The sequence below is a fragment of the Schistocerca gregaria genome, chromosome 1 (assembly GCF_023897955.1).
Source record: "Schistocerca gregaria isolate iqSchGreg1 chromosome 1, iqSchGreg1.2, whole genome shotgun sequence".
NCBI classification, from domain to species: domain Eukaryota; kingdom Metazoa; phylum Arthropoda; class Insecta; order Orthoptera; family Acrididae; genus Schistocerca; species Schistocerca gregaria.
This window is the reverse complement of record NC_064920.1, coordinates 787,807,094-788,020,618: the sequence shown is the minus strand read 5'-3', so window position 1 is coordinate 788,020,618 and position 213,525 is coordinate 787,807,094. Positions and strand designations below refer to the sequence as shown.

General features: G+C 43.5%; 1 protein-coding gene across 1 annotated transcript; it reads right to left on the bottom strand.

Annotated features, from left to right (window-relative positions):
- Positions 1–25,000: 25,000 nt before the first annotated feature.
- On the bottom strand, positions 25,001–213,311 carry LOC126269481 (peroxidase-like). The gene is made up of 17 exons (XM_049973997.1): positions 213,046–213,311; positions 173,126–173,227; positions 164,798–164,950; positions 153,648–153,698; positions 149,423–149,615; positions 114,820–115,102; positions 99,302–99,513; positions 97,635–97,808; positions 94,795–94,988; positions 83,397–83,583; positions 71,887–72,084; positions 58,294–58,441; positions 58,057–58,213; positions 54,459–54,629; positions 48,033–48,231; positions 27,135–27,240; positions 25,001–25,193 (listed from the first exon to the last, which is right to left on the bottom strand). Exons 1-17 carry the CDS (start codon positions 213,196–213,198, stop codon positions 25,112–25,114), a joined length of 2,763 nt encoding a protein of 920 aa, XP_049829954.1. The 5' UTR covers positions 213,199–213,311; the 3' UTR covers positions 25,001–25,111.
- Between the last annotated feature and the right edge of the window lie 214 nt (positions 213,312–213,525).

Below are 213,525 nucleotides of genomic sequence, written 5' to 3'. Positions count from 1 at the left end.
AATATTTTCTTTTATCTCATCATACATTTCATCAATTTCTTCATCATGTGCAGAGCTAGTTGGCATATAAACTTGTACTACTGTAGTAAGTGTGGGGTTCGTGTCTAGCTTGGGCACAATAATGCGTTCACTATGCTGTTTGTAGTAGCTTACCTGCACTCCTATTTTCCTATTCCTTATTAAACCTACTCCTGCATTAGCCCTATTTGATTTTGTATTTATAACCCTGTATTCACCTGACCAGAAGTCTTGTTCCTCCTGCCACTGAACTTCACTAATTCTCACTAAACTTTAACCTATCAATTTCCCTTTTTAAATTTTATAATCTACCTGCCCGATTAAGGGATCTGACATTCCTTGCTCCGATCAGTAGAACGCCAGTGTTCTTTCTCCTGATAATGGCCTCCTCTTGAGTAGTGCCTGCCAGGAGATCCAAATGGTGGACTATTTCACCTCCGGAATATTTTACCCAAGAGGATGCTATCATCATTTTATCATACAGTAAAACTGCATGCCCTCGGGAAAAATTATGGCAGTAGTTTCCCCTTGGTTTCAGCAGTTCGCAGTACCAGCACAGCAAGGCTGTTTTGTTTAGTGTTACAAGGCCAGATCAGTTATTCATCCAGATTGTTGCCCCTGCAACTACTGAAAAGGCTGCTGCCCCTCTTCAGGAACCACATGTTTTTCTGACCTGTCAACAGATAGCCCTCCATTGTGGTTGCACCTACGGTATGGCCATCTGTATCGCTAAGGCATGCAAGCCTCCCCACCAGCGGCAAGGTCCATGGTTTATGGGGGGCAGGGGGGGGGGCTTTTATAATTAAACAGGGATAATTTATCTTCAAACAATTCGTCGGTGTAACATTCTCTTTTCTTTCTTATTTTACGATTATTAGCTGACATATGCCAATTATCAACCACTCCTGCTGAACATGGCATTGCTTTTTTCTCAGCAGATCTTCTTGACACTGTGGCGTTTTAAATTTCTTAGTACATACACAATGGACGTAGCCCCGGTCTAGGGGTAGCGTCTTTGATTCATAATCAAAACATCTTCGGTCCCGGGTTCGATCCCCGCCACTGCCTAGATTTTGATAAATAATCAGCATTGGCGGCCGAAGACTTACGGCATAAGAAGTCATCCTCATTCTGCCAACGGCCTTGTCAAAGAGGGCGGAGGAGCAGATAGAGGTTCAGGGCACTCTCTTGTCCTAGGGGTGGGAAATTGCCCCTAAAGGCGGAAGAATCAGCAATGATCAACGACATGAGGATGCAGAAGGCAATGGAAACCACTGCAATAAAGACACGTAAAGTGTATCCACAGGACATGTGGCCTGTAGTTGAAGAAGTGTCATGATGATCTCTCCATTGGCAAAAGATTCCGGAATAGTCCTCCATTTGGATCTCCGGGAGGGGACTGCCAAGGGGGAGGTTACCATGAGAAAAAGATTGAATAATCAACGATAGGATAATGTACTACGAGTCGGGGCGTGGAATGTCAGAAGCTTGAAAGTGGTAGGGAAACTAGAAAATCTGAAGGGGAAATGCAAAGGCTCAATCTAGATATAGTAGGGGTCAATGAAGTGAAATGGAAGGAAGACAAGGATTTCTGGTCAGATGAGTATCGGGTAATATCAACAGCAGCAGAAAATGGTATAACAGGTGTAGGATTCGTTATGAATAGGAAGGTAGGGCAGAGGGTGTGTTACTGTGAACAGTTCAGTGACCGGATTGTTCTAATCAGAATCGACAGCAGACCAACACCGACAACGATAGTTCAGGTATACATGCCGACGTCGCAAGCTGAAGATGAAGAGATAGAGAAAGTGTATGCGGGTATTGAAAGGGTAATGCAGAATGTAAAGGGGGGGACAAAAATCTAATAGTCATGGGCGACTGGAATGCAGTTGTAGGGGAAGGAGTAGATGAAAATTTTACAGGAGAATATGGGCTTGGGACAAGGAATGAAAGAGGAGAAAGACTAATTGAGTTCTGTAACAAATTTCAGCTAGTAATAGCGAATACCCTGTTCAAGAATCACAAGAGGAGGAGGTATATTTGGAAAAGTCTGCGAGATACGGGAAGATTTCAATTAGATTACATTATGGTTAGACAGAGATTCCGAAATCAGATACTGGATTGTAAGGCGTACCCAGGAGCAGATATAGACTCAGATCACAATATAGTAGTGATGAAGAGTAGGCTGAAGTTCAAGACATTAGTCAGGAAGAATCAATACACAAAGAAGTGGGATACGGAAGTTCTAAGGAATGACGAGATACGTTTGAAGTCCTCTAACGCTATAGATACAGCAATAAGGAATAGCGCAGTAGGCAGCACAGTTGAAGAGGAATGGACATCTCTAAAAAGGGCCATCACAGAAGGTGGGAAGGAAAACATATGTACAAAGAAGGTAGCTTCAAAGAAACCATGGGTAACAGAAGAAATACTTCAGATGATTGATGAAAGGAGGAAGTACGAACATGTTCCGGGAAAATCAGGAATACAGAAATACAAGTCGCTGAGGAATGAAATAAATAGGAAGTCCAGGGAAGCTAAGACGAAATGGCTGCAGGAAAAATGTGTAGACATCGAAAAAGATATGATTGTCGGAAGGACAGACTCAGCATACAGGAAAGTCAAAACAACCTTTAGTGACATTAAAAGCAACGGTGATAACATTAAGAGTGCAACGGGAATTCCACTGTTAAATGCAGAGGAGAGAGCAGATAGGTGGAAAGAATATATTGAAAGCCTCTATGAGGGTGATGATTTGTCTGATGTGATAGAAGAAGAAACAGAAGTCGATTTAGAAGAGATAGGGGATCCAGTATTAGAATCGGAATTTAAAAGAGCTTTGGAGGACTTACGGTCAAATAAGGCAGAAGGGATAGATAACATTCCATCAGAATTTCTAAAATCATTAGGGGAAGTGGCAACAAAATGACTTTTCATGTTGGTGTGTAGAATATATGAGTCTGGCGACATACCATCTGACTTTTGGAAAAGCATCATCCACACAATTCCGTAGAAGGCAAGAGCTGACAATCAGCTTAACAGCTCATGCATCGAAGCTGCTTACAAGAATAATATACAGAAGAATGGAAAAGAAAATTGAGAATGCGCTTGGTGAAGAACAGTTTGGCTTTAGGAAAAGTAAAGGCACGAGAGAGGCAATTATGACGTTACGGCTAATAATGGAAGCAAGGCTAAAGAAAAATCAAGACACGTTCATAGGATTTGTCGACCTGGAAAAACCGTTCGACAATATAAAATGGTGCAAGCTGTTCGAGATTCTGAAAAAAGTAGGGGTAAGCTATAGGGAGAGATGGGTCATATACAATATGTACAACAACCAAGAGGGAATAATAAGAGTGGACAATCAAGAACGAAGTGCTCGTATTAAGAAGGGTGTAAGACAAGGCTGTAGCCTTTCGCCCCTACTCTTCAATTTGTACATTGAGGAAGCAATGATGGAAATAAAAGAAAGGTTCAGGAATGGAATTAAAATACAAGGTGAAAGGATATCACTGATACGATTCACTGATGACATTGCTATCCTGAGTGAAAGTGAAGAAGAATTAAATGATCTGCTGAACGGAATGAACAGTCTAATGAGTACACAGTATGGTTTGAGAGTAAATCGGAGAAAGACGAAGGTAACGAGAAGCAGTAGACATTAAAACAGCGAGAAACTTAACATCAGGATTGATGGTCATGAAGTCAATGAAGTTAAGGAATTCTGCTACCTAGGCAGTAAAATAACCAATGACGGACGGAGCAAGGAGGACATCAAAAGCAGACTCGCTATGGCAAAAAAGGAATTTCTGGCCAAGAGAAGTCTACTAATATCAAATACCGGCCTTAATTTGAGGAAGAAATTTCTGAGGATGTACGTCTGGAGTACAGCATTGTATGGTAGTGAAACATGGACTGTGGGAAAACCAGAACAGAAGAGAATCGAAGCATTTGAGATGTGGTGCTATAGACGAATGTTGAAAATTAGGTGGACTGATAAGATAAGGAATGAGGAGATTCTATGCAGAATTGGAGAGGAAAGGAATATGTGGAAAACACTGATAAGGAGAAGGGACAGGATGATAGGACATCTGCTAAGACATGAGGGAATGACTTCCATGGTACTAGAGGGAGCTGTAGAGGGCAAAAACTGTAGAGGAAGACAGAGTTTGGAATACGTCAAGCAAATAATTGAGGACGTAGGTTGCACGTGATACTCTGAAATGAAGAGGTTAGCACAGGAAAGGAATTCGTGGCGGGCCGCATCAAGCCAGTCAGTAGACTGATGACAAAAAAAAAAGTACATACACTAAACTCTCGCTAGTACGGCCCTCAGTATTCCGGCCTCTCAGTAACCCAGCACACATCCAGCCTCTAGTCGTTCAACCAGAAATGAAGCTTACAATAATGAAATTTCGTCTGCAACGATTTTGTTAGTTAATTATAATGTTCAACATTCCTGTACACTTTGAAATTGTGGCTTCCCTTACGGATCATTACAATGGCTTCTAAAGAGAAACACCTTATGCTAGACCTCAAGCAGAAACTCTAAATTAGATGTAAACTGAACTGAAGTTCGTAGAAAACTGTAATTGCTGGCAACAGTGTTGGACGAACAACTATTTAAGAACAAACTTCAGCAGAAAAGAGGTAATCATAAGCTCACAGGAAACTTACAACGAAACTGATGAAGAAGAGGACATAGGAGGAGGGAACATGAGGCTGGTGCTGAAGTTGGAGACTTCATCCTGGAGTACATTATGCAACAATCAGAAACATGGGAAGTGCTTGTAAGGCCGTTGTGTGATAAACCTTACTACTGTCGCCTATCATGATGGTGGCAACTAAAACTTTGGGACATGTTTCATAACGAATGTGAGTGATACCAATATGCATGTACACACTCAAGAACTAGTTTTCTGTGAAAATAAATGTATCTTTTGATTTATGAAATACAATCCTGATGTGTTAATATCAAAATTTTAGACACTCTCAACAACTTTGCACTTCCGCTAATCTGGCACCAATATGTGCAAGGAATGGCTATTTTATCAAGAGTCTAGTGTAGCTCAAGTGCGACGGAATTCATGAAAGCAATCGATTTCGGGCCATATTGTTGGAGAGATTGTCATCGATATATTGTCCAGAATGGACTAAGCGTCAATGGAACTAGGTGATCTCAGACTAGACCCAACACAATGGTTTAAAATTTCATACTTGCTGCTACGCATTATTTATGACCAAAATGATACATATCTTCGAGAAAAGTTAATTTTGGCGTACTCTACTGCAGGAACTGAGGATATGAATTGTACAGGCAAAACAGCGATAAAGCAAATCCGTCTTATTGTATTCATATCGAAAGAATGGGCGTACTATATCTATTCTACAGTATAGGATCAAAATTGAAACATTACAAACTCACTCCAGCCCACTCCAATTGAGTGAATTGATTGATTCTTTTGCATTGGGTGTGGTCTATGGTGGACCTTTGGTGTCTTAAGAGTCAGTTCCTGAGAAAACCTCAAAAAACCAAAATTTTTTCGTATGAAAAATACCGATTGAGGGGATGACCTCTTATGTTCAGAAAATGGTTCAAATGGCTCTAAGCACTATGGGACTTAACATCTAAGGTCATCAGTCCCCTAGACTTAGAACTACATAAACCTAACTAACCTAAGGACATGACACAAATCCATGCCCGAGGCAGGATTCGAACCTGCGGCCGTTGCAGCAGTGCGATTCCGGACTGGTGCGCCTAGCCCTTTCAGACCCGATATGCACAATTGTGTGGGCCCAGTTTATTTGCGTTGCAGCATCATATTATTCCGCTATGCAGTTGAGTCCCAAGTCACACGACTGTGCAGGAATCGCTGTTTCATATACAACTCGATTTATATCGATATCTCGTTACAGATGCGAGATATTGTGTCTTAAACTTTGGTAATTTTCAAGATGGCGGGTCAGAAGCATGTCTGTCGAGGTAAATGTTTATTGTGCTTTATTTATGTCGTTTTGACATTTTGAAAAATGTGTTTGGGATTCCGATAGGTGTACAGAAGTAAATAAAAATATGTCCGCCACAATTATTTGAATACTTTCATAGCTACAATGACTGTAACATCCACATTGGGACTATTTCACCGGCATATGGTCGTTTTCGGTCGATGTTTGTGGTTACTATTCGGAACAGATTACCCATATTTTCACAGTTCGTCTGTTTGTTTCATTTTAGGGCTTACTGACGAGAAAATTCTAGCCATATTAGATGACTCTGAAGTGGAAGTCTTCAGTAGTGATGACGAATTGTTAGATACAACTCGGACTCTTCCAACAATCAAACCTAAACTTGGAGAAAGCTCTGAATCTTCTGACGAGAAGGAAAATTGTAACAATGCTTCTGCAACAATACTACCAGTTGCTCCAGAAGTTTAGGACAATTTTCCCAGTCAACACAGTAGAAAGAATTCTAAAAAAACAGTGGAAACACATCGTCGTTTGTCCACTTAGAGAGAAAGACCATTCATCTTCAAAATTTTTGGGCACTCAGAGAGTGAGGTAGGACAGGAAATTTAAACTCCAATGAGCTATTTCAGCGAGTACTACCCAGAAGATTTTTTTCAGTTAGCGTCTGACTACACGAACAATTACTACTGTTCAAAGAAAGGGAAGTTACTTCATATAAATCCTCAAGAGATAAAAAATCTCTATGGCAAAGCATGTACTTATGGGATGCATTATATATCCTCATACAGATAGGTACTGGCTTAAGTCATTGCGTATGCCAACTATTGCAGATTGTGTGCCTAGAGACAGGTTCTTCACTCTCAGAACAGCGCTGCATGTTGTGGACACTAACATTCCACGTGAATCAGAAACTAATAGATTGTGGAAAGTACAACCTACAATTAATGTTGTACTTGCACGCAGTGCTTGTTTGAGACTTCCACGCCCCTCCAAACATGATTATTCTATTGATGAGCAAATGGCACCTTTTACTGGACACTGCACACTGTCTCAGTATGTTCCAAACAAACCGCCCCCTTTGGGAATTAAAAACTTTGTTTTGGCAACAACGAAAGGTTCAGTACTTGATTTTGAATTTTATCAAGGTAAATCAACTCCTCTGCCAGATGTTGGCCTTGGTCTTGCGCCATCTATAATACTTCCCCTTGCTCAAACATTACCTCAAGGTGCTAGACTATATTTTGACAGATAGTTTACAGCTTTGCCGTTATTGCAACAGTTACTTGACCTAGGGCTGGAAGGAACAGGAACCATAATGAAAAACAGAGTGAAACCAGTTTACCTGATGGACAAAAAAAGACTGAATAGAGGAGTTATGGAAGAATTCTCCAGGGACGATGATAAAATAGTCATTGTCCAGTGGAAAGATACAACAGCTGTGACCCTTGCCTCTACTTGTACAGGATGTGAACCTGTAAGCAATGTTGAGAGATGGAGTAAACCAGAAAAGAAATGCATCTTAGTGCCATGTCCTGCAGTCGTAGTGAAGTATAACCTGTGTATGGGAGGAGTGGACCTCTGCGATCAAATGATGGAGACCTGCAAGACTTTCTTGAAGACAAAAAAATGGACTTTAAAAGTTTTGATTCATTTACTTGATTTGGCTTGCGTCAATTCCTGGTTACAATACAAAGTTGAATGCGAAGCCAATAAAGTACAAAAGAAAAACACTTTAGATCTTCTTGGATTGTGACAAGTGATTGGGGAAGCGTTAATTTCTCCTTCTTCAGGACAGGGACGTGAAAGTGAATTCTATGAAGAGCCACCAAATAAAATGTACAAACCAGCAAACACACCATGTGATGAGAAGTGGCTAGACGGATATCATCACTGGCCAACTGTTGATGATTTGCTTTCAGCTCGTTGCTGCAGGCAAAAAAATTGCAAGAAGAGGACGAGAACAAGATGTCTGAAGTGTAATATTTATTTGTGTGTGTCAAAAGGCAGTAATTGCTTTCGTGAATATCACTGCAAGAAATGACATAAATATGTAAGATAATCACGACCCACACGATCGTGTGGGTTCAAAGTTTGTATCAAAATTAAAAAATAAAATTTTCTAAGCCATTGCTCCACGATTCTATATTTTTTTAGCTACAAAAATGCATTTATTTCAAAATTTTCATTTCAAGTTTGGGTGGGCGTCTGAAAGGGCTAGAACCGCTAGCCCACAGCGGCCGGCGCCTCTTATGTAATTTACATTCATGGATTATCGTCGAAATTTTTACGATCTGTTCTTAAGATATTCTCGGGGAAATTTGGAAGGTTTTCTTCTAGAAAATTTGTAGTTAGTGGATTAATACGGTGGATAATGAAGTTTTGCCTAATAACCATACTGCAAAATGCAAAACACTCTCCTCTCTGCTTGCTATCATTTGCCAAAATCTCATTTCGATATCTCAAACCGTTTATGAAATATGAGGAATGTTGCGAATACTTCACCCAGGCTTTATTGCTGGCGCAGGGAGATCGCAAAAGAGTGTGCTGCCGCAGATCAGTTTTATCGAGGTTGGTGACAGATACAGATTTCCACCCAAGTCTAAAGAAAAATTCAGTACGTTATCTAAATTTCATTCCTAGGAATATGATATGTAATATGCACCACACGCAAAATCATTGCGACACCTATTTTTCATCGCAAATTTTTTCGAATTTCCTGCAGTGTCTTACATCCATACGAATATCACAATAACTGTGACTATTAACGAAGTGATGGGCACATCATAATGAACCTGACATATAAAGGTACAAGTAAAACAAAAATGAAGTTTTTTTTACCAAATAGTTTCTGTAAAATAATGTGAGAAAGACTACAGGGCCAGCGCCTCGGTTCTGTCATCGTCGACAGGTTAAAAGGTGGCAAACAGTGCCGGACTACCCTTCTGAACACACGAATGAATTCCCCCAGAGCTTTGGACGAAAACTGGTCAATACGCATAGGCCACGGAATCCTGCGCGGTCTCTAATGTGTAAAACAATTGTTTAAGGGAACTACACTCACCTCCTTCACTGCGCAGATAGCAGCAGTGTTCGTAGGTGCGCTACTATGTTCCAGTGTGCAATCGCACGCGTCATTAACACTGGAAAAAGAGAAGCACCCACAAACAGAGCGCTCATGGACTAACCAATTCCTTTGATGTACCAACACTGCGATTAACTTGCTCGTTGTTTTGCACCGAGCGGTAGGGTTTGATGTCCACATCTGCAGCGCTTAGCTGAGCCGAACTCCTTTTCTTGGTTTTGTGTCTCTTAACAGCATTGTAAAGGTTGTACAGTCTGTGTGTTAAAAGTAGCGTCTCTGTAGTGCATTGAATAGCTAATGTGTACTGTAATACAGTGGTACTGTATAAACTCTTTTCCGCGTTATACAATGAATTATCAATTAAGTCTTAAAATTTGCATCCCATTTCTGCGTTAAGCACGTTCCGCCTTAAACAAAATATTAGCATATAAAAGTGTATTGCATGCGTTGAGACTGAAATACTTGTACGGTTTGGGCAGATTTCTGCGTAATAAACGTTCAGATTTAATAAAGTTTTACTGCACCTGGAAATAATACTTTGTAGGGATATGAAATGGAATGGTCACATAGCCTCAGCCATGGCTAAAGTACACTCCTGGAAATGGAAAAAAGAAGACATTGACACCGGTGTGTCAGACCCACCATACTTGCTTCGGACACTGCGAGAGGGCTGTACAAGCAATGATCACACGCACGGCACAGCGGACACACCAGGAACCGCGATGTTGGCCGTCGAATGGCGCTAGCTGCGCAGCATTTGTGCACCGCCGCCGTCAGTGTCAGCCAGTTTGCCGTGGCATACGGAGCTCCATCGCAGTCTTTAACACTGGTAGCATGCCGCGACAGCGTGGACGTGAACCGTATGTGCAGTTGACGGACTTTGAGCGAGGGCGTATAGTGGGCATGCGGGAGGCCGGGTGGACGTACCACCGAATTGCTCAACACGTGGGGCGTGAGGTCTCCACAGTACATCGATGTTGTCGCCAGTGGTCGGCGAAAGGTGCAGGTGCCCGTCGACCTGGGACCGGACCGCAGCGACGCACGGATGCACGCCAAGACCGTAGGATCCTACGCAGTGCCGTAGGGGACCGCACCGCCACTTCCCAGCAAATTAGGGACACTGTTGCTCCTGGGGTATCGGCGAGGACCATTCGCAACCGTCTCCATGAAGCTGGGCTGTGGTCCCGCACACCGTTAGGCCGTCTTCCGCTCACGCCCCAACATCGTGCATCCCGCCTCCAGTGGTGTCGCGGCAGGCGTGAATGGAGGGACGAATGGAGACGTGTCGTCTTCAGCGATGAGAGTCGCTTCTGCCTTGGTGCCAATGATGGTCGTATGCGTGTTTGGCGCCGTGCAGGTGAGCGCCACAATCAGGACTGCATACGATCGAGGCACACAGGGCCAACACCCGGCATCATGGTGTGGGGAGCGATCTCCTACACTGGCCGTACACCTCTAGTGATCGTCGAGGGGACACTGAATAGTGCACGGTACATCCAAACCGTCATCGAACCCATCGTCCTACCATTCCCAGACCGGCAAGGGAACTTTCTGTTCTAACAGGACAATGCACGTCCGCATGTATCCCGTGCCACCCAACGTGCTCTAGAAGGTGTAAGTCAACTACCCTGGCCAGCAAGATCTCCGGATCTGTCCCCCATTGAGCATGTTTGGGACTGGATGAAGCGTCGTCTCACGCGGTCTGCACGTCCAGCACGAACGCTGGTCCAACTGAGGCGCCAGGTGGAAATGGCATGACAAGCCGTTCCACAGGACTACATCCAGCATCTCTACGATCGTGTCCATGGGAGAATAGCAGCCTGCATTGCTGCGAAAGGTGGATATACACTGTACTAGTAACGACATTGTGCATGCTCTGTTGCCTGTGTCTATGTGCCTGTGGTTCTGTCAGTGTGATCATGTGATGTATCTGACCCCAGGAATGTGTCAATAAAGTTTCCCCTTCCTGGGACAATGGATTCACGGTGTTCTTATTTCAATTTCCAGGAGTGTAGATGGCAGACTTCGGCTTATTACTAGGCTACTGGTGGCGGGGGGGGGGGATATCCTGAGAAAGTATACTAACAAAGTTTCTGGAAGCAGCTTTAAATGATTTATCTAGGAATATTCTGCAACCCCTACGTTTCGGTTACTTGGGAGTCCTGGGGACAAGATTAGAATAATAACATCACACACAGAGGCATTCAGTCATTCTTCCAGTGCTCTGTGCGTGAGTGGAACGGAAAGTAACCCTAATAACTGGCGCTATGGAGCATATCTTCTTCCGTGCACTTCACGTTGGTTTGTAGATGTGATCTTCTTACATTCATAATAAATCCCGTTAAAATCAATTAATAGCGACATAGAATAAAATAACTGCAATAAAATAATATGTGAAGAGGTATTGCAATGCAAAACCTAATTTCATTTGCATGATGTCCACAGGAGGGAAATGTGTGTGGTTGAGGAATATTTGTAGGCTTTGTATTGGAAGATGGTCTTGGTGTTTTCTGAGCATGTTAGTGCCAAGCGTACGGCACCTTGCTTCGAGTTATACCAAATACTTTTCAACCTTTGTGTTATGGCTCGCTCCCCAGTTTAATTCCTTTCGTCAAACTTTAGTTTGGAGGAAAGAACGCTCGACTTTTACAACAATATCATGGCAAAACGAGCTCAGATCTGCTGTCTTGCGCACCTGGCAGCTTCGATTTTCTTATCAACATCAGCTGTGGTGATTCAAGTGCGTCCTTCTTCTTAAGATGCTCGTCACAGTGGTAGTTATGCCAAACGGCCAGCAAGTGACACCTTCTGAATGTGATATCGGATGAGAGCAAACTCTGTCGTTCGTATTGATTTATAACATAGTTAATATAATAGGAAGCATGCGTCGTGCCATAAAAATCATCAATAACTAAAAAATGACACGAAATTTGTATTCTCTAGTTTCCTAAGGACCCTGTGAGGTATGAGCCACAAATAGCAAGAATGTTCACCACAGTCGTTTTGGATGCAACAGACATTACATTTATGCAAAGTGATTATATTTACGAAATTATTCGTCTATTACAAAATCAAGTGAAGTGTAAGATAGTGCCAACCATTAGACTCCACAAAAAAAATTTTACCTGGCAAGGATATGCTGGAAAAGTTATACATTTAAAGCCGGTGGGAGGCATAAAACGTCATCCGAAATTGTACTGAATGCTTTGTCAGAAAATTGTTCTGAACAATTAGTACATGAGCCTACTCGAAGCTTAAATGGCTGCATACTTGACCTCTTAGCAACAAATAATCCTGGACAAATAGGGAGAACCAGGCGTTTACAGGGATTAGCGACCACAAGGCAGTTGCTGCCAGGCTGAACACCGTAACACCCTCAACCATAAAAAAGAAACGCAAAGTACATCTATTTTTTTAAAAAAAGCTGTTAAAAATTCTCTTAATGCCTTTTTAATAGTGTCCACTCCTTCCATTATGATCATGTAAGCGTAGAAAAGATGTGGAATGTTTCAAAGAGATAGTAGCGACACACACAAATTAAGAAGTAATGGCACTGATTCCCCATGGTACACAAAATGGGTCAGATGGTTGTTGCAGAAGCAACGGAAAAAACATGCCAAATTTAAAAGAACGCAAAATTCCCAAGACTGGCAACGTTTTGGTGAAGTTCGAAAGCTGGCGCGTTCTTCAATATGAGATGCTTATAATAATTTGTGGGTTGGGTTGTTCTAGGGGAAGAGACCAAACTGCGAGGTCATCGGTCTCATAATATTAAGGAAGAGCGGGGAAGGAAGTCAGCCGTGACCTTTCAAAGGAACCATTCCAGCATTTTCCTGGAGCGATTCATGGAAATCACGGAAAACCTAAATCGGGATGGCCGGTCGCGGGGTTGAACCGTCGTCCTCCCGAATGCGAGTCCTGTGTGCTAACCACTGCGACACCTCGCTCGGTCATATAAAAATTTCCGCGACGAAACTCTGTCTAGAAATCTGGTGGAAAACCCAAAGAGATTCTGGTCATAAATAAAGCACAACAGTGGCAAGGAGCAATCAATACCTTCACTGCGCGATAGCAACGGCGAAGTCACTGATGACAGTGCCACAAAAGCAGTTATTAAACACGGTTTTCCGAAACTCCTTCACCACAGAAGACGAAGTAAATATTCCTAAATTCCAATCAAGAATTACTGTCAAGAACAGAAACATAGAAGTAGATATCCCCGACGATGTAGCAAAGCAGCTCAAATCACTTAATAAAGGCAAGGCGGAGTTTCGAGTCCTCCCTCGGGCATGGGTGTGTGTGTGTGTCCTTAGCATAATTTAGGTTAAGTTGTGTGTAAGCTTAGGGACTGATGACCTTAGCAGTTAAGTACCATACGATTTCACAAACATTTTAACAATAAAGGCAAGGCCCCCGGTCCATAACCAAAAAGGGAAATGGGAGTAATCCGCTGAATTACAGGCCCATATCACTAAAGTCGATTTGCAGTAGGGTTTTGGAACATATTCTGTGTTCGAACATTATCAATTATCTCGAAGAAAACGATTTATTGTCACGTAGTGTTGCAAATTATTAAGTCTGAACAAAACAGTTTCATTTAAAACCGTATATTTCTTTAGGATACAGATTTGGCACTTAACTAAAAACAAAATGAACTTCAAGGAGATCCTATATATACAAAACATACTTCATGAAAATACCAAAGAATACTCCATTGAACGTTAATAACACTTTTTCTTTTTTACAACACTTCCTCCAAAAGGATAAATAAAACAGTCATATGAAAACAAAGAGTTACTGTTTGACTTCCTTCACACCAATCTCTGCAAGCAGCAGATTAAATCGAACTCGCTCAGGTGGCTTTGTCAGCAGATCAACTAACTAGTTTTTTCCATCTATATGTCCTACCATAATTTCCCCATTCAGAAATCTTTCACGAATATAGAAGTGTCGGACCTCTACGTATTTTGACAGACGATGATATTCAGGTTTTTTTTTGCCAATTTTAATGCACTGGCATTGTCAGTATAAAGTGTTGGAGGTTGTTCCGACATTTCAACAAAGTCACTTAGTAAACGACGTAACCAAATTAATTCTTTGGCTCCTTCACTTGCTGAAATGATTTCTGCTTCAGTTGTAGATGTGGCCTCTACGTTCTGCAACTGACTTGTCCATGATATTGCCCCTCCATGGTACTTTGCCACAATACCAGGTGTTGAACGTCTTGTCTGTTTGTCTCCAACAAAATCAGCATCACTGTAAATTCTCAGATTTTCTTCTCTATCATAGCTAATGCCATAATTTAATGTACCTTTCAGATACCGAAATATGCGTTTAACTCAGTTCCAGTCTGAAGCAGCTGGTTTTCTCATAGCTCGAGCAGCTTTATTGACAGTACCACTTGTCTGGACGAGTTGAGAGATACATAAGACATCCAGTTGCGTCGCTATAAGGAACGGAGGACGAAATTGTTTCTGTTTCATTCTGATCATTTTCTTCATATCCAATGGGAGTTGAATTCATGTTAGATTCTGCCATTCGAAATCTTTCCAGTATTTCTTTCGTGTACTTTTCTTGACTTATGACAATTGCTCCATTTTCATTTTGTTTTATTTTTATGCCAAGAAAACTGTCAAGGGTCCCCAATGTTATATCAAATTCACATTGTGAAGTGTTCAGAAATGCTATTATTTGTTCTTCGTCACTGCCAACAATTAGGCCGACATCAACGTAAATAGCTACATAAAATATTTTTTCATTGCATTTGCGAAAAAACAAACAAGGATCTGCAGTACTGTTCCCAAAACCTGCTTTCTCCATAACTCCCATAAACCGTTTGTTCCAGCAGCGTGGTGCATGTTTTAGTCCATAGAGAGTCTATTTCAGGAGACACACTCGATGCGTACTATCTTCAAAGCCTTCTGGTTGTTCTATGTATACAGTACTTCATCTTGAAGTATTCCATTCAAAAATGGCGCCTTCATATCAAATTGTTTCAACTCCAGTTTTTTTGAAGCAGCTACCGCTAGCAAAACTCTAATGGTGTCATAACGTGCAACAGGACTAAATATATGTTCCTAATCTATTCCTGCTTTATGAATATATCCTTTAGCAACTAATCGGGCTTTGAAGCTAGTGTTTCCATCGGCTGAGACTTTTCGACGTAGAACCCAACGATTTTGTAATACTTTGATATTCATAGGACATCCAATTAACACCCAAGTATTGTCTCTCTTTAGTAATTCTAGTTCTTCGTTGATAGCTTGCATCCAATTTTCTTTCTCATTCGACTGTAATACATCAGAAAAACAGTTTGGATCTTTTTGTTCGCCAGCAGTAAGTTTTGAAAACATCAAGAACTGACCACCTTCTACCCAGGCTGGTTTTCTTCGTAGTCTTCTGTTCTCCAGTCCATCTACGTTAGAAGATTCTGATGCTTTGGGTTTCAGGAATTCTGCTGATTTTTTGTTATTGCCATCTGTTTCCTGACTTCCTCCAGATTCAAGTCCGTTAAAGTTTTCTTCACTTTGACTTCCTCTAGAAGCAGACTGCCGAGGAATGTGTAAGATAATGTGATCACTGTGGGAACTACACACTATCTCTGGTTTAAATATTATATCATGACTCAAGACAACTTTCCTTTTGGAAGGAACCCAGGCCTTAAATCCATCTTTGTCATTGACATACCCAAGGAGTTGTCCAAAAACAGCCTTGTCATCAAATTTTGAACGGAATTGTTTGCTTATATTAACATAGCAACCTGCGCCAAAAATTCTGAGATGCTTAAGTTTTCCCACTGATCAATTGTACCACAGCTCATATGCAAATTTGTCTGGAACCGAAGACCTTCCAGTACGATTTAAAATATAGACTGCTGTATTGCATGCTTCTGCCCACAGTCCTCTTGGTAGCTTACTTGTGTTTAGCATCGAATGTGCGGCTTCAAAAATGGTTCAAATTCCTCTGAGCACTATTGGACTTAACATCTGAGGTCATCAGTCCCCTAGAACGTAGAACTAATTGAACCTAACTAACCTAAGGACATCACACATAGCCATGCCCGGGACAGGATTCGAACCGGCGGCCGTAGCGGTCGCGCGGTTCCAGACTGAAGTGCCTAGAACTGCTCGGCCACTCCGGCCGGCTGTGCGGCTTCAACAATTGTTCTGTTTTCACGTTCGGCCACACCGTTTTGTTCAGGAGTGAAGAAATCAGTAATTCTATTCCTTTATCCATGAGTAATTTCTTAATCATGTTGTTGTTAAATTCCTTGCCTCCATTACATCGAAATTGTTTAACAACATGTCGTCTGGTTTGTGCTTCATTTAAAAACTGCTTAAGCATATGTTTGTGCTTAAGAAAGAAAATTCGACGAAATTTATTGAAATCGTCTTTAAAACATACATAATAGCGATCACCTCCAAACGACTTTGTACTCATTGGTTCATTGACATCAGCGTGAATTAATTCGCCAGTAATTGTGGAGCGGTTTGTTCGTTGTTTGAATGGTATTCTGTGCATCTTTCCTATTGCGCAACCGTCACAAAATTCATCATTACAACCTTCTACATTGATGTTAAGTTTCTTTAAATGGTCTTGATATGTTGCTTATTTTGATGACCGAATCTTTCATGGTACATTTTCAGTGTTTCAGATGTCGCTATATTGATCACTTTTTTTTTGGTCTGACAACACACATATTCAACACGTACAGACCATTTTGCCACATAGCCTGCCATGTCGCCGCTGATTTTTTAAAAAATCAGAACACTTTTATAATCGAGTGTTATACTGTAGCCGTCACCTGCAGCTGCTCTGGCAGAGAACAATCGAGCGCTTGCATCGGACACATACAAAACGTTTTCCAACCTGGCCCTGTACCATTCATTGTTTCGTCGTATTTCGATATAAACTGTGCGTTTACCAAGTGCATGCATATTAGTACATTGTCTTCCTAATGTAACCACTTAAGGAACATCAAATTCCCTACAAGACGAAATATTGTTTATTCGGGGTAATATGCTTCGTAGCACCACCATCACAATACCATTTATTTACGTCAGTATAATTTACAGTAGACGCACCCATGGCATACGAAGTAAACACAGCGTTTTCACTCACCTTCTCCTCTTGCCGCTCGTTATTGCATTCACGAGGGTTCTGTGGACACTCCGCTGCCCACTGTTTACATTTGTTACACGGAAATTTTTGTTTTGCTCGCTATTTTGACATCTTTTTTTCGTAAGTTATACGCAACTAATGCAGTTACATCCGTTGTACTTTGTTCACGCAGTTTAATAGCACAAAGTTTTTCAATAATTAAGTTCAAATTCTGGTTTTCAGCCGGTACTGTATCCCAGAGATCTTTAAAATTATCATATTCCTTTCCCAGCGTACATAAAATGCGACCATTTAATAGTCTTTCAGACAACATATTCTCTTCATGTTTCGTTAATTCATCATTTAAATCTACAAATAACTTTTGTAGCTTAGCAACATGTGAGCTAATATCTTCTGCTTCGTCACATTTGACACGGAAGAATGTTTCAATTAATATGTTCAAGCGTTGCGTGCTACTACGTTCAAATCTCGCATGTAGTTTGTCCCATATTTCTTTAGCGTTTCTGCACATCAAAACAAATCCAGCTAGTGGTTTGCTTAGCGCACTTGCTGCTTTCGAGTCATTCTTTTGCCATTCTGCGTACGCTGCCTTCTGTTCACTTGTTGGTTCCTGAGGTAGCACCGCGGGTTCGCGAGTACCGATGGCTTCCAGTTCATATGAACGGAGTACCATAGAGATATACCATTTCCATTTTGCCCAATCTTAAGGCCCTTGGAGTTTATCGATAATCATTTTGTAGTCTCAGTTTGTAGGCACATTCTTACCGTACAGCTCGATTCAACAACAGATAGCTTCTACCAGCACACACAGAATTGAATCAAACTTGAAAAAAACTTTATTTTCTTCAGTTTCACGTAGCCTGCGCCCATAACCTGTTGCAAATTCTTACGTCTGAACAAAACAGTTTTATTTAAAACGGTATATTTCTTTAGGCTACAGATTTGGCACTTAACTGAAAAAAAAAAAACGAACTACAAGGAGATCCTATATACACAAATCATACTTCATGAAAATACCAAGGAATACTACATTGAACGTTAAAAACATTTTTCCTTTTTTACAACACGTAGTCACCACGGGTTCAGAAAATATCGTTCTTGTGAAACACAACTAGCTCTTTATACTCGTGAAGTAATGAGTGCTATCGACAGGGGATGTCAAATTGATTCCATGTTTTTAGATTTCCAGAAGGCTCTCGACACCGTTCCTCACAAGCGTCTTCTAACCAGACTGCCTGCCTTTGGAATACTGCCTCAGTTGTGCCATTGGATTCGTGATTTCCTGTCGGAAAGGTCACAGTTCGTAGTAATAAACGGAAAGTTATCGAATAAAACAGAAGTAATATCTGGCGTTCCCCAAGGAAGTGTTATAGACCCTCTGTTGTTCCTGACCTATATTAACGACATAGGAGACAATCTGAGTAGCTCTCTTAGATTGCTTGTAGCTGGTGCTGTCATTTATCGTCTTGTAAAGTCATCAGACGACCAAAACGAATTGCAAAATGATTTAGATACGATATCTGTATGGTGCGAAAAGTGGCAATTGACGCTGAATAAAGAAAAGCTTGAAGTTATTAACATGAGTACTAAAAGAAATCCGCTTAATTTCGATTACGCGGTAAGTTACTCAAACCAGAAGGCTGTAAATTCAACTAAATACTTAGGGATTACAATTACAAATAGCCTAAACTGGAACGATCACATAGATAATGTTGTGGGTAACGCAAACCAAAGAATGCGATTCATTGGCAGGACACTTAAAAGGTGCAACAGGTCTACTAAAGAGAGGGGATTAACCTGCTCGACGAGGTGTGTTTCGAACATGGCATTGCATATGCAAAACATAAAGATCTCCCAGGGCCTCACGCTGCAGATCTAATTTTAGCTGTTAAGGCCAAGGCAATATGTGTGAGAAAGGATAATGGTATAGGGTAGAGCACTGCAGCATTTGTAATTGATAAAATCATGCATGGTAAAATCAAGTTGAGTTTGGGTGTGAATTTCAAGCAGGTTATGAACGCCGCACATAGTGCACTGAAGAAGAAGACAATGAAGAAGAAGCTGAGGCAGGGCTGTTTAGAAAAATGCAGCCAGACAGCGATGTACGCAGTTAAAATCGCACTGAAGCATAAAGGGCGGGTCAAAGCAACCAGGGTTCTGCTGATACACAGGATATCAGACAGAATTATCCCCTTCCTCATTCCCACCCTTGCAAGTCTCTCAGCGAGGGGTTCACTGGCTCGTGGTGCTGCAGCCATTGCCAGAACAGTCAAGAACGCACAGAACTCCCAGGAGTAGTTACAAGAGGCAAGGAGACATAACCGCGTGATGAAGTAGCAGCCATCGGAAAAGGACTATACCTGAAACCATACAAGAAAGGACTAGGTCTCTTCAAAAATGAAAACAAGCCCATTAGCTATCCTACCTGGCAGACTGCTTAGACATACGGAACTGCTCAAGTTTGTTAGAAAAAAAAAAAAATCAACATTCCAAGGTTCCGGCGTGTGTTTATGCGGGTAATATTACCGAAGACTATGTGGAAATCCAGAGAGTATGGAATTGTGAATTTAGATGTTTGTTGGAGACCAGGAACTCACTGGGTGCCGTATGTTAAGAAACATATAAATAATGCCTACTATTTCGACTGATTTGGAGACCTGCAGCCACCAGAAGAGTTACAACGCTACATTACCGACAGAAGACGTGTGTTCCACAATTTTCATCGCTACAAAGACTTAATACTCGCCTGTGCGGGTATCTGCGCATCACGCGCCTCCTAACATTTATGAAGAAGCATTTTTAAGGAGGCGCATTAAGCATTAACTTATCAGTCGAGGTTTAGATGCAATTTTGTATACCCTTACTTCAACAGAACAATCGTCAGTATTATGCGCGAGTTACTTCCCATTGATTGATGGAAATTATTGTGTTGAGCTGATTGGACTGGAGCAACAGCATTCCGAATATCACAGAGGCTTCATGTTGAAACTAATGGTCGAAAAGAAATTGTGGAAATGAACCTGGTGCATACGATATTGACGATTTAATCGATGTTTTAAAACGGTCTGTAAAAGGGATTGTGTTACATGTAACCATCAATACACTTAAATCGCAAATAAAGAAAGCGAATGCAACAATTATATTTAACCATAAAGGTTCAATAGAACGATTACTAGGGTTTAACAAAGGAGCAAGTTTTGAAGAGGGGCCATAATAAATTTTACATATCTGACCACTCAGTGGATACACTTCCTGTCAGTATAATTCACGACGAGTGCAACATTGCAAGAACCTCTTATCTCAACAACAGATTGATTCATACAATTTACAGATTCTTCCCATTAGTTGGAACTCGGTATAAGATTACTGAAACCTGTATCAACGTCATATATCACCCAGTAACAGTCCAGATATTGGACTATCTACAGCTGCATATAGTGGACCAGAATCATCAACTTATCGAGTTTCATGGTGTGGGAGTTATTGTACGACTGCCTCTAAAGCAGGACCAGCATGACCTCGAACATACAGAGACCTGTCAGCGGCGGCAGCGACTAGAAGCAGTGGTGACCTTCAACCTTCAGGACTCACAGTAGCCTCCAGCTCCCCAGCGTCCCTGATCTTCAACGAAGACAGGCGTAAGGCATTGGCGTAAGGTATAAAACTACCACACACAATTCACAGTGTCGCACTTCACAACAGGAGAGCAAGGTGCTAAAATGTGCGAACTTCGAGTTTCTTAAATCAGTAGGTCCGAAACCTTGCAATGACGTCGTTCGATATAACTAACTCGGTAGAATATGATCATCCTATTATACGCCAGGAACACATCTCACATAAACCTTATTCTCAACCACATTTAACAAAAAAAGATGAAATTAGAATTGCCATCCACCACCAAGACGCTTTAACCCCTCTCATACAATAATTTCCTGTGTATCTTGATGGACATTTACAAAGACGGATGGTACCGCTACAGTGGCATCAAACCCTACACATAATGCTTTAACGTTCCTGTTTAATAAGATACAACATGAACTTAAGGCGGTCGAGACTGACCACACACGCAATGTAGGCGTAACATCAACTCTTAAAACATATGTCTCTGCTTCTCCCGCAGATCTGAACTATTTAAAAAATGCTGGACTGTTCATAGACGAGCCACTGGGTAGGGCAGTGGAGAGTACAGGAGATTCACTGCATTTGTACGTCCAAAACTGCTTAACTGCTTATGAGATACTTTGAACTCATGCGGCGAAATGTTATTAGTGCTGAACAGGAACTTATTCCGGGATCAGAGTGTAACAGATAATAGCTCGTACATTCAATGAGTTTAAGAGGAGAACGAGATCACCATCAATAAAGTAATATCGAAAATGCCACACATCACTGTAACAGATGAGCAGCAGTTGAAGCTTTCAAAGTTCTGAAGGCTGGTGTATTTTCACCATTACCTTTCCAGTCATGCGAGCTTTTCGATTACCCAGTGCTACTCACTGAAAGCAGACATATGAGGGCTGTTGTAACCTCTGCTAATTGGAGATTCAAAATACTTGCATTTCAGATCAATAGAAGGCATAATATCGCAAAAGATTCCAACAAATCTGACAATTGCAGGTTAACTAATGCCAGAGTCTAACTTAACTCTGAATTCTACCTGTATGATAATTTACACCTGCAATTGGATGAAAATGTATACAGTCTAACATTTGACGTGGATGCTAGGTTTCATGGTTCTACTTAGCCGGTGTAAATTCAAGGATCTTACGGCAACCATCTTAATAGACTTCTCAAAACAGAACGAGATAATTAAATCCAGACCTATAATTGGCCGAATTGAATTTGAATCTTCAGTAAATTTCGCAGAACACACTGTAACATATGCTCTAGTTCTAGTTGACACTGTGGTTAAATATTTCCAACCACTTGTGTTGTGCAATGAGCTGTATAAATGGACAAGTGCCGCCACATATCTAGAGCATTTCATAACGGCATCTCAAGGTGTGAACATTATCGTAGATGCTCGGGGGTTCTACGATGATGAGTGTAGACAGTTCAGATTTGAAGATGTTGCATTCGTAGCATGCACTGAAGATGCTGGTATAATAGGAATAGTCTCACCAAGCACTGCATTGTTAAGGTCTTTTGGGGATGTGAAATGTGCTAAAACACAGAGGAGCGCAAAGTGGTTCAGTCATTTCTACCATGGAATTCACTGGATGATCCTGATATATCCTACAAAGATATGGTGACATCGCTTCAACTATTCGACCACATGGATACCATCATTATGTCAGTTCACATCTGTAGACGCGTAATATTAATACAGTAAGTCAACATCAAAAACTGAAGAACCGATTTTGAGATTAACTATACAAAGAGGCCAATGATGCTAATGTAATTCGAATGGTACTTCGCCATAGATATGGACAAAAACTTTACGTATGCACGTAGCCGTTAAGAGAGTTAAAAGGAAAAAAATCACACATGAGAAACATTTTCCAGTGTTTCGCGCATTGTTACCATGTTCCATCCCGAAGACCGACCAGGTGTCACGATAAAAATAACACCAGAGAGGAACAACTTTACGTGAAATCGCATCCTAGGAACGTTCATGTTTAAATTTTGCAGATGGTTCTTTTGCAGTTACACATGTATACCAGGCAGCTACAGTGTCACGAGTTCTAGGACAGATGTCAGTGGTGGAAAACAAAAGTTCATAGAAATGAAGCCTTCGGGGGCAACGCAGACTGTACATAACATAGTTTACTGGTGTCGGCAGACAGAGTAAGCGAAACTAACTTTGTCTTCATTTGCCGCTCTCACCACAAAATCTGATGTAAGTTCCTGTTTGTATGGGTATTTCGTTAGTAAAAATTTAGTCCTCCAGAGTTACAATGACGCAGTTCAAACTGATTTGGTCCCTATTTTTACCACTTTGGATGGTGAGCCACCATGTAAAAATTAAAAATAAAAAAAACTTTGGTACAGTCCAAAACATCCCTGTTTTAGATTCGTCACTGGGTTCATTAGCATATCCATTATTATTTCCTAGGGGAAATACTGAATATCTCGGTAATTTGTTCCGTAACCCACCAAATAACCCACTCCGAGACAGTGTAGAAATGATTTCAATCAGAGATGATTTTGATCTTTTGCATCATTCACATAAATTATTTTTGCAGTGGATTGTTGATATGTATGTATTGAAGGTACTGTACGAGACTCCATTTCACAAGGAAAAAATCAATCTGTTCTAAGGTCAGAAATTTATAATAACTTACGAGATCATTTGTGACTAAACCCAAATGATGCTGAAAAGATTGCAAAAAGGCTGAATGCGTGATTTGTAAAATGCAAAAGGTAAAAGCTGCACACATTAACATAAGTGAAACGTTCAGAATTTTTATGAACAGAAAAACCTGCAAACTGTTGAATGGTACATGTTTTCTGAAATAATGGAGGTTTCAGGTTTTCGGTATTTCACAGTGAATTTGGGTTTCTGTGGCCATTAATTGCTTTAAAATTCATGCAGATTCATTTAAAAACATTCTACTGCATAACTCATCATAGCCCGCAGCGGTGGTCTCGCGGTTCTAGGCGCTTCAGTCTGGAGCCGCGCGACTGCTACGGTCGCAGGTTCGAATCCTGCCTCGGGCATGGATGTGTGTGATGTCCTTAGGTTAGTTAGGTTTAAGTAGTTCTAAGTTCTAGGGGACTGATAACCATGGCAGTTGAGTCCCATAGTGCTCAGAGCTATTTGAACCATTTGAACTCATCATATTATAATGTTGTACACTTGCAGAAGACATTTGACTGCATAACTTGTGTGTCATATCAATTCAGTGTTGTTTTCAAGATAGTTTTTGATATATGTTATTGAAAAGCAGATTGTATATGTTTGTGTTACATTGTTCTCACACAATAGCTTTCCTGCATCACCATCACTGCCATTAATTTTCAGCATTTCATTTAAGTGTTCACTGTCATCTTTCTACTGGTCTCCGTTATACCTTTTCTGTAAAGAGTACACACATTCACCAATTTTCTGATCCTGCCACAGAACTTGCATAGTATAGTTACTGAATATATTTGTATTGCATAATATATTAATATAATGTATTAGTAGTTTTATATTTTCTCTAGCACACAGGAGAATAAGTACATATGATGGCACAGAACGTCATCAACTTTTGATTTGTACAGACGAAACTATACATACACATTAAAGAAAAATTTTGAGTCATGCTTCGCTCTTGATTTGTTTCATGTACTATCTTTGGTGCATTTTAAAATGTGCCAGAGGAAACAGACTAGTTAAATTTTGTATGTAATTTCCATACTACACTAGCTTCCACAAGGAAATCTGCATACAATTAGTGCAAGTTTCACAAATTTTTTATGGAAGCTGAATTATGGGTTCTAGTTTTTCACAAACAGAAATATAAATACTTTGGCAAACATTGTGATAACTTGATTCAGATTTCTGAGACAGTTTTGCAGAAAGCTGCCTCTAACAATGCTAGCTTTGATTTCTAATGGTTTAACACAAAAAAGTACTGAATTTTCCTAATAATAAATTAAATTGCTATCTGTAAATTCAAATCTACAGGATTTCTTCGTTTCTGAACTGTATATTAACCTTAGAAGCACACACACACACACACACACACACACACACACACACACACACACTCACACAGACACAGACGCGCGAACACAAGACATGCTACACTACACGCAAATAGAAATATGTTGTGATTTATTCAGTTGTTCATAATCCGAAAGAAAAGCATTGTAGAAAACTGTACATTCAAAAGAATGTCATTTTATTTGGAAACATGCTAAACATTCGAATTGCGGCAGTACTCGTATGTCCTTAGAGCAAGCCCACATTCTTTGCAGTGCTACACAAAGCAGATTTCACACAGGTACTGGTTCATCCCTCCAGTGTCTGAGGTCGACTCGAGGTATTGACTGACTCGTGCAGCTGACTCTTTGGTTCCTGTAATTAGGAGAAAAGTTTTCGTTGTTTATTTTACTTACATATTTAGAGAAATTGTTGTGCGGTTTGGTGTAGGGGTCTAACAAATACGTTTTACCACTAAATCATCAAAGCACTTTCGGATTTCCACAATGGGCCTGCGGTTGTGCTGGTAATTCATAACAGCTGCAGTGTTGTATTTATGAGTGATGCATTACAAAAGTTTGCGATTATGTTTTTACTCCAGGTTGTAAATAAAACATTTTCGAATAATCAGGAATGCAGCATTATCTTATATGGATTATATTAGTAATTCACCAGAAAATAAGAACATGTCGTGGGAAGAACTTTCTACTACACTACTGGCCATTAAAATTGCTACACCAAGAGGAAATGCAGATGATAAACGGGTATTCATTGGACAAATATATTATACTAGAACTGACATGTGATTACATTTTCACTTAATTTGGGTGCATAGATCCTGAGAAATCAGTACTCACAACAACCACCTCTGGCCGTAACAACGGCCTTCATACACCTGGGCATTGAGTCAAACAGATCTTGGATGGGGTGCACAGGTACAGCTTCCCATGCAGCTTCAACACTAAAACCACAGTTCATCAAGAGTAGTGACTGCCGTATTGTGACGAGCCAGTTGCTCGGACACCATTGACCAGATCTGGAGAATGTGCTGGCCAGGGCAGTAGTCGAACATTTTCTGTATCCAGAAAGTCCCGTACAGGACCTGCAACATGCGGTAGTGCATTATCCTGCTGAAATGTAGGGTTTCGCAGGGATCGAATGAAGGGTAGAGCCACGGGTAGTAACACATTTGAAATGTAACTTCCACTGTTCGAAGTGCCGTCAATGCGAACAAGAGGTGACCGATACGTGTAACCAATGGTACCCCATACCATCAAGAAGGGTGATACGCCAGTATGGCGATGACGAATACACTCTTCCAATGTGCGTTCACCGCGATGTCGCCAAACACGGATGCGACCATCATGATGCTGCACACAGAACCTGGATTCGTCAGAAAAAATGACGTTTTGCCATTCGTGCAACCAGGTTCGTCGTTGAGTACACCATCGCAGGCGCTCCTGTCTGTGATGCAGCGTCAAGGGTCACCGCAGTCATGGTCTCCGAGCTGATAGTCCATATTGCTGCAAACGTCGTCGAACTGTTCGTGCAGATAGTTGTTGTCTTGCAAACGTCCCCATCAGTTGACTTAGGGATCCAGACGTGGCTGTACGATCCGTTACAGCCATATGGATAAGATGCCTGTCGTCTCGACTGCTAGTGATACGAGGCCGTTGGGATCCAGCACGGCGTTCCGTATTACCCTCCTGAACCCACCGATTCCATATTCTGCTAACAGTCTGGATCTCGACCAACGCGAGCAGCAATGTCGCGATACGATAAACCGCAATCGCGATAGGCTACAATCTGTTCTTGATCAAAGTCGGAAACGTGATGCTACGCATTTTTCCTCCTTACATGAGGCATCACAACGTTTCACCAGGCAACGTCGGACAACTGCCGTTCGTGTATGAGAAATCGGTTGGAAACTTTCTTCATGTCACCACGTTGTAGGTGTCGCCACTGGCGCCAGTCTCGTGTGAATGCTCTGAAAAGCTAATCATTTGCATATCACAGCATCTTCTTCCTGTCGGTTAAATTTCGCGTCTGTAGCACGTCATCTTCGTGGTGTAGCAATTTTAATGGCCAGTTAGTGTATTAGCTAGAATGCGTGTCAATGGACTCTTAAGTGACAATAATTTTTTAGAGTGCAAATAATTTTTAAGTGAACAGTGTGCTCCTTATACACAATGGCCTGACAGATAAAGATTTTGTACTTACAACAGCCAGGAAACCTATAGCTGACTTTGAACTGTATGGGGAGAAAGATTCCGCTGTAACAAACCATAATTAAGTACAAATGTATAAGAAACTTACAAGAATGAAGCTTGGACGAACACTAGCGGCTGCACCTGGGCCAGGTCATTCGTATTGTCGCACAACACTCTCGCTAAACTTGTCTTCCTGATGCTGTCCAGTTGTGCTGAAACGATAATGAAACCGAGTAATAAGCACTATGATAATAATGAAAACCAGCGGATTACGCTATTGGTGTTTCCCGTAACTGCAAGATATGCAGTTGTTTCTAGTAGCACACAAAAACTGTTAATATACTAACATGATTCAAATATATAGACCTGATACAATTAAAGCTGAGACATGAGTCTCAACTTTATGAATTAAAATTTGTACAACAGCCGGGACTTGAATCTGGATCTTATTGCTTACTAGGGAGGAGTGCTAGCCTTTACAACACGGTAGCAGTGTAGGTATCATAGCAGCACGAGCTACCCTAGTCCAAGGTCTCCCTAACACAAATTTCAGTTCACAGCTTCAGCTTACTTTAATTAATTTCTTCAGCTTACAACATTATCGTAGATAAGGCTGAGACTCATATGACTAAAAGAAAAGAAAAAAATTATATCTGATCTAAAGATCACGTACGCCAGAGGTACAGGCGGGATTTCCCCATTACGTCCAAAGTTGGGGTGCTATTCCAGTACCGGAGAGCCTCGGCAATAGTGACGATGTAAGAAGCGGAAAATAACCTGAAGACGGGAACTGAAGTTTGTGTTAGGGAGAGCACTGGACTAGGATAATCCATGCAACTGTGTTACCTATTTTTCTGGCACACCCGCCTCATAAACAACGAAATCTTTGTTCAAGTCACGGTTGTGGCACAAATTTTGGTTAATTTCTTCAGCTTGCATCATTATCATCATGGTTCAAATGTCTTTATTAATAAAGCATGCAGTTTATTTTTATGTGTTTGGACCCACGATTAATCTATGAAAAACGAGTTATGAAGCGAGATCCATCGAAGCAACCAAACGCCCGAACTGTAGACCGGGGTTACTTTGGTCCCCAGTTTACCTTTTTATATAAGGCAAGAAAACGATTGACTGTGGCAGAGAGAAAAACAACAAATTTAAAAAGATATTAAACAATACACATTACATCTCTTACTGTGGTACCATTAAATAAAAGTGGGCCAATTCCGTCCACACTCAGGGCTACTTCGACCCACTTAGTCACTTCTTCAGGAAAAAAGCGGTAAAATGATGTTCGGACAAAGCAAACTCAATGAATATATCTAGATTAGAAGTTCAAGGGCATAAAATAATTAAAACACTATATTTTGAAGGCAGGAACATCGAATATTGAACTTCATTCAGAAGATGATACACTGAATATACAAATGTAGTATCTTTCACAAGTAAACTAATTCATTTTCAAGTCATATGTTGCACTATAGCAATTATTTGCGAAGAGAATGTATTGTATGTTAAGGCTACTGTACAATATGAGTTTGAACCTTATTACATTAATTACTGAAGCTCTGGTAACTGAAAATAGCCATGTTTTGTTAGTCGTGTTGGACTGATAATTCTTATGGAATCCTCCCTGGGATCAAATAGTTTATCTTACTGTTCTGTCCTTTTGCAGTAGCACTTTTGCACCCTCATCGCTCACCTCTTTCCCAATTCTGGAATATTCGTCTTTGTCGTAAAAAAACTGAAGCATATTGCGCGGTTAGGCCGCCTGGTTTTGGCGCCATGTCACGGATTGCGTGGCCCCTCCTACCGAAGGTTCGAGTCCTCCCATGGACATGGGTGTGTGTGTTGTTCTTAACATAAGTTAGTTTAAGTAGTGTGCCACTCTAGGGACCGATGACCTCAGGAGTTTGGTCCCTTACGAATTCACACACACACACACACACACACACACACACATAAATATTGCCCAACTGCTAATTTATCTTTCAACATTTTGTGGCGTTGGACACAATCTTGTACATCAGAAAAACTTCCAGAAGCTGTATTATATTCGAGCACAACTACATCTTTATTCTGGGGTTACTTCGGACAGAGCAATTGGACAGGGCAAAAGTAACCCCATATTTTGCAAAAATATGCACCATTTTACAGAAATGTTAAAGATTTTATCTGAATTGTATTTCACACAAACGAAAGTTTCTCTTCTTATTACCTAACACAAATAGAATGCAAAATTACGTCCACCACACTTTCAGTTTAACTGATGTGACCCTCCAGGCAGAAATTATTGGGGTGTAATAGTTGTTGAACTATTTATGATCAACATTGAGTCCAGTGCTGCCAACACAGTATTACGTCGCGGAATTCACGATTTTCTAGATCGTTCTTATGAATCCTGCCTTGTTTACTCCATGCTAATGACATAATTTTAGCGTGAAAAAAATTTGAAACTTTTTACGACCAGTAGGCAAAAGTTACCTGCAAAGGGCAAAGTAACCCCAGCTTACTGGATGTTAAAAGTAAATAGGCTGCATAGCAATGATGAGTAAAGATTATAGTGTTGTGTGGTTCGTCTGAGGTCTACGACGGACTCCACCAAAACAAGTACGAGGCGTGTTTTTTAAGTAATGTCCGTTTTGTTGTAGACACTAGTAGTTCGCTCGCATACCGCAACGAGCGCGTGGATAGTGTACAGGCATGCCTCGGGAACAACTGTGCTCAGTTTCAGCTCTGTAGATAACTGTACGGCTCTGTTTTATGCTTTCAAAATGTTTAAGACTCTCAACTCGCCCGCCACGTGTGAGGTTCGCTCAGTGATACGGTTTTTGTGAGCAAGCAACCCGTCTGCTGCAGAAATTCATCGACAGATTTGCGAAGTGTATGGTGATACTGTTATGAGTGAAAGCAAAGTGCGTAAGTGGGTACGAGATTTCAAAGATGGCCCTGACAATGTCCATGATGATAACCGCTTCTGTCGCCCTTCTTTGATTCCAGACGATTTGGTGGCTTCAGTTGAAGCGAGGATTCATGAGAACAGGCGCTTCACAATAAAAGGTCTCTCAAACGAATTTCCCGACTTGTCGAGATCAGTGCTTTACAACATTGTTTCTGAACACCTAAAGTTTAGGAAACTGTGCTCCCGTTGGGTCCCGAAACTCCTAACAGAAGATCACAAAAACCAAATATTTGAGCGTGCGATGAAGCTCTTGACTTGTTATCACGAAGAAGGTTACGGCTTCTTGAGTCAGATCGTAACGGGAGACGAAACATGGGTTTTCCACAACACGCCCGAATCGAAGCAACAGAGCAAGCACACTCGCCTGTTCAGATGAAGGTTAATCAGACTCTGTCACAGCGCAAAACCATGACGTCGGTTTTTTGGGATAGGCATGGTGTTTTGTTGGTCGACTTCATGCAACGAGAAACCACTTTCAATCCAGAAGCATACTGCCAAACCCTGAGAAAGCTACGAAGAGCGATTCAAAACAAAAGACGTGGCATGTTGACGAAGATAATTGTCCTTCTCCATGACAATGCAAGACCTCACACTGCAGGTCAGACCCGCAATTTATTGGACAGTTTTTGTTGGGAAGTTTTAGACTAACCACCCTACAGTCATGATCTTGCGCCAAGATATTACCATCTGTTCCTCCGCCTCAAACAACACCTCAGTGGCAACCGTTGCAATGATGACGATGACGTGAAAACGGCAGTGAACTCTTGGTTATCGGAGCAGGCGGCAAGTTTTTATGAAGATGGTATTTTAAAATTAGTTGAGAGGTATGATACGTGTTTCAACAAACTTGGCAACTATGTCGAAAAATAGAGTGAAGTATGTACTTTCTGATAATAAATTTACTTTTTTTGAAATAACCTTTCGTTTTGTACTTATGTTCAAATGGACCTTACTTAAAAAACACGCCTCGCATTCTACCATTTTTGTTTCCTGTTCCGATACCCTGTCTGGGATTTTAGTTCTCATCTAAGTAACACATCAATCTCTGTCTTTCTGTCTTCCTATCCGATGTGAGGGTCCTTTGCTCGTTGTTGCGCTTCTTTCTCAAGAAGAATTACAATAAAGGTCCTTGTGAAACACGCACCCATAAAACAACTATATTTTCAGTGCTCTCCAAAGGTGTGGAGCTTAAGTAACACCACGTTACCACAATTTCATATAAAATACAGTCCATCGCTCTGTGTGACATGGAACTAACGCTACTGTCTCGACAGAATACCTAAGTGCGGTGAAAAGAGATCGTTAGAACAAACCTTGCATTTTTAAACTACAGCTGTTTGTGTAAGGGGACGAAAGAAAACATGGAACACAGTCATAAAGGCAGCACAACAGAGCGTCATTTACTTTTCGTTCCAGAACTGCACCTCATGGCTGATAATCTTTAACTTTACAGCCCTTCAGGGGAGGGGACATTTGTTTCATGTTAGGTAGTAATGTTAATGTTCAAGTGTGCAGATATCAAACACACACAGAACTCAAGGAATCAACGCTCAGCAGGCTTTTTGTTAAAAGATTGGGAGAAACTTTCACCACCTAGTGGAATACCGTTATGTTGCTACATGTTGTTCAGTAACAACAAGTGCCAACTTGATTTACGAGATGGTTTTGTGTATATGGCTCCATATACTACATGTTGCGGACAAGAGGTTTTTCTCTGTCTGTTACAAAGTAGTAAGTGAAGAGAACATTTATTTGGATAGGTAAACACAAAAAACGTTACTCTTTCTAATATGTGTTTAAAAATTATATGTCGTTGCTGTAATTTCCTGGAAGATAGCTAAATCAACTGTGTTCATAATTCCGCAGAACGAGTAACGTTTCTTACGTTTAGCTATCTAAATAAATATTCCTTTAACTTATTATATCGTGATAGAGAGAAACACCTTATGTGAAACACCGTGTACTGGGCCGTTGATCAAAAACGGAAATTTACCCAGAGTTATTGACGAGTTCTGCACATTTATTTTAAACAGATAAGAATTGGGCAGCTGAATTCAACACACTACTAGTTTTGACGATTTTCTCTTGAAGGATTTGCCAAAACTCCGGCCACAGGTGTAAACCTCGGCAAAATGCACAGCACGGTATTGAACGGTCAGCAGTTAAAGGGATGTAGAATAGATGATGCCATAGACACATAAAAGAATGGGCACGGATCATTTCACAGGAACTGACTACTATAAAGCTTTGAGCAAAAAGCAGGCCACATTTGTTGACTGCTGGCCAGAAACAAATGTGCTAACGAATTTGTCGGCAAATTTCGAACGTTTACAAAATAATCTAAATGCCTTTGTCCATCGACTTCTTACTGCGGTTCCATCACTTCATTCCACGAAAGAGATAACGATAAGAACAGTCGGTGGAAGGCAGTGGCTCTGCAGCGAAACGGGTGAAATCGGTATTCTGTGCTGCAGAAGGCGCTGGCAGTGTTTGCCGGCATGCAAAAGGGTGCTTCTTACTGGTTACTGTACAAACTGTGGTGAATAACATTTCAGTTTTTGTAAGAAGTGGATGAGAAAAGCTCTGATAAAAGGTCTGGTTTTCAAAAATTAAAAAAAAATGTTGTTTCCCTCGAGGTCAATGCATCTGTCCGCTGATGTACTGTGATAAAAAGCTGAGTGATCCGAAGTAAGAAACGTTAGAAAATTCATACTATTCGACAGTTTAACTCACTCTTACTTCCGGCTAGAAAACGTTTCAAGCCCAACGAAGACGTCATTGCAGTTCTAGATGGGAAATAAGTGGATTTTTACTTTAAAAACACAGTATTTATTTGTCACGATGAGAAAAGATTTCCTTACTACGTAATTACCACTAACATGTTAATACATCCAGACCTAGGTCGAAAAACTCGTAGACTATTGTAGCCAACCAGCGTCAAATGAAATACATTGAGGCGACAAAAGTCATGCCATACCTCCTAATATCGAGTCGGACCTCCTTTTGCCCAGCATAGTGCAGCAGTTCGACGTGGCATGGACTCCACAAGTCGATGGAAGATCACAGACCCCACTGAGCCATGCTTCCTCTACAGCCGTTCATGATTGCGGAAGTGTTGCCGGTGCAGGAGTTTGTGCACGAACTGACCTCTCGATTGTGTCGCATATTATGTCCCATAAATGTTCGATGGGATCATGGGAAGCGATGTGGGTGGCCAGATAATTAGCTCGAACTGTTCAGAATGTTCCTCAAACCAATCGCGAACAGTTGCGGCGCAATGACATAGCGCATAGTCATCCGTAGAAATTCCATCGTTGTTTGGGAACATTAAGTTCATGAATGGCTACAAATGTTCTCCAAGCAGCCGAACATACCATTTCCAGTTAATGGCCCGGTCAGCTGGACCAGAGAACCCAGTCCATTTCCACATAAACACAGTCCACACCGTTTTGGAGCCGCCACCAACTTGCACAGTCTTGTTGACAACGTGGTCCATGGCTTCGTTGGGTCTCTGCCACACTCTAAATCTATCTTCAGCTCTTACCAACTGAAACTGGAACTTATCTGACCAAGTACATGTTTTTTCAGTCGACTAGGGTCCGATCGATATGGTAATTAGCCCAGGAGAGGCGCTGCAGACGATGTCGGGGTGTTAGCAAAGGCACTTGCGTCAGTCGTCTGTTGCTATAACCCATTAACACCAACTTTCACCGCACTTTTATATCGGATACGATCGTGGTAAGTCCCGTATAAGGTTCTGCAGTTATTTCAGGCAGTGTTGTTTGCCTATTAGCAATGACAGCACAAACGCCGCTGCTCTCGGTCGTTAAGTGAAGACCACTGTGTTGCCTGTGGTGAGAGGTAATGCCTAAAATTTGGTATTCTCGGCACACTATTGACACTGTGGATTTCAGCATATTGAATACCCCAACGATTTCCGAACTGGAATGTCCCATGCGTCTAACTCCAACTACTATTCCACGTTCAAAGTCTGTTAATTCCTGTCACGCTGCGGAAACTTTTCCACATGAATCACCTGAGTACAATTGACAGCTCCGCCAGTGCATTACCCTTGTATTCCCTGTGTACGCGATACTACCGTCATCTGCATATGTGCATATCGCTGGAGCATGACTTTTGTCGCCTCAATGTAAACAACTATTTAGTACTTGTGGTAATCATATAACTGAAATACAAATACACAAGTGTCTAGTAATACATTATGTGATATTATTAACATATATGCGTTATTTAGTTATGTTAAAAAATTCACTGCTCAATCAGAAAAAATTCCCTTGGTGCATTTCCAAGAGAAAGTCTTTAACCATTCTTTGCCAACTACGGTGACGTCGACAAAATGTGACACAGATTAAAAGAGATAGCTTTAACAGAAAATACGAGTTTTATATCAAATAAATTATTAGGAAACGGATCAGGAACACTAAACACATCACAACACTGCTGCGAGAGCAACAAAAAATAAAAAATAAAAAAACACGCCGGACTTAAAAGAATGCAGAATATTCGAGATTGGCCACGGTTAACAGATGCCTGAAACTTAGCTGAGACTTCAACGCGCAATGCTTTTAATAACTTCCGTAATGAAACTTTGTTGCGTAATCTGGGAGAAAATCCAAAGAGGTCGTATGTGTAGTGAATGCCGGCCGTTGTGGCCGAGCGGTTCTAGGCACTTCAGTCCGGAACCGCTCTGCTGCTACGGTCGCAGGTTCGAATCCTGCCTCGGGCATGGATGTGTGTGCTGTCCTTAGATGAGTTAGGTTTAAATAGCTCTAAGTCTAGGGGCCTGATGACCTCAGATGTTAAATCCCATAGTGCTCAGAGCCATTTTGCGTAGTGAAACAGTGGCAAGACACAAGCAATACCATCACTGCGTGTTGCCAATGGTAACGTTACCGATGACCACGCCACTGAAATGGAATAACTAAATGCGATTTTTTGTCACAGAAGATGCAATAAACATTTTAGAATTCGAATCAAGAAAAGCTGCCAACGTGAACAGCTTTGAAGCAGACATCCTTAGTCTTGTGAAATAACTTTTCACTTTACAATGGAAAGTCTTCCAGTACAGGTTGTATACCATTTGCGTTCCTTTCAGAGTATACTGATGACATAGCTCTTTATCTTTAGCAATCATGTGGAACCGCTCTCTCGACGAAAGATCCGACTTGAAGACTGGAAAATTGCTGAGCTCACACCAATACTCAAGAAAGAAAATCCAAGTAATCCGTTGATTTATAGGCGCGCGTGACTGACATGATTTTCGGTAAAACTATGGAACATTTACAGTGTTAAAACATCAAAGAAAAACCTCCAAGAAAACGGTATGTTGACACATGGATTCATAAAATATCGTTCTTCTTAAACACAATTGGCTTTTTGTTCACACGAAGTAAGGAGTGGTATCAGCAAGGAATATGATGTTGATTCCATGTTTCTAGACTTTCAGAGGGCTCTTGACACGGTTCTTTAGAAGCAGCTTCTAATCAAATTGCCTGCCAATGAAGTACCATTTCAGCTGTACAAATGGATTCGAAATTTCCTGTCAGACAGGTCACAGTTGGTATCAACTGACGGGAAGCCATCTAATGAAACCGTACTTATATCTGGCGTTCCTCAATGAAATGTCATAGGTCAATTGTTCTTCTTAATCTGCACAAACGATTTAGAGGACAATACAAGCAATCTACGTAGATTGTTTGCAGATGATGGTACCGTTTACCGTCTAGTAGTCTAGTACACTCATCATAAGATCACAGTAGGTTACAAAACGACTTAGACAAGATATCTGTATATTGTGAACAATAGCAATTGACCCTAAACAATAAAATGTATGAGGGTCCTCCACATGAGATCTTAAAAGAAATACGTTACATTTCCGCTACGAGGGTTGGATGAAAAGTAATGCCTCCACCTTCGTTAACTGGGTTTGGATGGGAATATTTTAATAAATCAAACGCAGAAATAATCCTTAGAATGTGATCTTTAATTACAAATATTCACTTTTCCACATAATTACCAGCCAATTGGATACATTTGTGCCAACTATGAACAAGTTTTCTGAAGCCGACACGGATTAGTAAACACTCTGTTTCCGCAACCACAGTCTCACAGTTCTCTCAACGTCTTCATCACAAGCGTAATGATGTCCCCGGAGATCGTCTTTCACTATCGGGAACAGATGGAAGTCAGACGGTGCTACAGATCTGGACTGTATGGAGGAAGCTGTACGATGGTGAGGTTTCAGTCTCTGAAGTTCTGCTGTGGTGGCACATGAAGTGTGTGGTTTGGCATTGTCATGCTGCAGGAAAACATTTCCCTTTTCCTTTCTGTACCTTGTTAGGTGTCGTTTCAGAGTTTGCAGCGTTGTGATGTAACGCTTTGAACGCAGGTCCCAGAACGCTGTGGCCATGATTTTTCCATGTGAGGACTGCGTGTTGAATTTCTTTTCCTAGGGGGCTGTCTTTGTGTCGATATTCCATAGATTGACGTTTCGTCACCAGGTCGTAATGGTGTACCTACGTTTCGTCTCCTGTCACAGCTCAATGGAGAAAGGCGTCACCTTCATTCTAGTAAAGCTAGAGTTGTTCCTGGCAAATTTTGTGTCTGTGCACTTTCATTTCAGGAGTCAGCATCCGGGGTACCCATCGTGCACAGATCTTCCGATAGCCAAGCAAAGCAATAATGTGACCCACAGGTTTTTGTGAAATGCCGATTGTGTTTGCAGTTTCTCTCTGAGTGATACGACGATCGTCCTGAATCAATCTGTCAACATTTTGCTTGTGAAACTCGGTGGTTGCTGTCACAGGACATCCAACTCTTTGTTTGTCACGCAGGTCAGATGTTCCCGCCTCTACATCTTTAAACTTACTCGCCCACGACCCACAGTACTCACATCAACACAATCACCATAAACTGCTTTCATTCTTTGATGAATCTCCTTTGGGCTGACACCTTCTGCTATCAAGAATTCAATAATTGCACGTTGCCTAAATCGCATTGACCAACCGTCTGCGCAGGGTTCCATACTTAACACTGTAACAACACAGCCGTTCAATGCTAAGGCTTCCCACCAACTGGAGTTGTAGAGACGAGGCTACGGAACAAGCCAGTACCTGCCGCATACCAATGCTGCCAACTGTTGATGAGTTACGAAGGTGGAGGCATTACTTTTCAGTCAACTGCCGTACATGATACATCACACAGACTTAAAGCTGTCGATTAACAAAATACCTAGGTATTATCAATTACAAACAATTTAAATTGTAACCATCAGACAGAAAACTTTGTGGGGAAGGCGAATTAAGACTGCATTTTATTGGCAGAAGGTGCAACGAACCAGGAAGTAATGCACCGTATTTCTTCTTCAACTCTCCTTTATTGAACATAATGAGAATTACACAAACGAAGGATAGTGTTTTATCTACCCACCCTATTTTTCCACATAATCTCCATCCCGTTCTATCGCCTTCCTCCAGAGCGAAACAATGGCGTATATATCCTGTCCGTACCAATGCTTTTGATGGTGACGGAAACACGCCGTCATCGTCTTCAAAATGTCTTCCACGAATGGCATCATTTAATGGCCCAAACATCAGCTCACTGCAACATCAGATGCTCGATAGACTTTGCACAACCGTTTGTGAATATTTCCCATACTATCTGGGGAACTCTCGTATTAAGGAATAAATATTACGGAAAGTGGTACTTGGTATTCCTGTTATTTGTGAAGACCTGTGCAAGACTTTCTAGGATTAATAACAGTAGAAAAATGTTAGTATGCCTTGAGCTGTTACTTAAAAATATGGCATCATGTAATAAAAATTCAGCATTTTTATGTCGTCTATGCTTTACGTCTTCGCTTAGCAAAAAACTCGAAACTTCGCGATCAGGCTATGCGATGTCGGAAGCCAGCTGCGTCACCCTCGGACAATGGATTTAGGTGGACGTTATATGGAGGAACTTTGGGTGAGGACTCCGCTCTCCCAGCCGTTGTCGTCATTCACACCTCAGAGCCGCTACCTCTGAAACAGGCAGCTCCTCAACTGAATGCATCCCCACCCAGTCCTCCTACCAAGAGAAAGTCCTTGGCAGCATCACGAATAGAACTCGAATGCTCCACATGGCAGCAATCTACACTGACCCCTCCTCTACGGAGGCGGTTTAATAAAGAACGCCGGCCGCGGTGGCCGAGAGGTTCTAGGCGCTTCAATCCGGAACCGCGTGACTGCTATGCTCGCAGGTTCGAATTCTGACTCGGGCATGGATGCGTGTGGTATCCTTAGATTAGTTAGGTTTAAGTAGTTCTACGTTCTACGGGACTGATGACCTCAGATGTTAAGCCCTATAGTGCTCAGAGCCATTTGAACCATTTTTGAATAAAGAACACAAATTTCCTAACTGCGTCTGCAACCATTGTGTATTTTTATGAATAAAGTCGTCTAGATCATTTAGTAATTTATTTATTTATAACAACGTTTCTGCTACTGCCATGATCAGATCTGTAATTAAGCTTAAAGCAACAAAAGAAAGAGTGGCGTTAGTTGCACACCAGTAAGCCCCCAGTTCTTTAAAGAATCGTACTCCGACGTTCAAAACAGTTTCAAATGTTAGATTGCTTTCAGTTTCAAATGTAAGATTGCTTTACAAATGAGTTAGTATATTAAATATTTTGCCACCCGGGGTGGCCGAGCGGTTCTAGGCGCTGCAGTCTGGAACCTCGCGACCGCTACGGTCGCAGGTTCGAATCCTGCCTCGGGCATGCACGTTTGTGATGTCCATAGGTTAGTTAGGTTTAAGCAGTTCTAAGTTCTAGGGGACTAATGACCTCAGAAGTTAAGTCCCATAGTGCTCAGAGCCATTTGAACCATTAAATATTTGACGTTATGCATGTAACCGAGGAAAAAAATTGGGAAAGATTTGAAATTATCCTTGAAGTTCCCATGTGTTTTCAGAATGAAACACCAAATGAATATAATTCGGCCAATTTTAGCTCCATTTTAAGCAAAAGGGAGTTTTTCATGCATCTCAGTGCCTATCAGAATATCAAACCTTCGTCCAACTGATGGGAGGCGGACAATACCGCAAAGCAGGGGATGGCCTATAGGGGTGAATTATGTGCTCAAGGACCGATATGGTAGTTGTGTAAGACCTGTCAGCTCACGGGGCTCTGGTGAAGCTGTGAGAGGCCCACCAACTTTCAACAAGGGAACTAGCCTCAGAAAGAATGGATGTAAAAGGCAACGACCCGGCAAGGTAAACTGACAACGAATCAGAATTCTGAACATTAGAACACTGACAGGGAAGGGAGAGGGGACAGCGGCTGTGGTGGAAAGCATAAAGCTGGACATTTTAGGCATGGGAGAGACAAATGAAAAGGAGAAAGCGTTAGGGAACTGAGAAGAGGCTACAGCTTGTATTGGAGTGGAAATGAGGAAGAAAGACAAAAGGGAGTGGGAGTTGTTGTGAGGGATAGTCTAAAATAAGAGGTTCAAGGATAAGCGGCAGGATAATGAAGATCAGAATAATGACAAACAGAAGCGCAGAGGTAATTGAACTGTGTGCTGTTTGTGGGCTGTACATATCAAGAGAAGGAGGACGTTGAGAAGGAATTACAAATGTAGTGAAATGGACAAGGATAGTAGTCATGGGAGACTTCAGTGCACACGCAGGGAATAAAAGACAAGGGTAGGAAAGTGTACTGGTAGCAGAAGTATGGGGAAGTAGAAATGAAAGACATTACTGGAACTCTGTATGAGAAATGGTTGAGTTAAGGTAACTCCTGGTTTCGGAAGAAAGATAGCCACCAAATAACGCGATACAGCATGAATCTAGCGCAGAAACCTTTGTTGGATTACATGCTCTATGACAGGGAAACGAAGAGGACTGCAACGGATATAAAAGTACTATCACTTGAGGCATTAAATAGTGACCACCAACTATTGGTAATGGACACGGAAGTCAGGAGGGAATGAGAGAAGGCAGAGAACCAGGAAAGGAGAATCAGAGAATGGAAACTGAAGGAAAAGGAAGTCGAGGAAGAATATCAGGATATTATAAGGGAAGGTTGATACTTCAACCAAAGGCAGGAGAAGATGAATGAGGACAATTTAAATGTGCTGTGGTAGAATCTGTATAACTGTATGTGGAAGGACAAGTGATAGAAAACGGAAGCGGTATGGTGAAATGAAGGAGTCAAGGAGGTAATGGTAAGGAAGAAAAAGGCTCAGACTGTAGTTAAGAAAAAGGAGGGAATTAGCAAGAGAGGACAATAAGAAACAAATAGAAAGAGACCAATAAGACAGTGGCTGAGGAGAGAAGGAGGTGGATAGAAGAATGGATAAAGATGATGGAGGAGGACAGCAGCAGAAGGAAGAAAGTGCTTTATGGAATGGTCAAAAATAAGAGGAAAGGTTTGAGAGAGGCTGCAACAATGATGGATGGAAAGGAGAAAGAGGTTAATAACAAAGAGACACTGAAGGTTGTGCGGAAGGAGTATTTTGAACACTTTCTAAATCCGAACTGACTTGGAGATGAGGATAATAAACTATAGGAGGTAGACGTAAACTCGTGGAGGGAGGGAGGGGGGGGGGGGAAGGAGGACCTGACATGGAAGGAAATTCAAATGGCACGGACAAGATGCAAGGAAGAAAGGCACGAGGTGTGGACGAAGAAAGAGTCGAAATGGTGAAGGCAGCAGGGTATGTTGGGAAACACTGTGTGTATGGCGATGGTGTGCAATGAGTAGAAGACTCCAGAAGATTGCAAGAGGGCACTAATTGTCCCTATACTCAAGAAAGGGAGTAGGAAGGACTGTAGAAACTATAGGGGAGTCACACTAATACCATTCTGTGAGAAGGTATGTGAGAAGATCCTGGAGAACAGAATCCTAACAAGGGTCGAGAACAAACTGAGAGAGGAGCAACATAGTTTCAGTCCTAGGAGGTCAGCTGTTGACATCATATCCGGAGTGAGGTACCTCCAGTACAGCACTACGAATTCGGAGAAGGTCTTCTGATGGCCATTCTCGATATAGGAAAGGCATTTGATAGCGTCTGTAGAAGAACAATCTGGGAAGCACTAGAAAAGAAAGGAATGAAAAAAGAGACAACAAGCAGATTGAAGGAGTTGTACTGAGGAAGTCTGTATGAAAGTGGAAAATGAAAGAATGGATTGGTTCTAGCAAATAAGTCATGTGAAACAGAGTAGTGCATTGTCACCTATCCTTTCCATTGTGGCCTTAAATGAAATAATGACTAAAGAAAGAAACTGGAGAAGGCAAGATGAAAGCAATAGCATTCGCAGATAACTTGATGAATTACTGAAAGAAACAGTGAGACAGTATGGAACGAAATTTAATATAAACAAATATGAGATCCTAGAAATAAAGATAGAACAACTAGCGGAATAAGGGTTGTGGGGTGAACAATAGAACAAGATGGAAAGTGTAAGGTACTTGGAAAGTGTGATAAAGAAATTGGAATCAATGATAAAAAAATCTGTGAACGTGGTAGACAGGCAGAAGCATTCGTGTGAAGTGTAAGGTACCTACCTGGTTTGGAACCAAGACATCCTGCATAAAAGTAAAGAAATAATATACAGGAGTCACTACATCGCAATGCTGACCTATGCATCTGAATAATAGGCAATGAAGAAAAGACATGTAAGCATGTTACGTGCACATGAAATGAAGTCCCTCAGATGGGAGCAACAATGAGAGATAGGATGAGGAACCAATGGGTAAGGGAAATTTTTAAAAGAGTAAACCACCACTTGTCTCTGTATTCTTATAATTGTCTTTTGTACAATCCAGATTTCGACTTTTATGCCATTATCAAGTAGAATCCTAAAGGTTGTTAGACTGTTATTAAATCACATTTGTTAAGGCAGTCCAAAGCAGGTAACTAAGGCTAACACATGTCTTTAAGACGTAACTATGAGAAATAGTGAAAGAGAAACGCTTGCAGAGCAGGATAGAAACACCAAGGCAGAGGTGGTATGGGCGCTTAAACAGAATGGAAAAAAAGAAGATTCCCAAGAAGATACATGAAATGGAGATGGGAAGGTAATGGCTAAGAGGAAGGCCAAAGGATCAATGACTGAAAGGTATGAAGGAGTGCGTTGAAAAAGAAGGAACAGTGTGTAATCAAAAAGATGATGAGAAAACAGAATTAGACGGACAGGCTTCTGTTGGAAACAGACCCAGCCTGGTGCTGAAACCTTTTGAGATAATTATGATGATGATCTCCTGAACTATGATATAACTTTGCAAGAAATATTCAGTAGTATATATGAATACTGTCTGCAAACTGTATTACGAATAGCGTCGTCAGTAAAGAAGAAATAAATTGAAACGCCATGTCTGGTGATGCAGTTTTATTGCATGAACAGTGAAAATGTAGTAAGCGTTAAATGTCTTTCATCACTTTGTGGTAGGTTTTAGCGAGAAAAAGTTCGTAAATGTTGTGCAAAGTTTGTTGGAAGTCGCTTTGTGCTCTGATTCTCAAATACTGAATGAATAAATTCCGGGTATTTGCGCACCGCCAGTTACGCTGCCTCGTGAGAAACACATGGTTTCTAACTGTAATACTTGTCCTACTGTGTTAAACTTTTGATATAGGAATAAGATTCTTTACAAGTAGATTATGAGAGGATTTGAAATTTTTAAATTCGAAATAAGTACGCAAATTATTACAAATCAAATTTTTGCCACTGGAAGTTGCACAGATAGGCAACCTGCAACTGATACTGGGTTCTGGGTTCCGGTTTCTGGGATAGTTGCTTAATAATATACACTGTCCAGTGAGGTTAATGTGGTCACATGTCAACAGCCTGAAGAACCACCTTTTGCAGCACGGATCGCTGCGAGACAGGTAGGAAGAGAGCCAATGAGGGCCTGGGAGGCACCAGTGCTTCACCGTGCCGACTCCACGGCCGTGGACAGCTGCGCTAGGTTTCTCAGCTGAGGATCCATAGTGAAAACCGCGCGATCGATGTGGTCTCACAGGTTCTCGATTTTGTGGGGAGTGGAGTACGATAAACCATCTTGCTGCTCTTCGAACCGTGCATGTACACTGAGAGCTGTGTGCCACGTCGTACTGATCTGCTGGTAGGCCCCATGCTGCCGAGGAAAAGCGAACTGCATGTAGGTGTGGACTTGGTCCTCAAGGACAGATGCATACTTGTGTCGATGCTGTGTGCCTTCCAGAATGACAAAATCACCAGGGAATGCCACGAAAACCATCCCCAGACCATAACGCTCCATCCTCCCACCTGGATCCTTCCGACGATTGTTGCAGGGCGTTGTTTCAGATATTTCATCCCGTACATGCCAATGGTCATCTTTCTGACGCACCATTAAACGTGATTAATCTGAAAAGGCCACCTGTCACCAGTCAGTAGATGTCCAGTTGCGGTATTGGCACTTAAATTCCAGGCTTCGTCGTCAATGAACAGCAGTGAGCATGGGTTCATAAAACCCTACCTGCTGCGGAGGCCCTTATGCAGCAACATTCGCTGAACAGTCGTTGATGAGCTACTGTTGGTGGCCCTTTGGTTCCTCTTGGCAGCCCGTTGCTCTACAGTTGCACCTCTATTCGCCAATACACACCTCCACAGCCGTCGCTCACCCATATCATCTATGGGCCGTGGTATACTACAGCTGCCTTTGCTCCAATTTTGGATGCCCCCATTTTGCCATGCACGGTATACTTTAACCACGGCGGCACTCGAACAGTTTGCAAACTTGGCCGCTTCGGAAATGCCTTCACCCTTGGCCCTCCAATCAATGATCGGGCTGTGTTGGACATCAGATAAATCGCTCCGTTTCCGCATGACAATGACTGCACTATTTTCTGCATCCCCTCGACAAGCTTTATATACCCTCCACTGCCACGGGCCGATTGTAAAAGGTTTTTGCACAATGACGTTGAACATAAGCCTTGGTCACATTAATCTGACTTGGCCGTGTAAATTGCCAGGAATTACAAGTTATGCTATGTTATGTTATATTAACAGGAGACCTAGAAACGACGGAGAGGCTCCGTCTCCACCGCAGCCGCAGTGGTCCACAACCCCACGACGACTACCGCAGTCCACTTCACCCCTCCGCCGCCCCACACCGAACCCAGGGTTATTATGCGGTTCGGCCCCCGGTGGACCCCCCAGGGAACGTCTCACACCAGACGAGTGTAACCCCTATGTTTGCGTGGTAGAGTAATGGTGGTGTACGCGTACGAGGCAGCAATCGCCGACATAGTGTAGCTGAGGCGGAATAAGGGGAACCAGCCCGCATTTGCCGAGGCAGATGGAAAACCGTCTAAAAACCATCCACAGACTAGCCTGTTCACCGGACCTCGACACAAATCCGCCGGGCGGATTCGTGCCGGGGACCAGGCGCTCCTTCCCGCCAGGAAAGCCGTGCGTTAAATCGCACGGCCAACCGGGCGAGCTGAAGTAGTGAGCATAGTTTGAGTCCAAATTCTGTTACAGATCTTGGCATTAATTCAACTTGGAATATTTTTAATTTTGAAGATCGTCTCTCATTTCATATACATACGAGTTGAAAAATTAAATCTGACTAAACTTGTTTATAATGTCCGATCTTTATAAACAGTAATAGAAATTAGTATAAAGGCATGGACATTCGTAGGAAAATTAACATTGTCGGTTGGTGCAGTTATGTGCAGTGTGTATGCAGTAGCACGATAACCAGTACACTGACATATTCAGTCAAATGACATCGCATTTGATGTCAGTAGCACGGTATACAACAAGACATCAGCGATTCAGGTGATAGAGGGTGGAATTGCGTATAAAGGTAGTAGGCTTTGTGCGAGGTTACTGTGCCTGTACACGCCTTTCCTGCAGACAAGAAACAGACACCATTAGTGACAGTGCGTGTTGTGTACATAAACTAAGATTGTCACACTGCCACGCGGAAAACAGTTATCGCGTGACGAAAAAACAAACATTGGTATGTAGAAGGGAATGGGACTCTATAATCGTCAAATCGACAAGAACTTGAACCGTTCGAATGCCGTGATTTATAATTTCGTTACATTCGAATACGACATGGACAGAATGGGAAATATGGGAAAAGCAGAAAATTATCTGAGGCATATAAACGGTTGCGTTTGCGCAAATCAAGGGACACAAACCGTTGCTATTGTTCTATAACGTTTTGCTGGTTTACAGTTGCCAGTAACTGCAACACGTGTACGACAGATGTTGTCAAATGACAAACATCTTGCATTGAAGAAACAGCTGCAGAAGCCAGCTCTTACACGGACTTATAAACAGGGCAAATTGGAGTTTGTTGAAAACCACATGTCATGGACTTGAGAATGGAATAAAGTGATGTACAGTGATGAGAAGAAGTTTAATTTAGATAGTGAGGATGGAATTCAGTGTGGTTGGCAAGATCTGAGAAAAGAGGAGCAGGTAAGGAGGAGCAGAAATTTTGGTGGTGAAACGGTTATGATTCGGGCAGCATTGCTTGGTTGAACACTAAAATGAACTGTAATACGTGCAGAGATGCTAGAGACAGAATGGACTAGAATGTATTAGGACCTGAGGGACAAAAGCGTAATGTTTCAACAAGATAACGCGTCTCTCCACATTTCTGCAGAACAAAAAAATGGTTTTAAAATAAAGATATCTATGACCTGCTCTGGCCTGCGCGTAGTCCGGATTTGGACCCGGCGGAAAACCTTTGGGGAATAGTTGCAAGGCGTGTTTATCGCAATGGAACGCAATTTGATTCCATACATAAGAGATGAAAAGAGCGATGTGAGAAGAGTGGGCTACAGTTTCACTGCAAGAAATTACAAACCCTAACAACATCAATGCCAAAGATAATTTTTGAGATAATTAGGGATGGAGGTTGAACAAAGTACTAACAATGCAATAACACAAGGGGACAATGAGTACCTCTATACCGCTTTCCATCCAGGGAATGCAAACGATTATTTTGTTACTCATGTTATAAAAGAAACCATGTGATTTCGCTATGACTGTTTATGTCTTATATGTATCTACGACTTACAAATACGGAAACGCCAAAGAAACTGGTAGTCTATAGATATGCGTATTCAAATACAGAGATAAGTAAACGGGCAGAATACGGTGCTGCGATCGGCAACGCCTATATAAGATAACAAGTGTCTGGTGCAGTTGTTAGATCGGTTACTGCTGCTACAATGGCAGGTTATCAAGATTTAAGCGAGTTTGAGCGTGGTGTTGTTGCCGGCGCACGAGCCTTGGCACACAGAATCTCCGAGATAGCAATGAAGTAAGGATTTTCCTATACGACCATTTCAATAGTGTACCGTGAATATCAGTAATCCGGTAAAAATATCAGATCTTCGACATCGCTGCGGCCGGAAAAAATCGTGCAATAACAGCACCAATGATGACTGAAGAGAATCATTCAACGTTACAGAAGTGGAACCCTTCCGCAGATTGCTGCAGATTTGAATGCTGGGCAATCAACAAGATCAGCATGCGAACCATTGAACGAAATATCGTTGATACGGGCTTTCGGAGCCGAAGGCCCACTCATGTACCCTTGATAACCGCACGACACAAAGCTTTACGCCTGCATGGGCGCGTCAACATCGACAATGGACTGCTGATGACTGGAAATACCAGGTGATCAAAAAGTCAGTATAAATTTGAAAACTTAATAAACCACAGAACAATGTAGATAGAGAGGTAAAAATTGACACACATGCTTGGAATGACATGGGGTTTTATTAGAACAAAAAAAAGGTCACAAAATGTCCGACAGATGCGCGTCGTTTGGTGATGATCGTGTGCTCAGCCGCCATTTTCGTCATGCTTGGCCACCAGGTCCCCAGACCTCAGTCTGTGCGATTATTGGCTTTGGGGTTACCTGAAGTCGCAAGTGTATCGCGATCGACCGACATCTCTAGGGATGCTGAAAGACAACATCCGACGCCTGTGCCTGACCCTAACTCCGGACATGCTTTAGAATGCTGCTCACAACGTTATTCCTCGACTACAGCTATTGTTGAGGAATGACGGTGGACATATTGAGCATTTCCTGTAAAGAACATCATCTTTGCTTTGTCTTACTTTGTTATGCCAATTATTGCCATTCTGATCAGATGAAGCGCCATCTGTCGGACATTTTTTGAACTTTTTTTTGTTCTAATAAAATCCCATGTCATTGCAAGCATGTGTGTCAATTTGTACCTCTTTATCTATATTATTCCGTGATTTATTCAGTTTTCAAATTTATACTGACTTTTTGATCACCCGGTACTTGGTTAGTCGGACAAATCTCGTTTAAAATTGTATCGACCGGATGGAGACAACGTCATGAACCCATAGAGGCTGCGTACCAACAGGGAACTGTTGAAGCTGATGGAGGCTTTATAATGGTGTCAGGCATGTGCAGTTGGAGTGATATGGAACCCCTGATACGTCTAGATACGACTCTGACAGGTGACGCGTATGTAAGCATCGTATCTGATGACCTGGATCCATTCATGCCCCATTGTGCATTCGATGGCCTTTGGCGACTCCAGCACTACAATGCGACACCCCACACGTCCAGAATTGCTACAGAGTGGCTCCAGGAACACTCTTCTGAGTTTAAACGCTTCCTATGGGCACCAAACTTCCCAGACGTGATGATTATTGAGCATATCTGGGGTGCCCTGCAAAGTGCCGTTCAGAAGAGATCTTCAGCCCCTCGCACTCTTTTTGATTTATGGACAGCCCTGCATGATTCATAGGTGTCAGTTCCCTCCAGCACAACTTCAGACATTATTCGAGTCCATGCCACATCGTGTTGCGGCACTTCTTCGTGCTCGCGGGGGCCCTACACGATATTAGGTAGGTGTCCCAGTTTCTATGGCTCTTCAGTGTAATAATGCGTAGGGACCCTGCCTTTATACTGATTTCCACTATCGTATCTATGAGGTATCTCTGTAACGACGGTTTGGGAGTTAAAGGTAAGTCAGCAGAAAACACAAAAATGAAGAACGTGAAATGTACCTTCGGTGAAGGAGGACGGCTGATCGGGCTCCTCGTAGAAGAAGCGGTCGCCTCTGCGCAGGCGCGCGAACTGGTCGCCCACGAGGCAGACCAGCGTGGGGCCGAGAAGAGCTCCCGGCAGCGGCCGCTCCGCCACGGCGCCCACGAACAGGTCCACCTCCCGCGGCGAGCTGTACAGCTGACGCAGGGCCGACACCGCCTGCAACACCACTATCTCCGTTTCAGCAGTGCGAAAACTAATCGGCATTTTAATAGCTCATTTAAATGCCCAAGCATATTTCGTCACCTTTGTGTCGTCATCAGTGGACGCCTGTACTCAGTTCTGGAAAATGTGTGACGCTTACCGACGATAAACAAATTCATTTCTGTTGTATTATGGTAAATTTTCCGGACAGAGTAACAGGAACAGTGAAGTCTGGAGTACGAGCTTGTTAAATTCCCCGTCGATGGAAGATGGTGAGAAAGGCCAACTGCATGCTTTAAGGTTCGTTCGGGTAAAGGTACCACTGCCGGGTGAAATCGTTCTCAAACTGTCTGTACTGCGCATGCTCAGCTACACGATACGCTCGACCGTCAGAACCCTTTCACGCGTTTTGTTGTCTGACGATATGTAGCGCTTTTAAGAACCTTCAACATCGCAGCGCGTCAGGAATCGTTGGTTAATGTATTAAAAAACTAAAAACCCGCCTAGATTGCGAAAAAAGCACCTAGTGTTAACCCAGATTTCGGCTTAGATAATTACATCTTCTTCAGAACAACAATAAAACCCACAAGTGCCTAAGAAGACCTTTGTCAATGATTAAAAGAACACCATAGCTATACATTTATAAACGAAAAAGAAAAGGAAAACACAAACAGTACATATGTACAAAGTCAAAACCAGTACTTAACTTAATAGTGTACGCTCCACCTCACACCGGCCTATGTTCGATGGGCCATGACCCTCCGGCCAGGGTGGCCGAGCGGTTCTAGGCGCTACAGTCTGGAACCTCACGACCGCTACGGTCGCAGGTTCGAATCCTGCCTCGGGCATGGATGTGTGTGATGTACTTAGGTTAGTTAGGTTTAAATAGTTCTAAGTTCTAGGGGACTGATGACCTCAGAAGTTAAGTCCCATAGAGCTCAGAGACATTTGAACCATTTGAAGCCATGACCCGCCATAAACTGCATTGCGGGTCATGGCCCATCGAACATAGGCCGGTATGAGGTGGAGCGTACACTATTAAGTTAAGTAGTGGTTTTGATTTTGTACATATGTACTGTTTGTGTTTTCCTTTTCTTTTTCGTTTATAAATGTATGGCTATGGTGTTCTTTTAATCATTGACAAAGGTCTTCTTAGGCACTTGTGGGTTTTATTGTTGTTCTGAAGAAGGTGTAATTATCTACGCCGAAACCTGGGTTAACACTAAGTGCTTTTTTCGCAATCGAGGCGGGTTTTTAGTTTTTTAATATATGTAGCGCTAGTTGACGTCTTTGCTCAAGTCCTCAAGTGTTTCAGATTTAAATAATAAAACAGTGCAATCTGTACGCATTTTTTTGTGTTTAGCACTACGTGTTTTGAGAATTTGTTGCCTCTGTCAGGTGAAAATATTTACTTCAATATTTTATGTAGCTTTGTATGTGTGTTCCGTCTCTCTTATACACTACTCTGTCGTCTTTTTGAGGTTGTAAGGTATCTGCTGTGCCTCCTACATTATGGAGAAAATCTCACACACAATGTGAAATTTCACAAACAGTATGCATGTGGATTGTTTCCTGCGCAATGGGGGAGGCACTGTATCTTATAACCTCCAAAAACTGCAGTGCAAAACAGACAGCACAACACACCAAATACCAATGTAAATATCTGATCATGACAATCAGAAATTCTCGAAACGTGTCGCGCTAAGCATGAAAAAATACGTAGGTGCTGCAGCGTTTCATTATTTAAAGAATGAATGACAGTAGCAGGCTTTCCAAAAAAAAAAAATTATTAATAATGAAATTGACTCAGACGTTTCTGATTCCTGCTTGTGTTGGCACTTCTTGGAGAAGCAGTGATACGTAATGTTAACAGAAGTTCGTAGGTATTCGTGACACCACCTTTCCCCATCAACATCGTGTTTTCTTTTACATTATTTGGTTATATACATTTGATGGCAAATTTCATAAGCATGTATCATTGATTTTGGTGATACAAATTTTATAGCTGATTGACTGTACACTACAGATAATTAGTACCAATGTTAATAAATCACAAACTAGTAAATGCCGAAACATTACAACGCTTGAAATAATCTAATAAAAAGAATAATTATTTTTGGTTTAGTTGCTAGGGAACGGCTGCAATGTATCCACCTGTTATAAATCTGGCATGCAGCTTAATTTCACAAACGTGTATGTAACAGCAAAGTATGCTTCTTTCTACCTATACCATCTTCCCTCTAAAGTGAGGGGTGAGTTAATGTGTGCATTTCATTTATAGCTGTGAGTGTAGTTTGTGAATCATAATTATCGTCTCTTGTCATCGCATCCTCATATAGACGAGAGCAATAAACTTAGATTTGTTCTTGATAATCTCGTTGAAGTCGAAAATGTGTGAACAGTATCTCCAGGCTACCTCTGCAGGAAAGTTACGCAACTGATTTTTTAAATTAACCGAAGAAAATTAAGAGAAGGCCGAGAGCATCAGTAATTTCCGTGATATACTGTAGCTTCACGCTCCTCCTATGTGTCGTACACATTCAAGTTTGAACGTGGGGAGTAACATTACACAATACTTTGCCACACGCAGAAATTTCATCTATGTCTTTACGACTTTCCCGTAACACATCTGAGAAGGAGCTCGCTTCTCAGTCTTTCCCTTGCCAGACTGGATGTACCTTTCCGAAGTCAGTACAGTTTTTACATGACTTATTTATGAAGTTCACTGATAAATGTTAATTAAACATTAAACAGATATTGGTAGCTTTAATATAATATCTCCACTTCTATATAATGGTCACATAATATGTAAATACAATTTAGCATATTTGATCAAGCCGACGGCCTTGCCGCAGTGGTACACCGGTTCCCGTCAGATCACAGCAGTTAAGCGCTGTTGGGCTGGGCTAGCACTCAGATGCGTGACCATCCGGTCTGCCGAGCGCTGTCGGCAAGCGGAGTGCCCTCATCCCTTGTGAGGTAAACTGAGGAGCTACTTGATTGAGAAGTAGCGGGTCCAGTCTCGTAAACTGACATACGGCCGGGAGAGCGGTGTGCTGACCACATTCCCCTCCGTATCCGCATCCAGTGACGCTTGTTGGCTGAGGATGACACGGCGGCCGGTCGGTACCGTTGGGCCTTCCCAGGCCTTTCCGGACGAGGTTTATTTTAGTTTTTATATGTGACCAAGCTAGTTGTTATTAATATCTTTAAAGACAATTACAGTTTAATGTTTTTCTTTTTCCAAACACAACTTTTCAGTTTTTAAATGTTGTTTGAATATTACAAAATTCCAAACATGCCGCTAATGCCAGTAGTTGTGTGATTTAGGCGTGTTTCTAAAATTCAATTTGAGACACAATACATATGTAATACTTTAATTGTATCCCAACACAACAGTTGTGTCATAATCTAAACTCTATTGTGTTGACTCTGTCCTGCAAGATTTCCACTGAGATAAAAATTATCGGAGGATAACAATTTATTAAAAATACGTAGATTTTGAAGCAAAGTACACTGGTGTCCACAATTAAAGCAACAAATGGAAAATTTGCAAGTTTGCGTTTATTTTGGCACAAAACAGTATAAACATGTGTTAGTAAAATAGAAACCATGTAAAGAATATAGAGGGCAAACAATTGCAATATGAATAAAGGTAGACAAAAATGTTCTTCGTTTTTTCCAGCTTAACGGAGTTGCACACACATTAGACAACTGGTTAATATGCTCAATATGGTGTGTGAGCATCTCTGGCAGCAATACAAGTCGGACAACAAAAGGGCATGACGTGAATGGTACCATCAATCTCATGTGGAGGCAATAATGCTCATTCTTCCTGCAGAGCAGCTCGCAAGTCTTGGAGAGTGGCTGGTGGGTGGTGACGTGACGCAGCCCGTCTCCCTATTGCATCCCAGACTTGCCCTGTAGGATACAAGTCGGGAGAGCATCTTCTGTTTCTAAGAAAACACCCCTGCTCTGTGAGGTAGAGCATTATCATCCATCGGTACAAAGTCTGAGCTCGCAGTACCTCGCAGGAACCGCACAAGAGGTCCCAAGATTCCGTCACGTCACATTAGGCGTCTCGGTTCCTAACCTAATTCCATTAGCATCCCATGACTTAATTCGACTACATTCCATTATTCTTCTTTTACTTTTGTTGATGTTCATCTTTTTTTTTCATTCCAAGACACTGTCTATTCCCTTCAATTGCTCTTCCAAGTCCTTTGCTGTCACTGGCAGAATTACAATGTCATCGGCCAACGTCAAATTTTTTGTTTCTTCTCCCTGAACTTGAATTCATACTCCAAATTTTTCTTTGGTTTCCTTTACTGTTTGTTGAATGTACAGATTGAATAATATCAAGGATTGGTTACAACTCTGTCTCACTCCATTCTCAACCACTTCTTCTCTTTCATATTCCTCGCCAGTTACAACTGCCATCTGGGTTCTATACAAGTTGCAAATAGACTTTAGCTTCTCGTATTTTACCCCTGCTACCTTCAGAATTTCAAAGAGAGTGTTCCAGTCAACATTGTCAAAAGCTTCCACCGAGTCTACAAGTGCTCTAAATGTAGGTTTTGCCTGTCTTTAACTTAACTTAACTTATCTTTCTCCGGAATCCAAACTGATCTTCCCCTAGGTCACCTTCTGCGAGTATTTCGATACCTCTATAAAGAATGCGTATTAGTATTTTTCTACCATGACTTATGAAACTGATAGTTCGGTAATATTCGCATCTGTCAGCACCTGTTTTCTTTGTCATTCAAATTATTATATTCTTCTTGAAGTATGAGGGTATTTCGCCAGTCTCAGAAATCTTGCTCACCAGATGGACGAGTTTTGTCATGCCTGGCTCTCCCAAGGCTATCGGTAGTTCTGACCGAATGTAGTCTGCCCCAGGGGCTTTTTTTGACTTAATGTGTTTCAGTGCTTGTCAAATTCTTCTCGTAGTAACGTACCTCCCATCTCACCTTAATCTCGTCGGAGGTTCGAGTCCTCCTTGGGTCCGGGTGTGTGTGTTCTCCTTAGCGTAAGTTAGTTTAAGTTAGATTAAGTAGTGTGTAAGGCTAGGGAACGAAAACCTTAGCAATTTGGTCCCATAGAAGCTTACCATAAATTTCCAATTTCCACCTTCATCTACTTCTTCTTGCATTTCTATAATATTGCCTTCATGTTCATCTCCCTTGTATGAGCCATCTGTATAGTCCTTCCACCTTTTAGCTTTCCCTTCTTTGCATAGGACTGGTTTTCCATCTGAGCTCTTGATATTTATACAACTGCTTCTATTTTCTCCAGAGGCCTCTTTAATTTTCTGTAGGCGACATTTATCTTTCCCCTAGTGACATACGCTTCAAACTCCTTGCATTTGTCCTCTACCCATTCCTGCTTAGTAGTTTTGCATTTCCTGTCAGTCTATTTTTTTAGACGTCAGTATTCTCTCTCACCTACTTCATTTGCTGCATTGTTATATTTTATGCTTTCAGCAACTAAATTCAATAGCTCCTGTATTATCTAACGACTTCTACAAGGTCTTGTCTTTTTACCTATTTGATCCTCTGTTGACGTCACTGTTTCGTCTCTCAAAGCTACCCATTCTTCTTCTACTGATTTCCTTTCTCTGGTCTAGTCAATCGTTAGATAATGTTCCCTCTGCAACTTTCAACAGCCACTGGTTCTTTCAACTTGCACATGTCCTATCTCCTTAATTAGCTACCTTTTTGCAATTTCTTCAGTTTTGATCTGCAGTTCGTAACCAATAAATTGTGTGTCAGAGCTCACATCTGTTCCTGGGAATATGTTACAGTTTAAAATCTGATTCCGAAGTCTCTGTCTTACGATTATACAACCAATCCGAAACGTTGCCGTGACTCCACGTCTCATCCACGTGTGCAACATACTTTCACGATTCTTCAACCAAGTGTTAGAGGTGATTAAATAATGTTTTGTGCAAAATTCTACCTGACGGCTTCCTCTTTGATTCCTTTCCCCCAGTCCGTATTCACCTACAATTTTTCCTTCTGTTCCTTTTGTTACTACCCAATTCCAGTCCCCTATCACAATTAAATTTTCGTTTTCAGATTTTCTGAAAGAAAAGTTCTCGGTTCGTATTTGTACCGAACTCTGTCGTTTAAATTTCTAAACCTGTTACGTACCCCCGCGTTTGCAGCACTCTTACAAATGAACGTTGGCTACGATGGAGGGTTTCTGTAACGTAAAATGCAAGTAAAAGCAGCAGTACTTACATCCGGGTCCATCATTTTGAGCATGTCGTCCCACGTGTTGATGGGCTCAAGATTGCACACTTCCCTCCAGTCAGCGTATGGGGGCAGCCCGTGGTCCCGTCCGCGCTGTATGTTCAGAGCCACGAGGTCCAGTCCAAAGTCCAGATCTCCTTGGAACAGGTGGTCAGTTATCTGCCAACCAAAAGTAAACAGTAAATACGTCGCCTTATCCATGTCTGTTGCCTTTATATGACGAATACTCTAGTATCCTCTGGGAATGGCCTGGGCTTGGATGCTTTAGGAAAGAGAAACAAGAGTCGTATCAAGCGTTCACACGCATGCCACGAACGTCTTCGCAAACCCTTAACACTTCAGGCAAAAAAAACCTTAGTTGATCCACTCTGTATTATTAACCTTTGGAGTTTCAGCGCCTTGCGACGTTTCTGCTGGCATTCGTCCGTTGTTTGGCACTGAGTCCTCAACAGATTAGGTTGATTCGCAGTCAAGCTTCATGATTTTGACAGATAAGGTATATAAAAAGAGGACAGATTATTCGGCTATCCGTGCACTCCAAGAATTTTCGAATGACTTTAGGCATCACCTCAAAATTTGGAAATTACCGAGTATAATATAACGTAAACTCGTTGTAACTGGACGATGTCCGCTGTGTTAAAATACCGTCACCGTCTCCTAAAGTAGAGAGTATTGTATTGTATTGTATGTTAACCGGGGACCTAGAAACGACGGGGAGGCTCCGTCCCCGCCACAGCCGCAGTGGTCCACAACCCCACGAAGAACTACCGCAGTCCACTTCACCCCTCCGCCGCCCCACACCGAACCCAGGGTTATTGTGCGGTTTGGCCCCGGTGCCCCCCCCCCCCCTCCCCCCATGGAACGTCTTACACCAGACGAGTGTAACCCCTATGTTTGCGTGGTAGAGTAATGGTGGTGTACGCGTATGTGGAGAACTTGTTTGCGCAGCAATCGCCGACACAGTGTACCTGAGGCGGAATAAAGGGAACCAGCCCGCATACGCCGAGGCAGATGGAAAACCGTCTAAAAAGCATCCACAGACTCGCCGGTTCACCGGACCACGTCACAAATCCGCCGGATGGATTCGTGCCGGGGACCAGTCGCTCCTTCCCGCCCGGAAAGCCGTGCGTTAGACCGCACGGTCAACCGGGCGAGCTGAAGTAGTGAGCATAGTTTGAGTCCAAATTCTGTTACAGATCTTGGCCGGAAACGTAACGAAGCTTTGTGTGTTCGCTAAATATACTCGAACTGATTTGACGTATATTTTGGTTTGTAACAGGATTTTAAGTCCATCACGCCGACCGCGGTGGCCCTGAGGTTCTAGGCGCTACAGTCTGGAACCACGCCACCGCTACGGTCGCAGGTTCGAATCCTGCCCCGGGCATGGATGTGTGTAATGTCCTTAAGTTAGTTAGGTTTCAGTGGTTCTACGTTCTAGGGGACTGATAACCTCAGCAGTTAAGTCCCATAGTGCTCAGAGCCAAAGTCCATCACGACGGAGGCAGCTTACAAAATCCTCGTCCGATCGTTACTTAAGTATTGCTCGACGATCTGGGATCCTGACCACATAGGACTGATACAGGAAACAGAGGATAATCATAAAAAAGGGCAACGTGTTAAGCCACAGTTTCGTTTAGTTGGTGCGGAAGCGTATCGTAAATGTTTGTCCGACTTCAGTGGCAGATGCTACAAGATTGACGTTATGCATCACGGTATAGCTTACTGTTTAAATTGCGTGAGCGTACTTTCCTAGGAGCTTCAACCAACAAGTCACTTTCTCCTACATATGCACTTCGCAAGAAGACCACGAAGGTAAAATTCGAGCACACACTGAAGCCTTCTAAGAATTGTTCTTCCCGCGCACTATTCGCGATTGGTGTAGGTAAGGGGGGAAATGATAGCAGTACACAAAGTACTCTCCGTGACACGCCACAACGTGGCTTGCCTTGTATAGACTGTAGATGTGTCGCTGTAAACGTCTTCGGGCTGCTATGGCAGGATGAAAAAGAAGGCTCGGCTGCCGCCACAGGTCCGGTTAATACACTACTGGCCATTAAAATTGCTACACCAAGAAGAAATGCAGATGATAAACGGGTATTCATTGGACAAATATATTATACCAGAACTGACATGTGATTATATTTTCATGTAATTTGAGTGGATAGATCCTGAGAACTCAGTACCCACAACAACCACCTCTGGCCGTAAAAACGGACTTGATACCCCTGGGCATTGAGTCAAACAGAGCTCGGATGGCGTGTACAGGTACAGATCCCCATGCAGCTTCAACACGATACCACAGTTCATCAGGAGTAGTGACTGGCGTATTGTGACGAACCAGTTGCTCGGCCACTATTGAAAAGACGTTTTCAGTTGGTGAGAGATCTGGAGAATGTGCTGGCCAGGGCAGCAGTCGAACATTTTCTGTATCCAGAAAGTCCCGTACAGGTCTTACATTATCCTGCTGAAATGTAGGGTTTCGCTGGGATCGAATGAAGGGTAGAGCCACGGGTCGTAACACATCGGAAATGTAACGTCCACTGTTCAAAGTGTCGTCAACGCGAACAAGAAGTGACCGATAAGTGTAACCAATGGCATCCCATACCATCACACCGGGTGATACGCCAGTATGGCTATGACGAATACACACTTCCAATGTGCGTTCACCGCGATGTCGCTAAACACGGATGCGACCATCACGATGCTGTAAACAGAACCTGGATTCATCCGAAAAAATGACGTTTTGCCATTCGTGCAACCAGGTTCGTCGTTGAGTACACCATCGCAGGCGCTCCTGTCTGTGATGCAGCGTCAAGGGTCACCGCAGCCATGGTCTCCGAGCTGATAGTCCATGTTGCTGCAAACGTCCTCGAACTGTTCATGCAGATGGTTGTTGTCTTGCAAACGTCGCGATCTGTTGACTCAGGGTTCGAGACGTGGCTACACGTTCCGTTACAGCCGTATGGATAAGATGCCTGTCATCTCCAACTGTTAGTCAAACGAGGCCGTTGGGATCCAGCACGGCGTTCCGTATTACGCTCCTGAACCCACCGATTCCAAATTCTGCTAACAGTCATTGGATCCCGACCAACGCGAGCAGCAATGTCGCGATACGATAAGCCGCAATCGTGACAGGCTACAATCCGACCCTATATCAAAGTCGGAAACGTGATGGTACGCATTTCTCCTCCTTACACGAGGCATCACAACAACGTTTCACGAGGCAACGCCGGTGAACTGCTGTTTGTGTATGAGAAATCGGTTGGAAACTTTCTTCATATCAGCACGTTGTAGGTGTCGCCACCGGCGCAAACCTTGTGTGAATGCTCTGGAAAGCTAATCATTTGCATATCACAGCATCTTCTTCCTGTCGGTTAAATTTCCGCGTCTGTAGCACGTCATCTTCGTGGTGTAGCTATTTTAGTGGCCAGTAGTGTAGTTTCGGCTCACGAGGAGCCAAAGCCGCTCAAGGCGACAGCTCCCGTAAAGCGGGAAATCCGGGTTCGAGTCCTGGTCCGGCACAAACTTTCATTGTCGCCATTCCATTATACAGTCATTCCATATATCTCGAAACATTGCAACTTACCTCCTTGGTGAAGAAGCGGTCCATTCGCTGACACGGTTGCGTGGACAGTCCCCTCACGAAATTGTCGAACGCCCCGTCACCGTACAGCGGGAATGGTGTGAATTGGTGCTTGTGAAGTGTAAGATTTTGTTTGAGTGTCCCGAATATACTGAACCCTCTGTAACAGTTACCACAAAAATGTCAGTTTTCATAGTCACACAGGGACACGTATAATGAAAAGAAATGTTCAGTACTCACTCTAGGCTACTTTGGATCAAGCTATGTCCGAAGCGGTAAGCGGCAGTAGCGAATACGTTGGTGATGCCACCGTTCACGTTGTTGTCGTACAGTTTCGAATGCCCTTTGTTTTTCGGCCGCAACTCAAACTTATCCATGTACGCATTACCTGTAAATGAAAGAAAGTAAAACGTGAGTGATTCTTTCCTCTAATATTTTCTTGATGCAGCGTTTTCCACTGGAGACTGCTAGTTCACATCGCCAACTTTATACCAAAATTCGGGACTAAGGCTTGGTACAGTGACGTAAGAAAAATAAATATCAGTGGTAAAAAAACTGCGACTTGGTGCTCTGGAAAATAACATTGTGATTGTATCACACCAGCTAAGGACAAAAATTTCTTGGTCAGATAGGAAAATACTGAGATTTTTGGTGAAAAGGGTCAAATCTTTCGACTTAATGGCGATTTAAGTTAACATGAGCAGATTCCATATATGAAATGCGATTTCTAAAGGTCGGCAATGAACTCATCTATACATTTCACACCTCTTCTATGAATTCTAAATAAGTTCCGGTCACAAATTTTGTTCGGTATGGAAATAAGTGGAAGTCAGAGCGTGCCGAACTGAGAAGACTGTAAGTCTGAACAATCGGTAGTCCTGATCCCTGAATTTTCCCACTGCCCAAACACATCTGTGGTCTGACGTGTGATCCGGATGAAACAGGAGATTTATTTTTCATTGGCACTCCAAGCATCTGGTGTCTTTGAAATTTGTTTCTTTTCTGGGAAGATGAGAACTCTGCAGCAGATCGGCGCTGAATATTAGTTGAATGCTTTTTGTTTTTGGTGAGTTTACAACAAATACGGCTCTCATGTGGAACACAGCTTTTTTAGGGTTAATTCTTAGAGTACAGTATACCGGTCTTGTTTCTTTGATATGCCTATAGCGTCTAGTTACTTAATTCCTCCTTAATCAAGAATGGTTCTAAAGTGTATTGTACATGCTGTTTCTCGGTCATGTATTGTTGCATCCCTGATCATCCTCAAGAGAAGAAGGATGGAATTTGCATTTCTCTCCCAATTTCTTAACTGCTGAAAACAAGGGAGACAGTGGCTTATAAAGCTTCGCATGTTTTGAATGAATTTCCTTTGGCAATAAGTTATTCTAAATGAAAAATGTTATGCCAGTACAGTATACCGGTAATACTCATAACACCTCTCACTCAAAAATCTGTGTATACAAAATTATTCAAAATATCAAGTTTACACTTAACTTAGGATCGAAGCTTAAATGGTTGCGAAAGCATACTTGACTCCTCAGAAACAAATAAACCTGGACCAATAGTGAGTATCATCAAAATATCCAAGGGTGTACTGCCGGTCTATAGTGTCCAACGGGCACAATATTTCGGCGATCAAATATGTCGCCATCATCAGGTGAACTGACGGACTGAGATCCTGTGAACGTGCCGGCACGGAGATCCGTACGCTATGGCTGCTCAGGGGGAAATGGGTTCGGTCGCGGCGGCGGCCGATTTAAATACCCTCCGCCCGCGGCGCGCTCCCTCCGCCGTCCGCGCCCCGCGCCACGGTAGGGCGGTGGAACAGATTGTGACGGCGTCTGAGATGACGTCGGTGTGATGGCTCTGTCCGCCGTGGTCGTCACAACTATGCGTTTGCTCAATTTACTCTTGATTAACCCAATCGCTGGTTCCCAAGCCTTGCTAAGATTATAGCCACAGTCACGGTTTATGAGGTCGTCATTGGTGCGAATTTCGATAGCCTCTCTAACAACGCTGTCCCAGTATCTCGACGTCTGTACCAGAATCCTCGTGCGGTCATACTCCATAGCGTGATTTTCCGACAAACAATGTTCAGCGACCGCCGACTTGCTCGGATACATCAGTCGAGTGTGCCTCTGGTGTTCACGGCATCGATCCTCGACGGTACGCATCGTCTGACCAATATACGACTTGCCACATTGACACGGAATCTGGTACACGCCGGCCTTCCTCAAACCGAGGTCATCTTTGGCGCTCCCCACCAGTGCACGAGTTTTATTCGGAGGACAAAACACAGTTCCAACCCGGTGTTTCTTCAGAATGCGGGCGATTTTCCCCGAGAGTGCGCCTGTGTATGGAATAAATGCAGTGCCTACCTCCTCCCTCGTGACTTCATCCATCTCAACAGGTTGTGCTGCAGTGGTTGGGCGGAGAGCACGTTGGATCTGCCACTCTGAGTACCCATTCTTTCGAAACACAGTTCTCAGATGTTCCAATCCCTGGGGTAGACTCTCTGTGTCAGAGATAGTGCGCGCCCTATGTACTAGAGTTTTAAGTACCCCAATCCTCTGTGAAGGGTGGTGGGAGCTGTCTGCGTGCAAATACAGATCGGTGTGTGTTGTCTTTCGATACACCCCATGACCTAGGGTGCCGTCAGCCCTTCTCCTGACCAAGATGTCAAGGAAAGGTAATTTACACTCCGTTTCAGTCTCCATAGTGAATTTGATGTTGGGGTGTATGGAGTTTAGATGTGTAAGGAAGTCAAGGAGTTTATCCATACCATGTGGCCAGACGACGAACGTGTCGTCCACGTAACGGAAAAAGCAAGTAGGTTTCCATTCAGATGACGACAGGGCTTCCTCCTCGAAGTTCTCCATGTACAAATTCGCTACCACCGGTGAGAGTGGGCTACCCAATGCGACTCCCTCCGTTTGTTCGTAGTATTCTCCATTAAAAAGAAAATACGTGGAAGTCAAGACATGCCTAAAAAGTTCAGTGGTATTCTCGTCAAACCTTTGACCAATCAACTCTAGCGACTCTCGCAGGGGTACCCTCGTAAACAAGGAAACGACGTCAAAACTCACCATGATATCTGACTCATCCAACCTGAAGCTGTCTAGGCGTTTAACAAAATCCACGGAATTACGGATGTGATGAGGGCATTTAGCCACATAAGGACTTAATATTCCTGTCAGGTATTTGGCCAACAAATATGTAGGTGCCCTGATGTTGCTGACAATGGGGCGTAATGGTACCCCCTCTTTGTGAACCTTCGGGAGTCCATATAGTCTAGGCGGTACCGGACCTTGGGGTAACAATTTCTTAGCGTCACCCTCCGGTAAATCTGCGTCCTTGAGAAGAACCCTCGTCTTGTTCTCCACCTTCTTTGTAGGGTCAACGCTGATCTTCCGGTAGGAATCGTCATTTAGCAGGCTCTGCATCTTATCAGTGTAGTCCTTATGGGAGACAACAACTGTAGCATTGCATTTGTCAGCCGGTAAGACAAAAATTTCAGAGCGTTCCCTCAGATCACGAATGGCCGCCCTCTCTTTACTGCTGATATTTGACTTCATCGGCCCGTTGGACACTATAGACCGGCAGTACACCCGTGGATATTTTGATTATCAAATACGCTGGGAGAAACTCAAGAATCGCATCATACACCTTTACGGGGAGGAGATGTATCGCAGCATGAAGAAATTTGAAAAGTTGCGCCACCGTAGATGTCGTTTCCTAAGTACTCTTGCCTTTCTAAAGAGTCGTTCCGAGAATGTTGTTCCAAATTTTGCTAAGGTTATCCATCACATCGATTCTGCAGCAGCTAGGAGAATCAAGAAACGAGCCAGCCTCGCACTGGTACGTGAGAGAGTGCAATTCACCCGCCGGAGCCTTGAGTTTATCTCACAGGAATTACTCAAATTACATTTGCAACTGGCTACTAAGTTCACTTCTTTTTCCTGGGATTGGATTGATGGTGTCACCTGGGTGTCAGCTGATTCCGCCCATAAGACGGCTACGGGACGTCAAACAGCTAAGTTCTCACGTCTCCTTGACAAACCATCTCTGCACGTTCCGTGCAAGACTGTCATCAATTTGAGTGGCATGGTGTTGAGTGATGATGCGGTCTCGGTTTTGCAGAAAGGTCTCAACTTCGCTCACACCCCCAAGCTCGCTCCGGTCGCAGAAATTGTTAGTGCTGTTGAACAGGTTGCAGCTCGACTTCCGCCAGAATCAGCCGAGGAAATACGTCGTGAAACTTGTCGTGCGTTGACGAAATCCAAGCCAATGAAGTCAAATATCAGCAGTAAAGAGAGGGCGGCCATTCGTGATCTGAGGGAACGCTCTGAAATTGTTGTCTTACCGGCTGACAAAGGCAATGCTACAGTTGTTGTCTCCCATAAGGACTACACTGATAAGATGCAGAGCCTGCTAAATGACGATTCCTACTGGAAGATCAGCGTTGACCCTACAAAGAAGGTGGAGAACAAGACGAGGGTTCTTCTCAAGGACACAGATTTACCGGAGGGTGACGCTAAGAAATTGTTACCCCAAGGTCCGGTACCGCCTAGACTATATGGACTCCCGAAGGTTCACAAAGAGGGGGTACCATTACGCCCCATTGTCAGCAACATCAGGGCACCTACATATTTGTTGACCAAATACCTGACGGGAATATTAAGTCCTTATGTGGCTAAATGCCCTCATCACATCCGTAATTCCGTGGATTTTGTTAAACGCCTTGATAGCTTCAGGTTGGATGAGTCAGATATCATGGTGAGTTTTGACGTCGTTTCCTTGTTTACGAGGGTATCCCTGCGAGAGTCGCTAGTGTTGATTGGTCAAAAGTTTGACGAGAACACCACTGAACTTTTTAGGCATGTCTTGACTTCCACGTATTTTCTTTTTAATGGAGAATACTACGAACAAACGGAGGGAGTCGCATTGGGTAGCCCACTCTCACCGGTGGTAGCGAATTTGTACATGGAGAACTTCGAGGAGGAAGCCTTGTCGTCATCCGAATGGAAACCTACTTGCTTTTTCCGTTACGTGGACGACACGTTCGTCGTCTGGCCACATGGTATGGATAAACTCCTTGACTTCCTTACACATCTAAACTCCATACACCCCAACATCAAATTCACTATGGAGACTGAAACGGAGTGTAAATTACCTTTCCTTGACGTCTTGGTCAGGAGAAGGGCTGACGGCACCCTAGGTCATGGGGTGTATCGAAAGACAACACACACCGATCTGTATTTGCACGCAGACAGCTGCCACCACCCTTCACAGAGGAATGGGGTACTTAAAACTCTAGTACATAGGGCGCGCACTATCTCTGACACAGAGAGTCTCCCCAGGAATTGGAACATCTGAGAACTGTGTTTCGAAAGAATGGGTACTCAGAGTGGCAGATCCAACGTGCTCTCCGCCCAACCACTGCAGCACAACCTGTTGAGATGGATGAAGTCACGAGGGAGGAGGTAGGCACTGCATTTATTCCATACACAGGCGCACTCTCGGGGAAAATCGCCCGCATTCTGAAGAAACACCGGGTTGGAACTGTGTTTTGTCCTCCGAATAAAACTCGTGCACTGGTGGGGAGCGCCAAAGATGACCTCGGTTTGAGGAAGGCCGGCGTGTACCAGATTCCGTGTCAATGTGGCAAGTCGTATATTGGTCAGACGATGCGTACCGTCGAGGATCGATGCCGTGAACACCAGAGGCACACTCGACTGATGTATCCGAGCAAGTCGGCGGTCGCTGAACATTGTTTGTCGGAAAATCACGCTATGGAGTATGACCGCACGAGGATTCTGGTACAGACGTCGAGATACTGGGACAGCGTTGTTAGAGAGGCTATCGAAATTCGCACCAATGACGACCTCATAAACCGTGACTGTGGCTATAATCTTAGCAAGGCTTGGGAACCAGCGATTGGGTTAATCAAGAGTAAATTGAGCAAACGCATAGTTGTGACGACCACGGCGGACAGAGCCATCACACCGACGTCATCTCAGACGCCGTCACAATCTGTTCCACCGCCCTACCGTGGCGCGGGGCGCGGACGGCGGAGGGAGCGCGCCGCGGGCGGAGGGTATTTAAATCGGCCGCCGCCGCGACCGGATCCATTTCCCCCTGAGCAGCGCGGCCTCCAGCTGCCTTAAGATGAGTGACAGTGAGTGGGTGGTTGGCCCCATGCTGGTGTACTGGGAAGCAGATGGAGAACTTGTATGCCTGTTGATAAGTGTCCATGGTCCCATTTTCAGTGAAAAATGCGAGAAAGCCGCGCAAAGCTACGGTGGAGTAGTCAACAGAGGCCAAAATACGCATGTTCGTGACTACAGCAACTTCATGCTGAATTCATGGTCCGCAGAGTCTGAAGTGAATCAGGTGAAGAGCGACAGAATGAAATACGCCGGCCTCCAATACAAATGTAGGACCAAGGAATTTGAAGTATTCTCCTGGGAGTCAGAATTCCGGAAAAAAATGGTGTTTGTGCAGACGCTAATCTCGATGGGTGGCCTGGGAGGAGCTAAATAGCAGAGGTTGACAGGAAGGGAAATTTTGTGGGAATTTGTTCACTTCCCAGAGCAGGCATTGGTCGGCGCTGGGAAACGATGCATAATTAACGCGACTTGCGCTGCAATTGGCGTACGTGATTTTTCTGGAGGGGAAACCGAGGCAAAGAGCGGACTGGGAGAAGTCTCTGTGGTGGTCTTCTGTTCCCAGCTTGCCTAGAGTGCGGACGTGGCGTTCTTTACTCTGCTTGCCTGAGAGAGAGTGAGCATCTCTGCAGTTTATTATTTAGCAAATTGAACGATTGAGCTTGGAGATAGAAAGTTTTGGCTCAGCTATGTACTGGGCAGGATAGCTAGGAGTGAATAGATTAGTGCAGTCTTGCAGCACCACGAGGCCGGCCGACGTCCTCACAATGACGCCACCCCACCACACTGAATTCGGTGATGCTGCACCCGCTCCGGCTTGAATTAGGCCACCGATTAATTTGTTAGATCACGTCGGCAAAGTTTCCACGAGGGTTTCATGGGCCGTGTATTGGGGAATTCTTCTCACACTTCGCATTACGTCTGGGTCAGTCGATAGGAATTATATTTGATTTATCGCGCTTTACTCCACGTAAACGCAATTTATTACCACTGCCTGAAAGGAGAGTCATGTAATATGATGACTGAAGGTCGGGAGGTAAAATAAATTTGTGCTAATCGACTGCATCTGTTTTCAATCAAGTACCTGAAATCAAGTCATTTTCTTAATTAATTTTATGATCAACGTTTGCATCTGGTGTTTAATAGGTGAATATAACATCAATGTGCACCCCTTTTTAATTAAAAGTGATCAATTATGAATCAATTAATGTCAACACTGTCTCCGCAGTTCAATCAGGAGTCATTGCGTCATCCGATATTGCGGCATTTTGCACTCTCTGTTGATCTGTTAGTCAATTAGCTGGGGTGAACACAAGCCAAAACCAGATAAGTGATGGATGGGGTGTTACACCATCAAAAAAGAAACGTGAAGTATATCTATTTAAAAAAGAACGCCATATCAAGAGACAGTCTTCTGGTCATGTTAGCGTAGAAAAATTGTGGAATGATTTCAAAGAGATAGTATCGACAGCAATCGAGAGATATATACCACATAAATTAATAAGTGATGGTACTGATCCCCCATGGTACACAAAACGGGTCAGATCGCTGTTGCAGAAGCAGAGAAAAATAACGTAAAATCCCCAAGATTGGCTAAGTTTTACCGAAGTTCGAAATATAGGGCGTACTTCAATGCGAGATGCTTTTAATAATTTCCATAATGGAACTCTGTCTTGAAACCTGGCAGAAAACCCAAAGAGATTCTGGTCATACATAAAGCACACCAGTGGCAAGACGCAATCAATACCTTCTCTGCGCGATAACAACAGTGAAATCACTCATGACAGTGCCACAAAAACAAATTTATTACACACGGTTTTCCGAAACTCCTTCACCTCAGAAGACGAAGTACATATTCCTGAATTCCCATCAAGAACATCAGCCAAGATGAGAAACATAGAAGTAGATATCCTCGGTGTCGCAAAGCAGCTTAAATCATTTAATAAAGAAAAGGCCTCGGTCCAGACTGTGTACCAGTCAGGTTTCTCTCAGAGTCTGCTGATAAAATAGCTCCATATTTAGCAATTATATACAACTACTCGCTCACAGAACGATCCGTACCTAAAGACCGGAAAATTGCTCAAGTCACACCAATACCCAAAAAGGGAAGTAGGAGTAATCCGATGAATTACAGGCCCATACCACTAACGTCGATTTTCAGTAGGGTTTAGGATCACATACTTTATTCGAATATTATGAAGTCCCTCGAAGGAAACGATTTATTGACACGTAGTCTGCATGGATTCAGAAAATATCATTCTTGCGAAACACAACTAGCTCTTTATACTCATGAATTAATGAGTGCTATCGACAGGGGATGTCAAATTCATTCCATATGTTTAGATTTCCAGAAGGCTTTCGACACCGTTCCTTACAAGAGTCTTCTAACCAAACTGCGCGCCTATGGAACATCGCCTCAGCTGTGCGACTGGATTCGTGATTTCCTGTAGGAAAGGTCACATTTCGTAGTAATAGACGGAAAGTCATCGAATAAAAACAGAAGTAATATCCGGCGTTCCCCACGGAAGTGTTATAGGCCTTCTAATGTTCCTGATCTATGTTAACGATATAGGAGACGAACTTAGTAGCCATCTTAGATTTTTTGTAGATGATGCTGTCATTTACCGTCTTGTAAAGTCATCAGATGACTAAAACGAATTACAAAATGATTTAGATAAGATATCTGTTTGGTGCGTAAAGTGGCAATTGACCCTGAATAAAGAAAAGTTTGACGTTATTCACATGAGTACTAAAAGAAATCCACTAACTTTCGATTACGCGGCAAGTCACACAAATCTGAAGACTGTAAATTCAACTAAATACTTAGGGATTACAATAACAAATAAACTAAACTGGAACGATCACGTAGCTAATGTTGTGGGTAACGCAAACCAAAGAAAGTGATTCATTGGCAGAACACTAAAAAAAGAAAGGTACAACGGGTCTACTAAAGAGACTGCTTACGCTTGTTCGTCCTATTTTTGAGTATTACTGTGCGGTGTGGCATCCTCATCAGGTAGGACTGACAGAGGCATCGAAAAACTTCAAAGAAGAGCAGCTCGTTTTGCATTATCGCGAAATAGGGGAGACAGTGCTACAGACATGATACGTAAATTGGAGCGCCCATCATTAAAACAAAGGCGTTTTCGTTGCGACGGGGTCTTCGCATGAAATTTCAATTGTCAGTTTTCTCCTCCGATTGCGAAAACATTCTGTTGGGACCCACCTATATAGGGAGGAATGATCATCATGACAAAATAAGAGAAATCAAGGCTCGCACAGAAAAATTTAAGTGCTCGTTTTTCCCGCGCGCCGTTCGAGAGTGGAACGGTAGAGAGACAGCTTGAAGGTCGTTCATTGAACCCTCTGCCAGGCACTTTATTATGAATAGCAGGGTAATTATGTAGATGTAGATGTAGATGTTGTGGAATATGTAGCAACATAAAATTAAAACTTAAATTCACGATGTGGCCTAGAGAAACTCGCCATGCCGGCTGGCCCCATTTTCGTTCTCTGTCTGGCAATGAGTGGTGGACGAGGCAATGACGTAAGCGCACCGCTTTTCCAGATGTTGCTAGCTAGGACTCATTTCAGATTGGTCCTCCACTGGGGACATCAGCATGAGCGCACCCCGTTCCAGTCGTCCTACTATGGAAAAATCCCTGGCAGTACCTCGAATTGAAGCCAGGTTCTATGCACGGCAAATAGACAAGTTCGTGACTCAGCTACGGTAAAGGATATAATAGCAGCTTGATAAAAACTAAATTTTAGACGTCGACGTTTACATGTAAAGAACCTGATGATGACAGCATGCCGCCGAAACGTGTGATGCTCATAAACAAACTCTAAGACATTTATGTAAGAGAAAGAGCTTCACAAACTGAGCAGGCCAATAACGCGTCCGCCTACCTCTGGGCCTAATGCAAGCACTTGTTGGGCTTGGCATTGATTGATAGGGTTATTGAATCTTGAAGCATCCGAAACTCTCTTGTAGTTCCCTTTTCAGGTACTCGACGTCGACGTCTGCTCTTAGATACGTATCGTCGGTAGGTTTTTAGGCTGTACTTCCCGACGTGACAGCGACGACTCTCCGATTAGGCGCGGGCCTTGTGTTTTGCTATTACTGCGAGTCTTGTAAATATCGCTTTTATTTAGTAATTTGCCCGGCAAAACTTTCCCCTTTTATGATTAAGACAGCCTGCGCCACCTTTAGGAGGGAGTGGGGACGTCAAAGAGCCACAAAAGCTCATATTAAGCAGTCCGTAAAACACTTAAACGTTCACTTCAGTTAGCGTGTTACTTAATGCGTACGCTTTCCGCTAGATGGTGCTGAATAGCTTTGGTTCCGTAAAACCTTCACTGATTAGTACTATGTAAATGAAATATGTGCAACACTTTTGTATTTCACTCTATATTCAAGGGTTAAGATGGTGATGGATGATGGTCTATTGAAAAGATTCATAGCCTGGAGGAATCTAAATAGTTCGCAAATGCCGATATGCACGCGCTCTATGTCCAGATTCGCAACTAACGGCACACGACACTTTTCAAAAGTCCACACGTTAATATTTGAATACCGGTACCTCTGAATTCACTCGTATCAGCAGATAATTTGAGTTTCTGTCGTCTGCTTGTCCGTAAAGTTCCAATCTAGCACCTAAGTCCTAAAATCCCCTTAATACTGCCAACAGTCAGAGACCGTACACTACATCACTTTTAATCTCCGTAATATTCTAACAGTTTATGGTGAATCTTAACACGATAAAGTCCAATCTAATTACTGTCTCACTGACTGACACGGGTTCCCCGCTCTTTAACGAAACAATCAAGGAAAAGAGGCGGCAATAATGACGACCAGGCCTTTTTATAGGTTTTTCATTACATGAGTTTAACGTCACTGCCTTCTCCATGACGGAGCTTCCGTAGGTTTTGCTGTATTTAGCCGTTAAACTACTTGCTGATATACTATAATTTTGATCTGCAATTACCGAACTCTGATTCTACACTATTTTCCCCTTTGAAATTTCTATTCTTAATTTTAAATTATTCTTTCTATAGCTTTTATCACTGTAAACTGAACAGAGGTGTTACAATCTGGCCCAGAGGGATATCGTGCCACATTACGTGCAATTGGCGCGTTAGATCGTCAAAATGCCAAACTGGTTGGAGGGCCCTGCCCATAATGAAACAAATCTTCTTAATTGGGAAGAGATCCGAGGAGTTTGCTGGCCCAGGTAGGGTTTGGCAAACGCGAAGACAAGCAATAGAAACTCTCGCCATATGCAAACGGGCATTATCTTGCGGAAATGTAAGCCACGGGGCAACAAAACAGAGCGAAGAATATCGTCGACGTATCGCTGTGCTGTAAGTGTCGCGGATGACAGCCAAGGTGGTTCTACTGTGAAATGAAATGGCACTCCACACCATTACTCCTGGTTGTCGGGCAATGTGGCCGGCGACAATCAGGTAGATATCACACAGCTGTCCGGGGCCTCTCCAGACATGTCTTCGCTGGTCACTGAGGCTCAGTTCGAGGCGGGACTCATCAATGGAGACAGTTCTACTCCATTCAATGAGATTCCTCCCTAATATGTGTCTGGAGACGCGCCGACACTGGCGGGATTCTTATCTGACTGTCAGAAGGGAGTGACGGTCTGGGATGCCATTTCTTTTCACAGCAGGACTCCTTTATTTAACATCCGCGGCATCCTCATTGGACATCAGTAGGTCGACGATATTCTGTTCCCCTTTTGTTAAACTCTGTGGCACGTCACCCAGGTGATAATGCGCACCCGCACACAGCGAGAGCTTCTACTGCTTGTCTTCGTGTTTGTCAAACCCTGTCTTGGCCAGCAAGGTCACCGTGTCTCTCCCCAACTGAGAACGCCTGAAGTATTATGGACAAGACCATCCAACTAGCCCGGGATTTTGACTAACTAAGGCGCCAGCTGGACAGAACTTTCCACGATATGACTCAGGAGGGCTTCCAGCGATCCTATTAATCAGCACCAAGCCGAATAACTGCTTGTATTACGGCCAGAGGTAAATCAGTGCCTTATTGACTTATTCATTTTTTGAAGCTCTTTCTCTTGACTAGATCATCCAATTTTTCTGAAATTATAATCATTTGCTTTTCTGTACATATATGACAGATCTATTGGTTTCCGCCCCATTTGCATACTTCTTCGTGGTGGACCGTTTTTTCTTTTTCTTTTCTCTTAGAGTTTATGTGCAAAAAAGTGACTGAAGCAGAAAAATTATCCTATATTTTTGGAAGTCGCTGATCTCAGCATGTTGTTGTTGTTGTTGTTGTTTTTGTTGTGCTGTAAGTTTAATGTATTAAATATTGTTGTTGTTGTCTTCAGTCCTGAGACTGGTTTGATGCAGCTCTCCATGCTACTCTATCCTGTGCAAGCTGCTTCATCTCCCAGTACCTACTGCAACCTACATCCTTCTGAATCTGCTTAGTGTATTCATCTCTTGGTCTCCCTCTACGATTTTTACCCTCCACGCTGCCCTCCAATGCTAAATTTGTGATCCACTGATGCCTCAAAACATGTCCTACCGACCGATCCCTTCTTCTAGTCAAGTTGTGCCACAAACTTCTCTTCTCCCCAATCCTATTCAATACCTCCTCATTAGTTACGTGATCTACCCATCTAATCTTCAGCATCCTTCTGCAACACCACAGTTCGAAAGCTTCTATTCTCTTCTTGTCTAAACTATTTATCGTCCACGTTTCACTTCCGTACATGACAACACTTCATACAAATACTTTCAGAAACGACTTCCTGACACTTAGATCTATACTCGATGTTACCAAATTCCTCTTCTTCAGAAGCGCTTTCCCTGCCATTGCCAGTCTACATTTTATATCCTCTCTACTTCGACCATCATCAGTTATTTTGCTCCCAAAATATCAAAACTCCTCTACTACTTTAAGCGTCTCATTTCCTCATCTAATTCCCTCAGCATCGCCCTGTTTAACTCGACTACATTCCATTATGCTCGTTTTACTTTTGTTGATGTTCATCTTATACCCTCCTTTCAAGACACTGTCGATTCCGTTCAGCTGCTCTTCCATGTCCTTTGCTGTCTCTGACAGAATTACAATGTCATCGGCGAACCTCAAAGTTTTTATTTCTTCTCCATGGATTTTAATTCTTACTTCAAAATTTTCTTTTGTTTCCTTTACTGCTTGCTCAATATACAGATTGAATAACATCGGGGAGAGGCTACAACCCTGTCTCACTCCCTTCCCAACCACTGCTTCCCTTTCGTGCCCCCTTGACTTTTATAACTGCCATCTGGTTTCTGTACAAATTGTAAATAACCTTTCGCTCCCTGTATTTTACCCCTGCCACCTTCAGAATTTGAAAGAGAGTATTCCAGTCAATATTGTCAAAATCTTTGTCTAAGTCTGCAAATGCTAGAAACGTAGGTTTGCCTTTCCTTACTGCATTTTTTAAGATAAGTCGTAGGGTCAGTATTGCCTCATGTGTTCCAACATTTCAGCGGAATCCAAACTCAGCATATTCCACGTAAATGGATAAATATGCAGTTCCTTTGCCGGCCAGTGCAAAATGAAAGTGGAAAGGGCACTACTTTCCGGATCTCAGGGGTATCTTGGTGGGTTAGCAGAGACGCGTGCCGTGAGCCGCCTTACCCAGGACGAGCGGCAGGAACTCGTTGTAGGTGATGTGCTGCAGCTCGGCCACGACGATCCTGCGCGCCTCCTGGAAGAGCGCCTCGTCGCTCCAGCGCGGGTTCAGCGCCGCCAGCTCGCGCGCCACGCGGTTGTGCTCGCGCATCCACAGCGTGTGCACCACCGCCAGGTCGATCTGCTCGTTCACGCGCGAGTCGCCTGCAACATCAGCGCACTCTCACTCTCCAAACAAACTGTCTCCTTCACTCGTCGTAAGGCACACAACACGTCAATATACAGGGTGTTAGCGGTACAAGTGCAGATATTTTTATTGGTGTCTGAGGGCAGTGTACTGAACAGCGCTACATCAGTATTAACTTCACTTGCAGACTAACGATTACAGCTATTAGATGTAGTACGTTTTTGGGTTGGTTAGTGCTTCCATGTACCTATGGCAAGAGCAAGTCATTAATGCTTTTTTGCCCTTGGGCAGCAGGTCAGCCGGTCAAGTGTAAACGCGCAGACGCAAATCGGTGAGTCTATACCGACATAGCGACAGGCGTACTCCAGTTAGCAGTGCAGTTACGAGCGTGCAGAAAACATTACCTTAAACTTACGTGACGTGTTTGTGGGACGACTGTTAGATGCAGAGAAAAAGAAAACTAACACACTGAAGTTGGTATGTATTAAGGTATCAATGATCACAATATTGTCACGTAGAAGAAGGTGTAAGGAGATGAATGACGAACACTAACTTCACTTAACGAGGGTTTATTTACCACTTGCACATACAAGAGCGCGGAGCGAACTGCCTCCGGCCAGAACACATACAGTATAATACAGCTCTAGAACATTCCAGTACAATACTTCTTGACATTTGTGGGTACTCGAACCGAATATGGAAATTAAAATGGACAGTCCAAGCGAGTTTTGAACTCACGACCCTCCAATCACCAGTTTAGTATCATAATCACTACACCATTTTTTTTCTTTCTTCTCTCGTTGCATCTCCTCGGGGCGGACGTCGTAAGACGTCCATCTACGTTCGTTGTTGATCGATTAACTCAATTTTTTAAAATTACAGAGGGCAGCTAACCCTCTGATCCAACACGCTGAGTTACCGTGCCGACTCCACGGTCCTACTCTGCTTCTTTTGCGGCAACATTTTCACTTACACCCCTAACGCCCTGTGTGTAAAATGTTATGAAACCCACCCAGAAATTAGACGACAAATACTTACAGCGATGAGGACAACGAACAGCCGAGATCTTTGAAGGTAGTGCTGTTCCGACTAGGAAGAGCATTAGGTGTTTTCTCTTCCCTTTTTTGAGCACATGTGTAATTTCGCGTGCTGTGAATTGTCTGTTCAGTTTTGTCTCTGTCTGTGTTTGTTTTTAACAAACAAAAAAACTGAAAACAGCATTTTATATCCGGTGATAAAATTGTATAATAAATTTCCAAAGCAAGAACAAAATTTCTAAAGCATATTTGTTTAAAAAGCAGCTAAGACATTCTTCACAAACAATGCATATTACACAACTAAGATTGCTTAGATGACGCAGAATAGTGGACAGTAATGAAAGGGGATAACTCCAGCACCTTGTCACATTTCAATACTCCATTTACTGCTTACACAAGGGTCACATGTCAAGATGTATAATGCATGAGAGTCATGTCCGTTAGCTTAGTTTTTCTGGTGGAAAGTATCACATTGAAGAAGGAAACTATGGTTTATATTTCAAGTTACATGAAACACTTTGTGTCTGAATGAAGAAACATTATTCATTAGGGAATTAACGAATGAGGCAATGCAGTTGTTAGGACACTGAGTCCTATTCGTAAGGTTGGAGCTGCTCTGTCTGGCCATCCTGATTTGGGGTTTCTTGGACAGCTAAGGCATATGGCACGATGGTTCCCGAGGCCAGTATTACACTATCAAATTTCTTTGTCAAATATCTTTGTCAAGGAAATTTGATGGTGTAATAGGGAACTTTGTCAAATCTAGTCAGTCGTTAAATAAATTTGATCAGATCTAACGTCTCGCTGTAGATTTGATCAAAGAAGTCGCTTGTCTTCTGTTCACTGAAATTTGACATGTTACCACGTGGAGCGCTAGCATCACTACAGCGTTCAGTCATCTGTGGTGTTTTTTATAAACATTGCCAGTAAATACAACTACAAAATTAATACAGATGTATGAAGCTGATGAGGCTCTTTACAGCAGGAAGCACCCTGAATACAAAAATAGATTAAGAAGATTGGAGACCCGACCTGACCTGACCTGACCTGACCTAACCTAACTTAACTCTCTCCTGTAGCAAGGAATCGGCTTCTAACAGTGAGCCTGTCTTCTGTAGATATGGCAGTTCTTAAGTGAATATTGTGCTTTGTGATATGAGGATTCACTTCACTGAGCACAAACTGAAATGTATACTCATCCATTCTTAAGTAACTGATGTGCGACTTGACGTCCTCCATTATAAGCTCACGTAACAAGTTTTGTAAGACCGTAAGACCGACGGCTTCGCCCAGGTACGTTTCCTTTTTTTACCCCGCTTCTCTTCCGCAGGTGCACACAGTGCAATTGTGGTACATGCAACTGTTGCAGTTAATAAAAAGTTGTTGTAAGCCATCTTGAACTTTGACCAAAAATATGATGACATTGTAGCGCCACGTCAAAGATCTTTGTCAAATATATTTGACGAATACTTGATCAAATCTTTGATCAGATATTGACAAAGAAATTTGATAGTTTAATACCGCCCTTAATGAAGGCCGCCGGCGACCACCTGTTCTATCCTCGAAGGCTACCTGTCCTATCTTCCTAAAGCATGCTCCGTATGCTGTGTGTTATATTTTCGCCACTGACTGGCATTGTATTATTTTTTTAAAATTGTGTATCATTGTGAGATGATCCTTGGAGGAATAAATAAATAAATAAATAACAACAGCAGCTGGAAACAAGGGTCTAGGCAGTCCCATGGAGTGTAGTGAATAAGAGGTAGTTAAAACGAAGATCAAGTGCGATTGTAAAAGTGTCCAACAGACAGGATTTATTGCGATCAGATTTGTTCAGAGTTTCGGAAAGGGGATATTTATTGTGGTAGTGAGGCTAGTAGCCAGCTGAACCGAAAGTGTTGTACTGATGGTGCTACATTATTTATTGAATGTACAAACTGATAAAAGCACAGTGACGTAACTGAAGAAAAGCCAACTCATCGATAGAATACACAAACGAGTCCAGTTATAAATAGTTCTGCAGACCTTGTGTGGCGCCTCTTTTAGAATCACAGAATAATTTAAGAATGATTCACAATTTTCAAGTCATTTTACATATATATGAAGAAGATAAATGTTGCATGCAATGTTAATAATTCATGTAAAGTGTCATGTTTGTCAAAGTATAAGCATACAGTATGGCGCTAACGGTCCTGGTTTGTTTCATGTTTTAGTATATATGCTTTCACGCGACTGTGAGTCGTCCATTACCACTGGTTTATCTTATCTGGTCTGATCTTATGCTCCTCTATACGATTGCCTCCTTTGTTGTGACGAATGTAGGTGCAGCTTATAATTGATATAATAATTATTGTAAAGATTTGTCGGCCGAGGTGGCCGATGCGTTTAGAAGGCTAGAACTGACAAAAATGACAAGGCAGTGAAATATTTTGCGATGTCGCTGTTCGGGACTTCTCTTCTGTCCATTTAATTTATCCTGGAAGGAACACACGTCAAGGATTTACTGAAAGATTAATTTGGGTCTGGGAAATGATGATGAGAAACCGGCTGCAGTAGAAGAAAATGTGCTGCTGAACTGCCACCAGCTGAAGGTGACAGTGAAGGTGCTAAATTGTGCTACTGCTAAAGACTCATTCTTTGAATGCTGTAATTTATGACTGCAATTATCTGTCACCTTATTTATGTCATTTCATTGTAGCCATTTTTGTTACTGTTTATGGTGAATTTAAAAAAAAGCGGTTCTAGGCGCTACGGTCTGGAACCGCGCGACCGCTACGGTCGCAGGTTCGAATCCTGCCTTGGGCATGGATGTGCGTGATGTCCTTAGGTTAGTTAGGTTTAAGCAGTTTTAAGTTCTAGGGGACTGATGACCTCAGAAATTGAGTCCCATAGTGCTCAGAGCCATTTGAACCTTTTTTTTTTTCAGATTCAGCCAATTTTCTTTACATCAGTTCCTATCCTGCAGTACCTAAAGTTAAATTTGGTAATTTAATAGTACTAGCGGAAGCTAATGTGGTTTTGCGTAACGGCATTAAATTATTGCTAGCTTCGGTAGTCATTCCTGGAATCTTACGTTTAATAGAATCTACAGAGTTAATTTGTTTATTAAGTTCGACGTTTTATTAAGTTACGCGGCGTATATTCCTTTCAGTAAATGTATTTTAAACGCAACCACACAAGCCGAAGTTACTCAGTAACTGTGGCTTGAGCAGAAATTAATATCTTTTTCAGAGACAGTAATTAATTAGTCCAAATGTGTGTGAAAAGCAAATTATTACGTGCAGTCTTTGCCCATAATTCAAGGGAGCGCAGAAATATTGTTTAACGCTGGCTGACATTTCTCTCTGTTGCGACAAATTTATAGCTGACGCTCATGAAATATTAATACAGCAAGACAAAGTAAGGTTACGTAATCTCCTTGGTTTGAAATAAATTAAAATAATATTAGACGTCAGTCCCACTATACATCGTAGTAATGAGTTGCAGGTGTATAACATTTGGCTGAAAGAAGTGGATGACACTCCGCCCTCCAGCTACCATCTTTATAGAACATTCGGGATTCTGGAGGGCCGGCCGCTGTGACCGAGCTGTTTTAGGCGCTTTAGTCTGGAATCGCGCGACTGCTAGGGTCTCAGGTTCGAATCCTGCCTCGGGCATGTCCTTAGGTTAGTTAAGTGTAAGTAGTTCTAAGTTCTAGGGGGCTGATGACCTCAGATGCTAATTACGATAGTGCTCAGAGCCATTTGAACCATTTGATTCCAGCGGTGCTGCTGCTTGCTTGATAATAAGACAGAACACGGCTGTCGGCTGTAGTCGCTGCGCCGCGAGTGGTGAGCTCTGTGATCCTATCGACGTCGGCACTGTCAGTGTCGAAGGAAGTTGCAACAGAACGAGAGTACTTCCCATATAATGGAGGGATTTTTGGGAGTGTAGTGTTACGTATGATGCATGTTTTGTGCCACTTCTGCGGGTTTTTAGCGTTCAGTAAATTTCTGATATTTTGTTGTCTACATCTACATACATACTCCGCAATCTGCGTGGCGGAGAGTACCTCGTACCACAACTAGCATCGTCTCTCCCTGTTCCACTTCCAAACAGAATGAGGGAAAAATGACTGCCCATACGCGTCTGAACGAGCCCTATCTCTCTTATCTTACCTTTGTGGTCTTTTCGCGAAATATAAGTTGGTGGCAGTAAAATTGTACTGCAGTCAGCCTCAAATGCTGGTTCTCTAAATTTCCTCAGTATCGATTCACGAAAAGAACGCCTCCTTTCCTCCAGACACTGCCACCCGAGTTCCTGAAGCATTTCCGTAACACTCGCGTGATGATCAAACCTACCAGTAACAAATCTAGCAGCCCGCCTCTGAATTGCTTCTATGTCCTCCCTCAATCCGACCTGATAGGGATCCCAAACGCTCGAGCAGTACTAAAGAATAGGTCGTATTAGTGTTTTATAAGCGTTCTCCTGTACAGGCGAACCACATCTTCCCAAAATTCTACCAATGAACCGAAGACGACTATCCGCCTTCCCCACAACTGCCATTACATGCTTATCCCACTTCATATCGCTCTGCAATATTACGCCCAAATATTTAATCGACGTGACTGTGTCAAGCGCTTGTGTTTATCTCGGCTAGCAGGAACGTAGAGTGTAACCGACGAATTTGATGCAAGCGTAGATCTTGTGGACGCATTGTATGACAGGCAAGAAAGGCTGTGGCGTCTAATAAGATCTGCTGTAAGGAGGAAGCGGCATGACGAACACAGTCAGTGATTTGGAATGTAAGAATCCACAGATCCTAGTTATTTCCCGTTGGCGAGGCAGGAGTTTTGGATAACATTGGTATGAATGTTGGAAATGGATCTTGAAGCATGAAGTAGTTGTTTGTGAATAGTGAGCAGGACAAGCACGTCGTCAGTTCCAGATGGATTGGGGAGTTCTGCAACATTTCCCCTTAGAACGTTAGGGGACACCAGGATAACTTCGGAGTGTACTGTGGAAATGAAAACCACACTGATGAAACAAAACATTATGATTTAATGGCGCCCGGTGACGTTGCTGATGCGTGATGGGGTAAGGCAGTTTTTTATTTAAAAGACTCAGTGAAAAGTGGGGTACCAGTGCCTTATTCTACCTTCTCAGCACCTTTAAAAATTTTCCAAAAAGTTTTGGCATGCGAACATATTCGCGCTCTTTTTAACGTGCAGCTCACCTCAAACTCCCACAAGCTCCTCTAACTCTAACTCAATCACACCCACTAGTCCATCGTTGTTAGTCGCTCATACCCATCCACTTTCAGTTGTTCTTTCTCACTCACTCATTAATCACATTTTCTCTTTGTGTCTCTGTCATTGCTCCCTGTGTCATTGTTCCCTGTCCTACTACTACAGCTCCCCCTAATGTCACTGTCTCCCTCTTGTTCTATCTTAGAGCTAATATCTTATTCCTTCCTTCCACTGTTGCTGTCTCTTGTCACTGTCACTATCTCTCTCTTCCCCGTTGTCATTTTCATATGCTCTATCTCTCACTACCACTGGTTCTCACCCACTTCCTCTTTCTCTTTATTTCTCCCCCCTGCCACTGTATCCTTCACTCTTTTCTTAGCATTGTTCTGCCACTGTCAACTAAGTTCCACTGCCACTATTTCCCTCTCTTTTCTCACACTGCTATTATCTCCTTCTCTAACACAACCACTGTCTACTATTTTCCTGTATTTTTAATTTTTTCGTCTCTTTGCCCCTGCCGCTGTCGTCTTTTCTCTCTGCTTAATAAAGCGGTGATATGTTCGCATGTCAGAATATTTGGGAAATTTTTAAAGGTGCTAAAGAAGGCAGAATGAGGCAGCTGATACTCCACTTTTCAGTCAGTCTTTTAAATAAACAGGAATATATTTACATTTTTTGTGCTCCAATAGGAGCATTTTTTCGCTGGTTGCCTTCTTTTCTCTGCTACAGCAGGGAGTGTAACTTATATGAAAAGAAATGTATAGGTTAGTAAAATTTAGATACTCACTTATTTGAAATTGAAATAATGCAAAACTGATTTTACACCTCGGAACGGATTTTACGTGCACAAAAATTTTGTATGTGCTTCAGTACTAGAATATCGGGTCCCCAAAAAATAACGGAGCATGCTTCTCCGTGCTACGTCACTTTACAAACTGCGTTTTCGCTTCGCTCAGGATTTTACGTACGTATTTTACGTTTACGAGTAGGGTAAATTTGAACCTTGGAATCTCGGAAACGGATAAAGATATGAAGAAAATTTTCAAGTTTTTCGACATCGGGTTCTTAGGAATACATTGTAAATATTACAGCCATTTGCTGTCCACAGCTGTCTCGAAATCCACGGTTGGGTTTTGGTACCCAAAAAGAAAACTTTTGGAGTGTTTCTCGATAACGGATAGAGATTTTTGAAAACAGGGCGTAGGATCTTCTAGATATATGACACGAGAATATACTTTCAAAATTTGAGCAATTTGCCGCGGTTATTTATTATTTACATTTCACCTCATACGGAATTTTACATGTAGTAGGGTAACTTTGAAACTCTATATCTCTGAAATGAATAAAGATATGAATGCTGTCGCATCCCCACCGATTAAGTGGAGTAGAAACAAATGCGGTACCATTCTAGAGACGGCCGCAAATGGGGAAATTCACTGTCATTAGAGACTGAGAAAGAGCAGATTGTTATCGCCCGACGCCTTGGAATTTGCGAATCTGGTTCCCTTGTAATTGCCGTGAGCCTCTGTCAAAATTGGCTGAAGGACGAAGAAACCACGAGTAGGCGCCATGTGTTCTGCATGTCGCATCACAGAATGTGGAGGTCAGGGGTTTGCCCGCTCCGCAAAATAGGATAAGCGGCGATCTGTGACAGATATGATGACAGACTATAACACTGCTGTAGGCACAAGTGTTTGGAAACACACCGACCAGCGAACGTTGTTGGACATGAAGTTCCACAGCACACAACCCGTACGTGCTCCCACGTTGACTCAATGTCATAGTCAGTTACGATTGCAGTAGGAACGGGATCATCGAGAGTGTACCGTGAATAAATGGAAGAGCATCACTTGGTCGTATGAGTCATGTTTCTTGTTTCACCAGGTCGGTGCTTAAGTCCGCATATGCCGTCGTCTATGTGAACGGCTGATCGGATCAGGTACCGCACCACGGGCGAAGGTAGCTGAGGGCAGTATTTTGCTGTGGGAGACATTCACTTGGGCCTCCATGGGCTCTGTGGTAGTAATCGAAGCCACAATGACAGCTGCGGACTACGTGAACATTATTGAGGACCATGTACATCCCTTTATACTTGATGTCTTCCCTGACAGTGACGGCATCAAAATGGTTCAAATGGCTCTGAGCACTATGGGACTTAACTGCTGAGGTCATCAGTCCCCTTGAACTTGGAACTACTTAAACCTAACTAACCTAAGGACAGCACACACATCCATGACCGAGGCAGGATTCGAACCTGCGACCGTAGCGCTCGCGCGGTTCCGGACTGATGCGTCTAGAACCGCTCGGCCACTCTGGCAGGCGTACTGAGACAATACTGTAAACGAGAGTAATACGAGACAATGAATACTGCTCTTCAGTAGCGATGAAAAGGATGCACACGACGAGTCAACCCTGTTCATAATGTACAGATTCTCGAGAAGTCATCCAGAATGACGGGTGCATTATGATAAAGGAATTGGGTGCACACTTGATTGCCGGTAGTTATGCCTAGATGTTAACCAACCTAGGTTATTACAAAGTGTGTGCGACATTGGTCCTGCAAAAACCTGCACAATGCCCGAAAATTCATTGCATAAAAATTCCTAGGCACCTGTTGAACCAATACAAGGTAGGACGTGACAATGTTCTGAACTCCAGCATCAACTTAGGTGAAACGTGGTGTCATAACTACGAGCCAGAATCAAAAGACAGTCTGAAAGCGTATTGTCATATCGCTGGCTTGGTTGCGGAGTATCTTTGCGAGCGGCTATATTGCAGGATCGTGCACGGGAGACGGAGCTGCTATATTGTGTTGAGGGTAGCTCTGCATGGGAAAGGCACTATTATGGAAGTGTGGCTACAAGTACTATTATTTTGAAGTAAAGAGATACGGAAGAGGATTTAGTGAAAAGTGCGTAAATAAGTAATTAAGTATGAGCAGTGCCGTCGACAACGTATTTGAGTATCCGTCCGTTCGCGTGTCGTACCTTACGACAACAATCATCCACGTCGTGTTCGGCCTCCCAGAATGAAACTAATGTGAATCAATAAAATAGTTTACCACAAAGGAGAGCAGTCAAGTGCCAGTGCCTTCTAGCCAGCGTGAGAATATGCGTTCGGTCATCGCGTTTCCGCATCATCAACAGTCAGCCATGTTATATTATTACAAGAGTCAAGGAGGACTGATAACAGATATCTGTGTGTACTTGGTGAGCGTTAGAACTTCATTCGACCATTCGGCTTCCGCATCTTCAACAATAGTCCGCGTCGTGTCGGTTACGCGTACGCTCGTCCAAGTGATAATTGTGGACAGGTAATCATCACCATTGGGCCGGCCGCGGTGGTCTCGCGGTTCTAGGCGCGCAGTCCGGAACCGTGCGACTGCTACGGTCGCAGGTTCGAATCCTGCCTCGGGCATGGATGTGTGTGATGTCCTTAGGTTAGTTAGGTTTAAGTAGTTCTAAGTTCTAGGGGACTGATGACCACAGCAGTTGAGTCCCATAGTGCTCAGAGCCATCACCATTGGATTGCCCGTGTATCTATCACCGCAGGTTCGGCCAGAGTAAGGCTGTGAAATACGAGTGACGGCGTGAAGTACAATAGTGACAGACATTCAAATCGTCAAGAATACTGTACAATAATAAGGGAACGATAATTATGACCTCTCATCAATTAGGAATAATGTTAATTGGCATCAACACTTACGAGTTAGTATGTAAACCGTGCAGCCTGCTATTTTCTTATCGTCTCAGAATATAATTGTTCATACCAGAGGTAGGACAGTGTTGTTTTTAGTGTTTACTGTTGAACGGCTTCCTTAAACCCGTTTGCATATTTATATTCATAATTCAGGCAAGTCAGCAGCAGTGTGGAGCAGAAATAATACGATCGCCGTCGGAGTACCAGGTACGTGGCGTGGACACGGCGCACGGTCAAAGTGAGAGCAGTTTAAGGGTCCCCCAACAGTTGTATCCACGGGCATGGTTAAAGTCCAATGAATGGCGACGTACAAATTCTTCAACAGATCAGGAAAATACTACCTCCAGGCAAAGTGATATGTTGTTTTGGACATGTTGGAGTCTAGAGCAATCATCAGTTCAAAACACCATAAGATGACACTGATGAAACGGAAAACCCGAATCCGAAATTATGACAGTAAAGTAAAGAAACTTGCGCATGCTACACGATAACGCCACGCCTCTCAGACGTTTTGCGACCTTGGAAATTATTGCAAAATTTGTCTTGGTTGCCATACAATATCCAGCGTGCAGTCCTGATTTAGTGCCTTCAGACTTCCAGCTCTCTTCTCCAATATTTTTCTGGTCTTGATGCTGTCGTCAAAGCTATGAGCTAGACACTTCTTGTTTTTGACGAGTGTAGCATGCAAAGAAAAAAGAATGAGACTTAACATCGGAGGTCATCAGTCCCCTTGAACTTAGAACTACTTAAACATAACTAACCTATTACACACAACCATGCCCGAGGCAGGATTCTAACCTGCGACCGTAGCAGTGGCCCAGTTCCGGACTGAAGCGCCTAGAACCCCTCGGCCACCGCGGCCAGCGTGTAGCATGCAGGCTCTTATCAATCACTGGCAAAAATGCATAATGATCGATCGTGACGATGTTGAAAAATGACGGTACGCAAATGAAATCTTGCTCTATTTAACTGAATTATCGTGCATTCTGTATTTGTTTTAGATTCCATCAAAGTAATGTAAGGCATTAGTTTCGGAATGACCCTCGTATGTATAGTGTAGAATACGGGATGGTGTTAGGATGCTGTGACTGGATGTAAGAATGTACGATAGAGAGTAAATGTGTAGACTTGTTAAAAGGAGAAAGAGTTTTCTTACTTGGAAAGAATGGACTGTGTGAAAGACGGTGTTGTACTGTTAGCACTCGGTGATAAATGATACGGAATTGGTTTTAAGGTGAAAGAGGATTGGAAGGAGTGACAAGGTGGTACTTGATCGAATAGCTGACTTGAGGGAAACGCCGTGCTCGGTTAGCTCCAGGCTGAACATGTGCACGTGCAGAAAGCCCCACCGGAAAGGCTACGTACCAGCTTTGAAGCAGGCGAGCTGGTCGAAGTCGTCGGTGCACTCGTCCCTGTTCTCGGGCAGCATGGCCTTGCCGTGGAAGTTCTGGATGCGCAGCCTGCCGCCGCGGAACTCGCGAAGCTCCCTTTGGGCGTCGTCGCTGGAGCCGTAGATGTTGGAGCCGTCCAGGTAGCCGGTGATCTGGTTCATCTGTTGGCAGGTTCAGCTCAAAGCGGCGCGCTACCGAGCGAGGGAAGTCCGAGTCATCTGCTGGCAGTAACTCATACATCGTTAACAAAATGTTAAGACCAGTGCTAATTTGAGGACTCTGCCTCTGTCGATGGGGAAAAAAACGTGTGCACGCTACTCGAACCGTAAGGAGCATACATGACCAGTACAATGTGTGCACATGGAAAATATTTAACTGCAATGTATATCCAACGATGTTGGAGATAATCAGACTGCCACTCCGAAAAACTGACCGTTTAACTCTCCAAGCTTCGTTCAGTACTGTCTCCTGCTCCTTTTGTGAGCAGTAGGAAAAAAAAACATCATCCTATTTATTCCCTTTTTTTCGTATTCTACATTACGGATATATCGGCATGCAACAAATTCTACAACAAATTATTAAGTTGGTACAAAAATTCGTAGCGTTTTTGTTTTGTATGTTGGCATTCCTGTGGATTTGGGTTCATTTATCGATAGTCATTTTTTATTTGTAGTTCACTATCACTGTTCGAGTTTATACTTTGTCATTTTGTCATTTGGATATAGGTAGTGGAGCTGTGGAATCTGGAAAATGGAGTGGGGGAATCGGAACATTTCCGACATATTCTTCTATCTGAGTTCAATAGAGGGTTGACAGCAGCAGAGGCGGCCGTATACGGGAATAATGCCAGAGGACAGAACGCGGTCATAAAATGGCTTTCTCGTTTTGAGTAGGTCGTTTTGACAATAGTGACTCTACACGTTCAGGAAGACCTACGGGATTTGATGAAGATCATTTTAAACGCATTAATCCACATTGATCCATATCAGTGTATTCGAGAACTGGCAAATGAGGTGAACTGTGGTCATTTCACGATTGTGCGAGAATTGCGTTCAATGGGGAAGGTTCGAAAATTGAGTATATGGGTACTGAATGGTCAACGGGAGGCCATATGTACAGTCGTGGACAAAACGAGCAAGACCCCTCGCCTTTTCGTTATGCTGATCCGCACAGCTTTAAGGTCTGCTACACAGCATAACAGGCAAGGCGACGAAGTGCTACCAACATACTATGCACAGGCGTGAAACTGAAAAACTATCCGAAATTTGTCAGACTGTTTCAATAATGTGTAAGACTATATCAATACTGATTAGTATGTTAACAACAATACCTAAATATAAGATATAAATGAAAGAAGAAACGCTAATTAGGATGAACTGTACTAATAAAAATGAATTTCAGCTTATCGAGATAACATAACTGTTTTAGTAAGACAAAGTACCTAGATCGTTACGAATTAGCAAAATATTATGCGCATTCGGCCGCGAAATGGTCTGTGTCAACGTTCAGACCAGTCATACTGGTATACCGTTGCTGACCTACCATAAAAGTGTGCAAATTTAGCAATGCGTGAAGATTCATCACGAAATTCAGTTAAAAATCATTCAGTGCCACGATGATGACGATGATGAAGTCCCATACTCCGTGACGGAGCGTAGGGGAACGATGTGGGAGATGAGGTTATCCATTGCCTTCCTCCGTCCGTAATGGGGATGAATGATGGTGATGAAGACGACACAACGACACCCAGTCATCTCGAGGCAGGAAAAATCCCTGACCCCGCCGGGAATCGAACCCGGGACCTCGTGCTCGGGAAGCGAGATACTACCGCGAGACCACGAGCAGCGGACCCACACTTAAGTAAATTCAAGTATTGACAGAATCGGAAAAAGTAGGCAGTAGCAAGTATGAAATTCTACAAGAGTTTCATATCGACATCCACAGGGCGCCGGTATAAAATAAAGGTAGCAATAAAACGTATTGGGGGGAATTTCTTACAATTCCTTTACTGATAGTCTATCTGCCTCCATCGAGATTAGAATCGAAAACAAACCAGACCTCCCTTGCAGTAGCAAACACCTTTCACTACGCTAGCAGACAACCCATGCAAACAGCCCTCTATTATTACCCCAGGAATGAATAAGCCGACAATTTTGCAATGAAAATGGCAAAATGATCTGCAGTTCCTGTTGCATACAGATTTCTAGACTCAAAAACATGAATTGTCTAAGTTTATGTCACCGCTTATGTGACAATAATTCGGTATGTTTATCGAAATAACAAAAAACTGTTATTAGCGAGTAAATTTAATAGGATAATTCTGCACCACTCCAGGAAATTAACGGCGACGTAACTGCCAAACGTATTCTACAATGTTTCGAATTCTCCATTAGACGTGTCACAGCCAGAAAACGTTCATTAGCCGAAGTGTTCTTTAAGTTAGCAAGCAATGGGAATGCTAGCACATCTAAAACGCGGTGGCATTTAATAGTGTATAGGCAAATGGATTTTATTTGCATTCCTGTAAACGTGATTTGGATCGAAAGCGTAGCTACGATTAATATGCTGATGTATCGACTGCAACTGGAACATTTCGAATAAAGAGCAGGGGAAATTATTATGTGGCCCTCATCTTCAGTAACTGTGGTAGCTATTTTCGTTGTTACGATTCCGTCACGTAAATCGGTAAACATGGAACCTTACTAGTCTCACTTTCTTGACCGTCTATCTGTCTACCCTACCCTTAACACCCGTTTACCTCGAGTACGGGTGGACATAATAAGCGGAAATGTATCGCACTTCCTGCGGTATACGGTCCCTGGGTGGTGTAAAAAAGTGAGCTATGTCAACGCAATCTAAAGCTACGGCCGTTTATGTAAAGAAAATTTACGCGAAAGGTCAGAAAATGGCTCTAAGAACTATGCCACCAAACTGCTTAGGTCATCAGTCCCCTAGATCTAGAACTACTTCAACCTACCTAACCTAACACATGTCCATGCCCGGGGAAGGATTAGAACTGACGGCGCAAGCAGCTGCGCGGTCCGCCATATGACGCTCAACGGCGTCCGCGACATGACGCCATTGAGCGCACGTCTAACCCGTGCCGGCAAGCTGTTAATATCATCTGGTGTTGCTAAAACGTGATTCACTTCTGGTGAATGATTTTCTGCGCAGTCCATTTAATAAAGAATAACTAAAATATATTTGATGTTACGGAAGAGGAAGAACGCCTAACTCATTTCCCCTTGTCTTATTCATGATGTTAGATTCGCAGTCTGAGCATACGTACTATCAATAACCTCACTTTAGATCCAATTTATAGTCAAGATATGTGAATACAACACATTGGCTTATACTTGAGGTATTTCGTTTCCCACGAAGTGGTGGCAGACGATGCTGTGGCGTCTTCGAAGCGCGAGTTTCTCCAGTGCTAGCTATCTCAGCACATCAGCTGAGCGAACCTACATAGTATGTTGGTAGCACTTCGTCGCCTTGCCTGTTATGCTGTGTAGCAAACTTTAAAGCTGTGCGGGTCAGCATAACGAAAAGGCGAGGGGTCTCGCTCGTTTTGTCCACGACTGTACATCTCTACATGCTCGTCATCAACTGGCTCATGAACAGCACCGACCAATCCCATCATCTATCGATACTGGTGACGAGAAACGACGTCTTTATGGTAACATAAGGAAAAGAAAGGAATGGCTGAGCCCAGACACAGTGTAATGAATATAGTTATTTCATCAAAACAGACACTGTAGCCTTTAACGACATAATTACGCCTGGCGGGGCTAAAATGACGAAACTGTATTACAATAATCTTCCTATACTTTATTCAGAAATGTGCGAGAATTTGAATTGTGTATTAGTGACATATGCACATTTGAACTGGCACTGGAGGCGTGATCGGATGTCCAAAGTGGTTACCAGTAACCGAGCCGTGGCGTAGAGATGGATAGTTTTGATAGCACAATTCTTTGAAGTACGTATATTCTTCTTAAACATCCTGTATCTTTGTAGCCTTTGAAAATGGCGAAGGCCGAAACGCGTGAGAATAAAGAGAATAAATACTGTGGTCAAGAGATAAAAGTGCATGTTATACAATCGACAGTAGACAAATGTTACAAGCAACTACCGTGAAGGTATGGGGTTTCATTGGGTACACAACACGATCATCTCTGTTTCGCATAGTAGGTAATTTGGTCATCAGGCGCATACTACGGACAAGTTAAGACCTATCACTGTTCCCTGTCGGCCTGCTGGAGTGACCGTGCGGTTCTGGGCGCTACAGTCTGGAACCGAGCGACCGCTACGGTCGCAGGTTCGAATCCTGCCTCGGGTATGGATGTGTGTGATGTCCTTAGGTTAGTTCGGTTTAATTAGTTCTAAGTTCTAGGCGACTGATGACCTCCGAAATAAGTCGCATAGTACTCAGAGCCATTTGAACCATTTGTTCCCTGTCTTCGATGCCTCCGTCTTTGAACAAGATAACGGAAGGCGACATTTCGACCTTTCTGCGACGACCTACCTCAATAAAGAGGTTGTTTGACTGTTACCCTCATCAGGAAGTTCTACAGACTCCTCAGCTATTGAAAAAATCTGGCCATGCGTTGTCAAGTGACGGACACACAACGATTGGCCAGCACTACTATTGATGAACTCTGGCATAGAGCTGAAGCAATAAGGATGTTTTTGGAACACAACCTACGACCAGCTCAAAGACAGAAGTGATGACACTTTCTGAAGGACCTGACCATCATTTTGCAGGACAATGCTCAAGCACATACAGTGCAAGCTGTTACTGATCTGTTTGACTAATGGGGCTGCTAAGTGCTATACCACCAACTGCACTCCCCTGGCTTAAGCCCTCGTGAGTTCAATTCGATTTCTAACACTTCACGGCATTCGCTTCAGAATTGCTACAAATTCGTCGGACAATAGACCGCGCAGCTCGAACTGTCAACACAACTGACACTACTAACAGTATCCTACGACTTCCACGTCGCTGGCAACGGGTTATACACAATGTTGGTGACTACTTTAAAGGTCAGTAAAACTTCGAAACACGTATCTATTTTGTACGACCTGTAAATAAATAGTTGACACTATTAAAGTCCCAACCCTCGTAAATGATTACAATTTCAGAAAAATTTGATAATTTACTGGACACAAATTGAACAAGTCAATAACGCATTGGTCCATCTCTTGCCATAATATAAGAAGTTTTTCGGCTTGGCATTGAGTGACAAGAGTTGTTGGATAGCTTATTCAGGGACTGCTTATAAAGTTATGTCCAATTGGCGCGTTAGATCGTCAAAATCTCGGGCTGGTTGAAGAGACTTGTCCATAGTACTCTACACGTTCTCAAATGGGGGGACATACGGTGACCTCGCTGGCGAAGGTAGGATTTGGCAAGCACAAGACAAGCAGTAGAATCTCTCGCTCTGTGCGGGTGGGCATTATCACCCAGGATGGCTTGCCATAAAGCGCAACAAAACGGAGCATAGAATATCGTTGACATACCGATATCCTGTAAGGGTGTCGCGGATAACAACAAAGAAATGGCATCCCAGACCATCACCCCTGGTTCTCGTACCATATGAAGATGGCTTTCATTTTGGTATCCAATTATTGACCGTCATGTATCCGGACACGTCTTCGTTGGTCAACAGGGCTCAATTCGAAGCGGGACTGATCACTAAAGGCAGTTCTACTCTAGTTGATGTCATTCCAGGCCGAAGAATTGTCTGGAGACGCCTCGGACGAGGTGGGATACCAACCTGATTTGTCACCCACTATACGAACCGACAACTAGTAGTGATGGTCTGGGGTGCCACTTCATTTCACAGGAGGACCTCTTTGGTTGTCATCCACGGCACACTTACAGCACAGCAGTACGTCGACGATATTCTACGCCCCGTTTTGTTGCTCTTTATGGCAAGCCATGTCCGGCCCGATAGCTGAGTGGTCAGTGTGACGTATTGCCCTCCTACGGGCCCCGGTTCGATTCCCTCCTCTTGAGGGATTGGGTGTTGTGTTTTCTTCATCATCATTTCATCCTCATCCGACGCGCAAGTCGTCTAGTGTAATAAGATCAGCGCCAAGGCGGCCTGACCTGCCCCGCAAGGGGCCTCCCGGCCAATGACGCCAAACGCTCATTTCCATTTTCATTTCCATGGCAAGCCATCTTGGGCTTACATTTGAGCTTGATAATGCCCACCCGCACACGGCGAGGGTTTCTAATGCTTGTGTTCGTGTTTGCCAAACACCACGTTGGCCAGAAAGGTCACCGGATCTCTACCCGACTGAGAACTTGTGGAGCATTCTGGGCAGGGCCCTCCAACCAGCCCACGATTTTGACGATCTAACGCGCCAATTGGACGGATATCCCTCAGGAGAACATCCAATCTGTCAATCAATACCAATTTGTTCCCATATCGATCGGAAGGTCGCCTCGGACGTTGTTTATACGCACACACATAGTTATCACGAGCGCTACCTGCGGGTAAAACACAGCACTCGGAATGTATTGCAGTACTTCAGCTGAAATTAAAGCACGAGAAGGGACGTAACAGATACATGTGTGGGACAGTACAGTGAACATCTATCGTGCCACAAAGGGCACTCGTGACCAGTGATCGGGTCCACATCATCATATTACGAGCAGAAGAACTGTCAACCGGGAAGTTGCTCGACGTGTGCACCGGGGTCGAAGTGATATGGTGTGGAGATGGAATCGGCTCCAGTTGACAGGTAGTGTCGAGGACGTACACCGTTCAGGTCGTCCATCCCAGGGTGATCGATCTCTGCGACATTTGAGTCAAAGGAAACGTGGCCTGAGTGCTCCAGAACTGAATTCGGCATTCGAAGAAGCTACAGGACGTTGTGTTTTCTTAGGAAACGATTGCATGACGTGAATCTCCATTTCTGACGACCATTGCGAGCTCCATGTCGTAAACCACAACACCATCGACTCCGTTAGAGATGGGCAATAAATAATGCAGAATAGTCTCCCCAGTGTTGGTGGTGTTTATGCACGAAACTTGAATCTCTTTGTATCCTGATAATCGTAGACAACGTGCTAAGAGGCAACCTAGTACCATCGAACAACTTGAACACTGTATCCTATACGTGGGGTGATGTTCTGGGATGGCATTACATGGGTCCCCGTGCACCTGCCGTGGTTGTTGAACGCTTTCTCACTGCTCCACGGTAAAGGGATGAGATTCTGCAACCAAAAGCGGGACCGTATCGGCAACATTTTGGTGACAGCTCGTGTGCTCGTCGTGCTGTTTTCGTTAACACGTTCCTTTAACGTTCTAGGCTCACTATAATGGTGTGACATATCAATTCCACGGATATGAAGCCAATCGAACATTTGTGGAACCGATTGAAACGAACTGCTTTTGGACGTCGAAAACGACCACGTACTCTGTACGTCTTACGCACAAGCCCCATTGAAGAGTGGAAAAATTTGGACCAGGGCTGAAATGATGATCTCTTGCCGCGGGAGTTTCATGTCTGCATCTGAGCAAGGGGATGTTCCACCATGTGCTGACGTTATTCAGCAGTGCTACGTAAAAAACCCATGGGAAACAGACGATTCTGTCCTTGCAATTTCTTTTTTTTTTTATTTGGCGATATGCCCACATTGAAAACGAATATACAGCCTGCCTCGGGCCCAATTTTTGTTTTCTGTGCCACGAACTTCGAAATAAGTACATGATGCTAAACTTTTGTTGAAATATGCAGTACCTTTTGGGTAACTGGAGGTGGGGGGGGGGGGGGCATAACAAAGACTACCTGCATTTCTACTTCACGTGGTCTCGATAGCTATGCACCGCAGTACGGGGCAACTACCTGCAGTATTGTGTATATTTACTGCTTAATTTGCACACAATGCTGCAGATATTTAGTCTCCTTGGGAAACTCGTGAGTGTTTACTGCACATCTCACAGCACAGGATCCGAACTGAGTTAAAGCGTACAGCCAGAAGAGATAGTCTACGCCGTAAGAACAGTATGTATCAAGTGGCACGCCTTTGTTATAATCTAATTTGAATTTCTTTGGCGGAATACATTGTATATACGGCGTAGCAATTATCTTTGACTCATTTTTACTCCATTGTTCTGACACTGACGACCCGTCTGTGGTGCATACATCTGCATGATGATAGGGGTTTAGAGGTCACTGGGGAATATTCACGCCTATTAACTCGCTCTCACTTTCGAAGAAAAGCTTTAGGAGCACAAGTCACCATTGACATCTGTTCTATACCATAATATTATGCACCTGGTTTCTGAAACAATTTATAAATGGAAGAAAAAATCCTCTTATGTGTATTTAACTACTTTCCTGAATGTTTTCATATTTTCCAGGATTTTAGTTTTGCCATCGGGTACACAAACATATTAACTAAGTGACGTGTTATGGCCATCTTTTTTTTAAAAAAAATAGAATGAGATTTCCATACTATTTTTTCTGGTGGGCTGGTTTTTATTCTTTAACCAGCACCACTACTTTTTAGTTCTTGCTGGAAATAACGTCTCCAAAGTATTCATATGTTTCAGCCGTGTCTATAAATTCTAGTGTAATAGTTAACGAACTCTTCCGTTTCTTTATCTTGTTCTGCCTTCTGCCATTTCTTCCTTTTCCGTCTTTCTTGTTGTTCCTCTGCTTCCACGGTGAGGTATCCGTTCACTCTAAGTTTTCTCTTTGTTACAAATGATAACTGCGTTTAATAAATTTGCCCTTTTTCCTAGACTTCTAGCTCATTCGGTTCATCACGCCCTGTGAAATCTGGCATTTTGGAGTGCACTGTAGGTTGCTCTTGTTTTCTTAATTGCGTTTTTCTGTTCCGTACACATAATGCCCTCATCTTATTTTGTATATTTATATACATCCATCGACACCAAATTATTGCTAATGAGTGGGAAATCCAGAGTCATATTTTTATTCGATGCTTCTTTCCTCCCCGAGATTTATGAAGCGCTGTTTGATAATTTAGAGTCTATCACATTCCATTAGTTTCATTTCTGAGATATTCGTTACATCCTGTGGATATAAATTGAACTAACAATGTTCGTACAATTTGGTCAATTTTTTTCACCTTTCATTGTTATTGGTACTAGTATCATTATTATACTGGAAATAATTAGTGCTTTTAAAAATAGGTAAGTTCAAATTACTATAAAAACAAAATTACAGAAGGCAACGCGCAATTGCTGGTTATTTGCTTCACTGGTTGAGTATAAAGATTGTAATGCTCAGATTTATATTGCGTAAACTTGGAGATAAACTCGTTTTGCGACAAACCGTGATATGTTCTGTAACAATACAACAAAGTAAATTACACTATGAATTGATTTTGTATTATTCAATGCTATTCTTTTCAACGAATGTGAATGTTTTCGTTGTTTCTTTGATGTATATGATCAATGCCAATTTGTGAAAATAATTTCTTACAAATGATTAAAAACTATTTTTGTGCCTTTTGTAGGCACACAGCCAGTGCGAGAGATGTTGTTTGATATAGACTCAGTGATGTTGTCTGAATGGTAAAGTAGACTCTTTGGAATACAGACGGTGAGTGGCGAGTCTCAACGGAACAGAGAAAGAAAATGGACGTCATTTAGCTGCGAATGAAAGAGGACGCAGTTGTGCGTGTGGCTACGGCAAAATGGTTATGTGTGCAGCAATTCTTTACTGCTGTGAGAGGCAATGCAATTCCTGCCGGCCTCATTACAATGATAATTATGAGAATGTTTCCAGAGAATTTTAGAGGAAGAGTACGGTTCGGCCAAAGTGCGCATAAGAAATGTCTGCAACTGGCAGATGAGTCATGATTATTATTACTGTCAGTATTATTGCTATTATTATTGTCACTGAGCTAATACATCGCGCCAGCGGCTTCCCAGAAAGTAAGACTGAACGATTTCGGACACCCCATTCCGTAAAACACGTGTCAGTGTCTTAGAGTTATCTTTGGACAGTACATTACGTGTGTGAACCTTAAATATAGTTCTATAAAGGTCATTAAGTCATTGTTAACATAAACAGAGTCTGTAGCCTAACGTCCTAAATACCGAGAATCATATCATAAATGAAAGTATACAATAAACGAAGATAATATTTGCCTGACAGAATAGCTACATTTTCTCTTAAATGGAAAGTTCATTTCTTGCTGATTAATCACAGTCATTGCGATTTTTTTGCATTACCAATACAAAATTCTCAATTAACTGTTTCAAAGTAATATTTGACAACTGTTTAAATTACTTAATCTGGTAAAAGAAAGAATTTTAACTTTTATACAATTCTACTAATTACTTTTATGTGCTTTGATAAATCTGTGTATTGATGTCTTGGATATTTTAATTCAGCCTTACCTTAGTATTTTGTTGTTCCTTTGAAGTAATTCATTCTTAATACTTAAATTATTACATATCTGAAATGACTATTTAATCAAAATTAGCAATAGTATCGATTACTGTGAGGCTACACTACGCAACGATTACCGCGTCGCGTATTGCAACAGTTTATTCAAATTTGATTGTTTCTATAAGGCTTTTTAAAAATTTTGAAGTTTTGAATATATACTTAGATTATACTAGCTAATTTTGTAATTACAAATGAATTCCCGGCTGACTAATGTCCGTCGTCGCGCTTACGCGTTTTACTAATTCTTCCTTTACCTTACATACAAAAGTCCGATTGGTTTCAGGGATAAACTGTCCGCCTTAGGAGAGGCGACCGTCTTATTTCTTTAGATAATTAAATTTCAGTGTCTTTCATTAACGACAAATTCGACTAACTATTCAAAATTAATCTTTGTAATTACATATGTTAGGGGTCACTCGTTATCGGGGCAGCGTATCCACCCGTCATGTAAGCGATTACATTTACACTTTTGAACATAATTTCAGTTTATTTTCTTTGCAATCGATGCCTTTCCGATAACGTAGGTGTACACTTAGCCGTAGTCGAGTGCAGCATGTGCTGAAGGTTGTGGGAGATGCACAGTGCGTCTGTTGCGAACCCATGTAACCCAGTTTTCACATTAAAAGTGGCTGTACTTCTTCATTTAATTTAATCCACAGCCATGGGTCTCAAATATCAGTATAATGGATGAATTAACAATTTTATAATGCAGTTTCTCATATTGTCTCAACATACAAAGTAAGACGACTTTACGGTAAGGTCAGATACTATGTTAAGGCTCTTTCTGTATTCTCCACTAAACTATCGTTCGATTGAAGCGTGTGTGTAGATCACGGGACACACTCAACACATACTGCGGTTAGCACATGCGAATATCACGTACACCGTCAGCGAAAAGCGTAACTATGAAATTTCCTGGTGTTTCGGTGGCTGACCTGTTCTCGAGGACCAAAGTTGCACTCAGGCCTGGGCGCCGGTAGCGATCGCACGAACTCCATACATCTCTCTCCGAAACGAGAGAACGTACGATCGTTGTTGGGTATCAGTATTGGAAAACAGTCCGGATGTCGCTTCGACGGGGCTATGACGTCCCCATTCTCACAGCAAGTTATTCCAGTCCCACTCTGACCTGAAACAGTGATGAGCTGCATAGAGTCTTTACAGTACCGAACGTTTCATTTGCTGATTACAGGTAACTAACCAGTGTAGTGTCTCTACGTGTCGAAACCGATCTCCACCAACTGAGTATTTTGGTATGGGGTACCCTTGATCTCCGGTAGTTCGTTGCAGGGTAGCTACATTTCGCTTGACTTACTGCCTCCATTTACTTTTGTGTCTGTATTACACAGGAAATATTTTCACAACAGTGCAAATCTCGATGGTATGCTCTGTATGTCTTATTTGGGAACAGACTTGTTCTATTCACCCGCGCTGCTTCCTGTCTGTAACAGCGGTGTCTATTAAACTTTTCATCCTCAACTTTGGATACAGTACTGCTCGGTTCTGTCTCGGGTTTATTTTTGAAGTCTCGGGTTTATTTTTACAGTATTAGTTGTGCGTTCATAGTGATACACAACAGTACGGATAATTATACTGACGAAGAGATGGCCAATATGCACCTGGTGTATGGATTCACTGAATGCAATGGAAGAGCGGCCCGACGACGCTACGGTGTGCTATTCCCGCAGCGACGGCAATCGTATCTTCTGTATATATACATAGGCGTCAACAAAAACAGGATAATTCCATTTTAGAGTGGAAGATAATGCGTTAAGCGCTTAACGGGGACAGTTGTCCTCCCTGGCGACAATTGTGCTATCAGTAATTCGCACGTCATACAAGCTCTGATCACAAGCCAAACGACTCTGAGAATCTAACATGAACTATGTTTTGTTGACTGCACACTACACACTTTTTCACTGGTGTGAAAGTATTTTCACAGAAATAAATTTAAATGGAGAAACAAAATGAGTAGTTCATAATCGCAGTTTTGCTATGTCATGAACCACCGGAGATCATACGTTCCTTCCTATATCAAAATACTCATAAAATATTCCTCAACAGTCTCTGAAATTATCTGTATGTCCATCCTTCTGTCTGGAGGTTGAGGAACTTTGGCCGTTGACTTATGCAATAAAATGGAACACCTACAGCCATCCTTACGATGTTATTTATTATATGGCTATCAGTTTAAGTGCTACAGCACACCATCTTCACGCCTTAACTGACGCTGAGGCGTTAACTCAAGTCGTACACACGATTCATCAGTGCGCTGGATACACAACATCGTTGTTACAGGGGGGTCTGCGAAAACCAATTCATAGATGTTGCCGACTGATGAATCGTGTATACGATTGAAGTTAATCGCCACAGCGTCAGTTAAGGCCTGAAGATGGTGTACTGAAACACCGAAACTGGTAGCCATATAATAAATAACATCGTAAGGACTGTTGTAAATTTGAAACAATTGTCGGTGGAGTTCGGGTTCACCTAATACAGCGGTTAGATAAAAATGTGGAAACACCGCGAGGAGGGTATGCTTGAACATGAAAGTAGATACTAGCCAAGCCTGGAAGTTGCGCTGCTGTATTCGGCCACAAACAGCATCTGTGAGATGTGCTCAATACGTTGCAAGTGTTCGTGGTGGTCAGAACAGTATTCCGTGTAGTTGTCATTGAATCACATCGAACTTAAATGTATTCGAAAGTGGGCAAATTGTTGGTGCTTCCATAACCAAAGTAGCGGAACTATTTGGTGTTTCAGGAGGCACTGTATGAAATATTTGTTCCACATATAGGGAAATCGGAAAACCATCCTCTGATTTATAATATGGACGAAAGTGTATGTTGAGTAGTCATGACATACGGTGAATTAAGATGATTTTGACGAAAAATAAGCAAACGATAGCTGCAAAAGTTACTGCAGAAGTGAATATCACACTCGCGAACTCCGTCACCACCGAAACAACACAAAGGGATCTCCATAAGGAGGTAATTGTAGGGCGAGCTGAAATTCCAAAACCACTTACAAGTGTTGAAAATGTCCGTAATAGGAAAACATAATGCCGAAGCCGTAATACTTGGGCTAGAGAGCAAAAGAAGAAAGTAACATGGTCTGATGGGTCTTGTTTCAAACAGTTTCCAATTTCTGACGAGTTTTCGTTCCAAGATCGAAACATGGTGGAGAGTCAGTGATTAAATTGGCGGCCATATCGTGGCATTTCACGGGCACCATGGCCACTGTGCCAAGCTGCCTTACTGCCAAGGATCGTGTGATCAGTCTGGCTGATCAGGCCCATCCCATGGTACAATGTTTCTTCCCCAGTGGTGATGCTGTGTTCCAAGGCGAAAGGACCCACCTTCACACACTTTGGATCGTTCAGGACTGGTTTTGCGAGCACAAAGGTGAATTGTCGCGTTTCCCGTGGTCACTAGATCTCAGTATTATTGAACCTTTATTGTCTAATTTGGAGAGAAAAGCGAGTATTCACCGTCCTTTACCATCATCGTTTCACGAGTTTGCCACTCTTTTGCAGGAAGGATGGTATAAGATTCCGTTGAAAATCATACAGGACTTGAGTTTATCCGCGACAAGACGATTGGAAGCTGATTCGAATGCCAAGGGGTTTCGTGCACTGTATTCGGATTGGTAATGTTTCTTGTGTTCCCACATTTTTATCCACTCCGCGGTATATCCGTATGACTTGCGCCAAAAGACACTAGCAGTGATGTGATATACGTTGTAAACAAGTAAGTGCTCGCGAGTAAAGACTCACCGAAGTTGATGGGCGTGTGTGTGAGGTCGTGGTCGAGGAACTGCCCCCACTGCATGACGAGCAGCGTGTAGTTGTCGTAGGGCCGGTTCGCCTCCGGCGAGAACTGGCTGCTCACGACCCGCGCACTCGGCAGCGGCTCGCCGCTGGAGGCGCGCGACCGCGGCGCGTTCACACCTGCGGCACACATCGGCAGCGCTGTCAGCTTCCAAGGTTGCCAGCACAGACACTTATGTGCCACTTTGTCTAAAATTTACATGGTTAGATCATGGCCGTGTAAAGATACAGATCAAATAAAAACTGAAGACCCACCAAATCGGGGCTATGGAATGGTTACATTCAAAAGTAATCGCCACACGCTTTGAGATGGATCTACAGCCGCACCAGCTCTTGCACTTCCTCGTCCGACTGAAACCGACGTCCACACAAGTCATCTTTCAGGTGTGGAAACCACGAGACAAAAAATCCGGGCTGTACGGAGGATGTTGCACAGTTTTCAGACCAAACCGATGAAGTGTAGCCTTCGTTCGATTGGCAGTGTGGGGGCTGGCGTTATCGTGCAACAGGACGATTCCATCCGACAGCATTCCGATAACCCGACGTCAAACGTCTAAGCCATCAATGAAAACATCCCGCATCTCCCCCGCCAAAGAAATCCAGAGCTGTTCACAGAAGTCTCGGTACGGTCCTGATGATCTTCCTCGACGGCAGGGGCTCTCTGTACGTCACTTTCTTCGAGCGTGGAACCACACAATAAGCAGTACTGTGCTGTCACCTTGCAAAAACTGGGATGCGCCATAAAGTAAAAACGTCCACGAATGGTCTCAGACGGCCGGCCAGTGTGGCCGAGCGGTTCTAGGCGCTTCAGTCTGGCATCGCGCGAGCGCTTTAGTCGCAGGTTCGAATCCTGCCTCTGGCATGGATATGTGTGATGTCCTTAGGTGAGTTAGGTTTAAGTCGTTCTAAGTTCTAGGGGCCTGATGACCTCAGCAGTTAAGTCCCATAGTGCTCAGAGCCATTTGAACCATTTTTTTGCTCACAGACGGAATCATCCTGTTGCAAGGTAACGCCTGCTTCTAACTTACCAATCGAACGAGGCTACGCTTAAATTATTTGGTGTGGAAACACTGCTGCATCCTTTGTACATCCCGGATCTTTCTCAGAGTCGTTTTCTCGTCTTTGAAGACCGGAAAAAGAAACATGCGTGGACATCGGTTTCAGTCGGGCGAGGAAGTTGGTTCAAATTTCTCTGAGCACTATGGCACTTAACATCAGTCCCCTAGAACTTAGAACTACTTAAACCTAACTAACCTAAGGACATCACATACATCCATGCCCGAGGCAGGATTCGAACCTGCGACCGTAGCAGTCACGCGGTTCCGAACTGAAGCGCCTAGAACCACTCGGCGACGAGGAAGTGCAAGAGCGTGTGCGGTTGTGGATCCGTCAGCGCCTGGCCCCGTTTTATGGAAAAGGACTCGATCGTCACGTCTCCCACTGGAATAATTCGCTGAAAACTTCGTTTCAGTATCTCGAATCAATCACGAAAAATGAAGGGAGCGTGTCTTAGGCGATTTACCGAGTATAAAAGTACGAGTGAGGGCAGGTAGCAAAGCAGTGCTAGAAAGCAGAGCCGGTCCCAGCAGTAGGCTGCGCTGGAGCAGACGTACCGTCGTCGTACTTGGGCGGCAGGATCCTCTGCAGTGCGGTGCCCGCCTTGCCCCAGGCGTCGTGCTGCACGTTGTTGCAAGAGCCGTCGGCGCTGCGGTACTTGGTGGACTCGATGCAGCGCGCCGTGCGCGGACACGTGTCCGCGATCACCGTGTTCAGCACGCTGAACTTGGGCAGCGCGAACGTGCCCTGCTGCGGCGTCAGCTGGAACCTGCAACGCGCCGAGGGCGCCGGCTAGAGACGGCTCTTCAGCAAGAGCTAACCAGTTCAGGAAAGATTATTGTGACCGACTCCAGTGCTAACAGAGTCCTTAAGTTCCTCGATTCATCGTGTTCCGTGGATCCTATCGAGATGGATAGCCTACACGGATGGTGACTCAACAGAAGTATACTTCAAAAAAAGGCAAGAAATTGTTAGAAACTACACTGAACACAGTTTAAATGGTGGACAATGACTGGTCTTCTTTGCGGAAAGGTCCTGGATCCAGTCGAGTCGAAAATGTACAGGTGTGCAATCCGGCCATTTGCCTTGTACGGAACACAATATTGCCCTGTAACATTAGAAGCAGATCAACGACTTGCTGTTATGTAAACCAAAATCCTTCGGTGAACATCTGTCCTGACGCTTCATGATCATGCGACCAATGATAAAATTCGCAGGCGGCAGGAAATGTCACTTATCTTTAAAAAGATGAGGGAAAGCCAACTATGTTGATATGAACATGTACTTCGACCAGATCAAAAAACCATAGCAAATCACGGAATTCCTTTGAAAGCCGGTAGTAAACGGCTTATTGGGAGACCGAGAGAACTCTGGTTAGGCACTCTCCATACAGACCTGAAAGTAGTCAATAAAATTTTTCTGGGTTTAGTTCAAATGGCTCTGAGCACTATGGGAGGTCATTATTCCGCTAGTACTTAGAACTACGTAAACCTAACTAACCTAAGGACATCACACACATCCATGCCCTAGGCAGGATTCGAACCTGTGACCGTAGCGGTCGCGCGGTTCCAGACTGAAGCGCCTAGAACTGCTCGGCCACCGCGGCCGGCTTTTCTGGGTTTGTGACCGCATTGCCAATATGTAAAACTACTGACGTTTCGGTCATTGTTGCAAGTGACCTTCTTGAGGCTGTTTTTGTTTACTGCTGAATGACAAAACTTGTCTCTTATATACCTGCAGGCGTGGCTGTTATCTAATTCTCATAGGCTGTTAAAGGTTGAAGGGGAGGGATGTGAGAAACTCTTTATTGTTATTTTTATTATTTCTTTTCATTGGTGGAAACCAGACATTTTGATTGGTGTTTGCTGTACTGCTTGTGGTTGGTGGATGTCGCCGAATGGAAAACCAGGCGGCAGCATTGACGTGGCGTTGTTTTGCTGCTTTCTAGCGCCGGCCGAGGCGCGCCATTACTCTATGTTCCTGCGGCCGCTACTGTCTCCCGCCCGCCCATGTGTGTTGCTTCACGTGAGCTGTCGTCCCGTAACACTGTTATTGCTGGCAGCCAAGATGTCGGAAGCCGGTACCCGTCTTCTCTGTTCGTGTTGGCTGGTCGCTTGACTATTTCTATTGCCTCTCTAACCTCCCTCCTAAAAGTAAAAGGCTGTTTCGCCAGTACGCGAGCTTCACCAAACTCAATCTGTTTGCTGCACACATCCTGGTGTTCTGTCACCGCCGACTTCGTGTATTGCCTTAGTCGGATATATCTTTCGTGTTCAGATATCCGTGTGCTTATGGGTCTTCCCGTCTCGCCTACATACGCTAATCCACATTCGCGCCTGATTTCGTAAACTCCAGCACCATGTAGTTTGTCAACTGCATCTTTTGTTGTGCGAAGAACGTCTTTTATTTTGTTGCTGCTTCGGAAAAACGGCTTGATACCTGCTCGGAAGAGAATTGTGCCCATCCTTTCAGTGACACCTTGAACATATGGTAATAGAGCCATGATTTGTGCTTCCTTCTACTCTCGTCTATTGCCTTCACTCTTTGTCGCCATAGTTCTGTCTATTACTTTCATCCCATAATCATTGGTACCAAAAGTGGACTTGAGGTTTTGTAGTTCACCCTTTAGATGTTGCTTATCGATGATCCTGTGACGCCTATTGGTTAAAGTTTGCAGGGCAGATTTCTTCTGCCTAGCGTGATGATGAGAGGAGGCATGTGGGTACCGGTGAGTACTGGTTGGCTTCCTATATACTCTATGGCCCAGTTTACCATCAGGCTTCTGTGAACTTGTACGATGAGGAAAGGCAGCACCCCATTGTTTTCTATCTCCAAAGTGAATTCGATTTTGCTGTACTAATGTTGCCGGCCTGTGTGGCCGAGCGGTTCTCGGCGCTTCAGTCTGGAAACTCGCGACAGCTACGGTCGCAGGTTCGAATCTTGCCTCTAGCATGGATGTGTGTGATGTCCTTAGGTTAGTTAATTTAACTAGTTCTAAGTTCTAGGGGACTAATGATCTCAGAAGTTGAGTCCCATAGTGCTCAGAACCATTTTTTTGGTGCTATTGTTAAGGTGTTGGTGGAAATTTCTTAATTATTCCTCCCCATGTGGCTCCGATATGTTGACGCCTTCGTCATCTGTTCGGTAGTTTTACATATAGAAAATGCGGTCACAAACCCAGAACAATTTTATTGACTGAGACACTGGCCGCCGAAACCTACGTTTATATTTAGACCTGAAGATAGTTGGTCTCTGCTCTGATCAAGCACATGAGTGTGCGAAGTGGAGACAGAGAGTTCCTACTACATTGCAAAACAAACGCTGAGGAGAGCAGAAGAAGAAGAAGAAGAAGAACGTGATCCATGGATGAACTATTTCTGCGATGTGTAGCCGCGCGGTCTGAGGCGTCCTGTCACGGTCTGCGTGGCTACCCCGGTCGGAGAATCGAATCCTCCCTCGGGCACGGGTGTGTGTGTCGTCCTTAGCGTAAGTTAGTTTATCATCATCATCATTTAAGACTGATTATGCCTTTCAGCGTTCAGTCTGGAGCATAGCCCCCTTATAAAATTCCTCCACGATCCCCTATTCAGTGCTAACATTGGTGCCTCTTCTGATGTTAAACCTATTACTTCAAAATCATTCTTAACCGAATCCAGATACCTTCTCCTTGGTCTGCCCCGACTCCTCCTACCCTCTACTGCTGAACCCATTAGTCTCTTGGGTAACCTTGTTTCTCCCATGCGTGTAACATGACCCCACCATCTAAGCCTGTTCGTTCTGACTGCTATATCTAGAGTTCATTCCCAGTTTTTCTTTGATTTCCTCATTGTGGACACCCTGCTGCCATTGTTCCCATGTACGGTGCACAGATAACTTAGTCTTGGTACTGACTTCCATCTTGCAGAAGAGAGTAGATCGTAGCTGAGCGCTCACTGCATTAGCTTTGCTACACCTCGCTTCCAGTTCTTTCACTATGTTGCCATCCTGTGAGAATATACATCATAAGTACTTGAAACCGTCCACCTGTTCTAACTTTGTTCCTCCTATTTGGCACTCAATCCGTTTATATTTCTTTCCCACTGACATTACTTTCGTTTTGGAGATGATAATCTTCATACCATAGTCCTTACATTTCTGATCTACCTCTGAAATATTACTTTGCAAACTTTCAATCGAATCTGTCATCACAACTAAGTCTTCCGCATACGCAAAACTGCTTATTTTGTGTTCACATATCTTAATCTCACCCAGCCAGTCTATTGTTTTCAACATATGATTGCCGGCCGCGGTGGTCTCGGGGTTCTAGGCGCGTAGTCCGGAACCGTGCGACTGCTACGGTCGCAGGTTCGAATCCTGCCTCGGACATGGATGTGTGTGATGTCCTTAGGTTAGTTAGGTTTAAGTAGTTCTAAGTTCTAGGGGATTAATGACCACAGCAGTTGAGTCCCATAGTGCTCAGAGCCATTTGAACCATTTTTCAACATATGATCCATAAACAATATGAACAACAGTGGCGACAGGTTGCAGCCTTGTCTTACCCCTGAAACTACTCTGAACCATGAACTCAATTTACCGTCAACTCTAACTGCTGCCTGACTATCCATGTAAAGACCTTTAATTGCTTGCAAAAGTTTGCCTCCTATTCCATAATCTCGTAGAACAGACAATAACTTCCTCCTAGGAACCCGGTCATATACCTTTTCTAGATCTATAAAGCATAGATACAATTCCCTGTTCCACTCATAACACTTCTCCATTATTTGCCGTAAGCTAAAGATCTGGTCCTGACAACCTCTAAGAGGCCTAAAGCCACACTGATTTTCATCCAATTGGTCCTCAACTAGTACTCGCACTTTCCTTTCAACAATACCTGAGAAGATTTTGCCCACAACACTGATTAAAGAGATACCTCTGTAGTTGTTACACTCTTTTCTGTTTCCATGTTTAAAGATTGGTGTGATTACTGCTTTTGTCCAGTCTGATGGAACCTGTCCCGACTCCCAGGCCATTTCAATTATCCTGTGTAGCCATTTAAGACCTGACATTCCACTGTATTTGATGAGTTCCGACTTAATTTCATCCACCCCAGCTGCTTTATTGCACTGCAATCTATTGACCATTTTCTCCACTTCTTCAAATGTGATCCTATTTCCATCATCATTCCTATCCCATTCTACCTTGAAATCTGAAACATTACTGATCGTATTTTCACCTACATTGAGCAACTCTTCAAAATATTCCCTCCATCTGCCCAAGGCATCCACAGGATTCGCCAGCAGTATTCCTGACCTGTCCAAAGTATTTGTAATTTCCTTCTTACCTCCCTTTCGAAGACTGCTAATTACACTCCAGAATGGTTCTCCAGCAGCTTGACCCATAGTCTCCAACCTGTTTCCAAAGTCTTCCCAAGATTTCTTCTTGGATGCTGCAATTATCTGTTTGGCTTTGTTTCTTTCTTCAACATAATTTTCTCTGTCTACCTGAGTTCTAGTATGTAGCCATTTTTAATACGCCTTCTTTTTCCTTTTACAGGCTGCCATGACTGTGTCATTCCACCAAGCTGTTTGCTTCTTCCTACTTTTACACACTACTGTTCCAAGACATACTTTAGCCACTTCTAGTAATGTGTCCCTGTATCTTGTCCATTCCTTTTCCAATGACTGTAATTGACTACATTCAACTAACTGGTATCTTTCTGAGATCGCTGTTATGTACTTGTACCTGATTTCCTTATCCTGAAGTTTATCCACTCTTACCCTCCTACGTATGGACCTGACCACCTGCACTTTCGGCCTCACAATCCCAATTTCACTGCAGATTAAATAATGATCAGTGTCATCAAAGAATCCCCTGAATACACGTGTGTCCCTCACAGCCTTCCTGAGTTCCTGATCTGTTATTATATAGTCAATGACAGATCTGGTTCCCCTGCCTTCCCAAGCATACCGGTGAATGTTATGTTTAAAAAAGGAGTTTGTGATTACTAAGCCCATACTGGCACAGAAATCCAAGAGTTGTTGCCCGTTCCTGTTGGCCTCCATATCCTCTCCAAATTTGCCCATAACTTTTTCATACCCTTCTGTTCGATTTACAATCCTGGCGTTAAAATCACCCATGAGCAGAACACTGTCCTTATCCTTCACTCTAACAACTACATCACTGAGTGCCTCATAAAAACTATCCATCTTATCTTGACCTGTCCCTTCACAATGCGAATATACTGACACAATCCTAATTTTCTTGCTAGACACTGTCAAATCTATCCATATCTGTCGTTCGTTTACATACCTTATTTCAACTACACTGGGTTCCATTTCTTTCCTGATGTAAAGCCCTACATCCCATTGTGCTTTTCCTGCTTTGACTCCTGACAGGTTGACCTTGTATTCTCCCACTTCCTCTTCTTTCTCAACCCTTACTCGAATGTCACTAACAGCTAAAACGTCCAGCCCCATCTTACTTGCAGCCTCTGCCAGCTCTACCTTCTTCCCAGAGTAGCCCCCATTGATATTAATAGCTCCCCATCTCACTACCATTTGTTTGCCAAGTCGTATCTTAGGAGTCCCTGGTTTGTCAGTTAGAGGTGGGACTCCGTCACCTCCAAAGGTCCGAGTCATTTTACTCTGATTGTTGCCAACATCATATTTAACGTACCAGGGAAGCAGGTTGCTAGCCTTACTTGCCCTGAGTCCCATTGGGTATTACCCCTAACGGTTGAGGGACTAACCGATAGATTTGGTAGTCTTTGCCGTATGAGCACAAAGGTGACCACGACTCATAATATGTCCGAGATGCCCTGCCTTATTCCAAAGTAACTGGTACCCCGACTGTCGGGACCACTTACTTGGCCACTCATACGTTGCCCGTGGTTCATGATCCAGGACATGACTACCGGAACCCACACCATGAAGTTAGTTTAACTTAGATTAAATAGTGTGTAAGCTTAGGGACTGATGACGTCAGGAGTTTGGTCCCATAAGACGTTACAACAAATTTCCAATTTTCCATGAATTATTTGTGTAAGCCTTAAGATAATTTGTGCCTTTGACAGTCACATTTAACCTTATATATTAGAATAGAATCCATTATTTTGATAAAAGCTGTTGCTGCTCCTGCCGTACTAAACAAATCCCGAGACTTTTCAGGCTTTCCCGATGGATCTGTTGTAAATACAATGCGAATGCACATCTTGCGCCAGAGACGACAACATCTACCACCACCTGAAGATGTCGAACTGTTGTTTTACTGAAATGTTGTGGGATTCACACCGTATTGCCTGGTGGAAAATCCGAGAAGTGTATCTGGATATTAAATAACTCCTGTTTATTGACTACTCTGGTATTTTTCAGACAATAATCACTTACATCTAGATTACTATTTGTAATGTACGTTTACTTGCTATTCGAAATTTTCAGTCCTTGAATATAGTCGGATAACATATGAAACGAGTCACTGAAGCTTTTAGTTGAAATGATTTAGGGAAAACTTCAGGAGTGTTAGCAAATGGTAGACGGCAAAATATTGGAAGTACTACAACTACTGTACAGCAGTCCTGTTTCTGGGTCCACTAACAAATTTTCGAAGCTATCTCTCGACACGGACGCTAAAAGAACCGAGTCCGACTCACACCGTGGATCACAAACATAATCTAGGGCATGCAAAGAGTGGCACCATTGTAAAAGCAGGGCAACACTCATAATTTACTGGCACACAGCGAGCTGAGCCTCACCAAGGAGAACAAAAGGTTCATTATGACAACACGCAGGACGTAGTTCTGCAAACCTTACAATACGGAGAAACAAACAACATGTAACTCCGAGCTCTGTATCTCCAAGTCGCTCTAGTGCTGATGTTAAACGCTAAACCTCTGGTTAACTGGAGCAAATGACCGCCTAGTTTGCTACTATGACGTGACATCCGGCTTTAAGTACCACTGCTTCAAACATCTCGTTCTCCGTGTCCGCTCATTCCGTCTGCATCACTGATCCCTACGGAATTACAGTCTCGCTACAGGTTAACCTTGCCGGCGAAGTGTGATGTGCTGCTTGCTGCCTGTTTGAGAGCTTTAGGTACGAGAGTGTAGTCTGCCGGCTGTGGCTGGACTTCACCGCTCGACGCTGCCACTACCGACAGATCACAGCCGTGACTTGTAGAAGATGAGAACCTGCTGGGTCTCCCTTTGGAGAAGAGCCAAACCGACTGACTGCAAGTTGCTATCTTCTGCTAGCTGATTGGGCACCTGAGTTCCACCTTTCAGGCTGTACATGTACCGCCTCCTAGCTGTACGATGCATGTGCTGAAGGAGTGCTGGGCTTTCGCTTTCACGACGACCACCATCTGGAAGATGCTGTGGGTACAGATCTAAGTGCGTGTCCATGTTCGAGAGCGCTTTAAACTCATCATATTCACAGAGGCGCATATTCGGGCCACCTCGCTGGTCCCCACCACCGCACCCCATTCCTCCCCGCTGCCAGACAGCATGCCTGACCTGCCGCAGGCTGCGTGAGCTGCCGAAGTGCTGTGCCTACCACTACCGACGCCTGAGCCAGCAGTCCGGCCCATTGCCAGCACGCCGGAGAAGACAGTATTCATTGTAGCAGTCAGTTAATAAAACGTTATTATAGATACCGCTGTCTCAATGACGCCTTCTGGCGTAAGACTGGAACACTCACCAGTCCTCGGAGGTCGGCATCCCACCCTTGCAATGTCCACGCCTGACCAGTCCAACCTCGACGTCCTGACCCGAGGGGTGACCGTTGCACGGTTATCGATTGGTGACATAAAAAAAACCATTTCAGTTTCGTAAATATTAGTAAATTACTATGAATTACAAATTAAGGTTTTCTGTAAGCGACACCATTGTTTACAAAAATAAAACTATTGGATTCAATCACCAAATTTATCTAACACATGAACATAATAATCCCAGGGAAGTATCTGGTACAGCTGTATGAAGTTAACACAAGAGCCTGTGCAAAAGACATGTCTAAAATAACAGGAAGAAATCATATACAGAAGGAAGCATGGACAGAAACTCGACTTAATAACAACTCCTTCCAGCAGAGAGATGGAAACCGGATGTGGAAACACCTACCACTTTTTTTTATTTACACGTCAAGTTCCGTAGGACCAAATTGAGGAGCAACTCTCCAAGATCATGGAACGTCTCAGTACATGAAATTACAACATAAAAGTAATAACAGATAAAATAAAATGTTTATGAACCAGAAAAAAAGTTAGTCTATAAGTTTAAGTAAGCGAAATCAACAATACAACAAGAATTAGCTTACTTTTTCAAGGAACTCCTCGACAGAATAGAGGGAGTGACCCATGAGGAAACACTTCAGTTTGGATCTGAAAGCGCGTGGATTACTGCTAAGATTTTTGAATTCGAGTGGTAGCTTATTGAAAATGGATGCAACGGTATACTGCACACCTTTCTGCCCAAGAGTAAAGGAAGTCCAATCCAAAGGCAGGTTTGATTTCTGTCAAGTATTAACTGAGTGAAAGCTGCTTATTCTTGGGAATAAGCTAATATTGTTAACAAGAAATGACAGTAAGGAATATATATATTGAGAGGCCAATGGCAAAATACCCAGACTCGTCAACGGGGATCGACAAGAGGTTCGCGAATTTATACCACTTATTGCCCGAAACGCCGATTTCTGAGCCAAAAATATTCTTTTAGAATGGGAGTTACCCGAAAATGTAACACCATACGACATAAGCGAACGGAAATAAGCAAAGCAGACTTTATTAGTAAAAATGGCAGCACTAAGTGTCTGAACAAGATGCTGAACGTGGGCTTTCCATGACAGTTTACTATCTATCTGAACACCTAGAAGTTTGAACTGCTCAGTTTCGCTAATCTTATACCCATTCTGTGGAATTAAAACGTCAGGTTTTGTTTAAATGTGTGTTAGATTCGCTAAAAACTGAGTCTTACTGTGATTTAGCGTTAGTTAATTTTTTTATAAGCCATGAACTTAGGTCATGGACTGCACTATTTGAAACCTAGTCAATGTTGCACAAAACATCCATTACTACCAAGGATGTTCTGTTGTGCTGTTGGGTTCTCTCAGTCACTACCAGCCTTCACTTAAAGTCATGGTGATGGCTTCCCACCTTATGAAACCAGGAGAGCCTCTCGAAAACATTGGAAAAACTGGATGTGCCCCCAGATCATCGCCATACTCGCCAACGCCGGTCAACCCTTGTTCATCGCTTCGCTGATCACAATCAGACTCTATTCATCTGCAGTGAATACTTGCTGATCACACCACCACTCCAAGCTCAGCAGTTTGGGTTGCGGTGTTATGGTAGCCAATGCATATGACTATAATTTCCTAGTCCGCGTACACCTCGTATCTCATCAATGATATAGGATGATATAGAGCGTTGTATGGGGTCCATGACGTGTTTTCGGATGGCAGGCACATATTTGAACCAGTTATCATATGCCTTGTGCACAATACAACGATACTTCCTTGTGGTTCATATGGTTCAAATAGCTCTGAGCATTATGCGACTTAACATCTGAGGTCATCAGTACCCCAGAACTTAGAACTACTTAAACCTAACTAACCTAAGGACATCACACACATCCATGCCCGAGGCGGGATTCGAACCTGCGACCGTAGCGGTAGCGCGGCTCCAGACTGAAGCGCCTAGAACCGCTCGGCCATACCAGCCGGCTTCCTTGTGGTGATCAGACTTGATCGACTGGAACCTTGACGACAAGGATACTTGACCTCAGGTCCCCACGCAGTCCAACATCGGGTCACTGTTCCACCCGAATGTCCCACGAATCTTGCTGTTGCACAATTCGACCATCTGGCCAAATCGAAACACACTGTCACGTACTGATAACACTGTCTCATGGGTACGCGGCATCTCCATGGCTTTCACAATTATCACTCAACATCTAACGCTGTTCAAGCCTCTTGTATACTGTGGTGTCACCGCCAGACACCACACTTGCTAGGTGGTAGCCTTTAAATCGGCCGCGGTCCGTTAGTATACGTCGGACCCGCGTGCCGCCACTGTTAGTGACTGCAGACCGAGGGCCGCCACACGGCAGGTCTAGAGAGACGATCCGACCACAGGAATGGAATATGTGCACCCTGACACTTCATACACAGCCTTCAGCTGGTCCTATAACTCTTGTCACCGATAATCTCCACAAAATTGCGACCTGATAACAGTTTAAGGTCGAGAGGAAAAACGTCTGTCAAAACAGCACATTCAAATTTCCAGGGAATAAAATGGAATTAATTGCTGTCGATTAATCTTAAAATGTTCGGTTCGTTCACTGTACACTACTTCCATGTAGCTACTGGACTCCCTGCCAAAAGTGAGCACATACTTGCTCACTAAAATGCAACGCTCGCCTAGAGCAACTGGAGAAGTACTAAAGCAAATTCCACCACATTACACGGGAGCGCACTTCTTATTGATGTGGTCTTCCGTACTTGGACATTAAATTGGTTTTAATAAAATCTTCTTGGTTTACAAGCAGCGTCACCTCAAATAAAACACTCGAACTTTCGATCTCAATTAGGAGTTAAAATTACTGAATGCCAGGGCTCGAACGATAATTTTAACTGCTACTAACGATGGTGGAGACAGTTCGAAAGTTCGAGCGTTATATTCGAAGTGACGCTGCTTGTAAACCGAGAAGATTTTTTTGAAGCATACTGCCGCGAAAGGCTCCAAAGACAAATAACTTATTGTTCTTGACCGATCAACAGTTTCTGACTTCAGAAAGTATACACATTAAAAGGTCAGAGGACACAAGACATCTCCTTTCCCTACAAGAGCCATCGACAGACCATCAGTTTCGCAAGTTTCAAGGCGCTTCGCGAAATTATTTAACATTTAGTCCTTTCAGCGAATTAGATTAAGGAACAGAAATCTGGAATCACAGGTTGACATATGCTGCTCGCAATAACCGAACTATTCTGTACAGCGGTGCTTTCTGCCTGAACTTCTGTGTTCTAGAAAATGCCTAACGCTCAGGAAAGTCACAAGCCCTTAAGCCCAGGTACCAGAAACTGTTTATAGCCCCAAAAGAGCAAACAGGACGAGCATATAGGCTCGGCCAGGACATAATACGTTACGTCTATACGAATCCTTTGCAGTTCACAATTAAGTGCATCACAGAAGAGTCATCGAGCCACCTTTAAGCTACTTCTCTACCGTTCCACTGTCGAACACCGCGCAGAAATAACGCTTAAATCCTTCCGTGCGAGTTCTGATTCTGTTATTTTATTGTGAGCATCATCTCCCCCAATGCAGGCGGGCGCTAAAAAAATATTCTCACACTCTGAGAAGAAAGTTGGTGATTGAAATTTCATGATAATGTCCTGCCGCAGCGAAAAACGCCTTAGCTTTAATGACAGCCACCCTAATTCGTGTATCATGACCGTGGCACTCTCTCCCTCATTTCGCTACGATACAAAACGAGCTGCCTTTCTTTGAACTTTTTAGATGTCCTCCGTCAGTCCTATCTGATGTGGCTTCCACGCCGCACAGCAATACACCAATAGAGGGCGGACAAGCATAGGGTAAACAGTCTGTTTAGTAGATCTGTTACATTTTCTAGGTGTTCTGCCAATAAATCGTAGTCTTTGGATTGCTTTCCACGCAACATTATCTATGTGATCGTTCCAATCCCGAAGTATTTAGTTTAATTTACAGCCATTACAAAAATTATGTGTTTTATCGTGTAATTGAAATTTAGGGGATTGATTTTAGTGTTCATGTGAGCGACTTACACTTTTCATGATTTAGAGTTAATTGCTCTATCTTATCTAAATCATTTTGCAATTCGTATTGATTATCTGATGACTTTCATGACGGTAAATGACAGCTTCATCTGCAAACAATCTACGAGCAAGAGAAGTGCTCGGATTGTCTCCTAAATCGTTTATGTAGGTCTGGAACAGCAGATATTACTTATGTTTTACTCGTTGACTTTCTGTCAGTTACAACGAACTGTGACTTTTCTGAAATAAAATCACGAATCCAGTCCCATTACTGAGACGATACTAGATAGGAATGTAATTGATTAGATGTGCCGGCCGGAGTGACGCTACGGTCGCAGGTTCGAATCCTGCCCCGGGCATGGATGTGTGTGATGTCCTTTGGTTAGTTAGGTTTAAGTAGTCCTAAGTTCTAGGGGACTGATGACCTCAGAAGTTAAGTTCCATAGTGCTCAGAGCCATTTGAATCATTTTGATTAGATGTTGCTTGTGAGGAACAGTGTCAAAACTCCACGGAAATCTAAAAATCAATTTGACGCCCCCTATCAAAAGCACTCATTACTTCGTGAAAGCAAAGAACTAGTTGTGTTTCACAAGAGTGATATTTTCTGAATCTGGGTTGGCTATTTGTCATCAAATCGCCCGTTTTCGAGCACAGTATATGTTACAAATTTCTACTGCAAATAGACGTTTATGATATGGATTGTAATTCAGTAAATTACTCCTTATTCCTTTCTTGGGTACTAGCGTGACGTGTGCAGCTTTGTAGTCTTTAGGTACGGACCTTTTGAAACTTCCCCGTAGAAAAATTTATGAGTTACTGTGATGGTAAACCTCTAAGTTATTTGATTTTCAACAGCTGAGCAAAACTGCATGTATTCAGACATTTCTCTCTTTACTCATTCTGATCATCACTAAATTGACACACAATATTTTTTTTTAGCGCAAAGCAATCTGACTTTCAACAATTCCTACAAAAGAATGTCCCTGAGTAACAATAACCTATACCTTTCAATAATCACTTACCTCACAAAAATCTTCGTTACTCAAACTACTGCAATACAGCGTGCGCTAATACTGCCAGCTGAATAAAATATTCTAACTACTGAAGGCACTAACTACTGATAGGCATGGTTAGCAAATGAAAGATTTTGATGGAGAACAAACAATGTATTTACCTTAATAATGTTCAAAGGTCATCATACATATAACAGTTGATGATATCCAATATTACAAATTTACTCTTTCTGATGCACACCCGTCCAGATCGTCCGCTCTCAAAATTCTTCCATCTCTCTCCCCACATCCACCACTGCTGGCGGATCACCTCCTTTTAACTGCGCAATGCTACGCGCTTTTCACATCCAACTGCCCAACACTACAATAGCAAATATTCCAACAATGCAAACCAGCCACAGACTGCACACAGCACAGTCAGTGATTTTCATACAGAGCGCCACGTGGCGTTACAAACATAAAAACCTAAACAGCTTGCTTATACTTCGTAAGAGCGAGTGGTTGTATATGACTGCTGTCGTATCAGCATACTCTGAAAGGAACCTGACTAGTATAGTATCTGGACCGGAAGCCTTGCGTTATGAAGTGTTTTAAGCTGCTTCGCTACAGCCCGGTAACTTAGGTAAGCCAAGTTGCCAGTTGTTCTTGATTCTAATTCTGGAGTATTTGCTTCGTCTTTTTTTTTTATGGAATTTCGGAAGGTTGTCCAAGTGAAACCTTCACACCCTTCACTCCCTTCAACACTTCACTCCCATGTTCACCCACCCACAACTCCTCGTTCTCCCTCAACAGATTAGAGATTAGATTAGATTAGTTTTTCGTTCCATAGATCCGTGTTGAGGAGATCCTCGTGGTTGTGGAACATGTCACTTTTTTTTAAAGGCTGAAATAACAATACTAATAGTATGAATATATACAATACATCATTTGTTTCTACTAAAAAATTCGTCAATGGAGTAGAAGGAGTTGGCCACTAGTAAGTCTTTCAGGCTCCTTTTAAACTGATCTTTATTTGTAACCAAATTTTTCATGTTCGCTGGCAAATTATTGAAGATGAGTGTTCCTGAGTAGAGGACCCCTTTTTAAACTAAAGTAAGTGATTCTAAGTCCTTGTGCAGATCATTTTTGTTCCTGATATTGTATGTATGAACTGAGCTGTTTGTTGGAAAAAGAGATATATTATCTAGGACAAATTTCATTAAGGAGTAAATATACTGAGAGGCAGTAGTTAGTATACCCAGTTCTTTGAAGAGGTTTCTACAAGACGTCCGTGAGTTTACTCCACAAATAATACGTACTACACGCTTTTGGATTCTGAGAACTTTGGTTTGACTTGAAGAGTTACCCCAAAATATTATACCATATGACATTATGGAATGGAAGTAGGCAAAGTATGGAAGCTTTTTCACTTTTATGTCGCCTGTGTCTGCTAACACTCGAATTGCAAATACAGATTTGTTAAGGCGTTTCTGCAGTTCTGTGGCGTGCTCCTCCCAACTGTATTTATTATCAAGTTGTAATCCCAGGAATTTAAGACTGTCAACCTCTTCTATCTGCTCTTCTTCGTACTTTATGCATATGCTGGGTGGAAACCTCTTACAGGTTCTGAATTGCATATAGTGAGTCTTTTCGAAGTTTAATGTCAGTGAGTTGGCTTCGAACCATTTATTAATATCCATGAAAATATCATTAGCAGATCTTTCTAGAACTACACTCGACATGCTATTTATTGCAATACTTGTGTCATTTGCAAACAAAACGAACTCTGCTTCTGCCAGTGTAACTGATGAGAGATCATTAATGTACACGAGAAAAAGCAATGGCCCTAAGATGGATCCTTGTGGGACAACACATGTAATTTCTTCCCATTCTGCTGGTGACTGATGACTTAATTCACTAGTCCCTTGCACTGACACCCTTTGTTTCCTGTTAGCGAGGTATGACTTGAACCATTTGGCAGCACTGCCCGTGACACCATAGAATTATAATTTATTTAAAAGGGTGTTGTGGTTTGCACAATCAAATGCCTTTGACAAATCACAGAAAATACCTGCTGCTTGTAACTTGTTATTTAATGAATTGAGTACATTTTCACTGTAGGTGTAAATAGCCTTTTCGATATCAGAACCCTCCAGAAATTCCAGCTGTGTCCTCGATAATATGTTATTTGTAGTCAGGTGGTTGAGAAGCTGCCTGTACATTAATTTTTCTAAAATTTTTGAGAATGCTGGCAAAAGTGAAATCGTAATGCCCGCCCAGGACCGCTGCTTCGCCCTGCGCGCCGCGCTACTCACTCCTGGATGAGCCCGACGCTGGCCTCGACGTTCTTCTGCGCCTGCTGGCCGGTGGTGAGCGTGCGGTTGGTGGTCTGGAAGAACTCCTGGTGCCAGGCGGCCGGCGTGCCCGGCGCGACGACGACGCCCCCGGAGAAGAGCGCCGCGAGGAACTGGACGCGCTGGCGCACGCGCTCCAGCGCAGAGGCGGCCGCCGCGTCCAGCTGCTGCGGCGTCAGCGCCGGCACCACCACCGGCGGCGGCGGCGGCGCCTGCAGGATGCCCTTCGAGCCCGACTGCGCCACTGCGGGAAACGGCCGGCTCAGCAAGTGTGCAGCCACACCACTGAACTACAGTGGTGTGCAAACTTAAGGGATGAAACGCTCCTCTCAAGTAATATAGCTCGCTGAAACTTGGAATATACATATAAAGAATTGTTACAGTATAGTACAGAAGTAAGTGAAACAAATACGCAATGAAACGACCAGAAATGGCACTATTCATCCTTTTGTTTTGGGCCCGTTGTATTGGCCGCGTTTGCAGTTAAAATTGCTGGATGTGAGGTCCGCCAGTTGTGCCACCGTTTTTTCTCAGTACCCAAACACGTTTCGGAACGACTGTTCCATCATCAGTGGATTAAATAAAAACGAAAATCACTGATGATGACACAGTGGTGCCGAAACATGTTTGGGTACTTAGAAAAACCGGTATTTTTAATAACTGGTGGACCTCACATCCAACAGAAATTTCACTTTTATTTAAATACAATAAGTACTCGTACACTGAGGTCACCGCGATTTACGACGATCCCTGGGACATTACAAAAGGCGGGACATGGTTCTCATTAGGGAGTGTGGTCACCAGGTACGCCACTGTATCCTCTCCAACGTGATTCTATGCTGGTTACAAGGTTGGTAAGGAGTTCTTGTCATAGGGCGTCCCTTTCCTCCACCCACGTGGTTGCCAATTGATGGACAGTCGTTGGTGCACATGGACTTGCAGCGGTACGACTCCCCAGCGCGGTCATAACTGTTCTGCAGCATTTAAGTCGTGGAAACGGGCAAGCCAGTGCATTCAGCAAATATCCTCGTGTTTCAAGAGCTCCTCCTCCTGCAGAGTTCAATGTGGTCGCATACTGTCACCCATTAAAACGAAGTCAAGGCCGAACCCATCCCTGAAAAGACCCACATGTTGAGCAGTATTGTGTCACAATAAGGATGACCGGTGAGGATACCATGTTCAAAGATTTGGAGGTCAGTATGCCCACGCAACATAATGATGATGATATTTGGTTTGTGGGGCGCTCAACTGCGTGGTTATCAGCGCCCGTACAAATTCCCAAACTTTTTACCGTCCAGTCCCGTCACTTTCCGGAATTATGGGGACAAAACGTACACCCAGTCCTCGGACGGAGAAACTCCCCGACCCGGCCGGGAATCGAACCCAGGACCATGTGATCCACAGGCAACAACTATAGTCACTAGACCACGAACCACGCAACATAGGGTCTCCCCACGGCATAACACCTGGACGACTAAAATGATGATATTCGACAAGCCGAACCGTCCCCTCATATGGCGAGAGGTAAAAATGAATAAAAATGCACCCAGCAAAATTGTCGAAAAACATCTGCTCTGTAGAACAGGTATTATAGCGAGGAAAGGCTAATGTTGCATTGGCATATTGATCTCTATATCTTTAAACACGGTACGTTCACCAGTCAACGATACTGAGACACTGCACTCCTTCGCCAAGTGCTTATTTTCAGGGTTACATTCGGCCGTGACTTAGTTTTTATGGATGATAATGCACGACCGCATCAAAAAAATGGTTCAAATGGCACTGATCACTATGGGACTTAACTTCTGCGGTCATCAGCCCCCTAGAACTACTTAAACCTAACTAACTTAAGGACATCACACACATCCATGCCCGAGGCAGGATTCGAACCTGCGACCGTAGCGGTCTCGCGGTTCCAGACTCTAGTGCCTAGAACCGCTCGGCCACCGGCACGACCGCATCGAACTGTGCAGATGGAGCAGCTCTTGGAAAGAGGGCATATTCGGCGAATGTACTGGCCCGTCCGTCCCCTCGACTAAAATCCCATTTACAATGTGCGGGACGTTTGAGAAGAAGTTATGCAGCGCGGCCACATGCACGAGTGACCATCCAGCAGGTGTCAGTCGCACTGCTGGAGGAAAGCCCACCCTACTGCAAGAACTCCTTACCAATATGGTGACCAGCGTGGGAGCACGAGGTGCTGCATGAATTTCCAATGACCACACATCCCATTCAGAGGAATGGCCTGCCTTTTGTATGATCAGGGCCCATCACACGGCGTGATGAGCAGTGTAGTTATTGTGTTTGAATGAAAGTGCCATTTCTGTTTCTTGCATTGCGTACGTCTTTCACTTACCTTCAGCAGTTCTTTCTATGTATGTTCCAAGCGTCATCGAGCTATGTTACATGGCAGTCACATATCATGAGAAAGTTACTTTCGTCCATAAGTTTTGGACACCAGTGTTTATACCTCACATGGTGCCACTAAAAAATCCGTTAATGAAGTCAGAAGAGTTAGCTTCACCGCCAATAAATTCTTCACGTTCATCTTAAACTGAACCTTATTAGTAGTTAAACGTGTTATGCCTACTGTCAACTTATTAAAAATGTTTTTTCTTGAAGAATGGACACCTCTCTGAAACAAAGTTCACTGAAAAACCGCGACAGTGAATGCCGCCTAGTGGCGTCTCGGGCATGTGACACGCTAAGAAAAGTGTATAAGAGGGGCACAAGTTAAGGCTGGTCATTCTAGCGACGATACGGGCCGCAAATGGGAGAGACTGTTATGTGCCGACGCCTTGGAAAGGGCATCTCGGAAACGGCTATGTTGGTCAGCTGGCTGCGAGCTACTGTCGTAAGCATCTATGAGAAGTAGTTGCAGAATGCTAGACGGTGCGTGTTGTTATAATGTGAAAACAGGCAACTTCATTTATGGTGTGGTCATAGGCACCTCTAACCACGGTAGCCCCTTTCTTGCATTCTGTCACGCGTTCATGTTGCCCCATCTTACTACACTGATTCCATATAAGTGACAGGCATGTGCATAATATTACTTCACTTCCACGACTGATGTCTGTGGTGGAGGGTTTCTTCATCATCTGGTACCAGTTCTGCACCATCTACAGCGCTCCAAAGGGACCAGTGTGCTGTTTTCTCGGGTTTACAAAAGTTTCATGTCGTTACTTACATACAAAACTGCTCCATAAATTACTAATATGCGCCACCGTCATCACTTCTCACATTCTTTAGAACGTAGGAAATTGCTACATACTCCTACCAATGTAACGGAGATTAAAGTGAATCAGCGCTTTCAGATCTGTTCTTCAATCATGAGCAGGAAAATCCAGCGTCAGTACGTCAATATACCTCGGAAGGTCACTACGCGCACATAGTCACTTTTAAGGCAAGAAGCATTGTCAGCACTGAGAATTGCCTCCTGATATCGCGTACAACGTAGCGACTTCGTGTTAACGTTCCACTGCTATCACGAGACAAAAAGCGCTCCTCGTCATAATAACAGCAGGAATGGAACACGAACCAAAGGTTTCAGGTCTTCTTCACCGACGATGGCAGAACTTGTCTGGGGCCTTGTGACGAGTAGTGCGAACGCAAGCAGGTACCAGTCCATGTTTCAGCCATGCAACTCCATGGATTGAGCAGGGAAGTAAGTCAGTCTTGTTTTGGACTGTTGTCATGTACGGATTTCTTTCGCGTCTCATTCCTATCAAAGGTAATTTGATCGCCGAGCGATAACCGAACAGGATCCTACAATCTTAGGCAACATTTTGGGTTCGTTTTCCAAGACGACAGTCTCCGACTACACGGCGTCCACGTCGCGGACATTTTCTTCAGCTAGGCTGAAATTAATCGAATGGTATATATGGCATGTGGAGTTTGCTGACATGAATCTGATGGACGCGCTTCAGTCCAGTTCAAACTCGCATTGTGTCGTTGGAAAAATCCCTCTTGAAACAATGGGTTATCAGGATTATTGAAGTATATCTACAAAGTAAACGAGATGGCGGACCGTAGGAACATAACAACTGTGGTCTGGTTTAGGCGATAGGAAGTTCCTTAGGTAGCAAAGATTGACAGAACACTGAAATGAAATGAACTGGCATTGATGCCCTAAACTCTCCATCTGGGAAAGTTCGGCTATCAGCTGCAAGTCTTGTTAAGGTGACGCCACACTGGACGACTTGCGTGAGGATGATGATGAAATGGTAATGAGGATAACTCAACAATCAGACCCCGAGCGGAGAGAATCTCCTACCCAGCGGTGAATCGAACCCGGGCCCGCTGCACAGCTGTCATAAGCGCTGACCACTCAGCAAAATAGGCGGGCAACAGAACATTTATGGTGGAATAAGTGAAACTGTACGTCTTGGTCACAGCATTGTATGGCACTGAAAAATGGACTGTGGTATAATTGAAAGGATTCGAAAGGTGACACTAGCGAAAGATATTAAAATGGATTCACTGGAGAACAACAAGCTTTTGTGCAAAAATCTGTGCCGACCGGTGTGGCCGTGCGGTTCTAGGCGCTTCAGTCTGGAATCACGTGACCGCTACGGTCACAGGTCCGAATCCTGTCTCGGGCATGGATGTGTGTGATGTCCTTAGGTTAGTTAGGTTTAAGTAGTTCTAAGTTCTATGGGACTGATGACCACGGATGTTAAGTCCCATATTGCTCAGAGCCATTTTGCAAAAATCTGTAGGGATTGAAGAAAAGCCTCTTGTGTGAACCACAGTTTGCTCTATTCGTGTGAAAAACAGTTTCCTTTAATCGTACACATCTTGCAAACAATATACGGAGATTAAGTGGTAGATCCCTTTCGCCCAGATTTCAGAAAGGCGCTCGACTCTGTAACATGTTGTCGATTACTGAGCAAAATATGTGATTGGCTCGACTGATATTTGACTAAAAGAAACCAATACAGGGCTGGATGGCCAATGCTCTACAGAAATAAAATTAAAATCGGGTGATCCCCAAGGGAAGCTTATTAGGACCTCTAACTAACTTTGGATGGGATTCATGTCACGTAATTTGGGTGGTCAAATCATTCGTACGAATTGTCCAGAATATTCTTCAAACCAATCGCCACCAGTTGCAACCCGGTGACATGGTGCGTTGTCATCCATAAAAAAATCCGCTGTTGTTTGGGAACATGAAGTCCATGAAGGGCTGCAAATGGTCTCGAAGTAGTCTAACATAACCATTTCCAGTCAATTATCGTTTCAGTTGGACCAGAGGATCCAGTCTGTTATACGTAAACGCAGCCCACAACATTATGCAGCCACCACCCGCTTGCAAAGCGCCTTGTTGACATCTTTGGTATATGTCTTCGTGGAGTCTGCGCGACACTCGAACCCTACCAGGAACTCTTACCACTGTTCGGGAATCGTCTGACTAGACCACGGTTTTCCTGTCGTCTAGGATCCAACCACGAGCCCAGGAGAGGCGCTGCAGGCGACGTGCTGTCAGCAAAGGTCCTCGCGTTGGTCGCCTGCTGTCATGGCCCGTTAACGCCCAATTACGCCGCAGTGTCTTAACGGATACATTCATCTTACGTGCCACATTGATTTCTGCGGTTACTTCAAGCAGTGTTACTTGTCTGTTAGCAATGACACCTCTTCGCAATCGCCATTGCTCTCGGTCTTTAAGTGAAAGCCGTCAGTCACTGCATTGTTCGTAGTGAGAGATAATGCCTGAAATGTGGTATTCTCAGCACACTCTTGACAATGAGTACTGAATTCCCTGACGACTTCCGAAATAGAATGACCCATGCGTCTAGCTCCAACTACCACTCCGCGTTCAATGTCTGTCGATTCCTGCGACCGCTACGGTCGATGACCTGAGATGTTAAGTCCCGTAGTGCTCAGAACCATTTGAACCATTTTTGATTCCCTTCGTGCGGCCATAATCTCGTCAGAAACCTTTTCAAATGAATCATATAAGTACAAATGACACCTGCGCCAATGCATTGCCCTTTTTCGTGCATGCGATACTACCGCCATCTGTATGTCGCTATCCCACGACTTTTATCACCTCAGTGTATACGCTTGATAGTGTGTATAATAAAGAGGAAGAATCCGATAGTATCCAACACCTAGATAAGTAACGAACCATCAGTTACGAAAATCATCAGACGATCAAAACTGCTTGCAAAATGATTTAAACGAGATATCTATATGGAGTACTCACTCTAAATAACGAAAAGTGTAAAGTCGTCCGCGTTTGTACCTTGGACAAAGAGTAAAGGTGCGGCTGACCTATGGAGAAACAGGCAGCGTGGAAATAGGAAGAGGGGCCAGACAAGGATGCTGTATATCGTCGAGTCTCTTCAACCTGTATAGGGAATGGCTCTAGAGAGAAGCTTTGAAAGGATGCGGAAACTGAAGGATAGGAGGACGCCTCATCAGTACCGTCAAGTATGGTGATGACCTGGTAGTGCTTGCTAAAAATCAAAGACAACCGCAACACATGATAAATCGGTTGGTGGAAACTGGAAGGAAATGCGGCATGAAAATGAATATCGAAAAATCAAAAGTGATGCGGATATCTCGACAATCGAGAACTGGTGGATGTCAAACAGTTCAAGTACTTGGGAAATTTGGTGACAAAGGATGCCCAATGCACTAGTAAAATTCGAGCAAGAATCGCTATGGGCAAAACTGCATTCTATAAAAAGAGGAATCTGCTGGCCAGCAAGTTAAGCTTGGAATTAAAGAAGAACCTGGTGAAGTGTTACATCTGGAGCATTACACTGTACGGAGCAGAGACGTCGACTATGAGAAAAAAGGAAAAGAAATACCTCGAAAGTTTTGAAACGTGACGCTGGAGGAGAATGGAGAAGATCAAGTGGACCGACCGGGTGACGAATAACGATGTACTGAGAAGAGTAGGAGAGAAGAGAGACATTCTGAGCAGTATTCTTCAGAGGAAGGCCAACTGGGTCGGACACATACTTGGACACAGAGGGCTAGTACGCGAAGTCACTGAAGGGAAAATTATAGGAACGGCGGACGAGGAAGAAGAAGAATTCAACTTATGTATGGCGTGAAAGATGGAGAAAGATACAGCAGACTGAAGGAAGAAGCTGAAAACAGGGAACATTAACATCAGAAATTCTCCGTACGAGGTCACAGACCTGCCACTAGGCAGAATACTACATAGTAATAATAATAATGAGTACTAAAATGAATCCGCTATATTTCTGTTACTCGATAAATCATGCAAAGGTATAAAGGCTGTAAATTCAGTACTTACGGATTACAATTACGAGTAAGTTAAACTGGAACGATGACATAAATAATGTTGTGGGGAAAACAACCAAACACCGCAATTTACTGGCAACGAACTTCAAAATGTAAGAGGTCTACGAAACGGACTGCTTACGCTATCCTTGTCCACCATCTTCTGGAGCATTGCTGTGCGGTGAGGGAACCGCATCAGAAAGGATTGACCGAGGACATCGAAAAAGTTCAAAGAACGGCAACTCGTTTTGTATTATCATGAAATAAGGGAGAGAGTGCAACGGACATGATGCACAAATTTGGGTGGCAGTCACTAAAACTAACACGTCTTTCGTTGCGGCAGGATCCTCTCACGAAATTTCAATCTCCAACTTTCTCCTCAGAGAGTGAAAATATTTTGCTGGTGGACACCTACATATGGAGAAATGATCATCATAATAAAAGAAGAGAAATCAGAGCTCACACGGAAAGAGTTTGAAACGGTAGAGAAGTGGCTTTTAAAGGCGATTCCAAGAAACGTCTGCCAGGCACTTAATTGTAAATTGCAGAATAATCTTGTAGATGTAGGTGTAACATCAGAAACATACCACACCGATTAAATAATTGGGGGTAAGAACCGACATCGAGTTGGACGACCATACAAAATCCATTCTTAGGAAAGGCGTCTGGAAGGCTTAAATTTCTTCGGAACAATGTGGGAAAGTAACGTGCATCTGTGAAGGAAACCACATACAAGGCGCCGGTGCAACCGATTAAATACTGCTACAGTGTTGACTGCAGGCGATTGTAAGATAATGCCTATAATAAAGATAAAGGACAGGAAACTTTCTGAGTACAACACAGCACATAAAATCATATAATTGTTTAGAGTTGCTAACCAGGTATGTGAAATGGAACTGTCACTTAAAATCTGTATTATGGAAGGCTAATGGAAGACTTTGATGGAATGGTTGTGGGAAAGTACAGCGCACCTACTAAGGAAATCGCGTGCGAGACACTAGTCGGACGAATTCTAGAGTGTAGTTCCAGTGTTTCAAGTCCTTTCCAAGAAGGCATCCAAACAGACATCGAAAGAATTTGCTGCTAGAATCAAAAAAGTGTAACAGAAATGCTCGGGGAACTTAAAAGGGGGTACTTGGAAGAAAGAGCACGTAGTTTCCTGAAAGTCTGTTGGATAAATTTAGGGAACCTCTATTGGAAGACTATTAGACCACTATAATAACCACCTTCGTATATCTCAAATAGGGATTCTGAGAAAAACGTAAGAGAGATTAGAGCGGGCACAGAAGCACAAACGATGTTTCCAACCTTCTGTGTCGAATTGAAAGAGGTAATTGTTGCCCCACGTAGCACAGTTCCCACGCTCGCCTTGCACCGTTCGCAGTGTACCTTGCTTGGTACACGAGCCATCGCAACCAGGTGAGTCACGGGCAGCGTGGGCGGTGTGTGGTGGGCGACTCGGAGGCGACCACAGCGACCGCCGCTGCGACACGACACAGCACGGGCGCCCGCTCGCCGCTGCCGACGTTCCCATCCCACACACCACGTGCAGCTGTGTGATGAGAGCTGCTGCTCCAGCCCTCCAACTCCTTTATTTTTTTCTCACGCATCCTCCCGTCCTTCTCCTTTCGTCGCTACAGATTCTTCGATAAGTTATAATTAGGGTTGTAAAACTACCGTAGGATATCATTGACTACCATAAGTAAGCGCAGACTACGGTAGTTTGCTTAGTAATTTTGGTCAATTAACGTCTCCTGTAAGTTAGCTGTCTTGCATATCTATCGGGCGTTACTTCATAACGATTTGCGTATACGATCAGTGACTTACTAGGTTCCCTTAAAAACCGGAAATGGTGAGCCGTCTAGAAACTGAGTGAAGATATATAAAGGGCTAGGTAACCTAAAGAACATTTTTGTTCTAAATACTTATCATCTTCTCTGTTACTTACGAATAAACATTACGAGTATTTATAGCAAAACTGAAATTGTCAATATGTAGCTCAGGTTTTATTCAAAAACTTAATATGATGTAACAAAAATAAAGCAAACAATAAAGATTCATCATGGAGCGGTGGGAAACGCAGTTTCGTCAACAAAAGGGTAAAATTAAAAAACCGCAAAAGAAAAATACATCAAACATCGCTTTAATACTTCATCGGCTTTATATAAAACATATTTTTGTTATTCATAAATGACTTTCCCATTTATCAGTAATAACAGAAAACTCTTGCCTTTAATCGTGGTGAAGAAAGTCCTGTTGAGTAGAAAATAACAATAATAATAATACACTCCTGGAAATGGAAAAAAGAACACATTGACACCGGTGTGTCAGACCCACCATACTTGCTCCGGACACTGCGAGAGGGCTGTACAAGCAATGATCACACGCACGGCACAGCGGACACACCAGGAACCGCGGTGTTGGCCGTCGAATGGCGCTAGCTGCGCAGCATTTGTGCACCGCCGCCGTCAGTGTCAGCCAGTTTGCCGTGGCATACGGAGCTCCATCGCAGTCTTTAACACTGGTAGCATGCCGCGACAGCGTGGACGTGAACCGTATGTGCAGTTGACGGACTTTGAGCGAGGGCGTATAGTGGGCATGCGGGAGGCCGGGTGGACGTACCGCCGAATTGCTCAACACGTGGGGCGTGAGGTCTCCACAGTACATCGATGTTGTCGCCAGTGGTCGGCGGAAGATGCACGTGCCCATCGACCTGGGACCGGACCGCAGCGACGCACGGATGCACGCCAAGACCGTAGGATCCTACGCAGTGCCGTAGGGGACCGCACCGCCACTTCCCAGCAAATTAGGGACACTGTTGCTCCTGGGGTATCGGCGAGGACCATTCGCAACCGTCTCCATGAAGCTGGGCTACGGTCCCGCACACCGTTAGGCCGTCTTCCGCTCACGCCCCAACATCGTGCAGCCCGCCTCCAGTGGTGTCGCGACAGGTGTGAATGGAGGGACGAATGGAGACGTGTCGTCTTCAGCGATGAGAGTCGCTTCTGCCTTGGTGCCAATGATAGTCGTATGCGTGTTTGGCGCCGTGCAGGTGAGCGCCACAATCAGGACTGCATACGACCGAGGCACACAGGGCCAACACCCGGTTCATGGTGTGGGGAGCGATCTCCTACACTGGCCGTACACCTCTGGTGATCGTCGAGGGGACACTGAATAGTGCATGGTACATCCAAACCGTCATCGAACCTATAGTTCTACCATTCCTAGACCGGCAAGGGAACTTGGTGTTCCAACAGGACAATGCACGTCCGCATGTATCCCGTGCCACCCAACGTGCTCTAGAAGGTGTAAGCCAACTACCTTGGCCAGCAAGATCTCCGGATCTGTCCCCCATTGAGCATGTTTGGGACTGGATGAAGCGTCGTCTTACGCGGTCTGCACGTCCAGCACGAACGCTGGTCCAACTGAGGCGCCAGGTGGAAATGGCATAGTAAGCCGTTCCACAGGACTACATCCAGCATCTCTACGATCGTCTCCATGGGAGAATAGCAGCCTGCATTGCTGCGAAATGTGGATATTCACTGTACTAGTGCCGACATTGTGCATGCTCTGTTGCCTGTGTCTATGTGCCTATGGTTCTGTCAGTGTGATCATGTGATGTATCTGACCCCAGGAATGTGTCAATAAAGTTTCCCCTTCCTGGGACAATGAATTCACGGTGTTCTTATTTCAATTTCCAGGAGTGTATATATTTTTTTATGTTTGTGCATGTAAACTACATTGCCTGAAATGTAATTGCATTGGTTACATAAAAGCACAGAAGTTACGCGATCAATAATTTTTATTACTTATAAAATGAAATTTGTATTCTGTAAGGATATGAAATACACAATGGACTGAAACTGAATGATTTGCGGTCTGAATGATATGCAAAACAAATAACCAAACAAATAAAAAACAAAAAGATGTCGTCGGCTCCCATTTTCTCTATTACACATTCATTTATGTTTCGTTCCCTACCAATTCCACCGGCAACCTTATCATTTACTACGTCATTTGTCTAGTGTACCAAAACTACCGAACCGTATTGTTGGTAGAGCGAACCAGTAGCTATTATTAATGCTCTAACCATTGTGTACTTCTACGGTTCCCCCTTTATCGTTGCTTCCACTTCCAGGTTACCCATTCCTGGATACATTACCGAATACTCTATTAACTTACCTTTTCTTTTGCTAACGGTTATCCTTAAGCTGCTAGCCTCTCCTGTTCTTTCTAGTGTCTCTTAATGATGTACTTTGCATCTACATATATACTCTCCAAGCCAATGGAGAGTACCTAGCACCAATATTGTCAATTTTCTTTCGCATTCCTTTCGCACACTGAGCGAAGGTAAAATGACTATCCATGCAGAGTGTCTTAAACCTCTTGGTTCAAATTGAAACAGGTGATAGTGCGTCCAGAACCGATTTTACTGAGATGGGGAATGATCGCAAATGAATATTTATTGGTCTATGGCCATACACAGCGTACACCGCAAAAAAAACAACGAAACTCACAGCGCTTGCTCAAAGCGAAGACCGCCAGTCTCATTGCATGTATTGCAACGACGTATGCAGTTATGCCGCACTCTTGCAAAGATCCCGGGTGTCTGTTGTACACTGGAACAGGCATCGGCTAACAAATAGCGTACAACCCTGACCAGCAAACAGACATACTGCACACAACTTTGCTCATATCTCATAGTACGTGCGTCATGTGGCAACCGCGTGCATCGCAACGGCGCAGTAACCTGTGGCGCATGCACACCACTACCCTCAGTGTCAGTTGTCCACAACATCAGACAGCTTGTGAGATGTCCACGGTAAGTCGTGTTACTACTGTGTACAGTGCATGACACGTAGTAAAGCACGGAACGTTACTCGTCACGAGAGCAGGCAGACATGCATCTTTGAGAGAGAGCGGCATAACTTCATGCGCCCTCGCCATGCACGCAATGACACTGGTTTTCGTCATTTCCAGCAATTACTATGAGCGACGTTGCTGTTATGCAGTGTACGCTGCATATGTCCACAACACAATAAACATAGATTTCCGACTACTGGTTCCCTATCTCAGTGTATCGAATGCGACTCAACAACTAATGTAGAGTACTGAAATTCCGCGAATACATCTGTCTGTGTAACATATTTAAGTGAATAACATTGCAAGATCGCAGATTAATGTGAGCGCGTGGTAAGCCATTGGAAATGTGAAACACTGGTACAATAATACGAGGTGCATTCAAGTTCTAAGGCCTCCGACTTTTTTTCCAATTAACTACTCACCCGAAATCGATGAAACTGGCGTTACTTCTCGACGAAATCGCCATGCAGACGTACACATTCTTCACAACGCAGACGCCATGATTCCATGGCACCGGCGAAGGCTTCTTTTGGAGTCTGTTTTGACCACTGGAAAATCGCTGAGGCCATTGCAGCACGGCTGGTGAATGTGCGACCACGGAGAGCGTCTATCATTGTTGGAAAAAGCCAAAAGTCACTAGGAGCCAGGTCAGGTGTGTAGGGAGCATGAGGAATCACTTCAAAGTGGTTATCACGAAGAAACTGTTGCTTAACGTTAGCTCGATGTGCGGGTGCGTTGTCTTGGTGAAACAGCACGCGCGCAGCCCTTCCCGGACGTTTTTGTTGCAGTGCACGAAGGAATTTGTTCTTCAAAACAATTTCATAGGATGCACCTGTCACCGTGGTACCCTTTGGAATGCGATGGGTAAGGATTACGCCCTCGCTGCCCCAGAACATGGACACCATCAATTTTTTCAGCACTGGCGGTTACCCGAAATTTTTTTTGTGGCGGTGAATCTGTGTGCTTCCATTGAGCTGACTGGCGCTTTGTTTCTGGATTGAAAAATGACATCCACGGCTCATCCATTGTCACAACCGACGAAAAGAAAGTCCCATTCAAGCTGTCGTCGCGCGTCAACATTGCTTGGCAACGTGGCACACGGGCAGCCATGTGGTCGTCCGTCAGCATTCGTGGCACCCACCTGGATGACACTTTTCGCATTTTCAGGTCATTATGCAGGATTGTGTGCACAGAACCCACAGAAATGCCAACTCTGGAGGCGATCTGTTCAATAGTCATTCGGCGGTCCCCCAAAACAATTCTCTCCACTTTCTCGATCATGTCGTCAGACCGGCTTGTGCAAGCCCGAGGTTGTTTCGGTTTGTTGTCACACGATGTTCTGCCTTCATTAAACTGTCGCACCCACGAACGCACTTTCGACAGATCCATAACTCCATCACCACATGTCTTCTTCAACTGTCGATGAATTTCAATTGGTTTCACACCACGCAAATTCAGAAAACGAATGATTGTACGCTGTTCAAGTAAGGAAAACATCGCCATTTTAAGTATTTAAAACAGTTCTCATTCTCGCCGCTGGAGGTAAAATTCCATCTGCCGTACGGTGCTGCCATCTCTGGGGCGTATTGACAATGAACGCGGCCAATCCGGAGAAAAAAAAATCGGAGGCCTTAGAATTTGAATGCACCTCGTAACCGGTGTAACGGCCAAAATGTTGAACACAAGCGTGCAAATGTGCTTAAATTCTGGCATAGATATGCCGGATGTCGGTTTGTGCGATAGAGTTCTATTCCTGTTGCACTTGTTCGATCAGAACAGGGACGGTTAATGCTGTTTCTGGATAATGCTGGAGCTGTCGTTCGATGGTGTCCCATAAGCGCTCGACTGAAGATGGATCTGCTGATCCAACAGGCCCTCTGAGAGCATGTTGGGTTACAACAGCGGTATGTGGGCGAGCCTTATCCTGTTGCAAGACATCGCCTGGACTGCTGTTCACGAATGGCAGCCCAACATGTCGAATCACCAGACTGACAAAGAAATTTGCAATCAGGGTGCGCCGGATAACTACGAGATTGCTCCTGTTGTCATAAGAAATCGCATCCCAGATCATGACGCCAAGTGTAGGTCCAGACAGGTTGCTTGCAGGCGCTCACCTGGCCTCCTCCTAAACAACACACGGCCATCGCTGGCACAGCGGCAGAACCAGCTTACATCAGAAAACATAGCAGACCTCCATTCTGCCTTCCAGTGAGCTCTCGCTTGACACTACTGTAGTCGAAAATTGCGGCCGTTTGGATCAGTGGAATGCACGCTAAGGACATTTGGCTCGGAGCTGTCCTTAAACTAGCCGATTTGTAACAGTCCCTCTTGTTCGAAATGCTGCTGCACATGCAGTGTGATGTGTCACCGCCAAGGGCCGAATACGACAGTCTTCCCTCTCGGTAGTGCCCCCTGTCTATCCGGAACCCGGGCTTCTTGTGACTGTACCCTCACTTGACCACCGCTGCCAGCAATTACGTTCAGTGGCTAAATTTCTGCCAAGTCTTTGTGCAGTATCGCGAAAGGAACATCCAGCTTCTTGTAGTCTTACTACATGACCTCGTTCAAACTCAGTGAACTGTTGATAACAGCTTCTTCGTCGTCTTAAAGGAATTATTAACGAACGTCAACTCATTAGGTAGAAATTTCCGTTTATGTCCCACATCTCCTTCTTGGTCTTGGGGTTCCCATCATTGTATATACAGCATGAAAGACCAATACAGATAGCAATGGGTCGCTCATAATTTGCTATCCGAGATATTATAATAAATGCGGAATAGTTCAATACATATATCTGCATAGCGGCTACAGTTCTGCGTAGGCAGGAGAGACAGACTTAAATCCAGTGCAAACGCCTGAGTAATTAGCCTTATTCCTGTGCATTGGCTTTACAGATGGTGGTTTCTAAAAGGATACGTTTTCTAGCCGGCCGGTGTGGCTGAGCGGCTCCAGGCGCTACAGTCTGGAACCCCGCGACCGCTACGGCCACAGGTTCGAATCCTGTCTCGGGCATGGATGTGCATGATGTTCTTAGGTTGGTTAGATTTAAGTAGTTGTAAGTTCTAGGGCACTAATGACCTCAGAAGATAAGTCCCATAGTGGTCAGAGAGATTTGAACCATTTTATGTTTTCTACTTTTGGCAGCAAAACAACTGACAATGGTCAAAGTAGAGATGATTGAAATGTAGACTGGCAATGCTAGGAAAGAGAAATGTTTCCACATATGATACAAACGGTATTAGCAAGTGTTTGCTGACAAAAGTTTTCTGGCGTGTAGTTAGTACGGGAGTGGAACGTGAACGATGAACGGTGCAAACGATAAAAGAAAACAAACGTTCAAAATCCACAGTTATAGGAGAATGCTAAAGATTAGATGGGTGGATCAAATAAATGACGAAGATGTACTGAATGGATAAAAGATCAAGATACCAGAAATTTGTGATGCAAGTTGCGTAAAAGAAGGTATCGGTCGATAGGGTACATCCTGAGGCAGCAAGAAATCGGCAGTTTAGTAATGTGTGTAGCGCAAAAATTGCAGAGGGAGACCAACGTTCGATTGCGGTAAGCAGTTTCAAGTAGAACTAGCTCACAATACTTGTGCAGAGATGAAGAAGCTGGCACAAGATAGACTGCCGCGGTGAGCTGTGTCAATCCAGTCTTCAGGTCGAGTATCGGAACAAAAACAAGGCGCCATTTTTACTACAACGCATTTGTTTCTTAGACTTCACAAATGAGTAGTTTCTGCCGTAATCCACTATCTGTCTGATGGCGTCTTCATCTAATGGATACTTTGTATCAGATAGATGGCACAGAGATGCTATGATATTCAACGCCATTTTTGTATATTTTACCAATATTTTATCTCAGGCGCTTCAGTCCGGAACCGCGGTGCTGCTACGATCACAGGTTCGAATCCTGCCTCGGGCATGGATGTGTAAGATGTCCTTAGATTAGTTAGGTGTAAGTAGTTCTAAGTATCGGGAACTAATGACCTCAGATGTTAAGTCCCATAGTGCTTAGAGCCATTATATCATTTTTTAAATCTCAGACTGTAACAGTAAAATTAATTTCATTTTGACAGGTCTGATGAAGACACCTAGCCGAAAATAGTTATTTATGAACTGTAAAAAAACAAAAATATTCCCTATTCGCAATCGGTAGTGAGTATTACTATTAAATGAATATGAACAAATTGGAGTTGCGCCCTTTGGCGGCATTAAACCACGTGTAGCCTACGTAGTTCCTGAATGGAACATGTAACTTGCAGTGGTCTAGTAATCTTGCTGAGACGTTGCTCAGAAAATTTTTTGTTTCCTACAGAAGCGCCTAGACCTTCGGCAAAGGACTAATTACTGCCAGATGCCAGGCGGTGGATCAAATGCCGTGAGCAGAGAGTCACACAAGAAGAGCGCAAAGTAATGCCACGTAATGGGGAGCTGTGGAACGAGTTTCTGGCTCGTAAATTACCTGTCAGCTGTACCGGTGGTCGGGTAATCAAGAAGGCTCGCCATTTACAGACGTCGCGGTAGTATGACTCTGTCCAACAGCCGTTTTCCTGTAACCGCGTCTGGCTTCCCGCTGGAAGTAAATCCACTACTAAAAACGCTGTTTCACGACCTCTTCGTTACATCAGAACCCAGTTCAGTCGCGGCAGGGAATTCAATGGTGAATTATAGTCGACCGGGAACACTTCGTTCTCGTTATCGGAGGATTTTTCGGTTATGTTCTATTTTGTTAAGACCCTAGAGTACTGTCAGTTATCGGAAAGCCTGCGCAATACATAAAAAACGCTCGAAAAATTATTGTATTATAGTGATTGCAAGGCGTTTGCATAACGCAAGAAAAGAAAACGTAAATGTTATTTGATTTATTGGAGAACCTCTAGTGTCTCGAAATGATTATGAGTTCAGCTCGTACGCAATTAATATGAAAGTTAACTTTACGATGTAGGGTGGTTTGTATGGAAATACGTACATAAGAGCCTAAACTGTGCTCATCATGCTTTGGCATTTGCGGTCTCGAACTTTTGTTTGATGGTCAGATATCTACATTCTGTGGATAAAGGTACTGAGTGTCTGCGAAGTATATGTTTTGTCAGAAATTAATATGGAACGAAGTAACGTAAAGGGCGAAACACAACAGCGACGCATGGTTTGCTTGCTTCGAGGGCATCTCCCAGCATAACGTCCACATCTTTCACACGATTCAACATGAGACGTTCTGTATAATCGCTCGATGACATATTTTGGAAAGGTTTGCAATGCAACTAACTTACTACCTTGCTACCAGATGCTGGGGCACATTACCCTGTCTGATGTCTTCCCTGTTCTCTCCAGATAAGAAACAGCGACAAGATACTTTCGCAAGAAGGGCTCGGTCATCGATCTCAGAGTGGGAACTCCCAAATTACTGGAGCTGAGCTCAGGCTTTTATTCGGAGCTTTCTTCTCCAATCGGATCTCTCTATCATCTGAGCCACGGTATTTCATACCACGCCAAAATTACGCTGTTTGGCAGAAGACGGCACGGCGACCAGTCAGCTTTCCCCTCTTTTCTAGACCTGATCGCTGAAATACTTTTTTTACTTGGATACTATCCATGAGCTCACCGTACAGTACCTTCACTTTCTGATAAGGCGTATATGGCGTACAGCAGGTTACCTAAAACAGTCTAAAATTAGGTATTGTTTTTCTTGTCCACTCTGCTATCTCAATTTACTGCTGTATGACAACTCACTATACACTTCTCTGAGCAATGGTAGTCTTGTAGTCTTATGTAGTTGACTAAAGACTGCCTGTGAAGTTCGAAATGTGACAGATAGGTAGCGCTAGAACGAAACCCACAGCGGGATCCACGCATAAATGATTCATTGAAAGGGAAACCAAAGATCCTCGTCTCAATCTCTGCTGACTGAATTGTTTGGAAAAAACGTATTTGTGCCATCAGCTGTACAGTTTTATACTTATTCTCTGCCGGTTTCCATTGTTACAATCATCTTCAAGGAGAAAAACATGGTGCATCAATGGATCAATCGTATATGAGCTATCGAATGTAAAACATATCTAACTGTCATAACAGTCTGTCTTAGCTCAGTCCATACAAACACGCTGTGCCTGCCAAAGCAGAAATATGCTCTTTCTAAATTATTTAACAGCTGTGAACACACCTACGGGAGGCTGGGTGAGTTGTTGTAATCTTCCACGAACACTTGTGCAGTGTATACTCCATTCTCATGAAGAAACATGATGTCGACCTGGAAAACAGCCCTCGACACAAAACGCTCGGCAGATCGTTCTGCCGGCGGCTATGGTCGAGAGCTTGTAGGCGCTTCAGTCCGGAACCACGCGGCTGCTACGGTCGCAGGTTCGAATCCTGCCTCGGGCATGGATGTGTGTGATGGTCTTGGGTTAGTTAGGTTTAAGTAGTTCTAAGTCAAGGGATCGAAGACCTCAGATGTTAAGTCCCATAGTGCTCAGAGCCATTTGAGCAGATCGTTCTCATGTTGGCTTCAAAGAGTGTGTTGATGTAGACTCTGACAGAGAACGTTTTTGCTAATTTACTTCTATCAGCAGCCTGTATGCTATCTAAAACGTCAGTTTACCATGAGTTAAACACCGCAGTTGCACTACACATTCTGGAAAGGGAACAGGTGTAGGTACTGCACTGACGGCAATAATTTAGACGTAAAATTAATTGGTACAAGAGGGTTGCGCATCTTTTTAAAATAAATAGTCTTTTACATCATTTAATTTAATAACCTGATTTATTGAAAATGACGGAAGTGTTACAGTAGTGTTAGACCAGTGAGACTCTGCTCGTAATGTAGCCTGTTTTGCTCTGATAGTAGCTCGCAATGTGTCAGACTACTAACTCAAAGAAGTAGGTTTCATGCACACTTGGTTCCAGTACTTTTGCTGTAGGGTTATTTGTCTCGCTTCTCAGGCAATGCTCCATGTACATGAAAACAGGGCGATGTGGGACGGATTTCTGTAGGCCCACCTGTAACTGCCAGAGTGGACTGATGCCTAGTTTGGAGAAATGCACGAGCAAATCAACTTCAGTAGAACAAGAACTAACGAAGCAAAGTGAGGTACAAAACAGCCTCTGGGTTGCTGGATACTTCACTCTTACTTGGGAGATCCCTCATTCGATGTTGGTATCAGCTACTCCATTATAAACCAGTTACGGAGCCTAACTGCTTTCCTTAGGGTCAGGTACATTGTAATGTCAGCGTAATAGTGTAAGACATCGTGGTCTCCTGACTTTCATTGCTTACATATTCAACCTTCACAATCATATTCCGCACATCAAGAAGCTTCATTCGAACCCAAACTCGATAAGATAAAGTCAGTGTTGTATGAATTCATGTAAACGAAATGCAAATAACTAGTAAATGGCAAGTGCGCACCGTGATTGAAATACTTGAGGCTGGCGTACACACAAACATTCAAGACACGACGGTCGCAGGGGGTTTTAGTTCGGGAGAGGCAACTGCATGCCAGGAGGCCGGTCCCTTCAGAGGACGAGACAACCTATCTACGTCGGCTAGTGACTGCCCATACAGCAGACAGTGTTTGCCCGAGTGAAAGGAAGAACAACCCCATGTTCGGCTTAAAAGCAAATTCCCCTACATCGTGTGGGAGCACCCAGCCTACACATTCTTTACAAACACAGCACACAGATTCAGATGTTTTCACAGGGAGACAGCACACGCCAAACGCCGATGCTACAGATTCCCGGATCGGTCGCCTTATACGAAACATCATTATCCCATTTTAGAAGAGCAATGCTGATTGGCACACAATATTCCTGACGCCTTGAGGTGAAGGAGTAATGGAAGAGACCGAAAGACCCGTTCACTTCTGACGTGGAGAGGGGCCGTACCATTGCCGCTCTTGGAGCGAGAACACGTAACGAGAGCGTCTGCCCTCGTACATGTACTCAAAGAGCTAGGAACAAGTTCTGGGAGAACACCTCTGTCGAGAGCGAATCGGAGTGCGACTCTATACTGAGTCCTTGCGATTGAGCGTTGTTCACAGTGTTGGCAGCCACACTTATTGTGCAGTGTGAATGGACAGAGTTATAATTAAACGCCTGTGAGCGAATTTTTGAGTGGCATCGCGGTGGACTTGTTATCTGACCAGTGTACCACGCCAATAGTTCGATCAGGGGCGAATAGAAGTCCTTGACTTCATCAAGGCGTAGGGAGAGTTTGATTGGCGAAGGTCAATCCAGATCGAACGAGAGTTATCTTATTTGTCAGCAGCGAGCAGCGCAGACAGCAGCCATCGCAGCTTACAGTATTGTGCACTACAGCTCTTGCGAGCCCCATATTTCCTCCACAACAGTACACTTCAAGGCATTTCACATGCTACAGCCTCGACTGTACCCAGCAACATTCTAATGGCTAATTATTCAAGTTGAGTAGGTGCGGCTCTCAGCCATTCTGCCAAGTCAATATCAGTCTTAAACCTTGTATAGAAATTTCATTAGCGAATCCTATCCTTAAGAGGTAACTTCAAATTCCGAAAAGAACCCGGAAATAACTCGTTCAGTTCATAACTAAAAGTGCCATTGTGATTTCTCAGAATTTTTGCAAAATAAACAATAATTTTCGTTAGTTTCATGTTTTTCTTACACTAACTAGCACTACTTCAGTACCCAAGTTTCCCAATAGTTACGTAAGAAATTTTGTGAATTTTTGTGTCATTTCCTTACAGCGGACGACTCCAGAAGATATTTATTACTGAAACTTTTTCAGGCATATCTCTTTAGAACGTTAGGAGCGTCTGACTGACTTCTGTAGTAGTGTGTGGGTGGAAATTGCATCTTGCAGGAGCCACAGGGTAAAGGGTACATCTCAGATTAATCTGTTGCACAGAATGACAGAATAGCACCCATACGCTCACAATAGTAAGCAATTTTTCAAGGCTTTAGACAGGCGATAATTGAATGTATTGTACTATTAACAAAGAGATGTAGAATTAATTTATAAACTGAACCTTCATGTGGAAAGTAACTTCAGATGCTGCGCCAGGAGTAAGGAACTGAAATGAAAGCCTATAAATGAAATACATTAGATAAGAGTTACTAATAATTATAAGAATTACAGCAAGCTTGGCGTAAATAAAGCTGTGTAAACTGTGACTGGTTGCTGTATTCCTTCAAGTAATTTAATTCTCTTTTAACATTGACAAAAAGTCATCGAGTAAAACAGGAGTGATTTCTCGCATTCCCCAAGGTAGTGTTATAAGCCCTTTGCTGTTCCTTATCTATATAAACGATTTGGGAGACAATAAGACCAGTCGTCTTCGGTTGTTTTCAGGTGACTCTGTCGTTTATCGACTAATTAAGTCATCAGAAGATCAAAACAAATTGCAAAATGATTTAGAAAAAATATCTGTTTGGGCGAAAAGTGGCAGTTGACTCTAAATAACGAAAAGTGTGAGGTCATCCACATGAGCGCTAAAAGGAACTCGTTAGACTTCGGTTACACGATAAATCAGTCTAATCGAAAAGCCGTAAATTCGACTAAGTACCTAGGTATTGTAATTACGAACAACTTAAATTGTAAAGAACACATAGAAAATGTTGTGGGGAAGGCTAACCAAAGACTGCGTTTTATTGGCAGGACACTTACAAAATGTAATAGACCTACTAAGGAGATGCCTACACTACGCTTTTCCGTCCCCTTTAGAATTCTACTGCACGGTGTGGGATCCTTACCAGATAGGACTGACGGAGTACATCGAAAAAATTCAAAGAAAGGCTGCACGTTTTGTATTATCGCGAAAAATGGGAGAGAGTGTCACAGAAATGATACAGGATTTGGGCTGGAAATCATTAAAAGAAAGGCGCTTTTGTTCCGAAGGAATCTTCACACGAAATTCCAATCACCAACTTCCTCCTCCGAATGCCAAAATATTTTGTTGACAAAATATTTTGCTGACACCGTCCTATATAAGGAGGAACGATCACTACGATAAAATACGGGATAGGAGAGCTCGTACGGAAAGATATAGGTGTCATTCTTTCCGTGCGCTATAAGAGATTGGAATAATAGAGAATTGTGAAGGTGGTTGGATGAACCCTCTGCCAGGCCCTTATATGTGATTTGCAGAGTATCCATGTAGATGTAGATGTAGAACATGGATGGCGTTCGGAAAACATTGCCCAATAAGTAGAATTCGTTGTCAGCGTTGTTGTTTCATTGTTCGCTGTTTATGACCTCTCAGTTCCTATAATTTTTTGTGTACAGCACCAGCGAAAAAGAAGGAAGGTGTAGAGTAATGTGCAAACACACGTCACACGCAAATTGTAAGCAAGAGACGGGTGAGAAAACCCTCACATTCGTGATATTTTAATTGAATAAAAGGATTGTGTATCGTGAGGGAAGAACGCATTTCAGTAATTGCATACACTGTACCAGTGTTAATGAAATATTCATACAGCAGCTGCTGATGCCAAATACACACAAATATAGAATTTGACCCATTTTATTTCGGAAGTACCAGTACACGGGGGAGCTGAGACGATTTAATATATTTATGGCGCTCGAAACTCATCAAGTCAGTCACAGTTAGAATGTTGACGTAATCGCATTCATGAAAATATGCATTCTTTTCAGTTGTGGACAGTACTGGAAGTGTATGTGGTACTCTAAAAATGAGTATTATCGCACTGGTCTGCATTGTGGTATAACATACTGTGAAGGATGCTGTGCGTCAAACACCTTTACTGACGGCATCACTGGCTACGCCTAATGCTACACTATGTGATCAAAGGTATCCGGACACGCCCCCCCCCCCCCCCCAAAAAAAAAAAAGTCTTTGGCATCTTGTCACGGTTCACGCGGTTCCCCCCGTCAAAGTTTCGAGTCCTCCTCGGGCATGGGTGTGTGTGTGTCGGCGAAAGCATAAGTTAGTTTAAGTTACATTAAGTAGTGTGTAAGCTTAGGAACCGATGACCTCAGCAGTTTGGTCCCATAAGACCTTACCGCAAATTTCCAAAATTTTACACCCAAAAATATACGTTTTTCATTTTAGGTGCATTGTGCTGCCAGCTATTGCCAGGTACTCCATATCAGCGACCTCAATAGTCATTAGACATCGTGAGAGAGCAGTATGGGGAGCTCCACTGAACTCATGGACTTCAAACCTGGCCTGTTGACTGGGTGTCATTCATCTGTACGCAAGTTTTCGACACCCCTAAACGTCCCTAGGTCGACTGTTTCCGATGTGATAGTGAAGTGGAAACGAGAAGGGACAAGTACAGCACAAAAGCGTACAGGACGTCGTCGTCTGTTGACTGACAGAGACCGCCGATAGTTGAGGAGGGTCGTAACGTGTAATAGGCAGACATCTATCCAGACCGGCACACAGGAACTCCAAACTGTATTAGGATCCATTGCAAGTACTATGGGAGTTAGGCGGGAGATGAGAAAACTTGGGATTCATGGTTGAGCGGCTGCTAATAACCCACACACCACGACGATAAATGTCATAAGACGTCTCACTTGGTGTAAGGAGTGTAAACGTTGGAAATGAACAGTAGAAAAATGTTGTGTGGAGTGACGAATCACGGTACACAATGTGGATATGCGATGGCGGGGTGTGAGTATGGCAAATACCCGGTGAACGTCATCTGGCAGCATGTGTGGTACCAAGTAATATTCGGAGGGGCTGATGTTATGGTGTGGTCATGTTTTTCATGGATGGGGCTTGCAACGCTTGTTGTTTTGGGTGGCACTATCATAACACACACCTACAATGTTATTTTAAGCACCTTCTTTCTTCCCATTCTGAAAGAGCAATTCGGCGATGGCGACTGCATCTTTGAACACGATCGAGCACCCGTTCGTAATGCACGACCTGTGGCGGAGTGGTTACACGACAATAACATCCCTGTAATGGACTGGCCTGCACAGAGTCATGACCTGAATCGTATAGCACACCTTTGGGATGTTTTGGAACGCCGACTTCGTGCTACGCTTCACCGACCGTCGTCGATACCTGCACTCCGTGAAGAATGGGCTGCCATTCCCCAATAAACATTCCAGCACCTGATTGAACGTATGACTGCGAGAGTGGAAGCTGTCGTTAAGGCTAAGGGTGGGCCAACACCATATTGAATTCCACCATTAGCGATGGAGGCCGCCACGAACTTTAAAGTCATTTTCAGCCAAGTGTCCGGATACTTTTTATTACATAGTGTACTAGTTAATGTTTGCCGAAAATTGGAACTTAGGAACTGGTGGTTCAAAAAATCAACGGGACAAGGATCTAAAAGCCGGGAAGCAAAAGGACATCCATTTTCCAACATTAAAGAATTTTTTCTTATGATATGAACAAAATTGTTATCCTGGGGCAATTCTACTCAAAAGGAATGTTATTTTTATCATAAGAACCAACTATAGGTTAGTAATAAATATTTCGTAAAGAAATTGGATTTTGAGTTAGTCTTCCTGACATCTATGACTCATATGCTCGTTTACAAAAACTCCGTAATAAAAAAATCGGCACATTAAAGGGTTAAGTATGAAAACACATACGCATAATAAAGAATCGCACGATTTGTGTTTATTAAGAAAACCATGAAACTTTAAAATGTAAGTCCGGACGATGTTTAGGATTGTTAGTGCTTTTATTTAACACACCTAACTAGTATGCAGTTTCATTTATATTGTTTTTATTTACTGTGTTTCGAAATCTATACATATTCTGTAAATTACTAACCAGTTGTATTTCCACTGACTGAATGAACTGAGAACGGCGACGGAAGTTGTGCACACAACTACAAGTTACCATCCTGCGTGTTTTGTTTCTTAACCTACACTAAAGTACGAAACGTATATGTGGGAGGGTGCGAGAGGCACTCAGCGATAAGAAAACAGAGGTTTGGTGGTAATAATCCACCAATGGAACCCAAGTGGTTGAGTGTTTTCGCAAGGTACAGATTCGGCATTCGCTGAGGCGTCCCTTAAGTGTATTGGGTGATCTGTACCTCATGGTGCACCGTATTCTAAAGCTTTTGATTACCGCTATCGCCTCGTTCTGAAACTCGTTTCAGAACTTTAACGTGCTCAAGCATTCTTGAAGTGAATACGCATTGGTATTTCGAACCGTCAGCAGGAGGATAATTCGGGAAATTTGGTGTCTCGCGCAGAGTTTACAAGGTAGGAGTCATGACGCCTCTAAAAATCAGGACGTCTGGCAACACTAGATGTGGCTCACGCTTCACGGAACTGGATTTCCCACTCAACGGCGACTTCATGTCCCACATTGTAAGGTGAGCCTTGCGGATCTACTGATGACACAATCGCACCGTACGGCAGTTCCTGGTAGGGGGTGACCAGGCAGGGAATGATGTAACGCGAGTGTGACTGGAAAGCGGAGTGAGTGCGTGGCGTATGGAGCGCCAGCCGAGGCGAGCCGAGGCGAGGCCCGCGGCCTTGGCGACGACGCCCAACAGCCTCGTAACGCTGCTCTCAGCTGCGTCTTCCCGGTCCTCACTAGGTCCCCCGTCCCTGCCCACCCCTCTGTCTACTCGATGCATCTGATGCGCAGAGAGAAGAACGAATCCTCCACTGACCGACATCATCTTACAACGGGAACCACAAAATGTTTTGGTTCGGCATTGCAGACTGGAAAAGTTAATTTTTCCCTGTCAGGTTAAAGAAAACTGTTTTCCATCTCTCTCACTTTCCCATGTTCCACGTCCAGGTCGAGTACATATATGTTTTTAGTGATTTTTGTTCCATTGCTGAAGACGTCTTCAGAAGCTATGACGACTCAGAGAACAGTTACAGTTTCATACAAGTTCAGCAAACCTCCCTGTTTGTACTGTAAGTAGGCTGTTTATGTTTTTTTATTGGTAATGCCGACGCCGCTTAGCGCTCTGTATGAAAAATCACTGGCTGTGCTGTGCGCAGTCTGTGTTTAGTTTGCATTGTTGTCTGCCATTGTAGTGTTGGGCGGCTGGATGCTAACAGCGCGTAGCGTTGCGCAGTTGGAGGTGAGCCGCCAGCAGTGGTGGACGTGGGGAGAGAGATGGCGGAGTTTTCAAATTTGTAAGAATTGGTGTCATGAACTGATATATATATATTATGACTATTAAGGTAAATACATTGTTTGTACTCTATTAAAATCTTTCATTCGCTAACTATGCCTATCAGTAGTTAGTGCCTTCAGTAGTTTGAATCTTTTATTTAGCTGGCAGTAGTGGTGCTCGCTGTATTGCAGTAGTTCGAGTAACGAAGATTTTTTGTGAGGTAAGTGATTTGTGAAAGGTATAGGTTAATGTTAGTCAGGGCCATTCTTTTGTAGGGATTATTGAAAGTCAGATTGCGTTGCGCTAAAAAACTATTGTGTGTCAGTTTAAGCACAGTCGTGTATAATTTTTCTAAGGGGACGTTTCATAGTACGTACCCAAACATAGGTCGGTTCGTGACGTCGTCAGACAGGTGCCTAAAGCTAAATTTTCCTAGCAGCCGGAATTTCCCTCTACGTGCTGCGTCAAATACATGCGACACTACGCTGCCCACTGGCAACAATGCGAACATACCAGACCGTTTTCCTAGGGTGTGAACAACACAGTGTCGCTGCGGGCTCTGCTTGCGGGAAACTCTTGCTGCTTCTGGGGGAGTCTTTCCCACACGTCGCAGCGATTTGCTCAATTGGAGGAGAACCTGACAGCTCTCGTCCGCCCATACATGGACTCGCACAGACACACACACACACACACACACACACACACACACACACACACACACAAAACTGAACAGTTTACTACAGTAACTCATTAAAGAAAGACGTCAGAACCGACAGACTTTTTCGAAATTTATCGACAAGCTAGTGTAGTTTGAAACTGAGGACGAAACTGATGTGTTCTTCAAATCCAGCAACAGACGAAAAATTTAAACCAAAGCCAAAAAACAAATTTGCAACATCGTGATGGACTTGGAAACACAGATCGGTTAGATCAAGAATATTCCAGTAACTGGACATTTCGGTACGGAAACTACATGCACACATTGTCATCTTGCCTTCCTGCTTTTATCTCAAGCATTGACAGTCAACAAGGCCCTACATATTACCGCAATAAGCCACTACTTCACTGCCTACAATAAATGAAACGTGGTTTCTATATTATGCCACCTAGTATTATTCTCTTTCATTCTGCTGTAATACATTTCAAACTACAGACTCAATATTTTTGTTCCATTCCCTGCCTTCGGAAACAGTAAAAACTACAAGTATATACATTTCAGTTAGCGCGAAAGGAAAGCAATTCAATACGCTCCAATAAGGTCAACACTTTCGTTATACGTTCGGCAAATCATCATTTAATCTATCAGAACAATGGCCCAGCAGTTCATATAACAATCAACACCAAGTCGCGTCACCTGAAAACTTATATTAACATTGTTTATTAGTGAGTAACTTGCCTTATTGTGCCTCATAGATTTTTTCTGCTGGTGTAATTGGTTCCGCCTCTCAGTTACAGGAAAGAAGTTAATTAAACTGGTTTGGTGTAAATATGAAAAATGCCTTAAATTTATCCTTATCGTTCAGAATATGTTCTGTCACTAAAATGTTACATGCTCCTTCTTCTTCACGATCTAAGAACAGTCATCTGGCTTCTTTGCGCTTTCCCCTTTCCTAAGTTGCATGAACTTTCAGAGTGCCAGAATTAAGTTTTTTAAATCGAGCAATGAGCTGTATGTTTGACCTTCATTGTGTCCGCTACTGCTGTCATTCCTCACTGCTCCGAGCAAAGCAAAATGTTCCGCGTAGTGTGCTGGAATTCGTGAGGTGTTAATGCTCCACACAACATTGTTCTCGTCTAGGAGAAACTGTAGCACCCACCGACTTCCAACAAACTATAAGAATACAAATTTAACACTTTCTGAAACTTATACTCGCTTTCATCGCTTCCGCCCCCTCCCCCCCCCCCGGTCACCCCAATCCACATACAAAAATGAAGGAAAAAATATTGTCGCTTACTACACTTCTGATGTTGATTTGCTAAAAGTTCCAAGTCGGACGTGAGAATTTAATTTATTACTTCACTACTACGGACTTTTTTGGCCGGAAAGACATATACTACTAAAGGCAACTACAAAATTATATTGTTGTGCTACATATAGCGTGGAAAATCGACTTTTCTTAAAAGCTTAAATATTTTTCTACTTCTGTAACACCAAATTTTCATTGAATTGAAAAAGGCGCCAGAGGGTAGTATAATGTACAATGCCCAGATTATAACAAACACCACTTTAATTTTTCACGTTTCACCCAGAGTCTTGCGACCGCATCGGACAACCGAGGACGCAGACGTATGCCGCAGCACACTGCGATTAATTTCCGCACCTAGGAAAACGTAGCTTAAGATCGTGGAGCGCGCTGACGTGTGTTGTGGAACTTGTAGTGGGGAACAGTTGGCGCTGTTTGCTTTATATACCACAAAGGCGCACAACTTGCTTAATTTCAGTCCTTCTTCTTTTCTTTAAAGTTATTTTCGTGCTTTTGAATCTCTACCGGGTCTCTGTAGATCCTAGAATCGCAATAGTTAGAGATTGATGAAACCAAGCTCTCATATTCCATTTTTTCATTGAGGGAAGTAAAAATGGTTGTCTATATGCCTATATAAACTACATAATCTCTCTTATATTAATCCGTGATCTCTACGATGGAATGGCTGTGGTGGAACAGAATCATCAAAAAATCCTCTTAGAACACCGGTTCACTAAATTTAACAAACAAGAGTTCGCTGTAATTTGGAAATTTGTGGTGAGGTCTTAAGGCACCAAACTACGGAGGTCATCGGTCCCTAAGCTTACGCACTACTTAATCTAACTCACGCTAAAGACGACCCGCACACCCATGCCCGAGGGAGGACTCGAACCTCCGACGGGAGCAGCCGCGAGGACCGCGACAAGACGCCCCAGACGGCGCGGCGTAGCTCTCATATTCACTGTAATTAAGTCGCATCTCTTCAACAGATTTATGTTTAAGTTTCACGCGCACCCGTCGTACACCCTGGTATGGGCTACACAGATCTGATATGGTCCTAACAGCATGTCTCTGAACTATTTGGATGTTTTGTCATATCTACAAACACTGCAGCAGTACTCTATAATTTGTTACAGTGATGCCTTGTATGCGATTCCTTTTACAAATACAATGTGTTTTCCCAGAACGCCACAAACACATTTAAGTCTTCTAGTCACCCTTTGTAAAAATGATTTTACGTGGTCGTCTCGTTTCCGAACGATTCTTGGTATTTCCCCCATTAATTTAAACGATGCGAGGCGCTCCTGATGCTTCGCCACAATATTATAGTTAAGTACTACCTAGTCCCACTCTTTATTGTATCCATTATGTAGCACATACTCTCTTTTAAAGTTAGCTTTTATCCAGTACACAATGCAGAAATGTTGTCCGAGCCTTTCTGCAATCTCTTACGACCGTCCAATGACTAATCTTCCTTGTACACGACAGCATTGTTAGTGAATCATCGAACTGTACTGCAGATCCTTTTTGAGAAATCGCTTCGTGTGTTGAGAACATTAGAGCTTCTACACTGAGTTGGCGGAAGTCATGGGATACCTCCTCACAACGTGTCGGGCCTCCTTTTGGCCGACGTGGCGCAGCACCTCGATGTGGCATGGACTCAACTAGTCGTTGGAAGTCTCTTGCAGAAATACTGAGTCACGCTGCCTCTTATAGTCTTCCATAACTGCAAAAGTGTTGACGGTGCAGGAGTTTATGCATGACCTGACCTCCCGCTTATGTCTCAAAAATCTCGATGGGATTCATGTTGGACGATCCGGATGGCCAATTCATTCGCTCTAACTGTCCAGAGTGTCCTTCAAAACAGTTGCGAACATTTGTTGTCCGGTGACATGAAGCATCGTTATCCAAAAAATTCCATCGTAGTTTTCGAACATGAAGTCCATGAATGGTTGAAAATGGTCTCGAAGTAGCGGAACATAATCATTTCCATTCGATGATCGGTTCAGTTGGACCAGAGGACCCAGTTCATTCATGTAAACACAGCCCACACCATTATGGAGCCACCACCAGCTTGTGGAGTGCCTTGTTGAAAACTTCGGTCCATTGCTTCATGGGGTCTGCACGACAGTCGAACCCTACCATCAACTGTTACCAACTTAAGCTGGAACTCATCTGGCCAGTCTACCATTTTCCAGACGTCTAGAGTTCGATCGGTACTCTCATGAGCCCAAGTGAGACACTACAGGCGATGTCGTACTGTTGCAAATGCACTAGCGTCGGTCGTATGCTGCCACAGCCTATTAGCGCCAAATTTCGCCAAGCTGTCCTACAGGACTATGAGATAAGCTTCTTTTGCTCTAGGAACACTAATGTTTCAGCTTAGGAAACGCTAAAGGACTGGCAACAGACGGACGTCCCACGTTGATTCCTGTGGTTATGCTTCGCAGTATTACTTCTTTGTTAGCACTCACAACTCTACACAAACACCGCTGCTTTCGGTCGTTTAGTGAAGGCCGTCGGCCACTGTGTTATCTGTTGTGAGCGGTAACACTTCAAATTTGGTATTCTCAGCGGACTCTTGCGGAATATTGAATTCCCTAACGATTTCAGAACTGGAATGTCCCATGTTCTAGCTCCAACTACTACTCAACGTTCAGAGTCTGTTAATTCCCGTCGTGCGGCCACAATCACGTCGGACACCTTTTCACTTGTATGACCTGAGTACAAATGACAGCTCGCCAAAAGCACTGCCCTTTTCCATCTTGTGTACGCGATACTACTGCCACATTACGCTAATTGAGGAGCGCCCTCTGTCACTTTCAGTTTCCGTTCAGTATAACGAGTAAGGTTTTGTGGCTAGTGGAAGATTCTTCTAGCACATCGAATATCCGCTAAGATATTTCGTACTACTGCATCTTTGGTGTTAGTCTACAATGTGGTAATGTGTCGAGGCTCTTTCGGGAAGTTAGCAAGGCAGAATCTGCTTGTTAGTCTGCATCTGTGGTGTGGTGCGCGAATACAACGAGCTGCCTTTAACGCGTGTGGGTTTTTGTTGAATCGTGCTGATTCTATTCGATAAGCTGGTTCAAATGGTTCAAATGGCTCTGGGCACTATGGGACTTAACATTTGAGGTCATCAGTTCCCTAGAACATAGAACTACTTAAACCTAACTAACCTAAAGACATCACACACATCCATACTCGAGGCAGGATTCGAACCTGCGACCGTAGCAGTCGCGTGGCACCGGACTGAAGCGCCTAGAACCGCTTGGCCACCGCGGCCGGCTGAGATAAGCTTCTTTTGCTCTAGGAACACCTAATGTTTCAGCTTAGGAAGCGCTCAAGGACTGGCAACAGACGGACGTCAGCGATATTCTGTGCTTCCGTTCTTTTACTCCTTTTGCAGACAGGTGTGCCAAGCGTTGTTTTCCCCTCCACGCAGAGCTAAAGCAGAGCAAGAGACTAACTATAAGTATAAGGTAGGAGATGGTCGGTTTCGCAGCATATTTATTGTAAAAAAGATAATGAATGCCTTCGCGGTCTGCTGTTTGATTTGAAATATCCTACTTGTTTTCCAATAGCTCGGGTGCTAATACTGATGTCTCTCATTAATCGTCTGTGCGACGCCCTAATGTTGGCGCAGTAGTATCCGCAAGCCTAAAGAAGTTCATCAGACAATGTAGTGCTCATCACCTTAAGAGAGGACGCAGGTCGCTCTGGAGCACTGGAGGCAGCATACAGCTGTTACCAGGCGGTCAACTGACCCCCCACCGCTCAAATGAATCATGGGAGTGAAGTGGTGTGTGGGTGCCACTCGGTCCTTATTCCCACCATCCAGCCCAACACCTACCTCCATCTGCTTAGTTACATACCCAACGGACTCATATTTTTGAACCACACCTTACAACCCTATATAACACCTTTTCTCCTCCCAATATCCCAGCGTAGTGTTAATTTTCTAGATGCTATTTTTATCTTTCAGTCTTCACATTTTAATTTAAACAATATAGAAAAACAACTGATGTAATGCTTTTATAAGGGCAACAGAATTTACCCTTCTTATAGGTTTTAAAACCGTATGTAAGCTTTTCACCTTTTAATCACATATGGTTCGTCTTTGTTTATATTTTTAAAGGTTTGGGTGAAGCGTGGTTTGCTCTACCGATGATGGTCTCCTCCCACTCGAGCCGCCCATATGGGTCGAGGGTGGTAAAAGAACAATAAAGAAAATGTATGCTGCACTTAGTAGTGTGGTATCAGAACAGTAAGACGGGTCGACGTGGAAACTTGACAGAATGGAACATAACAGCTGTTGTGTTTGAATGTGTCCATAATCACACCGTGGAAGAAATTGCCCAGTTTATTGCTGTACGAGCGTGGACTGTCCAATATGTCTACAAGGTACATTAGACCATTCACAACCACAACCATGTAACGTGGCGGAAGAACAGTGGTTGTAAAAAGAACTTAACAGACAAGAACCTTAGACGAGTGGTGCACTTGGACTATGAAAATAAGATTTAAACCCTAAAGGAACTGATGGTGTCAGTGAGTGCAGGCCCATCTCAATGAGTTTCCGAGGGAATATTCCGAGAGAACCTCCAGGTAATAAGGCACTTCGCAGAACACCTTCGCTCTGTGGTACATGCAGCTGCAGGTCTTCAATGGGCCAAAAAACACAGGAACTGCGCAGTAATTGATTGAATGCGTGCAGTGTGGTGCGATGAGTCGCGATTTAGTCTCTTTTCAAATGATGTAAGGCATCGGGTGCACCGACGGTTCAATAAGGCGTTCAACTGACAGTGTTTAGTGGCTCTGAGCACTATGGGACTTAACATCTATGGTCATCAGTCCCCTAGAACGTAGAACTACTTAAACCTAACTAACCTAAGGACATCACACAACACCCAGTCATCACGAGGCAGAGAAAATCCCTGACCCCGCCGGCCATCGAACCCGGGAACCCGAGCGCGGGAAGCGAGAACGCTACCACACGACCACGAGCCGTGGACTGACAGTGTTTAGTCCTGTCGGTAGGTGCTTCTGTGATGTTTTGGAGGTATTTTACGTACTAAAATGTGGGCCCACTCATTCAGGTTACCGTGAACGTAGACCAGAATGTTTATTCCAACATCCTCAGTGGACAAGTAGTGAACTTTATTCTGTACCTTCGCGATGCGAAAATTCGAAAAATTAGAGCTAATACAGAGGTTTATCGACAACCACTACCCCCACGCGCTGTTTGCGAATGTAACAAGAAAAGAGGGATCACTCCGCCAAAGACAGTCACGTTGTTTGTGGAGTATTGATGTAGATAGTATGCCGTGTTGACTGCCATTTTTCAGGATGACAACAGCCGTGTTCACAGGGCTATACACACACGATGCTGGTTCGTACACCGTGTTGCACCTCCACTGGCCTCTCGAATACGGTCAATCGTAGTCCATAATAAACTACGTAAATTGAAGTTTGAGGGGGGGGAGGGGTGAAAGGGAAAGAAGTGGAAGGAACTGATGGTACCAGCTGCATCAGGACTTGATGCTGAATCGGCGGGGACGAGTCAAAATGTGTGCAGGACGGGGACTCGAACCAGTGAATCCACAACCTTCAATGCGGATGCGCAATGTCGTTCGACCTCCGCCGGGAATCTAGAAATTAGTGAGTATGGTGGGTATGGACAGGGACAAGTGGGAATGTAGACTGATCGGAGAGAGTGTTGAAACAGTCTCTGCACTTGCTTTGAACACTGTGTGCCGATGGCGCAGGGGTTAACGCAACTGCCTTAGTAAGCAGGAGATCCCGGTCCGGCATACATTTTCACTCGTCGCCGCCTATTCCGCATCAAGTCCTGATGCAGCTGATATCTTCAGTTCCTTCCCTTTCCTTTCTCCCCTCCCCCTTCAATTTACGTACGTATCACAGTTGCGGATTCCGAGTGACGTCTGTTCTTTCGAACATTCATACCCGTAATAAATGCGTGAGACCATTTATAGTAGCCGATGAAACGTAGCAATAAACACCCGCAAGAATTTTGTAGCACTTCGGGGCCTAATCATCAGTGGGTAGCTTCAGACGCACATGGAATAACATTGTGGACTCTCTTTCTTGCCGAAATGAGGTGATGAGCAAGGTTAGAGGAGAGGTAACGCGGTGTTGGCTTTATGTCTCTTGGGATTGGGTAAGCTTTTGTCCACAATGCTTATAATTTTAAATGCTTATATTAATATATCTGCTGTACTCAATACCTGCGCGTCTCGACGGACACTATTCTTTGATGTCAGTGCGCCATACGCTAATGTGGAGGTGTGAGATCTGACACTTGAGCAAATATTGTATTTGCTGAATGAGAATACTCCTCAGGTCCCAGATCGTACAGAGAGCTTGAGCATGTGCGAGTACAGAGTAGAACAGAGCGGAGAGAGGACTTGCCTGCGGACTCCCTGCGCAGCGGGCAGCAGACGCCCAGCTCGTTGTCCTGGAGACGGCAGGGCTGGCGGCGCAGCTCGGGCACCTCGGCGTAGAAGGTGATGCACTGCACGAGCGGCCGGCACGCGCCCGCCAGCCCGGACTGCGTGGAGCAGGGCGGCGCGGAGCCCACCTCCTGCACCTCCACCACCACCTGCTGCAAGCGCCGCGCGGCACCGTCAGGACGCTACGCTACAGCTGCCAGCTGGCTGACTGCTGCGGAATATCTCACAAAGCATCGTCTCAGTTTCTTCACAATAAATATCGGGTTATTCCACATGTTCCAAATGGCAGGCCCAGTTTGTGTGCTACAGATATTCAGGGTTTACCATAATTACTCAAAACTTATAGGGTGAAACGGTGTAATAGTAGAATCAACAACCGTTTAGTAAAAATAAGTCATCAGACTTGGCGTTTACGAGATATTTGCTAATGTGTGGTTACGAGCCATCAGTGATATCAGCATCGAGTACAGTCCTAGCTGGTACAGATGTATTTGAAAGGCAAACTCTTCGATTAAATCACCAACTAACTGTGCTCAAATTTCACCCACAGCCCATTGTTGAGGAATGTGGTGGATACGTGAAGTGGCACTGCTATATACTGCTGTTGATGTAACACTTCTAACGCGCCAGTAGGTCCAAAATGGGTAGGTGTAGCGGAGGCTTTACCGTGTCGTCCAAGATCACCTGACCTCAGTCCTCTAAATTTTTCTGCCTCAATCACCTAAAGAATACGGGTGTATAAGTAGAGTAGCGAATTGTGTACGGTTGTCAAGATTTAAGACATGGTCTAGAGGTGTTTGAAAAAAATATTAATTCATTGCAATGTGCAGTATTGTAATCGAATGCAAGCAAGACTCGTGAAACACCCCCTTTAACATGTATGTACAGTAAATTGTAACATGCAACGTGTTGAAGCCTTGGGCGAAATTTGAGCTCACTTAGATGTCGACTAAGTCGTCACGTTCACATGTGACTAACTAGGACAATACTTCACACTGTAGTCAGTAGCTGCTTGTAACCACACATTTACAATTATTTCGTAAACGTCTCGTCTGCTGAGTTATTTTTAATAGAGTGTTGTTGATTCTATTATTTATTTATTACTTATTTATTGCAGGCCGTTGTGGCCGTGCGGTTCTAGGCGCTACAGTCCGGAACCCCGCTGCTGCTACGGTCGCAGGTTCGAATCCTGCCTCGGGAATGGGTGTGTGTGATGTCCTTAGGTTAGTTAGGTTTAAGTAGTTCTAAGCCTAAGGGAATGATGACCTCAGATGTTACGTCCATAGTGCTCAGAGCCATTTCAACCATTTTGAACTTATTTATTGCTTATTCAGCCCGACCAGATTAGGGCCTTAAGGTCCTCTCTTACACCCGATCAGCATCCAAACGTACCATAAAACCTTCTCAGTAATAATACTATTAATAATAACTAATAATAATAATATATTAGCAATGGTAAAGGGCATTTAGAATGACATCGATTAGCTTCGCACATTTAAAGCCAGGTTCAATATTATCAGAACCGGAAAGGATAAAGGAAGAGGAGAAGATTGAAACGATGTTAGGAAAAAACAAAATATAAGTGTAGAAATCTGCCAACAGATGGAAGGAAAGAATCCTGGAGGAGGGCGACTGACGAGAATAAAATGCACAGCGTGTAGGAGAAAAAAAATGGTTCAAATGGCTCTGAGGGGATTGTGGTCATCAGTCCCCTGGAACTTAGAACTACTTAAACCTAACTAACCTAAGGACATCACACACATTCATGCCCGAGGCAGGATTCGAACGTGCGACCATAGCGGTCACGCGGTTCCAGACTGAAGCACCTAGAATCGCACGGCCACACCGGCCGGCTGTGTAGGAGAGATGCCTACTATGACAAAAGGTGGCTCATTGGCTGTCTACTTGCACCTCTATCAGTTTTCAGTATTAATTACGGTACATCTTGCATAGTTTGGTATAATACTACACCACTTTTCAGTCATACTGAAAAACTCAATAGACTGTAGTTCAGCAGTTAGTAGAAATGGCTTGAGACGCTGAGATAATTTAAGAGAATGTTTCCGCCCAGACACACTTGTAATGTTAATACCCTTAAAATCAGAATATCTCATCGCACAGAAGTTACAGATTGGTTCAAAACTAAAAATAATTTTCATTCGAAATCTTCCTTATTCACACTCACGAGGATAACGTGACAAGTTGAATAATACATGCTACTGACCATGGATACTGCGTAATTCGACAGGCTCCATGGCTACGACGGAAATAGTGCCCGGTCAGAGGATTGTCGAGTGAAGCAAACGAAGACAACTTACCAGAGCTTGAAAATACCGCTTCAGTTGGAAAGTTCTTTTATTATCACACGACCGGTTTCGGACTCTTATAAGCCCAACTTCAGGTGTCGTAACTTGGTGCTGTGGCCCCCGAGCGCCCCGGTGGACGTATCTAGGCGCTGCGTGCTACCTATGAGCGCAGAACAGGGATCCCTTATAAGAGCCCGAAACCGATCGTGTCATAATAAAAGAACTTTACAACTGAAGCGGTATTTTCAACCTCTGGTATAATGCTCAGTTGCGGATGTTCCTCCAACAGGATTGTTTGAAGACAACTTAGTCTCAGTCATGAACTTCTATTCGATGAGTTATTCTGTATATGTGTATGTGTATTCTTTATATGTGTAAATATGCAAGATTGCTCTCGCGAAACGCATCGGTTTTGATGTGATCGACTTTTAAGGTGATTAACGTTACAAATGTGGTTGAGCATAGAAACCCTTTTAAATTATTAAATTCCGAACGCGACTTCGGTTTCATACAGTTATGCACAAAAGTAAAGCTGAGAAAATGTATCTTGTCCTCGAATTTCATCCACGTCATCCTGCTAGAACAAGACAATGACATTTCAGAAGTGAGTTTTACTGATTTGGTATGGGCATCCACATTGCAGTCACATATCTCTTTTGTAACGGGAAATCAACGGATCGGCCGACAGTAATTGGGAAAAATATATGAGTACGTCCCAGCGAGTCTCTGCGTAGTCACAGAAGCTGACGAATACTGCAAGCAGAGAGCCGAACAGTCCGCAACCGACAGTTGAAATAGCTTCAGTAAACGACGCCCAGGACGAATTCGGTCACTTTGTGAATGCTACATGAATAGAAAAATATATGGAAGAAGATAGTTTCGTGAGAAACTTAACTTTACTACAAACAGCAGCGCTCTATTTTAATCGTACGGTGAATTAATTTGAGAGTCAAGTAAACAGAAATTTTGCTCAGTGTAGCGACTCAACAAAAGTTTGTATGTTTTGAGTGCTGTCACATTTTAATGATGACAGTCCTATTTTCTCAGACAAAACGTAATTGGAAAGCAAAATAAACATTAAACATAAGGTGCAACTTGTAAGGGTATAAACACACGGCCATTACATTAGTGAGCTTTGTAACAGAGATATTACACGCTTGTAGCTTCCCCCTCTCATGCTAGTGGAGTTTCTCTAAAATTTCGAATAGCGACATTGGGTAAATAAGACGGTTGAAAGTACAGCTATTTTAATAACTAAATCACTGGCGTATGTATCAAGATCAATAAGTACAATAGTATGCCACCTTTACCAGCACACTCACAAACTACAATCTTGCGTCAACAATACCTTTAAATATGCTGAGATGAACATGTTATGTTGACTTTGCTATAAAGTTGTTTGCTAACCTAATATCTGCAAAATTAGCAAGGAGGGGGTAGAGTGTGACGACACCTGTAGCACCTTGTAACAACATGTTTACGAGTCATACAGAGGTATGACTGAAAACGTCCGAAAAGCTGTTTTAAAAAACACAGTTGCAGTGGATTAGTGAAATCGTTACGGACAATTGTAAAAACCATTTTCAATAAACGGTAATGGTTGATCTGTATTAATTTCAATAAGAAGTTATAGACATGTTTCTCTGAAAAACACAATCTCATAATGTCAGTCTTTGACAGAATAACACTTACTTGAACGTTGCACGCTTACTGAATTTTCTTTCAATTACATTTTATGTTTGGCGATTAGAGAAAAGAGTACGTTGTAATGAAGAGAGAATGAGGTAGAGAATGAATAGTTATCTCCCAACTTTGATATTTCAGTAAAAACTAAATTAGATTTCTCTATCAGAAAGATGAGAAACTACTGATACTTACAGTTGGAATTTCAACTTGCACCACTTGTACCGGCGGAGCAATTGGCTGTATCTGCAAGGCAAACAAAATATGAGATAATTGAATAACGAATACACTTAGAAAGCAGTGAATTTATGTAACTCACTAGTAATTTTTTGTCAGTGACCATGGCCAAACGAAGCCGTACAATAATGAGTTACTCTCAGAATGAGTTACGTACTCTATTCCGTAGACATATACAAATGCCACCATTATTGCAAACTTACTTTTCAGTTAATTCAACAGTGTTAACAATCGATTATAAAATCAAGAATAGCAATAAAATTGTACACCAAACAGTGTCATTTAGTAACTATGGCGATATTCCTCCATGTGTTACTTAATGAAACAAAAGAATTGTTTTTTTTTCCTTTCTGTGGTTTAGACAAGTGTTTTTGCATACTTCACGAATTTTCGGAAAATGTTAATCGGAAAAAACTGGCTGATGTCTGTATGATGCTAAAGTGCAAATGTGGCGAAATATGTTAGTCTTGTTACATTATTTTGAGATCACTACAAGTTAGATAGCCTATCAAACTGCCTCACTATCAATGTACGTTGTTCTCTGTTGGTAACATCCTTCCATAAGGTTGAACTACAGATGCCTCCGCGGTCGTTACAAATTCATGTTACACTAAGAGCGCGTTTTCATAAAATTTTCCATCTCTTCATAAACACAGGTGACAAGCGTTTTGGATAATTATTTCAGAATCTCAATAATTTGCAAGCCATACAATTGCTGCAGAGGTCCTGGCATTCAGTGAGAGTATTTCCTTCGAGGAAACATAAACTAACAACCATAGTCGGCTTCTCACACAACAGAGCTGTCGGGCTGCAAGTCTAACTCCGGGAAACTTGGTGAGATGAGTTCTTTTACTAAAGAATCGCATTTGAAAATATAAATTCAGCTAAAAGTTCATTTTACACATAAGACGACACGGAATTACTTGATAAAACGGTTTCTACTATAGGTGGTCAGTCATTTACGTACGTTTCGCTTGCATTCGGGAGAACACCGTAGTGTCACTGATGTGTTATGGGTGCAACTGACATAGTTTCATATTTGCGTTAGAAATATACATTTGTATTTATTTCTGTGCTATGTTAGTGCAGTAATAGACTTTGACAAAGATAGGCAGAACATAGCGACAATGAACGCCAATTGCATGAGGTTTACAAGACAAGTCAACAAATTATAGTAATTCGTAGGTAGGTATAAACGCCCAGTTCAAAACGTAAGAATGTTGCCGATGCGTTAGTGAAGCAGGTGGCTGGCAATAATGATAGAAATAAAAATTGCTGAAAGCGGTTGAAGTCACTTTTAAAGAGAGCAGAAGTTTCACGATGATTACTGTGGAGCCTCTACTATAGCAGCTGGTGCTTCGTTATTGTCACTTACGGCAGGCCCCTGTGGTGGCGGTGAAATGCTGCTCCTTCCTCACTGCAGTGTCCCATCAACTGAGGTGCCTACATAGGAAACGGCTGAGGCGTGTGTAAATGCATTAACTCCAATGATATTACGAGTCACATTTTTTTTTTACTTGGAGTCAAGATCCCTTATTTTTGACCCTAATCCGACAGAGAAAAGAAACTATATACGAGAGGTAATCATAAAGATTTCATTAGGGTGTAAGTAGGCTGTTTAGGTTTTTTTATTGGTAACACCGCCGCCACGTAGCGCTCTGTATGAAAACCACTGGCTGTGCTGTGAGCAGTCTGTGGCTGGTTTGCATTGTTGTCTGCCATTGTAGTGTTGGGCAGCGGCAGCTAGATGTGAACAGCGCGTAGCGTTGCGCAGTTGGAGGTGAGCCGCCAGCAGTGGTGGACGTGGGGAGAGAGATGGCGGAGTTTTGAAATTTGTAAGAATTGATGTCATGAACTGATATATATATTATGACTATTAAGGTAAATATATTGTTTGTTCCCTATTAAAATCTTTCATTTGCTACCTGTGCCTATCAGTAGTTAATGACTTCCGTAGTTTGAATCTTTTCTTTAGCTGAGTCCCTTTAGTCAGCCATAGTGCCAGTAGTGTCAGTGTCGCCCTAACCGCCGTCTGCTTCACGTCTGCTGTGCAGCGAGCTACCTTAATTTAAGTATTATCTGTATTTTTCTTACTTGTCACTTCTTCTTCTGCGTGTTTTTGCTTTTAGGAAGCTTTAATAGTAGAGTGCTATTAAGTGTTCCATAGATCTCGTGTTTGTTTTGAATACAGTCAGAGAGTCCCTTTAGTCAGCCATAGTGCCAGTAGTGTCAGTGTCGCCCTAACCGCCGTCTGCTGTGCAGCGAGCTACCTTAATTTAAGTATTATCTGTATTTTTCTTACTTGTCACTTCTTCTTCTGCGTGTTTTTGCTTTTAGGAAGCTTTAATAGTAGAGTGCTATTAAGTGTTCCATAGATCTCGTGTTTGTTTTGAATACAGTCAGAGAGTCCCTTTAGTCAGCCATAGTGCCAGTAGTGTCAGTGTCGCCCTAACCGCCGTCTGCTGTGCAGCGAGCTACCTTAATTTAAGTATTATCTGTATTTTTCTTACTTGTCACTTCTTCTTCTGCGTGTTTTTGCTTTTAGGAAGCTTTAATAGTAGAGTGCTATTAAGTGTTCCATAGATCTCGTGTTTGTTTTGAATACAGTCAGAGTCCCTTTAGTCAGCCATAGTGCCAGTAGTGTCAGTGTCGCCCTAACCGCCGTCTGCTTCACGTCTGCTGTGCAGCGAGCTACCTTAATTTAAGTATTATCTGTATTTTTCTTACTTGTCACATCTTCTTCTGCGTGTTTTTGCTTTTAGGAAGCTTTAATAGTAGAGTGCTATTAAGTGTTCCATAGATCTCGTGTGTGTTTCGAATACAGTCAGAGAGTCCCTTTAGTCAGCCATAGTGCTCGTAGTGCTAGTGTTTGTTTTCAATACCGTCCAGAGACAGGTAGTGCTATTTTCCTTGTTTCTACAAGAAGTGGTTAGCAATCACAGTTTAGTCAATAATCAACCGCCCATAGTGAATTAGCTGTCTAGTTAAAAGCTGATTAACACTCTATAGTAAATTGATTTCTTAGGATGGCTAGGATGTGTGGCTGCTGTGTACGGACGCAGGAGGAGCTGGCCACTCTTCGCGAACAGCTGAGCGTGTTGATGGCTGCGGTCAGCCGTCTTCAGGCTGCTGCCTCGGAGTGTAGCGGCAGTGGGGAGCCTGGTGCGTCACATGGTGCACCCCAGGTGTTAGATGCTTCACCCACTGTCCCTGCTGTCGAGACATCTTCGCGGGTACCGGGCGCGGTTGGGCCACCCTCTCCCCAAGGGGAGTGGCGGGTTCAGCGGCGTTCGCGGCGCACGAGGCGGAGGGTCAATGTGGAGGCTGGCCGTGTGGCATCGCCCGCTCTGCCTGTGAGTGGACATGTGGCTGCTCCTTCAGCAAGGTCCGAGCAGGCACACGGGGGGAGGGGTTTATTAGTTATTGGGAGCTCCAACGTTAGGCGGGTGATGGAGCCCCTTAGGAAAATAGCGGAAAGGTCGGGGAAGAAGGCCAGTGTTCACTCTGTCTGCTTGCCGGGGGGTCTCATCCGAGATGTGGAGGAGGCCCTACCGGCGGCGATAGAGAGCACTGGGTGCACCCGACTGCAAATTGTTGCTCATGTCGGCACCAATGACTCTTGCCGTCTGGGTTCAGAGGTCATCCTCAGTTCGTACAGGCGGTTGGCGGAGTTGGTGAAGGTGGAAAGCTTCGCTCGCGGGGTGGAATCAGAGCTAACTATTTGTAGTATCGTTCCGAGAACCGATCGCGGTCCTCTGGTTTGGAGCCGAGTGGAAGGCTTAAACCAGAGGCTCAGACGATTCTGCGGAGAGCTGGGGTGCAAATTTCTCGACCTCCGCTATCGGGTGGAGAAATGTAGGGTCCCCCTGAATAGGTCAGGCGTGCACTACACGCCGGAAGCGGCTACGAGGGTAGCGGAGTACGTGTGGAGTGCACATGGGGTTTTTTTAGGTTAGAGAATTCCCTCCCTAGGCCCGACAAGACGCCTCCTGAGACGCGGCAAGGCAGGAGTAGGCAAAATGCAACAAGGAATAACAATATTAATGTGCTAATAGTAAACTGCAGAAGCGTCTATAGAAAGGTCCCAGAACTGCTCTCATTAATAAACGGTCACAACGCCCATATAGTACTAGGAACAGAAAGTTGGCTGAAACCAGACGTAAACAGTAATGAAATCCTAAACTCTGATTGGAATGTATACCGCAGAGATAGGCTGGACAGTGAAGGGGGAGGCGTGTTTATAGCGATAAGAAGTGCAATAGTATCGAAGGAAATTGACGGAGATTCGAATTGTGAAATGATTTGGGTGAAGGTCACGGTTAAAGCAGGCTCAGACATGGTATTGGATGTCTCTATAGGCCCCCGGGCTCAGCAGCTGTTGTGGCTCAGCACCTGAAGAATAATTTGGAAAATATTTCGAGTAGATTTCCCCACCATGTTATAGTTCTGGGTGGAGATTTTAATTTGCCGGATATAGACTGGGAGACTCAAACGTTCATAACGGGTGGCAGGGACAAAGAATCCAGTGAAATATTTTTAAGTGCTTTATCTGAAAACTACCTTGAGCAGTTAAACAGAAAACCGACTCGTGGCGATAATATATTAGACCTTCTGGTGACAAACAGACCCGAACTATTTGAATCAGTTAATGCAGAACAGGGAATCAGCGATCATAAAGCGGTTACTGCGTCGATGATTTCAGCCGTAAATAGAAATATTAAAAAAGGTAGGAAGATTTTTCTGTTTAGCAAAAGTGACAAAAAGCAGATTACAGAGTACCTGACGGCTCAACACAAAAGTTTTGTCTCAAGTGCAGATAGTGTTGAGGATCAGTGGACAAAGTTCAAAACCATGGTACAATATGCGTTAGATGAGTATGTGCCAAGCAAGATCGTAAGAGATGGAAAAGAGCCACCGTGGTACAACAACCGAGTTAGAAAACTGCTGCGGAAGCAAAGGGAACTTCACAGCAAACATAAACATAGCCAAAGCCTTGCAGACAAACAAAAATTACGCGAAGCGAAATGTAGTGTGAGGAGGGCTATGCGAGAGGCTTTCAATGAATTCGAAAGTAACGTTCTATGTACTGACTTGGCAGAAAATCCTAAGAAATTTTGGTCCTATGTCAAAGCGGTAGGTGGATCAAAACAAAATGTCCAGACACTCTGTGACCAAAATGGTACTGAAACAGAGGATGACAGACTAAAGGCCGAATTACTAAATGTCTTCTTCCAAAGCTGTTTCACAGAGGAAGACTGCACTGTGCTTCCTTCTCTAGATTGTCGCACAGTTGACAAAATGGTAGATATCGAAGTAGACGACAGAGGGATAGAGAAACAATTAAAATCGCTCAAAAGAGGAAAGGCCGCTGGTCCTGATGGGATACCAGTTCGATTTTACACAGAGTACGCGAAGGAACTTGCCCCCCTTCTTGCAGCGGTGTACCGTAGGTCTCTAGAAGAGCGAAGCGTTCCAAAGGATTGGAAAAGGGCACAGGTCATCCCCGTTCTCAAGAAGGGACGTCAAACAGATGTGCAGAACTATAGACCTATATCTCTAACGTCGATCAGTTGTAGAATTTTGGAACACGTATTATGTTCGAGTATAATGTCTTTTCTGGAGACTAGAAATCTACTCTGTAGGAATCAGCATGGGTTTCGAAAAAGACGATCGTGTGAAACCCAGCTCGCGCTATTCGTCCACGAGACTCAGAGGGCCTTAGACACGGGTTCACAGGTAGATGCCGTGTTTCTTGACTTCCGCAAGGCGTTTGACACAGTTCCCCATAGTCGTTTAATGAACAAAGTAAGAGCATACGGACTATCAGATCAATTGTGTGATTGGATTGAGGAGTTCCTAGATAACAGAACGCAGCACGTCATTCTCAATGGAGAGAAGTCTTCCGAAGTAAGAGTGATTTCAGGTGTGCCGCAGGGGAGTGTCATAGGACCGTTGCTATTCACAATATACATAAATGACCTGGTGGATGACATCGGAAGTTCACTGAGGCTTTTTGCAGATGATGCTGTGGTGTATCGAGAGGTTGCAACAATGGAAAATTGTACTGAAATGCAGGAGGATCTGCAGCGAATTGACGCATGGTGCACGGAATGGCAATTGAATCTCAATGTAGCGAAGTGTAATGTGATGCGAATACATAGAAAGATAGGTCCCTTATCATTTAGCTACAAAGTAGCAGGTCAGCAACTGGAAGCAGTTAATTCCATAAATTATCTGGGAGTACGCATTAGGAGTGATTTAAAATGGAATGATCATATAAAGTTGATCGTCGGTAAAGCAGATGCCAGACTGAGATTCATTGGAAGAATCCTAAGGAAATGCAATCCGACAACAAAGGAAGTAGGTTACAGTAAGCTTGTTCGCCCAATGCTTGAATACTGCTCAGCAGTGTGGGATCCGCACCAGGTAGGGTTGATAGAAGAGATAGAGAAGATCCAACGGAGAGCAGCGCGCTTCGTTACAGGATCATTTAGTAATTGCGAAAGCGTTACGGAGATGATAGATAAACTCCAGTGGAAGACTCTGCAGGAGAGACGCTCAGTAGCTCGGTACGGGCTTCTGTTGAAGTTTCGAGAACATACCTTCACCGAAGAGTCAAGCAGTATATTGCTCCCTCCTACGTATATCTCGCGAAGAGACCTTGAGGATAAAATCAGAGAGATTAGAGCCCACACAGAAGCATACCGACAGTCCTTCTTTCCACGTACAATACGAGACTGGAATAGAAGGGAGAACCGATAGAGGTACTCAGGGTACCCTCCGCCACACACCGTCAGGTGGCTTGCGGAGTACGGATGTAGATGTAGATGTAGATGTAGATGGGAGTAGTGGCGCTCGCTGTATTGCAGTAGTTCGAGTAACGAAGATTTTTGGTGAGGTAAGTGATTTGTGGAAGGTACAGGTTAATGTTAGTCAGGGCCATTCTCTTGTAGGGATTATTGAAAGTCAGATTGCGTTGCGCTAAAAATATTGTGTGTCAGTTTAAGCACAGTCATGTATAATTTTTCCAAGGGGACGTTTCAAGGGAACCGAAAATGGTTGAAATGGCTCTGAGCGCTATAGGACTTAACATCTGAGGTCATCAGTCTCCTAGAACTTAGAACTATTTAAACCTAACTAACCAAAGGACATCACACACATCCATGCCAGAGTCAGGATTCGAACCTGCGCCCGTAGCAGCAGCGCGGTTCCGCACTGAAGCGCCTAGAACTGCTCGGCCACATTGGCCGGCTCAGACAAAGTTAGAAGCACCACAGTTCACATGTTGATGTTTGTTTGTCGTCCACGTCTACCAACTATGCATCAGCTATTGCAGTGTTGCTCCACTTCAGGTGTAGGAAACGAATTGCCGCACAGTACTCTACTTAATTAGTCTGTTGCACCAGTTTGTTTTGGCGCCTTTAGCGCGCGCTGTGGCACCGTGGCCCAACGATGTCAGTGGAGGAGGAGGAGGATATTGGTGTTTAACGTCCCGTCGACAACGAGGTCATTAGAGACGAAGCAGAAGCTCGGATTAGGGAAGGATGGGAGAGGAAGTCGGCCGTGCCCTTTCAAAGGAACCATCCCGGCATTTGCCTGGTGTGATCTAGGGAAATCACGGAAAACCTAAATCAGGATGGCAGACGCGGGATTGAACCGTTGTCCTTCCGAATGCGAGTCCAGTGTGCTAACCACTGCGCCACCTCGATCGGTGATATCAGTGTGCACACGGACTGCAGACATGTGGAGTGCAAACAGAATAACTTGGTCCCAACCTGCGCAGATGGCATAGTAGGCAAACTAAACGAGAAGCGATAGAAATACACCGTTTGTTGCAATATGCTTGGGACAACAGTACATTTTCAGGCAGACAAACTTTCGAAATTACAGTAGTTACAATTGTCAACAACAGATGGCGCTGCGGTCTGGGAAACTCTATAGTACGATATTTTCCACATATCCACCATGCGTAGCAATAATATGGCGTAGTCTCTGAATGAAATTACCCGAAACCTTTGACAACGTGTCTGGCGGAATGGCTTCACATGCAGATGAGATGTACTGCTTCAGCTGTTCAATTGTTTCTGGATTCTGGCGGTACACCTGGTATTTCAAGTGTCCCCACAGAAAGAAGTCACAGGGGTTCATGTCTGGCGAATAGGGAGGCCAATCCACGCCGCCTCCTGTATGTTTCGGATAGCCCAAAGCAATCACACAATCATCGAAATATTCATTCAGGAAATTAAAGACGTCGGCCGTGTGATGTGGCCGGGCACCATGTTGCATAAACCACGAGGTGTTCGCAGTGTCGTCTAAGGCAGTTTGTACCGCCACAAATTCACGAGGAATGTCCAGGTAGCGTGATGCAGTAATCGTTTCGGATCTGAAAAATGGGCCAATGATTCCTTTGGAAGAAATGGCGGCCCAGACCAGTACTTTTTGAGGATGCAGGGACGATGGGACTGCAACATGGGGCTTTTCGGTTCCCCATATGCGCCAGTTCTGTTTATTGACGAAGCCGTCCAGGTAAAAATAAGCTTCGTCAGTAAACCAAATGCTGTCCACATGCATATCGCCGTCATCAATCCTGTGCACTATATCGTTAGCGAATGTCTCTTGTGCAGCAATGGTAGCGGCGCTGAGGGGTTGACGCGTTAGAATTTTGTATGGATAGAGGTGTAAACTCTGGCGCATGAGACGATACGTGGACGTTGGCGGCATTTGGACCGCAGCTGCAACACGCCGAACGGAAACCCGAGGCCGCTGTTGGATCACCTGCTGCACTAGCTGCGCGTTGCCCTCTGTGGTTGCCGTACGCGGTCGCCCTACCTTTCCAGCACGTTCATCCGTCACGTTCCCAGTCTGTTGAAATTTTTCAAACAGATCCTTTATTGTATCGCTTTTCGGTCCTTTGGTTACATTAAACCTCCGTTGAAAACTTCGTCTTGTTGCAACAACACTGTGTTCTAGGCAGTCGAACTCCAACACTAGAAAAATCCTCTGTTCTAAGGAATAAACCATGTTGTCCACAGCACACTTGCATGTTGTGAACAGCACACGCTTACAGCAGAAAGACGACGTACAGAATGGCGCACCCGCAGACTGCGTTGTCTTCTATATCTTTCACATCACTTGCAGCGCCATCTGTTGTTGAAAATTGTAACTACTGTAATTTCGAAAGTTGGTCCGCCTGAAAATGTACTGTTGTCCCAAGCATATTGCAACAAACGGTGTATTTCTATCGCTGCTCGTTTAGTTTTTATTGCCGTTTCAAATATACCGGTCATTTTTGAAACACCCTGTAGTTTTGGGAGTTGTGTTGCTAGTGGCCAGTAGCCAGCACTGTAGGGGAGGTATAGCGCAACAGCTTAAGCCTGCTAAGAAGCAATAACTTGTAAGCGACAACTAGTGAACCTGCGATGGATAATATTAACACGTTATGCCAGGACGATCAATAATTCTACAAGCCAACCGTTTGTTTTTAAGAACACAGTGGGTTATAGGATTACGTTGGAATTGCAACAGAAGGAGTCTGTTATTTTCGCGTGAATTGTAAGTCATATTTTCTTCCTTTTATTGCCATCTTAAAATTAGCTGCTTTTGCAAAAACACAGCGATGTTTAAAGAATATCACCTCACTAACACGCTGATTCACTTGCAATTGAGATAGAATTCTGAAACTTCTACTATACAGACGATTTAGGACAATCCAGGTGAATAGGTTATGACGACAACCCTAAAATAATTTCGTCATTTCATCGAAAAAATCTGTAGTTATTCATCTATAGCAATTTCACACGGTAGATATATGGCAAAATACTGTTTAGCCTGCTATGATTTACCAAACCTCGTTTTGATGTCTCTAAATGTTTATGAGATATTAGGCATGTTATGCATATTTCACATTCATTCTGTCATTTGCGTACATTGAAACTGGAGATAGCTATAGGTATTGTCTCAAATTTATAAGAAAAATGCGATATATTAGCTACATTTTGTATGCAGCAGTGTATGACCTAACACGTAGCAAACAGAAACTCATAGTAATCACTCATTTCGTTTACAAAAATTCGAATTTGGCGCAGTAGCTTACTTAACCCTAACAATACCAAGGCATTTTTCACAATGCATACTACCAAGGGGAGGTTACTTTATGGCCACAAAAAAAAGACAGTTGTGTAAGTAGAGTTCATAACCTGAAAATACCTTTTAGCAATATCAATGCACTTTCGATAACATGTGCTACCAGTTTTACTACCGCCACAAAAAAATTTAAAGAATGAAAATTTCATTGATTATTGTTGACTTTTACTCTCAACACACGTTTTGCAGAGCTACTGATATGTAAGTAAGGCCCTGAACCAGTAAATACTGAATACCACATTCTCTGGGAAAAGTGACATCTGCTACTGACATTTAAATTCTTGAGTTAAGTTCGACTGAAAAATTTCAAACGTTTATGGAATTTGGTAGAAGAATTCATTAAAAGCAAAAAAAAAAATTTATTCAAAATTTTAAAATTTAAAGTAACTGACTAGTTTAAAATATTTTCAAAAGTTTGGCATAAAGTACCCCTCTGTAACGCGAGACTTAATGTAGAAATATCATAATAACTATGATCATTAACGAAATTACATGCAGTTCATCATGAAGCTGCAAAAAGAGCCCACTAAATCAGAATCTTTCTTAATGTTATCGAATAGCTTCGTTTGAGGAATATTGCAGAACAGCCGGCGTTCGTGCTTCTCCATTGCCACAATGCGCTGAACCGCGCAGAGAATCTTTCGTTTATATCAGGCGAAGAACAATGCTCATTAGGCAGCAGAAAACTAAGGCAGCGCTGAGAACGGGAATACGTTTCTGTGTAGCGGCCAAGTTATCTCGCGCGTGATTTTCTACCAACAAACAAAGATCGTTTTCGATTTGACAGTTAAAACTTTGGCTACCTCTCGCAGATCCTATGCATCATAGGCTATATTCATTTAACTTTAGGTGAATACTGTAATTTGTTTCTAGCCTGTTACAGGCCCACACATGTTACTTCACGAACACAGTGGTGACATCTGTTTGCCTTGCAGCCAAACGCTCTGCTGTGACTCGTTGCGTACCTGCTGCAGCTGGTCCGGCAGCTCTATAGGCACCGGCGGCGGCAGCGGCAGAGGCAACAGCTGCTGCTGTTGCTGCTGCTGCTGCACAGGTGGCGCGCCGCTCAGCTGCGCCTGCAACAGCACCTGCAGCTCCTGCTGCTCCCGCTGAGTCGCCTGAGGACACCAAAAGCACCACCATTTATTTATGTACTGCTCACGTAGTCTCTGGTCTGCTACATCTAATACGTACTAAAGCAAAGCGCATTATTCACCAGTAAAATGTTTCGTGCGAGATCGAGTCCATCACTAGTACAAATACGGTGAAAGGGTAGACAATTATTTACTTTTGTTATCTAGCAGTTGAAGTCATAAAACCACCGTAGGCTACCGTTGACTATCCTAAGCAAACGTAGACTACTGTAACTTCACTAGCAGGCCAGTTGAGGTCGTACCCACATAAGCTGTGCATTAGGTTTTTTGCATACCTATCGGGCGTTACCTCCTAACGATATCTTTCTTTACATATGCGATCAGTCTCGTACTAAAGATCCCTAAAAAGCGGAAGCGGTGAAGTATTTAGAAACCGAGAGAGAATATATAAAGTGCATAGTAGGCTACATAACACTTTTGTTATACATACTTATCCTCTTGTCTGTTACATGAAAGTTAACAGTATTCATATCAAAACTGAAATTAATTCAGGTTTTATTCTAAATTGTTGATTTCTAACGTGAAACAGCGGGACGTTGTGGCAAAAATAAAGAAAACAATAAGATTTGTCTAGAAAACTCAATTCCTCAACAAAAAGCTGAAATAAAAAACCGCAAAACAAAACAATATCAAACATCGCTTCAATACTTGCTAGAAATTATATACAATAGGTGATCAAAAGTACCCAGACACCCCCAGAAACATATTTTTTCATATCAGGTGTATTGTGCTGCCACTTAGTGCCAGGTACTGCATATCAGAGACCTCAGCAGTCATTAGACATCGTGAGAGAGAGCAGAATGGGGCGCTCCGCGGAACTCACGGACTTCGAACGTGGTCAGGTGATTGGGTGTCACTTGTGTCATGCGACTATACGCGAGATTTCCACACTCCTAAACATCCCTAGGTCAACTGTTTTCGATGTGACAGTGAAGTGGAAACGTGAACGGACACATACAGTACAAAAGCGTACAGGCCGATCTCATCTGTTGACTGACAGAGACCGCCGACAGTTGAAGAGGGTCGTAATGAGTAATAGGTGGACATCTATCCAGACTATCACACAGAAATTCGAAATTACATCAAGATCCAAAGCAAGTACTATGACACTTAGGCGGGAGATGAGCAAACTTGGATTTCATGGTCTAGCAGCTGCTCATAAGCCACACATCACGCTGGTAAATGCCAAACGACGCCTCGCTTGGTGTAAGGAGCGTAGACATTGGACGATTGAACAGTGGAAAAACGTTGGTGGAGTGACGAATCACGGTTCATAATGTCGCGATACGATGGAGGCGTGTGGGGATGGCGCATACCAGCTGATCATCATCTGCCAGCGTGTGTAGTGCCAACAGTAAAATTCGGAGGCGGTGTTGTTCTTGTATGTTCGTGTTTTTCATGGAGGGAGCTTGTACCTCTTATTGTTTCGCATGGCACTATCACAGCACAGGCCTACACTGATGTTTTAAGTATCTTCTTGCTTCCCACTGTCGAAGAGCAATTCGGGGATGGCAATTGCATCTTTCAACACGATCGAGCACCTGGTCATAATCCACGGCATTTGGCCGAGTGATTATACGATAATAACAACCCTTTAATGGACTGGCCTGCACAGAGTCCTGACATGAATCCTATAGAACGCCTTTGGGATGTTTTGGAACGCTGACCTCGTGCCAGGCCTCACCGACCGACAACGATACCTCTCCTCAGTGCACCACTCCAAGAAGAATGGGCTGCCATTTCCCAAGAAAGCTTCCAGCACCGACCTGAACGTGTGCCTCCGAGAGTGAAGCTATCATCAAGGCTAAGGGTTAAGGGTGTGTCAACACAATATTGAGTTCCAGCATTACCGATAGAGGGCGCCACAAACTTGTAAGTCATTTTCAGCCAAGTGTCCGGATACCTTTGATCACATAGTGTACATATTTCTGTTGTCCAGAAACTAATTTCGCATTGCTCAATAACGGGAAACTCTTGCCTTTGATGATGATGAAGCACGTTTTATTAGTTAATATATATATATATATATATATATATATATATATATATATATATATATGTGTGTGTATGTGTGTGTGTGTGTGTGTGTGTGTGTGTGTGTGTGTTAACCGTACTTCCATCAAAAGTAATTGCTTTAGTTACATAAAAACACAGAAGTTAGGCGAGCAGTTAATTTTTATTACTTATGAAGTGCAGTTTATATTTTGTAAGGATAGAAAATACGCAGTGAATGATGTGCAGTTCGAATTATGTGAAAACAATCAATCAAATAAATACAAGTCGTCGGCTCCCAGATTCTCTATCACATATTCTTTTATGTTTCGTTTCCCATCAGTACCGATAATTCTACCATTTACTACGTCATTTATGTAGTGCACCAAAACTACCGAACCGTAGTTTTGGTAGAGCGCAACTCTACTAGCAAAATTACGTGAGTAGTATTTACGGCAATAATAATAATAACAGGTATAGTAACGAATGTATGAAATTTAAGAAATGCCAGTTGTAGTAACACTTTGTTAAGGAATTACCTTATTACACCACTGGCCATTAAAATTGCTACACCACGAAGATGACGTGCTACAGACGCGAAATTTAACCGACAGGAAGAAGATGCTGTGATACGCAAATGATTAGCTTTTCAGAGCATTCACACAAGGTTGGCGACACCTACAACGTGCTGACATGAAGAAAGTTTCCGATCGATTTCTCATACACAAACAGCAGTTGACCGGCGTTGCCTGCTGAAACGTTGTTGTGATGCCTCATGTAAGGAGGAGAAATGCCTACCATCACGTTTACGACTTTGATAAAGGTCGGATTGTAGCCTATCACGATTGCGCTTTATCGTATCGCGACATTGTTGCTCGCGTTGGTCGAGATCCAATGACTGTTAGCAGAATGTGGAATCGGTGGGTTCGGGAGGGTAATACGGAACGCCGTGTTGGATTCCAACGGCTTCGCACATTCTCCAGATCTCTCACCAATTGAAAACGTCTGGTCAATGGTGGCTGAGCAACTGGCTCGTCACAATACGCCAATCACTACTCTTGATTAACTATGGTATCGTGTTGAAGCTGCATGGGCAGCTGTACCTGCACACGCCATCCAATCTCTGTTTGACTCAATGCCCAGCCGTATCAAGGCCGTTATTACGGCCAGAGGTGGTTGTTCTGGGTACAGATTTCGCAGTATCTATGCACTCAAATTGCGTGAAAATGTAACCACGTGTCAATCCTAGTATAATATATTTGTCCAATGAATACCCGTTTATCATCTGCATTTCTTCTTGGCGTAGCAATTTTAATGGCCAGTAGTGTATGTTCTTGCCGAATGTGAGTTATGAATGTTTGCAAACATTATCTGAGGATATCTTGTGGAAGCAATTTAACTGTGGCTAATACTTTATTTTCTTCGACAATGATCACGTCTTGTATAAGAAACCGAAAAATGAACCAAGTAGTCTAAGAAACAAAAATACATTATAGTAGTCATGGCACCTGGTAATATTTTTTTCTTTCTTCAGATAAGTAAACCATCGTCGGACAGGCATTTGCAGAACTGCGATGAGGTGATTTTGGAGGTTGAACATTTCCTTAAGAGCCGAAATGCTTTTTTTAACAGGTTTGTTTTGGTAAATGGGAATAAACTTCACGAAACGATTGTTGAGATGATGAGGAGAAAAACAGGTCATACAGACTTACGGCTGGAATTGCGTTGCATGGGAGGTACTTCTACTTGAAGGTGGAGGGACAAAGTATTTGACAGTGTAGGTTTCAGTGGCTGGCAACACATTTGAGAAAACACTAGGCTAGTGGAAATGTACTGTCTGTACTAGTGTGTTAGCTCCACACCCAAGAGGGCAGTGTGCTGAAGCACCATCATCTATAGTCCGACTAAAATTACTTAACAGTTAACATCTGTCAGTTGCCGCTACAGTGTTGCCACATCGGCCGGACGAGGAATCGTAAGTGAACTGATCAATTGTGGGAGTTCACTGTCAAGTGATTTTAATCGGGCTATAGTAGACGTTTTACTCTTGGCATCACCGAACGCACGTCTTTCAGCAGAGGAGACAGAGTCACCCGCAAGAAGCTCGTATTTGCCTATCAGGCGTTGTGCGGTCCCATTAGGCGTTCGCCAACAATCCCTGCTCACACATTGAGACTGAACTGGTGCTGATGGTTCGCTGCCACCACACCGTGGGGACTTTCCGTTGCCAACAGGTCGGTGGTCGGAAAGTTGACGAGACCGCCCCAATGGAGAAACACCTTCTGTAAACAAGTCGGAAAACAGAAATCGCGTCACCGTAGCGGCCTGCGTGGAGAACCAACGACAAAACCATCACCGTGGTGGCAAATGCAGTGGAAATAAGGCCTGCATGCATTGTACGTGATTCAGATAGTGACTGTTGTGGATGATGTTCACACGATTGCCTGGCTTACTCCATGCTGGAGAGCCACTTGCGCCGTTGTGATTCGAGGTCAGTGTCGAAGATATTTTATCTCCACCTTCAAGTGGATACGCGTCCACTGGATCGCATCTCCGCCCATACGTCCATGTGACCTTTTTGATGCTTATCGTCTCAGAGATAGTTTCCTGCAGTTTGAACAATTTAGATAACTCGCCTTGTATAACTAAGGTTGTAACGACTCAACAAAATGACAGTTATGAGTTTCTTTTTGTAATAAGATAGTGAGATTTATACTTTCCTGCGCAGTTTGGATCAAGTGCGTTTAATCAAATAATTCACAACTTGAAAACTTAATTTGTAACTAATGTAATCACAGGGATACCATGGTACAATGATAATTGATATGGTTAAGACGGACATGTCTTCCTGACGATGACTTTGAAATGTGGTGTGTGCTAGTGCACCAGCTGATCGCAGAGGGACTTAGAGTGCTGAAAGCGTCGCTAGTAGTAGGTTTGAGCCATGAGGGAGATTCGCAAATGGGGCTCGCGTGCATTTTAGAGGCGCGATTGAAGACCATCTGAATTTCTCGCAGGCTTCACACTCGTGGATTGTAGTTGACTGAGAAAAATCACTGAGAGCTTTTTATCTCACTCCAAAACATTAGCGAGTTGTCATAAACGTCCGACATTGAGTAGTTCTGCATCACGGTAGTCGCTGACCAAGACTACCACTCAAAAAATGTTCAGATGTGTGTGAAATCTTATGGGACTTAACAGCTAAGGTCATCAGTTCCTACACTTACACACTATTTAACCTAAATTATATTAAGGACAAAACCACACACCCATGCCCGAGGGAAGACTCGAACCTCCGCCGGGACCAGCCGCACAGTCCATGAACTGCCACTCAGAGTGATCAGTAGTTTAAACGGTAAATTCAGATGTCTCTTTTGAAAACAGTTAAGTACTGAAAGAAATTTGCATGTGTTGTTATACTGTCACATGCTCATCGCCTTGTGTACAGTATTACAGCGTTGTATCAACAGTTGACATTTCATTATGAGTTTCCATTATTTTCAAGATTTTCTCGTTCTGTTTATTTCATCCAAAAATAGACTGATCCGCCAAACTAGCTCACCGTAACTTTGAATGCCGCCCGTTGGCGTTGCGTGCACGTGAGGCGGTATCAAAAGACAGACACGATCCGGGGAATCACCGTAGCGAAGATATGAGTTGGAAACGGGGGAGTCCACTGAGACAAGCGACTTTGACAAAGGGTAGATTATTCTTAAGCAGAGCCTGTGAACGAGTATCACGAAAACGGTTAAAAAATGGTTCAAATGGCTCTAAGCACTATGTGACGTAGATAGTCAGTCCCCTAGACGTAGAACTACTTAAACCTAAGTAACCTAAGGACACCACGCACATCCATACCCGAGGCAGGATTCGAACCTGCGACCGTAGCAGCAGCGCGTTCCGGACTGAAGCGCCTAGAACTACTAGGCCACACCGGCCGGCTGAAAACGGTGAAGCTGGTCGAATGCTCACGTGGTACTGTTGTGATCTATGGAAAGAGTTAGGACAGTGAAAGTACCATTCGGCGCTAAATGGTTGGACGTCCGCGACTCTTTACAGAACGTGGGGTTCGGATTCCTGGCTGTTCTGTAAAGGACGATAGATGGTGATCTGTCACATACCTCCCGAAAGAGCACAATGCTGGTGCTCGCACAGGTGGTTCGGAGCACATCGTTCATCGTACATTGTTGAACATGGAGCGCTGCAGGAAACCACCCCTACGTATTTACATGTTGACCCAACGACGATTGCAGTGTACAAGGGATAATTGCATTTCGATTGTCGATCAATGGAAACGTGGTCAGTGGAAACGTGTCGGCTCTTCGGGTGAATCGCATTGTTACTACTCTAGCTCGCCGTCATCGAGGTGAACGATGGCTCGAAACGTGCAGCGCGCCACGGACGCAAGTTGGTGGGAGCAGTATTACGCTACGGAAGACATTCTGCTGCGCTTGAATAGGACCTGTGGTAGGAATCGAAGACACGCTGACAGCTGCGAAACACCTGCGTCCCTTCATGCTTGATGTCTTCCCCATGGCTGTGGTAAGTTCCTATGGGACCAAGATGCTGAGGTCATCGGTCCCTAGGCTTACACACTATTTAATCTAACCTAAACTAACTTACGCTTAGGACAACACACACACACACATACACACACACACACACACATACACACACACACACACACACACACACACACACACATCCCCGAGAGAAGACTCGAACCTCTGACGGTGGGACGTAGGGGAGGGGGGAGGGAGGGGGAACCACGCGAACAGTGGAAGACGTGTCAAGACCGCGCGGCTTCTTTCCCCATGGGGATCTCAGCTTTCAGCCATGTAACTGTCCGTGTCTCGGAGCCAGAACAATGTTACAGTGGTTTCAGGAGCATTATAGTAAACTCACGTTGATGTCTTGGCGATCAAATTGGCTGATGTGAGTCCTGTGGAAGCCATCTGTCTCGCTATTGGACGCCACGACCATGTATGCAAATCAGCGGCCGGTTACTTACGCGAATCATATGACCTGTGCCTATCCATCTAATGCCACATAACTCCACAAATCTACCAACAATCTGTCGGAACCGTGATGCGCATAATCAGTGATGTATTTCGTTCCAAAGACAAACAAACAAGCTATTAAGCAGGTGGTCATGTTTTGGCTCATCAGGGTAGGTGCTAGCGTGCTACGGCGTCTATATAGTGTTCAAGATCATTTCAATCTTGCAGTAATCAGAGTACATTTTACTGTATTAACAATGCTCTGTAAAAATCATTGAGCAGAGTCATTCACGCATTCTAAATTCATTAATTGTAGGGAATATTTGTTTCAGCATGCACGATACAAAATTTTGTAATCGACTTGTACGCGCAATTCGAGATTACGTACAACACTGCTTTAATCAACTGGTTTTGCAGTAAGTTTGCCCAGTTGGATTAACGACCGTATTGTTTCAAATTGATCGAAGTTTATTTCAAGCAGTTAAGTTATTCAATGTTAACTTTTATTTCCGTGGAAGCTCAGTAACAAATTTACACGTTTTATTCATTAATAACCTCATTTTAAAAATACTATAGTAGATGAGTGTGCTGTAACTGCTATTGAACTTCGTGCACGTTTCCCCATTTGTATTTGGAATCGACAGCCTTAATTGCGAAATTTTCAGATATGTGACTGCATGGTCAAATGGTTTAATTGGTTGTAGCGTAGAGTCTCCGCCAAGTCACCCATCCTTTCGAAAAATGCGGTCTGTGCAAGAGTAAGGATGTAGTGAAGGACCTACACCATCAACAAGTTTCATGGTGAGCTTGTTTTTTTCTCAATGTGACCATTAAAACTTCACTGGTACTACTTCTCGTGCACAGAGAGCCTCGCCAATCGCGGGCCACTGCACCACTCCCTACCACTGCCGTCTGTCAGTCGCAAAGCTATCCTTATATTCTGAGATTAGTCTGCAGGAAGACAAAGAGAACCCCATACCTGCAAGTATCCATTCCATTTACACGCCACACGCAAGGCAAGGTAGGACGTTGTCAGAGGTAATCTGCTGGGACTAAGCCGGTGGCTGCTTGCTAGACTAGTGTGTGTGTGTGTGTGTGTGTGTGTGTGTGTGTGTGCCACGGAAGCCAGAGAGACAGCGAGCCTCACCTGCAGCATGGACAGCAGCTGCTCCTGCTGTATGAACAGCGCCGACTGCAGCGCTGGGTTGCTCGCCGTCTGCAGCTGCTGCTGTACACCTTGCAGCTGGTCCTGCAACACAAAGCACAACACGTCATGCCTCTCAGCCTCATACTGACGACATGGGGCGGAACTCATTTTTAATGTGGGTGCATTTACGATGATATTAGTGCGTTCTCGCTCACAAATTGTTAATTCGGTTTGTGGGAAGGCGTGTCATTCAGATCTCTGCTGAAGCGATCTGATCTGCACTGGACTTACTCGTCCTTCCACACTAGCAGCGCAGAGCTTCGTCTTCGACTCACTGTAGCAGTTGTGTAGCTTGTTATGTGAATCGCTGCTAGTCGTTTTACAACAGGGTATCCAACCTTTTAGCTGACCTGCGACACATTAGAAGAAGACGGGTATATTTGTGCCGCGCATAACAACAACTGCTGAGAAAAATCTGAAGAAGAAAAAAAAACAGTATTGATCAATGACAATAGCAGTGTGTGGCAGGAGTTTCAGATTGAAAACATTCAATTTATCATACATTTACATAAAAAGAATTATATGGAATTTCTTTTTTTCTCAGCCGTGTGATAGATGTTTGCTTTGGGTCGCATGGGGCCCATGGGATGTTGGCTGGACACCCCTGTTTTACACGAGCCGAATGGGAACCCTCAGACGTGACGGAGTGAGCCACTTGCTACGTGCGTCATACTTTACCACCCTTCGCGCGCAGTTTCGGCGCCACTGTAAAGTCACCAGTTCAGTTGTTTCTGCCCATTATACACTGTTTATTACTAGTGTACAGAATAGTAAAAATTTTCTGTGCATGCCTGACGATGATGAAAATAGTAGCTATATTCGAATTATTGTGAAAAAAGAAAATGCATATTGTGAAATCATGATGAAAAGACAGGAAATGGAATGTACAGAAGGAAGATGAGATCGTTTTAAAAATGGGATCAAAAAGGCAGCTAAGGAAACGCTCGGAGTCAAGGAGAGGAAAAAAGTAAAGAAAAATGGGTAACACCAGATATGATAACCAAGATTGATGATCGCAGGAAATGGAAAACTGTAAACACAGAAAAGGGAAGCGCAACCACAGGAGGTTAAATAATGACTTAAGAAGGGAGACAGAAAAAGCAAAGGAGAAATGGCTGACAGAAAAATGTGAACAGACAGAGATATTAGAGAAAGAAGGAAAATATGATTTGATGTACTAAGAAGTAATGGATTTGATATTCAGGGAAAAGAGAAACAACAATGGACTAAAGGAAGTAGAGGCAGCAGACGGTAAAATGGTGAGTGAACCCCAAGAAATAGTGAGAAGATGGGAAGAATATATAGAATTGCTATACGCTGCAGACAGCCGACCAAGTGAAGAAGACCTTGGGATATAGGAAGAAGATAAAGTTGCAGATGATGGCATAGGAAATGCAATACTAACTAGTGAGACTGAAGAATCTATGAAGGAGATGAAAAATGGAAAGGCAATGGGAATTTATGAGATTCCTGCGGAACTGTTAAAGTCATTGGAGAAAGAAGGGAAAAGGGAGCTGACTGAATTGTGTAATCAAATATACATGACAGGAAACTTTACAGAAAGTATCGTAATACCTATAGAAAAGAAAGAGAACAGCAAAAAGTGTGAGGAACATAGAATAGTGAGCCTGTTATTGCATGCAGCCAAAGTCTTTCTGAGGACGCTCAACAGAAGGCTTAATTGCGTAGTAGGAAATGAACAATTTGGTTTCAGGCGAGGAGTGGGAACTAGAGATGCCATTGGGCTACTGAGAGTGATAGGGGAGAGGTACATAGAGAAGAAAAGGAAGGTGTATGTTGTGTTAATTGATCTTGAGAAGGCTTTTGACTGTGTCAGATGGGTCAAACTGATGGAAATCCTAAGGAAGCATGGAATTGACTGGAGGGATAGACGGCTAATATGAAATTTCTATTTGAACCAGAGGGCAAGAGTAAGAATAGGAGGTGTGATGAGTGAAGAAATTGAACTGGGAAGAGGTGCAACACAAGGATGTTGTTTATCACCAACCGTGTTCAATATATATCCGGAAGTAGTGTAGGAGTGTGTAAGATTTGCAGATGACATGGTTGTAATGGCAGAGAGTGCAGGAGAGATGGAAGAAATGATAGACGATCTAAACGCAAAATTCTACAATAAATTTCAGCTAGTAATAGCGAACGAAATACTCCGTTCAAGAATCACAAGAGAGTGAGGTATACTTGGAAAAGACCGGGAGATACCGGAAGATTTCCGTTAGATTACATCATTGTCAGGCAGAGATTCCAAAATCAGATACCGGATTGTAAGGCGTACCCTGGAGAAAATACAAGCTCAGACCACTACTTAACAGTGATGAAGGGTAGACTGAAGTTTAAAAGACTAGTCACGAAGAATCACTGCTCAAAGAAGTGGGATAAGGAAGTACTAAGAATTGATGAAATACACTTGAAGTTCTCAGCATTTTTATAAAAACTGCGATAAGAAGTAGCTCTGTAGGCAGTTCGGTTGAAGAGGAATTGACTTGTCTAAAAGGGGCAATCACGGAAGTTGGAAACGTAGGTACAAAGAAGGTATCTGTGAAGATACTGTGAATTACGGAAAAACGCTTCAGTTGATCGATGAAAGAAGGAAGTACAGAAATGTTCAGGGAAATTCAGGAATAGAGAAATACAAGCCACTCAGAAATGAAAGAAATGGGAAGTGCAGGGAAGCTAAGACGAAATGGCTGCAGGAAAAATATGAAGAAGTCGAAAAAGAATTAATGATTGGAAGGACTGACTCAGCACAGAGAAAAGTCAAAACACTCTTTGGTGAAATGAAAAGCAAGAGTTACAAAATTAAGAATGCAATGGGAATTACACTGTTAAATGGAGAGAAGAGTGCGGATAGGTGGAAAGTGTACATTGAAAAAGGGAAAACTTGTCTGATGACGTGGTAGAAGAAGAAACAGGAGTCGATATGGAAGACATAGGGAATTCAATATTAGAATCAAAATTTAAAAGAGCTTTCGAAGATCTACTGCTAAAATTGCATACGAATATCTCAGACGCATACTCCCTGCTGCCTCTGAGGGACATAACCAGTCTTAAGCTACGCTTCGCGTCGCCAGGAAGCATCGGCGAATATTTTGTTCTCCATAATGTGATTTATCAATCCTACACATTTCTGCAAAGGTTTTGAAACACCGTCTATATATATTTGTGTGTTTGTTTGTGTGTGTGTGTGTGTGTGTGTGTGTGTGTGTGTGTGTGTGTTTGCTGACAGGTTTTACTTCATAACAAATGGTTCAAATGGCTCCAAGCACTATGGGACTTAACATCTGAGGTCATCAGTCCCCTAGGCTTAGAACTACTTAAACCTAACTAACCTAAGGACATCACACATATCCATGCACGAGTTAGGATTCGAACCTGCGACTGTGGCAGCAGCGCGGTTCCGGACTGAAGCGCCTAGAACTGCTCGGCCACAACGGCCGGCTTACTTCGTAACATTCATCGTAAATATAGTCTATGAACGAGTAACTAACGGTTACATTAGATGGTGAGAAAAGTAGTAGATTACTTTAGAAATACAGCAAAGTATGCTGCGATTATTGGACGACACATGTCTTGTGGTACGATTAGGACATAAACAATATAAGGTACCTCTTTACTCGACGCTCCCATTTCTACCCATTATGCTCTATTTGTAGTGCACTGTGATATTTCTCTTCGTCATGCTTTACACAGGTCTCTTATAGTCAGTTTCCATTAATTGGTACGAACTCTGCAACAACCTCTCTGCTTCACCGCTCATACAATTAAAAATCTTTGCGGAGTCAGTTTGCTTTCGACGAATGGAAATAGTTCACTGGTTGCTGCCCATGTGGTATTCCTTTGTGTGAAAGAGAACTCGCCATTACTGAGTTACATCTTAATCACTGAGCTTTTTGGATCAGTTCCTTGCTTTGAGATGACCATATTTGGAAAGATGATTGCTTTTGTCTGCTGTAGGCCAATGTTGCCATGCAGATTTTACCATGAATAAAAAATCGGGTGAGAACATTTCAGTTTTCGTGGTGGAGTTATTATGTGCGGAGGTTAGCTCAGTATTGCTAAGTCGTGTTCACTCCACTCACAGGAATCGGGCTGCGTGCTTACGCGTAGTGAAGTGAGGGAGTCGTAGGTTGCTACACTTAATTGAATGAGATGTGATTACAGTTATGAGCCAAAACATTATGACCACCTGCTTAATAGTTTGTTTGTCCGGCTTTGGGACGAAATGCATCACTGTATCTGTGTATCGGGGATCCGACAGCGTTTGCTGGTAGATTTGAGGAGGTATGTGGCATTAGATGCCTACGGATAGGTCAAATAATACCCGTAAATAAAGGGCCGCTGATTTGTGTAAACTGGTATTGCGCCCGATTGCGATCAAGATGGATTTCATAGGATTTACATCAGACGACTGTGGTCGCCGAGACATCAACATGAGTTCACAATGAGCTCGTCAAACCCCTATAACATGGTTCTGGCTCCGAGACACGGACGGTTATATTGCTGAAAGATGACATCGCGGTCGGGCAAGATATCAAGCATAGAAGGGTGCACGTGGCTCGTAGCTGTCACCGTGTCTTCGATTACTACCCCAGGTCCCATTCAAGCGCAGAAGAATATCTTCGGCAGTATCATACAGCTCCCACCAGCCTTCACCCCTGCCGCGCAGCACGATTCGAGCCGCCGTTCACCTCGATGACGCAATTGTGGAGGCGACCATCGATCTAGCGCAGCAAAAACGTGATTCGCTCCAAGAGTTCCATTGATTGACGGTCGAATCGCACTGCAATCGTAACTGACGATGTAGCTGAGTCAACATTTGAACACGCAGGGGTGGTCTGCGGATGATGAACGGTGTGCTTCGAAACACCGTGCACCAGCGTTGTGCTCTTTCGGAAGAGATGTCACAGATCACCATCTACCTTACTTTACAGAGCAGACAAGCCTCGAAAACCCATGTTCTGTGAAGAGTCGTGGACGACCAACGATTTAGTGCTTAGTAATAGTTTCGCTGTCCTTCTACCTCTTTCAATAGATGCTAACGACAGTAGCACGTGTGCATTCGATCACATCTGCCGCTTCGAGATACTCGTTCCCAGGCTTTGTGTGATAGTAATCTGCCTTCTGCAGACCGCATCTCGTGGTCGTGCGGTATCGTTCTCGCTTCCCACGCCCGGGTTCCAGGGTTCGATTCCCGGCGGGGTCAGGGATTTTCTCTGCCTTGTGATGGCTGGGTGTTGTGTGATGCCCTTAGGTTAGTTAGGTTTAAGTAGTTATAAGTTCTAGGGGACTGATGACCATAGATGTTGAGTCCCATAGTGCTCAGAGCCATTTGAGCCATTTTTTGCCTTCTGCCACCGTGTCTCGTGCCCACAACGCCACCAGGAGACATCCAACGTCGCGGTGAGCAGTGATTGTAATGTTATGGCCTGTCAGCTTATGGAATCGTACCTTACCTTTTCACTTCCTCGCACTGTAAATTCAAGGACATTCTGCTCCCCTGAAGCACAAAATCGTTTTCACATAATCAAGAACTCTGAAACGCGAATATGATGTTTCTGTTGCTGGTTGTAAACGTAAATCTTGTACTTTTGGGGTTGAATAGTCCGCGGAGTTATAATGTCGTTTCCTTACATTCAGGTAAAATATACTTGTTTGTCATAGCATGTCTATCAGAGTCAGTGCAAAATATCCCTCATCATTCTTTGCATTAAGTTGCCACAGAGTGCCACGTTTGATGGGCGCCATGAAATTTTTACGATCACTTCACGATCCACAGTCACCAAGGGTCTGTTGGAAATCAACTAACGAACACCGATCGAATGGAAACAGAAAATGAGCGTCGTTTCTCTGTACGCTATTAATTTTCAGGTGCTCATAAAGCTAGATCGACAGATACTGTTTTGTTGATTGTTGACTGTTGTTTGCCAGGCAGTACGTTACGTAACTTCGCTCATTCTTACGATGTTATATAGAAAAAAAAGACTCTCTCATACCCCTTTCAGCAGTAGTATCATTTAAGTACCTAAGTCGTAAATCCTGCCTACAACTGAAATGTCGGAAGACACTTTTATGGTATAATATAGCTGTGGTAGCAGTAGGAAACAACTGAAAGGACAATACTAGCCTAACGTATGCCGTGTTTATGTTCTTGTCGCAACCTGCTAGACGGTGCAGTGATTACCTCCTCGTGTAGAAGGCGACACCGCTATAGCACTTCAGTTTAAACAATACCGCAGCGGACCTAAAAATGGTTCAAATGGCTCTGAGCACTATGGGACTCAACTTCTGAGGTCATCAGTCCCCTAGAACTTAGAACTACTTAAACCTAACTAACCTAAGGACATCACACACATCCATGTCCGAGGCAGGATTTGAACCTGCGACCGTAGCGGTCTCGCGGTTCCAGACTGCAGCGCCTATAACCGCACGGCCACTTCGGCCGGCGGAGCGGACTTAATAGCTATCTCTGCTGATACCTTTCTCTGACGGTTCTAGGCGCTACAGTCTGGTACCACGTGATCGCTACGGTCGCAGGTTCGAATCCTGCCTCGGGCATGGGTGTGTGTGATGTCCTTAGGTTAGTTAGGTTTAAGTAGTTCTAAGTTCTAGGGAACTGATGACCACAGATGTTAAGTCCCATAGTGCTCAGAGCCATTTGAACTATCTGAACCTTTCTCTGATGTAAACATAATGATACTGCCAGTCTAAATGGGATTGCAGCTAACCTTGTCGCACATAAAGTGTGCACAGTACTGCGAAACGTCTGCTATTTCCTACATCGGATTTTTGTGTATTTAAATGAGGACAAGCTACCATTACTGGCATCGTCAGTAGTTCATCACAGTTTTACTGATTAACGTAAATGGTGTAACACCATATAACTAATTTTTCATGATTGATAAGTGTTAAATAAAAATGTGCTTTATTACACAATAGACGTCATCTTCGTCTGAGTAACTAATGATAACCACTTTCAGTTGTTGATCAACCATCTTCATATCATAGCACCTAATTCAATTGGTTTCATAAAGTAGATTGCGAGGAGATACAAATAGTGGTACACTGGAAACAGAAAATTTCTAAGGCGCTCAAACGTGTCCAATGTACTGCCAACGCGATCGACAGCACCATTATTGGTTACGTCTCACAATATGCTTAACTATACCAGTTGCATTAGGGACTTTGCTATAAAGGTGGTATGAAACAGCTTTATATTGTGACCGAGACAAAAAAATTTACCGTAAACTATTACCGATCGCACGTATCTTTAGTAACTGTTGGTTGGTTGATTTGTGGGAAGGGCCCAAACAACGAGATCGTTGGTCCTGTCGGATTAGGGAAATGTGGGGAAGGAAGTCGGCCGTGCCCTTTCAAACGAATCATCCCGGCATTTGCCTGAAGCGATTTTGGGAAGTCAAGGAAAACCTAAATCAGGATGGCTGGAGGCGGGTTTGAACCGTCATTCTCTCGAATGCAAGTCCATTGTGCTGACCATTGCACCACCTCGCTCTCTAATTAGCTGTCAGATCTTACGCACAAATAATCAGTCAGTCAGTTCAACTTCCGGCGGCCGAAGTTTCTTTATTACTGAAAATGAACCCCCCAGTTAACGAAAGTAAGCAGCAGGCAGTTTCTGATAGCCTAGTTATTCGTCGATACGCATTCTGTTTCAAAAATCATCACAGTGTACTGTGGAGGAAGGTGTGAGCCACACTATTGTGGACTGTCGGTTGGTTCGGCCCACTGAGCTTTGCTGTGCCGAGAATCGAAAGAGGTGTGACGTGCTGAATCGAAGTCCCAGGTTGTCGAAACGGAACTGTAACTGCAGCGAGGATATTTCTATCGACACTGCACTCATCTAAAGCGTACTGCGTATCAAACTGAGTGAGATTACCACTTAAGAAGGGAATAACAGTAATGATAAATAATTTCATCTTTGTTGGCGCCTGTAATGTGCTTTATTAGTATGCAAGGCTATTTTTCATTAATGGATATCGTTTAATTTGACCATAAAGTCCTAATGGAAAAACAGTAATGACCTGTCACTACGTGTGCTTACCCGGTGGAGTAACTTGTGATATTCTTCTCGGATTTGAGGCCGGATCTTCCAATCAAGTTGACTCAAGATTTCAACAATCCACCAGGCAATCACCTTCAGGTGAGACTCTGCTGTTACTGAGTATCTTCGAACTGGTTTGTGTCAATTTGACTAGAATATCCGGCTGCAAACCTGACATGAGTGTCACAACAATTCTGGCCTTTCTGCAACATAGTAACACTTTTTCGTGTGCCATTATCTTTTAAGCTTGTAACTGTCGTAAGACAATAGAGCTTGGCATCTTTGTGGCGTCAGCGTGTGTCGAAGTAAAATTTAACATTGTTGTTAGCATTGGTTTATACTTTACAAAATTCTATGGCAGCTAACGCGAGCCCTGATAACTGTACAGGAATGTCGCTAATATGGACGCAGTTCAAGAATTATGATCAAAACTTAGTAGGTTCTACCAGAAAGAAGTACCTCTCGGCCAACACGAATTGTGGTGGTTGCAACAAAAAAACAGGAAAGCTGATGAGCTTCGTCTTCCAGTGGTACGGTATAATGGCAGCACTGCTGACGAGACGCCGACTTCACAGAGACGTATAACAACCCACTAATTGCTTGTTCTCCGGTTCCCCGTATCGTGAGCTTCAGGATATTACCGTCCCGCAATTTACCAGTTTTCGGTACTTGTGGGAATGTCGTGTCCAGATGCTGGATTGAGATAGTCACGGCTGTTAACAGACTCATTCCACAAACCTTGGACTGTGTGCACGTTCAAAACTGTTGTGACTTTAGGACTTCTGTCTCGGGATCTTCGGCTGACGTTTGTTTAGCGATTTTCCTGACTTTGCGAGGTGCTAGTGCTAGCTGTGTATTTAACACTAAATTCCTCTCGAATCTTCATATGGAAATAATGCTCTAAGCCCTCCCTTTTCTAACTCCTACTTTTGCTGTTGCACATGGATTAAGAAGAAACGCGAACTGACTGTAATCGACCCTGTAAGTGGAGTAGAAAAGAGTTTGGCAAATGCAATAATTTAATTTGATAGACATTAATTAAATAAAGGAAAGTTTCAGTAACGTAGTGAGAAATGAAAGGGTTGCTCTTCCGATACACAGAATGAAAGTTCTGTCCAAAATAACAATTTGGTTTATTATGACTAAACTCAAAATCATAAACAAAACACATGAAACATTTACAATACGTCAAATGGGATACTCAAATAAATGCTGTGAAGGTGAAGTTGTCCATAAACTAGATTGTGACATTTATGACCAAGTGGTATGTGGAGCCAATTCCTTGCAACACAAGTCTTAAGAGAAACACCCAGCCAACTCAACATTAATTGCTACTACGGTAGTGATAACTCAGACAATGAACACCCAAGACGGAACAAAGTTAGAAAAGACGAACAGGCGCGCTCTGCTGAGCTCTGATTATCACAGTGCAAATTCCCTAGTCTGCCGGTGCTGCTGACATATATTACCAAGCTGTCTTCTTAACTGCAAGGACACGATCTGGCGTACTGGAAGCGATGGCGGTTGCTTCGACGTCCCATCGTGGTGATGATAATGTCGCGAATAGCCCGAAACAAATTGTCCTGGTCTGGTTGTTCCAGACTCTATGACTTCCTATCAAAATGCGCCTCTGAGGGAGACGAAGAAGGCTCGCCACACAATCACTGACGGTACAGTGATTGATTTTATCAAAGCGAAGTCACACAGTAACTCCAATACAGTCAACTTTAGCCAAAACTGCCCAAGACAGACAACATAGGCCGCTTGTACGCAGAACGGTCAATTGCCAACTGTACTTGGAAAGTTACGTTGAAGTCGAAACTTTAGTAACTTCGTTAAACAGTTAGAATCAAATAAAAGCATATTAGACAGCCAACAGAAGGCAGGCTGTCCAGAGCAGCAAGAGCTCAGTCTTGTAACCTACTCCGACCGAAAGGCGAGAACCAACTCCCTTCAAGAGCACCCGTACAAACCAAACACAGAACATTCCCGACCCCACGACAGTGGACGTGGTTAAACGTTCCAATCAGCAACTCGAAAACCGGCGGAAAATTCCCCTCTATTGCCTAAGCACTACCATTCCAGCAATAGAGATTCTAAGCGCCAATTTCGCTACGTCACGGAGCTATGCCCTGAGCATATGCCAATCACAGTTACGATATTGCAAAAAACGCGAGAATTTGCCCGCCAAGACTGCCTGTGAACACAAGACATTCCCACGCCTCGCTGGTAGCCCGCCAGAAAGTGTTTTCTCTAAGTTTCTGCGAAGTAACGGAATCTCTAGCCCAGCCGCTCCTTCAGGGCCTTGCGGGCGTATCTCCGCCGCTCTTATGACAATGTCGGCATCTGGAAAGCATTCACTTGACTCCCTCACACCCGTCGGCTTAACCCTCTCAAGATCAGCAGAGCCCGCCTGTCACCGGACCACCTGGGTGATGAGAGACGCTGCGTGGGAAGACCGCGTGTGGAGGAATAGCAACTTTTCACCGCATGCAATTAGAGAGGAAAATCGAATTACTCAGAGTAAGATAGAAATATGAGAGGGGGCTTCTGCCACCTCTCAACGTTTCACCAGTACACATTGGTGGCATTGTCAAAGGTACTCATTTCACAGCTGATAGCGGACTGGAGTTGCGCCTGTGTCAATATTTCAGGGTTTGTTCCTGGCATTACCGCTTTGCTTCTCCTGCTGCTATCCGCAGAGGTCGTTCACTACAGCTCACGAATCCAAGAACCGTTTACTTTGATGTTTTCTTCCTTTTTGTTGTAACTGTTCTCACGTTTATGAATTTCTAAGGCTACCGTGAACAAGCTGTTGTGGTAGCTGTTGTCCACAGAGAGAATCTCTGCGTCAGCGAATTTAATTGTGTGGTATGTCTCTCACTGCATGTTTTCCGCCAAGGACGGTTTCTCCTCTCCTCCCAACCAGCAATACGGTGTGTGTGCAGTGATCGCGCTGTTGACGAATGGTCCAGCCATCCCAACAGAGACTTTTCCACATATACACGGTATGCGGTATATTTCCAACACTGAAAGTGAGTCTTTTTGTCCTTTGCTGATCTGAGACACTCTCTGATCTTCTTAGTCACTTAGTAACTTTGTAAATAGTATGCACGCTATGATTGTGCAATATACAGCAGATTCTGTCCATGACGCCACGAATGTATGGTAGAAAGGGCGTATCCGACAATTCTTTTTCCAATGTGTTGCCGAGTATTAGGTTTCGTGACACTTATTACGCATCTGGTGGAATACCCATTCCTTCTCAGGACGGATTCCTTGTGTTTTATCTCGTCTCCGAGGTGCTGTGGTTCATGTATGCGTCGTAAAGACAGGATTATTCAGGAAATCCCTAGTAATTCAAAAACACGAGAACAGTTGCGACACGATGGATGAAAGCCTCGAGGTAAGCGGATACTGGATCCCGTGTCATAGCGAACGATCGTTGCAGGTAGCAAGCTGAGGACACAACGGTGATGAACAGGGAAAAGCCCTCACTCGTGAGCGCGAGAAGTACATATAACCTTCTGCCGCGAGCTCGACTCTTTGTGGTGTTCTGTCCCGTCCCAACGATTCTCGACATTGAACCTACATACTGTCGCTGACGTCAAAACTCGGAGTACGACATTCTTAAATCTGGCGCGCAATTACTACGAAATTGCTAGGGAGTGACATAATGATCTCAACTATGATTCTCCGGCCGGAGTGGCCGAGCGGTTCTAGGCCCTACAGTCTGGAACCGCGCGACCGCTACGGTCGCAGGTTCGAATCCTGCCTCGGGCATAGATGTGTGTGATGTCCTTACTTTACTTAGGTTTAAGTAGTTCTAAGTTCTAGGGGACTGATGACCTCAGCAGTTAAGTCCCATAGTGTTCAGATCCATTTGAAATCAACTATGATTCGATTGACAGAGAACCTCTATTATCAGTCCTGGAAGAAATGGGTTTGAATAAGCAAACAACTAATATTATAAAACAACCTTTACAAATACATTTTCGGAAGTTAAGTTTATGGGCGAACTATCGGAACCCTTTGAAATAAAACGGGAGTGCGACAGGGGGATATGCTCTCAATTATGCGCTTGGGAAAGTAGTCAGAGAACGGAACACAAATATTAAGTGTGGTATAAGAATAGGTTGCAAAAAGAAGAACCTTGAAGTAAATTGCATTGCTTTTGTAGATGATATGGCCCGGTTTGCTGAAACAATGGAAGAAGCACAGGAGCAAATCCTTGAATTAAAGAAACAACTAAGATATTGACAAACATCAAGCACTCATGTAAATATCTCAAAATTCAAGAACAGAAGATTGAAATAGGAAAAGAATTCAAAAATCTCGGAGAATGAATTAGCTGGAATGCTGGGGAAAGCAAAGCAATGGAATCCAGAAAAAATAAACTTGAATTGGCCTTCCAACTAACAAAAAATACGTACAACAAAAAATCCATTTCATGGGGGTTCAAAATTACACATTAAAAGAAAGTGATTAAGCCAGAAGCATTGTATGCAGCAGAAACACTAAACATAAATTTCAAAGGCCAAAAGGTGAAACTTGAGCTAAAGGAATGAAAAATTTTAAGAAAAACCATATTGCCAAAATTTCAAGTCAATTAGATTAAATACATCAAAAATGAAACTCTCTAGAAGAAAATTGAAAAACTTTCAGATACAATGCGAAAAAGGAGAATAAACTTTTATGTTCATCTTCTCAGAATGAATTCCAACAGATTAACTAAACAAATCTTTGACTTTTTTCGTAACCGCAAAACGAAACTCAACTGGTTTAAAGAAATTGAGAAAGACCTAGTAGAACTAAGGATTTCAGAAAATTCACTTATTGATCGAACAGCTAAATTTAATACTAAAGATTAAAACATACGGTTCCACAGAAAGAATGAAGAAATACTGGGCGCTAAGAAAAGAACAAAGCACAAAGAAATGATTGATCCAGCGTATCCCAAAGAAGGTGAAACGAAAGAAGAAGAAAGATCTCAACAAAAATTTAGAACAGTACGAAACCGCACAAACTAAGTACAGAAGACACAAATTCCTACTCGATTACTAACAAGAATACGTAACACAACTATACCAACACAACTCTCATCTAAAAGCAAATTTTAACAGATATCTCCCCGATTAAGGTGACGTCAAGCCGAGGCCCTACGGAAAATCTTCCCGCAGAAGGCAGTTAAATGTAATAACAGTAAGTCGACTCCCGTCTGCCACCAGCAATGAAATGTGAAACTCTGACAATACCAGCTACCAGTGCTGGCGAGACGTGAGGAAAATTCTTAAATGAACTTCGGCCGAAGATCCCTAGACAGAAGCCAACATGTAACAAACAATAAGTGGCCACTAAAACCCTGTTAAGCTAGAAAATGTCGCCATGAGTAGTCTACATAGTTCAGCGGTTGGCAATTTCCTCAGGGAACGTTTCGGAAGACAGGCGGTGGACTTGGCACCTAGTAAACCTAAGGTGCGTATAGGTACATTGACATCTTCGTCTTGAGAAGCCATGTTAAAGAACAACTCCATGACTCCTCAAGACATCTGAACAGTACCCACACCAACACAAAATTTACTACGGTGAAACAAAAAGACTAACAGCTACCCTTACTAGTCGTTCTGTTACGAGAAATGTTGACAACGTGGGCCACAGCATGTATTGAAAACCGACACACATGGACTGATACCTGCACAAACTGTCAAATCATCATCCAAGCCAAAAGACAGGAATGATAAATACACTCGTAAAGCGCACAAGATGAACAAGTCAGCCACAGCTCCTCGGGCGCAAGATGCAATACCTGGAATGCGTTCTGAGGAGCAATGCGTGATCCGCCCGTTGCATAAGAAGTGTCACGAAACGTTAACACTCTGTGAAATGACAGGTCGGAAGAAGAAATGTAGGGTATGGCGTTCCTACCATCCAAAAGCACCGGACAGAATCCGCCGTACATTGCGCGAAAATAGGGTAAAGACTATCTACAAAATGACAAAGGATCAAAATGTGTCTAAAGTCAGAAAAGGTCAAAACAGATCCACTTGCAAAGTCAGGAATATACCGCATATCATGCACATGTCTATATCGAAATGGCTGGACGATCCATTGCCAAGTTGGAACAGGTGGAGAAATCGGAGCTTGCGTTGTGTAAGACCGAGCACACAGAAAAATTCGCCGCTGTAGCTGTGGAGAAGAGCAACCGTATTCGCTTCTTCAGGTAAGCCATAGATATGCACGAGCATGACAACACATTTACAAGAAAGAAATAAACCTTTATGGAAACGGACGTTGCAGTCCCCTGCTGCAGCGAATGACAGGAAAAAGCTCTCAGACATTGGGGCGGCGGTTAAACACAGCGTGCAGCAGAGACGATGATCTGTTTTAAACATTTTATTTGACTGCGAACACGTACAGCTCCACGCTGTTAGTGTGCACTGTTCGAAAGAACACTTCATAGTAGTTAATTAGATACGTCACTTTTTACAAATTTTCTTTTATGTATGCATCATTGTTGACGATACATGTGTCGGCAGGGACACACACACTCGCCATTAGCCTGCGAAGAGTGTCGCTTGTTGTGGCCTCGAGTTTGACGTGAATGTTGTTTTTCAGGTCCTCATTAGTTGGTGACCTTTTAGCAAACACATCGGAAATCCCTACAGAAAAAAGTCATAGACCTATAAATCGGCGATCAGGGTCCAGATGACACCATCAAACCGGGAAAGAAGACCCTCTTGAAACATTATGCGGAAGGCTATCGTGGAAGTTCTGTCTGTCAGAACTGTTCCCCGTCCTGTTGGAACCATAACGTCTGCATATGGATATTCTTATCATGCATTTCGTGCATTATGAACTGTTGCAACATAGGAATCTATTGATCTGATCGTACTGTAGCAGTGCCACCTGCACCGTTCTCAGAAATATGCGGACCATTAGCACCCTGCGGAGGCATTTTAATTTTTGAACTATGAAATGTTCTTTCGCGCATTTGATGAGAATTAGTGGGTTCCCAGTACGTAAGGTTTTTTTTGTTCACAAAGCCCGATAAATAAAAATTGGTCTCAGCAGGCATAATGAAACAGTTGAGAAAATGTGATTATGTTGATTACCTCCAGAAGCTGTCTGTGGAACTTGTGAGGCGCTCACTGATTTCTGGGGATTAATTGTCGCACCACTTGGAGCTTATAAGTATGGAAAGAAATACCAGCTGCGGGATCCGTTGTTGACGCCTGTCCGAGATATTAAGGACTTGCAAACACCGACGAATCAGTAGAGCTGCACTTGACAGATGAGCGGCTGTTAGTGTTGCAATGCTGTCCAGGGTGCAAACCGTTCGTAATCTACCGCATGACGAGTTATGCGTTGCATATTCTGTTGTCCTGAATTGCTGAATCCATCTCGCAGTCGACTTTTGTGTCGGAACTTTGTGATTACGACCAAAGTCAATCACTGCGTTCGTACGACACTATCACTACGTTTGGAAAACGTTCCAATTGCGAACGTAGAATGTTCGTTTGATCAGTGACTCCTAATGACTGATAATACTTTCAACTGTACTATGTACTGGTACTAGCTTCAACTCTGTTGTAATCCGTGTTCAACCACAGCGCGCAGTTTAAAGCAAGTCATTGTTTCCGCCGCACCCCTTATACTCTCTGACAGCGAGCTCGACTCCAGTCGGCCGTTAGCAATGGAGGGTGAGTCTCTGACAATGGCAGCCATTCGTACCGGCGAAACGTCAGGAAAAAAGCTAAATAAACTTCGCCCGAAGAACTATAGACAGAAGCTAATTGGCAGTACGTCACTTTAAATTCCTGCTTCGATCTATTCACAATGTCGAGTACCATCCTTTTTATTGTTGGACGATAATATTGCAGGAAAGCTGCCGCGCTTGCTGAGTTTACGTAACCAACAGAAGCACGTCGCTCACTGCCGTGCTGTGCGGAAGTGTCGTTTTTTATCGACAGCGGCGGAATAGCCTCTCAGCTTGTGACAGCAGGGAAGAACAGCGCAGCTTATTCCACTAATGGTCCAGTAATACCTTCGCTTCTGGGTACTAAATGCATCATTGTCTGTACCGTCCAAATAAGGTCCTGAGAAGAAGCTTATTGCTCCTGATATACCAGGTGAGGCACGTTCGCCTGTCAGTGGACCTATGTCTTGGCTGGTGGGCTCCACGCTCAGTTTGGATTGTGCCTTGTAAAACGAACAAGAAAGATTCGCGCAACTTAACATGATTTCACCTACGTGGTAAATTAGTACAGAAGCATACCATTGGTTATCGGTTATCCATCCCTGGACGTATTTCAATGAATCGATGTAGATGTAATTTATTCTCCAGAGAGACGTCTACAGACGTTAAAGTAACCTCTGGTGTGCCACAGGGGAGTGTTATGCGACCATTGCTTTTCACAATATATATAAATGACCTAGTAGATAGTTTCGGAAGTTCCATGCGGCTTTTCGCGGATGATGCTGTAGTATACAGAGAAGCTGCAGCATTAGAAAATTGTAGCGAAATGCAGGAAGATCTGCAGCGGATAGGGACTTGGTGCAGGGAGTGGCAACTGGCCCTTAACATAGACAAATGTAATGTATTGCGAATACATAGAAAGAAGGATCCTTTATTGTATGATTATATGATAGCGGAACAAACACTGGTAGCAGTTACTTCTGTAAAATATCTGGGAGTATGCGTGCGGAACGATTTGAAGTGGAATGATCATATAAAATTAATTGTTGGTAAGGCGGGTACCAGGTTGAGATTCATTGAGAGAGTCCTTAGAAAATGTAGTCCATCAAGAAAGGAGGTGGCTTACAAAACACTCGTTCGACCTATACTTGAGTATTGCTCATCAGTGTGGGATCCGTACCAGATCGGGTTGACGGAGGAGGTAGAGAAGATCCAAAGAAGAGCGGCGGGTTTCGTCACAGGGTTATTTGGTAACTGTGATAGCGTTACGGAGATGTTTAACAAACTCAAGTGGCAAACTCTGCAAGAGAGGCGCTCTGCATCGCGGTGTAGCTTGCTCGCCAGGTTTGGAGAGGGTGCGTTTTTGGATGAGGTATCGAATATATTGCTTCCCCCTACTTATACCTCCCGAGGAGATTACGAATGTAAAATTAGAGAGATTAGAGCGCGCACGGAGGCTTTCAGACAGTCGTTCTTCCCGCGAACCATACGAGACTGGAACAGGAAAGAGGGGTAATGACAGTGGCACGTAAAGTGCCCTCCGCCGCACACCGTTGAGGAGCTTGCGGAGTATAAATGTAGATGTAGATGTAGATCTGATGATGGAATGTGTATTCCGAACTCAATCACGTATGTTGAATGACATTACCAACAGCAATAAAACCCAGCCTCAAGAAGTCTACAATCTTTTACATAACAATACTTGGGGCGCGCAGTAAGAAATGCAACTTTTTTTTCTGACTCGTAACACACAACAAATTCCGCACAGATGGTTCTTTGTTGCTTTTATGGTCTTTTGTTAAGTGACGAGGAACCCGGTGGTCCCACACCTTTGAGGACCCCAACTAGTGGACGAGTGTGTCAGCACTACTACCAGATGCGTCCAGTTGTGCAGCGAAGTGTTCGTGATCGGTCGATCACCTCGAACTAGTGTGTCCGCATATTCCAACATTGCAGGAGGGCGGCCGGCAGGTACGCGGGAGATCGGACAGGTTTGCGCACCTTTTTCCCATCACGAGAGACGCCTCGCCCAATGACTCGCCGTGCTTTTGGTCCCCAAAGACATTTTGCTTGCGCCTATGAATATCTGCGATGCTTTGGTTTTTCGCGAAAAGAAACTAGATGATAGCTATCTGCTTGGAACGCAGTTTCGTTACAGACGCCATTTTGAAGACTATGTCTAGCGCCGGCACCTACCGGAAACTTCATGAAACTCTAGGGAATGGTCCACGATGTTCCACTACAAATTCCACATTATTTCAGCCGAACCCGGCCGAGAAAAAAACGTGTTGCATTGCTTACTGAACACCCGTCGTACATTGTGGTTGCGTGCATCTGGGATGCCATCGTCATTAACAAAGGAGAGATTAAAACTCAAGGATCATTTTTCATCCGTGATCAGGCAGTTGTCCTCCATTTCCTATGAGTAAACTGTAGCGTGCACGTATGGTACTCTCGATAAAATTAAAGACGTGCAATTACTATTATACTAGGGCATGCTGAAAAGTAAAAACTCGGAATTTTTTACATGAAACCCCTCAAGCTTTTTAAAGAAATAAACTTTATTAACATTCTACATCTGTATTCTTCGAGTCTGAACATTTATTTCTCTGCGTAGTCACCCTGGCGACGAACACATTTCTCCCAAGGAGAAACCAGTCAATGTAGACTGTTTGAGTTTGTTGACGGAGCCACAACCTAAAATGCGCTTGCACAGCTTCATCACTCTCAAACTGAAGTCATGTATAAGTTTTGGAAAAAGATGAAAGTCGAATGGGGCCAAGTCGGGACAGTATGGAGGATGATCGAAGACAGTGAAACCGAGGCGTCGGATAGTTGCACATGACGCACCGCTCGTGTACCGTCTGGCATTCTAATGCCGAAGGAGAGCGTGCTCTGTGTGTAGACGACCTCTTCGAATTCGAAACTGGATTATATAGCATGCTGTTTCTCACGCACTAGCATAGTTCCATTATAAACTGCCATGCTACACGCTGCAATTCGGAACCCACTAGCGGTGGAGGGCTGCAAATATATAGAAATGAAGAATATAGTTGTAAAATATTAACACTGTCTGTTTTGTTTAGAAATCCTTAAGAGTTTTCACATAACAAAATTCGGAGCCATTAATTTTCAGCACCTCCTCGTGGGTCCATCGCACAGCAGCTGGGAGGCGCTGAGGTGCTACCTGAGCGCATTTACTAAAGAGATTTTCTCAATCTGAGCACTTTGACAGCCTCCCTTCGCTAAGCCTGAATCATGTGCTTTACGTGTAATTGTTGCAAACAGCCGATTTCACGTGCACAAACATAAAAAAATTATGTAATTATTGTTGTTATTTTGTACTCAATGGAATGTTCTTCATCATGAGCAAAGGCAAATGTTTCTTGTTATTATTTGTAAGTGCGAAATTTGTTTACGTATAAAAGAAATATGTTTTATACAATATCGACAAAGTATTGAAGGGCTATTTAATACGTATTTGTTTTGAGTTTTTTTAATATTAAAGTTTTTTAAGAAATTGCGTTTTTTGGCGCTATATTATAAATTGTATTTTTTTAAAAATTTTACTACAACATCCTTTTGTTCCACTTTACAGTTCAACAACTTTCGAATAAAACCTGAATTAGACAGTGACAGTTTCAATTTTGCTACAAATACTGTTATTTTTAAGTAACAGACGGAGGGTAGCTAGGCAGGACAAAAATGTTCCGTAGGTTACGCGGTCCGTTACATGTTCTCACTCAGTTTCTAGACGGTTCACTGCTTCCGGTTTCTGGGGGAATCTAGTAACATATTGATTGTGCACATCAACACAGCGATCGAAATAAGGTGCCGCATGATTGGTATGCAATACATCTGATATAGAAGTAATGCTGTTACGTTCATAACTGCCCAAGGCCACTATGAAAACTACCGTAGTCTGCACTTACTTAAGGTAGTTTTTGAACTCTGACAGAATACTGGCAGTCCAGCGGCCCTACCTTTGTGCAAGAGGCACAGTCCACGTGAGACGCTGCTTCCGCCCCTTGCAGATGCCGGCGGCAGTTTTCGTAGCGGCGCGCATTATCTCTGGGTTTCTATCGATACCCTCTGTACGTGGGGCAATAAAATCGGTTAATGCTTAGAGCTGTTGGAGGAGCAGTCCCATACTCTCATCCAAAATGTCGCCACACAGTTGTGACTGAATTGCAGGCATTGAAACAGAGAACGCAAAACATCTTTTTTTTGCTGTGTTATCGGTATTTAGGTTCGATTTGCACTGGGTAATGAAAGAGAGAGCGACCTAGCGTCTCCAGGCACGAAGGTAAACTTTCAGCATTGATGTATAAGTTATAATTTACCCCAAGATTCTATCTTCATTCGTGTAGAACATAGAGTCTTGTCAATGTACACTTGCATCTAAAGTATTTGCTTTGGTTCAATATGATCGCAGACGTTATGTGAACAACTAACTTTTATTACTTACTGAAAGCAGTTTTTGTAAGGATATAACATACACAATGGACTCTCTCTGAACGATGTGAGGTTCTAGTAATTTGCAAAAGAAACAAATAAATAAAAAAACAAAGAGAAGCCTTCTCTCCTCCTCCCGCTTAGGGTTGGACGAAAGGGCCCCAGTTCGCAAAACATTTTACCTGGGCCACGAAGATGGCCAGTTGGCGGAAAGCGGTGGAGGAAGCTATTTACGGGAGACTGCTGTAAGCTGAGGTTTTGTGCAGTCGGTGGGAGAAGTCATAAAACTCTGCGATGTGTCATGTTAGAAGCTGAGACGAGGTGGCCAGAGTGGCTGGTGTACTTGTTTAGGGGAGACAAGGCTATAACCCCCCCCCTCCCCCACGGACACCAGGAAGCCTCCGGGTTCTTTTAGCGATCGATAAAAACATACATTTCATGGGCACGACTGTCTGGGAAGCTTAAAAGCCTTCTTTCAGAAACTGGAAATGTGGGCCCAGAAAGGTTAGCTCTCTGTAGATGAGGATCTGTGGTTCTTTCTAGGTAGATGTTATTGCAAAAACATGGCCATACTTACCGTGAGAACGACACCTCTCTAGTCTATTTTTTTTTCAGACAATAGAGATTTGGAGTCGCTGATTGGCTCCTCTCAGGATACACAAAGTGGAGACTTGTTCCCACAATGTGCGAACCCTGATGTGTGTTTGGAATGGCTAGCAAACCAGACGAACAGCCAAGAGGGGCGATTCAATGAGTAAAGGGTAATCCGAATGGTTTATGCGATATAGGAGCAGTTTAGTTTCTGCGAATTCGGCTCCCATGCAGACACTTGGTGCAAAGTGGTTGTGATTCTTTGCCTTCCTCGTCTTCTGGTCCTTCTCTGGTGGAGAATTTCATGTATTTCTCTAGTGGGTGAGGCTTGTTGTCTGTATCTTGCGGTGGACAAAGAGCCAGTGGCAGTTTCCAGATGTACCAACAGTGGAACTGCATATCTTCTCGGATGTATCGTGGGTCATGAGGGTGGAGTTATTCGTCCTGAGTCGGCCGTCTGACGTCTGACAATTCCAGCACGCACCGTCGTTCCTGAGAGTCAAATTGGTTTGTGCAGACCAGTAAATGGGAGTACCTCACACTGGAATCTGACGGGATTTCAGGGCTCTGATACGGATGTCCCCGCGTTCTGATAATCAGAACGCCTGACCGCGTTGTTTGCAAATTTTCGAGGACGCCTCAGAACATTACAGCTGCCGCAGCGCACGGCTCCACGTCCACAGCGCGCCGTTTTCTGCTGCCGCCTGAATCAAGGTGAAGGGTAAAGTGTTGCTGCACCGGCCTAGGGTTGTTAAATGATATTCAAAGATCCCTGTTCACAGGTGAACCATAGTTTGTGGTATACTTGGTTGTAGATTATTACATCTGATTAGAGTTGGACCTCACGGTGAATTCATGTTAATAAAGTCAGATTGTGTTGTTAAACCAATGTATGCTTTGCCAATTCCTTTTCTGATTTTTTTGTCATTTTCGTTCAAGATTTATCAGCTAGTTGTAGTTACAAAATAATTAATAAAACTTGTCATTACTTTTTAAAATTTAATACTACACTGTTCTCATTTATACTCCCTCAACTATTCACTGTGTTTATGTTATTGTGGTGGTACATGCGTACACCAGCAAATTAAGCTTAAATCTTATTATATTAACTAATTTCGTTATTAATTTGAGTTCTGAAAGGGACTACAGGCATTGAAAACAAAAGTGCTATGATTAAATTGACTAATTAATATGCAAAAATTAAGGGCGTGTAGCTCACAATTTGAAGATTACTGAGTACATAACACTTTTCTTTGTTTAAAAATACTAACATTTATCATCACTCACACATATATTTATGATTAAAGCAAGCGAGGGCTTGCGCATTTACTATGTCATTTACGTACTGTATCAAAACTGCCGAACAGTAGTTTTGGTAGAGCGCAATTCTAATCAGAGTCCAAGACATTTAGCCACGAACTCAAACCATTTTTCTGCAACCTCCTTACTACAGCGTTGCCAAGCGGCTGGCGTATACAAACACACTGTCAAACGATTGCGAATTCTGTCATGGAGGGGAGAGCACATCCAAAATCCAAATATGTTGGTATTTTGAAGCTTGTTGCGACGCTACAAAAATGGAAGGGCATATTATAATGTGGAATAAAACAAAAGTTTTCCCCTTTTTACAGGCAGTGTGCTTCGAGTAACAGAGGGAGACTGAAATCCAAACGCGAATTGGAATAGTTTGTTCTGGCAAATTCGTATAAGAGGCCAAATTCAGGGAAGATCTAAGATTAGTTCTTTGTCACAACTAATGTTTATTTGTTCACTTAAAAGAGGATGAGGCATTGTTTGTCACGGACAGGGCAATACAACACACTGATGATGCAACAGTGGTAGCAGAAAGTGACGAGGAATTGGATCTTTTGTTAAATGTGCTAGCTGTAGGTTAAGGTACTCTCACAAATAAGAAGAAAGCGTCACAGGATGATATACTGGAAGAATAGAATACAGGCAGAAAAGAGAATTTTGAAGTGATATACACATTTTTATGCTTGGGAAGCAGAATAAATTAATATGATAGGTTCGAGCAAACCGTAGAAGCAGGGACAATGTCAAAAGATCTTAAATAGCTGCTACTGCCCAAGAATGTAAAAATCGCACACAGTTTTGAATGCATTAAAATGAGTCTGAAATCCGTAAGGAAACCCGCGAAACGAACTACAATCTGCGCAAGTAACAGAAAGTACATGGCGAGCGTGCAGACGTAATCAGTTCCTTTTGATTTTTAATACATCAGGTCTCAGTTCATTAATCGTGTCAGACAATTTTCGGTGAAACGATTCGGCTACTGTGACTTGTATATATTACATTGCACTCAGATTTTATTATTATATGTTAACATTAGCAGGAGGTAGAATATTAGTCTAATTATACTTTCCTACTAGTATTGGAAAAATCACTGCCCTGTTTAGTGGCTAGGAAATATGGAAGTAACAGCGCTAAAAATAGCAATTTCTATGTTGATATCATGTCATTCTTCTATTACCACACGCTAGTTGCTCGGAGATTAGCATCGTTGCAGCTGTCAAGGAGGTTGCAGTTTTTTGCTCTTTAGAGTTACGCAAGTGTTTGTCATAGACTGTGATTCTATAATGCCGTCTTGTATGAAATATGCAGTCTATCGCCGTAGCACTGCGACTAGACCATCTTTCTGGAGTGTCCTGATTTCACACACATTCAGTGCGCAGCTTACAGCCACTATTCCTCTGGTAACTATCTACCCTTTCGCATCACACGTAGACAGAAAAATGATGACACCAACAGTTTCAAAACTCTGGTTTCACCCCCTTTGGCACATTCTAGATGTGGTGAACATTCAACAGAGTTTCGAAGGTTGTCCTCAGTATGTTCGTCGTGTCAGCCGCGACTCGTGGCTCGGCCATAAGGGGAATAGGGAACTGCCACTGCACCATTGCCCTAATCTCACCGTACGTGACTTGTGGGACGAATTTGACTATCGTCTGAAAGTTTGTCATGCGTAAGTGGAGATCACAGTGACATTTTTTGAAAGATAACTGAAATGTTTGATCCGAAACGTAACACTGAAAAGTACCCCAAGATTGTAAGTGCATGCATGTGATAATTGTTTTGAAACGAAAAACTTAGTAATCCTATGCGTCAACTGAAATTTAACCAACGTTTATACCTTCACCCATGTAGAAAATGTAGTCTTGTGAAATCGGAAGAATCTTTTTGAAACAACTTGTATTTCTTCAAATGGAAAAGAATGTCTACGGTCGCAGGTTCGAATCCTGTCTCGGGCATGGATGTGTGTGATGTCCTTAGGTTTAAATAGTTCTAAGTCTAGGGTACTCATGACTTCAGATGTTAAGTCCCATTGTGCTCAGAGCCATTTTTGAAAAGAATGTGGCCCGTTTACACCGACGCTTCATTAATAAAAGAAGGATGAGGAGGTTCTTACAGGCATCCTATAGCCTGAAACACAAGAAAATTATTGCTTCCACCGGGCATCGCTATTCTAAGAGCAGAGCTGACAGCCACCCTTCAGGGTCTCCAGTATGCTTACCACCATGTGGAACGACCGATCATCGTATTATCGGACTGCTGATCAGCGCTTACTCTCCAGAAAGACTTACACGACGGAATAGTCCATCACTGCGTTGCGTAAAATACACGAAAAACTGCAACATTATACCTCCTTCTAGTATAGGAAGCCAGCTACTGCTCTATACAAGCAAATTACAAAATTTGGAAATAGAAATAGTGCTATTTTTGGCTAATGAAGCGAAAAGGAGGAAATTAGTCGTTTTGGAATAGCAGCTTCCGATTTCCCACGAGAAGAGAGTTCAGTAGCGAAGTGTGGAGCGCAAAATAGCTGGAGTCCAGAAGTACGGAAAGAACTCAACCTAGAAATATGCTAGTCCCTGTTACGAAGACAGCTGATTTTCAGAGACCTTCAGAATCATCATTGTATCCTCAAGTTCCACTCGGTTCCATTAAGTAACAACTCATCTCACTTAAGCCATCACCGCTGTGTGCGTATACCGGAAGGGAGAACGATAAAGGTATCTTCGTAGATTTTATAAATCTGTGTGGTTCTGCAAAATCTCTACTACAAGTATTGTGAATACTGAACTGTTCTTGCAGACTTTAATAACGCCGCAACGACGTGTAACTACAAGAAATGCTTGTGTTCTTAGTCAACTTTCACTTTCGACTTGCCTATAATATAGTGTGAAAGTGTTAAGAGGTTCTGAACTGCTCATATGATCCTGTTTTACTGTTAGTCATCACTGTAAAAATCTGGCTGTAATAGATCCTCTCAGCTGCATTCGCATGTGTGGTGCTGTGTCGATAAGAGAAAATCAGAAAGATAGTGGAGGCTGGGGGAGGGGGCTGGAGAAAGGAGAATGAGAAGGAAGAGATGGAGAGAACTCTGGTAATGGCATGTCGTATTTTTCTCTCAAAAATCATCAATGTAGCCACAGAGCTTGGGTGGTACATCGACAACGCCCCGTAACTTACTTCATAAGACATTTGCGATACAGACTGGGCGTTTAAACTTCCGTCTCCTCGACCTGAAAGCCTAATTATAGCAAAGCACGTTGATTTAAAAAATGATTTTTTATCGTGAACTGTGTCTACTCATTGCTTTTTCACCTTTCCCAACAAAGCCAGGAGACATTAGGAACATTCTTACTGACGAAGTGTAGTGCTAATGTTTGTAAATCTCTGTGGACTGCAATATATGTCTAGTTAGAGAGAAAGTGAGAATGCGGAATGATTTGGGAAAGTCACGGAAATTTCAGTTCTGAATGGCTGGATCGAGTGAGAAAACGAGTGTTCCCATTAATTGAACAGATTTTCGAACTCCCCAAAGTATTTTAGTGACTCACAACTGTACCAACACAATTAAGTGAAACCATACTACTCAAATATGAATAAAGCTGTCTGCTGTTCCATTCGTCTAAATGGATACTCTGCAAATCACATTTAAGTACCTGGCAGAGGGTTCATCGAACCACCTTCACAATTCTCTATTATTCCAATCTTGTATAGCTCGCGGAAAGAATGAACACCTATATCTTTCCGTACGAGCTCTGATTTCCCTTATTTTATCTTGGTGAACGTTCCTCCCTATGTAGATCGGCGTCAACAAAATATATTCGCATTCGGAGAAGAAAGTTGGTGATTGGAATTTCGTAAGAAGGTTCCGTCGCTACGAAAAACGCCTTTCTTTTGATGATGTCCAGCCCAAATCCTGTATCATTTCTGTGACATTCTCTCCCATATTTCGCGATAATACAAAACGTGCTGCCTTTCTTTGAACTTTTTCTATGTACTCCGTCAGTCCTATCTGGTAAGGATCCCACACAGCGAGGCAGTATTCTAAAAGAGGACGAACAAGCGTAGTGTAGGCAGTCTCCTTTGTAGACCTGTTACATTATCTAAGTGTCCTGCCAATAAAACGCAGTCTTTGGTTAGCCTTCCCCACACTTCAGTGATCTTTATTCTCACGCGACCATCAAGCAGTCTCTTCGTCGTCATTGATAGGCTGACGGATTTGCTCATATATATCAGAAAACGTGAAATACGTACTCCAGAAGTGCATTAAACATATCCCTAAGACGAGCAGAAGGATCTTTCCGGGAGGGGGAGAAACGTTCGACTTTTGTTTTTATAGCTGTGGTTTGTCATTGACATCCATCCACTCTTATGCAAACCTACTGAAAACATATTCGTGCGTTGCACACTTTCTAAATCAGTATTTCAGGATGTTTCCGAAATATCGATATCATTCCTCAGTCTTTTGTTTACAGAACGGATACTGCTCGCTCTGCTAGACGAATTTTCAACCGTAAATCTCGTGAGCATGTAGATGCTCTATGATGCCAGAGTAAGAAGCAGCACCTTGTTGAACAGAGGCCTGTTGGAGTTTCGTGAATTTACAATACGTACGACTGAACGCGAAGCAACGTGTCATACGAGAAGGAAAGACGTTCTTACATACACTGCTGGAAATGGAAAAAAGAACACATTGACACCGGTGTGTCAGACCCACCATACTTGCTCCGGACACTGCGTGAGGGCTGTACAAGCAATGATCTCACGCACGGCACAGCGGACACACCAGGAACCGCGGTGTTGGCCGTCGAATGGCGCTAGCTGTGCAGCATTTGTCCACCGCCGCCGTCAGTGTCAGCCAGTTTGCCGTGGCATACGGAGATCCATCGCAGTCTTTAACACTGGTAGCATGCCGCGACAGCGTGGACGTGAACCGTATGTGCAGCTGACGGACTTTGAGCGAGGGCGTATAGTGGGCATGCGGGAGGCCGGGTGGACGTACCGCCGAATTGCTCAACACGTGGGGCGTGAGGTCTCCACAGTACATCAATGTTGTCGCCAGTGGTCGGCGGAAGGTGCACGTGCCTGTCGACCTGGGACCGGACCGCAGCGACGCACGGATGCACGCCAAGACCGTAGGATCCTACGCAGTGCCGTAGGGGACCGCACCGCCACTTCCCAGCAAATTAGGGACACTGTTGCTCCTGGGGTATCGGCGAGGACCATTCGCAACCGTCTCCATGAAGCTGGACTATGGTCCCACACACCGTTAGGCCGTCTTCCGCTCACGCCCCAACATCGTGCAGCCCGCCTCCAGTGGTGTCGCGACAGGCGTGAATGAAGGGACGAATGGAGACGTGTCGTCTTCAGCGATGAGAGTCGCTTCTGCCTTGGTGCCAATGATGGTCGTATGCGTGTTTGGCGCCGTGCAGATGAGCGCCATAATCAGGACTGCATACGACCGAGGCACACAGGGCCAACACCCGGTTCATGGTGTGGGGAGCGATCTCCTACACTGGCCGTACACCTCTGGTGATCGTCGAGGGGACACTGAATAGTGCACGGTACATCCAAACCGTCATCGAACCCATCGTTCTACCATTCCTAGACCGGCAAGGGAACTTGCTGTTCCAACCGGACAATGCACGTCCGCATGTATCCCGTGCCACCCAACGTGCTCTAGAAGGTGTAAGTCAACTACCCTGGCCAGCAAGATCTCCGGATCTGTCCCCCATTGAGCATGTTTGGGACTGGATGAAGCGTCGTCTCACGCGGTCTGCACGTCCAGCATGAACGCTGGCCCAACTGAGGCGCCAGGTTGAAATGGCATGGCAAGCCGTTCCACAGGACTACATCCAGCATCTCTACGATCGTCTCCATGAGAGAATAGCAGCCTGCATGGCTGCGAAAGGTGGATATACACTGTACTAGTGCCGACATTGTGCATGCTCTGTTGCCTGTGTCTATGTGGCTGTGGTTCTGTCAGTGTGATCATGTGATGTATCTGACCCCAGGAATGTGTCAATAAAGTTTCCCCTTCCTGGGACAATGAATTCACGGTGTTCTTATTTCAATTTCCAGGAGTGTAGTTTCCAGCGGCGGTCGGAGTGCGCCATCTCCGATCGGCCCGGTGCTGTGGCGGAGTTGCTGTCTGCAGTGGTGACATGACACACGACTTCCAGCGGCCGCGGCTGTCGGCTGGGCTGTAAATTGAGTTCTGTAGACATGCATGACGGGGTGACGTGCACTGCCTCCGGGTCTTGACCTTAGTTACGTAGCAGTCCCATGGAACATTGACATCCAGAAGTTTCCCTTGTACCAACCAGCACCTCTGTCCATTGCTAAAAAGATCTGCTCATCTATCGCACGAGTGTAGTACATACATAAATTTAACGTCTGTTTTTATGGCGCAATGCGCTTGTCAAGCGTACCACGCAAGACAAGATCGTATGTGTTGTAAAACAAAACAAAAAATTGACATAAATTTACGTCATTTTACCGACAGAGGGGGGAGAAAAATATGGCAATACCAAAGCCGCAACACGTTACGATGCCTAATACGAGGCAGTAAAACTGCTCTCATCCAAAACAGCTTCCGGTCTTCTCGAAATGGATAAATACAGGGCCGGTAGGGAATATTATTGAGCCGTGTGGCTCATCGTCGCTATTCCCGGCACCGGTATGGGTCACTTTCCGGCGGTGTGCGCTGAGCGCGCGCTGGGGCCACCTACCGTGCCGATCGGGAGTTAGAGGAAAAGCTCAGGAAGACCTGAGGACGGGGAGTGATTTTGCTTTTGTGCTGTACGGGCAGGCGTCCGTCCGTTTTCTGAGCGTAGTTGCTGAATCTCACAAGCTTGTTTGCGCACATGAAATTTTATATGTTGTATGCTAAATTAGACTTATTTTGGTAATAACAGTCACTGTCGTAATGAAAGATAACATTAGTTCATAATATTTAACTCATTTCAGTAAATGTGTAATAGGCCATAAGTGCCGCGTTTTTGTGAATGTTTAAAATATAGCTAATTTATTTTCACTTGAACGATACATTTTAAAGACGTGTGGTGGTTTTAAACATGTGATGGTTTTATTTGTCAAGTTCTCTTGTTTAAAGGTACCAAATAAAATGTCAGGTGAAACTGTCGATAGTGATTGCCTGATGTGTTACTTTGGCCCAGACATATCATCCTACAGCCTGTTGTGTTGAGTTTGTGTCGTTGTGTAAAAGGTGTAATTACATGTTGTCTCGACAAATCACTTGTACCATTCTTCCTGCAAATTAATAGGAGGTGGAGGAGGTGGATAGCTATGACGCACCCTTCTCTCCAAAGCAGATCGGAGAGGCTCAATAATATTGAGACCTGGTGACTGTGGCGGCCGGGGGAAGTGCGACTCTACATCCTGGTGCTCACAAAACCAGTCCTGGACGACGCGAGCTGTGTGAACGTGGGTCCAGCCGTCTTGCAGCACAGCTTCACCATTGGAGAATAAACATTGTACCGTGGGATCGATCTAATCAGCCAAATTTGTCACATAATCCTTGGCAGTAATGCGAACTTGCTGAGTAACCATGGGGCCCATGAAATATCACGATACGGCTGCCCAAATCATCACCGTACCCCCGGTGTGTTTCGGATGTAAACACAGCCAGAATTTGGAAACAGTGTGAAACAAGATTCATACGACCAAATGACTTTCTTCCATTGCTCCGCAGTCCAGGTTCTATGACTCGTCTGTGTTGTGACTTAGCGTGCGAAGATTTTCAGCTTTTCTGCGTGCAGTTTGAATCTTTGCCTCTTCAAAGACCAAACACGTCGGTTCCCTTGGTTACGGAAGCACTCATCATACGAGCACCAACAATTTGCCCAAGTTCTAATTCACTGAACTCCGACGTAATGCACTCATAAAACTGTTCTGTCCATGACTGACATTTGCAACGTATTGAGTGCACTGCACAAGTACAGTTAGTGGCTAAATACAACAACGTAGCATGGGAGCTTTGGGAGCTTGAGTAGCATCTGCATTTAAGTTCAAGTATGCATTTCGCGCTGTGTATCTATGTTCTGTCCAACCCCTGTACATGGTACAGTAATATGGCAAGCAACCAGTGGTTATCGCATTTCCAAATGTCATTTGAGCGATATACACATAGCAGCAGTGTGGTGCACTAGAGTACATAGGTGGCACCGTGGTGTAATACATTATGTGCCGCTTGTCCCAGAAACAGCTGATTGCATGCACCGTAAGTAGAATTACGGCCTTAGATGTGACGGTGATTTGACTGCGGGCTTCGGAGCTCGAATACATCGCATGGGGAATAACACACAAGTTCTACCAGGAATTAGGCAAAGCCGGTACCAAAACGATTAAAATACTGCAACAAATTTACGGTAACGTCACGCTGTATTTAGGTGGGACCGACGCTTTTCTTAAGGGAGAAACGTTCTGAAGGGTGATGTGGGTACTGGTCGGCCGCAAACGGTTCGAACTGCAGGCAGAATTGAAGAGACTGCGATGTGGGTGCGTGCCAACAGCTGTAGCCCTCAGCCATGGTAGGTGCTGCAGAATTTTGACTGATGAACATGTTGCATGTTACCCAGCACAGTATGCGGCTGATTATCATATGACTATTCGTGGGGACCTGATCGTTAGTGAGACGATGATGCAATGTTTCGCAACCTGATCACAACTAGAGACAAGATATGGTGTTTCCCATGCCATCTGCAACTGAATCGACGACCCGCCACCTAGAAAACGCCAGTATCACCACGACAGAAAAACTGTGACAAGACAAGTCAAGAGGAAGGTGATGCTCAAACTGTTTTTTAATTCAAGTGAAACTGGACCATTACGCAAAACCCGGTACAAGGAGATGCTCAGCCGTTTACGCGATTCAAGTCGTCGTAACTATCTTGAGCTTTGGAGACGGAAGAATTGTTTGCTGCTGCTATGCGACAACACTTCTGATCATCGCTCTGTCCTCGTCCAAGAGGAACTTGCAACGCTACAGGTCACCGTTTTGCCACACTCTCCGCACGTATATGATCTCCCACCAAGCAATTTTTGACTTTTTCCCCGCATGAAAGTATTGCTACGTTGCCGTAGATTTCATTCAGTCGAAAAGATCATGACTGCCGGAAGAGTAGATGTACTTGACCTACCTTTACGGACGTTGGCAGACGTCCATTGCTACCAAAGGTGACTATTTCGAGGGAGGGTCTGGGTCTTTTTAGGTGTAGGTCGTGGCACATGGCCAATAAAAATAAATAAATAAATTGCACGCGGCGCATCATCATGTGAAACATACAGGCTCTTATCAGTGCCTGCTTTCCAGGATTCAGTCGCTCCACAAGTCCTTTCTCTCGTGGCTGTATCTGAGAACGATATGAGTTTGCACTTCCCGCCAACAGGTGACGCATCAAATGCTCTAAACTTCAACATTACATTTATATTTCTCCCTAAATCCTCAACTCTATAGGTCTACTTATAGATGCACTGGTTTCTGTACAAAATACTAAAAACGCACTGTCACTCTTTTAGCTCGAAAACATGCCACTTACATCACTTAAAAGTAATGATTAACAAAGAGTGCACTTGCCAACTCAGGGTTGCCTCTTTCTAAGAACGTGTTGCTCGAGTCTACTTCCTGCCAAAAACGCTCCTACTGCAGACGGCACTACGCAGTTGAATGTACGGCATTACAGAGACAAAGCAAACATGAAGAGATCCTCGAATAGTGATGTAGTAGATAAAAGTATAGAAACTGTAACATATTAACAAAGGAAGACAAAATTTGTAACGATATTTGTGTCTGATCATGCAGATGTTCAGTATTACTGAAGTAGCGAGTTTACCTTCAGTAATGGAAGCTGAATCGACATCCCTTCTGCCTCCGGAGCCACCTGCGGAAAAGTGGAGTGCAATTTCCCCTCTTTTAACAACAGACGTGTTCTTTATCGTATGATCGTGCTACGGGAGGCAGGGACGAGGTAACGGCCATGCTGCCATTTCCTCTCTGTAGCCCTATATATCACGCAACGAACGAAAGGATTAGATAGAGCAAGTAAACTGTTGCCGCTGTTTATGACTCCTTAATCCTGATCTAGTATCCAGAAGTAAGATTTGATGGACGATATATTACATCTTAATAAAGGGGCGGTCTACATTCGAATATTTGCAGAATGTTGAATGCACTAACGGAAACAAAAATATCTTTCGAACAAAAGAAAGACCTAATTAGGTAACAGAGAATTTCATACAATGTAGACGTGAACTACTCAGCACATTACAATCTGTAAATTATTGAACCTCATGCTATACTATCTTAAGGTGTAGTATGAGGTCATGGTCACAAGAACAAGGCTGAAATCATCTAAGAGGTAGTGGAGGGTTAGAGAGGTGTTCCTGAAGTTGTTATTCGATGGTCTGAATCTCCTGGACAGTGTTTCAGTACTTACAGCTCCACAATAAAGACGATTGAGGATCTCAGCTTTCCATTTTGTGGATTGCGAAATGCACGTCACCGTTTCGAAAATGAGTGTAAGCACTCCACTGCTACACAGATTTCTTCGGCTCCATGAAATTCACCAAAATCACTTCCTTTTGGCTGCAAGAGACTGGTGCCGTGTTTATCGAGGACATATATGAATTTTAATGACAACGCGTCATGGACTGTTATTTCGACTTTGCACTGGCGTAAGAGCCACAAGTTTCAGCAGTATGCAAGGGAGCCTTTTTCGGTCTTTCTCTTATGGGGCCAAAATGCGGGTTCAGATATCGTTCGCTGTGTTTTATCAGGGTCTGCTAATATTTGTGGTATGCATCTTGCAACATTTTCGTACGATTAAGTTTGGCGGCATCAGTCCCACGTATTGTTGCCCCAGACTCTGGAAATTCCGTAGAAAGTTGAGTAATTGTAAAGCAACGAGTTTCTCTTATCTTTTCATTCGCCTACTTAAAACCGCATACTTTTATGACGGGTTTGGATTCTCTCTCCTCATCGGTGCGACCTTCTGTAATCGTACGAAACTAACGCCTTACAATCTTTTCAGTCAGTTCGCTATAATTTTCTTCGGTATTATGGCCTTTTCCTTTGAGACTTGGAGTCACACAACTAATTCGCTCGAGCTACGATTGATTATTACCTCAATTGTTTTCACAGGCTTTTCAATTCACTATCATACACAACCCAATGCTAACCGCGCTGCGCAGATCTGTGCATCCGGAGAGGTGGAGCATTAGCTGAAAATTACTGGTATCTTGTACCCTTGCCAATCTATGGTTAAGTTTGAGGAGTTTCTAACTTTTTTAACGTATCTTTTCATTTCTCTCTCTCTCTCTCTCTCTCTCTCTCTCTCTCTCTCTCTCTCTCTCTCTCCCTCACACTCACTCTCTTTTGTGTTATAGGTTACCAGAGCGATATTGATCGAACTTTCAACACGCTTTTCCATGGTGTAAAAAGCTGTGTTCGAGTGGTTGTTTGGATCATAATACCTAGTTTTTTTGCGCCAAAACATCGTCAGCCGTATCACGCTGTTTAATTATCTTGGTTATTGTGCACTATGTTAAAATACATCGATATTTTTGCATTGGTGCACGCGACTCACGGGTAGTTTGCATTTCTGTTAGATGTCTACAAAAATGGTTCAAATGGCTCTAAGCACTATGGGACTTAACGTCTGAGGCCATCTACGTTTGTTCCTTTTTATGCACAGACTGTTACACATATGAGGGACCTTCTCTCTTCGTCTGTCTCATTTCCGCGGCCTACGACATTTTACGCAGCGATGGCAAGTGTTAGAGAGATTATTTGGTTACGAGCCAGGTGTTTGCCTTGCCTAATGTCAATCTAATCAGAACAGAACTGGGATATTTGTTTTGTCACATTTTGATCTTTGTCCATGACTTCAACGGTATGAAGTTGTGAGAAGTAACCCAACTTGTAGGAAAGTGTAAATACGTCGTTCCACATGCAGCGAAGAAGCTTTCGGGGATTTTCAGTACCTAAAGTTGTAACCAGTCCCAAACTTTGACTTAAAAGTCAGTGCGTTGATCCTCCTAGAATGTAAACACACTACACAGAAAAGATACGTCTCTTGCTTCCACAGCTTCAAGCTGTAGCTCGTTGGAGTGGTTCCCACGTCACGTCGACATGTTAACTCTCGTCTGTATTACAAGAGACAGCTACTGGAAATTATGTATTAACATCTATACCCGGATAAGCGTTTTTCCTGCTTTACTAAGCAGACGAAGGTGCAACGTGGTGACTATAAACTACGTAACTCAAATCCCTATTTCTAGTAATTCTGTTTCTTTTTCTTTTTTCATCTAGAGACAATGGCGCTATTATCAGATATGTCAGCGCAGAAGCGACAAACATATGACTTTTATCATTACCTTATCCAAGTACGGTAAACTCTAACAGTGCTTCATATGTGCTGCCGAATAGACAAATAATCTACTTACTTCTGAGAGACACATAGTTTTGCCTCACGTTCAGAATATTTGCTCTCACTTGTGTCGTGTCATAATAGGTTGTTCGGCATGCATGCGACAACATGCTTACCAGTGCGTTCTGGAACGCCGCGCATGAAAACGAGACTTTCCAGTTCTCGTACCTCCAATTCTTTTGGTGATAAGAAGGCAGGGTCATCTGTTTTGGATAGCCCTGGGGTTAGGGACCAGTTATATACTCAACAGAAGGGTATTCCTAGTGTCACAATCCGACAGTACAGCGTCAAAATGTGAAAATTACATACTTCGTTCTGCTTAGACAAATGAAACAAATAGTTCTTTTTTTATGAAGGCACCATTAGTTTATGGGCGGTTCGTCCGAAAAACCCACAAAAATGGCTTTTTTTGCTATATTTTCGCCGTCTCCAGGGGAACGAAACGCTGATGAGGATTCCAAGGCAGCTATGCAGATCAAATGGCAGCAATTTTCACGATGCATTCCTAAGATCCCGCTGTCGAATGATCCTGAAAATTTTGTTCATATCTTTATCCGCTACCGAGATACAGAGGTTGAAAGTTACCCTACTTGTACACGTAAAATCCGATGTGAGGCGAAAACGTAGTTTCTATCGTGACGCAGCATGCAGAAATATGCTGTTAAGTGTTCCCGTTATCGTCTGGAAACCCCATGTTGTAGCACTGAAGCACATCCAAAATTTTTTTGCACGTAAAATATGGTCTGCGTTATTGCAGTTTCACATAAGTAAAGAATCTAAATTTTACTGACCAATACATTTCTTTTCATACGAGTTCTTGCCCTGCTGCAGCAGGAAAAAGAATGGATCCAGTGGGAAAATGCGAATGTGCCCCTGTTCATTTAAAAGACCCTGTTTGAAAGGTGGAGTACGAGCTGCCTCATTGCACCTTCCTCAATACATTAAAAAATTTTACAGTGGAGTGGAACATAGTTGACAGCGACAGAATAGTGCTAGGAAAAGAATTAAGGAGACAGTGCCGAGGAAGGAGAGAAATAAAGAGAAAATAAAAGTGAGTGAGAGCCAGTGACAATGAGAGACAGAGTGTATGACAATGACATGGACGAAGAGAGAGATAATGATAGTCATAAGAGACAGCAGCAGTGGGAAAGGAGAAATGAGATATTAGCAGAAAGAGAGAGCAAGAGAGAGGCAGTGACGGTGAGAGGAGATTGTAGTAGTAGGACAGAACGAAGAGGACTGTGGCTGTGACACAGGAGGCAATAACAGGGGGACGCAAAGTGATAACGACAATGAGTTGGGCTGAATGAGTGAGTGAGGCAGGGCAACTAAGAGGGGATGCGTATGAGGGAGTTATAGGTGTGAGTGAGTTAAAGTTGTAACAGCATGTGGGAGTTTGAGGTGAGTTGCACGTTTAAAAAAGCGTGAATATGCTCGCATGCCAAAATATTTGGAAAGATTTTTTGAAGGTGCCGAGGAAGATAGAATGAGTCAGCTGATACCCCACTTTTCAGCCAGAGTTTAGAATAAACAGGAACACATTCGCATTTTCTGTGCTCCGATAGCAGCATTTTGCCGCTGATCACTCCTGAACGAGAGTTCTCTAGTTGTGAATTGGCTGAAGCCGGTAGAAGTTGATGGAATTTGGCTCACGAGCGTTTTGCGTCCGGCCGCTGTCAGTGTTGGCAATCTAACAACACAGGGGTAGTGTGTATCGTAGCCGCTACGAAGTGATTGTGGCACGCCGTGCTCAGACAGCAAGCACAACTGTAGTGCCAGACCCGTGTGATGGAAGAGCAGCCTACAGACAGAAAGAAGAACCAGTCGACGAACGTCAAATTGCGGCATAGTGTGCCGACATTCACAAATACTGCGTTATACTCAACGGAGATGATCGCGTTGGGTAAGAGGGTCGGTAGTCTGAAAAAAAGGAACGAATATTTTCAAGAGTTTTGAAAATCAATTTATTTGCCAAGATCACTATGTAAACACAATTACTGGATTACTAGTTTGAGCAATATGTATAGGCAATCTCAGATCCATTAAACTGGGCAGTAGTAGCTACATCATACAATCCTTAGACGATTTAGACACACGAAGATTGTATAGTATGCATGTCCCTCGACTCTTTTGTGCTTATTTTATAGTCCTTACGTAACAGAGTGCAGTAAGCATTGTATGGTCTAGCTAACACTGCCCTATTTTGTGGATCTGAAGATGGCAGTACATATTACCGAAACTAGTAATCCAGTAATTGTGTTTATGTAGCGATCTTGGTAAATAAATTGGTTTGCAAAAGAAGAGTACAGTACAAAATTATATATCGCCTCCAGCACTGACTGATCACGTCAGGTAATCAAGCTATACAATTCTTAAAGAAAGTCGTTTTACGTGTAAGTTGCACTTCTATTTTGAAATAAAAGTTTTTCTCTTAATTTAGCGGCTAGCCAATTTCGGCTCCTTGGACATTATCAAGTTATATCTCAGTAAAAATTGATTACTGAATGAGTGAACGACAGCAGGTTGACAAAAATGATGTGGAACGTAACGTACGTAAGAGGAAGCAACGGGTGAAAAATGTCGGGCAGATTGGATAGAGACTGGAACAAGCGAAAAAAATCGAAGACAACTCTGCAGAGGAAAACAGTGTGAGATACTACGTGGACTATAAGTTTCCTATAATTTACGTCTATGGTCACAAACTTTTTGTTAAAAGATTACCGGTTTCGGTCTATAATGAACATCATCAGAAGAGTTTTGTAAAAACAAAGTCATAATGTACCGCAGCCATAGTGGCATGGTCAAATGTTAAATGCAAAACCAGCACCAGCATCGAGAAATATATATATAAATAACATCATATGCACGACTGTAGCACTAGTGGTAGCACCACTGACAACATGAGTCGTGCATATGATGTTACTTGTATACAGGGTGGTCCATTGATAGTGGCCGGGCCAAATATCTCACGAAATAAGCACCGAACGGAAAAAATGCAAAGAAGGCAACTCGTCTAGGTTGAAGGGGGAAACCAGATGGCGCTATGGTTGGCCTGCTAGACGGCGCTGCCGTAGGTCAAACGGATATCAACTGCGTTTTTTTAAAAATAAGAACCCCCATTTTTATTACATATTCGTATAGTACGTAAAAAAATATGAATGTTTTAGTTGGGCCAGTTTTTTCGCTTTGTGATAGATGGCGCTGTAATAGTCACAAACGTATAAGTACGTGGTATCACGTAACATTCCGCCAGGGCGGACAGTATTTGCTTCGTGATACATTACCCGCGTTAAAATGGACCGTTTACCAATTGCGGAATAGGTCGATATCGTGTTGATGTATGGCTATTGTGATCAAAATGCCCAACGGGCGTGTGCTATGTATGGTGCTCGGTGTCATGGACGACATCATCCTAGGGTCCGGACCGTTCGACGGATAGTTACGTTATTTAAGGAAACAGGACGTGCTCAGCGACATGTGAAACGTCAACCACGACCTGCAACAAACGATGATGCCCAAGTAGGTGTTTGGGCTGCTGTCGCGGCTAAGCCGCACATCAGTAGCGGACAAATTGTGCGAGAATCGGGAATCTCAAAAACGTCGGTGTTGAGAATGCTACATCAACATCGATTGCACCCGTACCATATTTCTATGCACCAGGAATTGCATGGCGACGACTTTGAACGTCGTGTACAGTTCTGCCACTGGGCACAAGAGGAATTACGGGACGATGACAGATTTTTTGCACGCATTCTATTTAGCGACGAAACGTCATACACCAACAGCGGTAACGTAAACCGGCATAATGTGAACTATCCGGCAACGGAAAATTCACGATGGCTGCAACAAGTGGAACATCAACGATTTAGGCGGGTTAATATATGGTGCGGCATTATGGGAGGCAGGATAATTGACCCCCGTTTTATCGATGGCAATCTAATTGGTGCAATGTATGCTGATTTCCTACGTAATGTTCTACCGATGTTACTACAAGATGTTTCACTGCATGACCGAATGGCGATGTACTTCCAACATGATGGATGTCAGGCACATAGCTCGCGTGCGATTGCAGCGGTATTGAATAGCATATTTCATGATAGGTGGGTTGGTCGTCGAAGCACCACACCATGGCCCGCACGTTCACCGGATCTGGCGTCCGCGTATTTCTTTCTGTGGGGAAAGTTGAAGGATATTTGCTATCGTGATCCACCGATAACGCCTGACAACATGCGTTAGCGCATTGTCAATGCATGTGCGAACATTACGGAAGGTGAACTACTCGCTGTTGAGAGGGATGTCGTTACAAGTATTGCCAAATGCATTGAGGTTGACGGACATCATTTCGAACATTTATTGCATTAATGTGGTATTTACAGGTAATCACGCTGTAACAGAAATGATAAGTTTACAAAGGTACATGTATCACATTGGAATAACCGAAATAAAATGTTCAAACGTAACTACGTTCTGTATTTTAATTTAAAGAACCTACATGTTACCAAGTGTTCGTGTAAAATTGTGAGCATTATGTTTGTGACTATTACAGCGCCGTCTGTCACAAAGGGAAAAATGTGGTCTAACTCAAATATTCATATTTATTTACGTACTACACGAATATGTAATAAAAAATGGGAGTTTCTATTTTTAAAAAAAGCAGGTGACATCCGTTTGACCTATGGCAGCGCCATCTAGCGGGGCAACGATATCGCCATCTGGTTTCCGTCTTCAAGCTAGACGAGTTTCGTTCTTTGTAGTTTTTTCGTTTGACACTTGTTTCGTGAGATATTTGGCCCTGTCGCGATCAATGGACCACGCTGTATATTTGACGATGCTGGTGTTGGTTTTGCATTTAACATATGACGATGCCACTATGGCTGCAGTACACTAGGACTTTGTTTTTATAAAACTGATCTGATGATGGTCATTATAGACCGAAACCGGTGATTAGTTAACAAAATGTTTGTGACCATAGACGTAAATTAAAGGAAAGTTATTGCATATGCAGGTCACTGTATTATTCGAGACAATGTCGCAGCTTGTATGCGGACTGATAGTAGGATTAAAATAAAGATCACGGAAACAGAGGGAACAGAGGGAACAAAAGAGAAACAGGAGGAGCGAGAGAATGTGAGCATAGAAGAGCCACTTAACATATGACTCGTGACTTGAGAACACGGTTTTGACGTCAGTAATTGGGGAAGACTAGAGTCGCGGGGCAGGTAACGCGAGTCGCTCTGACAGCAGACACTGAGCACAGCAGGGAGCAGTGGAGGCAGCCTACCTGTAGCTGCCGCTGGCGTAGCTGCAGCTGCTGCTGCTGGAGCTGCTCTGGGAAGAGGCTGGTGCGGAAGAAGGGCGATGACGGCTGCTGCGGCTGCGGCTGCACGCCGGCCAGCGCGACGATCGCCAGCAGGACTCGGAGGCTCAACAACATCGCGGGCCGAAGTCTGCTCGCCTTCTGGTTGGCCGCAGGCCGCCGGCTGGCTGCGGCCGCCCACGCTGCAGGACCAGACGGCTCCACAGCCGCCAGCGCCGCCACTTAGCCAACAGCCGCCAAGGTCGCGGTGCCTGGCCGCGTCGCGGCAGGCGCGCCATCCTGGATGCCACACGGGCGCTGGCGGCCAGCCGCTCACTGTACCGTCTTCGTCTGCATGTGCACTGCCACACGAGAAAATGACAACAGCTGGAAGCTGTGCTGAACACGGTTAACGGTGATACACGCGTTACACTGAGGTGACAAAAGTCGTGCACACAATGTATC

Coding starts and splice junctions, on each gene's coding strand:
- LOC126269481 (XM_049973997.1), bottom strand. CDS start 213,198: ATGTTGTTGAGCCTCCGAGTCCTGCTGGCGATCGTCGCGCTGGCCGGC. Junction 173,228..213,045: donor TACGCCAGCGGCAGCTACAG/GTAGGCTGCCTC, acceptor TTTGTGTTGCAG/GACCAGCTGCAAGGTGTACA. Junction 97,809..99,301: donor GCCGCCCAAGTACGACGACG/GTACGTCTGCTC, acceptor TGTGTGCCGCAG/GTGTGAACGCGCCGCGGTCG.